The sequence below is a fragment of the Pelmatolapia mariae genome, linkage group LG16_19 (assembly GCF_036321145.2).
Source record: "Pelmatolapia mariae isolate MD_Pm_ZW linkage group LG16_19, Pm_UMD_F_2, whole genome shotgun sequence".
NCBI classification, from domain to species: Eukaryota; Metazoa; Chordata; class Actinopteri; order Cichliformes; family Cichlidae; genus Pelmatolapia; species Pelmatolapia mariae.
Window position 1 is genome coordinate 4,994,848 of NC_086241.1, and position 288,358 is coordinate 5,283,205.

General features: G+C 39.4%; 4 protein-coding genes across 15 annotated transcripts; 3 read left to right on the plus strand and 1 right to left on the minus strand.

Moving 5' to 3' along the window:
- Window positions 1–2,511: 2,511 nt before the first annotated feature.
- LOC134646417 (obscurin-like protein 1) lies at window positions 2,512–33,916 on the minus strand. Its single transcript, XM_063500307.1, has 21 exons — window positions 32,902–33,916; window positions 29,923–30,192; window positions 28,726–28,986; window positions 28,309–28,620; window positions 27,931–28,197; window positions 27,335–27,610; window positions 14,115–14,390; window positions 13,736–14,008; window positions 13,147–13,422; window positions 12,792–13,067; window positions 11,906–12,181; window positions 11,549–11,824; window positions 10,440–10,709; window positions 9,673–9,939; window positions 8,428–8,694; window positions 7,745–7,857; window positions 7,395–7,548; window positions 5,356–5,517; window positions 5,130–5,234; window positions 4,531–4,797; window positions 2,512–2,789 (listed from the first exon to the last, which is right to left on the minus strand). Exons 1-21 carry the CDS (start codon window positions 33,914–33,916, stop codon window positions 2,512–2,514), a joined length of 5,937 nt encoding a protein of 1,978 aa, XP_063356377.1.
- Window positions 33,917–44,925: 11,009 nt separating this feature from the next.
- Window positions 44,926–122,416, plus strand: col18a1a (collagen type XVIII alpha 1 chain a). Of its 2 annotated transcripts, XM_063498739.1 has the most exons (43): window positions 44,926–45,062; window positions 45,147–45,220; window positions 87,251–87,792; window positions 90,840–90,923; window positions 93,261–93,332; window positions 98,213–98,273; window positions 99,936–99,998; window positions 100,829–100,953; window positions 102,259–102,285; window positions 102,657–102,854; window positions 103,226–103,252; window positions 103,345–103,407; window positions 103,532–103,609; window positions 103,681–103,731; window positions 103,844–103,975; window positions 104,111–104,173; window positions 104,954–104,998; window positions 105,807–105,938; window positions 106,521–106,589; window positions 108,173–108,199; window positions 108,561–108,659; window positions 108,932–108,967; window positions 109,151–109,240; window positions 109,326–109,358; window positions 110,392–110,427; window positions 110,744–110,803; window positions 110,895–110,972; window positions 111,098–111,133; window positions 111,250–111,303; window positions 111,464–111,535; window positions 112,211–112,285; window positions 112,392–112,416; window positions 112,791–112,844; window positions 113,330–113,364; window positions 113,449–113,571; window positions 113,669–113,822; window positions 114,026–114,078; window positions 119,419–119,547; window positions 119,698–119,730; window positions 119,818–120,138; window positions 120,538–120,735; window positions 120,841–120,956; window positions 121,068–122,416. In XM_063498739.1, the coding sequence occupies exons 1-43, from the start codon at window positions 45,058–45,060 to the stop codon at window positions 121,279–121,281; spliced, it is 4,062 nt and encodes a 1,353-aa protein (XP_063354809.1). In that variant the 5' UTR covers window positions 44,926–45,057; the 3' UTR covers window positions 121,282–122,416. The 2 variants fall into 2 exon arrangements, with proteins under 2 accessions (XP_063354809.1, XP_063354810.1); XM_063498740.1 differs by lacking the exon at window positions 99,936–99,998.
- An 11,557-nt stretch (window positions 122,417–133,973) lies between these two features.
- Window positions 133,974–214,169, plus strand: pcbp3 (poly(rC) binding protein 3). Of its 11 annotated transcripts, none has more exons than XM_063497054.1 (17): window positions 133,974–134,270; window positions 163,417–163,478; window positions 163,635–163,701; window positions 165,037–165,142; window positions 165,512–165,633; window positions 188,964–189,117; window positions 192,886–192,909; window positions 192,994–193,026; window positions 193,252–193,383; window positions 194,031–194,162; window positions 196,342–196,470; window positions 197,870–197,944; window positions 201,733–201,774; window positions 202,749–202,827; window positions 204,805–204,857; window positions 206,082–206,251; window positions 210,418–214,169. In XM_063497054.1, the coding sequence occupies exons 6-17, from the start codon at window positions 189,043–189,045 to the stop codon at window positions 210,452–210,454; spliced, it is 981 nt and encodes a 326-aa protein (XP_063353124.1). In that variant the 5' UTR covers window positions 133,974–134,270; window positions 163,417–163,478; window positions 163,635–163,701; window positions 165,037–165,142; window positions 165,512–165,633; window positions 188,964–189,042; the 3' UTR covers window positions 210,455–214,169. The 11 variants fall into 11 exon arrangements, with proteins under 11 accessions (XP_063353124.1, XP_063353125.1, XP_063353126.1 ...); XM_063497055.1 differs by having other exon boundaries at window positions 202,752–202,827; XM_063497056.1 differs by having other exon boundaries at window positions 193,267–193,383.
- Window positions 214,170–239,926: 25,757 nt separating this feature from the next.
- Window positions 239,927–241,589, plus strand: lrrc3 (leucine rich repeat containing 3). The gene has a single exon (XM_063499320.1). It carries the CDS (start codon window positions 240,027–240,029, stop codon window positions 240,825–240,827), a length of 801 nt encoding a protein of 266 aa, XP_063355390.1. The 5' UTR covers window positions 239,927–240,026; the 3' UTR covers window positions 240,828–241,589.
- The last annotated feature ends 46,769 nt before the right edge of the window (window positions 241,590–288,358 follow it).

Consider the following 288,358-nt stretch of genomic DNA (forward strand, 5'->3'; position numbering starts at 1 on the left):
AAAATTACTTTGAAGTCCAGAGAAACAAAGTCTTACAGTTGGCTCAGCGAGGCTCGCCATATTTTATTTTTTAATTTAATTAAACATAACTCTGACCGTTCTAGACAAGCGCCTGTTTCAAAGAAGTGGTCCCTTTCAGTAAGTGGTTTTATCTGATACTCCAAAAGTACTGTCATGACAGATGAACTCGAGAACCCCCCTCTCATGTTTAAATGAGTTCCCATGAAGTCATTTTATACTGGAACTGGACTATTTTCAGCTTTCCACTCTTACTCTTACCATTGAGATTCGGATTACCATTTACGAGCTATGACTCGCAAACTGTCTCCACTGTTTATTGCTAACTATTAGCTTACCATCTCAACCATGTGTGCACTACTTAGCTACCACCCCAAAAATGCTGTTCATCACGTTTATTGGCCAGTTTTTAAGTAGTAATGTTTAGCTAACACATTTGTTGACTGTTAGATAAAACTAAGGATAATCTGGAGTTAAATGATACTGTTAGCTATTCTTAACATAGCTTCTCCACATACCAAGCAGTCTGGTGTACCATTAGCCAATAGTTTGAATTGTTAATCTGAGATTTAGCCAATAATTTCCAGCTGTTTAGTGACAAATCTGTTTCAGTTTTATTTATCTATACTGTTGGATGATAATTTCATGTTAGCATATTTTTAATTAATAAACCTTTTTATTCACAATTGATGCTAACTATATCAACCATCCTTTTATTTTCCGCTTTATTTTGCTATTGCATAACCATTACATAGAACAGTAATTCTAAACCAAGGATAAAAGTAACCCCTAACACAGTGTGAGCAGAAAACTGTGGATCATAGATTGCATATAAAAGAAAGATGCAGTTTTAGGATTGAAACGTGAAGCTAATGCGTGTGGGAAAAAATGTCCTTGGTTCCCTTGATCTTGTTCTGTGACCTCAATAAATGCTTTGATAAGATAAAGAGCTTAAGAGCTAGTTGCAAATCTTATTTAATACAAAATGATCTGCATTTTAAAAAATTATAATACTCATTCTAGTCAAACAGGAGGATAAACAGAGCATGCAAGCCTACTTACTGTATGACCTGCTAGCCTACTTCCCTTGGTTTCTGACTCCTCACTCTTCACGAATCTTCTTTGATTAGATTAGATTAAACTAGACTACATTAGGCTTTATTTCACCCTTGGCAGAATGTTATCTTGGATAAACAAGGAAACACATTATGTAAGATAATACATAGATAGATAAAACACTCATTTACAATTTCACCTATTTCAATTTATTACTTTATGCAATAATTCATACCTATTTATCTTAAAGTTGGAAACTCTGTGCCTTTTTCCTGAAGGCATAAACTTATAATTAAACCCCAAAGGGGATACTTTTACCCCTGGGTAAAAATTACTTTTCTAAAGACTGATTCTTCTTTTATACATTTTATCTAAGATTTTAAGAGACACGAGATCTGAAATTATGCTGTGTTTGCAAAATAAAGAACCCCAAAACTACCTACATGTCATGTGAAAGGGTAATAATTTTTTGCCTTGCATAATAGCAACAATTTAAGCTTTCATTTTACAAAAGTAATCCACACATTTCTTATGATTTCTGAAGTCTGAGACCTGAAGGCAATCACATATATTATAAGATCCAAATGTAGATGCAGCTATCATGTGAGCAAAATTAAATTTATTATAATACAATCAGAGCAAATCCATCTACCTCACCAGTGTTTTAATTGCTTTGACTTTTCCTACTCATGCATGGGTTCTGCTCATGTTGCAATCTGTCCTCTTTTTAAAGCTGAGGGAATTTCTGACAGTTTTACTGCCTGAACATAGCACACATTCATTTAAAAGGCGACATAATAAAACTAAAAATAGTTTAACCTACTCCTGCTTCGGCGGGTGCGTGCTCCATTTTGCTTGACCTACATGCCTGTTGATGGACTGCCACCATAAACACCCTATATTGATAATAGAACGCAGCACTCTGGGAGCCAAACATTTACTGTTTTTATTGCTTTGTGCTGTATATACCACGCCAAGTCATGCAACACACTTTAAATACGCCACATGGGCAGTTTGTTTTGTTCACCTGCAAATCTGCATTTTCAGTTCATGGCAAAGAAAACATAATGTTACTATTACACTCAAACATCATTTTCTCCTCCAACTGTGCATCATTACACTTTCTATATTTTGTTTCTTTGTTTCTTTCGAATGGAGCAAATTTGAGACTTTGTTATTACCTCCATCTAGTGGTTCAGGTGTCAATTACACCACCAGGTTTTAAATTGCATGTTTAACCGGCTAGAGCATGACTTTTACAACACACACACACACACACACACACACACCGAAAAGTTAACAATAATCTATAATATTAAAGGATGTCTGTAGCCATATTTTGAGGATGACCCTGCGGACCTCTATGAATCATGTAAAGTCACATCAAATATGCAAATAAAGCTACTAAAATACTGCCTCTTAAAAATTGCCATTATTCTACTTACTCACTATCCGTAGCTGGGCTTTGCTCTTTGTTTTCCCAGCTGTGAACTCTACCACGCCATTCATTTCTGGAGAGGTCTGCCTGAGGGTCAGCCTGTGCACTGTGCCCATCTTCTCCAGGCGTACCCGAGAGCTCGGCTGCAAAGGCTCCCCATTCAGAGTCCACACTGGGGATTTGAAGACAGGAGCTGAAACTTCACATTCGAAGCAGGCCTCATCAGGAGCCATGACTTCCACATCTTTAAGCTCTCGGACCATCAATAAAGACTGGGCTGGGTAAGGGCACGAGAAAAAAAGCGGTTAACTGTTTTAACCTACGAATACACATTTTTAAGAAGATGTCTCTGTCTGAACAGAAAAGTTAAAACAAAGGAGGCAAAACATCCATCACTCCAATTTTTCCCCAATTCATCCAATTCAGTGTCACAGAGAGGCTGGAGATCATCCCAGCTGTCATAGGCCAAGGCCTATCTTACTTCACAAGGTAAGAAGTAGACAGTTAACTCTTTGAGGAGGCTGACACCTACTGGTTAAAAACAAAACAATGGAGGGTCTCTCTCTCTCTCTCTCTCTCTCTCTCTCTCTCTCTCTCCATGCTATGGTAATTAAGCCTCAATTAAGAAAACTGTTTTAAAAAATTATTTAATTACAGGATTACAGGGAAGTACACCAAAATAAACTGTGAAGGAAAAACCGAAGAAAAATCAACCAAATATGAACAAGGGCCCACCCGATCCCCTCAGAATCAGCTCATTTATATCCAATAATTTTCACAGGCCCTGAAACTACAGTGAGGAGGTTGGAAAAAAAAATGATTTTTTGACAGTTTTTTTTTTTACAGCGTTTGAGTGCTCTCATAAATTCATAAGTACAGAATACAGCCACACAAAATTTTCAAGACTGAAAAACTGTGATCAGATTTTACAGCCACACAGTCAAAATCGAAAGCTATAATCTTAATTGTTCAAGATTTTATTCTATAACCAACTCTGAACATCAGTATCCAAGGAGATATTATAGGTTCACTACCAAAATCGAGGATAACACAAACATTCAAGAGCACTGAACGTCAGACTACAATATATTCAACAATCTTTTTAACAGTGTTGCTCCTGCATACTAATTAGCAGTTAAGAGGCTGGATGGATGATTTTTTTAAAATTACAAAGTCAATGTCTTACATTAAAGAGCCCGGCTGATATTTTTAACGTCAGATTATGTTGCCAAGAAACGTCCCATGTTTTTGCCTCTTGGATCATCATCATTATTATTACATTGCTTACCTGAAAGTTAAACAAAGCCTACTTTTGAAAAATCTTTCTTTAACTGTTCCCATATTTACAAAGCAGCGCCACAGTAGATTTGCCCTCCCAGGAATAACCTAGGAGGGGTTCTTCTGCTGGCCATGCTCTCATTCTGTTCTCAAACAGGACTCTTTCATGATTTAGGCAAATTTGTAAACCACTACACTATGAAATCAGTGTAGAATCAAATCAGTGTAGATGATTTTAATTTGCCCGTTTGGGGACTTATCTATGAACATTACTTTATATCACCCATGATCAAGTTAAATGAGGTAATTGTGAAATTAAAACAGACTGACTCCTATATAAAAATGTGCCCCGATGTTACACCCCGATGTCACGAAATAAGAAATTACATGTGGTAACTCTGCTTTTCCAGTAGGTGGCACTATCTGGTTATATATGCACACACAGTATTTGCTGTTGCTACTATAAGAGAGGGATTTCATCCTGTTACAGCTCTAATAACAGACTCTGGGTATTTTAATAACAGACTCTGGGGGGAAGGGGTGACAAAAATGTAAGTCCTGACATTTGTCTCTACAACCTATTTTATGGGATAATCAATGGCACAGGAATAAAAACAGACCTAGTAAAGGTGGTACATGCCTATATAACAATATCCTGCTAAAAGAACTAGACCTAACTTTTAGTCAGATGTCATTTTTGTGCACTGATGACGTTAAGCTTCAATGAAAAAGCCTCTTACCCTCCACGGTCAGTTTTGCAGAGCAAGTATAATCTCCAACCTGCACACTGTATGTGCCCTCATCATCTAGCGCCACCTGCTGGATGATCAGCTTGCGATAACATCCTTCGCTGCAGATCTCGAAGCGTTCAGAGGGCAGGATGACATTGCTGCCTTTGTACCAGCGGATGCTACATCTGGGGTTGGACACTGTGCAGTCCAAGATCACACGGCTCTTCTCAAGGGCCGTCTTGTCTTGCAGAGGTTTTACAATACTAACTGGAAGCTCTGAAAGGGAAGGAATGTAGTTTAAATATGGGTCTTATTGAAATCACAACACACTGAGGTAGACATCGTAACCTTACCTCACCTTCCTTTAATGATTAGAAAATACATATTTTATTTATTAAATATATGCACTAGAGACAGGAAATGTGAACCTAAATATTGATTGCATTGAAAAAAATGAAATTTTTGCTCAGTTAATCCAACTAAACAGGATTCTTGAAAACCAACAACAATAAAACCATTAAATAACCCCCCCAAAACTTAAGGATCATCAGGTTGCCCCAGTATGGTTTATCCATTCTAATTAGTTAGTAGGTGCATTATTTGAATACCTTCCACCTCCAAGTAAGCAACAGATTCAATGTGCCTCGCCACAAACTTAATCTCTCCAGAGTCCTCTGCTCGCACGTTGCACATGAGAAGAAAATGTTTTGTCCCTGAAATGAGAAAAATTCTGAAACGTTTATTATAAAAAATTTTTTCAAATTCTCAGGTTTTCTTTCTGGTTAAAGCCTAAAATGTATTTTTGTTTGTTTATTTGTTTTGGTTTTTGCGAACCTTCCTGGCGGATCTTAATGGTGCTGGTGGGCTGTATCCGCTCCCCATTTTTGTACCATTCCCCCGGCACATCCTCCACTGAGATCTCACAAACAAACACGGCGTTTTCATCCTCTTGGATGTCCAGGTCCTCAAGACCCTGGAGAATCACCAGCTCACGCGCTGTAGAATTCAAATTTAAAAAAATGTATATATAAATACATATGTATACATATGTATATATATATATACATATTTAAGATCACAAAAGAGTCCTCATTCACACATCCAGCAGACATAGAACATGTTGCAGGCAGATGGCAGCATTGTGCTGTATTTGTAAAGCTGAAAGCCACGTATAGAATGCAGTTTCAACTCCTTACAAAAACAACATGGCCATAAATACCAGCCACAGCCAGCAGTACTAATAATTTATTATTAATCATTAATTACTTATTAACTTCCCAATCTAATTAGTAATAATAGCCTAATAGCACTATTGGGGCTACAATTATGAACATTTTATTAGAACAATATATTTGTATAGCTAAGTTTCTAATTTTTACTCAGACACAGAAACTTGTAACTAATGTATTTTTTATATGTAACCCTAACCTACAAAGCTGTTTTCTATTTCCTTCATTAAACAAGCTAGCAATAAGCAGGTGCAAAAAAGCTAACAGAACTCTGAACAGAACTCCAACTCTGAAACTAGCAAACTTTTTTGATGACATGTTTTAGCTGTAAGCAGACATTAGAGAACATAAGCTAAAAGCATCAATGAGATTGTGAAGAATCAGAAAGAAACATGGAAGCAGGAGCGCTAACTATAGCCGTTTTGTGGTAAGTACTGCATAAAAAGCACATGCCTATGTCTTCAAGGCTCTAAGCGGTTGTGTCAAGCAAAAAGCTAATTTAACTGTGAAGGGAGAACTGACATTTGATAAAAAATATCTCACTGCTTTTTAAACTACTGTCAAATAGATTGAACAAAGTTACTAATCTTGCTAGTACTGTTAGCCAAAAAGCAACAATATCTCCAAAACTAGACTACTTTATTCCTTGATATAATGGAGCCTTAACCACAACCTGAAACAGCTGGCAGGCAATACAAAATTATATTTAGTAACTTATTAAGTTACTTATTTGTTGTAAGTAACTTATATTGGACCAAACCACATTTGCACATAATGTATCTTATGGTGTTTTCATGACACCATTTCCAATCTCTGACTCTTTGAGTAAGTAATTCATGGCACTTAAATTTTTAGCTTGCTGATATGAAATATGCTCCAGTATGAGGTTGCGCCACTTTTAGTTGTAGTTACAACTTGATCAGAGAAAACTTGAAAGGGTACTCGGGTCTACAGAATCCACATGTAGACATTTTAAGCATTCACTTTGAGGCAATATACTGCTGATGAATTTAATTTTGAATCTGTTGTTTCATTTTGCACTTGCTAGTAAGCTAAGAAAAGTAAATTTCTCAAGGAACGGTGCAAAACATATTTATTCTAATGCTTCAGCGTGGCCTTTAGCCAATAAAATCACCTAAAGAAAATATCCTGAGACTGAGGGAGCTAGTGAGGTTATTGCTAACTGCTAACTAAAGCTTGGCTTGTTTGCCTTGCGAATACTTGGCAATTGATGCTATAATGTCCAGCTATACCAGCATAGATACCAATAATCAGGCACGTGGGCTTTATAAGTGTTGAAGCAACAGGTGATTCTTGTTGAATACACTGGCTACAGCTGTGTAGCATTCAGGTTCCAAGCCATCTAACAGTGTCTGATCATAGTTCAGAAGATGACCTTGGTAGTAATTGTGTAATTTTGAATAAAAATGCCCAACCATTTGATGTGGCACTGTAGTGAGTATATATAAGTCATCATTCTAGTTTTTGTAAGGTCCTTAATGCAAAAAAACACCCCATCTCATAATATCGCTTATTATCCAAACTATATAAATTTAGGACCAGTAACAATTTTTTTTTAAACCTACAACTGCTTTAATACTTGGTTGCCATCAAGTTGGTATCATTTTACATAGTAAACTGTACCGTAGACTTCCACAGTGCAGGATGTAGCTGCATCTCCTGCATCGCAGGTGTACATGCCAGAATCACTGACTTGGCATTTCATGATCTGGAGAAACCGTTTCCTTCCCATGGCATAAATGCGCAAGTCTTTGCTGGTCTTCACCTCAGCCCCATCCTGAAAATGATAAGAAAACAAATGCAGTAAAATTTTACTTTGAACATTCTGCAGAGATCAAGAGTTGGTTTTGGGAAATTACTCATTACTCACAACATTTTAATATCAGTGTTTTCAGGGTGTTTTTTTTCTGTGGTCTTTTGTCAGTATCACAAATGTTGCCAGTAAAGAATAAATAGAAAAACCAAACACTGACCTTCATCCATTTCACATCCACGTTGTGTCTTGACAGCTCACACTCGATGGAGATTACTGCCCCTTCAGGGAACCTCTGGTTCACCAGTTTTCTGAAAATGGTCACTGGGGGCTCTGGTGCAGAAAGAGATTACTTAACAACCAAAATCCTGCTTAAATTTCTTCAAACGCATTGCTGCTCAAAATTAAATTAACCTTTAGGAGTAACTTATATGGACTCGTTGCGATGACATTTTTATCCAATTGTCATCGACAGCATTTCATACCGAGCTCAAAGGGATGATGCATACTGAGTGACTGGTTATGGAGTGGATTATTTTACAGCATGAGGTTAAAATGACACCTGACAGAAAAGACTCAACCGAGCTACTGCTTTTCACTTGGTTGGGCTAGGCCAATTTGTGTTTGTAACACGAGCCCGGATAAAGGCAGTGGTAGCAGTGCAGTCAATCCATTCTGTTACATGCCTCCACTTGTTGGCACATGGCCAGCGTTGAGTGGGCCACTTTAGCTACCAGTTTAAGGTCACAACAAAATGAGTAAAGTTGCAGTTTGCCTGCTGTGGACAGAAGTGCATAATAAGTTGGCCTGGATTACTTACATAATTATTGAGCTTAACAGTTGAGCAATTTGCACTCATTATCGCAAAGCTGCTTCTCTTTGCAATTTCTCAAAAGTACCTACCCTTTACAACAAGCCTTGCAGAGGTCTTCAGATTCTCTATGCAGAACACAAAAGTGCCAGTGTCTTCTACTGAGAGGTTAGAGATAGTAAGGCTGTGGACTTGTCCTTTTGCGCTCATACGGAAGTGATTAGTTGGCTTAAGCTTGAGTCCATTTCTCATCCATGTGCCCGGGACATTGGGATGGGACACCTCTACCTCGAAAGAAGCTGTTTCCCTCTCTGTGGTTTTAATGTCAGTCAGTCCCCTCTTGATTGTGATTTTTCGAGCTACAGAGGCATCAAAGTGGGAAAAGTCATGTTTGAGAGACTGGGAACCTAACACAGGCATTTTCATTTCAGGCATTTAGCGCTGAGCAGACATGGCGTCCTTTTATAGTCGGAGAACAGGCGTGGAGTCTTTTTGGTGCACAGTGGTTAAACAATACAAGCTGGCACGTACACAAGCCATTTGAGCACTGGGCTTTACGCAAAAGCCCAGTGCACTTTGGAAGGGCCAACATTTTTCACTTATTCTAACACAGACACACATTCCCTGTGGAAAAAAAGGAGTGTTTATTTTGGAGACCTGATGACAACAACCTCAATTTTGAAGGCCAGGGTGTAAATTTAGATGCAATAGGAGGAGATCCAAATTCATAGGAGGTGCCAACAGCAGCCTGAAGTACTGACTTTCCCCTTCCCACCCACACTAGTGTTGAAAGAACAGCCTTTAATTCACCCACTGGCCTGTGGCTCATAGGACTACGAAACACAAGAAGCATCTGCAAAGAAAAACAAGCATAAGTACATCTTAATCACCACAACATACCCGTTTTACAGTGTGCCAGGCCATGCTCTCGAGAAAGTTAAATGACGCTTATTCATAGGAATTTTCTATTTTGTTTACAAAATCAAATTATGGGCTGTGAACAGAGGCATCTTTTAATTATCAACCATTTAACCCTTAGAATAGAATTTAGTGTGTCCCGCCCATGTGTAATTATCAGGGCTTTGTTGATCCTGCGTCACAACAGAAAACCCTGGTCCGAAAGTCAGCTTGGGCTGTAAGGATATCACCTGTTGGATTCCATCATATTTCAGTACAAGTGCCAACCTGGTCCCCAGGTCACTCAAATTACTCTTACTCAGTTAATTGAAATTTGCCTTCATATGAAGCAGTGATGGAGGCTGCGCGTGAGATGGGGTTGTCGGCAACAGCGGTAAACAAACAACAACAGGGCATAGTGAGAACACGTGGGCACTTACGTTCCACTGTGAGCTGGGCTTGTGTGCGGTCATGAAGGGTTTCACAGCTGTAGGTGCCCCGGTCAGACATTGACACTTTGTGGAGGGTGAGACTGTGTTTGCGGCCCTTGTGCTTCAGGGTATACTTGGCCCCAGGGTGGATTAGCACCCCTTGCCTCATCCACCGCACCTCTCCCGAATCCACACTCACCTCCACTTCTAGAGTTGCTTCACTGTATTCTTCAGCTACAACTGGTGTCATTTTCTTACTGAACAGCACCTGTTGCTCTTGAAGTGAATGTTAGGAATTAGTATATAACAGCGTGTCAACAGTTTTACTGCATCACTTTTATTCAATTACAGTATGTTTAAGTTATGTATATGGTTTTTGTTAAGTCTACTGTGAGGCCACACCCAAACCAACGGGAATATGTAAACCAGCAAAGGTGCATGGCAAGTTTAAGCACAGAGAATGAGTAAAAAGCTCTGTGGGGCCTTACCCCCTGCAGTACAATACACGCCAAAACCACTGAGCCACTTGTCTCTGTCAGTAACCAGAGGAATTCTGATATGAGAACCTGTGAGGTGCAAGCTGTCAAAGTCACCTTTTCAATAGTTTAAAGTTGTTTGCATGGAATATGTGTCATATATGCTGTTAAAGGTAAACTACTCCACTGAAGCTTGATAGTCACCAAAGAAAAATAAGGAAACCTAATGTTGAATATTCTAACCTCTATGGATCATTCAGACAAATTTGTGAAGTGTCAATCGCAGGGGCCGCAACTCACCTTGAACCTGTAGTTCTGCCTCTGAAATCAACCCCTCTGCATCAGCTGTCACTCTGCCGCTATCTGAAACCATGCAGTTGTTGATGCAGAGCATGTGGCATAGCCCATTGCTGGAAACCACGGTGCGCTCGTTCAGGGCTACTTGCTTGCTGTTTAAGCGCCACGCCAACTTGGTGTCCTCCGGTGAAACCACACACTTAAAAACGGCATCTTCTCCTTCACAGATGATGACATTACGAAGCTCTGCTATGAACTCAATAATACGGGGGGCTGAAAAACATTCATATGAATTGTGAGCTCAAACTTTGCTCACATGTTACAATTGCACATTGGCCAGCATATTGTCTCTCTTAAAGATTTATACGGACTTACTTTCTACAGTAACAGTGGCTGAGGTCCTGTCATCTGTGGATTCACAGACATATTCTCCACTGTCTTCCTCCATTAGTTGGTGGATGGTAAAGCTCCGCTCTCTACCTTGAGCCCTGATTGTGTGCCGACGGCTAGGAGAGATCTCGTTGCCATTTTTTAGCCACTGAACATCTCCTTTTGGCTTGTTGATCTCACATTGTAACGTAAGGCGGGTTCCCTTTAGAGCCTTGATATTCTCCAACTGTCTGATAAATTTAACCTTCATTTCTGTTGGGCAAAGAAATACAGTTTTAGATCATGGCATCTTGTAATCAAATACTTAGAAAGAGAGGTCACATTTTGTTAAGTGACAAATTCCTACCTTTGACTAAAAGACTGAAATACATCTCATCTGTCTTCACGTCACAGACATATTCTCCAGAATCAGACAGCTGCAGAGGATTAATGGTGAGCTTGTGGGTATTACCCACACTGGAGATGTGAATGTTCTCCTCGTTCAATAGTTGGCCATCTTTCAGCCACCGAACATTTGCTCTTTCATGGCTCACAATGGCACACAGTGTGACGCTCTCGTTTTCATAGGCTGTGATGTTGTTTGCTTTTTTATTCAGAAACTTGGCTGGCGGCTCTGAGCAAAAATACATTTACAAAGAAGTTGCTTGAAATTCCAAGTGCAAGCATCATTAAACCTAGTCATATGAAATTCTGACACATCTTTGAACATCATCTTAACTTACCTTGGACCTCTACAATTGTTATCAATTTGTCATCGAGGGCATCGCAAATGTATTCTCCAGAGTCCGAGGGCTGAAGTCCAGAGAGAACAAGCTTCCTCACAACGTCATAGCTGTCAATTTTTACACGAGTATCTGGTTTCAATATCTTGCCGTTCCATAACCACTCAACTGTGGCGTTTGGCCGAGACACTTCACACTCCAAAATAAGATCATCTCCTGCTACTAGTATATGATGCTCTGGGTGGCCTGCATTTCCAATGATCTGCACAGGAGGCTCTGAACAAAAACAAGCACATTATCATTTTGTGTTCAACATAAAGGAAAGACAAGTTGTTAATTATTTATTATCAATATTACCTTTGACAGTGATATAGAAGACCAATTTATCATCCACTGCATCACAGGTATATTCCCCTGAATCTTCAAATGCCGCATTTAGGACCACCAGAGATCGGAAAACACCTTGCTCTTCGATGCAGTATCGCTCATTGTCATCAATAAGCTTGTCATCTTTATACCAGCTGACTGAGGCATTGGCTCTTGAGAGTTCACATACAAGAATAATGTCATCTGATACTAAGAACTGTTTTTCTATTTTTGCATCTGTTTTTCCAAGAATTTTTACAGGTAATTCTGAAAATGAAGAAAACAGAACATTCCATTTATTGGAACAGAATAATTGCCAGACCATCTGCAAAGGAAAAATGTATTCCTTCACTGCTAGCCAATGGACAGTCAAGCTATATACGCTGCACTCGCAAACTATTGGAACAGCCTGGAAACCATTTGCCTTCAAAGTAAAAGTTGTGCCTTCTAAAATGTGTTTGTTAAAGCAATAATGTCCTACTTTTGTCAATGTTTTCCAAGTTTTACTGCTGCTTGGAGTGTAAATGTAAAGTGTTTGCAGACAAATCTCTATCTTTCATGCACACTACAGGCAACTGCAGCAATCTGATAGAAACCAAAACAATCACAAGGTTTTTGGTACTGGGACACACATTTTTCCCTAGCAACTGGAGATCAGCAACTAGTCTCTAGGCCTGTTTACAGACAGTACGTCTGTGTTAAATCTACATCATAGATATGTTGTAAGCACAAACCCTTCTGAAACCTTAGACTATAGCCTTCCTAGAAATATAACCACACATCACCATCAATGCAGCCTGCCACTTCCATGGGCAACATCAGTGGCTCTACATAGATTCACCCCAGAAGCATAATTCAGGCATGAGGCTTAACCTACCTTGCACTATCACACTGAAATCCATTACATCGTCTTTTGCGTCACAGACATATTGCCCAGCATCTTCCACTGTCAGAGAGTGAATGGTCAACTGACGGATGACGCCATCTTCAAGGATTGTGATGTTTCTAGAGTCTTCGACTTCTTCCCCATTCTTCTTCCAAGTGACTTCAGCATTTGATCTTGAAACCTCGCAGTCTAGAACTAGAGTCTCCCCAGCCATTTTCTCTACTCTACTTGCCATCTTCCGAGGACGAATGAAGCGAACAGGAGGCTCTGTGTGTTAAGTGAATCTTAGGTTAGAGTGGATATATGCTGACATAGCAAGAGCCTTCTAATTATTAAGTTTAATTACCTGCTATGTTTACAAAGAACGTCTTGGAGTCATCCGCTGTGTCGCATACATATTCTGCTGAATCTTTGACAGTGGTTTCAGGTATAATAAGTCTTCTGTAGACACCATCCACCTCCAGAATGAGATTGTCGTTCTCCTCCACCTCGAGTCCATCACGATACCAGCGTACCATTGCATTGGGCCGTGAGATCTCACAGCTTAGTACCATCCTCTCAGAGGTCTGCTGACACAGTTCCATTTCTGACTGACTTGGGGATACAATCTTCACTGGAGGTTCTGAAAGTGAACGGTATTACCCAGCTTTTCAATTAAAACAATACTGCATAATATTGTAAAGGCTTCTGTGCAGCAGTTAAAATATTTCTCAGCTCTTTGTAGAGCAACAGACCAGAGATAATTTTACCTTACCTTGGTGGGAGGCCATTTAGATAACAATATTTTAGCCTTAAAAATGTTCTGATGATGCGTGACATTGACTTGTTTGATTTAAATATACCAACCCCCTAATAGGACATTGTGCTCCTTTCTCTTAGAATAGTGACATATCCCCACATGCACAGACAGTATCTATACTGTCAGGTGTTTGTACCTGTGATATTTAGGTGAAAGAATATTGAATCGTCAGCTGTATCACAGACGTATTCTCCAGAATCCTCTACTCCACTAGACAGTATCTTAAGTCGTCGATAAGGCCCTTCTACCTTGAGCTTGATGTTCTCACTCTCTTGAAGCTTTTGACCGTCTTTATACCAGCTGACCACACCACTGGCACGAGACAGTTCACAGCTCAGAATAATTTCGTCGGGGACATGACGGTCAAGGTGGACATCCTCCTTGGGATAGATTATCGTCACAGGAGGTTCTTTGGAGAAAGAGTACAAGTAATTGAAGCCACATCTGTACACGTAGATACAATCAGCAGATGTAGTTTTTGAATTCTGGACTGTTGTATTTGAGTATTTTATTACCTCGTATGTTAACTTTGAAGACTAAAACGTTGTCTCCTACACGGGATGTGTACGTAGCTGTATCGGACAGTTGGGCTGAATGTATAATCAGCTTTCTTTTGGTGCCCTCTGCTTGGATTGTAACATTATTGGTTGGTTGCATTTCAGTTCCATCTTTGTACCATTTGACAACACCATCAGACCTTGATACTTCACATGACAGAACAAGCTGTTCATGTTCCACAACACTCTGGAAAAGGTCCCTCTCTGGGATATCAGCAAACGTTACCGGTGGTGCTGCAGAAAAAACAAAAACAAAAAAAATACTAAAATAAGTTTTTGCATGAATCTAGATCTCATTATTTATGCTCATGCACAACTTTTCACAGCCTAGTCATGCTGATTTTAAGCTTTGCTGTCAAGATAATAACTCCTCACAGACATCAGAAGCATTGGTGGGTGTTAAGCCACATTTGAAGTGATGTAAAAACATATGTGCGGCATTGCACTCATGAAATACTATTTACACAGGTTTGCGGGAAAAAAAGTTCATCAAAATACATGCTGGACACTGAAGACGCTGTCCTAAAATGTAAAGCATGTATACAGAAAGCAGCTAAACGTTTAGACATATAAGAAAATCAGCTATGATGGATACGGTGATGATCAGGTTTTGCTTTGTTAAGTATTAGAGGTCATGAAGGTGTACAAAACAGAACAGTTAAAACATTTGCCAAGAAAACATGGCCAAAAGAGATCATATCACCTTTCACCTCCACACAGAAATCGTTGAACTCTGAATCATCATCAGTTTTACAATTGTACACGCCAGAGCATGAAGATGTGGCCGGTTTCATAACCAGTGTCCTCTTTTTGCTCTTTGAATCAACGTTTAGTTCCGATTCTGGGAAGAGTTTTATTCCATCCTCATTCAAGCAGGTCTGGATTGCAGAATGTGAGATCTCGCACTTTGGTTTTATCAGTCCGCCTGCTTCAAGAGGATCGTTCCTCTCAGCCTCTGGAACAGCTGAGAATCAAACCCATGCTATAGGATCTTCAATTCATTAACAGTAACCAGATAGCAATGGTAAACAGATTTGCGTTTGTTATCCTACACTGTACAACATACTTCAGTTTTTATAGTCAAGGGTGAGGTATGCCAACAGTGATTTTAATTAATTGATATTTGGCTCCAGAATGGTGCAAATGTTGTTTGGCAGACAGTGAAATCACACCATTATTTTAACATATAGCACTACAATGTAGTATGTAATAATAGTGTAGCATGCCTGGTCTCATTCCTAGGGAGTCAGATACTGTTGTTGTGTCAAGACGGGCATCTATCAGGTACCAACAAGTTGTCCTTTGGTGTTGGTGCAGTGACACACTGGGTTTATGGTTCCACCCATAAACAGGTCTTACTTCAAAGTCATAGCATATGGACACTCATAAAGTATGAATTGGCACCATATTTAAACTCACTGGGAAGCATAATTTCTCAGTGGGCATGGCCACTTTTTGAGAAGGGGTTTTATTCCAAACCAAGATCTTTTCCTGAACCTAACCATTAATGTTCAGTGCCTAAACATACAGTCCCAAACAAAAGTTTAAGACCACTTGAAAAATGGCAAAACATTATATTTTGCATGGTTGGATCATAACAAGGTTCCAAGAAATGGGAGTGAGACAAAACATATTTTTGAGCATGCAATTTATTGAAAACAATACTTAAACTGAAACAGGCTGTTTTACAGCTGATCAAAAGTTTAGGACCACAAGCCTTTAAAAGGCCAAATCTGTGCAAAAATGTGGCTTCATTGTCATTTTCTATCAGGTAGTCACACTGTCATGACGTTCTGATGGCAAAGGCAAAAAAATGTTCCCCTTTTGAACGTGGCCGGCTTGTTGAACTGCATATGCAGGGTCTCTCGCAGCACACAATTGCAGCTTAAATGATCTTGAGGGTTATGGAACCAAAATGTCAAGTGGAAAACCCCCAAAATTTCACCAGCACTGAGCCGGAGGATCCAGTTGGCTGTCCATCAAGAAACTGGACAATCCTCGACCCAAATTAAGGCCATTGCTGGTGCCGACTGCAGCCCCATAACCATCAGACACCGAAGGGCTTCAAAAATAAAAAAAAAACGTCTCCTTGACATCATTTTCATTTTCTGGTCAACCTCAGACAAGGCTGAAAATGTCAGAGATGGCCTCGTGTCCGTGAACGCCACAGAACTGACCGTTTGGACTTTGCAAGAGCGCACCAAACATTGGACATTGAAAGGTGGACGAAAGTTTTATTCTTTTTATTCTTTTACTGGGTTTTTTGGAGGTGTGGTCCTAAATTTCTGATCAGCTTTAAAACAGGCTGTTTAGTTTAAGCGTTGTTTTCAATAAATTGCATGCTCCAAAAAATGTTTTGTCTCACTCTCATTTCCTCTTGTTGGTTGATCCAACCATGTAAAACATGATTTTTCTTGCCATTTTTAAGTGATCTTAAACTTTTGATTGAGGCTGTAGTAAAAAGCAATTTAAAATGAAACTAATCAGTAGATCAAAACAACGTAAAACGCAGTCAAAAGACAAACAAGGCATCTGTTTTTTCAAAATTGTATTATATACTGTATTATAATTGATCAAATTGTGTTTTTGGAAACATTAGAGGTGAGGATTATATTATTTTATATTAGTTGCTGAATCTGGCTTCATTTCTGATCAACCTATGTTTCTCAACATTTTCAGCAGTTTCCTGAGCCCTTAGTCTGTGCTGATTTACAAAGACAAAGACATTTATGTCTTGAAAAAGCCTAAATCTAAATTTCTTTTCTTTTTTATATCTCAGTTTTGGTCTCCACCAGCTAAAGAGCCAATCAATTTAGCTCTTTAGCTGTTTTTTCTTTTTCTGCGAAAAGCTGCAAGTGTTGTTTCTGTTACCTGGTTCTGGAAGCAGGGTTGATGAAATTTTAAAAGTGAGTAATTACCTATCTGTGATCAAAATCATAGCAAAAACTCCAAATTTTACATTTTTAATTTGGATAAATATGTTCACCAACATTATAAACAAGACGAAGCACATAATCAAGCATTAACACATCTAACTTATACATTCAAATATTGTTCCCTAAGCTAGTCTATTAGCCAAGTATTAATAGATGGTTAGTAATTCTGACGAAGCTCAAAATACTTAGATCACCTGCAACATCCACCTTGAATTCTATATGGTCATCTGCGGCCTCACAGCTGTACATCCCAGAGTGTCTGACTTCTGCTGACTGAATGACCAGTGCTCTCAGTTTTTCTTTAGCTTGGATTTCATATTCACTCTCTGGAAGTAGCTGTTCTCCATCTTTGTTCCAATAGACTTGGGCAGTTGGCTCTGACACTTCACACTGCAGCTTAATTGGGCAGCCTGCTTCAACAAATTTGTTTCTCACAACCTCTGGAATCGCTGAAAACCTCACAGGAGTAGCTGGGGGGGTATTAAAAGATTTGCAGAGGACTGCTGTTAAGCTGACAGAGCATCATTTAACAAGCAGTGTGAAAATAAGACTTTTTGAGTTTGGTTAATTTAGCACAGCTAGGATTAGACTTGGTTTTTCACAAGGTGTTTTCAACTGCATGAATAAAAAGAAGTGCCTAGTTTAAGGGTAACTATGGTAACTATGGCCATGCTAAAATGCCCCAAACTCACACTTGTAAGCTCTTTAACTGAAAGGGAATGTAAGAAAATCACCTTCGACGTCCACATGGAATGTCACAATGTCATCTGCAAGTTTACAGCTGTAGAGACCAGAGTCAGAGACTTTAGCAGAATGAATCATCAATTTTCTGAAGTTGCCATCTCTTTTCATATCAAGCCCAGTTTTGCAGAATAGTTCCAAATCATCTTTAAACCAGGAAACCTGGGCAACAGGGTCTGAGACCTCACACTGGAGGATAATCGGACAACCAGCTGCAATCAGCTTGTATTTTTCTGACAGTGGGAGTGGCATGATCTGTGACGATCGGCCTAAAAGAGGAGAATAACAAGGGTACTGGGTAAGATGCTTGTGGTAGGCAAAACACAGTCCAGCCAGTCATACCATTTTCCCATGATCATTCAAATCAAAGTATGTTTCAGCTACTCACAACAGAATAAGAACCATAAGACGATAACGAGGATGGAAATAAATCACCTTTTACATCCACTTTAAAAGTCACAGTGTCATCTTTTGTTGAACATTCATAGGTACCAGCATGTGCGCTTCCAGCTGAAGGGATGAGCAGTGTCCTTGTCAGTCCATCTGACTGTACATCCACATTGTTTTGTGGCAGAACTTTTACCCCGTCTTTATACCAGTTGACATGAGCAGAGGGATCATGAGAGAGTTCGCATCTCAGGACAATGGGAGCGCCTTCTTCGACGGACTTGTTCCGGTCATTCTCTTGGAGCTCTGAGAACTTCACAGGTAGGGCTGTAGGTTTTTAAAATTGCAAAAGATTGTCTTAATAAAGTGTCTTTAAATATCAAAACTACACTTTATTCAGTTAGAAATGAGTAGGAACTTAAATTCAACCAAAGCAGCAGACAGCTGACACAGGTCTTTAAGAACAAGGTGCTTTTGACAAAACAACATAAACAAGAACTCAAAGACATCTAGAACGTCTAGAAGAGCAACGATCAATATGAAACCAACAAAAAGTACAGGTTAGACATAAGAGTGTTTATGGCACAAGAAGTGCATATAATTAGTGACATTAAAAAGAATAAAGTAGACTCACAGCTTTCTTTATATATCGGATATGCTTAACCAGAAGCTGCATTATGACGCCACATTTTTAATGAGATGTTTAGTGTGACGATGTCCTATATTCTTTCATTCTACTCTTATTAAAGTGTTAAAAAAGGGGTCATCATGAATAGGTGTGATGGGGAGTAGTTTTTCTTTAAAGTCACATAAAAAATTACTTACATTTGGCCTCTGCTTTTTAACGTGGCATGAGTAGTGTATTAGGAAGGCCGGAAAATGAACAATTTTCTGTTAGGTCACTACAAAAACGTGACTAAATCACCTGCTGTTAACCTGTTAGTGGCAATGCAAGACAATGAAAGCGCTGCAGAGTTTTTTGAGCATCACCTTTTACATCCACAGTGAACTGGATGTCATCATCCTTTGATTCGCAACGGTATACACCCGTGTGAGCCCGCTCGGCTGATGAGACAACTAGACTCCTCAAATTTCCCTCTGACTGGATGTCTACTCCACTCTGAGGTAGGAGCTTTGTTCCATCCTTGTACCAACTGACTTGTCCAGTGGGGTCTGACAGTTCACATTGTAGAGCAATGGGATAGCCTGCTATGACCGTCATTTTCTGGTCAACCTCAGACATTGCTGAAAATGTCAGAGGTGGAGCTACAGGATTGAATGTAAGATAGAACTGGTCAATAAAACATGTACTGTAATGGACCAAAAGAAGCAAAGCAAAGCCCTAAAACTGAAGCTTTCCAATAAAATCAATAAACTACATTAGAAATTTTCAAATTAGTATTTGTAAGGAAAGATTCAGCTAGATACATTTAGTAAACCTGTCTACCAAAAGTTTTATTAATATTAACAGAGTCGGTCTTGTAAGAAAGTTATTGCATTAATTTTTAAAAAACCCAACTGAGGTGGTTCTGCAGTGACAGCAAATGTATGATAAAGTATACTTAATTAGCAAAGGTTTATGCTTACAAATGGTTGAAAGTCATTTTTTGTTTTACACATTCGGTCAGTGCCTACAGTATGAGTATAGAAGATAATTTAGCCTTAAGAAAATTCCTGCCTTTACAGTAGGAAGCTGGAAAGTTGGAATTCTTCCAATGTTCAGTCACCTTACTTAGTCAAGCAAAGAGTGAGTGTACTAATGAAACCCTGGGTCCCTGACAAAGCAATTCAGATTTATTTTGACACAACTGTGAAGACATCTAAGACATTTGGGTCAAAATACCTTTGCCTGCGTCAAGGCTGTGTGCTTCTGTATACTGTCTTGGCAGGGACAAGGATTTCATTAATTGGATATTATGACTTAATGATAGGGTTAATATACTGAATCTTTGGGCATGTTTGGTCAGTTCACATGTCAGTGATGTCCCACAGAGAGCCGCAATGCACCCCTATTAAAACTACAGTTGTTTCCATTAGCCCCAATCAAGAATATATATTTTTCCCAAAGACCTTTTTTAAACTTGCTCTTCTTGAACACTAAAGTACTCTCAAAGAACTTTTTTGTCCATGTTCTCACCTAAGTTGTAATAATACTGTTCTAGTAAGTTAAATTTAAGAACCTCAACAATTAAATCCCTAACAACCCACCATCCTTCTCACATTATACAATGTATTATACAGTGTATTTACTGCATGTCAGAAGCTTGGTAAACATGTAGACATCATTTGTAACACTGTAAGAGAATGCTCTCAACCTTCAAGACTGCTTGGTATTAGAAGTGGACTTGCAAGTTAGCCAGGCTCATTGCTGCAGTCTTTGCTATGTTACTTGTGTCATTCTACTGAATTGTTTTAGTTCGGCCAAGCAAGGGTATTTTCTCTACAAAAGAATGCAGACTGTGTGCTAATGAGTGCTTGGCAAATTAAAGACTTTGCAAAACACTTAACTTCCTCTTGGATAATAAGTCAAAAATCAGATTAAGCCGCACTGTCTTTCTAGGGCAACTTTAGCTAATTGTAGACAGTGTCTAGTTCTTTAATTTTGATTTAAAGATAAAATAGAGCATGGCACAGTGTTGGAAAACTCTCATTCGTTAACTTCAATGGAGTATGCTATAAACTAAGTACTAACTTGGACAGAGCCTTAATGTCCCCTGAGCAGTGTTGTCAAAAATAAGTCTAGGATTAGCATGATTAACGCAACCTGCAGACATGTTAATGTTTTGTTGTGCAACATAGAATATGCAAGAAATTACCCCACTTGTCAATTTTGAGGAAACCATTTGCGAACAAGTGGCTAAATGTGACTGTAGAAGTTGTCACAGCATATTCAAAATAAAAACATCAGACACAGTAGCTTACTGGTGTTAAGACGTCATGTGACCATGGTGTAGTTCTTTGAGATTGTACTTACACTTCAGAAATCATACAGTTGGAATTCATTTGCAGAGATTATCCTGCTGAACAAATGTGTCATGAATTTTTATTTTACTCAGAGCTTATTTTCTGTGACAATCCAAAAGCATTTGGAGAAATCCAATTGACTTTTTAATTAAGGGATCCAGGGCCGTACTTCAAGGCTGGCCTACAAAATCATCCCAGCAGAACTCCCAGAGTGCACCACACAGGTAGCTGTAGTTTCAGTCTCTGTGATTCATGGACTCAGACATCATAGAGTGAAGTCATGAAAGCACATGACAGTGGTTACTAGTTAAATGTAATTTAAATATTTGTATTGTACTTATTGTACTTATACTTATTTTTCTTTTAAATTAACTTAATCCAAGAACTAATTTTGTGCAGATTGCAAATGATTACAGTAAAGTTTTTCAATCAGTTGAGGTTTTGTATTTAACTATATTAAAGTGTCTTGATTTTTTTTTCTATCACAGAAACTGTTAAATCTGTCTACCTTATGGTAATTATATTTTTCCAGAAAACTAAAAAGAAAGCTTGCGTTTTGTGAGTAAATCAAACTTTTTTGTATGCAAATAACCTCCACTAAAATCTAATTGCATAACAGGTGAAAGCATCTTTTGTCACCTTTAACATCCACATGAAACTGCACTGCATCATCTGTTGTCTTGCAGCTGTAAATCCCTGCATGAGACAGTGTCGCAGATCGGAAAGTCAGTGTTCTTATAGAACCATCTGCCAGCATGTCCTGCCCAGCTGCTTCAAGAAGTTTTATTCCGTCCTTGTACCAAGTAACTTCACCATTAGGATCTGATATCTCACACTGCAGCGTTAGGGGTTCACCACCTTCAACAGACTTGTTCCTTTCAGCCTCACAAAGTCTTGTAATTCTCACAGGCGGAGCTGGGGATGTTTGAGGTAACATCAAGAGAAAATTGCATCACTATTACTGACTACAACAGAAATGAAGCTTTAAAAACAAAAGGAAAGAGCAAATCAAATTCTAACATCAAGATTAGTCATGCCAATAAACCTTGAGAGTTAAAATAAGTCATAATAAAAATATGTCCTCATTTATTAGTAATATAACAAGATGTGTCTTTGGTTAGACTTGAGATACCTGGGCATTCAAGTTAGGATTTGAAGCTAATGTATTTACTCTTTGCTCTATTTTGAATGTTCCTCCCAGACCACCAAAGCTCAAATTCAACTACTGAAGTACTTTTAGTGTAAATAAAGTCAAGTGAGTAGTTATAGAGATTGCCAAAATGTAAATGATTGCAAAAAAAAAAGGCAATCTCAATCATTTTTCACAATGTCAACATTGTGCCCGTTCATTTTTTGCTTGGTAATGCTAACCATTTAAATCACCTTCAACAGCCACCTTATTTGCAGTGACACTGTCACTCCAGTAACCATCATGTGTCCCTGAGAGGTAGAGCTCTTCTGATTCTACAGTTGCTCTCTGCTTGATATTGCAAGGATCTGCATAATTGGTCAAATGTCTTTTCCCAGAGTTAAATGTGATGTCTACTTGTTCTTCCGTGGTCTCCAGGGTGCGATAAAACTCTGCGGGGACTGTTGCTTCCTGACTTGGCAGGGACAGCACTTCCGAATCGTTAGAAACTGCTTGTCCTGTATTATCGGGATGATCCAATCTGACATATGCAGACTGCTGCAAGTCGTATGGCTCTTGTTGGAAAGTTTTTACCTCTTTAAGGTTAGAAAAATCCAATGATTGAAGGGATGCTGTTTTAGGGAAGTCACTGAGCCCCTCTGAAAGATCAGCAGATTTCTGTAGGAGTCTGTTGAACTCCTCTGATTGGTCAGTTGCAGTCCATAAAGAGTTATAGGGCCCCTCTGAATAGACAGTTTCGGTTTGTAAACGGTCACAAGGCTTCTCTGAAAGGACAGGTGGGATCTGCATGGAATTAAAGGCCCCCTCTGATTGGACATCTGCAGTCTGCAATGACTTAAATGGTTCCTCTGATTTGACAGCTACAGTTTGTAAGGATTTAAAGGGCTCTTCTGATTTGTAACTTTCAGAGATTATGGATTCAATCAGATCCTCTGACTGTGGAGTTGCAGTTTTGAAAGACTCAGAGATCCTGTCTGATTTGATTGAAATCTGTAAGGTGTCAGTATTGTGCTCTGATGTTGTAGCTGAATTCTGTAGAAGGCTGCCTAGCTCTGACTGGACAGATGGTATCTGTCCTAAACTATGTAGCTCCTCTGATTGGAAAGTTAGATTCTTGGAAGTGGATTCCTCTGACTGAACAGTTGCAATTTGCAAAAACTTGCAAAACTCATCTGTCAGAACAGCTGTCTGCAAAGAATTGTCAGGTTCTTCAGATGGGGCTTCCGTATGCTGTACATAGTAAATGAATTCCTCACCTTGTGTATCTTTGAGCTGTGTAGTGTGATGGTGTGTGTCAGACTGAGTTGTTATTGGGTTTACAGAGTCATGGTACAGTGGACATTCGGCTTTTTCCATTTGTTGACCATCATAGAGTTCGTTCAGCTGTTTAGATGCAGTGCAGTCAAACATATATTCATATGCTGACTGAGAAGTTGGTGTATGACTGGAATGGTCTTCACATGTCTCAGTATCTCCACCCTTGCCACCGGAGATCCCAGAATTGTATTTTGAGGACACCCGGATAACTTCAACAGGATAAGCCTCCTCTGTGGACTTGCTCTTCTCTTGATCAGAAGAGAGCCTTGGCGATGTAGCTATAAGCATTGTGATGTACACAGAGAAAGGTTTTCAGTGGTTGATGGTCTCAATACTTCTTCTTATAACAGAATTTTACATCAGTGTGGGTTAGCATGGAGTTATGGGATTATCCATTGCAAAGACAAACAAGAAGATCGACCAGGTTTGGTCTGAAAGTGAGCTCCAATATGTCTTCCTTCAACTGACTCCTAATATTCTCATACCAAAAATCTGTACATTAGCACCATAAAAACCTATGGTACATTAATTTTGTTGTCTTTGACAAGAGTTCGTTGTCATTGCAACGGGGAGACGTTCAGGGCAGCAATGTGAATGAGAGGATCTGGTGATGAATAAGACATAAGATGGACTTTAAGAGTGGTAAGTTGCTTGTTACAAGCAAAGATGACTGTTAAAATGAAGAATGAAGTGACAAACACAACGTATATGTTAGTATGAGAAGCAGCTACACAGCTACTAATCAACCATTTAAGAGGCAAAAACAGCAGGAAATGACCTGAAACCAGTGATGACAATGTGACACAGAGCAATTTTCTAAAGGAAAAAAGATTTACAGATGCCTCAGATGATTGGGCTAACAATAAAATACACCACTATTGTTAGTGGCATTTATGTGCTTGGTTAAAATGGATGATTGATGTTGAAATATCAAATCACCTTTGCCATCCACTGTGTATTGGGTAGATGCATCAGCTATCTCACCAATCTCATCACGATAGTGACACTGCTCTGCTGTTTGGACAAAGCCAAAGAGAAAACAATGAGCTGGGTGATAGCGTTACATATGTAACTTATTTCTTGAGTCTTAATTGTGCAGGTACAATGAGGGGAACCACCTTTTATGTCCTCATTTAACTGTACATCATGAGCTGTTTCACAGCCAAACTTCACATCACCAGAGGCATATTGTAACTGGAGGGGAAAGATTTGGCTACTTCTCTGGGATTCACTGTCAGTTTCCCTTTTGGGGTAGATCTGGGTTCCATCTTTGTACCAACAGGCTTTGGCAACGGGATCTGAAATCTCAAATTGCTGAACAATTGAGCAGTGTGGTTCAGCAGAGTTGGCCTTCTCGTCATCAGGGTCAAGCAGATATGTTGGAGGTGGCACTACAAACAATCATTGGGGGGGAAACTGACTTTAAAGAGAAACTGATACATTATATATTTATATAGAAATGTTACTAGAAGCTGCACAAAGAGTTAGTACAGCTGAAGCAGAAACCACATTTGCAGAAAAGGTATAATCACCTTGATTTTTTACTATTAATTTGGCAACATCATCTGCTGTTGCACAATAGTATGCTCCAGAGTTTGCAGGATGAGTTGGTTCAATAACAAGGGTGTTCTTGATGCCTCCATTTTCAAACTCAGGCTCTCTGTCAGGCTCTCTATCAGGTTCTGTATCCCTCTGCTTTGACACTTGGAAAGCAGGGTCTGAGGATTCACAGGGTGGTTCAGCAGGGGGGTACGTTGCTTCAAGTAACTGTGTCTCCACAACCTCCAGCGAAGGCGACAATGGCAACGTTGGAGCTAAAGATTAATGATTAATATTATGACTATGGACTTAATGGAACATATTCATACTATGAAGAAAAGGGCGTTAAGTTTAACTTCCCCAAAACTGGGAAGTAATCTGCCATCTCAAATTCAGCAAGAAATGCATTTTAAAGGGTTATGCTTTTTTCATTTAGTCAGTACACATTGATTTTACCATGGACAGTTACAACTTCACACAAAGCACCACTTTAACACAGACACACAGAAACACATATCATAATGTTAGTCATATCTAGTCTCCAGAAAGCTTTAGAATTAGATCCAAATGTAAAACAATTTAATTGTAAAAACAAATCACCTTTAGCATCCACAGTGAAGTGGATAGTGTCATCGGACGTTTCACAGCTGTATAGCCCTGAGTGCAAGAGCTCAGCAGATGGGATAATGAGTTTCCTTGATGTGCCATTACTCTGTATATCCCAACCATTCTGTGGGATGAGCTTTTTACCATCTTTATACCAGCAGACGGGCACAGTAGAGTCTGCAACCTCACATTCCAGCTCCAAAGGTTTGCCCACTTCGAGTGACTTGGTTCTCTCAACGTCAAAGATAGTAGAGTACGTCACTGGTATAGCTAGCATTGGGAATGCAGGACAGCTAAATAAAATCAAGGCCGTGGAAATGGATACCTTACAAAAATTTAACTGCTGAGCAGAAGATGAAAAGGGCTTTGGAGACTTTTAATTCACAGAGAGCCGCAGGAGTCACAAAACCAATGTATATAAATAGTAATCACCTAGTAGGTTAACTGCTCTTTAAAGTTATGTGCAGGAAACACTCCTTCAAACCACATAGTAGAAGCAGGGATTATTAGTGGCATCTATGAAGAGGGGGGTGAGGTTACAAAATGAACGGAAAGATAAGAAGCGTAAAGTCACCTTTGATCTCCACTTGAAACTCCACGGTATCATCCTGTGTGGTGCATCTGTACACACCAGAATGGCTCAGCTCTGCAGACTGAATAACTAATGTCCTTGTGTTGCCCACTGAGTGGATTTCTAATCCAGAGCTTGAAATGAGCTGTATTTCGTCCTTGTACCACAGCACATGGGCCTCAGGATCCGACACCACACACTGTAGCACAACGGGGCAGCCTGCTTCAATCGACTTGATCCTCATATCTTCAGGAATAGCTGAGAACTTCATAGGTGGAGCTATAGATATGTTTAGATTTGATGTCAACCACTTAAATTATTTATCATAATCTATCTACTGACAACTTCTAACATGCTGTAATACACTGAAAAAAGGTAGCGCACACTTAAGCACTTCTAAGATGAAAGGCAACAGACAACATACAAGAATGTCATTAGAGTTAGTTGCTTTGCTGAGTAGGAGCTTGTTAATGTTTCACATCACTTGAGGTAAAACAAATCACCTTTGATGTCCACATTGAAAGTGATGGTGTCACCCTTTGTCTTGCAGCAGTACAAGCCAGAGTGTGAAACTTCTGCTGAATGGATAATCAGATTCCTCATCAAGCCATCGGATATGATATCTACCCCACTTTGAGAATGGAGTTTTGACCCATCTTTGTACCAGTGCACCTGGGCAGATGGATCTGAGAGCTCACATTGTAAAACAATTGGGCAGCCTGTTTGGATGGTTTTGTTCCTCTCAGCATCTGGGAGTGCTGAAAACCTCACAGGTGGGGCTATGGATATTTAGATATTTTAATGGGTTGGTAAGTGGCAAAAAAATAAATCAGATAATTCAAAGGAAGACAGCATGCATTTTTTACATAAAAAAGATGTTTGGTACAAGTCACAATGAAGAGGGTTAGTCTCTGTAAAACAAAAAACAAAACAAAAAAACGCAATGTAAGAAACTTGTTCTACTCACCCTCTACTTCCACATTGAACCTGATGACATCATCAATGGCATCACAGCAGTAGACTCCTGAATGAGATAACTCTGCTGACTGGATGACAATTCGTCTCATGGTGCCCTCTGATTGGATATGAAGACCTTCCACAGATCTTAATTCCACCCCGTTCTTGTACCAGTGCACCAGAGCTGCAGGGTCTGATACCTCACAGTAGAGCACAATGGGATTCCCAATTTCTACAAATTTATTTCGATCCATCTCTGACAATGGGAAAAACTTGACAAGAGGAGCTGCAAATTTTAGAAAACACAAGGAAAACACTGAGTTTAATAAAAGGTACGTGTCCACAGGGATGAGTTTTTTTGGGGTGAGACACTGACAGGTGTGCTTGCTCACATACAGCCCTCTACAATTGCAATTGGATGACTGCCCCTGGCAGGTGGGCTGTCCAAGTTCAGATTTTAAGCAGAAGACTACATGGTGGCTCATTGGTAATTGTTTTCTTGTAATACAAAATTCATCAGAATGCATTTCTGCAGACATTTGAGGAAAGTAATAAGCCACTCAGCCTACAAATTCATCTTCATTTTTCTAAATGTTCCAGACATACCTTGAATGTAAAGTGCTGCAGAGTCACGGATGCCATAGGCAATGAATGTAATCTCAGCTCCATTATCTGTATCACGTACTCCTCGAATGCGGAGAGACTGGTGTGCTCGTGACCGACGCATGGAATACCGCTCATCTTCCTGAAGCTGAGTCCCATTTAAGAACCATGTACCAATAACTGAAGCAGAAAGCTCAATAGAGAAGAGGGCGTCTTGCCCCTCTGGCACCAAGGCATCCTGTAAGGGAGCTTGTATTCTGGCCACAGGAACTGGAAAATAAAATTGTTTTTAATCATATAGCAAAAGTATCCTGTTGTGATTAATCAAGAAATACAGCAAGTGGTATTGATTTAGTGCAGTTGTAGTAAAATAAACGTTACCTAAGTGAACAGTTTTAGGGAATTCAACATTATTGCTTTTCCCATATTTGTTGACGCTGCAAATACGAAAGCGGTAATCCGCCTCACATGGAACACTGTCACCAAGGATCTCCACAGAGGTTGCAGAATCGGTGGTCAGACACTGAAGCCATTCTTGCGAACCAGTGCCCACCTCTTGCCGTTCAAGCACATATCCAGAGGGAGGATTCTTTCGTGAGTCCTGAGCAGGAACCCATGAGAGAAGAGCTGCATTAGCACGCTCTGTGTTGATCTGCACAGCCACTGGACAACTAGGTGGACAATGTCTGGCCGCTGAAACCAGAAAAAAGTCATCATGCACCAATGTTGCTTTGAAAATTGATCAAGTTTTGTGACAAATATTGTATCTAAGGCACTGTAATTTTCAGAGGGCCCTACATTTCACTCTTAGCTGAGAGGAAGTCTTGGATCTGCCGACAAGGAAAGTCACGAGGCCAGAGTCTTGGGGCATTGTGTTGACGAAAACCAGGATGTGAGTTCGACCAAAGGATTTAATAATGGTCTGATGGGTTTCACGCAGCTCTAAGCCATCTTTGTACCAATGTATATCCATCTCTTCTTTTTCTACTTCAACACAAAAGGCAGCATTTTCACCTTCCAAGACATCCACTTTTCTTGGAAGCTTCCGCAAAATTGTGCCTGCAAAGAAACACCCAAGAGAGTTAATACGACACTCACAGTGAAAGAATTCTTAATAGTTAGTAGCAAACACCCATCCGTTTTCATAACTACTTATCCAATTTAGGGTTGTTCACAGCTGTCACAGGTTTGTAATTCAGAACAGTTTGTCACTGTATATGTTAAACATGCAAATTGCAGCTGATCTCCTCAAGAGGACAAAATCGTTTCTCAGTGTCTTCTTTGCAGGTCACAGTTTTTGATCTGGCACCAATAATGTTTGCTGTGTGCCTCAAATTCGACCTCAAAAAATGTTAGTTACTAAAGACCTGTGTCTGCAGGCATCTGTTTTTGTATTGGACTGTTTTTGTAAAGCACTTATTTTAACTTGTTTACAAAACTAATGTTTAACCCCTATGCATTCATTTTTGTGAAGATCTGTCCTTTGTAGTTTATTGTAGAAAAGCAATGTTGGATCAATGAGACAAGTGACAGCCAGGACAGATTTTTACTTTTTTACATGCTAAAGAGTCTTGACATTTCAAGTCACATAGATGGTTTTTTGATTTTGAGATCTCCTTTAGAGACTCTGACAAACTAGTCTGTGTTTCAACTGGAGGTGTCATGTGCACAGCCGAGGAAAAACAATGTTCTCTGAGGGCTTTTCTTTCTTCTTGCTGAGAATATTGAGCACCTTCCTTTTGAATTTCACAGGATTTGTACTGAAAGTCAATGTTTTCACTGCATAAACAACAAACCCTAAGGCAGTCCTACAAACAAATCTGAGATAATGTGTTTTCAGCAAATACTTTAAACCAGGGAAAACTGACAAACTCACCACCTTCACCACCTAAAGAAATAGTAATTATATTGCTTAGTCTGCATATGAAATCGTTGCACATTTTTGCATTGTGTTATTTTTGAAATAGAGCTACTTTATATTGGATTCTAATTTACCTTTTACAGCTACCTCTGCAATGCTTCTGCCCCCATCAGGCATCTCGCAGAGGTAAATCCCATCATCATCAACTCCGATGTCGCGAATTGTCAGTCGTCGTTTCGTTCCCCACTCCTCCATTCCATATTTGGCCCCTGGTTGCAGTCGTCTATCCTCCAGATACCATGTGATGGGAACTGAGTCCTCTGGAACTTCACACTCGAGAACAGCCAAATCCCGCTCCCACACTTCAAGATCAATGAGAGGCTGCTTGAACCGCACAGGCGGCTCTGGGACCAAAGAAGTAGAAGAGCAACAATTTGAGCCAATATGATATGTCTCATAGTGCTAAATGTAAAATATTCAAATTTTATTTGATCTATCCAGTGAATTTAGTAATTCAATATAAATTCTTAAAGCAAGGTAATCTAGCAAAAGCTCAGACTACATGTGCCCTTGTAGTAAACACTGTAAATTGGAATATATTTGGCAGTAAATTCCAGATAAGCAAACAAGATGAGCAAAATCATGAGACAAGTGGCTTATTTAGCTGAGGAATGGGAAGGTCATTAACACACTGGGGTGTTAGATAGGGAATAAAGTGTTTGTAACTGACACCATCAGACAGTACCAGACAGTTGTAAACAAAAGAATGTGGACTGTATTTAGTGGCGTGTGTGTGCAAAGCTCATCATTACCTTATCTTACTAATGTTTTAACAAGGCCAGTTACACACACAGCTATACAAACCATCTTCCATTTAAAATTTCTTCTTAGCTATCACTAACCATTAACTCTATCTCAGTTCTATTTTCTCTCTCCAGCTGATACAGTACAATACTTGAGGTTGGACTTCTTTGGGCCATGTGAGAAATAGGATCCTGTTCCCGAAGATTTCAATCACATGGACACTGAGTCCTGGACCTTTCACAGGCTAAGTAACTTTGCAGACATCCTACCGCTGCCGAACTCTTCCTCAAGCTAATGAACATTGCCTGTTTAGGTATCACTTGGGTCCAGTTTCAGATCATTAATACATTTCCTTCGACTGCCAGGGATGATCTGATTGCTGATTATTTGCAGCGGCAATATATATATATATATATATATATATATATATATATATATATATATATATATATATATATATATATATATATATATATATGCTTTTGCCATGCCTTTTTGGCCCTACCTCAGTATATGGTCTCAAAGTACCTCTTCATCTCACTGACATCATCCTAGCATCAAATGGATAGAAATTTGATCCAAGAACACCCCACTCTCTACTCCCTCCATTACTCAGTAAAAAAGGCACCACAGCCTGTGGCTGTATCTGCATTTGCAGTCTGAGATGCACAATATTGTCTCAAGCCACCCCTCAATTCTTTATATTTTGTTACAAAAATAGGTTTACTGATTTATTGACACATGTGCAAACATACATGGAAATACAGTATACAAGACAACAGAACAGTGTGAAAAGCTTGAAAGTCAGTATTTGATATGATCACCTATATTCTTCAAGAAAGTCCAACCTTCAAGATTGCATGAACTCTTGCACAGCTCTCTTGTAATTTCTTTACCTAGTTTTTAGGAATAGTTCTCCAGGGATTTTGAAGAACATTCAAAACTCATCTTGTTACAAAGGAGTATTAGGGACATGTTAAGAAAAAAAACCCTTTATAGAGCATTTTGAGACTAAAGTTGAAATTTTGAGATTAACATCATAATTCTATTTCATGAAAAAAGTGTAGAGATTACCATTGTTGTTTCAAGAAAAACTGCCATGGTTACTATACCCTTAGTATACCCACTAACCCTTAAGGTTTGTGAAACTGTACTTCAGAATATGTTTTAGTAAAAAGCCAGGATATGATTTCTCTTTCAGCACATAAACACAGTGTGGTGATAAGTATAAGGAAGATGTTGCAGAAAGTTGCACCTTGACTGACAGAAAAACACTCCAACTTGAAAGAGTGGATTTGCACAAAATGAAATGGCTGGCAGTGGACAGATGCAAGGTTATCAATGGTTACACCCTTGTGCAATAAAGAGTCTGTGTCAGTGTATGTTAAAGGTGTATGTTGTATCACAAGACAGCTGATTAGTTTGTTTCACTAACTCATCTAAACAAGGCTTTTTGTAGAGGGTATAGCAAACGTGGCAGACTTTTTTCTCAAAGTTGCATATTGAGAAAAAAGTCAAAATACTACGGTAGTTTGAGAAAACAGTTAATCTTGAAATTTAGACTTTATTATTGTTCCCTTCACTATGAAAGACTTATTGAGATCAACTGAAGGGCCAGATTTGTCTGTTAGATCCTGAGTCAGGCTTTTGCTGGATTTTGTCTTGTTTTTAAGGACATGACTTTCAGTTTCAGTTTTTAGACCTGCTATTTATTCTTTTGTCCTCCACTTGTCCAGTTTCCTAATTTTTTTCAGGACACACTGCACACGATGTCAAGATATGACAGGTTTTCAGCTAATAACTCTTTGGAAATCACCTTATTGGTACAAAAATACTGTTTCATCACATTGTTAAACTGTGATGTTTTTCACTTTTATAAAAATTTATAATAGATTCAATTAAAGAAATTAGAGCAAAATATGTAAATTTTTGTGACATGTTGCTAGTACTGTAACAGTGCCTAATGGTTCATCCCTTGAGTTAGCTGACTTTTTTTTTTTTTGCTTGAATGAGACATAGGTCAGTGTTAAGTGGCTTAACAATCAAACACACAAAAAAACGTGTTGTAAAAATGGCCAGGTACAAGGGGACTGGTCTTAAAATGAGGGAAAGAAGAGAAAAGCTTTGAATAACCTTCAGAAATCCTGGAAAACTATTGCTCGAGGTCACTTTAAAAATTACAACAACTTCTGGCTCCTTGTAAGCAAAATATAAATAAATGAAGGGTGGCTCAAGACTGACACAGTACTGTACTTTTACATACTTTTTTACATAAATAAAAGTTGGCACTGAAAGTGATCTTGACTTACCCTTGACAGAGAGGTGTACAGCACTGAGGGTTTGCCCAGCAGTATTTGATGCAGCGCAAACATAAACTCCGTTATCCTTTTGCTTACAATAAAGAACTTTAAGTGTGAAGTAGCCTTCTCTGTCCTCATATAACAAATAACGCCTTCCAGACAGTATGAGTCTACCATCTTTCCTCCAAATTATTTCTGGTTTGGGTTTACCAGTCACAAAGCAACGGAATTTGGCATGTTTGCCCTCTGTCACAGCAAACATTTTTACTTTTGTTGACTTGGTCATGCTGTCGTCTTTTAGGCGGTTTGGCAGTTGCCTGCCACTCCTTTGTTTTCCCTGATGGACTTTCCAGTGGCCATTTATGTAGCCGTTGCGATTTCCTTCTTCTTCATGTCCTGGACCTGCATCAACAAGCAACACAGCTCCTGCTAGCGCTTCCCCAAATTCATTTCTTGCCTTGCATGTGTATACACCACCATCAGGAGCACGGGTCTTAAAGATCTTGAGCTGGAACCATCCACCATCCTGGTAGCCTACACTGAAATGTGTGCTTTCAAATATTTCATTGAGTCTTCTACCGTCTTTTTCCCAGATAACATCTGGCTTTGGGTTTCCCCAAAGCTTACAAGAGAAGACAGCATCTTCCCCACGACCGACACGAGTGGAGAGGGGCTTGATGAGGAATCGTGGCTTATTTTCCTCCCGCAGCTCCATCTCTTGCGCTTCACCTTCCACCTTCAGTGTGGCAGCTGCATAGGTTTCCCCAATGCTATTTTTTGCTTTGCATATGTACTGTCCACTATCCTCAGTTGTGACAGCTGAGATGATGAGATTGTAAACATTGCCATCCTCAAAGACCCTATATCGTCCTTGTGGGTCAATCTTTTCATTGCTTCGCTCCCAGATAACGGCAGGCCTTGGATCACCACCAATCTGACACTTAAGCACTGCATCAGTGCCGCTTTGTACCACTACAGGTCTTGGGTAGGCTAAGAAACGTGGCGCACCACCAAAGACATCCATTGCTGCTTCTTACTTAAGCAGTTTAGGAGAGCAGTAAGTGGCTATTCACTGGTGCAAGACCAACCTACTTCCACACTGCAGGTTTCTACAAGAAGAAACAAAAAAGTATTTACTTTCAAAACAATCAGCTTAGGCATGCTGTATAACATTGAAAAATGAAAAGACTAGAGATTAAATTTGTTTTTCTAAATTATAAAGGTGACTCAGCCTTAAATACCTGTCTGTGGTATGTAATTATTCTTCCATTTTCCCATAGGAAATGAACCCTTTGGAATAGATTCAAACACACATTAAAGCACTCAGCCGCCTCCCACTTTAAGTGCATGCATTTCAGCACAAACTCATGGTATGATTATTAGGGATAATTTAATTAGGGCTGTCTGCATGAGAGAAAATTACATGCTAGCAGTGAGAGGGGGACCAGCCTAGTTCGACTGCAATTGCAGCCACAACACATAGCCAGTACAGCTGGTGCTGTATTTCAATGGGAAAGTGCTTAATATAGTACAGCCTAAATAAAGACCTGTGAGGGAGTGTGTGTCAGGTATCACAAAGACAGCTCAGAAACCCGCGTGCTCACACAAACACCAGCCGAAATCACAGTCTCCCCACCTAAGAGGCCTTGCTGTCAAAATATGGTGAGCCTCCTTCACACCTTTTGTTGGCAGCGCTGTTGGACAATACTTTCTTTAAATGATTGAATCAAAACAGATTTTTTTTCTTTTTTTTTTATCGTAATCCTGAATCAATATCACTTAGCCAATCCTAGGAATCAGTTTTTCTATAAAAGTTATAAAAAAGCTATAAAAATTTTGTTCACGACAGCTTCAATTTTTAAATTGTATTTAATTTTATTGCTATAAAAATGTATTTAGTACTAAATACTAATATATTTATCGGAATATAAAATCTATAGAATATATTTATCTTTAAATATATTCTTGTCTGTGTGTGCTTTAGGACACGTCCTAAAGTGTTGGAACTAGAGATAGGAATGGAGAACATGTTTCAGTTGAGAACTGGTTGCAGTTTGTCAAATTGTTCAGGAATATTTTCCCTCGGGTTTATCAGTTTCTTTAATCACTGCTGACATGCTTTCCTGACAGTTCCACATTGCAAAACCATGAAGTCATGCTCATTGGACAGGAGTTTTTGCACACTTGAGTGACTTTCAACCTTCTCTGTACTCAAAAAAGGAAGAAAAGAATCAAAGATAATTAAAAAGTTAAGGTGACACTGATAATCTGTGTAGGCCTGCTCTTTTTTTCTCATATTCTACTTGTTTCCACAAATCAATGAAAATTTTGATCTTAAAGGAGAATTGATCATGGCATTGTCATGGCTAAAATGTTATCACTATCCACCCGTAATTGCAACTTTGTGCCTATGGATCCATTTTTCAGTGTTAAGAAATCAAATCAAATCAAATTTTTTAAAAAAGGTTTTTAATGATAGATTTTACATAATTTTTATCATAATTGCCATAAAATATTGTTGTTACTGATTTTGTAAACTTAGCCCACAGTTAACTGCTGCAAAACTGAATAATACTGTTTTATACTCTTTACCATTTTCCAAAAATGAAAAACTACAATAAAAATAAATAATTTTAAACCCTTGAATAACTGAAAACTGATGAAAAAGTTGCACGTGTTTTCTTGGAACGGCTGAATAATTTCAGATGTTTACATTTCATACATTGCATAAAATTTCACACAGACAGTTTAGAGATTGCATTATTAGTTAAATATTCCCTGTGGAGGTTTAAAGAGGAGATTAACCCCTGTGTTTACTTGTCTGATTTAATTGGAATGACCTCTGCCCCTTGTGAAGCTGTGCGGTGTACCCCTCACATGACCTACCTCGCTTCAGTCGCCAGGAACGACCGTCAACATACATTCCGCATTTGCAATCTCCGTCCGAGTTAAGAGGCAATGCCGCCCGTCTCCTGAAGGCTGAGTAATGTCCCAAGTTGACTTCAGATTCAGAAACATGCTACCACATGCTGTCCTCAAAGGTCCCAAGTTTTACGGCAGTACATTTTTTTGACTTTTGTCCAGTAGAACAGGCAGAAAACGAAACATAAGCATCCACAGCAGCTTCCTGTTTAACTACAACAGAGCGGTCCCCCAATCTCTGTGTTGTTCAGGCCCTCGACACCCCAAGTGTCATTGTTCATGGAATACTGTTAAATGCTTTTGCAGCTGCTGCTGTCCCCTAAAAATACTGGCTGCCTCGATGACAGCAGTGAAGATAAGTCAGGCACTTCCACTCACTTGCCAGCAGGGGCTAAAGATAGTAAGGTGGCCAATGCAGGGCAAACTGCTTAGCTTATTTGAGGTTTTGCAATGTAAAGTCATTAAGAGAACAGCAAGCTTTATAAGTTTGAATGTTTATCATCATTAAACTCCTCATTAACCTTTTTTCTTTCAGATTACACTTTGTAAGGCATGAATTATTTGTTAATACGATTAAGTTGGTCTCATAAAGTTTCAGCTTTTAGTCTGTTGTTATTGTGCAATATGCAAACGACTCAAGGCAACAACCAGCTAGTAGATAATAAAACCACCCATGTAATGTTGCTTAGGTCCGCCTCCTGCTACTAAGATAGTGGAGATTAACTGAGCCATAGACACAAGACCTCTGGGGGTGTCCTGTAATGTCTGGCACCTACATTGGTTGTAGGGTGGGGCCTTCCTCGATCTGGCTTCTCCTGGCACATCTCACAAATGCTTGCTCAGACTGGAGCTAACCTGGTCAAAGCCTTGGGCTCTTTGTTTTCTTCTTTGAGCTGTTCCTGAGAAGTTTTTGTGTTATATGGATAATCAACTGTTACTGCAATTTAACCTGTCTGTTCTTCCATAGTAGCCAATAGCCTGTATTTGATCCTATACCTTGTGGTAAAGTAGGGATTGTATGACATGCGTGCTGGAGTTTTTCAGCGTGTAAGGCTGTTCTGTGATTATGAGATCTTTCCTTAATGTGGGCTACAGTGTCCCTTCAGCTGTTTAGCTGCTCCACTGCTCACACTCCCTCCTTCCCAGATTTCAGCTGTTGGGAGTAATGTGATATAACTCAGACCTCTGAAGCTAGTTATGAAACAATTTGCGCCCAAGATTGAGTAACAGTTCAAACAATTAATACATTGTAAAATGTAAAGGATATTTTCAATATCATGATTTAATTTAACATAAAAATAGTCAAATGTCCAATATCAATAAAACTGTGAAGTAATGTTTTCTTACATACATAGCTCTAATGTTTGTTGTGTTTTAGCTTAAATTCTTTAAAGGTTGTGCATGGTGAGGACAGTTCCTGTATTGCAGAAAATATACTAAATTGTTACTGGAATGGTAATGACAGATTACCTCTAAGTAATGTGGTTTTACTTTTGACAGTGGGTACTCCTTTGTACCTTACAGAGACCAGTCTTCAGCTTGTGATGACTTTTTTGTGCCTTAATGTAATGTTAAAAATATGTAATTTTAAAAAGGTGCAAAACTGGCTACCCATTATTTAAAATATAATGACAGGTAGATGGGCTCACAGTTGTGTAGCATTTTTTGGTCTTTTACTTCTTACTGTGGAGTCATAGTGTGAACCTTGGCACCACCAAACTACCAGTATGCAAATGAATACAGAAGAAAACTGACTTTTTACCCAGTTTCTTGTTGGATGTGGCCTAAAACAGACAGTCTCCTGCTCATTAAAATTTAGATTTAAAATATAGAATCTTTTTAGCTGTCAAAAGATACCTATGCTTACCTTTAGGTCTAATAATTACCTTTGGGGGTGCCCAGAATGCCCCCTAGGAGGTGCCCAGAACAGATGATCCACCTCACATTCCTTCTGATGTGGAGGAGCAGCAGCTTTACTCCAAGGCTGTCCTGAACTGATGAGCTTCTCACTCTTTCTCTTAGCCTGAGGTAGCAACTCTGGATTGAGTGGGCACTTCACCATTTTCTGACTGAGGACCATGGCCTCAGACATTGTGGTGCTAATTATCGTCCCATCCTCTTCATATTTGGCCAAAAACCAACAAAACCACGTCATCCACAAAAAGCAGAAACGAGATCTTGAGGTCACTGAACCAGTCACCCTCTGCCTGCTTGGCTGCATCTAGAAAATCTGTTCATAAAAATTGTGAACAAAATTCTTGACAAATAACAGCGTGGCAAAGTCCATCACCACAGAAAATGAGTCTGATTTAGTCCCGGCAATGTGGCCCAAACTTTGGCAAGTGTTGTACAGAGACAGATAGAGCATAACAATGGGCCCAAAAAACCTAACTCCTAAAGTTCCCTACAGGTTACCCCAAGGGATGTGAATAATCTCAAAAGGATAAAGAGACAGTTCAGTGTTCCACAACTAGGATGAAAACTGCATTGTTCTGTTCTGTTGAGTCAGTCCGTTGTTTGACTAATGAACAGACTCTCCTCTCCAGTACCCTTCCATAGATCTTCCCAGGGAGGGTGAGGAGTACGAGAACACAGTTACCAGACCCCTAGTTGATATGGGGAATCACCATCCAAGTCTGCCAATCCAAAGGCTAGGTCCCCAACTTCCATGCAATGTTGCAGAGGTGAGTTAGCCACAACAACCTGATCGATGGGCAATTCATCCCCACAGTCTGCTGGCACTACAGGAATCATATCTGTGGTATAATCAGTGTTGGGGAGTAAAGGAATACATGTACCCGCGTTACGTATTTAAAATACAAAATTTGAGTAACTGTATTCAGTTACAGTTACCGTTTAAAAAGGTGGTCTTCAGAATACAGTTACTTTGTTGAAATAAATGGATTACATGGCGGTCTTTTCCTGTTTCATATGTTAGGCTATGCCCTCTCTATTTTTGGTAATGTCACGCTGGTGGAAACCCAAACAAAACACGCATTAAGGGGCTTAAATGTCTGTGTTTCGATCGCGGTGCCTATGTCACCTCTACTTGCGACACGCATAATGACGTGACACCTCTCTCTGTCTCTCGCTAGCAAAGTTGACCCAGACAACAAAGTAAAGCTAGTTTTCGGCTACAAACCCGACGCGGAACCCGACGTATTAGCCAGAGGCCCCTTTACTACGGTTCGGAGCCGCGGACCTGTTTTATATACGCGCAGAATAGTTTTCTACGAGATCTCTGCTAAAATTAGGTAAGGCTGCAAAAAGTGCAGCCTTACATAATGTCCATCCTACTGTTACTCATTTTATATTAAGATTTAAAAATCTAGTTGGTATTGGTATGGCAAGTAACCTTCAGTAATAGTAATAAATCACACAGCAATAGTACATTCATGTAGTTGTAAAAAGCATGATATTAAGTAATCCAAAGTATTCAGAATACATTACTCTCATTGAGTAACCAGTGTTGGGAAGGTTACTTTTAAAATGTAATCCACTACAGATTACAGATTACATGTCCCAAAATGTATTTTGTAACGTATTCCGTTATGAACCTCTGGCTAATACGGTGGGTTCCGTGTCGGGCTCCTAGCTGAAAAATAGCTTTACTTTGTTGTCTGGGTCAACTTTGCTTGCGAGAGATGCGAGAGACAGAGGGAGGCGTTGAAAGGCTGCTCCAACGGAACTTATTATTTTCGGAGGAAAACACGAACACAGTGTACAGTCGAGTCTTAATAGCTTACTTACAACTGGGCTCATCAGGCACTCTTTTTGGCTGCAGTGGTTATTATTATATTTACATGCTTCCAGCTCCCGTTTCTGCTCGGTGACAGCTCGTAGTTTTCTCCTTTTTCTCCCTCCGTCGCTCACAGACACATAACGGGTATGGCAGTCCATTCTCCCTGCAGCACGGACTACACTGCCCATGAGGCTACATTCTTTAGGGCTATGCCTGTAGCATTCTGCCTATTAGCTTAGCACAACAACAAAAAGGCGCTCTCTCACCCAGGAAACACACAGTCGCAGAGAGAGCGTCGCCCTGTAACCATGGCAACCGTAACGCTGCCACCTGGAACAACAGAACGTAGCTGTCAAACAAAACCCAAACAGTCCTGACCCGCCGCAATATGAAACAGGAAAATACCGCCATGTAATCCATTTATTTCAACAAAGTAACTGTATTCTAAATACCACCTTTTTAAACGGTAACTGTAAATACAGTTACTCATATTTTGTATTTTAAATACGTAACGGCGGTACATGTATTCCTTTACTCCCCAACACTGTGAGTAACGTAACGGAATATGTTACAAAATACATTTTGGGGCATGTATTGTGTAATCTGTAGTGGAATACATTTTAAAAGTAACCTTCCCAACACTGGGTATAACAAGATCCTCGAAGTATTCCTTCCATTGTCTGACTATATCCTCAGTTGAGGACAGTAAAAACAGTGTGGAAAGGAAGCTGCGTCCCCCTTCTGAGTTACCTGAATGTTTCCCAGAATCACTTTGAGGTCTAGTCAAACACACCATGGCTTCACCAGCCTCAACCTACACCTGTTTTTTAGCTTGGTTAGCAGTGTTGGGAAGGTTACTTTTTTAACATGCCTAAAAATGTTTTTTTTAAAATACGTTTTTGAAGAATTAACCATACATTTACATGGTAATGGGTCTTTTCTGCCATGGAGCGCTTAATTGGCCTCTGGCCCTTTAAACTCTGAGGGGCTGTAACTTTGGTTTCTTTTGGTCAATTTGCATGATTGACACCTCTTTTTAATTGTTTGAGCCAATAGAGTCACAGTAATGATGCCATTTTCACTTACTTCAACCAATCAGACGTTCCAAGGCCACAACCCACGTGGGCCCAAATTTACTGCATGTGACGTCTGTCCAGTCACGTGTCTATAGGTGGGTCTAAAATGGAGGTTGTTGACGGAAAACGACTCTGATGCGGCTAGGTAGGCGTGGTAACTGCTGATAATCACATGGCTACCGGAGGAAATCTGGAGGGTAAGCCAATTTCTGTCTTAGCGCATTTGCGCCGCTGTGTGTTTTTGTGGTCTTCTTTTGCGGCTCATTCAGTGAATTTTGGTCAGAGTATGGTGAAACTTGGTGTTTGGAATTGGTGATAGCTCTGGAAGATAACCAGCTTTTCTTTCGCGGGTTACATGATGTCTGGAGAATTTCTGGTTCGCCTTGTTTGTTTAGCGGACTTGTGCGCATTTACATAACTGCTCGTTTAATCATGGCTTGTTTTCGTTGAGTTTGGTGGTTCTAGAAATGGTTTATATGACATTTTAGCTGAGATTCAGAGGTTTCTGTGGATACCTCACATGTCTGGACTTATATTTCTCACCCCGTGTTATAACCGATTAAACGTGATCTCCTCCTTTTTGCTCGCGGTACCGGGGGCGTGGGGCTTAAAGCACTTGTTGCAGGCTGCTGAGTTTGCATCTTTTGCTGTGAAGTACAGCCAGACTTTTGACCGCTTCGCCTTGGGAATTTTTAATCTGTAGCTCTGCTCTAAAAGAACGTACGTACCTGGGCCCGCCTACTATCCTTGTAAAGGTAAAATGATTGGCTAGAATCCAAAGTGTATGACATCTCAAGAAAAAAAAAAAAGCACCAAAATAAAGCACCGAAATGTGCGCTGCTTTTCGGTCTGGTTACTACCGTTTATGTCAGAACCGGTACCGGTACCCATCCCTACTCAGTAACAAGCCCTTCTCCCCAGGACTGGCTTCAGTTTGGGATCCCAGTAATTCTAATCTGGGTGAAGTATCATGGTCCGTTGTTTTCTTTACCATAAGGGTCTTGGAGAATTGGACATTTCTGGTTTTTTGCTTAGAGCCAATTTGCTTTGGTAGACACTATCAGAGCCAAATTATGCTTGCCAACATACGTCTTAGGATCACTAAAGCACACAAGCCCCTCCCAAACAATAAGGTGGCAAATCACTGAGAGGGATGCTGAACGTGTAAGTAGCATAGAGACCGCTCAGGATGCGCTGGAATGCAAAACTGAGTTCAGACTGCTTGATCATTTTATTATTTTATTTATAAGGCTTAATAAAACAAAACAACACAAAAAAAGCAAGGATTGTTTTTTTTTTACTTTCCATAAAGTGTTTCTAAAAGACAGCATTTAACAGATCATCTTGTGTTATTTCCCTTAACAGGAATTTGAGGAGACACCTACAGAGCTGTGGACATGTTCAGACAGCAGCCTGAAGGTCTGCAGATTAATGCAGCAGATTTTCATAGTTGGTCTTACAGGGCTGAATCCAGTGCCTTTTCCTGTGATTTCACATTCACTCAATAACAAAACAATAAACAAAATCAAACATTAAATGAATGATTTAGTAAAAAAAAAGAGAAAAAAAAGACATGTATTTGTGCATCTTGCTACCTCTGCATAAATTGGCAGCATTAATATGCATCAATCAACAGCTTTGGATCTTAAGCCTCATAAAATCTATGGGGATTTTTCAGATTGCAACAAAATATTTAATGATGCTATTATTGCTCCTTCAGACCAAATAACCTAGCAGAGATACAGACAGTGCAGTGTTGTGTTATATCACATTTGAATAATAGGCACAACACACCCAGCAGTGCACAATAAAATGATAATGGACAACGTTCAAATGTTGCATTTGCAGGTTTTCAAAAGAAAACCAATTTCATCCTCTGCTGGTCATTTTGTGTAAGTGCAACATGACTCAACACAGCTCACAACACACAAGCCTTTCAAGGTAAAACCTGAGACATGTTAAGGCTAGGTCCCCAACTATCATGATTTTTAAGATAACTCCGTTACGATTATTTTTTAATTGTTAGAAGACTTACATAGCTATTTTTCAATCTATTGTTGGCTACAGTAAGGCCTGCAGTGTTTGTGAATGTATGTGTGTGTGCTTGTATCATTATTTACTGCACAGTTGTTCACAGCTGAAGAACAATGATTGCACAGGGTGGATATTGCACAATCAAAGGAGGCATACCCTTCAGTGTTCATTTTGTTTCCATACATACGTTTATTGTTTGTTATTTAATATTTTACCTACCCTGGGATATGTGCTGTTTTCAGTCTGTGTGCTTTGGCTTCCATTGCCCTGTGCTGCCTCCTTTTTACATGTATGTCCTAATCAGTGCTGAATGTTTGATGTCCACGTTGCTTAATTAATGACAAACTTAAAAATAAAAAGGAAGAGAAGGTATAAAAGTTCTCTCTTAAAAATACCAGTGTGTCACATGATGAGTATGATGTTCTTCTTTTGTAAGCCATTTAAGCCAATCAATGAGCAACACTTCCACTTGTAATCCATCAATCTATACACCACTGCATATGAAGGCGAGATCATGTGTGTGCAGTAAGAGCAGTAACTTTATGTGTATATTTGCACATAATCGTCTCACTTGTCCTGCAGTTTTGTTTTGCTCACATGGTACTGTTGATGTCTGACGCTTTCATATTTAGCCTCTCAATAATACAATAACAGATATGGGACCAACTCAGATAATGTAGATGTACTGCTGATGCAATGTTTGAAGCCAAGGGGAGCCAGTATGAAGCAGGAATTATTATTTCTAAGTCTTAAATTCAGTGAAATTACATTTCTTCTTATTTTTCCTCCCAAAACCTCCATCTTCATCAGGTAGGTCTCACCTTTGTATTATGTCTGTGTAAGATAAATTACGGTAAGCCCTCTGAAGCTACAAATGGTCATTATGTTGTCAGGTTTGTGCTTGTGAACCCACCACATCTCGAGAATATAGTGACAGTGAAAACTTGTATGAATGACTGAAGGTTTTCCTGTGGAAATCAGAGGTTTACTCAGGTCATGCTGTAGTTCTTCACCCATTCACAGTCAGCTAATACCAACAGGCGGAGGACAAACAACAGCAACTTGGATTTGACTGGTGTGAGACACAAGCTTTACTCAATAAATGAATGTAGAGCACATCTTATCTTTGTTTGGGATAATGTGGGGTGCTTTACTAATGCTGGAAAGGGGTCTGATATTAAATAAACAGACACAAGTTATGCAGGTTAAAATGTAAGCGTCGGTGGAAGCTAAGGTTTACTTTTGTAGTCTTGCAGTACCATCATAGCTGTTCTGTCTGGCAGTCATTACCAGGCTTTAATATGAATGCATCCACTGATCGGCACATATCTTTGGGGGTGCACGCTTCATGTGAGACTCGTGGTGGCTTCTGTAAACAAGAACAGTGTTTGTGCTCAGAAACATCCGGTCTCAGGGTGAAAAAGTAATCCATTCGTTGGTTGTTTGACTATAAAATTCCCCATTGTCAGGCTTTTTAAAGCTCCTTCTATTCATATCATAAGCCACAGTGAGAGCACTTACAGGGACTAGAAAGAGAGATCATATTTCTGCCATATTAACTTCTCTTTGTTGGCTCCTTTTTAAATCCGGGATTTGATTTAAATCTGTTTTGTCCCACTCATCTGTTTTCACTCCCTTTGTGTTTATATGCTGCTAATTCATGTCATTAACTTTGATCTGATCTCATCTGTAGTTTATTCTTTGTCCTGTTTATTGTTTGTGGCGTTTCTGAAGCTCCTCTGGTGTCTCTCTTCCTTCAAGCCCCAAGCAGCTGCAGTACATGGCTGATCCTCCCTGAGCCTGGATCTTCCTGAAGTCTTTTCCTGTTAAAAAGGAGTTCTTCCTCCCTTCTGATGCCAGTGCAAGGGGCATCTTGTGATTGTTGGGATGGTGTCTCTTATATTGAAGGGTGCTGACTTTACTGTACAAAGCACTTTGTTTCAGAAAACTCTGTAGGGTCACATAAAGTGGGATAGCTGCTCACCTCAGCTGTGCTGTGCTGTCTGCTCTCTTTTTAGTATCAAATGTGAGGAATATTATAAATATGCGTTTCAGTTTTACTGCGAAATGAGAATTAAAGTAATAAAAAAATAATGGTGACAATCCCCTCCAAACACTTTTATTGTTATTTAATATTTCCATAAGCATACAGTCGTCGAAGTGTGCGATAGTTCCCTTTTAGGACCTGGCGGAAGTCCCTGATGTGGAGTCCTGCAGGTTTCTCCCTCCTCCTGTTTCCAGCAGAAGCGCTGCGTCCTCATCAGCTGTTCGGGCAGCGCGCAGCAGCGGTGTTCTGGACCGGGAAAGCTGAGCTCACTTTTTGCACCTTTCACCCCCCAAAAAACAGTCCATGTAGCTTCCCCATCAAGCCTGGTGAACGAAGAGCTGAAGATGAGGTACCGCTTTACGTTTTGATTGAAACTTTTTGTAAAGCTTTGGGCGAAGCGCTGAAGTTACAGTGAGTGTTGCTGCCTCCGCAGGTGTTCTTCGTGGCTGGAGCGCCTGGTCTGCTGCGCGCTTATTCTCGCCGGTCCGATGGCATCGCAGTGGTCAGGTAAGAAATTATGCTGGAGATGAGAGTATCTCTGCTTTGGTGGCACGTACACAGCAGAAATCATTAGTTCAGAGATTTTTGAGACAATCAGTGATTCACGTGAACTCCGCGCTTAATTAACATTTACTCACTGGGACGTAAATCCTTTTATCCACAATAAATGATCTTTTTTTTAATGCGTGCCTTACAGAAACTTCAGGGACTCTCCTGCATGGTACCTGCTGCTGTATGCTGAGAGTGATGTTAGCTCACTGTTTGGCTTGGGTGGCATTGTCTGATCTACAGAAAGCTTTTATGTGCCACTAACTGGTCCATTAGCGTTTCTGTGTGATAACACATTGCTGTGATTCCAAGATTAAACACAGAACATGAAGTGGCTCTGGGCCAATTATATTTTTTCCAAGGCCAAAGTGTGTAGTGTTTCCTCAACACAGTTTCATTGTCTCTTTGTCCCTCTTGTGTCTTGCTCTGTGTCTGGTCCTTGTAGTGTTTTCATGTCAGTTGAAAAGAGGCTCTTTTTTTGTCTTTCACTCCTGTGTGTCCGCCTCAGCAGAACTTGTATCCTTGTAGTCGTTACAGTGCCAAAGCAGCTGAACAGCATGAAAAGACAGTGGAGCATTTCTTCCTCTACGATGGTGCTAAAGGGCTGTAAGAGCCACACAATGAAAAAACTCACATCTGTTCTTGAATTATTTATCTTTGAGCCCCATGAATGTCCTACATTTAATTTGGTAAACGTTAAGTTGGAGAACTGTGTGGCTGTCAGATGATAGGGAGAGGAAACTGAGAGGCTGACAATTAATATTTGATCAGCACTGTAGGATCTTTGAGGAACTATATGATGCCAAGATGACTGTAACTCTACATGTACCACCTCACCTCTTAAAAGTAATGCAGCCCATTTAATAAAGGAGTTGGTTCTTTATGTCATTCACCTCCTTTTATTTCTCAATTATTTTGCCATTCCTTAAATACTAATATGTAAAAATGTTCAAATAGTTAGTTGTGAGCAATGTGACATTTTCACATGAATGCTGTTCACCGGTCCACCACTCTGTCTCAAGAGCAATGCTGCAGCAGCTTGCGACATGGTTGAATTAGGTTCATTCCCATTCCCCTGGCTGGGTCAGGAATCTCTATTGTCATGTGATCTTTGACATGCACCCAGCATGGTCTTGCCTAAGGGGAACGGGACAAGGTGGGGGGGAGGGGAACGGCTGCAAGGGAACACCCCACTGAGCCATTTAATGGCTGAATTAGATGCCACATTGAAAATCACAGCTGGCTTGGGGTTTTCTCCATTTTTGTGCACAAGCCTGATGGTCATGGGGACAGGACAGCCATGTGAAACAAAAAGTAATACATTCAAAATACAATACAATACAAAATACAGAACAGACATATTTGATGAATATGAATTGTAATTTACAAGCTTTTTGATCAAAATTGCTCATGTTTAAAGTTTTTCTGGAGACTCCAACTGACGGTCATAATCTTACTCCCTACACGTTGATGCTCTTGTTGTAGGCGTATATACGGTGGAAAAGTATAGCTTATGCAGAGCACCCAAATATCTGTTGATGTGTCAAGTAATGTACAGCTGCAGTATTTGAAGGGAAACATCTGCTTTGAGACTCAGAGATTCAGAATCAGAATTCTTCCTTTTTGTTGCTTTGGAAAAAAATTGAGTTTGGTTTATTTTAAAAATACAAAATGTGTTTCTTTTGGTTTAAATACTTATTTTAGGCATTGGCATTGCATTACAGGTGAACCTGTAACAAAGTTTAGGGGAAATGTGCAAAAACTTGAAGAAAAAGAACAAATGTAGATGGCACCGATTCAGATATATGCACGGGGAAACCATAAGAAGGTAAATTTGCTGTAAGCAGCAGACACAACATATTCTAAATGGAAAGCAACAAACCCTTCAAGAATAAAAGTTAGGTTGTCTTACGTGGGTGGCTGTTGGATTGGTGCCTCTGTTAGGATCAGTGTAACTCTTAAATGAAATAAATGGGGCGACTGTGCACAGATTCAGTTGACTCAGTGAACCTTGTGATGTCTAATCCCTGGATTTTCTAGTCAGTAAACCTGCTTATGCACAATCAACATCTCTGGAAGTGTCTCATAAGCACGAGGTTCGGAGGTTTCTTCTAGCATTTGTTTTGCTACAATGTGTTAGCCGCCAGCGTTTAGAAAGTTAATTAAACCTCTGCTAAGTAGGTTTATGTCTGTGGAGAGTGTGTGTGGGTTGGACTCTGTGTAAGCACACATTTGTGTGTGACGTTGTCGGTGGGAATCATTCAGGAGGTAGAGAGGATATCTGGATTTCTGCCTTGGTCTACTCTTTCTCCGGCAGTTTCAAAAGAGACACAGGTGATTGACACCTGCATTTTAGCATGTATTCACTGCCCTTGCATATACCAGTATGTCTTTTAGTCATGTTTGCCAGCCATTCTAATTCAAGTTGGGTCTAAGTTTGCTACTGGTAATGGGTTCGAAAATTTGCATACTCCAGTAATAAGCCAAATCCCAACACCCCCCGCCCCCATGAAACTTTCTAAAGGCAGTTATTTCAACGAGAACTGTGTGCCTCTTACGACTCATGTTAACACTGCACATTTGTCAGAGACCTGCATATAAAAAAGAAAAGCCTGTCTACATTAGAAACACATTTCCCAAGTAGACTGAAGAGGAAATTTACATTCAGTGTCGTTTACTTTAAAGTCGGCATGTTTTTGTAAGAAAACCACGGTGGTCACATCCTGCTTTGAAAGCTTAATCTAACCCATCTGGATCATGCAGTGAATCTGAAAGAGTTGTATATCTACATCTACCCTAGACACCCGAAAGCACAGCAAAGTTTAAGAATCACTCCTGCATGACAAAGAACACTGTTTGAATTAGGTGTGTGTACACACAAGAAAGGAAGAATGACTGCCCTTCCTTTGTTTTTCATGTAGTTTGGGATCTACTGTGTAGATCATCTTTTTGGATGCACGTAGACCATTTCACCTCACCCTTATATTCTCCTTTAGCCACATTTTCTTCTATTTTGATTATAGTTTCAACACAAAGAAAAAGCTATAGACTTTGGTTGCATGCAGGTTAACCCGGCTTATGCATGCATAAAATGGATTTATGAATCAATTCTGACTATACCAGAAGCAGCACCGAAACTGGAGTCTAAGCTTAAACCAGATGTTGCATTTGAATGACAAAAAGAAAGGGAGCAAATTCATTAAATGCTCACCTTTTATGTCTTTTAGTCCTCTTTGTGACCTTGAAAGCATTGCATTAAAAACTTACATTTTAGCAAACAGCTTATGGATCAAACTTTATATTAGCAGCAGTTTAATGGTTTTAGGTCAAATTTCAAATAACTGAAAAAAAAATAAAATCTGTTTTAATTGTGTTAACAAACATTTAAAGGCCTTTGGTCAGTGTTGCCTTACTATTTGCAGCGTTCCCCTGTTATCTTGCTTTTGAGGACAGGGCATCCTTTTGAATGTTGCTCACAGCTGTTATTTGTTATTTTATGTTCTCCTACCTCTTGGTGTTTCAGGTGCACTCAGCTGTTGTCTCATGCTGTTCTTGATGTCAAAATGCGGGGTTGACTGTGGCAAAATACAGAGGAACACCATAATTACTACTTATGTTGCAACAGAAGAGGATTTGTCGAGCCACTTGCTCTGTACGCCCAACTATCTCCCGCAATAATGGCACACTGAGTGCCCTCTTACCACTTAGCATCTCTTTCCTGTTTGTGGTGAAAACCCTCACGTCATTGCTGGTCTGCCCGAGCTGTAATCCACGTAAAATCTAAAGTGTGAAGGTGCACAAATTACAGGAGACTACAGCATATGCATGTGTTTTGTTTTTTTTTTTTAATTAAAGGTGTGAGCATAGTTAAGTTGCTGGTTGATGCAGAAGAAGAAGACACAAGTGTAGCTCAGTTCTTGAGAGTTCTTGAAGAATTCATCCAAGAATTCATCCAGCAGTCAAAGCAAAATAACCCAGTACCTTTTTTGTTATTATACATGGAAGAATTGGCAGAATAATCTGAATTTAAGCCATTTTTACACGTGCACTGCAGTCCTCAACCTCTCCAGGACTTGCTTGACAGAGGAGTATGCGAGAAAGCAAAAGTCCAATGCCGCTGGATCACACATTAGCCAGTTTTTCAGTCTTTGTCATGTTGGATTGCTCCAGTGTGCGATTTACACAGCCAATAATCCACTTCATTAACTGTGAGTGGGCATCATGTGTGCCGCTTCTTTCATGTTCCTTCCAGACAGATTTTCTGCCTAAACCTAGGATTGTATTTCCAGTAGTGCAAACTCATTTGAAGTGGACTATTTACTGATGTGTCTTATGTTTGAAAAAGCACAACTTTGCAAATCTTTTGACCACACGGATTTCAAATTGTTCAAAGTTTGCTTTAGACACGCATGTATTCACGAATCGAAGCGCTTCATACGAAAAGTGAAAGTGTTCTTTAAAGGCAGACGTGTCCCTTGTTGCAGATTTTGATGTTTTTTGTGTGTATGGCAATAATGACTTTGTAATATCAGTTTTTGTATACTTTTGTTTGCTCAGTGAAATAAACACTGTTGAATAGGCTGCTTCCTGAGTGTTCAGGACACTCCTGCAAAAGAGATTTCTGAAGATTCACAATTTCTTGGTTAAAAGTTTCAGTCAATAAAAAAAACCTAAGTGACAAATATCTAAATTGTGGAGTATTCAGCTCTAGAAGACATTAACTTTGTAACAGTGTATAGACTGGTGCATGTTGCCAAGCCTCTTAAAGAAGGGTGAACACAGCTCATAGTGGCAGTGTTGTAGTTTTAGACACCCAAACGAAACTTGCAAAAGCCGCTGAGCTCCTTTAGAAAGCATTACATTTTCATCAGGGCTCACTTTTACCCCGTGCGGTCATTTTATCAGCACTGCTTGCTCTCGTCTGGATGAAAACTGGTTTCCATGGCCACCAGGTGCAGATTTTTCCACCACAAAGCCGTATTTGGCTGTAGCAGGGGAAACTGGATCTATCTACTGGCACTTTGTCCCAGTCTCCAGCTTTAGGTAGTGTTCACTTGTCCTCACTGACAGCCTGCTGAACACAGAGGCATGAAACTAGAGACCCCCACTCCACCCATTTACATTCTCTTGTCCTAAGAAATCGAAGCCGTGGGCTTTTCACTCTCCATAATCTATGACTGGTTCAGAGGGACCATATAGACTGCTTTATGTCTTTAGTTATGATGTGATCTTCTTACACTATTTAGAAGGTACTTTGGAGATTTCAATCTGAAATTAGCTTATTTTAACTGTCAGATGTGAGCACTGTTAACACAGGCACCAGCTACCACCCAATGTGGTTTTTTTTAAAAAAAAATGAATGAATAGACCATTCAGCATTTCACGAGGCCCCTCTCAGGAATGCCATTGTGCGTTTTGAACCTCACGTTGCCGTTATATCCCTCTTTTTGCGCTCTCCATGTCGTCTTATCTTCTGATTGACTCTCATGATGTAGAGACTGCTTTTCAAGGCATCCTTGAATTCCACTCATTCACCCGTCCCTCAAGATCTGCTGTGTCTGTAGGCACTTCTCTTTTTACCCTGTCACAAATCTCACGTGGGGGTGTGGACTGAGGAGAATCCCTTGGGACAGGGAGATTACCATCAAACCGAGAGATCTTCTCACAAAAGAGGGATTTGCCGAGTCCTATAGCTCGATCCTTTACTTTCCTATGTGTTTGCCGGAAGTAGGACTTTGAGCAAGGTATGAGATTTGATGACCTATCCTTACTGTACCTGCCAGAAACCAAGAGGTGAGGTTTCCAGGTGCACTTGGTTTGAATTAATAAGATAGAAAGAATTACAGGAACAAATTAACTGACAACTGAAATCAGCCATTGACTCTACTGCTGTTTTGTGGACAGCCCGACCTTAAAAACGCATCAGTTTGCTCTGAAGGTGACTTCCTTTCATCATCAACTTTGGAAAGCATCCAGTATCCAATCCTTTTCCATTCATGTCATTGCTTATCACTACAGTGAGATGGAGGACTTACGGTCTTGTTTGATGATGTGCTAAGCCTAGATTTTTACAAAGTCAATGCCTCAGCTGCTCATAACTTGGAAGCTGCTAATTGTTGTGTGAATCATAAGCTCGCGGACAATAAAGGATGCCCTCCATTCACTCTGTGGTTGTTACGGACCAGGTGGCACAGCGCCATCCATTAAGAGGCTTAGAGAGGAGGAACATAGGCCAACCATGGGGATGTTAAATATTTAGAGGTCCAGTGAAAGATTTGCAGGGTTATTTGTTTGCTGAGACAGCCTGGAAGGCCTGCAGTCAAATTCTCTTCCACACTGACCAGCTCACTGGCTGAAACATCCATGGAGACTCTGCACTGTATTCAAATGAGCCCTTTTGTTTCACAGCTCATGTTTATAGCCTTGTTATTTAGGCTTGCTAAATAGTTGTGGTCATGTAAAGTCCTTGTAACCTTAAGTTTCCTTTTGCATCCTGTCTTACCAAGACAAGAACAAGGTAAGAATGCAATGGTGGACTAAATTTACCTCCCTTTGGAACATCTTGCTATCTTGTTTTAAACTCTAAATTAATGAATGATTTGCGCTGCAACTGTTTCAGTCGTTCATTTCATATGAATGTCTGTTTTAATCTCCTCAAAGACCCTGTAATTTCATACAGATCTGACTCTCACAGTTCAAGTATATTCAATATATTCAACCCAACCTAAAACTGACCCACTCTCAGATGTACATCTTGGATAGAACTGCTAATGCACTACAGTGTTTACAAAGGGGTAAATCTTCTAAATCCAGTGTGTAGTTTACCTTGTGTTTTTATTAAAATACATGCATTTTCTAATGATTGGTCTTATATTTCCAAGCAGACTAAAAATATTTTTTGGTTTCATGTGAAGTGACCAAACCAATTCTTTTCACAGCCTGTTTGGGTCACTTCATAGCACAGGAATGAGATCAGCTTTCAAATATCTAGTCCCTCATGTCACCTTCAGGTCACCCCTATCACATCATTTCTACTCCAGTTGAGTGTGCTGTAGAAATGCATACTCTCTGCACCTGTGTGAGAGGAAGTAATCAAGTCTGTATTTGGCAGTTAAACGTGACCTGACTGTATCCGCATGATACGGTCCAGGCCCTTGAACAGGCCTGTGTTCGCCTTAGGCTTTGGCTAGTTTTGTGCTGGTTTTCAACCAGTCTCTTATTGCCTTCCTTCTTTTCTTTCCCTGTGTGAAAGTCGGACAGCATGTTAAGGTCACTGCTCTATGAATGCCCTCAGGTAAGAGTAACTGTGTTGTTGTTGTTTTTTTGGGTTTGGCATACCGTACATAGATGTGACCTGTGGAAGTGGCTGTATTAAATTCTGCGGTCTCTGTTTATTTTTGATGTTTATCTGGTCATTTGTTGGTCTGTGTTCAGCCCTGAAAATAAATGTTTCCTGTTACTCCTCTGAAAAGCTTGCGGAGCAGAGTCCAAGTTTACTTTGGAATACCAGTAATGTCTACTATCATTTTTCAAGTCCTCTTTGGGGGGATATTTCTTCCTACCTTGTTGGTTCACAAAGTTCACTTGTTTTAAACCAGGTTGGTGCACCAGCTCAAACAAAGTAAAATCCCAGTCATGTGTATTTTAACATGCCTTTGCTTATCTTAAGCTGTAATACAGGAAAACCTGTGGACTTTTTGTGCTAAGTGGCTGGTGGGGGGAACAATCAATGTTGGCACCCTAGTCTCCAGTCTGGCTTGCACTAATTGAGAGCTCTGATATTGTCTTGTGGATGAAAGGCCTCTTTGTACCACTTATTTCTCTTCATCTACTGTATCCCCAGGCCTCTGATATAGCTATAGGCATAAAGTCCAGCCACTGTCTCTGTTCATTACAGGGGATTAAAGTGTCAGTTGAAGGTGGAGTATAAGCTGGCCAACATAATTCACTGACAGACATTTGAAGGTGTTGTCTGGTAAGCTAAATGTTTATGCCCTTCCAAGAGGGTTTAATAATATATCTGATTCTCATCTGGGGCTGTTGTCTTGGTCAATATTTTGATATCAAAAATTGTTGTTTATTGTTTAAAGCATTATGCATTTACTGAACTAAAAAAAATTCTTTAGCTTTAAATATATTTTAAATTAAAAATAAATAAACTGGAAAAAGGAGGCTGAGGTGCTGGGAAATGGGCATTCGGTGGGTTGGACCCAACGTCGCAGGTGTTTTTGACCATGAAGTTTGGCCTGCAGTGCCTGCTGTGGGAGATCTGTGGGGACGGAATCGGCCGGAGAGAGGCCGTAGTGGCAGCAGACTTGTACACCTTGAGTGACCTGAGCCAGAGAGCCAGAGGGAGATTGATGGAAAGCCACAGCTGACAGCAAACCACCATTTTGGTTGTACTCTACTGAAACAAACTGCAAGACAGGCAGCTGCCTTCGCCTCAAGATCGCGCTAACTGCTAATGATCCTTCTACATGTTCGGCTGCAGAACTTTTATTTCCTAAATAAGTGCCGCACTGACCAAAAGGTCTCTTGGCATCATCTCAGTTTAAGCTGAACTCAGTATTGAGTAAGTTCTGAGTTTTATGGAAGAATCAAAGTGCACTGCTATAAAGGAAAAGGTTTCCTTGTTTTCATGACAATTAAGGAAAATTAAGGATTAAAATCAATCTTTGGGCTCCAGTTAAAGTGGGTGTTTTATTTACTTACTTACTGTATGTCTGTATTAGCCAGTGAAGGGCAAATATGAAGGGAATGATATCAATTTCTTCTCTTTGTGACAAAAATCGAGCGTTTTAGCCTCCTTGGATTTACTCTCAAAGCGTTGATCTGCATTGACATGTTCTTGAAAAGCTGTACAAAGCTGAAACTCAACACTTGAGTTAGGCCTAGCAGGCTCAAAGAACCAGAAAAGAACAAAGAGACGGCACCGGCCAACAGAATGAGCTAACAGTCCATTCCTTACACGACTGAGCTAGTGCAGAAACAAGAACTGTGTGTGCATTCTTTCCACTTGAAGCCCACGACTTCTGCAGAGGATGCTATTTACTCTTGCATTCAGAAAGAACAACAGGAATGGAAAGAGATTCATCTTTGGCGCATGCTGAACGCTGAAAGGTTGTGCACATGCATCTGCACCTTTGCCAGCATTTTTAGCTGCTTAGTAAATCACAGACCTGTGTAGGCAGGTAGAAATTTTGCATTCATGGTGAATGTGAGGATATAGTTTGAAGGGCCATGAAAAATACCATTTGTGTGAGGGAGTATTTGAAATGGCACGATGCGATTAAAGCCTTCAAATGGGGGGAAAAAAACGTACTGAAGCTGAAAGAAAAACTTTTCTTTATAATTCAGAGTTTTAAAGGTCAAATCTGAACCACATAGATTTTTAAGCTTGTTGCACTGAATAGACTCTAATCTGGGAATACTCAAAATGACGAAAAGGGGTGAAAACTTGAGGTTTTAATTAAAAATGGTCTCAAAATGACAATTTATAATCTTGGTTACATGTAAGACATCATACAAGTTCCCTGACATACTGTGATCTAAAGTTTTGCTAGGTAATACTGTACAAATGACTGAAAATCTGAGAGCCTCAAACACTGAAGAACTCCTAGCTATGGATGATTTCTGATCTCTCTGGCCAAACCTTTTCATGTCTTAAATAATCACAATGCAAGATTAAAATCAAGCAGGCAAACACTGTCTGCTGTTCTCTTATTTAAGAGTACAACATTTGGATATTGTTTGAACAATCATTTCCTAGACACATGCCTGGACATATTCCTTTCAGTTCATAGCCACTGATCCAGACTTCTCTGTTGGGTGTTTGATCTTTCGGAGTCTTAAGTGTGTCAGGCTGATGAAAACGAACCCGCTCCTGCCAAAACCTTGACGTGTCAGTGTTTGTTGAGCAGATGTTAGGGTTTTAAAACACTGTTGTTGTGCAGCTTACAGTATTGTTTTGGTTTAATTGTGTAATGAAGGAAGTGAAAAAACTTGAATTTTGTGTTTGGGAGCAGTTGCTAGATGGTCGGTCAATAAGTTGCCCTTTGTGACTGACAGGAGAATCTTAAGAATGTCGATAGCCTGGGAAATTTGTCAGTGGACAGTCTGAACCCTAAAGAGGTGGGCCTCTATTTTATTAGATATGAACATGTCTCGGAATGTGACCATAATGCAGCTTTTGACTCACAGAGCCTCAAGACCTTTGAATGTCTCACTGTTTGATCAATTTTGTTAAAAGTACTGACTTAAGGAGGATTTTTTTTAAATTTATTTTTTCTACTTTTGTCACATTTTAAGCTCTTGAACTGAAAGGACTGATTGATATAGTCAGATGAGCATTTTTAACCAGTGTTTGGTACCCTCGCCTGTTAGCAGAAAAAGCAGACGGAGTGACTCGTCAGTCAGTGCTTTCTATAGCTTAAAGCAGTCGGGCAAATTAAACTCAGTCGTGTGCTACAACACAGTAACATATTGTTAAAGTGAACTGCACTGTGCTCACTGTTAAATTACACTCAAGGGCATGTATTCTGACATCACATCAATGAGTCAGTGGTTGCGGCTTCAGTTTAATTTGATCTGATTAACATCTGCAGACACTTATCATCATCATCATTAACACAATTGTCTGGGTGAAAATAGCTCAATCAGCCAATTTTACAAACTTCTAATCAGTCAGACATTGGGTGCTCCCAAATACTTGTAGAATATTAAATCTTCCACTTTTTTTAAAGCTTTATGAATGTGTTAATTTATAGTAATTAGAATAAAAATGATTTTTTAACATTTCTTCAACAGCTGTTTTATTGCTTTTTTAAAAACCCAATGCGTTCTGAACAGAATCAAACTTCCTGGTGGTTTTTCTGTTTGAGCAATGAAGCTGCTATGAAAATGGGTCAAGAGGGGAGATTAGAGTGTTAAGCACACAGCGTGTGAACCCTGTGGTCTGCGGTTTAGACCCATGATGTTTAGGGATTTGTCTTATAGCAGCAGTCTCTGGTTACACTGTGTGCAGATTCTTTTCTTTCCGCAATTCACGTTGTCGTTCTTGGTTTCAGCTCCAAAGAGAGTTGTTTTAGTCGATGAAATCTAGCATGCCCTTACGAGTTCGCTGTCCGGTACATCATATATGAAGTCAGAGAGAATCTGCCTCTGAAAGGAGTCTGACAGTAACAGCTGCATAATGGAGGCAGGGTATTGATTTAGCTCATGTTGTTTGTCCAAGTTTGGAAAAGATGTTTCAGGCATGTTGGAAAAACCTCACTGTTTGAGGTTTAGTTTGGTTTTTTTTTTATTTAAAAAGGTGTGATTTATGAAAAGGTTGGCAAGAGCTTTGTAAATATTACATTTTACCACACTCGACTGAGAGTAGATGTCAGAATTAAAGTCAAGCAAGAAGATTGTTGGTTGCTTATTACATTTCTTATCACCATTACTCAAGGTGCATCATGGAAGAAACTAAGCCTCATGCCTCTTGTAATCTCTTGTAAGTACTGGTTGTTAAACCTCACAATGGTTGTTGGCCTGATTTATTTCTAACACTTGATCTCGGGTTGATCTAGATCCCCATGTTTCAAACCTTGCACAAGAAAAATAACAACACAGCCAATTCCTGTTGCAGTGTCAGATCAGAGAGGCACATCCCAGCTCAGTGTACAGGCTTCAACTCGTTCACAGAGCCACCAAAAGTCTTCCACGCTGAAGTAACTTATAGGTTTGAAATGTCTCCCTCCAGCAACAAGATAATTTAACATTATAGTTATTGTAATGATGATGGTTTTTATTGTGTGTAAATGCTGTTTTACTGATATGGATCAAAGAGATCATTTACCTTATCTATGACAGTAAAGATCAGTTGGAGTTTATGTTTGGATGTGACATGGGAATATTCAGGCATGGGTTTTCTTTACCCACCCAAATCCCCCCACCCCCAATACCACCAAACTTGCCTTGAGGGCAACTCAAACCTCCCACGTCTCCACCCCTCTAAAGATCTTGCCTCAGGCCTGTAACTGTGTCTCAGGCCAGGACAAAAAAAACATTGGGTTGACGAGGTTTGTCTGTGCATGGGTCGGGGGCAGGGGGGTTCCTCTAAGAGGCTGGCTGTTTTCCAAAAGTTCAGTACATCACTGAAAATTCACAATAGGGTGAAAAGTACATGGGTGACAAATAACTCCTTGATAAACTCAGTGCGAGGCTGAGCTAATGGCAGCCTATTTTTCAAAGGATTGTAAAGGTGTACTCAGGGTACTGAACAGAATCAGTGTATTGTGCTTTGTGTTTGAATAGTGTCAGGATGAAAACAGCTCTAAGGATGTGTTGGCTCACATGCGGTGTGCATTTCCCTCCACTGCCTACTCTTTACCTTCCATATGTCTTATTCATCCCGCCATGCCACACATACCACCACTCAGCCCATACAGCTGAACAATACTATTGAGTTACTGCAGAGCTACCTAATAGGTCTAAGCTAAAGAGTGCCGTAGTTGCAAGACTGTCTTCCTTTTATTAAGCTAAGGAAGCAGAGGAAGTTATGATATAAGAGCTGAAGCTTTCTACCTACTGCAATACTTAAAGACCCTACAGCTGCATGATTTCCTTCCCAAAAAAACCTTTAAAAGATGAAAGTTGACCCACTGGTGGCGGATCAGCAACTCTCCCAGGGGTTGTTAAAGGCTTTTTCGATGTTAATCGACTTCTAACAAACCATGACTGATAGTTTCCTGGATTTTTATAATGAAAGTGGATTTTTTTTTTCCTGTTTTTCTTGGAGCAAGAGAAGGTAGAATAAATCTAAATCTACTGAAAGACTTAATTCTGGCAAAAAATTCTTACTTAGCACTTGGTAATGGGACAGAATTATAACTTGGTAGGCTGCTTCAAAAAGAATTCGAGAGCTATTAAGGCACTCACGTAATTGCTTTATCTCTTGTGGGTGGCTTCATGAAATTCAACCTCTGAATGTCCTTCCTGTAACAATTTGTAGCTGCAGCGGCATATTTTTGTAGTTTTTGTTGTATTTATTCTCCAGTTGAATGGTGCATTGTTTGTCAGAAAGAGGAAAACCAGGCCACACACACACACACACACACACACACTGGAGTTCACCTTCCTCCACTGCCAGAAATACCATGCCGCTCAGCTGTGAGTGTGTGTACTTTCAGATTATGGTGCATGTTGAATCAGCTAAAGATTTTTCTGTCACTTACAATTAAATGGTCCCTTACTACTCTCCTTCACCCCATCTTTATTTCCAGACTTCATTTTGTGTCTGCTCCCCCTCAGTGAGTCCAAATAGCCATAAGCTCAGTGGCTGAAGTCGGGTCAGCATGCCCTCTCTGACTGACAGACACACACACACGCACACACGCACACAGAAATCTCCCTGGTGAATAGTCACAACTTGTGGGGAATGCCTCAGTGCAGACAATAGCAAGTATCCTTGCTTAACTTCTCCCACCATCCAACTGAAACGCTGAGGACTCTGAGCTCTTTTGTGTGTTTCCCCCTCAGCTCAAAGTGCCCCAGTCTGACACACATAACTGAGTGTGTAAGTAGCCTGACATTGCAGATTTTTAATCTGTGAGAACAGCTAAATGCTTGTGACAATGATCCAGACAAAAATGTTGCGAAGCTTAAAACGATCTTAAATCTCTTACGTCCCAGGTTTGGGCTCATTTTTCTGGAGCAGAAATGATGGAAATTTGACTAGAAAATTCACTTTTGCAAGAAAGTCTGTAAATTTAGTAAAGTGAATATTCTGTCAATAAAACTGAATGCAGTACAAAGCAGTGCAGATGAAAGAGACAGATTAGCTTTGCATGGGCAGATGAGTGTTAATGTTTCTTACATGAACACATGAAACAACCTTGACTGTGTTTGTTGTGCTGGGAGGGTAACTTTGTAAATGTATTTCACTGCAGATTACAGAACACGTGTTTGAAAGTAGATATTAACGTATTCTGTTTGCTCAGCGTGAGAAGCACAAATACTTTAGGATTACTGCACAACTGTCTTACATTTTATTGCATGTGGCAGTGTGACTGTATGTGACATTTACACAGTACTGCTGCCTAAAGTCTGATGATGAAGTCACTTTTAGTTCTATGTCAAACGTATCGAAGACCCAGTTTTCTAAAGCATGAAGTTAAAATGGTAAACAAGATGAAAATAAAACGGTTCTCTGAACATCTTTTCATTTTTTTCCCCTGAATGATACAGTTTGGGCAGGAAGATTAATCCAGAAAAGAGAGATTTGTGGGTAAACTAAGATACATAGAAAAATATTGTAGCTCTCAATTGGTTATTCCAAATTAAAAAGCATGCAATCTGTTGATTTTAAGCAGTGTGAATATATTCGTTCATATGTGAATGATTATCTTATTTATATTATACCTGTAACTAAAAACTTTGGCAGAAACAGATCCGACCTTGTCCTGTGTGCATTGGTGGGAGTGATGTCGAAATAGTCACATCCTACAAGTATCTGGGAGTTCAACTGGATCACCAACACGGACGCTGTCTACAAAAAGGGTCTGAGCCCACTTTACTTTCTGTGAAGGCTCAGATCCTTCAATGTATGCAGCAGGCTGCTCTATACGTTTTATCAGTCTGTTGTTGCAAGCCCCATCTTCTTTGCTGTGGCGTGCTGGGGTGCAAGCATCAAAGCTAAAGATGCAAACAGACTGAACAAACTCCTCAGGAGGCCCGAGTCTGTCTTCCCACTGCTATCGGACGCTTTAATTCATGCACTTAGGTCAGGTCCACACATGTGGAACAGAACTACTCACACCTCAATGCACCCTGATTCTGAAAAACACCTACATTTTGCATTCTTGAAGTATAACTTTGTTATGGATGCAGTGCCCAACACGTGTTTGCACCACTGTTTTCCAGTGTTTGATGGTTAACTCTTTCACTGAATGACATCCTGACACCAGCATGTGCAAAACTCTTCATATTTGAGAACCTTTTTTATTGTATCACTTTAGGATTCATTACATGGGTGTCAACTTTTATTTTTCTGGACGTTTACTTTCAGTACACTACATTTAGATTCAAGTCGTTATCTGTCTGTGTCTTTGTTCAGCACTAACTTTGGTACTCAGTGGGAATGATGTTTGTTTAAAATATTTATTTGATCTTTTGCTCTTGTGATCACTGACCCATTATTGTAAACACTGGTGACCATATTTGTATGAGATGTTGGAAAACAAGACTAAAGAAATTCAAAAATAAGAGCTGTGTGTGACTACACTTGGACATAATGATGCTTTTTGCTTTTAACTGCAGAAATGTTCACAAGTAAATGTCAGCACAGGCTGCAGATGTTTTACAGGTTGCGTTTACCTGTTTGAATAACTGCCCTGAGCTGATTTTCAGTTTGTACAGCTGAAACTCGGTTATTATTTTTACAGGTGTTTCACCGTTAATGTACTTTTCCTCTGTCGTGCCAACATTTCACAAATGCAGCAAGAAAAAAAGAAAGTTGAAAATATTCCAAGAAGGAGATGGCAATATTGACAGTCACTTTGTAAAGATAACAGGTGTAGAGAAGAGAAATACCGTAAGAACATGACTTGTTTAATAAAAATACACTTTTATTTTCTTGTAGCAGCTGAAAGGCTTTACTGTTGAGCCCGGGTTCACTGCATCCTGTCGGATTGTTTGGTCTTGGATTGAAAGCGTGTAGCCTTCAAGGCTGTATCAGTGTCCCTCACACCCATCATGTTTTCCACCTGGACAAGGTAATAAAAGTTACCGTGGAGGAGACAGAAAGAGGGACAAGCAAAGAGAGCTTGTAGTCAGATGGTGGAACTTGTGTACCCCACCCAGACTTTAAAAGGTAGTGTTGTGTGGAGGTGACACAAACCTACAGACCTCTCTTACTTTGTGTTTTATTGATCTCAGACCCTGCCTTGTAACTTTTTGTTGACGTTTGTTTGGTTTGGTTTTCCTGCTTTCCTTGAAGCATGTCATTAAAGATTTAAACTAAAATCAATAGTAAAAGCATGACTGGATGTAAAACTTGTTCTTTTCACTTTTATTTTATTTTATTTTTCAATTTTTGAACTCTTACAAAGACTGTAAAACAGAGAGAGCTGTGTTTCACAGGCCTTGTTTGTATGCACTTTTTCTATTAAAAATTCCATTGAATCTATTTGGTGCACCAGCATAGTAACACCTGTACAGGTTTCCTGACAGATAAGATGTTGGAAGCAGCTTCTGTGACTGGTTTAAGTGGTAGGAGGATATTTGATCTTTACCTTGCTTGCTGGCAATGTGACACCATCTACACATTATAACATAAACTGTGGAGGAAGGTAGAAAATGTGTTAGGTGTGAATGAGAAGGCATCTTGATGCATGCTCAGTCATCAAGGTAAGTAAGATTCTGTTGATCTGGACGTAGCATTTTCAGCGGGAGAAGGTGCTATTTTTTTTTTTTTCTAATTTCAGGCATGAAGAATAATTAACACACAGTTATGTGAAAAACTAAGTACACCCAGTGATACAAGAGCTTATAGAACCACCTTTTACTGCAATAACTAGAAGCTGTTTTCTGCACGACTTTATCAGTTCCTCACACCACCGTGGAGGAATTTGGTTTAACTTAAACCAAGCTTAAAGTCTCAGCTTTTCAGTCAGGTTGAAGTCTAGACTGTGACTCGGCCATCGCAGCACATTGATTTTTATTTATTCTTTTGGTAGATTTGGAGATGAGCTTGGCATCATTGTCAGGGAGAATGGCCTCCGATTTTACTCTTATAGTTCGTGGTCGTCTAAATGACATGTAAGGTTCCCAAGACCTGTGGCTGCAAACTGAGCCGAAATCATCACCCCTCCACCACCGTGCTTTACAGTTGGCAGAGGTGTTTGTGCTGATACAGTGTTTGGTTTTCACTATGACCAGACATCTGCACTTTGGTCTCATATGTCTAAAGGACATTGTTCCAGAAGTCTTGATGTTTGTTCAAATGGCTCTGTAGTGTAGTGGTTTACAGATAATGCGCAACCAGGAAACATGCCTGATTAGATCCCAGGAGGAGGCACAGATACTCTGGGGTTTGTTTTAGGAAGGGCATCTGAGGTAAATATGTATGTAATGTAATATCCTTGTGAGAAGGAGAAGAGCTGAAAGTAGCTTTTCCATGTGGTTTGTTCAGATGCAAGTTTGCAAACCTAAGCTGTGCTGCTATGCTCTTTTTTTTTTTTTTTTTAGGGAGAAGGGGATTTCTCCTGGCAAGCCTTTCAAATAAGCAATGGTTCAGTTTTTTTTCTAATTGTACTGTAATGACCTTTACCATTTAACATGCTGAGTGAAGCCCGTAGAGTTTGAGATGTTGCTCTTGGGTTTTTTTGCAGTTTCTTTGAGCATTGCATCGTCTGACCCTGGGGGTGAATTTGCTGGGAAAGTTGTGGCATTGTATTAAGGCACAGCTGAATGCTACAGACCAGCAAATGAGTTGATGGACATCAGATATCACATCATAATTTTAAGTTTATCATATTTTTAAGTTCAGCTAATGAGTTTGACATATTTGTACTTGGAGAATTGAAATGAAATGGTGAGAAAGCTCTTAAACTGCTGACGGTGTAGAAGAATTTCCACGTTCATCAGTTTGGAGATGCATATGATCACTTCAGGTAGGATTTAGTGATATTATGAATCACCTATAACTGAGACCACAGCAATTTCCCCTTCTTCAAGTCATCGCATTGAAGAAAATGATTATGCAGCCATCTGTAGCCATTCAGTGACATGACTAATGCAAAGCAACACCGGAGGAAATCCCTGTACGTCTGTTTAAAAGATTGAGGGTGATTGTAATACAAATTCAGCCATAACCTTTCCCTTTCTTTCTCTGTCCTCCTACACCCTCAGCTATACTTTTTTTTCCCCTAATGCGTCACAAAAGTGTTACGGATATACAGTAAATCACATGTGGACTGAAAAACCTCTCCATCTTTTCCCCACGCCACATCCCTTTAGAAATCATTTAGACATGCATAACCAGAAACGCTGGATTTTTTGTGTGACTCCCCCGCTTGCAAATGTGGACCGTAGACAGAAGATTCATTATTTACAGCTATGTTGCTTTCTTAAAGGAAAAGGGAGGAATTCACAAAGAGTAATACTGCTTTCTTATAAGCTCATCTTATGCCTCGGGGAGGTAGTTTTTCACATTTGTGGGATGGGATGTTGTAAGATGTACCACTGTTTTTTAGACTGAAAGAAATAAAGTTATTGTAGGGACAAATCTCAGACAGCCGGACTGAGTCACACTGTCTTCATTCCAGGCAGCTGTAGGTGGTGGGGAGCTCCACCCTCTATTAACTGACCACAAAAAAACCTCAGCCCCCAGGGCGACACTTTTGGTGCCTGCCGTTCCTCTTTCAGCTTTTTGGTATTGCAAAGCCTGAAGCAACATGAGTGGAATGCCTTTTTATCCGTCTTTTGTCCCATTTTCTTGAACAGACACTCTTTTTGTTTTAATTGGTTAATTTAACTAGGATTGTTTTCACTTGAGGCTCTGGGGATGGGAGGATGTTTTGGGTTGTTAGTAAAGAATGAAAAGATGGACATTAATAAAACAGTTTTGTTGGTAAGACGCAGCCTCCCCTTGTTTCAGCGCAGTCTGCGATTCTTTATTTCTTTGATTAAAGTCAGAGTTGGACCATTTTTCATCCTGGAATATTTATGCAATGCTGACACAGCATCTAAACAGCTCTCTGCTCTCTTCGTATCAGATCTTTCAAGTATGCGCTGCCTGCCCTGATTGCAGTTAAAGGATAACTCCAATTTTACAGGCTATTAGTCGTGGTTAGTTTACATCAGTCTGTAAAAACATCATTAAATTTGAAAAAATAATCTCAATCATGTGAAATTTATAACGGAAAGCCTTCGTTCCGACAGTCTGAGAAATGCAGGGTTTATTTATTGAGACAAGCAGCTAAAAATGTTTAAGTATGTTGTCGTTGTCAAATGAGAAGATCGCCCCCATCTATTACTGGTTTCTGTGGTCTAAGATATGATGCCGTATTCTGATGATGACTCAGCAGCGTTTTCAAGTTTGATAGCACAGCCTTTACATGCCTGTGTCGTCTTGTCTTGCATGAAGGCTTTTCTTTGCTTACGGCAGATTATGTAGATGAAGTTCCAATGAGAACTCCAGCCCTGAGAATTTCCTCCTTTTTATCCCAGATTTCCCAACACAACATCGTCTTATGCACAGATCTGCTGAGCTAAGAGAGCAGTTCCCTGTGGATGGGCTGCTTTTTTATTTATTTATTTTATATCTAAAATGCTATTGAATATATATGGTGAAATAACAAGTTCACTGGAAGAAACTTTGGAAACTCTGACTCTAAACTCTGACATTCATTAAAAAAGGGGTTAATTTATCAATTTTTAGGTTTTCAACAAACCATTTGAAGGGACTTCATGCTTGGTTGGCTGAGTAAAGCTTCTGGAAATGACTCCCTTTCACTGGGAAAGTCACAGAAGAGTGCCCCTGTAACGGCCACCATCTCAGGACCTTTTGATGTTCAGACACATGCTTCACTCATTATGGGATTAAGAGGCTGAGGAAATTGTGCAGTTGGCATTGTTGAAATCACCTAATGACTTGCAAAACTTTACCATCAGCTTAATTTTCTGGGTTATATAGTTTCAAAAGTGAGCACACTTTTTGGTGGCATTGTTCTTGGAGTTATGTATGCACTGTCTCCAGTGAAAATGCAAGAAGGTGTAAGGATAAAGTCTGACCTCAGACCTGAAAAGATTGTGGCAAAAAAAAAGCTTTGTCTAGCAGAGGCACAAATGTTTGTGAAGTATAAACGTTTGCAAATCCTTCTTGCACGACAGTCGCCGGTGTATTGGCCGTGTGGTCACAGAGACGTCTGGATTTCCCCTCCATCTGTTAGCAAGTTGGAGAAATTTCCGATTTACATCCGCTCACCCTGACTCATGCTCTTTCACGGCACACCAAAGTTTTTGTTTTTTTTAACTCAGTTTGGAATGAGTCAGTGAGTGGAAATAAACACTGTGTGAGGCTCTTTGAGAATTAGATAACATCTTTAATGAATCCAGAGTGCTCTGTTTTAGCTGTTCTGTAGGATCTGTGACACACGAATGGACTTTTAATTTAAACCTGTTCCAGCGGAGGAGAATTCAGTAAGGGTCTACATTAGGTAGCTTTGTGAATTACACAAAAGAGCTTTGCCTCCTGTGAGGTGAATATAACTAGCCACAAAAGACGCTTCAGATCTTCTGTGAATTCATGTCTCGGCATATCACCGTCTCAATCCGTTCCTGGCAAAATGACGACAGTTGGTTTGTGCTGAAGCCAAGTCTGCCAGCCTGTCTGCCGTGCCTGTTTGATTAGATGGGTGAGAAACTTTAAAGAATTCACTGTTAAACAGCCAAAGACTTCCATTGTGTAGATAGACGGCTAATTACCCGTATCTAAAATCATCACAGAAGTTCAACGTGATGTGAAATCCCAGCTAAAAGAACAATAGCCACAATATTTCTGTGCAGTTTTTGTGTAAATTGCTCTTTTTAATGCTACATTGGACAAAGCGAGGCCAAATAAACACCAAAGTTCTTTTTTCTTCTCAAATCTATGGTTTGATCTTTCACCACGGCGCCGTTTTCAATCACGGGCGATAATTTACCTTTAAACAATCCGGCACTTCCAAAAAACCTGTTTTTACTTTAAAAGCAACAACTTTGGCAAAACGTTTTTTTTCCCCTTCACTACGTCCGACATAAACTGAAGGTTTTTCAAGATTTTATTTTCTTGTTTTTATGCGGTTCTCACTTCAAAGATCAAAGTTTGCTTCTGCACACCACTTCCCTGAGACGACACACAAACTGACAGGGTTTCTCATAGCTCACTGTCTTTGTGTGTGTTCTCATGTGGGGAATAATAATAGTAAAGGCAACAATCACCCACGCACAAATAAATATGTACCAGGGCAAATCTCCAGAGGACAGTCACTGTGTATATGTTAGCACGGACATTTCACAAACGCAGCCTCTTTAAGAGAAGATGGAGAGGTCAGGGATTATTTAAAAGACGTCAGATCTGTTTTCCATTTCCCTGCAGTCACTTCAGATGCCTCTCAGAAGTATCAGGATAATTTGTTCTCTTCTGCCCATCCGGTTATGGATCCTAATCCCCAGAGTCAACACGGCCAATTCCAGACTTCCGATCTCCACGCTGTTTCATCTTTGTGGGAAGCAAGAATGACAGCGTTGTCATCACCAGCTGGTCAAACCTCCCTCACATGCAGCTGATCAGGTAGCAAGCATTGGGGTCCCCTCCTCTCCCCTCTCTGATTGGTGATGGGTTGGAATTCTTTTTCCGAGCTGTGGTCGAGACCAGTTCGCTGCTTGTTGTTGATGCATTTTTGTTTGGGAGGTTTTCATCAACCCGTCTGTAGCTGAATTTTGACTTTTTTTTATGAGATGATAAAATTTTGCCCAAAATTGGCCTCTTTCATGGCAGTCATATGCATGGAAAAGGAAATGTTCAGACTCGCTGTGGCCAGAGTTGTTTGTTAGACAGCCACAAAAGGGAAGCAGCTGGTATGTGCAATCCATCTGCTCATCTCTCCACCTCCAGAGACACCAGGACTGGTGTTTAGCAGTGGACTGTCTCTGGGGCGGGAATTAAAAATTTAAAGAAGAGACACTTAATCAGACTTCACACAGGTTGTATTTACAGCGTGTAGCTTCTGGCAGTGTGTGTGTGTGTGTGTGTGTGTAGACAGGAAGGATTTCAGGGACAGGTATTTAATACATAAATGGAATTTAAAGTAAAAAAAAAAAAGCCACAGCTATAGTTGAAGTGCATAGTCACAGTGTTTAGCTGGTGAGTAGCTCTAGTCAGAAGTCTAAGGACTGTTTTGTTCCAGTTCATCAGAGGAGAATGCAACTTCCCTTTTTTTAAAAATTCCTCTGAGTCCTGATTTCCTTTTGACTCCCTGGAGATCTTTTTCCATCCATCAAAGAGGTTTTTGATTTCTGTTAGCGGGATTAGTCGCAAGGTTCTGAATGGATTGCCATTAAAGTTTTACCTGAGGCGGATCTTGGGCCAGACTTGCTAATCATTAACTTTATGAAGTCATCCTATAAGACTTCTTTACCATCATGAGGGCAAACATGGAAACTGCATGCTTTGTCAAATGCATATCCTATAGAAATAAGAAAACTGGGAGGAGACGTTGTCTTTATGAAGTCATGACAATCTCCCAGAATATTCCAGTTTGGTTCATGTGTAATGTAGAGGGAATTTTCAGCTTTGCTGAGGGTATGCATTCATGAAATGCTCTCGTTTTAACCTGTGGTGATGCCTGCTGCTGACCCATTAAGTACTGCTCAGATAGCTTCTTCTTCTTTTTTCTTTTTTTTTGCATAGTCTACAGATATCAAACTTCCCCTCCCCCACCAAAAATGCTATTGGGTAAAAGCCCAGTCATTCGTAAATATTTTTCTCATTTCCGCGCTCAAATATTTTTTAGTAAATATGTAGCTTTACACAGAGAGACATTTTAAACCTGGTGACCCTCAAACCCTGCCCATGCAAGACAAGAAGTGTCTGGATTCCAGGTGTGGGAGAGTCCCTCTCCATTCTTTTCATGCCCACAAACCAGGTAAATGATTTGTCAGAGCAAGATGACCCTTCACTTCAAGTTCATGCAATGACTTGCTCTGCTGTAGATTTGAGGGAAAAAAAAGTGGGTGGGTGGGAGTGGGGAATTCATTTTAGGATATACAGTGGATTTATGATTTAGAGAAAATAAAGTTTTTAACTTTGTAGTTTTTTGCTTATAAAATGTAAATAAATAGATTTATTTAATAAATACATAAATAAATATAAGTAAATTATTAACTTGACTTCAAGTAGATCTTTTTTTTAATAGACCAAAGTAAAATATGTGAGTTAAAATGTGCACTATTAAATAAAAGGTAAAATTTTCTGTCATATAATTTCAGTCTCATTTACAGCCCAAAGCCTCAGACTGTTTTTTTTTATACTCTCGGCTCTGTGATGTCATAGATGAGGGGATATCCCTGATATGGTTATCTCAGGCCCATACAGCAAAGAAAGCCTGCCCACCCACTGTTTGTGAGGGGCAGCCAATCAGAAGAAGACTTGGTTAATGTGAGGATGGCCTTAAAGGGAGAGGAGCTAAAAATAGATAAAGAATATTTTAACCTGTAGGTTATCCAGAGTTCCTCTGCTACAGTCGGGGAAGAAAATATGGTGTTGAAAACGAAATCATAGGTTTCCTGAAGTGAGAATTATAGCAACTATGAAGGAATGTGATGTTGAATAATGGTTAGAGGAAGCTATTCATCTAAAACTCCCTTGTGCAGGGTGGCTCTTTCCTGAGGGTTACCGAAACTAAATATTTAGGGTCTGTTTCCCATGACGACCTGGATGGACTGTGTCATCCTGCTTGCCTTCAGCACCGGCCTCCTGTTTCATATGCGTGTGCCGTGCGTGCATGTGCAGACTAATGACAGTCCTGTGACCTAAGTGCTTTTGACTGTAATGAGGTCGGTGTCCTGTTAGGCCCCATAATTGACCCCTCACTGATTTGGTCTCCCTCTACTGGAGGAAACGGCAGATGGCAGATGAAACTCTTCCCGGTGTATCTGAATTTTTCACACTGTGTAAAACGGGCTTTCTTTTTGGCAGGGGTTCTGATTTACTTATCTCTCCATGCACCTCTTCAAAAGTAATCGTATGAGCTTCAGTCGACACATTAAACTCGTCAATTCCCATCATCTAGGAAACAAAACAACTAAACACATGTTTGTGGGGGTTTTCTGGGCTGTCCCATCAACAGCCAAGGTGTGTTTGAGTGTTGTGCTGAAGGCTTGGCTGACGCAAGATTGTAACAGAAGGAAATAAAAACCTTGTAATTACTCTAGTAGCTCTTTGAGCATCGATTGAAATGTGGACTGTGGGAGAGATAATCGTTCCCCTTCTTTTCTGCTACACAGATACACTTTTAGTAGCAGTTTTTTTTTTTTCAAACATGCATATTTTGACTTGAGTGGCTGCTGGCACTTGACAGGCCCCGTGTATGCTGTGTTTGGTTTTCCACAGGTGTGTTTTTGTTAGGCGAGCAGTAAAGTTTGCTTTTGGTCATTTGGTGAGGCCTGCAGCGGTAAGCATGCCGGGAACTAAATTTTACACGTCATTGTAAACATGTAGCGTATGTTAGCACTCATTCATTTACACCTGTAGTTGTCAGCAGGAGAGCTGCATGACCGAGACGCATGTTGATCTCCTTATGAAAGACATTAAGTACAGAGTTGGCTGATGCTGTCTTGCTCGTGTTCATTAAAATTGCACTTGGATTCCTTTTATTCCTTATGGATTTATAAAAAATTGAAGTGTGGGGGAGTGGAGGAGTTTTTTAGCTTCTTAAGGGAAATTTGCCAGAAATGGTTTGAGAACCACTAAAGAAAAAAAAAAACGTGTTTTCATCTTTGAGGCATTAAAGAAAGTTTAGTTTTAAATACACCTCAGTATTAACCAGTTTATAATATAAACCTTAAGAAAGGATTGGTTTGAGGCAGAATCTCAGGCTTCTGTATTCCTCTCCAGAAAGTTGTGGCCCACTTTGTGGACAGTAGAGGGAGCTATTTCCCCATAGCTATACATCACCGCTGGGGGTGTGAGCTCACACCAACAATCAGATTTTCATTTGTAGCCAGCTGGTTCAAATTAGTAGGTCAGGAAAATAGCAGACATGCACATCCTAGCACCTTATAAACGCTGTGCTGACGTTCTGGTTATCCCCTGCAAACATTCACAAACTGGCCACACAACTTGTAAATGCCAAACTCAGCCGAGCACACATTTAAATGAAGAAACCTTTCAGCTTGTCTCCCCTCCACGTACTTCAGTCAGTTCAGTTTTCGTTTCAGGCAGAATATTCAATTCTCTGTCTGTCATTAGTTGCGATAACAGCTGGCAGGCATGGTGTTGAAGGCCAATTACAGTTTAGACATTTCCGGATGCTCTGACTTGACAGTGCGCTAATTAGTGGAGTCATTGCAATTACAAGAAGCCTCGAAGTAGTCCCTTTGGAGCTGGAATTTTTTAAAGATCACCAGCAGGCAGCAGGCTCTGAGCTCTTTGGTAATTTCCTGCATTGCACCTCCTTTTAATTACTCTTATCAGTTGCCTGAGCGATGATTGAGCCGAGTGGAACTTAGAGTGGTGCTTGTTGGTCTTAGATCTTAGTGGTTTAGTAGACTTGGGTTACAGAAACACTGTTTGTAGTTAACTCTCACAGTCACTGTAAAGAATTCGACTTGCTGGTGCATGAGTAGAGGTTCCCAAAACATACATGTGTCGTGGGGTTTGATTAAATCTCAAGAATAAACACAGGAACCAAACTCTTAGTAGCCAACAGGGAATTTTATGGTACGTATACTTGACATGTTCTCAGGGTTAAACCCATGTATGGAACAGTTATCCATCTTTGATCTGCCCTGGATTAATGCTAGTGTTTACTGAGAAAATTACATTTCTCTAATGCACTAAGTATGGTAAAGCATGGGTATCTGTCTTCTATCCTATATACGGTGCACGCCTTTACCTCCTTCCTATACTGTAACAGTTGTTTAGGCACCACAGGCTACATATTCCTCTGTGTTTGTGGAATGTGTCTCTTTCAGAGTGACAGCCAAGCTGTTTCTGCTTGCCTGAGCAGGACTGTGTGGATCCCTGCAGGGCTCCGTCTGCCTGTCTGTCTCTTTCTGCAGGATACTGGGTCGCTCGGTGCAAAGATGCACCCTTTAAAAAAAAGAAAGAAAGAAAGAAAAAAGCAGTAGGTCTTTTCTGCTGCTTTTCAGCACATAGATTACGCACAGCATCTGTAGGGATTTCATGGGGTTGTACCTCGCCATGTGATGAGCTCTTAAGTCTTCTTCCTCTCTTTGAAGATGGAATAAGTGACGAGTTAACGAAAACAATGTTGGAGCAACTAGTCAGTGATTTAAAAAAGAAAAGAAGCTTAAGATTAGATTAATAGAAACGGTAAACACCCCTGATTAGTCTTGGGTTTGGGCCTGCATACAGTTAACCTGCATGTCTTGAAGGAGTAAATCTTTTGAAGGACAGGAACAAACTGATGGTTGGGGAAGCTGACTCTCATAATGCTGCGGTCTCTTTATATCGGACAGTGGCAGAGGATGACCAGGTCCATTTTAAACGATGACTCCGCCCCTTATATGGGGAATTTTAGCCTCTTCTCTCTGGACGAAGATTTGCAGTGAAACAAAGCATCACAGAAGTAGCTTCATCTGAATTGTCCATCTGACTAAATTATGGGAAACTATGCACATATCTTTTCCATTTATTCCGTTTTTAATGGGAAGCTATTTATTTATTGTAGTATTTTTAGCATTTGGGGCTTTTTTGTAGTATTTTAGCCTGAGGGTTATGAAGTTGTGGTTTTAGTGAAGCCAGGAGCAATGTATATTTTCTGCGTCTGGTAGAATAGTTGCCCGCTCTATTAACTGCAACACAAATCTACCTAAATGCATCGGCAAAGGAACCTGAATCTAAACGTAGAAACGGGTGTGGGTTAACGTATGCTTTAGCTATCAGACATCACAGCTTACAGTTTGTGGCAGTGTCAGTGAAGAGCTAACAACACATTGTTAGCTTACATAATTATGGCTCCAGAAAATGTATTAGCTCAGAAAAATGCCTGGTTTCACAACAATACATGTGTTACTCATACTTGAACACCAAAACATGAGCAGCACAGCCAACACCAGCTCATAAGTGAGGAGAATCTCTGACAGAGCAATCCATCAGTGTCTGGGCATGAGTCTCAACTCAGTGTCTTTTTTTGGTATTTGTATTACATCTATTTGTTGTATTATATTACAATATTACTGGAATAACCGTTAATGTGAGCTACTCCTACTTATGGCTAATTCACGTGCATGGAGAAGATGTAAGTCTTAAGAAACCTTCATATTGAAATGAAACCCAATGTTATGTTTGCTTTTCATCAAGAGATTTTTGATACTTGACTTTTTTGTTTCTTCCTCTTCATGTTGAACTTCACTGGTTATCTTTTCTGTTAATGGCCAACTTTTTAACTAATCAGCAATCAACCTAAGGATTACCACAGTGTCTGCATTGCTTCACGTGTCGGCTGTATTTCCATAATCCCTCTCTTATTGTGCAACCACACGTGCAGCAGTGAATTTGCCCCAATCCAGAAACACATCCATGAAGAGCGTGCATTACACGGACAAGATCCACCTGTACGTTTCTATTAACGGGTACTTTAGGTATGAATTTGAATGAAAAACCAACTACGAAATCAACCAGTCACATGTAGTAGAGCCATTGAGCCAATTGCCAACTTTAAATACTACCTCCATATTCCACTTCCTGATTCAAGTTCACTGGAGTGGAAATGTCTATGTATTCTGTATGTTTAATCATTAATTTAAGACATTTTAACAGTTTCCAGTTTACAATAGTTCAAATGTTGCTACAGGAAGCATTTAACATGGTACCCTGCTCCTACAGGTCACTCCTGGACTGTGATAAGTGTCTGTGGGAAACGGGACTCTCTTCCCTCCTAATGTGATAGCTGTGACCTTCTGACCTCCATTCTTATTAGCCAACCCCCACCTCTCATTCCCTGGCTGTCACTCTCACACACACACTGACACACATTCAGCGGCTGGAGATCCTGGGGATGTAAGAGGATGTGATTTGAATTAGGTTCTTTCATTCTGACTGAAGACCAGAGCATAGTGGCAGTATAGGAACACTATCTACTATCTGTCCATCTACAGCTGATAACTTGAATTACAAGCCTATAGCACGCATGTCCTGAAACAAGTGCTTCCCAGGCCTAACCTTAGGCAGTGGATTACTCCACTTCACTGACAACTGATTATGCTTTGAAACTGGGTAAAAATAGATTCTGCTTGCAGTTTTTTTGTGTTTTGGACTCAGCTGTTTACCACTGTGTTGAAACCTGTTGCTCGGGGTTACATGAGAGAGCTTTTCTGTTTGCAAACAGGGACTTGCAGCCTGCAGAGAGAGAGTGGAGGCATGGTGCTGAAGATTATCAGATGATAGTATAACAGGCGCTCCCTCGTGCTTTTAATTTCTCCAGTTGATTCATTTTGAGATGTACTGCTGCTCGACTGTGACATGCTGGATTGATGCCCTCGCAGCTGCAGCTCAGACAAGGGTGTGGTGTGTGTTTCAGCCATATGTTCACTATAGTTTGTATATGTTTTTGTGTTTTTGTCCAACGGATGTATTTCCACCATATGTGGCTTCGTACCGGGGATGTTAGGATGTCCTAATTAGCGTGTGTCATTTAAAACTCCCAGCTCTCCCATTGCTGTGGAACGTAATGCTTGTATAACCACTAACACTGTGACTATGCCGTGACTCATAGCGAGAGGTTAACAACTCTCACATGCTGAAATAACATAGGTGCATATGGAGACAAGGATGTGTAAACGTGTGTGTGTGGTTGTTGCCAAAAGGCCCTTTAGCTGGACTGCCCACATGGTCTTGTGTTGTCACCCTGGATTGTGCCTGGTTGGGGGTTATTTTTACCTTTAGGGTAATAGAGACTGCATAGAAAGTCGATGGTGGAACGCATGCTTTTCTTCTCTGTCAATAGTCTAGGCTATTGTGTTTCTAACTGTTATTAAATGATTCATAAATGCTATATTTAGCACATCATACAAACTGTGAGTCTGCACATGAAATGCAATATCTGAATGACAGTCAGAGTGGCGTAAAATAACGATGCGAAGTGACGGATAATTGGCTGCCTTCGGCCCCTTCTGGATTATGTTCAGAAGCTTTTTGTTGGTGTTGTAATTAGTCGATCATTCACTTCCCATTGATGGTCTCAGTCTTCAGACGCGGTCCTGGTTTTAGGTTTCATGCTTTTGTCTGTGCATTGTGAGGACAGACACAGGGGAGGCCTGGAATTTCTCCTCCTTGAACATCTGAGGATTTTACAGATCAGGCATCACAGAAATGCAAAAGAAAAAGGCCTACCACCGTGCAGGATCTTCATAATCCTATAATGCATAGCCGATGTACCTTCATTACCTGTGGAGGACCCGAGACTTCTGCCTCATGGTCTTCCTAAGCACCACCTTTTGTTTCACATTCTTCATTCATAATTTCCCCTAGAAAGTGTAGTTCAGATTTTTAGCCATCATTTTAGGTAATAATTTCAGCTAACAGTTAAATTGTTTTTGATGCTTTTTTTTTTATTAAAAAAAATAACATTTAGCTATAAAAATCAATTGCTATCTGAACAATAAGCTAATCAACTGTTTCTTTATTTTTTATTTAAACCTTTTTTTAACATTATTTGGACATTTTATTCCTTCATGCATTCATACCAGCTGCTATTTTGTAATCCATATGCATTAGTTTTAGTTAACTAGTAACTGCTCAGCTCAGACTGGTTTAAGTCCCTTCAGTTTGTTCATTAATGAATAATTAGCTAATATTTCCATTGCATGCATGGGTAGTGCAGAAGTGCTCCCCTGGGTACCTCTGTTTAGATTCTTTTCTGGATGGATCCAGATACAGCATTTAGGGCCAAACCATAAAAGTAAAAACTGATAGACTTATAGTTTGAGTCCACATAACTGTTAATTAAAAACAAAAACATATTTTAGTATTGAGAAATGTGCATAGTTTTAATTTCTTGTCTTGCTAGGATGTCCACTGTTCTGTTAATGTGTTTTTGTTAATGGGTGAACTGGTCCTTTGAACAAGTAGGAATCCCTGCTGAGATTATAACCCTCTGTTAGTGTGCAGGCGACCAGCACCTGACCTTAGTTAAAGGGCGGCTCTTATAGAAGACGTGGTTCAACTACACATAAGCAATTTTGTCAAAAGCACCTGTTCCTTTTAAATGAATAAAAACAGGTTGTTTAACATGCACACCTATTCTTGGCACATTCTAGTGCACCTTAAAGGCTTTGCTGTTTAAATGTAGGGCTGATGCATTCAGCAATGCAAAGACTTTAACTAGTCTTGCAGTAATTTTCCAGCTTCCAGCTGTGTTGTCTTCTTCTTTTATGGTTTGTACACATATTAAGGACACGTATTACTTTTCACATTTTCACATGTTCATGATATGGAGATTACCTTAGTCTAAAAGACTGATGAATGTCCTGCATTCGTTAACTTTTTTTTAAAATAAATAAACTAATCATTTTCTAATTGTAGTGGCAATCTTGACATGGGGGGATGCATTACACGTTGGACATGCTTCACTGTCTGGCAAGTTCTTATGAAAATTTTAAATTGCGTGTCTTTGACTCACACGTGAACACACCCCCAGGGTAATTCATTGTCATCTTTAGAAAAATAACACTCCTGGTGATTCATTTTCTTTCACGCAGTTTCTTCTTTTTGTCTGGATTTAGAACGTCACGGAGGTTTGCTATCTGATTTAGTAAAGGAAACATGAAGGGCTTAGTTAAACGAGCAAATCTTGCTGATGGGACTCCCCACAGTCTGTGGAACGTGCAGAACAGCTAAGTTTTTGTTCATGTAAAGGATGGATGGATTAGGCAGGGAATGTACCACATGATGTTTCTATTCTGCTGAGATCAGGTGAAGTTTAACTTGAAGTTCTTTGGGGAAAAACAGCAAAACCTCTGCAAAATCTAAGCTACACCATAATGAAATGCACAACCAAATGCCTGACAGGGGATTTCACAAGCTTTAGGCTAATCATTATCCATCACAAGACTCGAGTCTGTTATCCTAAAGTTTATTACCCAAGTCACTACCATAAACTTTGGGTTTGTTTTGGTCTGCAAGACAACTTCTCAGCCCTTCTGGAACTCTCTCACTGAGCCTGGGATCTCAGAACTCAGTTATCTTTTTATAAAGTAGATAAAATCTCATTTTTTTAAACTTGCTTTAGAGTATTTTTTGTCTTTCTGTCTTGTTGTGTGCTTTATTACTTACTCTTGGGAGTTATTTCCCCCAAGAGATATTATTACAATGACTTATTAGGTCATGTTCGCCCAGAAGCAAACTTCTTATCATATGATTAAAGATAACATTTTCCTTTCATCAGGATGGAGAGCGTGAAAAAGCTTGGCCTTGTGTGAAATGAGCCATACTTTCCTTCATAGGGTAACCAGTTAACAGAGCTAACCATCTTCTGCAGTTTTTATGAACTCTTTTGCATTAAACGTGTGTTGTTGAAGACTGCATTGCTCTCCTGGCGACACCCTACCAGGGCTCCAGGCTGTGGCGGTGTGAGTGTCATCATTTCACATGGTTGCATTTGCGCAAGTGCATGATGATCATTAGTCTGTTTCGGTGCGCTGCTGGCACAGCCAGCTACCGTCACTGTGGTTGAAAGTAGTACTTTATCTCTTTTTCATGTGCTTAGCAGGTGATGATGAAAGAGTGAAACACTCCATTTAAGCTGTTGTAGTGTTTTAAAGATGAAGCAGTCTGGAGCTGATTACTGTTTGCCAATGAAAGGTCCCGGCTCAGACACTTATGATGAAAGGAAGTGCAGGTGAAGGGAGGAAGAAATGGAAATGTGAGAAAGTGCAGAACAGAAAATGTATATCAAATTCTATTAACCATATTCATGAATGATACCCATTAATAAACTTTTGGGACAGGAAATTTTACTGGTTCCCAGAAAAGTGGGTTCCAGCCTGAGCGCCAGCTCTAATGAAAGATCGGTGCTGAAATGGATAAATGTTCTTCTTCAGTGGCGTAAGTCAAGTAATCAGTTCTGAGAAATAAATCCCTGTTGACGTTTGTGTAACCTTTTGCTTTTGATTTTGTCTTTAGCACTCCCTTAAAGTTTTAATTTTAAAGTGCAGCCACCTTTATTTTCCCCACCAAAGGTTAGGGTTGTGTAATGTTTACACTTGATCTACACATTGTCATTTAGTACTGCACCACACCAGCTACACATAAGTAGAGCAAAAATTGAGTTTTATAGTTATAGTTGAAATTGCTAAATGATAAAATCAGATAATGATAGAAATGTTTGATTTGAGTTTTGCTGCCTCATGTATCAGCCACATTGATAACGAGGCGGATTTTGTTCTTTTGTAGCACCAGTGTTACCAGTGAAAAAGTTAGTGTAGGCCCCAGTTTTTATAGTCCAGACACACATAATCCTGCAGGCAGTGGTCAGTTGCATCGTTAGTGACCCCAGGCCGAGAGAGAGTGTTAAAGGGTAAAGTTGTCAAGCTTGTGTCAAGACATTTCCCTATATTCATGTGGGAGCTTTATGGAGATGACCTTCTGAGTTCCCTTCTATCAACAACTGAAGCTGCAAGCAAATGCCAACGTATAAGAAAGACACTTATGCGAACCTCCTGTTCCTTTTATCGCTAAGCTCCCATTAGCAGTCGTCGAGGGTCTCTGTCAGCCAGCCCCACAGGCGATATGAGAAACCAGTCTGGACAAGAAAGCGAGGCTTGGATTACTGTGTACCCACAGAGCACTGAAAACAGGCGTGTAAACTAGACTGAACAATAAACGGCACCCTGTAGACAAGGGACAACTAATGCACGGACAATGGGTTATGTTGGTGCGCTTAAGCTTGTGAAGGAAAATGGGACCAAGAATTTGCATTAAGAGATGATATTGATGATCAAAAAATGGACATTTCTCTTTCTTTACATGAGTGTTGACTGTCATTTGCCGATATTCCATACAACAATACAATTACGCCAATAAATGACTGTTGTTAGATTATATTTAAATATAACCACACCACAATGGCAACTTCTTTTCAGTAATTGGTTGCAATGGACCAAGACTAATTCAATCTTTGAGGGATCTCAGCACCGCTCCTTATGCTTCAAGCTTGTAACAGTATATAATTTAATCTTTTTGTTGGAATGTGACCACAGTTTACATCTTTTTTTAAGTCTGTGGTTTTCATATTATCGTAGATTAACAAAGCAAACAAATCAAGGGCAAATTGCTCCTGTCTGTAAAACACTGGAAAGCATCAGTATTGTGCTGTGAAAAGGAAGGCTGCTGTAATTTCAAGGTATCAGTCAGCGGGAGAGCTCGCTTTTCATTGCTGTGACAAAGGGGGAAGGAGGAGTTAGGGGAATAAATATTGCCAGGGCAGCCAATACGGAGACCACCTCCTCCTCCTGCTTTCCCTCTCTGCGCTCTTTTGAATGGGGCACTCCTCTTCAGTTCTCCTCTCTGTTTAGTGAAGTGTGTGTGGAGACAGAGCTGAAGGAAAAGTGTGTGTGGAGTGACTGTGTGGACATGTCATAGTTCACTCTGTGAGTCTAATCGAGCCGGTGGATGTGGTTAAGACTTGACATTATGGTTATGATGAGGATCCAGTTTGGACTTGTGATTTTGTTGGCTCAGTGGGTGGTCCACTCTGATGCCTGGCTGTGGTCCTGGACTGATACAGCGACCTCAGCCCCAGCGGTAGACCCCGAGGGATCTGGCAGTCCAGCAGGTAGTGGAGAACCCCCGTCAGAAACTATTGCGAAAATTGGAGAAGAGATCATTGATGAAGGACATCAGATGGAAAAAGCTGTGCAGACTTTGGATAAGACTCCTGAGGCTCTTAAACTGAACACTGTAGTGTCAACAACAGAACCAGAGAATGAACATGAGTCAGAAAACTTCTCTACAGGGATGTCATCACACACAAGTAAACCTGGTAATGGCACATCTTCACCAATAAGTTCTGAAGGATCTGATAACTCAACCTTTACAGGAAATGTAACAAGACTCAGATCTGACTTTGGATCTGAATCTGCATCAGACAATGGGTCTGCAACAGGAACTGAAACTAGCTGGCGATCAAGATTTGGAACCCACAAGGCTCAAAAAGGTGCAGTAACAACCACCACTCGTAGTGAGTTTGATGGTAGAGTTAGTGGAGATGAGGACCACAGTCTTGGCAGCACAAAATCAGGGCAAAGTCTCGAGTTCCCCAACAACACGAGAGGAAATGGAAACAGTAGTTCTAGTTCGAGTGCTATTGACTTCAAATTAACAATATATTCACATGAAAGCCAAGAAGATTTATTAACCCCAACTGTAAGTAACAACTCCCTAAAGACTATTGAGGTATCTAAGGATCATCAACAAGTGAAAGTTACTCATTTACTAAGTGGTAAATTTATGGCTAACCAGGAACTTGTATCTAACCAAGCATTACAGAGTAGCAAAGCTCCACTTGCCAGCCAGGTGCTTTCTACAACTAAATCCCCCCAAATCTTTAAAAGACAACCACAAATAGATAGCAAGAGCCCAGACACGACCTTAAAATCTATAGATTTCCAACCCAATAAATCACTGATAATAAGCCAGAAAACTGGTCACATCCCAGATGCTACTCAGTCAACAATAAGTGAGAAAAAACTGAACCAAGCAATCTTGTTCAGCCAGACAGTTGCAGTTAGTGAGCCAACAACTATAAAACAGCCAGAAGTAGGTAGGCCAGCACTGGATGCTGAATCCCCACAATGCTTGTTGCTAGACACCGCTCTTCCCTTCTGCTCCTCCATGGCTGGGCAACGGTTTGTCGTGCCCAATTACTTCAACCAGAGCAGTGTGGAGGAAATCCAAGCACTCCTCAATGAGTGGGCTTGGCTGTTGAATTCTCAATGCCATCATAGCATGGAGTGGTTTTTCTGCCTCCTTTTGGTACCAAAGTGTGGCTCTCTGGCCCCGCTGCCTGTGTTACCTTGCCAGAGTTTCTGCGAAGTCTTGCGGGACAGTTGCTGGACGCTCCTGGATGAGGGACGCCTCCCTGTGGAGTGCCACACTCTACCTGATGAGGAGGAGGATGGGTATCAGTGCTTGTCAGTTAGTAACCAGAAAGGTAATTACTGGCTCAAATGAATCTTGTTTTGGGATTCATTTTGAACCAGTTTTGAAAATCCCACCCCCCCGAGTCCGTCTGGTATTTTTCACACTATGAAATACCCTCTCAATTAATCAAAATTTGTCCCTGTCAGCACCGAATGAGATGTATTAATTAATTATTTCCCATCCCAAAAAAGCATGCATGCTTATTTTTAACTTGAAGTCTAACAAGCATGATGCCAGTACTTTGTTTAACCTGCTGCATGTATATGTGTGCTGTGTACTGCATGTGACTTACCTTGTGAAGGTCATAGTATACCAGCACCCCCCTACACACACACACACACACACACACACACACACACACACACACACACACACACACACACACACACACACACACACACACTCAGATGCATGTATTTCCTTTTTGAGTAATTATATTCAAAGGGTAATACTTTGCTCAGATGATAATTACTTGGTTTATTACAGTAATGTTATATGTAATTATATACTCAGTCTTGCCAGATGAAATAATTTCAATTCAAACAACCTTTCCAGTTTAACTACAAAGCTCTTAAAGTCAGACTGTAACACAAGAAAACACAAGTTTGCAAAAAGATTATTTTGGCTTTGCAATCATCTGGAATAAAATACAAATGTAATTATAATTATTTAACCATATTTATATAATTTTCTTGTTTGTTTTTTGTTTTGTTTTTGGTTTGCATTGCAGGACTAATTGTAGATGCCTCTAATGAGTGCATCTGAAACTGCAGAAGGCAATGTGATATGCGCATGAAATGTATAACTTCAGCATATCTCTTTTGACAGTGAGTGGTTTGCAGGCTTGATGTGCGTTTGTCTGTTTAGGAATGGACACAGTGGCTTGGCATGCATGGGAAGCACTCATATTTGCATCAGTGCTTTTTAGATATGTGTTAATTTTTAGAACAAAATATTTCTCACAGCTGGACTAGGATGACATATTTCAACAGGTAAAAAATTTAAAGGTGGAAATAAAAAGAAATTAAAAGCAGCTGTTTATCTCCTGCTGCTCTTTAATTCGGTAAAGTGATTGCACAGTTTAAAAAGGTGCTTTATAATCAATATTTTATAGCAAATGATAGGATGGTTCTGTCACTCAGAAGTATAGGTGTAAATTTCCAAAATAAACCAGTAGTTACAAATTGCTGATAAATATTTAAAGATTAAAAGGACCAGTGTGCACTCAGCTGTCCTCTCAAAGACTGATATGTGCAGTACATGCCCCTAGTGACCAAGAAATGCTGGAAAAAATGACTCATCTGTTTATTGCTACCAGTAGGCACCGATTCATGAGAGAAGTCTAACTCTGTTTTAGATGATCTTTTTCTAGAAAATCTTTTTTTAAGCCTGTTCCCTGATGCTGGACTTCTGCCCTGTCTCCCACCACTCTCCGTTTGTATCTCTGGGAGTTCAAGATTATGTCTTTTTACAGCTTCGGTATCTCTTTGGCAGCTTGTTCCACTGACAGACATGAGTGAACAAGATGTTTCTGGTTCCTGGACTAAGTGACACACGTGAGCCTAAATAAATTTGAACTGTTTTACTTTTGGTTTATTGGCAAATGAAGTCATGGAGGATTAGGGTCCCTTTACTGGTCGTCAAACTTAAAACATTATTCTGCCACAACCGCACGGTTTTTTTTTTTTTTTTAATGTTGTAGACACAGTAATGCGGAAAATGCAGACAGGCCTGCAGCACACTGGAAGGAACAATCGTGTTGCCTTCTTTATATCCTGAGGGCAGGTTTTGTTGCAACTCTAGAAGCTATCACCCAAGCATGCACGTTGCTTGTGGAAGTTGCCTCAAGGTATAACCGGAGTGCTCTCAGTTACTCTAAATCATTCTGGGATAGATTGAAATCCACTGCAGTCAACACCATCTGGTATGACTCAAACAACAATCCACTGAAGCACATGGCTTGGTTAGAGTGATGGCTGAATAGATGTGATGAAAAGCATTGCTCTGCTATAGAGTTACTACTGCACCTATAAGGTCTCCTCAGCCCTAAGTCCTAAGGATATCTAATAAACTTTAAATTCTACTATACGCTGCCTGTAAACAACTGCCTACTGATTTTATATTCTTCCTAATAATTAAATATGTCTCTTCCTTTTTCTCACTGCAGCAACCTCTGCTCACGCTTAAGGTTACACATACTGTAATTGGCCAAGAAAATATTTTAAAGCCAAAAGTGCTTTATTTCTCAGTTTATTTGCCCAGTATCTTTCTCTCAGACTGTGCCCACCCGCTTACAAGCCTTTCAACTTCTGATCAGAACCCTTACATGTAGTATATGAGAAGCCTCAGGCACTTTCCACTATTTCAAGTTTGGGAGGAGGGCAGTCGTACTCTCTATTTTGTCTTTGGCCTTAAACCAGCACACTCCTACGTCATGCAAATATAACTTGTAATGCAAATGTTTCATGACATACTGCCATCTTTGTGAGTTGATATTTTGGGTGAATTGAAGACAGACCCACTGGCATGGGTTGAAAAACACAAAGGAACAGTTTATACACTAAAATTACTGACTGCAGTCTTGATGCATCCAAGTGGGAGATTCATGTGGGTTCTGTCGGATGTGATCCTTCTACCTTTGAGAGTGGTGGGAAGGGAGATTGTTTTGCTTTTTGGCCTTTTTAGTGATGATTTGCATGGTTGTCTCTTCCCAGTTTGAAAGATGAGCAGTCAACCATGAAAGGCTCTGGAGGTCAAGCTTAGTTAATATTTAATATTAAACCGCATTAATTTCTAGCAGATTGGAGTTTTAATTGGAAATTCCAAGCTATCTGGGCTGTGCTGACAGACCTACATGTTACGTTTTTTTTAATGCTACTTAAATGTCTGTGAACATTTTAGCTTATGTTTTTTAGCTAGTGTACCTTCTTTGGTGTTCTGTATGTTTTGTAACACCATGGTTCTACTGAGCTGAGACTGATGTTTTATCTTATGACAAGAGGAAGGTCCAAAGCTGGCTGCAGTCCTTCACTACACTGCCTGCCAGGGAATCCTTTTGACTTGGCTCTCAGGAGGGTGCCAATTATGGGCACAGTGTGGTCTGACTTCTTTGCTGGCAGAAACCCGTTGCCCCCTCTGGTTTGTGTTGCAGTAGTACAAAATGAAAATGAGGCTGTGTTGCAAAAACAGAAAAGAACAAAAGCACCGGGATGTTTTAAGTTGGTTAAGTTCTTAAAGTTTTTAATGCTTTACCAGAGTGATGTAATTGTGAAATTCTGTACTGGTAACCATTTAGATCCTAATCACGCCATATTTGAACATTTAGCTAATTCAATATTATATCCATAAATGCCTTTTCTTCTGATGGGCTCATATGTCATAGTCAAGAAGGCCAATACGTTGGCTTAAACTGTCCCATCAACATCAAGCTGAAACGGACATCGATACAGATGTTCAGCTGTTATATCCTGTGTATGTTTGAGGTGCTGTCTCTGCCATTTGTATAGACGCATTTGCATTTTTTCTTTCTGTAGTTAAAAACACATCTGTGAACACAGCAGCATGGGCCAAGGGGGTGTATTGCCTAAAAAAATGTTACTTCACAGGTAGAGAACTCAGCTCTTCTCCAAAGAGTGAATTTCACAGCTGGCGGTAGACTCGTGCTCCTTTTTGTGGTTTAAGAATTACAGTTTAGTCTTCAGGTTGAGCCAGGATGAAATCTCCTTCCTGGACTGTGATGTGGGTTTGCTCTGAGCATTCGATTTAAAAAAAAAAAAGTGGACTGCAGCACGGAAGGGACTTTATTATTTATTTCTTTAAAAAAAATCAGTGTTTAGTTTTTATTTCTTAAAACTACATTTTTTCTATATTCATGTAACTTTAGACTTTTTTCAAAGTTCTCAGAGTATCACACATCCTTGACAAGAAGAAGATTAAAACAAATATTATACTGTTTTAAGCAACAGTGTAGCTTATTTTAAACTTGGTTCCACTAATCATGTGATCATGTGAGCAAAATGAATTTGCTTTACTTTAAATTGGCTGAGAATTGCTTCACATATATGATTCATGCTGCAGATGCACAAGGATTATGGTGAAAAAAATCATGGGACTGTAATTTCAGCTTTCAGAGATGAACTCTGACACTCCAAACACAGGGTCAGACCGCTGCCCCGCCTTCTGTAGACTGAGGGGAGAGATCGTTGCCCTCGTCTCAGCAGGCCTCAAGGGATGTTTTAAATGGTGATGGAGTTTAGTTGGGAAAAGCCGCACAGTTTCTCACTGTCCAGATGTTTGAATGTTTTCCCATGGTTTATACAGGATCTTGTGCTCTCCAAAGCTGTGCATACAGCTGACAGTGTATATACAGCTTTATCAACAGGGTACCACAAAGTCTGCTACACCGTCTTGAAATGTGAGGAAATGAAAAGGAGTCAGTAAGCGGTCTTCCTGACAAGACAAACTAGCACCGTAAACCCTGCAGTGCTCCATTCATCACAGATCTTTTCTATTCCCAACTGACCTTGAAGCTGTCAGCGTTTAACAAAAGCTGTTTAAGAAAACCTGAATTGAGATTGCACTTAAAATGCTAATGGTGACCTCTCTGAGGCCCCCTACAACTTTTGATGTCCGAGATGGAATGGCTGGTTGGCTCTTTGCTGACAATGCAGACACACTAAACCCGATTCAGTAAAAGCATTCCTCCGAAATCCTAAAGCAGGTCAAACCTTTCAATCAGCTTTAGATCTGAAGATGACATTTTAAGTCTCGAAATGGCATTAAGCACAGTTGCATCACAGTTGCATCAGGCTGTAAATGGAGATACCTTCTTTGGTCAGTTCTAAGCATGGCTAAAAACAGTGCACATCTGGTCGGTGTAGCTGATGGCTAATAGGTGAGATGTTTTGCTAATTAGGGGTTTGGAAAGCTCGAGTCCGTGCACGTTCCAACAGCATGTCGGCTTTTTATTTGTTGAAGGAATCAAAATCAGATGCTTGAAATCCAGGTGAAAGAGAAATTGTGAGGAGTAGACGGTGAGGTCATATCCTCAGTTTGCACTGCAGAGGAATGCTACATGCTGAAGGACAACCAGGATCTGTGTACGCAATCCGCCTAGCATTCCACCTTATTACAGACCTTTCATTTTAATTTGCACACAAATCAAATCATTCTCTCCACTTTGCTTGCAGAAAAAATACATTGCATGTTCAGTTATGCACTGTGGCTGCATTAAAACTTCAACTTCCAACTGCTTCAGCCCCCAAAGCAGAAGGATTTACAATTCCCCAAATGATGAATTTCCCCTTTGAATTATTACAAGGTTTTTACCTTTTTTAAAACCTCCTTTGGCAGATTATGCACAAGACAGCGAGCCAAGATCAGACATGTCAGCACATGCCCACTGAAGGGACCCTCAAGGTGCCTCATTCTGATTTTATCAGAGTAAATATCTGGTCAGCCGGGTGCAAACGACAGTCAGTGACCTATGTCTGAGTTATTCTGAACCCGGAGGTCGTTGTGTCATCCTGTGGTAATTTGTTTCCCTTTCTTTTTTAATTTAGATAGGTTATACTGAAGTTTTGATTGTTTTGGGACCGTAAATTTAATTATTAGTTTTGATGTGTTGGCTTGTAATATGGCCTCTAACCTTCTAAATATAGCAACTTTGGATATGACTAAAAGTGTTTCCCAAGCTCGAGTAAAATATTTATCAGTCTTTGGACTTTACTTATATGTCTGTTGACATGCATATATGTATGTGAGTGTACATCTATTAATGGTCTCATCCGCTTACTGATAAATCTGCTTTAGAAGTCTGATTGGTGCAGAGAGGAACGGCACAATGGAAGGTATTTTTTTGCCGCCCTGTTGCAGCTTGACTGGGTTCTCTGTTAGCGCAGATTCAAATAAATGCATCTGCAGTCCTCCGATAGCGAGCAGAATATTCAGACTGGTGTTTATGATGGTACTGAAGAGAGCGGGATCTTTGGCTCAGATAAAATATCTCGTGTGTTTAGGCTCTCGACGCAGCCAACTGCTGATCCAATTGATCTCCAGCACTCAGGGCAGTGGAGAGGCTTTGAACTGAGCGATAGAGCTCGCTCGTTAGTCACCAGGTGGTAAACCAAAGCATTTCTTCAAAGAATCAGAAATGCATCACATGTTGTCCAAAAACAGTCATTTTGGTCATTCTGTTTTTAACACATGGAAACATTTTTTTCTTTTTTGAGGGGGGGGATCAAAGAGCAGAGGTTTGGTTTGATGTCAGTACATCACAATCTGTGTCCACAGTGCATGTGCATGAATACACATTGCTCTTTGTGTTTTTTTGCCTTTCTTAAACACTTTAAATTATGCACCGACTTTGCCAGTGTCGCCCAGGGTGATGGAATTGTCAGCACAGACATGCCGGAGGCCCAGCTGTTGGTCCCTGCAGTGCCCCAAGTCATGACATCTAGCAGATGTCATGCAAGTTTGAAAAGTTTTGCGTGGTTTTTTTTTTTTTTTTGTCAGTGTCTTCAGGAATGATGCATAAATATCCATCTGTTCCATAGTCTGCAGCAGGCTTTTCATCTACTTACACTGTGCACGAGTAGAGGATAAACCTTGACGAGGTTTCTTTCTTTCTTACTTTAGGAAGTTCTTGCTTTTGGTGTGCAGGACTTACAACGTCTGAGAAAGTGTTTCTTTTCTTACTCTTTTTTGCCTCGTGTTTTCCCTTTTTTGCAGATGTTTTGGATTTAACACACTTTCCATATTTTCAAGTAATAAAATCACTTGTTTGTTTGTGGTCCCTTGAGAGTAGCTGCTTTCCCCGGGTTTCTAGGAAAAAAACACGGTTCGCTAAAAGCAGATGTGGTACCATTTACATTCTCACATACATTTCTTTACAAAGGGCATTGTGACTGATTCAGCTGCAGTTAGTGCAAGTACCCGTCCTGCCTCCATCACAAACATCCACATTTTGTCACCTACCAACAGCCTCCTGGTCTAACCCCTACTCTGCCATGCTGCCCTCCCTTTAAACCTCTGCTGTTTTATGCTCACTGTGGCCTGACATCTTGTTTCTCTCCCTTTAGAAGACAGTGGAGTCTCCCTGCTACAACTGATTGGAGATCCTCCTCCAAGTGAGATCACACAAATCTACGGACCAGACAACACCCCTAGTTTTGTCTTTGGACCAGATGCCAATACGGGCCAGCTGGCACGCGCCCACCTCCCGAACCCATTTTTCCGAGAGTTTTCCCTCATGTTCAACCTGAAACCCACCACTAACCAGGGCGGGGTCATCTTCTCCATCACGGATGCTCGGCAGAGTATCATGCATGTGGGAGTTAAACTGTCAGCCGTGCAGGACAACAACCAAAATGTCATTCTGTACTACACCAAGCCCAAGTCAGCTCGGTCCTTTGAGGCAGCCAGGTTCCTCGTGCCCTCTATGACGGACACCTGGACCCGTTTTTCTCTCGCAGTGATGGACGACAAGGTGCTATTCTACTTCAACTGTGACACAGACCCTCAGGTGGTGCACATCGAGAGGTCAGCGGAGAACATGGAGCTGGAGAGTGGTGCTGGCGTCTTTGTTGGGCAGGCTGGAGGAGCTGATCCTGATAAGTTCCTGGTGTGTAAACAGGCTTTTACCTTTTTAACCAACACATTTATTTTATATCCTTTCATGACAGGTAAAGAACTATCTGTCGATTGTGCATCGAGTAAATCAGACTGTTGCATTCCTAAACTAAAGCTTCATACAACCAACATTAACTTAGAGACCGGATTCCTGCTGCGTGAAGTCTTGGAAAGGTGCAGATCAGTGTTTTGATTTTTCACGGTTGTTATTATCCTGTGAAACATTTTGGCTGAATAACTCTCATGTGATCCAATTGCTCAAATTGCCTACTCCAAACCAAAACATTAATGTCTGTATCGCGTCACCATCATCTGTAGATTCTACAAATAATTGGAAGACCTCACAGTAGTGATGTAATTAGTGCCAGTCGTTTGACTGGTGTACATCTCAGCGGTTGGCCACCACAACTGGCGGCCTTAGCTGCAGGGGTTGCAGTAGTTCAACCATGGCTAATTACACGGAGAAAACAGCCAGTGATCATTTTTCATTCTGCCTCTGAGCATGCAATTATTTTAAGTTTATCAACACAAAAAGCAAAAGAAGAACTCCATATAAGAACTGAGTAATTTGTCAGGGACAAACCTTTTAGGCAAAAACTGAGTTGCTTAAGTTATTTTTCATACTTGAGACCTCAATCAATCATTGCAGAGTGATTGTTTTATATCCATGTAATGCACTTATGCACTCTTTAGTAACAGTTGTGATTAAAATCGCTGAAAAGATTTATATCTTTGAGCCTTGAAAATTCAACCAAACCCTTTTGGGTGTGGAACAATCTTTAATTTGTGCAATTTTGTTTTTGGAAAATAAAAAATGGAAGCTTTTTAGATTTGAATTTCAACACTTAATAGACAACACTCATGAAAGTCATGCATGGCCTTATATTAATAGACAAATATAAGTATAAGCGAATCATTTTCTTCCCAGTTTCCACTTTTTTTAAGGTTACATCCATCAAGACTGACAGAATCTCCTACGTTCCCCTGGAAACTGATAGAAAATAAAATGAAATGGAAAAGAAATGTAGAAAAAGGGAAAAATGATTTGCCTAATATGGGCACTGTTTTCAGCTTCATCCCAGACTGCTCTCAGACTTGTATATTGGAAGCTTTCTGGTTTCGCTCTGTTGTGGTATTGACCAATCATGTTTGAACAGTGCTTTGGGCACGGACATCAAAGTACCAGAAATGTAATAGTCCGTACCAACATCAGCAGATTTACATGATTCTTGATACCCAATCTGTGCCATGGTTGTTTTTGGTAGATGCTGCACCACTTCTTTCTTTAAAAGTTCAAGGTATTTGAAATGAACACCAACATGAATGTTTTATTTATTTCAAATTTTATTTGTCACATACATAGTACAACTTGTAATGAAATGCTTGTGTCTGAGCTGCAGACGTAGCTGCGCCATTCTAGGGCTTGATTTTAGCATGGGGGATCTAGCCAGGACCCTTACTGGATACTAGAAGTCTACTAGTAGAACATTTGAACTTACAACTCCCGCTCCAAAGGTGTGTAGTCTTACCACTACACTATCCAGCAGCTATTTATTTAAAATTTTTGCGTTATTTCTTGTCAGAACAGACTGAAATGTTAGCATGGTTGCCAAGGAGCTAAGTTAGCTTAGGTATTTATACAATGCTCTCATCCGTTTGTCTTCTCAAAGAAAATGGTGACATGCATTTCAGGACCTTATTAAAAAGGATCACACTTTCAGTGTTGTTAATGTGAAATAAAACTCTTCCACCTTAAGTACTTTGAACTGACTTTGAAATATATCTGAAAAGCATGACAGCATTGTGCATACATATACCATCTACGATAACTACTGCTCCATATTCAACATAATTTGTCTAACACATCCATTTGCTAAAAGCATCTATTTAATAAAATTGTTACATAAATGATGACACAAGATAGAATTTTATTTAAATATGTATTTTTTTTTTTTCAAACGACTACGTCCCATCTGGTTAAAACCCCTAAAATCTCTAGCCACCTCCCAGTTGGAAAATCACACTAGTTTCAGTCTTTTTTTGATGACTGACGATAGCTGCATATGTTACTGAAAACCACTTTTTAACGCTGCTATACTCTGCTTCAGGTTTTTGGCACAAATCCCCTTTAAAATATTTTCTGATGGTTGGATGTTTAAGCAGGAGGACGTTTTCTCAACTGCTTATTATTAAAAGTTATCCTAAAGCAATTTTTTTTTAATAATCTGAGGACTTTTTTCCCCCCATGTGTTATGTGTTGACCTGAGCATGGCCCTAGGGCTCCAGAGGTCTTGTGAATTTAATTTCCTTAATCAAATCAAGACTTGGCAAGCTCTTGCAAACATCTAAATATTTATATTTTGCATTTCGAAAATGGACATTCCATTCTAAAGGAGGATTTAGAAGTATTTTAAGTTATCCTTTTCTTATTATTCTTCATCAGAAAACACATGCTGTAGTAACAAGTTTTGACCTTCATGTGAACAAAATCTAAGATTTATTGTGAAGATCTGAAGCAGTAAAGATTAAAAGGGACATCTACTGTATGGAAATGTTACTGAATAGGCCTTAAAGGTCTGTGGAAAGACTGGGTTAAAATGTCAAAGAGCTCTTTATCTTCAAAGTTCTCTTAAAAAATCCATTTGACTCTTTTTCTTGGGACATAAATGTGTCCTGAAGAAGGGTCGACTTCAAATAATGCCACAGCAGAGAGACCACCTCGACATGCACAGCTAATGGGCCTTTCATAGGCAGGAAGACGGTAAAAATGCTATCTGCGTGAGTGTCCTGTGTGGGAACATGTATCAGATGGTGTGTTTGAGGCACAGATAGTGGTACTTCACAGACAGAGACATCAATAGCCCCTCTGATTTTGTGGAAGGGGGAATTCCCTGAGAAATATAATTAAATCAAAGCACTGCTGAAAAAGAAAAAGCATACATGTTCTGGCAGCAGTACATGTTGTATATGTGAGAAGAAGAGCTGTACTGTTCTTAATATCATCAAACATTTAAATATCATGTTCATGTTTTGCAACAGGGTGAGATCGGTGAGCTGAGGGTGGTGGGAGATCCCTTTGCTGCCAACAGGCACTGTGAGGAGGATGAAGATGACTCAGACATGGTGAGTAACAACTTATCACATACATAATGGATAAGACTTACTACATGTGACTGAACTCACTGGACATATGGCATAAACTCGTCAGGAAAATGTTTACAGAGGTAAAGCTTCAGTTTTCACATAGACTTCTATATTTCCAGGTTGGTGACTAGTCAAAAGAATGCCAGTTTAAACATTGTGTATGATGTGGATGTTAAACTCCAAGGAAAGGTGACTCTGGGTGACAACGTTAATATTGGCCTGCAAACTAACCTGGCATCATGCACTCAAAGTTATGCATGGTGCAAAGTGCCACAAATATCAGTATAATATTATTTGATCGTAAGTTTTCCTCTAAAACTGTATGAGTAGTTTGATTTTTTTACAAAAAGGGTGCTGTGCTCAAACCAGATTCAACTTATATTAGATAAATGCAATGCTACCAGCATTAGCTATGTGTGCACAATAGTGGCTACATACTGCAGTGGTCTACACATTTACTTAGTACACCCAAGTATTTTTGGTGTTCGATCACTAAGTCCACCTTGTGTAGAAATCTGCCAAATCAAATATACGTTGCTACCTGTTGTGACGACTCTTGAATAAGGAGGAAGCCAAAAGTATGCTATGTGTATGTGATAAAATTTAAACAGGCTGCACAGTTTGCATTTGCGCTTTTTGTCATTTTGCAGCTACCTTTATAGTTTGGACAGTATGGCTTAAAAAAAAAATTAAGCTGACGATAATTCCACTTTGTAAAAGTAATCCAATCCGATCCATGTTTAAGATCTGTAATAAAAAGTTTTAAGTAATTTTCAAGGCTTCAAATTCAGATAATTGCACATTAGAATTTTTTAAAGGACGTGCTGAATCCCAGTTAAAAAATGAAACGTCCCAGCTTTTAACCACTTATATCTTTTAACCACTAATATCAGGGATAATTAGCTAGCTAACTAGATAAAACTGTCTCTGGAGTAATTTTTGTAACTGGCAAACTGGCCTAAATTAAGTTGCTACATTATGTTTACCACAGTCTGAAATCAGGGATTTTGTTCCATGATATCTTTTTTTTAGTTATAGCCAGCAGCATGTGTGTGCAGAAGAATGGACAGCTAATCATCGACATAGCCAATGCTAATGATTTATTTTGAATCAGTTAATCGTGACTTTAAAGGAAATAACAACAGCCAAATCGTGGAAGAGATATCCTAAAGTAACACAAGTGATGCCATTTTACTTAAAACTGATGCTTTAGTTCAGTATGCAACTTCACTTAAACCAGTAAGACCCTACCCATCAAAAAATAGCCAGAAAATTCTGATTTTTTTGGAACTGAGATGTTTATTAACCTTATAACAAAATCCACATTTTTTTTTTGCTATATCATGTTGTGTGTTATATATTTTTATTATATGTTTTTTGTGTCGTATTTGATACATCGGGTGTTTTTGTTAACAACAATGTTAATTTTATTAGTCCATAGTTTTGTCCATAACATTTTGAAATTATGGCAAGTATTAATCATGTTGATGAGATAGAGGTCTCAGAAACTCATGTATCAAATATGATACAAAGGGCATCATAGGGTTAAAACCACCAGTAAATCTGTAAGAGCTGTAAGTCTGAGAGCAGCCTTTGCACCGCTGACCCTGACCACCCAGACGCAAACACAGGTGCCTCGCCGCAGCCCACCAGCAGCCTTAACTGTTATTTAGTAAAACATTCACAGCTGTTCTGCTCACCCAGACCACCAAAACCATGTCCTTACTGACAGAATAAAGTTTGTGACTTTACTGCTTGTTGTCATCAAATCTTTTAGATGTTGTTTGAATTAGATGGGGGAAATCACAGGTTTCCCATTTCAGGATGTGCCTTTTATCTCCAATGGCAACCTAACAGCTGTTTCTATGTTTTGTCAACACATCAAATACACTGATATATCAAGAAAGGTTGAACGTAATGGGAGTTTACTGTATGAAAGCTTCTTTCTCTAAATTAGTATAGCAAATATGTATGCCTTTGACTTACTGGTGTTAATGCAGACATAAATTCTGTGTAACATGGAACCTAGCCAAGAAGGTAACACAAATACTAGATTTACGACAATAAACACAACACGGTCGAGCAAAAGAGGCCACATACGCTGTGACTGAGAGCGCAGGAAGGAAAGAGCTTCTGGTCTTAAAATATATATGCACACATATTTTATTAAAACTCTCCCACAGATCAGAACATTTCTTTGCACACAGTTAAAAGGACATTTTCAGGTTTATAATGGTCAGAGCACTGAATAAAACCAAGAGCGTGGTCTTGTTAACAATAAAATGAAGTGTAAAAATGTATGATCGGTCTCCTCAGGCTTCAGGGGAAGGAAGTGGTTATGTGGAAACCAGACCCCCAAGACCAGGCACGGAAAAACACACATGGACGGTATGCAACATCTTTTGTGTATTCTCGAGTTTCTTTATTTCCTATGAAGGTTTATCTTTGTCACTTTGCATTCTGCTTGATTGACTGCACTGCTATTTTGCTTGTTCCTCTCAATACACTGTTGTAAACATGCTAATGAGTTTGCTTTAAAGTTGTGGATCAAACATGCACAAGAATGCATTAATACATCATGAGGATTCAAGCCGGTGATCAAGTAAGACACGGACACGGAGTGTGTGCAGCAGACTGTGCTTCTGTAAACTCAGTGTTGAATATACCACTGATGTCTCAGATTACTCGATATAAGTGAGTGACCACTCATCCCCCTGTGGGAGATTAAAAACTGCTGAGTTGATGTCTGGAACACGAGCTGCTTCTGTCCTATACATTTAGGGACAAAGAGCTTTTACAAAGCAAATTTTAGGAGAGCATCATTTTAAGGCATGGCTACATGGTGATTGACAATGACAAGGTATGCTCTCTTCTGCTGTTGTTTTCCACATATAAACTTTAACTTGCGATGCAGGTAAGTCAGCTGTTAGCAAACTAGATTTGGAAATCATCTCTTTATCACTGACGCTTTACTGATTTACTAGTGGACAGTTGTCTTGACCTTTTTTTTTTTTTTTCAAACATTCACTCACAGCTAACTGGGTAGCTCGGCTCTTCCTGTCATGTCAGGCCGGCTAGCTTGCTGAGCCACTGTTCCTTTGGTGCTCATTCATTCTGGTCTTGTGGTCAGATGAACTCCAACTCTAGTGTTTTAGATGACAGCTGGCCAAGACACAAGAATCCCTGTTGTCCTCTTGAGATCTGCTGCAACACAGCAGAGCAGAACAAGGGCTACAAACTGCAATCCAAGACCATGCAGCTGGGTCCATCCATGTCATGAGAGTCCCTGTTAAGGCAGCTCTTTCTATGAATCCATCATCTGATGTTTTTGGACTGGAGTGTCTTATAAATGTATTATTTAAAACTTTATTTGAGAAAGCATGCATGTGCAACCACAAAGATCAACACACAGATCAAAGCAGCACGCCTCTTCTGGTCTGTCCAATTTAGCATGAACCGAGCTGAGGCTTCAGAACCATTAGTCTGGGTTTAGAGACACAATCTACTCTAAATGATCTTGTTTTTGTTTATTGGTGTCCTAATAAAAAGCAATAGTTGCAACACAAGTTCTGAGCTGTTACGCTCTGTGTATGTGGAGCTATCGCTGGTTCAACTTGTAACATGGATCAAACATGGCCCACAAACTAGCACACATTTCCTCACTTTTACATTGCTGGGTTCACTCACACGCTCATGTTCTTCTGCGCATGCATCATCTACGACTATCTTTTAGTGACTTCCATCATCTCCCTTTTTGTCACTCTCTCTATCTGTAACCTCTTTGTCTTTCTGTCTTCCTCACTCTGGTTTCTGTCTCTCTCACTCTCAAAGATTCCACAGTCACCCACTCACATCTTCCCACCCTCACAGATAGCCACGCAGGCTGAGAAGCTAGCACAGTCCTCCACCCTGCACTGCCATGCGCTGTGCTTGCACGCATGCACTCCCACTCGCAATTATAGTGAAGAGTTAGAAAAACCAGATGTCAATTTGGACTCAATCTGATCCAAGTTAGAGGCCCCCGGCCTCAAGGCTTTGTTATTCTGACTGGTTTCTCAATCAAACGTGTGTACAGGAACTGACAGGGGTGGAAAGAAAGTTGGAGAGGGCAGGCACCTCCAGTCGGAAGTATCTCCATCATTACAGGCCTACATTCACTGCCTCAGTGCCTCGCAGCATTCACAAAGGGGTTTTTTTTCCACCTTCACTGACTTTTACTAGCATCATATAATATACAACGCAATTTAAAAGACAACAGCTGGCATTTAATGCCCACATGCTAGTGTTTTCCATCTGATGATGATGATCTGTTCACACAAAGTATAACTTACACTCTGCACAATTGTCCAACTGGTGCAATTTAGGCAAGTCTGGGCAAGGACAAGTTAGACAGGGAGAGTTGTAGAAGTGAGACTTTCCATTTTGTCATCCTGGAATTCACGGTGATAGATGGGAGAGTGAGTCAGTCATCCTTAACGGTGTCACAGCTGGGAGTGAAGTGTCCCCTTCAGCATGAAACCCAAAGAGTATAATACTTGAAACAGTTCTTCGTTAGCCAAGAGTTCAGTGGATTTTATCAATTCTAAATGTGAACAAGTGCACACTTCTCTCTAAAGTTCACGGGAGGACTTGATTCCTGGGTTTATCTCTACATGTTTCTCCCATTTCAACTATCTTAGATATGCAAGCATGCAAATAACGGTTCAACTGTTCAGCAATGAAACCTTGAACCTGTGAAAACACAATTTTATATTTAGAAGGGAGAAAACGGTGAACATTCAGACTGATACACTGAATGAACCCAAATCATGTAATTAGATTAAATGGCGAAGATAAAAATCTGCAGAGATCGCTGTTGTGAAATGACCTGTTACTCCAATGTGTTGCCTTCTAGATAACTGCTGAAGAAATCTCCTTTTTCATCGTACCTGTAACCGTGTCTCACATTTTGTTTGCAGTTGGGTTTTTAATGAGACGTAGCACTGTTTTGGTGAATTGTTTCTATTTAGATCATTTCTTCTTCTTTTTCTTTCTAATTCTAATTCTTCTGTTACCCAACACCCTGTTTGTTGCATTTTCTAAACACTCGGGCTGTTTTCCCTTCGTCCTCAGGCCAACCACAAATATGTGCAGATTTTAAGAAGTTTCTCTGTGATTCTTTAGAGCGCAGAAAAGAAAGAGGGGAGAAAAAAAAAAGAGGCTGAACTGCTGTGGAGGTGGGATATGCTCGTTGCTGAGGGAGCTGCATACCTGCTCTTAGATTCAGGGGGTTGTGTGGTTCAAATCCATCAACACTATGTTCTAAATGAGCCTCCCACCCGACATCCCCCGCTATGATGGATCGGTGAAGAAGTGAACAAGTACGGTATTCTCCATCACTTTGATGCAATTTAGAGGAGTCAATAATGCTCCAGCCAGATTCTTGGCATAGTCAGTGCTGTGAAACGCAGTGGGAAGGAGTTTGTCCCACAGAGGAAACTGGTTAATTATCAACAGTGGCATCACTCTGGCCCTTTAGCTCCCCCCTCTTACATTCTTCAGCCCACTCCCTGCTCAAATTCCTCAGGTGACCATCAGAGGTGTGTCACCGGTGAAGAATGAGCCAAAGAGAGGGAGTATTTGCATTATTTCCTGTTGCTTTGGGAACATTACTGACCTCGCCTCACCTGACCTTTAATTGTTCCTGTTGTGTCTCTAAGGCCCGCTGATTTTAGTAACACAGGGTTGTTAGCAGACTGCATGCTGTCTCTTCTTGGTCCAAAAAAACCTGCTCGTAACTTTTCTATTGAAGGGACAAAAACAAAGACACAATGAGTCTAATTACGCTTGTATGCGAGCACTTTGCCCTTGTCAATCCTTTGAATTTAGTGACTGCCTGAAGTGTAGAATTCATGGACAACACCAAATTCTAAGCCTTTATTGCTCGCGTAGCTTAATTGTGGGGTCTCTCTGCCTTCAGGTTGCTCTTTATTAACTGAAAAGTCTGCTCTTTCTGGGGTTGAGATCGGGTGACTGACTTGGCCATCCAAAATATCAGATTTCTTTGTCTTGAGAAACTCTTGGGTTGCTTTTGCAGTAAGCTTTAGATTGTTATCTGTTTGCAGTGTGAAGCTCTGTCTCAGCTAAGCAGAGAGTATAGCTCTGTACACTTCACAATTTATCCTTCATAGACATATAGACCCATGCCATAACACTACCTCCAGCCTTTCTGACAGAAAATCATGGATCACAAGCTCTTTCTCTTGTTCTTCATGCTTTTCTCTTCTTATCATTATGGTAAGAGATTGTTTTCAAAGTCTAATCACTGATAACCACTGGTTTGTCCCTAGTTGTACATTCTCTGTATTTCTATTTCTATTAGAGATGTGTATTTTAGTTGGAGTTGTTTTTCTTAATTATGGAAATAATTCTGCGATCATTCACTTTAGTTGTGTTCGGTGGTCTTTCAGTCCTTTTGGTGTTACTGAACTGAAGTACCAGATTGTTGATTTGGCCACTGCCTCCGTCTGTCTGCAATATCTCAACATATCAAACAACACCTTTAACTGCCTTGAATTAAAGCTGAACATCTGCACTTTAACTGACTTAAAATCCACTGTGGTGGTGTACAGAAGCAAAACTTCACAAGTTGTGTTTTTGTCTGTCAAGTTATGGACCTAACTGTGTAATTCGCTTCCTAATCAAACAGTGTTCGCAAAGCATTTTTCTATTAATACCAAACCGATAAGGCAGCAGCAACAGCATGACTGAACACACTGTGGATTGTGTTCCTTGTCAGCAGAGGAGGTCTGCTACGGAACCCAGGCATGAGACGTCTGACAGCGATTAACACAAAAACGGCAATTACAGTTGACTTGACAACAAAAGCAGTTTGCCAGTAAATGAAGGAAAATCTGGTACTGGTTCTCTAACTTGGAAAGCACATGTTGACTCAATCATGTTTTTCAAAAGGGTTGGTGTAGAGCTGGGAAACAGTTTTGTTAGTTATTAAGAGAGCTTTGGCTGCACAGTCTGTAAACATTAATGCAGATGAATGGCACAGCAGTACCGAAACATGACTCATTTTGGTTGGGGTTGTTTGGCGTCAATGTTAACAAGGATAACTTTTTCCCAGGCTGCAGGATTATTTCCAGGGCTCTTCTGCGGAGTGGATGGAGGGGAACTGAGCCATAAAATCTAGAGCAAGATCAGTGCAGCTTCCAGCAAATGTCACCTCCTGCCCTTTTTAAATATGCATCTCTGTCTGTCATGTTGTTATTTTTCTGCAGACGGCTCGTCCAACTTTGAGGCCCATTCCGCACCCACCGATGACCAGGAATGATGAGACTGGTGAGTTTATGTGACACCAGACTTGGATTTATTCATTTTCAGTTCATCATTTCATGCAACCCCCGTGTTTTTACAGGTTCTTTTGAATCAGCCCCTAGCGAATGTCAGTGTCTTTAATAAATTTATTTTACTTTCAAAGATGGAAAATAAGCTCTACACTTCCACATGCTGACACAGGCTCACCTGCCGGGTGTAACTAGAGGAGTTTAATGGCGCCACATGTTGCCACTGAGGTCATATTCGTTTAACGTGCATAGCTGAACCAGTCCAGGCTAGTTAGGAACAGATTTGCTGACAAATGTCTCCATCTAGTGGTCAACATAAGTAATGCACTATGGAGGCTGAATTATTTCTCATTTGAACAACAAAAATGTCATTTCGCGTTTTTTGTTTGTTTGTTTGTTTTTTAATGCTTTCATAATGAATTTATATAAGAATGTATTCAGAACAATGTATCCTCATATACTAGTAGTATCTCACATACTGCTAGTATAAATAATAATTTGACTTCTGTATTTTAAAGACTTAACCTACACCATTAGTGGTATGTGTACTAATTAATAAAGGGGAAAGTGGAAATCATCAAAAGTCACAGTATTGATAATTTTGTGTGTAAAAGATGGAAAAAGCCAACCTCATGATGATTTTTTTTCTCTCTTAAGAGTCAGGAGTAATGTTATTTGAGAGAGAAACAAGTGCTAATCTGTTAGCTAAACTTTGATTATACACTGTTAAGGATACAGTCTCAGTTGATGGACCCACGTGCTCACCATCTCATGACAGAATTGACGTCACTCTGGCCCCTGTTGATCCGACTCTGAGCTGTAGAAAGTATAATCAAGGGCTTAGACTGTATGTGCACAGTCCAAAAACACGCTTACATACTCAAAGTAGTGCAGAGTAAGAGACTAATAAAATACGACATGTTCAGTCATCAAGCCTGAAGCACAAACTGCTTGAAAGGTCTATATCTCACAGCAAACTATATCATTTTCAAACTGCTCTAAAAGGCACAAATGGCATAAACAAAGTCTCAAGATCCACTTTGTGACTTGAATTAACAGATATGAAACCTAGTAGACTACGAGTTGTTACAGCTGCCTGCATCTGGACACCTGCCTAGGAGTTAGTGATGTTGGCCACTTCGTCATTTTAAAGTGCTGCCCTCTTAAGCTACAGGCTTTCTGTATTGTCTGGCTTACCTTAATCACCAGTTTATCAACACTTTCCTAGTTATGCTTCATCTAATCTTAAAGTCGTTCACAGTTTACTTAGCTCAGCTGACTGTTTACTAGTACATACTGCCCTCTGATGGTGTTTTTATGTAGTGTGCTATAATACATTACTTCAATTCAGCCAAAAGATGTTGGCATTACTAAACACTCTGTGTACTCTCACTGTAGTACTGCCCAAGCCTAACTATCGTTGCATTTTCAGGTAGGCTGCACATCATGTCCAAGCATTACGTTGCTAATGGCTCTGGTTTGCACCCACGCTTGATGATGACAAAACAGTAACAAAACTTTTCACACAGGACAAAAAAACTGTTTACTATCAGAGCTTAATGAACAAAATGTTTGGCTTGTGTCCCAAAACTACTTTGTAGCTGACTCGAGGAATTCTGGAAACTTCATTTACACTGTCTTTTTATATTGTGTTCAGCAAGGGACTCCCAGTACGTTTCACTTTCTGTGGAGTCCAGCCCTGCCCTTCGCGGGCCACAAGGTGGGTTGAGGGGATTTTAAAACACAGACAAAGCATCCAAATCCTGCATCTCTTCTGCTGTCTGTCAAGATGCTCTGCTTATGGCATGTGTAGCTATCAAGCACGACTTCACATGGATTAAACATGCAAACAGCTACAGGTACAGGAGTGCATGCATATATGTAAATGCTTTTGAATTCATTAACGGTGGTGAAATGTTAAAGTTTGGGCATTGATGGCTGTAATGCCCTGAAAAACTACATTCACAGAGAAATTTAGAAGAACTAAGAGTGAATGAGCAAGGAAGTGGAAAAAAGTAAATATTTAAGAAATATTTAATTTCTTAAACAAATTAGAGAACTGAAGAAGTGTGCAGGAATAGTTTCCTGTTGGCTCGGGCTGCTGATGCAGTTTCTTGTGGCATTATTTTATTCCAGCTATTTTTTTTTTCTTAAACCTGGAATATTAAAGATGTTCTTGCAGTGGGCATCATTTTGCTGTGCATGTGAGCACTGTTAAAAGTGACCAGCTTCACATTCAAACTGAGAACAGTTGGAGGTCAAACCTGGTCACATGTGAATATTATCATGGTATCTGTGCATGTGGGTGTGGGCAGGTATTCAGTGACCACCGTTAAACCTTTACATGGCTGAAAATTATGGCTGTGCACACACACAGATTCATGCGCCATCAGGCAAAAAGTCATTTTCTTTTACCCCTTCCTCTTCTTTTGGGAGCAGGAAATATCCTGTTTATTGTTTGGGATGTGGGATACAGTCGTTACTCATTTTTGAGAGGTTTTCATGAGGATATTAATGACTCTCCCCTCTGCTGTTGTTTTCTCGGGCCAGTCGAGGCTAAAGGACAAAAGGGCGACAAAGGGGACAGAGGAGAGAAGGGAGAGAGGGGTCCAGCTGGGCCGAAGGGAGAAGCAGGCTCTGGCTCCAGCTCAAGGAGTGGATCCCGTGGAGAAAAGGTTTGGACTCAAAGACACGTTTCAGCCTTTATGGTGGATAAAATAAATGTAGTTACCTGGTGATGCTTGAAACAGTTTCTTATTTAAGGCTTCCTGAAGGATGCATGTTTGGACAGCACAACCGTTTGTCTGTAGAATAGTGAGTTTTGGCTTAAAATTGTTATTTTTATATTGGGTTATGAAGTTGTTTTACATTTCTTGATGTCAGCTTTGTTAGTTGTAATGTTTGTCCACGTTTTAAGCGCTCAAATTAAATGAAAACGCTCTCACGGCCTCCCTCTATGTGCTATATCATTAAACGATCATTGATGAATGAAGCATACATTAGTGTATCCTTTCCTTATCTTAACATAAACTGTTACTGAGAGCCACACTTCAAGAACCTTACCGTTGGTTGGAAAAGATAAGAGTAGCAGTGAAGAAGATGTGGTAAAAATACCGTGAAGGAACACTAGAGGGAGCAGCAAATTTCTAATGGAATATCAACACATTACTGACAGTCTTCTATTTTGTTGATTGGCCTATTTGTGCTACTGGCAAACTAATGTACTTTATCACATTGGGAGGTGCTAGATGTTGTTGATATGCTGAAAATAATTCATTTAGCACATTGCTCTGTGTTTGCAAGGCAACATAATATATAATTAAACATTTGTGGATATAAATAAAATGTTAAGATGTTGGTAAAAATAAAATGACAGGATGCTTTTATAAGGTGCTGTTGGATAAAATGGGCTGTTTTTAGCATCTAAGTGGTTGCCAGGCATCATGGTGATAGAATAATGTCCAACATAGACGAGAACCTTCAGGGGCTTCAGAGATGGACGTGTGTCCCAAGTTTGGTGCTTAACTTCTGATAGTCTAGAAAATTTTTTAGGCAAAGAAACAAACACTCTGACAGACAGCTTCATGCGTCATAGTTTTTATTTTATTCTGAAAGAAAACTACATTTGTGTTCTTATTTCGTAATTGTGAAAGTCAAACTGCACAATGATCACGGAAAACGAGAAAATCAAAATGAATCTATACTGACCCCATTATCTTCTGCCACGAGACACATGCACAAAGTGAGGTGATCTAAATTTATGCACAGGTAAAATTGTGAAACTGACACACAACAAGTGAAATATGATCATGTGTAGCATTTTTTTAAGTGAATGTAGTTTTGATTCTGGATTTGATTTCTATTGATGCCACCTCAGCCACAGTATGAGACACTGGGGATGTGCTTCATGCCTGCTATTTTTTCAGGTCTAAATAGAGAAATTGTTTCATCATTGGCTTTACTGTCTCTTCTATTTTCAGGGAGAATCTGGGACAAAGGGAGAAAAGGTAAGTAAGAGATTTCCCTCTGGCTCACTTGTAGCTCTATGATTTTGGTCGCTGAAGAATACAAATGTAATAAACTACTAAAATTAAATGGGTGTGACTGCTCTTCATGGTTCCTTGGGTGAACAACTCGGCTTCAAACCTCTTAACATGCATCAGATTTCCAGTGATGCATTTGGGCTCTTAAGTAGTGTTTTAGCTGTTAAATGTTAGGCACACTCCAAAAATAGTGCCTTACAAATCCAGTTTAACTGTTTGTATCGTTTCTCTAGTTGTTATCACTGAGAAGAATGTTACAGATGCACTTTAGAAAGACAAACAGTGAGAATATTACATTTCAAAGTTTTTCCTGCAATGATGCTTTCCATTTCTAGGGCAGCGCAGGCTTTGGATATAAAGGTGTAAAGGGCGAGCCAGGCCCACCTGGACCCCCGGGGCCCCCTGGTTCTCCAGGACCTGCACCCGAGTATACAGTCGGCAGTGACGGCTCAGTTGCTTCAAGAGTTCCCGGACCCAGAGGACCACCTGGAGCACCAGGCCCCCAGGGGCCTGCAGGAGCTGATGGAGAGCCAGTTAGTGGACTGAAAATTATTTGCTTACTAGAAAACACCAAACACAACAAATGTGCTGTTATTGTTGAACCAACGTTACTGTATCTGTCACGGTTTGCATGTTTACATATATTATTCTGATTGTTTTCACATAGTGCTGAGAGAGCGCAAAGCACCGAAACTTGAGAAAACACAAACTGATAAAATACAAGAAAACTAAGGAAGCTAATTAATCTGACAACACATCAGTTTGCTTGAATGTCAGTAGTTCCTGTTGTGAGATACTTCTACGTCCTACTCACAGGGCCCTGAATTTAAAATCTGTGGCCAAGCTGATTTATTTACATACTAGTCTGACTTTTAACTCATGTCATTCTTTATTCATCTTGCAGGGTGATCCTGGTGAGGATGGAAAAACTGTAAGTTGTTTTTAATAATGTATGACTTTAAATACAGAATAGGCATCTCACGACATCTCAAGTACCCTAACATGATGATTTTCTCAATACAGGGTGCTCAAGGACCTCCAGGCTTCCCTGGAACCCCAGGAGACCCTGGAGCCAAAGGAGAGAAGGTAAGATACACTGACAGAGTAACAGGAAAGGAAAAAAAAAAAAACAGAAGCTGTAAAAAGAATCATTTAAAGTGCACATGTGCTGAGCAGACCTACCTTGTCTTAACAAATGTTGTACCTACAGGGAGACCGTGGAGAAGGTCATGCAGGCCCGAGGGGGCCTCCAGGTCCTCCAGGACCCCCAGGACCAGGATTCAGATCTGTGAGTTTCAGCTGATTTTAGTGCTTAATGTTTGTTTTTAAAAGAGTATCCTAATTTCAAATGTATTTCAGACCTTTGAGGATATGGAGGCCTCAGGATTCCCTGATCTGGAATCTATTCGGGTGAGAAAAAAAACATTACTTCTTTAGTTATCCAGGGTTTTGTTTATATATGTTTATATTGAGGTGAAAGTCTAAATGTAATGAATGTTTTTGTTTTGTTTTTTAAATGCAGGGTCTACCTGGGCGACCAGGTCCCCCAGGCCCCCCCGGACCACCTGGTCTTCCCGGCGCCTCTACAGCTGAAACGGCATCGAGTTCTGCAGCATTCGGACCACCAGGAAAAGATGGGGCACCTGGTAAACCTGTAAGTGTCAGGCTCACAGCATGACTAACTAATACATATATCAACACTCAAACTCTCTGAAGTAACTTCTCAGTCTAACCAAATATCAATAATCAGCTAAGAATGTCTATCTGATCCTAATCTTTTGGCCTCTAGGGCTTGCCTGGCATAACGGGTACTGATGGCAAACCAGGAGCTCCTGGTCCCAAGGGGGAGAAGGTAAAGACTATGAAGATAACAGTTTCTTCTCTAAGAACTAAATAAATCTGATATTTAATAATCTGAAATAAAATGACATTTCGTATAATGTGTAATAAACGCTAGAAGTGTGCAGTAGCTGCTGGGGTTCAGATATCAAGAGCAAAAATTAAAATCCAGAGAGAACTGCAATAAAAAAAAGCTTTCAAGCTATGCTAACTAGCTTTGACCTTCCAAGTGTTGGATGGAAAGGAATGTGTGGATCTCCGGGCTTTCTAGTTTCCCCTCCGGACTGGATAACTGGTAGTCCTAAATTTGCCATAGATGTAAATGCGAGTGTGAATCCTGAAAGACACTGGAAGCCTCTACAGGAAGTCTCCATGAAATTTCAGTGATTTGGTGGTGTGACAGGTAAGCTAAGTGTTGGCGATCCAAAGTACTTGGTACTGGATTAAACAAATCTAAATTCTAAAAAAGATTCATCTGAGCTGAGTACCACTGGGAGCAAAGGATACTGTGACACATGACACAAACGCTACTCATTTCAACCAGAAATATTAGGGGTGGGAAATACAGTAGGAAGAGTTTTCTATGCAACTATATCCTTAAATGTCTACTGGCTACCAACTATAAGCTACTAAGCGAATGCTGATGAGTAAATTGCTCAGTCTTTGGACAGGCATTAGACACAACATGTCCACAGCCGCTTTTAGATTTTTTGAAAGTAAGAAAATTGTTCATAGTTCTTATTTCAACTTTAAATGGTGTTGATAAGTGTTGTCACTGTGTTTCCTAAAATAGGGTGATGCTGGCGAGCTGGGTCTTCCAGGAGCAATTGGAGAAAAGGTGTGAATTGATGACCTATTTTTTCTCTCTCTCCTTCTTTCCTTTTTAAAGATTTTTTCTCAAAGTTAGTGTCATTTTTTTCTACTATGGCCAAATGTAAAGTGCTCTTGATGTAACTTGTTTTAGTAGTTAAGAATTGTTTAGACAATCCTGAGAAGAAGGTAAATAAATTTCAAAGTTTATGGCACGCTTTTGGGATACTCCAACTATGTGGAGGCACCCACAGGATAACCAGTATGTCATGTAATACTTGTAAAACTTTTCCTATCCCTTTCTCTTCCTCAGCCAAGTTCCTACTTTTCTTTTCTCACCAATCTGCTGCCTCACTATTTATCCTCCTCCTCCTCTCCTAAGCCTTCCCATCTGCAGGTAACTGGGCTCAAGCGTGTCAGTCATCAAAGGGGATTTGTGTCTTCTAACAATATGCAAATGTCTGTCAAATACTGTCAGTTGCAGACTTGACTTTAAGTCTAATCTGAGAATTGGATGCGTTTTATTTCACATATTCTGACGTCTAAATTTAGTCCCAGGACAGTGAGCATGGGTTTTGTGCAAAACAGTGTGTGCTTTGAAAACTCCTTCCAAGTACTCTGATGGCTGCATGTTTAGTATTGGATGATACATGATGCCAATTAATTAAAAACACATTGTAGCTTTATTTATTCAATTCAGTTTTATTTATACAGTGCCAAATCACAAAAACAGTCACCTCAAGGCACTTGTGAGGCGACTGTTGTTTATTATGCACTTTACGAAGTATTAAATCTCTTATTTGCTTTGATTAATCTATTTAATTTTTGCCCTACAGGGTGCTCAAGGAGAACGTGGTTTACCAGGAACTCAAGGAGAGCCAGGATTAGCTGGTCTGCCTGGACCCAGGGGACCAGTTGGACCTCCTGGACCTCCCGGGCCTCCTGGACCAAGTTATCGAGTTGGATTTGTAAGTTATCATGATAAGGTACATTTTACTTGTATAGGACTAAATCCTAACAACCGTTACCTGAAGGTGCTTTACATTCTAAGATAAAGACAATAATACAGAGGAAACCCCAGCAATCAGACAACCCGCTATGACAGACAACCTGCTATGAGCAAGCAGACAAAACTCCCTTTTAATGGGAAGAAACCTTGGGCAGATACGGGTTCAGGGACGGGCAACCTCCACACTGAGGCATGACCTGATCTTTGAAGAGGTAGAGGAGGTGGGCAAGCAGAGGGAGGTCTGGTTTCTCTGCTTAGACTGCTGCGCCCATCATTCCAACCGGGATAAGCTGCAGAAAATGGATGAATGGTTGGGTGAAAGTAGACATATTTAGCTATGTACATATAGTGACTGGCTTATAAGGTAAAATATTTACCGGAAATGTTTCGATCAGTCTCCAGAGTGTTCCCCTCCCCCGATCCAAAATGTTGTCAGATGACTGCAAAATATGACAGACTAGTGACATGCTAGCTTTACTATGTTTCTTTTGCAAAAAACATTTAATCTCCAAAAATGCAATTTAAAACATTTTATTTGAAGGATGACATGGAGGGCTCTGCTGGTGGTTTCAATGGACGTCCTGGCATCGGAGGACCAGATGGAATACAGGTACACGTGTTTTTACCGACTTCGGAAGATAATTTTATATAAGGCTTAAATTCAGAGTAAAAATTTGAATAAGCAATAGTACTTGCTTAACCCTTTATAATACATGGGAATGTTCATTCACTGAACTGAGCACATGTATACACCCTTATATAGGTTGTGCTGTTCTACAGCATGGTACTCGATGGGCTGGCTTACATAAAAGAGACAAGCAGGAAGCATTTTAAAGCAAAATCCAGGCAACTTTGATGGAACAATAACAGGGAAGTTTAGAATTAGTGAAAACAAAATATATTACCATAGAAACTGTAAATATATCAAAGTAAGTTAAAATAACATTATGTTGCAGCCCTTTTTTCATTCATAAATCAAAACAAATTACAAATATTGACTGACTAAATCATTTTAACGGTAATAAGACTTAGATTAAAAACAAACACAAATATATGCAATGTAATTATATATATGTAAAAAACTGCTATAAGGCTATTAAACGAGGCGATCGTGGCTCAAGAGTTGGCAGTTCGTCTTGTAATCGAAAGGTTGCCGGTTCGAGCCCCGGCTCTCACAGTCTCGGTCGTTGTGTCCTTGGGCAAGACACTTCACCCTACTGGTGGTGGTGAGAGGGCCCGGTGGCGCCAGTGTCCGGCAGCCTCGCCCCTGTCAGTGCGCCCCAGGGCAGCTGTGGCTACAATGTAGCTTGCCATCACCTGTGTGTGTGAATGGGTGGATGACTGAATGTAGTGTAAAGCGCTTTGGGGTCCATAGGGACTAGTAAAGCACTATACAAATACAGGCCATTTACCATTTACCAAACAAACAGATTTATATATTCGTGTATATGGAGCCTAAAAAGCCCTTAAAATGGGGTAAACCTTGTATTGGATCACTGTGTAGTCATGGCAACATCCAATATACTGTTGACCACTACTGTCCTACAGTGAGTTTATGATAAGGTACTTTAATTTATTTATTTATTTTTTTTAGAAATAACAAGTATGGCTTGGTAAATGCTTTTGGTGCATTCGTGAATAACTGACCTACCACCACTTGTGCTAGTTTTAAGTGACCAAGTCATATGATCCAATATGGTATCACCAAATTTCTAGAAATCCAACACTAACAATACCTATTGAACTATATATAATGCAAGGGTTTCATCAACTTACCACAGTTAGTTCAGATATTATAACCATAAATCTTGGCGTAGGTTAAGGGTGAAAAACTCAATTTTCCGAATTCTGACATGGTTCTGGGCCATTGCTGATAGGTCAGATACACTAATGTCACTAACCTGATCTTTCCTGATTGGCTAGAAGAAACCCAACCTTACAGTGAATTATGAGATGGCCAGTTTTGATGTCCATTTAAATGATCAAATACGGTTCCATCAAGGGTTCATCAACAGTCTATAAGCCATCTGATTAAAAGGTTTCTGACCAACATGATCTGTAGCTTGCAGATTTCTGTAAGAATGTTTTTAGAACTGTTCAAACAATTTTTACGAGGAAACTGCAAATACATGATGAAGGATGAAGAAGCTATACATGAACTACCAAATAACCCAAACAAATATGTGCTTTCAGGGTCCTCCTGGATTACCTGGACTTCCAGTAAGTAAATTATAATTTATGTTGAGGTGGAAAGCTTGGAGTATGATCACAAAAAACAACAACATGTGCTTTAAGTCCAAATAAAGTTTACTCTTGTAATTAGTTGTTAGAAACCAAAATCCATCCAACCAACAGTCGACACTGATGATCATTGCCCTTTGCATTAAGTTTTGCCCTCCTGCTTGCAAAACATAGTCCTACACTGAGTTTGAAACATCAAATCTAGCTTAATGTGTTCCACCTGAAGTCAAGGAAGCAAGAGAAGTTCAAGTTCCTGCTCTGTTTCCTGTTTGCTGCCATTTTCTTCTTCTTCTTTTATAATTTTATTTGCCACCAACTCAGATTGAGTGTTCTTCTGCAGGGTAACCCCGGCTTGCCCGGCAGACCAGGTGAGAAGGGTGATGGAGGTCCTGCTGGAAGAGATGGGCAACCAGGCCTGGATGGCTTCCCTGGACCTCCGGTAAAAAAGATTAAATTAAATCTCTGAATTAGACAGATTAGTTGAAGAATATTTACATATGATATAATTTCTCCAAGTTTTTATCTTCTTTATCTTTGGCACAGAATTTTTCATGTTGGCATTCATGGACAACTTGTATATTAAAACTGATATATGAAAAAAAACAACGTTTATCTTTTGAAAGTTTCATGTAATTAGGTTAGTCTGCAGACCGGTCATTTAACATACAGGTTTCTCTGTTGCTAATGTATCTCACTCTTTGAATTTTACAGGGGTCAAAGGGTGACAGAGGAGACAAAGGAGAGAGGGTGAATATCATTCGTAATTATGATTGCACTTGTTTTACTACAAAGCACTCATTACTAAGAGATAACACAAATGATATCTCCTACCACAGTAGCCTTCCTTAATCTTCTGTCATGTTGATTATGTGATAAGCTTTCACTACTGGATGCTAATAAAAATTTTTTCCTCTTTCTTTCTGGTTTTAGGGTGAAGCAGGTCGAGATGGAACTGGACTACCCGGTCCACCAGGTCCACCTGGACCACCAGGACAAATCGTCTACCAGACATCAGGCAATGTCAGTAACAAGAGATGAGCACTGCTGTTTGAGTCTGTATGAAGCTAAAAACCAAACCTGATGGTAATGTCTGTCTTTTCCACAGTTTGATGAAGTCGTTGGCAGAGCTGGCCCTCAGGTATGTTTGAACTGTGTTGTTGGACTAAAGACAAAGAGGAGTTTCACTTCATGTTACTTGCACAGATTCAAGCATGCTTGTGGTCCATGTCACAACCCAGAAATGTTACAACTGGTATCACTAACATTTTTTTTTACAATTTACCAGGACGTCCTACAATTTTGCTTCCTAATGTTGAATCATGCAGCTTTGGTTACCCTCAAAGGGTACCAGTAAGTGATTCCTTCATTTCTAATCATCAGGCGAATCCACAGTCTGTGGGAGAATCTCAGCCGATGGCCTTTGAAAAGAAAAAACAAAACAATTTCAACCAACTAATGCTTATTCGCCTTTATCCATACTGCAGAGCATGAAATATGCATAGGCTCTGTAATCACAGAGTGGAAAAACCTGGACTAACACAATATTGCACAATAATACCAATATCAACATGTTACAAAATAGCTCTAACACTGGTATCACGGTGAGCATGGACCTGTAGATCCATACCAGCCTCGATATTTGCTGATACTGGCAAATAAGGGCCAAAGCCCATTTTGAAGTTGATGTTGGCAACAGGTCCCACTGGAAAACTAAGTCGTACTCAAAAGAAACATCCAGGGGAATATTTTACAACTTCTTCTGCCTTTTTAAATATCTGCATTTCTGATTATAAGGAATAGTTCCCTTATAAAATGGGGTGTCAACTGAAACATGACAAACAGCTTCTACCAAGATTTATACCACACAGCAGAGCATACAATTATGGTGTTCAAAAGAAACCTCACTGCTCATTACAAATTTACAGTGTTGTAACAACTGTGGAAAAGTGACAGCCAAGAAACAAACACTGGTTTTCATTCACCTACACCAAGCAAAAGCAGCACTTAACTTCACAACCTGCATTTTTAGCCTTAATTCGTGTTAGCCATAAACTGTGTGTGGATTTGCTCATAGTTACTGATAAACAAATGTTTGGCTGGTATTAAGGAAAATGAATAAAACTGATCTAATCAAGTTAAACAGAGGTGTGTGGTTTTGTTTTCCTCTACAGGGTGGGCCTGGTTTACCTGGTCGAGCTGGATTTCCTGTGAGTTTGCCTCTGTTACATAATTGTGTTTTCTTGTATAACCATATGCACAATATTAAAAATTTAATATGTAATTACATGAATGTGAGACATCAGATGATATCATTTTATGGAATTCTTTTGAAACAATACTGTAATGCTGTATTAGTCAGGGACTACTTTGAGATAACGAATGTCATAGTTATTAATTATCAATGAGAAGGCCCATTATATTGGCTTATTTGCTTCATGGCAACAAAACGTTGGGTGCTGTCAAATCTAACTGGTCTAATGGGATGTTTTCATGTATTTTATTGTATTTTTTAATATATTGCAGGGTCCCATGGGGCCAAAAGGTGACCGAGGAGATCCTGGTCCTCCAGGCTATGGTGAGAAGGTAAAGTCTACATTATATGTTAGACTTTTAATTTGGCTACTCTGATCATTTCTGTTATTGAGTATTTGTTATCTTGGTGATCCATGTTCAGGGTGAAAAAGGGGCGCCAGGCTTGGTTATTGGCCCTGATGGAAATTTTCTGAATTTGGCACAGCTAGCTGGTTCAAAGGTGAGTCTCAGTGAATTTGACTATCTGCATTTCTATCTATTATGCGTTGATGTACTCATGGTCTTTGGTGTATTTTGTGATGATCATTTTGTTCTTGAAACTAATCATGCAAACCATGCATGCAGGGAGACAGAGGACTTCCAGGACCTGTTGGGCCCCCTGTAAGGTTTTTCATTTCTAAGACTGTTTTTGGTTAATGTACTGAAACTGTTTAAATTACCTTATTCAATCACCAGTCAATTCACAGCGTGTTTAATTATATAATTTATATGTGCAGGGACCATATGGGCCCCCTGGACTGAAAGGTGAAATTGGAATGCCTGGAAGACCTGTAAGTGCTTCTTTCTTATTGTTTTACTAAATACTGACCATAGTGAAGTGTATTCTATACCATTTTTTTCTTTTTACCTTAGTATGGTTTTTATCTTTTTGTTTTATCTATTTTCCAAGTTCAACAAAAGACAAATAAATCAATAATTTTCTCCCTTCAGGGTCGTCCTGGGATAAATGGATATAAGGGTGAGAAAGGAGAGCCAGGGGTTGGATCTGGCTTTGGCTACCCTGTAAGTATTAATACTATTATTAATACCTTAGCTTGGGAGGCTTAGCAGCAAAGATGGTTTGATGACATTAGCTTACTTTACATCCCTCAAGCCTGTATTTTACAGGCATTGTGTGACTTCCCTGCTCCCATGTTAAAGGTCACTTTAAACACAACTGGCAATCACACAGAACTCTTCACACTGAGTGTAAATACAGAGTCACTTTCAACTTAAAAGGTTAATTTTAGCACATTATAAATGTTTTTTTTAACCCCAACAAATATGTAAGTCTTTTTCCCCCTTTTCTATTTTTTTTTTTTTTTGGTTTTAGCTTTCATAACTAAACATATACTGAGCGTCATTAATTTGTTAGCTCTGTTTTTTAATCTTTTAATGAAACTAAATTCAACAATGACACCTTTGCTTAGGTTCTAAATACTGCATTCAAGTGAACTTTCATTTAGCTAAGCATTACTAAAGCAACTTGTGCTTCATTAAACAAGAGCTGCACTTGTTTCCTCACACAAAACAACCCACTCTGCTCTTCTTTTGTTTTTAAATGCCAAATATTATGTTGCCAAACACATTTCTCCAAGAGTGGCCACACTTAATCCCAGCAAAAGCTTTACAGCCTTATGTTAAACTCACAAAATTATTGAGTCCTCCAAAAATATTGAATATCTTTGTTTTCATTAGGGAGTGCCTGGCCCTCCAGGACCACCTGGGCCACCAGGACCCCCTGGCTCAGCCAGTCCTTTAGACCGTTTCAATGTGAGTACACAGCTTCCCAAAAATCTGGTTTTAAATTGACATTTATATGTGCTAGTTAAAGTTCATGTCTCATCTTCCCTACCGATTATTTCCCTTCTGTTAACAGCGCTATGATGAAAGGAATTATCCAGGTATGTCATCTTCACTTGTTTTATTGTTTTAGTGTGTAAAAATAAATACATTACAAAAATATATGGTCAGATTAAATTCATTAAAAAGAAGGATCACAGTAGAGAGGTTCAGTAAATATGAGAGGGGAAAGGAGGAAGGATTTTTAAAGGGTTCAAAGTGTCTGCAGCGATAAACAGTGCAATCTATGAATTTAATTTCAGTTCTGCTCCTTCAGCCTGCAAAGGATATACACTCCACTGTCAGGAGATTAAGCTTTCAAGTCTAGATTTGAAAAAAAAATGAATGAAGAAGTCACTGGCAGTAGAGCACATGGCTTTCAAGGGTTCAATGATATTTAAACCTGCAGAGAGTTATGAGTAATTTTGTGTTGTAGCAATTAAAGGAGAAAAAGGAGAGCGTGGTGAGCCTGGACTTCCAGGGATCGCAGGTAAATCCTAATTTTTGGATTAAGAATAAATGAAATTTCATTCCTTTATGATTGTACTGGGTTGTGCAATCTTTTCTGTTGATGTTTCTCACGTAAAGTCGTGCATATACTGCTTAAAGAGTTATGTGCTATACTGCAAGGGAAGTGTGTAATCTGCGATTGGTTGGGAATAGTTCCCGGAAGTTTCTGGCTCTCAATGAGTGAAATCACATACAAAGAAGGCGCTACACCAAAAACCTCCTAGTGATTGCTTTGGTTGCTAGCATATTACAGCTGTTATCTGTAGTTTCTCATGTTTGTCTGTAAATACTTGTTTACTACTAACCCAAAAGCCTGAAATTCAGACATGTGAATTACATGTCTTTGTGATCACACTGACCATTGTTGATCCCTGAGATCATGAACTGTCAGCACAACTATAATGCTGCATAACCAGCACGCTACACAACTGTTTCACTAAAGCATCTTTTTTTTTTTCTTCCCAGGAGCATCCCCTAATGTTGATATCTACACATTCAGGGTAAGCTAGCTCATTGTTACTCCAGTCATTTTTTTTAGTTTATTTCCTCTTCATCAACAAACAAAGTTGAACTTCTTCTGACAGAATGAACTGAAGGGAGACCGTGGAGACCCAGGTGTCAAGGGAGAAAAAGGAGAGCCCGGTGGTGGATATTATGACCCACGATTTGGAGGAGTACAAGGACCTCCAGGACCACCTGGCCTCCCAGTGAGTTCTGACCTTATTTGTTAATACAACCAAAAAACATTTGGCCCTGATCTAAATGTGATATTCCAGAAATTTCTGATTTTCTTTTCCACATTAGGGTCCAAAGGGAGATTCTATAATTGGGCCACCTGGACCATCTGGACCAACAGGGCCACCAGGAATTGGTTATGATGGTCGTCCAGGTCCTCCAGGACCACCTGGACCTCCTGGACCCTCGGGGTCCCTTTCAGGATCATATCAGCCCAATTATCGTAAGTGTATTTTTCCACAAAAAAAAAAAAAGAAAAAAAAAGACACTTCTTTATTGGAAAAAAAAACAGTACAGGTTTACAGGTTTTAACCTGTAAATCTGAATTGTTTACAGGTAGCCACATCTTAATCTTACTGAATGCACTTTACTGGTTGAATACTGGAGATAAATTGCACTTCTGTTTCTATTTTTTTTATATTTAAGCTGGTCCTCCTGGCCCACCTGGCCCACCTGGAGCTCCTGGACTATCCTCTGGAGTGAGTACTATCACTGAATTGTAATCATGGCTCCATCACAAGACTCTGAATTCACAAAATTCATTTATCTGTAGAATGGCAGTTTTTGATTTATTGTTTGTACCCACCCATCCATTCATACAGTCAGGTCCATAAATATTGGGACATCGACACAATTCTAACATTTTTGGCTCTATACACAACCACAATGGATTCCAAATGAAACGAACAAGATGTGCTTTAACTGCAGACTGCCAGCTTTTATTTGAGGGTTTTTACATCCAAATCAGGTGACCAGTATAGGAATTATGACAGTTTGTATATGTGCCTTCCACTTCTTAAGGGACCAAAAGTAATGGGACAATTGGCTTCTCAGCTGTTCCATGGCCAGGTGTGTGTTATTCCCTCATTACCCCAATTACAATGAACAAATAAAAGGTCCAGAGTTCATTTCAAGTGTGCTGTTTGCTTTTTGAACCTGTTGCTGTCAACTGCCAGGATGAGATCCAAAGAGCTGTCTCTACCAGTGAAGCAAGCCATCATTAGGCTGAAAAAAACAAAACAAACCCATCAGAGAGATTGCAAAAACATCAGGCGTGGCCAAAACAACTGTTTAGAACATTCCCAAAAAGAAGGAACGCACTGGTGAGCTCAGCAACACCAAAAGACTAGGAAGACCACGGAACACAACTGTGGTGGATGACCAAAGAATCCTTTCCCTGGTGAAGAAAACACCCTTCACAACAGTTGGCCAGATCAAGAACACTCTCTAGGAGGCAGGTGTATGTGCGTCAGAGTCAACAATCAAGAGAAGACTCCACCAGTGTGAATACAGAGGGTTCACCACAAGATGTAAACCTTTGGTGAGCCCCAAAAACAGGCAGGCCAGATTAGAGTTTGCCAAACGACATCTGAAAAAGCCGTCGCAGTTCTGGAACAACATCCTATGGACAGATGAGACCAACATCAACTTGTACCAGAGTGATGGGAAGAGAAGAGTATGGAGAAGGAAAGGAACTGCTCATGATCCTAAGCATACCACCTCATCAGTGAAGCATTGGGGTGGAAGTGTCATGGCGTGGGCATGTATGGCTGGCAGTGGAACTGGTTCTCTTGTATTTATTGATGATGTGACTGCTGACAAAAGCAGCACAATGAATTCTGAAGTGTTTCGGGCAATATTATCTGCTCATATTCAGACAAATGCTTCAAAACTCATTGGACGGCGCTTCACAGTGCAGGTGGACAACAACCCCAAGCATACTGCAAAAGCAACCAAAGAGTTTTTGAAGGGAAAGAAGTGGACTGTTTTGCAATGGCCAAGTCAATCACCTGACCTGAATCCGATTGAGCATGTATTTCACTTGCTGAAGACAAAACTGAAGGGAAAATGCCCCAAGAACAAGCAGGAACTGAAGACTGTTGCAGTAGAGGCCTGGCAGAGCATCACCAGGGATGAAACCCGGCGTCTGGTGATGTCAATGTGTTCCAGACTTCAGGCTGTGATTGACTGTAAAGGATTTGCAACCAAGTATTAAAAAATGAATGTTTGATTTATGGTTCTTATTCTGTCCCATTACTTTTGGTCCCTCAAGAAGTGGGAGGCACATTTGCAAACTGTTGTAATTCCTACACCGTTCACCTGATTTGGATGTAAATACCCTCAAATAAAAGCTGACACTCTGCAGTTAAAGCATGTCTTGTTCGTTTCATTTGGAATCCATTGTGGTGGTGTATGGAGCCATAAATGTTTTATGGACCTGACTGTATATCCATCCATCGTCTTCCGCTTATCCAAGGGTTGGGTTGCGGGGGCAGCAACCTAAGCAGAGAAGCCCAGACCTCCCTCTCCCTAGCCACCTCCTCCAGCTTGTCTGGGGGAAAACCAAGGCCAGGCCAACCAAGAGATATAATCTCTCCAGTATGTCCTGGGTCTGCCTACCTCCTGGTGGGATATACCCGGAACACCTCACTCTGGAGGTGTTTAGGAGACATCCATCCTAGTTAGATAAACCAGCTCGACTGGCTACTTTAGATGTGGACGAGTAGTGGCTCTACTCTGAGCCCCCTCCCACATCCTCCACTTCAGCCGCAGCACCAATCCATCTTACACCCCTCTTCATTCGTGAAAAAGAAAAGGATCCCGAGATACTTAAACTCGGGGGCGGGGGGTAATTCATCCCTGAGCAGGAGTGGGTGCTCAACCCTCTTCCAGCTGAGGACCATGGTATCGGTGTTCTGATTCTCATTCTTCCCCCTCACACTCAGCTGGGAACCGCTTCAGTGTGAGCTGGAGGCTTCCACCTGATGAAGCCAACAGAACCACATCATCTGCAAAAAATAGAGAAGAGATTCTGAGATGGCCCAGGTGAAAGCCTTCCGCCACTTTGGTAGGCATAGAAATTCTGCTCATAAAAATCATGAACAGAATCAGTGACAAAGGGCAACCCTGGCAGAGTCCATTACCCACTGGAAGGAGTCCGACTTATTGCCGGAACGAAAACCCTATTGTTTCTCCTGTATCTGAGGTTCACTAATGGACAGACTCTCCTTTTCAGCACCCTGGCATAGACTTTCCCAGGTAGGCTGAGGAGTGTGATCCCCCCATAGCTGGAGAACAACCTCCGGTCCCCTTTCTTAAAGATGGGAAACACCACCCCAGTCTGCCAATCCAAAGGTACCACCCCTGATCTCCACACAACATTGTAGAGGCGTGTCAACCAAGACAGCCCTGCAACATCTAGAACCTTCAGGAACTCAGTGCGAAGCTCATCCACCTCCAGGACCCTGCCACTAAGGAGTTGTTTAACTGCCCCAGTGACTTCACCCCCAGTGATGGGCGAGTCGTCCCCCTCATCCCGGGACTCTGCTCCTCTACCGAAGACGTGTCAGTGGGATTAAGGAGATCTTCGTACAATTCCTTCCACCACGCAGGAATATCTTCAGTTGAAGTCAGCACTACTCCACCTGCACTACATACAGTGCAGGTAGAGCACTGCTTTCCCCTTCTGAGTCACCTGATGGTTTAGCAGAATCTCTGAGGCAGTCCAAAAGCCTTTTTCCATGGCCTCCCACAGGCTAACTAAACCAGATAGGCTTAGTCAGGCCTTCAGCCTGATGGTTAACTTGACTTCTGGTTACCACCAACACAACAGGCACCAACCACTTTGGCCACAGCTCAGTGCACCAGCTTCAGCAATGGAGGTGCTGAACATGGTCCATTCGGACTCAATGTCCCGAGTAGGGCTGGGTATCGTCACTGATTTCTAGAATCGATTCGATTCCGATTCGATTGGAATCTGGGAAATTTTGCCTCAGACAGTCAGAAATATTATAATTCAGATCATGCATCAGTACATTTCCATATTTTTATATCTATAAAAAGAAAGCTGACACTTGCGAGACTTTATCAAAGGTGTAAGCATCACAGCAGATGCCTTTGTGTCAAAGTAGCTAAGGATAAAACACAGAAAAACATGAAGGTGATTTTCCTGGCCTGGGATTTTATAAAAATATTCTGCAGTAGATCAAAAACGAAAGAAAACCATTAATCAACATATGAACAGTACCTGATGCTGCTGAAGTGAAGCAGAGCAAAGTTACAGAGGTTTTATTAGAGACACAGCTAAGCGTTTTGCAATTTGCATAATTTTAAAATGTTGAAATTTGTTCAGTAGCCTATTGAACGGCAGAAATGAGGCTTTCTTGTCGGAAGTAAGTAAAAGGAAGAAAACAGCGTCCAACAGCGCTGTAAACAACGGTAGACTTGTGTGTTATAAGCAAGCGAATAATGCAGAAAACAGAGATTTTAGATGGGAAACTATTCTTGAAGTACACTGAGAGCGAGAGACAGCGAGCTGTGCATGAAGTGCGATTTTATCATGGTGGAAGCAAAACAGCAAAACTAAGAGGGAATTCATGACGATGTTTATCAAATGTGAAACATGGTTTGCTGCTTCTTTTGCTGCTGGTTCAGTGAATTTTGGTTGGAGAGAGATAAAACCTGCAGCTCAGAATCTAGCGCAAAAAATACGTAAACGCAAAGCGTGGACCCGCCGAAACATCAGAATCAGTGAGCTGTCGGCTTTCAGCCCCGACCGTGTCCGTGCCGTCGGGTGAGAAAGGCGACATCTCACTGATTCTGATGCATCAGGTCCGCGCTTTGTGTTTACGTCTTTGTGCAGAATCCGTGTACCTGCTCTCATTTACTGTTTTAGCTGTTTGGTGGTTGTTGAAATTTTTTGAGCTTTAACCTGAGATTCTGGCTTTTCGGGCAAAATAAATTTATATTAAAAAATCGATTCAGGATTTTAATGAATCGATATCACATTATCCAAGCTAGAATCGATTTTAATCGATAAATCGATAATCAAAACCAACCCCTAGTCCCGAGTGTCCCTCGGAATGCTGTCAAAGCTCTGCCTAAGGCTACATTCACACTGCAGGCAATAGCGCATCAAATCCGACTTTTTTGACCCTATGCGACCCATATCTGATCATGGTATGACGGTGTGAACAGCACAAATCCGATATTTTCAAATCCGATCTGGGTCGCTTTCGTATGTGGTACTGAATCTGATACATATCTGATGTTTTAGAAAGCGACTGCTGTTTGAATGGTCAGGTCACATTAAATCCATCTTTTACGTCACTGACACAAGACAGACGCCAATTATCAGCGCCGGAGAAGCGCCCGATAAGACATCACAAACGCTTCTAGTGTAGATGTTAGTGAAACTGATGGGAAGACAACGCTGGAGAAACGTGAACATTTTCTTTGTACTGTATAATCTGCAGATTCTGACAGAAATCTGCAACTATCCTTTGAAGCACCGCTCCTCTCTAAAACAGCAATAATGATAATTATTAGGCCATATGTAAATAACAAAATAACTTTATAACTTAAAGCAAAATTGGGAAACGTAGAGTATGAAACAAGTCTTTATATTAAGGGCCATCAGTCAAACAATGCTGTTTGGTCTGGGTCTAAACAGAGCTTGTTGTGTGTGACGTCTTCTTTTGCGCATGCGGGCCGCTTTGAGGGTTCACACTAGAGCGCGTTTGCTGTCACATTTTATTTGTAGTGTGAACAAGCAGACAAAAAAAATCGGATTTGATCAAAAAATCGGAATTGAGCATTAAGACCTGCAGTGTGAACGTAGCCTTAGTCGTGTGTTGACGTGAGCCCAACTATATCTAGCCAGTACCTCTCAACCTCAAGCACTAGCACTTGCTAGTTTTAGTAGAGATCAGTCCGCCACGGTGTCTGCCCCTGCCCGCCAGCACGCACTGTACGGTTTGTAATTTTTCTTAAATATATCTGTCTGATGTGTGGTGGTCTTTTTTTGTGTGTGTGTGCAGGTCATGGTTTTGAGATCATATGACACAATGATTGCTACGGCCAGGCGTCAGGAAGAGGGCAGCCTCATCTACATCATAGACAGAGCAGACCTTTATTTGAGAGTACGCGATGGAGTGCGGCAAGTCATGGTACAGTTTTGTACTTTTCAGTGCAGTGCTTTGAATTTGATAAAATCAACTTTAAAACCAGTTTACACCATTAATAATATATCACTAGTTTATAACATATGAAAAAGTTAATGTAAAGCGACACTAAATAGTTGATTCCTCTCCCCTCAGCTTGGAGAGTACAATCCTTTCTTCAGAGATCTGGTAAGTTTCACAGAACCATAAAATAACATAAAATAAAATATTGTAACGTTCATATGACTTAATTATTTCTTCCATTTTCACACAAAGGAGAATGAGGTGGCAGAAGTCCAACCTCCACCTGTGATTCTGTACCCACAGTCCCAGGACCAGTCCCAAAACAACGGAGCAGGCCATTACTCTGAGGGTTTCACTTTGATAAAACCCATTGAACCTCCAGCACCCACACCCGCAGACCCCCGATACTTTCCAAAGTATGAGCCCAGATTCCCAGACCAGACACACACAGGTCATACCGATGGAAGATTTGCCACCCAGCAGACAGAAAGCAGATTCCCTGTCACTCCTCAAAGACAACCCGTCCCTCCTGTGCTGGAGCCTGCTGGCCGTTTCGACATACATGGATCAGGAGTGAGTAAAGTGGATACTTAAAAGCTCAAAAATATAATAAATATTAATTTACCTTATATAGGGATGAAAACTAGCTAGCTTGCCTAAAATGAAAATCAGAAAAACAAAACAATATTATGTTTGAATCCCTTCTTCTTTTAACAACAGTCGGTAGACATTTGGGAACTGAGGAGCTTGATTGCTTGACTTTTGGGAGAGGAATGTTGTCCCATTATTATCTGATAGAGGATTCTAGCTGCCACTTCCATAGGCTGTGGAACCCAGCCCAGGAGACGTTAGTGATATAAACCATTAATCATGTAAAGCCCTGACCTTTGTAAAACATCTTAAGTTGTTCCACAGTTGAAGTAAAATGAAAATTTGTGTGATTTTCTTCTTGTGAATCTGTGTCTTTATCAGCTGCACCTCATCGCCTTGAACAGCCCTCACACCGGTAACATGCGAGGGATTCGTGGGGCAGACTTCCTGTGCTTCCAGCAGGCTCGTGCTATCGGCCTGAAGGGAACATTTAGAGCCTTCCTGTCCTCTAAGCTTCAAGACCTCTACACCATCGTCCGCAGGTCGGACAGGGACAGCATCCCCATAGTAAACCTCAAGGTAAGACCCAATATTACAACAAGGACAGCTGCATGACTGACACCATCTTTCTGAAAACCTGAATAAAGTCACTGTGTTAAATGTTAATTTTCTTTTTCCTTGCAGAACCAAGTGTTGTTTAGCAGTTGGGACTCTCTCTTTGGTGACAATGCCAGCACAATGAGGGAAAACGTACCAATCTACTCCTTTGATGGTAGAGACATCCTCAGGGATAGCGCTTGGTGAGTCTTTGTACCTAAAAAACAAAAATATATTTAACACCAGCATGCGGTTGTTAAGCAGCCTTCGTTTCTTTTGCTAATTTGCTATCTTTTGTTCTTAATCACCTCCAGGCCTGAAAAAATGGTCTGGCACGGATCAAGCAAGAAAGGCCACCGGCAAACAGACCAGTACTGCGAAACGTGGCGGACTGGCGACCACGCTGTGACTGGTCTGGCATCATCACTACATAGCGGCCACCTCTTGCAGCAAAGCCCTAGCAGCTGCTCCGGCTCCTACATCGTCCTTTGCATTGAGAACGCCTTCACATCACCCTCCAAAAAATAAATGTCCATTCTCCTGCTTTTTTTATTTTTTTGTCATAATTCTGGGCCCTAGCTAAACATCCATTTTACATCCAAACAGACATGTTTGGTTCTTAATTCCCTGATAACACAGCTTGTGAACATGTGGCGTCCAATGAACTGGCCCAGCGGCACTTCGCCCGGCAGGGAGACTTTGCATTGTCTGCTCCTCCCCTCCATACACGCCAAAGAGATGGGTCAAACCGAGGGGTGTTGGTCCCTTTTCTCGAGGGCATTGGCACATATTTTCTTCAAGGGGCAGAACAACAGCAGAGAAGCTAAAAGCCTTCTCAAATTTTAGCCCTTTTTAAAAATTCTGTATATTACATGTTTTTAATTTGTGCTTTTTTTTTTATGTCATCAGTGTTTTACCTTTTGTTAAAAAATGCTATATCCATTTTTTTCCTCCATATCATAGGTATTGATGATTTCAACATTTTTTTTTCCTCTGAATTCTTGTTTGGAATTGTAGGTTGTGATGGGGTACAGCAAACTTTTAAGGACTATTTTAAATTGAAATAAGATAGTAGATATTTATTTTTAAATGAAGTTATGTAAGTATAAAAAATAAAAAAAAAATGCTAAATACCCTCATTTATAATCAACAAAATATGGAACATTTAAAAAAAAATCTTCTGTAAAGAGCCTGTGCCTTATCACACACATGGAAAAGCTTTACACAATAAGCTCATATACTTCTTTTGTACTCGTTCTGCTGATAGCCGAGCATTAGAACAGTTTTTGCCCAGGTGCAGTCAGATGCAGGTTTTTCACACTAAAGTTTAAACCGTCACGACACTCCTGTTATGAATAATCATGTACCCAGAGGGCAAGATTCCTTCTCATAGAAATTGAGCCTGATGATTCTAAAGTGATTATTTCCCCCTTTTCGTCTTTCCACCTTATAAATCCTATCAGCGATTAAGCTGGAAATGATTAGCTTGCTGCTAATCTTTGTTGGAGTGATTGCTGTCTCAGGAAGCGGAAAACCAGAATAATGAAAACTTTTTTTTTTTGGCCTTGTCTTAAATTGCAGAGAGTAACGGCATTAATGCTACCGCTGTCTGCAACAAACCTGTGGATATCAGTGTTTTGGGTTGTTTGGTTTTTTTTTTTTGGGGGGGGGGGGGGGGGGGTTATTATTATAACTGTGCTGTACTGTTTCTCCCAGGCACTGAATTAAAGTCCTTTTTTCAACCAGTAATGTGATGTATTGTACACAAATCTGTACACCATGTTGGATTCTTCTCTGGAAGTTAGAGCCATGACCTTGAGCCCTCAACATTAGTTTGTCCTACTCAAAGGGATGCTTTGACATTACTACAAATCAGATTATCCAGCAACAATTAGATGCCCTTCTAACACTTTGATCATACGCCATCTATTAAAAATTTGAAAATTTATAGAGAAATATTTTACTTAACTAAAAAATGACTCCAGAATTGGTAATTTTGTATTCCTGTATCATAATTAGAAAACATCCCTTTTCCCTGACCAGAAGTTAGGACACAAGGGGGCTTGAGCCTATCCCAGCTGTCATAGGGTAAGAGGCATGCTACACTCTGGACTGGTCCATAACAGGGAAACACAAAATGTCCAGTGAGCAGCAGTTCTTCAGATAAGAAAATGCATTGTTGGTGTGTAGACTGTCAGTAACTTAAATAACCAACATATGCAGAAGAGCATCTCTGGACACACAACAGGTTAAACCTTGAAGCAGATGGGCTACATCAGTAGAAGACCACACAAGGTACCATTCCCATCAGTTAAAAATAGGAAACTGAGGTATCAGCTTGCACACACTCACCCAGTGGAACAACAGACGACTGGAAAAATGTTGCCTGGCCTGATGACTCTTAATTTCTGCTTCGACATTTGGATGGTAGGGTCAGAATTTGGAGTAACCATCACTGAAGGAAAAACTAAATAAATTCTTCCTTAGTTGAACTGTTCAGGGTGCTGCTGGTGGTGTGATAGTATGGATGCTACTTTCGCTGCACATTTTGGGCCCTTAGTACCCTAATTGAGTATTATACCACAGCATACTTTAGTATTGTTGCTGATTATTTCCATCCTTTTATGGCTAGAGTGTCCCTAACTTCTGATGTCATGTCCCAAAACTCCAATCATCTCAATCTGGTTTCTTGAACAGCTTCTTCTTTGTACTCAAATGTCCTCCATAGTCACTAGATCTCAATATAATAGAGTACCTTTGGGATGTGATGAAAAGGAAGATTCACATCAAGGATGTATAGCTGACAAATCTGCTGGAACTGTGTGATGTTGTCATGCCAGTATGGACTAAAGTCTGTGCCTTGAAAAATTAAGGCAGTGAAGGTAGGTAACAAGCTATACTTAACAAAGTGGCTAGTGTGGGTGTACTGCAATACTAAGACTAATACTAATACCACAGACTGCTCTTAACCAGCTCGAGCACTCGTACAAACTTGCTTCAGCATGACAAGCCTGACTTGTTTCCAAATGAAACTGCCAGTCAATCATGGAGACATTGGCTGTAGTTTTAGGAGAAAGGGAGATTTTAAAGGACTAAAGTAGGTCACCAGTCATTTGTGATGGCTTATGGAATTTTCTTAAAGCTCTTCCTCAAAGTTAGGAGGTGTTAAAGATAATATTTGATTAAGAAGATTATTCAAATTACTCAGAGTTGACCTAAATTGGTAGTTATTTTAAAATGAGAAGCTAAAGGTAAAACACCTACAAACCTAGATCACGTGGCATGGCAAAAGTAAAAGATTCGGCTAAAACATATGGGCAGCATGTCTTCTCACTGGTGTGTACAGGCCATCTCTAGGACCGATAGGTTAGGGATTAATTCTCCTTCAAAGTGCCCTTGACAAAAGCACTGGCTTAGAACTAGAGCTCTCCTGCCTAGGACCACAAAGATTTCCAAAAGTAAGCTACTACATTTGATGCTGTCAAAGTCACGCACCAAATTTCAAGAAATAGTTATTTGTCAAAATCTTTCCTTACATGTCATGATAAAAACCTGCAGTGAAGATGGTGGGTTTGCCTCAAACATATTTAATGTGGTGTGCATATTTATGCACGAGATCCTGGAAACCCTACAACAACTTGTTTAATGAGCTTAACAGACTCAGATAACACCTCCGAACTCTTTAAAGCTCTATACCCAGGGCTGGACTGGTATTGGGCCGACGCACTTTTGAGCCGATGGGTCGATTGAATGGCCACCACGCACTAGCCGTGCAAGTGATGGCAACAGGCCATTTGCTCATTTTCATTATTGACACTGTGTTGCCCAATCAAATCTCCTAATGCAACCAATACACACACACACACACACACAGCTTGATAAGGATAATCAGAAGCTACCTGGCCTTTCTCGGAAGTTACGTTCCATGTAACTATTGTAAAAGTTACATGGAATCCATCCATCTAACCACAATAGTTAGATGGATGGATTACTTTTACGCACTCCTCTATCATGACATCGCCCTACTCTTCCAAGTATAAAACAGTAACATTTGCCTAACATAAAGATGGTGCTAGATCAAAGTCAGAATAACTCTGATATATGGTTGGTAATGTATGAAACAAATGTAATAATGAAATAAAATACCATCCTACAAAGGTTTTTTTTAAGATAACAGGAAAACACAGGGGAATGTGTGTGTTAAGTAAAAGGCAATTTTCCAAATCACTGTCTGAAAGCATGTTTTAATACTCTCGACGACCAACCTGAAACAGAACATAACCAGCACATACAAACCACTGATTCAAGAAAGAAAAGCTCACGCAAAGGTGTTTGATGGTCAGAACCCAATTTGAGATTTTTAAATTACAAAAATTTATGTAGCAATCATACATGAAATGTGCCCTGAATATATAATAAACCAAGAGGATGCTGTAAAAGAAAAATCACAAAACCTCATAACTTTATAGCCCTTAAAGAAGGGGTGGGGGGACTCCAGGCCTCAAGGGCCAATGTCCTGCAAGTTTTAGATCTCACCCTGGGTCAACACACCTGAATCAAATGATTAGTTCATTACCAGGTCTCTGGAGAACTTCAAGACATGTTAATTTAGTCTTTTAAATCAGCTGTGTTGGATCAAGGACACATCTAAAACCTGCAGGACATCGACCCTTGAGGCCTGGCATTCCCCCACCCCTGCCTTAAACCAACTACCGACAACTAAACTGACAGTTAACTCAAAGACCTCCACTTAATTAAAGAAAGAAGCTATGCATCATTTATTGAACTACTGCAGGCGTTGGGCTCAGTTCTCTGAGCTCATCACTATGTACTTTAGCAACACTTTGGTATCAGCTCGTTTTCAGACTGATAAATGCGTAATAGTGAATCACTTCCTGTGGTGATTCACACTAAACAAGACAGTTTTTTGGACAGACAGGCCAGTGTGCATTGCACAAACTTTGGGGTCAGTTTCTGTCAAGTTTAATATTTTTATAAACTCTCACAGAAGTCAGGATTAAATAGTAGGAGCTGGAAGGCATCATCTGTCACAGCGTGTCATTGAAGAATCAAGGCCCAAACTTATCCATTCGCCCACCCCATAATAAGATGTTAGGGATATCCTAAAAATAATCAGTAAATGCAGCAACTTCCCACTCAATTCCATCAAATCTTAAGCATTGAAGCTTTAAGAGTGCTATAAGGCTTATATTAATTGACTGGGGGGGCTCAGTGTCACAGCAGTGTCCCCAGATGAAAGAAAAATAAACTAGCATCATAACTCCTGTCCACAATGTCCTTGACAGAGTAAATCTTGAGGAAAAAAACCCCCCAACATAACTCACAGAGTGGCGTATTATTGAAGTCTAAGTAAGGTTAGAGTGGGAGGGGGTGGTTAGGATGTAATAACCCACAGCTGCAATGTGCTATCGCACTAGCTGCCTGAGGACAGCTATATTTAGTGGGCACTAAGTAATAAGTAAGTACAGTGAAATGATCCAGCAACGGTAATGATACAACGAGGTGACAACCAGATATTGGGGGACTTAATTACATCGGCGGAGGAAGCGAAAAGCCACAGTTGTCAGATCTCTGGGTGGTGTTTATCCATTGGCGGTGACTCACTGTCACTTTAACCCAAATCTAACAATATCTAAACAGCGCGGTGCCATAGCCACTTAGTTTCTTCCAGTGTGTTCTCAGAGAAGAGATGCCTTTGTTTGGTGTGGTAACAACCTCAGCAGCACACAGGAAATAAATATGTATAAAAAGACTATTGTACTTATACACTATCAGTAAATGTGTGACTTTACTTTTATTAGTTTTAATGCATTCTAGATCAACATATTTAAAGGGTAATAAGGAGATGTGACGTTACATTTGTGTTGCATCTCAGTACTTAAAGCGTTCTATGAGGCTTTCACATCTCACTGACATTTAGATAGATAATGAGTAACACTCTTCCTGTCTTTAAATCCCCTTGTGAATCTTCTGGCATTTAAGTCTATTTTTTTTTTACATCCCGTCTTTAAATATTTGATGAGGATGATGTTATCTCCAGTGGATATTCCTGGCATTGTGGAGATGAAGGCTTTGACCACATCATCATACCTTTGCTGTCTTTTACACTGATCCAGGTATGTTGCTCTGATGACTTTTGTCACTAGGAAGTATAGTTCAGCATCAAAGTAGGGCCCATCAATCAATCAGTCTCAACAGCCTGGATGCTTTTTAAGCAAAGCGGATTGATATGTCACACGGCCTTATACTGACTTTCTATTAGTGATTGCCTATATTGAGTTGATGCATTTTAATTAATGCAATCTGTGCCCGTGCTCTTGCTTTAATGCATTTTTTATGTTTTCCTTTTTCTTTCCTCTAAATGAAAATGTCGCTTGGCAGCAGCGAGGGAAGAGAAGACTTCAGCTCATGCCAAAACTCTCAGCCAAACTGTAGCAGCTCACGGATAATATAATTACTCTTTGTTAATGTCCGAAGAACCGTAACGCTTTTCAGACTTCACCTTTAAATAAACGATGGTGTAGCTACTATAGATAAAAATAAAAATTTTGCTCGGTTTATCAAGCTTCCAATTTTGTACTTCCATGATGGCATAATTTAGAATTCACTCAGGTCAGGTCTGCGGCGCCGTGTTCGCTGCTACCACGCCAACCTTACACAGCTCACTGCCCGTGGTCGTCAGTGCAGCTGGGTACATATTCGATGTGACATCTCTTTCCATCTTCTAATGAATTTTTTATGTCTCTTCCTCTCACGCTCTCTCTCTCACACACACACACACACACACACACACACACACACACACACACACACACACACACACACACACACACACACAGACACACACACACACTCAGAGACAGACGGGCTTCGTTTCAGGCCTATTCTGAAGAACTATGCCACTGTAAATGACAATGTTGCCTTTGTCCATAACCCTTCTGCTCTGTCACCGCTATAGATTTCAGTATGGTTCCACACTGATTGTATTTGTTCAGAGACATTCATGCATACATAAGATCCTTTACAGGGTGTGCTGTTAACAGGCATAGTCGTGGTCATGAAAGGAGTGGAAAAAAACCCAGTCGATGGGATAAATAACCATGAAGTTATTTTTTCAGATACGCACTTATGCATTTATATCCAAGCCTAAAGGCCATTTCACAAGCAAAAGGCCAACACAGATGATGATTATTATTATTATTACTATTTTAAGAAAGTCTATCCCTGTTTGAATTCATTTCAGAGAAAGTTAAACTCTGGGGTTTCATTCACCACTAAACTGAGAGTTTGATGTCATGTTTTTGCTGTGCAAATATAAACAAACTATAACGCACTTGTGAGTGCAATGACAGCCCCCACTGATTTTCAGTGCTCCTGGAAATCTGCAGCCCCTAGACATGCATAGAGTCTGACCCTAGTGATGCCCTTATCTAGCATTTTCTCTAATTCTCCAAAGAGCTGTGGATCATTTTTTATAAAGTAAGTCACTGACTCGTGTCATCCAAATATGGTTCCATTAATCTTACAAAACAGTAATCGTACCAGGTTGACCCCAATGACAGCTCGGTGACCTCTCCGAGTCTAATTAAATGCTTTGCAGAAACACTATTAAAGGTGTAGTGATAAATTTGTCAACTAATTACAGTTGAAAGGGTTATTCAGGTGTCTGAGTCATTCAGATTTGATGCTCTTCTTTACATGTCCTACAAAACCCTATGAAGGATATACATAATCTAAAACCAAGTGAAAAGCTAACAACATAACCACTGGGAAACTGTCTGTCCAAATCCCCGTTTCCCATAAACAGAGTTTATTTATTTATTTTTTTAAATAAATGAAAGAATGACACAGTCTCCAGTCAATCAATTAACTAGTGGCATCTCCATCCATCTTCTCCTGCTTATCCAATTCAGGGTCGCCAGTCTATTCCAAGGATACCAGAGAGAGACATACAACAATTCACACTCATATTATCACCTATGGGAAATTTAATCAGCTGCAAACCTAACCCCACAGAAATGGTGTGGAGTCATGCTCTTATTTTTGAAAGTTCAGTCACTGCTGACCACCAGCTTCAACCCTTACCTCCTCAGGTTTCTCTACCATCTGACTAGATTAATTCTGTGGAGATCCTCCACACCATTCAGCTGTCTCTCCAGTGTGCTTCACGTCCTGTGGACATAATCCAACTCCAGTGTCTCACTGAGACTGCAGAGCTGAACAAGGACCAGGTAACTAGTACCTAAGATGTTCAGCCTGCCTGCAAAAATAAGAAGCAGCTAGTTCTACCCTAACCATATGTGGCTCTCTGGCTAGGTTAGTAATGCAGTGATCCAAAATATCATGCAGCAGTCTCACCAGTCACTCACACCACAGTCAGACAGACTCTAAATCCACTGAGTTGGACTGAAGTTGGTAATAGTAGTACTTCTCCTTCTCTGGAGATGCACTGCATAGGCAAGTGTAACCAGAACCTGCAGCAACTGGAGAACTGGTTTGTGTAACCAAAGATTGATCCTACAAAGCAAAGAAAGAACCTATAACCTGCAGTCTAAGACCATCGAATTCTAGTTTACCCAATAGGGACTCAATGGACAAGCAGCTGATTATATTGCTCAATAGGTTATCTGTCACAAAGTACTTGGCAAATAAAATATTTACTCAGGAAAAGCAGTATTATTTTATAATTTATTTAAGAAAGTGTGCATACCTTCTGTTTGCCTGTATACTATGTGTACACCATGCCACTACAAGTAGAACATAAAGCACTGGGGAATACTGAATGTGTGGAAAAGGTCAACAAACATATACAATAAACATATTTTTAAGACCATAAAATAGAATCAACGGTTCCAGGTCACGTTCTAAATCAATGAGAACTTCTTAAAGTGATGCAAGTGTATTCCTCTAAGATCAGGAGCAATATGTTTTCATACCTTTTCTTGCAGAGCTGGATAGGATGCAAACACATTTTCCAGGATGTCACGTTACGGCCAAAGATCAGTGATTGAGAGCCATTTGAATAATGCTTCTTTATAGAGGTATTAATGAGTTAAAAATCTGACATTTAGCGTCTGCTCTTCTCTTTCCTTTAGTGTGTGGTATCATCATGCTAAGAGCTAAAGAGCTCTGTAAGGCCTTCAGAAAAAAAGGTTGAGTGTATCCAAGAGCTTGCCAAGGGATTTAAATAGATTCCAAGTTTATCTACAAGTGGTGTAAAACTCAGATTGGTCCATGATGACCCCCTTCCTCAGGAGAAAAAAGACAAAATCAGCCTTGGAGCACGCAATTTGCTACAAATGCAAAAGTGTTGATCTCAAAATTCTAAAAAAGAAAAATACTTGATTTATCAAATCATGTGTTGAAAAAAATAAATGAAAGAACAGTCAGGTGAAGTTCATGATTAACCAAATAACACTTTTTTTTTACATGACGCATTTTAACATTTGGAAAAACTACAAAGACAAAGCCCAGGCATATAAGTGAGTTACATTTCAGACATTAAAAAAAAGGATCAAAACATATAACTTTTATATAAGAAATGCAACACAAAAAGGAACGACTAAAACAGAGGAGGAAAAGAAAATTCAGCCACGTAAGAATCAATTAAAAACAATGCTTCAGTAATTATTGAGCTATTCCTCACAGGAACCATCCCTGAAGGTGAAACTGAGCACCATGGTGGTTCTCCACAGGGGTGGATCGTTGCACAGGAAGCAGATTGGCGTCTGGTGATTGGTGAACAGCTTCAGTCATGCTCACAGAGCTGAAGAAAATTAAATAAAGGTACCAAAAACCCAGAGCATGAAAAGACTTGTGTGCACTAAGATGGCTTGTCTGAATCTTATTGGCCTTTTCCAAACATGAACAAGTTGCTGGCACTTTCGTGAAAGATCAGTGCACTCACTGCGCTCACCAGCTGCTTAATCCTGGAGTAAGGCAAACTGAGGTGGTATTATTTCTAACAATCAGTGTGCCTTTAATAATCATGCTTTGTTCATTGTTCTTTCAGTGAGCTTCCATCTTCCAAGCACGACAGCTTACAGGATGAAATTTTCCAATGGAAAAAAGGTGCAACTTTTCTTGACTTTTCTTCTCATAAGGAATTATTATCTTTTTGTAAAATTGCAAAAAGCACAAAACACATTGCAAACATCGGTATTAACACCACTAAGTCCCCATTTCCCGCGGTTAGAAAGAAGAAAATGCAAAACTCACTTCACACCTGACAAAATATCAGCTTGAACTGAATTTGATCAAAATGTCATGTGTGTTTAAATTACAATTATTTAAAATAGTAGCAATAATGTAAAAGAATACTACATAATAGAAAAATGCAACTTGTTCTTTGCCATATCTGACTGCACTTTCTTTCATGGCACTTTGATCACAGAACCCGTCAAACACTTAACCGCTCTAATACTGAGAACATGGTGGGTAAACTGGCCCGAAGCACGTCTAATTTATCAACTTTATCTGGTCGCCACTGTTTTTGAACAATTATGCTAATTGGACTGAGAGTGTGTTTTGTAAATGTATTCGTAATTTACCTTCTACCGGAGGGGAATATGCATGCACAAGGTCGGGGTACCATCTAAAAATACATACACATTGCAACATATAAGATCACTGATTAATTCTACGCATGGAAACCTAGGGTAAACCGTGCCCCAGGCATTAATGTGCTTTGGAAAGGAGATATAAAGACAGCAACGGTTGGTAACTGTAAATAAGGCGTGAACCAAAGCCAGCTTTTCAGGAGAACAAACGGAAATCAACTTCTGGTTTGCGGCTGCTTCACTGCCTCGGGGACTGGGCAGCTTTGACCTATAAATAACAAAAATATGAAGATGATTTTTTTCTACTAAAGGCGACTCTGATGTGGATCTTTAAACAGTATGCAAATAATTTCCACCAGGAACAACACCAAAAGAAGAAAAGAGTGTTTATGAGATAGACTGGAATCTTACTTAAAATGTGGCTGAAGGAATTTTACAGGACGAGCAGTCAAATCTTCAGCAGTTTCACCAAATTTCTCCATATTAAAGGAAAGTTGAATCATAGAGCTCCAGCACAACTTTCTTCCAGAAGGATTTTGCCTGAGATCTTGTGATATGACCTAAAAAGAACCAGTGAATCAAGACATCCCAAAAATACTGATGAAGAGAAACCTTTTTTTCTTTTCTTGAGGAATGGTCCAAATTACCATCTCATTGTTGTGCAAGTCTCATAAAGAGGATCTCTGAGTTGAGTTCTGCAATTTCAGTTCAGTGTGATGGAAATAATCAGTAATTCCATATATATGTATGAAAACTGGTTTATCCACCATGTTCTCAGCCACTGGTTTGTGAGGACACTTTATAAACCTAAAGCGTTTGTGCTCATCGTGTTGTTTTGGAATCAAATATGATGAAAGACAAGACAGCCAATGAGAATATCATAGATTCTCTTATTTTCTGACTAATTATCAGCAGAAATTACTCGAGCCCAACCAATATAGGACTTTTAGACCTATAACGATATTTGGTGATTTAAAAATCTAATTTTCCGATATTTCAGCATTTTTCCTAACATTTTTTATGTGCAGCTAATTATTTATGTGCTTACGCTCCACCTGACTCCACTCTGACCAACTAGTTGTTGCGTTTGTGGCTACTAAACAATGTCAACACTTCATGGCTGAAGGGTGTTTCTTCCATCTCTTCTTTACATTTACATTTTTCATTTACCAACTCTTCTAAAAGCTGATACAGATAAATATTCAAACATCTAATATCATAATATAAGCCTGTGGATCTAAAATTTACTAAAGGAACTTATTCAAAACGGGAGATTGTGATTGAGGCCAGTGTAAGTATTTTGGCAACCAAAGAATTTGCCTCCTGCTGGCCAGGAGAAAGAATGCAGGTTCACTTTTCAGACCCAGTAGCTATGCAGATCTTTTATGGTATTTATGGGTTTATTTATCACTATTCATGTTTCTATTTCACGTATCATCCCTATGTTCTTTTCCTTTGTGCTAGAAAGTTGTGGGCTGTTCGTCATGACTGGCATGCACACGTTTGGTAACTGGAAACGTTTACATGGTGCGAGTGTGATTTAAGGCGTCTGTCTGATCAACTGCCAGTCTCTCCACTCTATACTCACTTCTTATCCAATGAATGCTGGGATAGACTGTAGCAGAACTCAGAACAGCAGTTAAGAAAATGGGAGTATCATTTTCCTTGAGGAATGTTCTTTTTTCAAAAGGATATCAGAGTATTGTTAATTGTGAACCAAGTGAGGAAAGTGCTGGGTTTCATAGCGCCGTTTCAAACCCTGCATCCTCCACAGCTGGCGGCCCTTGAGAATTCTTTAAAAAAAAAATAAAAAAATCTACTTTTCAGCAAGTCATCAAAATGTGCTGACTAAAAGAACAACCACTTTTCTGGTTTTTTGATGTAATAGTATAACTGGTGTTTCCTTTGTTTCTGGAATTGGTGATGTGCCTCTCATTCCTCAACCTGACCGCTCACCATTGATCATTTATTATGCTCGGTGCCTGCCGGAGCCATCGATTGAGAGGGAGGAAATAAAATAAGACTTGTGGAAGTGAGGTATGGTCCTCAGTGAGCGTGAGAGCAAAGGTGCCTGATGAAATTTCACACTCTGTTCTTATTCTCCGCTCATAGTTGACGAACCTGTAGATGTTCAGCGTCAAAGGTACAGAGCGTGACACATGACAATTCATAAGGTTTGCATGTGACAGCCTGTGAATATAAACACACAAGTGTTTATGCTTTTTTTTTTTAGTGTGAATGACTAATTCTCAAACTCCAGTGAACTAGAACCTCTTTATTTTTTACTGTCAAGCAGCAGTGGTATGGTGCTGGGATGATTGGCCCAGAATCTAATCACTCTAATGTCTGTGGCAGCCCTAAATCACACTCTGTGGCAGGAGTGTGACGCCTGTTCTGTCCTTCAGAAGGGAAGCCTTTCATGACTCCTTCCATATTGTAATTATTCCAACTGGATATGAGCTATTGCACTTATTGGCTGGGGTAAGGCACCGGCTGCCTCTGCTTCCATTGGCTGGCTGGACACCTCTCTGCCACCTCCCATTGGCTGCCTGGAGGAGAGTGGGAGGGGAGCTCACCCCATCCTCCCCCTGTGGCAGAGCTTGTAAATGTAAAGACTCTTTCTCTGTCTATTATCTGAGTGACTCGGGCTTTTGGAGTCTGCCTCCGAGCGCGTGTGTGTTTGTGTGTGTGTGTATGTTGGAAGGAGAAAAGAGATAAAGAGAGAGAGAGAAAGGGAGGGAGAGGCAAGCGGCGTTTATTCTCCCCCCTTTAGCCTCCCCGTCTCCCTGCTCCCTGTCACTCCATCCTTCCTCCCCTCTCCTGGACCACCCTCCAGCCCCGATTCGAGCCGGACCGAGACCCCCTACCACCCAGACCACCCCGGGACCCTTTGACTCTCCTCACTTCTCCGTCCCACCAGCCACAACCTCTGAGCAGGTAAGAGTCTGCTTTTCTCAGTCTGCACTGAGCTGGAAAAAGTACTTGCTGCTCTCTCCTCTTCTTCTTTTTCTTCTTCACTCACTTAAAGCACCTCTAAAACTGCCGCTCTTTTCTGTTCTCTTCTCACCTGTTTCTGTCTTCTTTGCCTTATCTATACGCATATTACAAGTTTTCCCTGCAGCACTTCTTTCCCCTTAGAAAAGTGACACGGAGATGCTATCAGTGAGGTCACCATATTTTTGTTCTTGCACTGATATTCTGCTTTGATATCAACTTCCTCCTCCTTCTCTACCCTGCAATCGCTGCATCTCCTCCCCTTTTGTCTTTTGCAATCTCATACCCTCCAGCTTTAACCACGTGCAAATTCACTGAGAAGTCTTTTCTTTTTTTCTTTTATTTTGATGTCTGCCCCGGAGCACAAATTGACAAGGGCAGCATGCTGTATTTTGGTAGCGGAAAAGGCATCTCTAATTGATTTCTGAAAAGTGTTTATGTTAGTTGGTGATGGCTATTTATAGCTGCTGACGTGCAAGGCAGACATGCTTTCGCTAGGCCACTTCCTAGCAGAACACGGGTCCGTCCGCTGGCTCCAGAACACATGACATTGCACAAAGTGTAATGACTTTACAAGGCAGCGACTTGCTTGATTGAATCAAGCAATCTTTCCACCCAGAGAAGTCCAATATTAACATGGCCCATAAAGCATTCCTGGCAACAGCAGAGGAGGAGAAAAAAAACTGCTTAGTTCTTTAGCCGCACATCCTGTACTTCACCAGGAAGGGGAAGTGGAGTGTGTATATGTCTGTGTGTGTGTGTATTTGTGACTGAGACAGAGATACAGCTAAAGTGCTTTAGACATCAATACTGCCAGCCAAGAGATTTTAAAGCCACTCAATCATTTCTGAAAATTGGACCTTACGACAATATCAGCTGCTGCTTCCCATGTGGGGTTTTGAGGGTGGTTTTTGAGGCGCAGGTAGAATGCTTAATACTAATTTAACTTGTGTTTTCACTCCACCGAAAAACCTCCTCTTATATGCAGAGTTACAGGTGTGAAGAGCTGAAGCGATTTTTATTATCAATCTCTCTGCTAAATGCAACACGGCAATTAAAAATGCCCGTTTCTTACACACCACTTTCACCTTTGCTTAGTTTATTTAGATGTTCAGTTTAGTCTCCTGATAAGCTTCACATTTTCCTATGTGAGAAGTTAAAAACACCATCATTTGCATGCATATTCACATTATATTTCCATAATGCAATCATACTAAGCTTGCCTGTGACTTTTCACTTAAAAAGAACTCGTTGTGTCTTGCAGACGGTTTGACCTTTCTTTCTGTGATAATCATTTTCTAATTTAGACAAAAAGAGCATCTGTGACAAAGCCTTCTGGGAGCGTCAGTTGTCCCAATAGGGCCGCCTCAGGGGAGAGCAGCATCGTTAGTGACAAACAAGAACAGAAAGAAAACACAGAAATCTGTAACTGTGAGCAGTACTTTGATTTGGCATCTTTACGGTGTTTTTGACTACAAATATGTCAGTGTAGAGAGGATTTATGATGCTGCCGACTGCATTCTCATACTCATTTCTTGAAGTGTCAGGCTGTTAGTTTATTAGGAAGTGTAAATTAAGAATGAAGGAACGTGCTGGTGTTTGTTTGCACCGGTGCACAGCAGAAGCTCAGCTGGCTGTGGCCAAGATGCTGACTCTCTTCTGTCTTTCATTAATCCAAACAATTAATTTTTATTCAGTAATGAACTCTTAGGCTTAATAATGTTGTAGAGCTACTATGGTGAAAGTTCTAATCAATAAGTGTGATCTTGATTAACTCAATTAGTCCTTAACTTGATAAACATCTATTTATTAAACTTAAAATGTGTCTTTTATATGGGGACATTCCTAAAGACATTATGGGGGCAAAAAAATGCTATGGTGGGGGTGGGGACATGGTCATCCGGTACCGAGTTGGGACCAGGCTAGCAGGTGCTTTTGACCTCGCAAGAGCAAACTGCTGCCCCACATCCTCTACTGTGGGACATCTCCAGGTGGCAATGACAGAGGCAATTATGGGCTCAGGTAGCAGCAGATTCATGCGCCTGAGGATACCTGCACCATACCAAAAGGCCACGCTGACAATCAACCAATACCTCAGTTGAGCACCATAAAGTGGAGTTGATGGCAGACCCTTCCAGGTGCAGACGTTAATGCTTCCATGGGGTCACCTACAGACGCTACCTGACGTCTGTTAGATGAATCTCATTGACGAAAGGTTCTCTTTTATATCAAGATAAAGACAATTCTAAGTGAGTTTGGGGATTTAGAGAAGCTTAAAAAAAACAGACCTCTGTAAAGGAAAGGGGTGCAAAACCAGCAAAAGAGTATAGCAGCAAAAAAAAGTGATTTATTGTTTTCCAAATCATTGACAGACAATTAAATGAAAGACATAAGAGGATGCAAGGGACAGGGTGACAAGGAGGCTGTGGTGACTGCTCAAGGGAGCATCTGAAAAAAAGACGATGGCCTAAACGGAAATTAAACAAAATGGCAAAAGTTGGAATAAAAGATGTAGGTCTGACCAGTAAACGCCATCATTGTGAATGCACCGTTTTCATCAAATACTCAGCTGCATTTAGTGAATCACAACTTATGGTCATGAATTCAGAGAGTAATTCTACTGTAAGTAAAAAACATACACCTCAAAGCAAACCTAAAAAGACTATAGGTACATGAAATAAAAGTGGCCTTGTTTTCCTTCTTATGGACGCAGCTCTCTCATGAGCCCAGGAGCTCCCGTGCAGCTATATTTAATGCACTTACTGCGCTCTTGCACCGTAAGCTCTCATAAGAATGCATATGCAACATCCCTTGAAGAATGAGATATTTATGAGCCCCTGTGATGTGTTTGCACACGCCTGCTCGCGCACTTGCGTGGCTTTATAAGCCACCACTTTATGCTTAAGCTGAGCTGCGTGTATTTAATGCAGACAACGAGTGTTGCTCACAGTGTCACGGCAGTTTTACACCTTCACTTCACAGAATGCCACAGCTGTCAGTTTAGGGCACTAGGTGTTTGTGGAGGTTTGATTTGAGCAAAACACACAAATGAAGTGCTGACAGAGCAGCAAATGAAATGTGAACAGGCAGGAATTGTTTTTACAAAATAAAGACTGATTAAAGCTGAGCAGAGATCTATTAAAGGGGTGCAAAATGTGTTTATAGAGCTTGTTCATTTCCCCTAATTTTCCAATTCTAATAACTGCACTGGAAAAAGATGCATCACATGTATCCAGTACTTCCTCCTATGTAAAGCCAATGCAATGCAAGCAGCTGGCCCTTTGTGGCTTGGCCCTTTTGAGCCATTCCGGATCTCCCACTGGCCTGGCCCAGTGCACAGTGTGGTGGGAGCTGCCTGTGTGGGGACTGGCTCAGTGTGAAAAAGACCTGTGACACTCACTGGATGCTGTCATGCAGTAAAGGAGAGCAAACGGACACGAACAAAAGGCCTGACAAAGAATTCCTGTCTTTACACTGTGAAGTTCTTCCCTTTGAGCTAATAAATGATAAACTAACTGAGGACTAGTGTATATATTTCCATAATAAAGATTGATTACAGCATATGAATAACATGGAAAGTCATTTTTACTTCATCTTTGCTTTTCAAGTGGCATTTCGTCCCCACCTCTCAAACCCCGAACCCTCCCTTTTTGTGGATGTGATTTAACACCATAAAATGACAGCCTTAAGGATTCAAATGTGTACACATGTGGCATGCTGTTTACATTCAATCACCTAATAGCATAAGATTAAGTTCTTGTTCTGTAAACTACACTTTCAGGATAAATCCACACTATAAAAAAAACTAAACAAAAACAGAAAAATCATCAGGGTTCTTGTTTGTTCGTTTGGTTTTTTAATGAAGCGTTCCGCAAATAATAAATTCAATGTGTAGGTAAATTCAAAAAACTGGGAAAAAATCCTTTAAAAAACAAATAACACAGAAAATTCCTAGAAAATCGTAGAATTTCTTCTAGCAGTGGAGGGAACCTAGGTGTTTGTGGAGTGATGACACAGAAAAATAAAATAAAATAAAATAAAAATATAAAATAGCTGCAGGTATAATGCCATGTCCATACTCTGCAAATGATATTTGGCATACATATAAATACAAGTGTGTCTTTAAATTTTTCTCTTGCCAACACAAACCTGGTGTGTACGTTTGGACTGAAGCCAAAGTGGTTTAGTTCTCCTAAATCAACTGTCAAACTGGTACATATACCCAATCAGATGACCTACAATAAAGAAAAGCCTAAAGCTGCTCATCTATGGCAAAAATGATCATGATATTTAACAGGAGTGCTCATTAACTTTAAGAACACGCTGCATTTACTGTATATATTCTTTTAACAATGGATTTCCTGGAACCATGATTTCCTGCAACTGTGACTCAACAGTCAATCAATCAATCAGTGCAGACTGAACTAAGCCTGACACAGGCTGGTGGGAGTGATTTTGGACTTTTAGGAAGGGGTACTGTTGTAAAAGGAATGGGGGTGTCGGTTTTATAGAACACACAAGGAAATTATCATGAAACAATTTGTGGCAGTTATTTCAATTATCTTGTTTTCATAATTGGAGGAACCCAAAATTTCATTTGAAAAAAGGTTAATTTTCCATGTATTATACAAACCAACTGACTCCAAGTACAGCAGACGAGGTTCATTTGGTTTGAGCAACAGTAATGAAAATGAAATTAAAATGTGCTTCACTACTACAGTCACACTATTAGACAAACCAAACCAATCATCTAGTCACCTGTGTTGCATGCTTACAGGAAAAAAACGACATTTTGTAATGAACAACTAATGGTCTTGGTGTCACAAACATTTAAAGCCACTGTGCATCAATGCCACTCACATGAGCAGGACAGAAAATTTTAAAACCATTTTCCATACTGTATTATTAACCAACACACCTTTAATTTGGGGTGTACACGCCATAATTATAGGGTGTTGCACAAACTCTGTGATACTTAGTGAAGCTGCTAGATGGCTAACCTTAGCTAGCTTGCTTCCTTGCCAACGTTACCGTTAGCAAAATACTGAAATCAGTTCTTTGTTGATATCAGTGATTAGTGGAATACATTTCTAAGCTACCATTCATCACTGTTGATGATGTTGGGAGCAAAAAACAGCGACTGAGGCAGTCAGGATTGACAATAAATGTCATATTATTTGGACTTCACATGGAACTGAACAGGCTCTTTGAGGCAGCTGTGCTTAGGCATGCCACATTTTTTAAGATACATTACAGTGCTTTCAGACATCAGCACTAAAAATTAGTAAAACACCTTCAAAAACATTAAAAAGACCCTTGCAGTTAATTCAAATTAGCAGTTGGTCAGATGCTATTAAGTATAGCCATACCAAAACATGAAAGCATATATATTTTTTCATTCTACCTCAAGTCAGTGGTTGAGAGCATCGAGTGGTACAGCAACCAGTGGGCATTTACAGAAATTATACCCTGGGTAGTTGATAAAACACTTGCATAGGAAACTGTGCAAACAAACCAGTGGGCACTCCTGAGGCCACCGTCTGTTTTTTTACATTTCACTCCTGCCTTTAGACCAGTTGATTTGCAAGCATTTCTCTGTCACTGAGCTGGGCCATAAACTTAAACAATCTATCAGGTGTCATAATTCAAAGCAATGGATGGGTGTGAGGCACTGCTGAAATTGAACATGGCATCTCTTAAAAGTTGAAGCTATTGGAGAGAATTATGATCTGTGAAACCCGAGGGCCGTTCTGTCTCTGCGCAAAAGCCACTGGCTGATGTAATTTAAGCTAGTGAAGGTTTTTGAGATCAATCAGGGAGGATGGAGAGTAGGGAGGGGGCGAAATGGAAGAGGCTGCTGAGGGTTAAGAAGCAAAAGGTGAGGCAGGAACAGAGCTTTAGCCTTCCCCGCTGCTTTCCTTGCATCGCTATGGGTGGTGGAGTATGGTCATAAATAGGCAGCCCCTCTGCCCCGTGTACTATTTTTATACTCGCTAATACGGGCAGTGGTGAAGTGACAAGAAAATATTATTGTTGGCTTGGAGTAAAGCGAACTGTAGTGATTAAAGAGCTATGCACAAACCCAGGGTGGAGGGTTGTGCCAGAATTAGCCTTGTGCTCCTCTGTTTTTAGGGTTTTATTTAATTAGATTAGAGCTCCACTGTGTTCATTTATTACTGTGTCTGACATGTGTTGAAAGGTCCATTTTATGCTTTGAATACGAGTGCAGTTACTCATTACTTTTCTATTTAAAAGAGCATGCACTTCTATGCAGATTTATTGTTGTCTCAGTTAAAACAACAACAAAGCTGTGACAGCTTCAAATGAATTAAATATTCCAATTGCTCATGGGAACACTGATATTAAGATTTCTCACAGAAAATTTAAAAAAGTGACCTGGAAGAAACAAGCACAATGGAATATAAGATTGATAGAGTTTGAGTAGTGCTAAAGAAGAAATTGAGTGTCCACCAATTTTCCTGTAATTCCATCCATGTCACACCAACATCAGCTGCTTTCACCATTTCAACATCGACAGTTTACACCTGCTGATGCAGTCACATACTGTGACCCAGATTGTGACAGAGGAACACTGTGCATACCTTATTGGTGTCTCTCACATGTAACAATCAATTATTCAGAGGACTTTTTTAAATCCACACACCCACCCACTGACTCAGAATTTCCAACCACTCCTGCCCCACCCTCCAGAGAATCATCCGCCTCATGACAACAGCCCAAAACTGGTGCTATTAATTTTACTTTTGGCGTTTGACCTCAAAATTCAACTCACTGCTATATGGTATGCACCTAGGTCATTGTATGTGAATTTAATTAAGCTACTATTTATTCATTTACTAGTATTATTATTATTATTATCATAATTGTTCTTCTAATGACTAGATAGACTAAATGATGAATTGCAGTCTTTTGACCCAACTCTATAATTAATTAGTGTGCAGACTCTAAGATCCTAAATTTTTCAAAACCCCTCTACAATTAACAGTCTTACAGCTTTTCAAATCAGGCAGATTTTATCCACTTTTGACAAAGAAAATAGTCAAAACTCTTCCTAAGAGTCGCACTATGCCAGCTGGAATAGAATCCAGCCCTTCAGGCACCAATAAGTAAGATAGGCAGTTAAGAATATGGATGGATGGAAATAAATAATCAATGGTTGGTTAAAAAGTTTGCGTAACCCCAACCCCTCACTGTTCTTCTGAATGAGCAGCTGGCTTGCAGTCTGCCATTTCTTGCTTCATCCAAGTCTGAAATGTGTCAGAAGCAAGCAAGAGACTAAACATTCTGTTGTTTGCTATAAGAAACAACATAATCAGTATTATGCACACACACATTATATACATTTTTTTTATCCCTGCAACATAAAAATATGTTGTATATAATTTAGCGTTTTTAAAGATACTTCTCCAAAAGGCAAGAAACTGATCATGAAACAGTGACCAACATAGTTGTATGTTAAAAGCCATTTCCTTAGTCACTGCTCTGCACAGCTAAAGTCTTGATCTTATAAATGGTCTTTCATATGGGTTGCAACAACAGCACCGCTGCACTCAGAAATCTATTATTCTTCATGGTTTGTGCTATGCAATAACAGTTTGTCACACAGCTCAAGAGCTCTTATACAGCGTTCAGGTCTAAATTAGTTGCTGCGCACTGGACTGTCAGTGAGCCGCAGAAACAATGCATTCAGACATCGAAGCTAACATCAACTAAAAGCTGAAATTATGTGTCTGAACTTCCTGAATTACACCACACAAGTCTGTGTTTGTATTGGCCCTTTGGGAGGAAAGGTGGTTTCCAATCCAAGTAGACATGTTAGGAATTTTCTTTAATGCTTAGGTAGCATGTTGTGGGCAGAAAACGTATATCAAGAATATGTTCTTGATGGGTCTGTGAGCTGAAATGCTATGTTTGGCTTTCTCCAAATGTACCTCTGTGCATTATGGCCAAACATTTCTACTGTTCTTGTCTGTCCAAAGGATACTGATCCAAAAGTCCTGTGATCGTTTAGATGCAGCTGCTAAAACCTAAGCAGTGCTGCTATATTCTTTTGTAGAGACGAGAGGCTTTCTTCCAAACAAGGCATACTTGTTCAGTCTGTTTCTAATTATACAGTCATTAAGTTTAACATTTAACATGCTAGCTGAGGCCCATAGAGTCGGAGATGTAGCCTTCAGCCTTTTTTTAAATTTCCCTGAGCATTTCACATCTTGGGGTGAAATTGCCATCTTGAATGTTTTCAACTTGTGAATAACCTTTCTCGCTGTAGAATGACGACCTCAAATTGTTTGGAAATGGCTTTACAACTGTTCTGGAAGCAACAATGGCTTCTTTAAGACCGTTGCCTTTAAGACCTTGCCATTGTGTTAACACACAATTGCCAAAACTTGAGCTTTTATGAAGGTGCTCACACGTGTTGATGATCAATTAATCAAGCCCAAGCAGCACCTAGCTTCTACCTACCCCCTTATTTCCTGTGGCAGTAAGGGTGTATTTTAGTTTTTCCACAGTTGCCCTTTGATTTTGTCCAAGCCAAGGCAGTAGATAACGTCTGGATTCATAATCTAAATTAGACTGTCACAGTTCAGCAATGCTGTAACTGCGCTCTGCACCAGGGTCTCCTGTAGTGCAGTAGGTCATGAAAAACCTGAGAACAATAGACTGGAAACTACACAGATTGCCTTCATTCACAGTAAATGTGAAAGCCATTTGTAGAACGCACACATGAATGGCGCTATAAGGCAGCTACACTGAATATGATGACTCACATGGAGTAAAGGACTGGAGAAAATGACTGTGTCCTCTTTAAAGAAAAAAGGAAAGAGAAAAACAGACGTGTCTGCAGCTTACAGTGAAAATGCACGTCTGGTAATGTCAGGAGAAAGTGTAACAGATATTCTAAAGCTCATCTCTTAGCCTGGGCTCCTGGCACTCGCCACTGCCTCTCAGCGTTTTTGCTTGATTAAAAAGCACCCAGGAGTTAGTAAGCGCGTGGTAGGTGCGAGCGCACACCCTGACAGCTTAACATACTGATTATTCAAGCCTCTTAGGCTAAGCCACGGCACTCGAGTGATGAACGTCAACTCCCCTCTCTCCCTCACACAGTCTCGGTTTCTCCTCTCTTTTATTCTTCAGTTGAAAGAGTGGAAAGCCAGTGACAGCTTGCAGAAGGCAAACCTGTTGTCTGGGAAGCAGAGGGGATCAGTGACACAGTGATTCATACAGTGCAAGGCTTTATTTAGACATAATCCAGCCAATGTTGGGTCCGCTCACTACTTTTTATGTGGAACTGGCTAACAGAAGCCAGGCTCGAGTGTTTCTCCTGTGGGGTTTAACACATTATCAGAGCTTGTCTATGGCAACCTTGTGAGGTTAAGACATCAATTAAACACAAAAAAGATCAGTCGTCTAATGTACGTCTTTGATCATTTCTGTTTTGTTTTTGTAGATGAATTGTACTTTTCACATCACTGCCCCAGTTCAGCTACAGTGATGGAAAACACTCTGATTTCTGTCAACTCAGAGAATAATGTTCCTGTTTCTATTTAAATGCCCTTCAAGATTAAAAAGAAACATTTGAAGAACAATGAATTGCCACCAGAATACAGTGTGGATTTTATCCTGTGTGTTGCACTGCAGTGTAAGCAGTGTTCCTTTCTGTATTTGTGCTGTGTGCACTCTCAGCTTGCTGGCAAGGCCATGGCTGCTACCGCCGAGCCACACCTGACCAACAGATTGGCCCCAGCTGGAGGCCGAGGCCTGAACAGACACTGTGATTCAGCCGATGCCGTGGACATGTACAGGTGTAAAAAAACAACTTCAAGAGCTGTGCATAAATCCTGGGTAGCAGAGCTGCTCATTAATAATCTTTGATTTTTTTTTTTTTTTGTATTTGTAATCTTGATTATTATTAAACAAATTTCATTGTGTTGTTGTTTCTCAACTTATAGGATATTTACCTGAATATATGAGAAAAAAGGGATGGCCTTTATTATGGAGTATTTTTGACACCTTTCCCACCTCAGGATGGCAGATGGGGGGTGGGGGTGAAAGAGAAACCCAGGTGGTAGAGGACAATGATGGGAAATAGAAATCAACTTCTAACTGCTCAGTCTCCACCACCCAGGAATAATGGGGGTCTGACACATCCTCTCAAGCTGATCAAAATAGTTTGGGGTGTTTTGGGGGTTTTTTGGGTTTTTTTTTTACAGAAGCTGCCCAGAGCAGATGAAGAGGCAGGAAGTCAGACACGAGAACAGCACAGAGAATCAAGACCAATTTCAAAATAAAAGACCAAGTGGAGAATTAACGCTCAACTTCTAACACACTCTTGGTGTGACTTGAAAGATGGAACTAAATTGTAACGCAAAGGCAACGTCAAAGGCATATGCTGGGTATATTCCTAGCGTGACCCTCTGCAATCCAGAGACAAAAGTAGTAGCAGGCAACCATAAATGATTCTTCCACACACTCCCCTAAAGATACAGTCTTTCAGTCATCTTAGCTCCAGCTGGCCTAGGTGCTGGGTGACTCTGGGTTTTATGCAAGGGGCAAAGGCACATCACTGTATAAGAATGGGATGCATTTGTTTTATAGCACAAGACAAGACATGAAATCTTTGCATATCTTGTTTTCATAATTGTTGGAAGCTAAAACCAAAACTAGGATGGAGTACAAAATACACTACAGCATGATTTGTTCAGTGGTTACACTAGATTTTCTCACCGTGCGAGTTTGAAGGACAAAAATAAGAGAGACATTGACTGAGGGCTATTTTCATTTCAAGCCCCTCTCACAGCAAATAAGCAATTCATATTTTCCACCATAGTGACAGTGGCGGGCATTAAAGATGTTTTTGCCTGTTTCTAAAGAGGCAAATATGAACTAAATGGGCTCAACTGGGTACTTGTTTGAGCATAACACTTTAAGGGAGACTGCCGCAGAGGAGACTGTCATTCAGATTGGCGTCCTTGGCTCAGACAGACAACTTTTCCCGTCTTATTTATTTGTTGTGAAGGCTGAGAATGCACTTGACTGCTACACTGTAGACTGGAATTACCAGAGATGCTTCATCTAAAGCTTTTTAAAGCAAGGAAGCATTTCTCCAAGCAAACTTGTTGGAAGTTGGTAAGACTGTCTAAATATTGGACTCCCTGATTCTGCAAATTCTCGCTTCAGTGGACGGAAATCTTGCAGCATGCACTTTGTCTGCACCCAGCTGAAGCTCCACCCCTCAGCGTAAATGCTGAAGGGGGGATTCGTCAGTGTTATGTTCGACATACTGTTAACATTGAATCATTAACCTGAGGTGGTACAGCATTGAAAAAAAAATATTAATACCTTATTAATACCTTATTTTACCTCACCACTGAATCCCTGGATGCACCAATAAAGGGACAGGCATCGTCAGCAACAAACTCAGGTAGTCTATGGTGCTTAAATAATTCTTAAACTCAGTTGGTTGTAAGGGGTTCAAAAGGGTGCCAAGAAAATATCCCACACACCATTACACCACCACCACCACCAGCAGCCTGAACTGTTAATACAAGGCAGTATAAATCAATGCTTTTTGTCAAAGAGTCGCTCTCATGACTCATTGAGTGACGACACTGACTGGCCAATCAGCGGCATGTAGTCTGTTGACATCATATATTCAGACTGAGTCAGATTGCTTGGAGCTCCAGCAGAGTAGGTACTAAAATATATATATATCTGGTGCCAGGTACCACCACCTAAACACTTAGTCGAATCGAGACGAGTAGGTACTAGTGGAAAAGGGCTAAAGGTTTGACCTGTTGTGGATTCAGAGATGCACTTCTGCATACCTTGGTTGTAACAACAGTTATTTCACTTACTGTTAGAATACTGTCAGATGAAAGCAGTGTGGCCATTCTCTGGAGATTATGTGGGGATATCTCATTAGATCAGCAGTGTTAGAAATATTCAGACCAGCCTGCCTGGTACCAACAACCAGTGTCACACAAATCACCTCTCTTCCCCATTCTGATGTTCAGTTTGAACCTTCAGCAGGTCACCCTCAACATGTATGCATGCCTAATGCACTGAGTTGCTGCCATGTGGTTGGCTATTTAGATATTTGCATCAACAAGCATTTCAATAGAACTAATAGTTAATAAAATGGTGTGTGAGTGTGTGTGGCATCCTATTTGCATACTACTTTTAACAGCCATTACAAAGTGTATTGTAGGTGTGCTATCAACAACATTTAAAATTAGATTAAAAATAGGACAACTGTCAAAATCTAGTAAAATCAACTAGAGTAAGAGTATTACTGATAAAATTAAAACCACATAGAAAAGTAATACAAGTATCATTCAGAGACCTAGGACTCAGAAACAACACTAACATAAAGATGATTGAGCATGGTGTTTCATGTTTGTCTCTTATCCTTGACCTGCAAGGGGAAAATAATGGTATAGCAGTGTTTTCCGTTTCCCAGACACACTTTTTCCCCAATGCTGTCTTTATTTATTCTTTTTTAATACATATATATATATATATATATATATATATATATATATATATATATATATATATATATATATATATATATATATATATATATATATATATATATATATATATATATATATTTATAGAAATATACACACATACACACTTTTGTGTGCAGCTCCAGAAGCATCCGCAGAAGAGGCTGCTAAGTCAGCGAGAACTCAGCCAAGTGAGCTTAAGCAGAGGGGGGAAAAAGAAAGAAAGGAAAAAAAGGAGGCAAGACCGCTTCAGGAGCTTGAAAAACTGTTCTCCGGGTTGCTGCCGCTGGCGTATACTCAGCATCTTAGCTAGTGGGTTTGATGGGAAGGAGGAATGATGAAATAGGGGTAGGTCTGAAAGAGGAAAGCTTCAAATCTTATTAGCCAAGGCCGCAATTTTCCACCTCTCTATGTGTACAACCTAAATCATTAATTAGTAAAAATTCCAGACATCCCCCAGAAGACACATTTAAGAATTCGATCATGTACGATCAGGATTGACATTTGAATGCTTTGTTGCTCTGAAATAATGCTTTAAGTGTGCAGTAACTCCTGCAAAACCTAACAAACATGCATGCCTTACTGTAGATGCTTTCCCTTCTTTCCACATTAAGAGGAAATGCTCTTAACCCTCCCTTCTTCCTCTATTATTCATTCAATGGAATACTGAAACTGCAACTACTCATACACTGAACCAGCGCTCCCTCTCTCCTGCCTTGTTCTCTTTGCTTTCTTCTATGCTCACTAACTCATCCTCTAATCTCCCGTTTGCTATGTCACCTCATGACAGAAGAGACATGACATTTCACAATGCTCTTTGAGACACACGGCATATGTTTCAGCACGGCACATAATAACAGCAGCAATAAGGGAGACTTGTCGTTCATTGTCTTAACGCTTCAATCAGCTTCTTTTTAACTAACAGACACAGCTCTTCTACTACATTTACCTCTCTGTTGGTTGACATTGTGACGCCAAATCTGGCACAAAAACTATAAGAACATCCTCTTGATGTTCTTTTTAAATTTTGCACAGCTTGATATGAGTGGAGCTACAGTCTTCTTCCCTGCAGGGAAATCCAAAGCGGAAGCAGATTATTTAAACAGCAGGGTGTGATCTCCGTGCGCCCAGATTTAACAAAACTTGATCCACTGGCTAATTTGCTTTTGTCGTCCTGTAAAACGGAGCTGTGTGACGTCATTGATACCCCATGCAATGACAAACACACGCTCTGTAATTGCTCTGTAAACTTTTTTAAATTATCAGTGTGAAATCCCAAGCTACCACTATAAAACTACTTGTTTTTGTGTGTACAAGTTCAGAAACATAAATTTCCTCCCTCCCTCTTTGGGATTAAGTGGTTATATACTGGAACATCAAAGAGCTTTGGTGCCATCACGATATTAAGGGAAGGCTCTGTGGTGAAGGTGTGAGGATGTCAAATGCTGCTTAACAACACAGGATATTCCCCTGACACACAAACGGAAAGACAAGCACAGTCAGTGCCTGTTTAACACACCAATGAGCCAAACACACCATTTCATGATTTTGTGCTGCTTGTCTTTTTTGTGCAGTCTCCTGCATCTTGCACCTTTCTATACTCCTTCGTGCTGTCATTCATGACCCAAATTTTCTCTCTCTTTCTGAAGGCTTTTCACAGGTTTAATCATGTTGCACAGCTAAAAAAAATTGCTTGTGAGTGGGAGGGTGGGACACAGGAGGGGCCATGTACATGAAAATTGCATCAATTATAGATTCAGCGACTGGTGCTCAACCTTCTAGGATCAATAGCCAAATGCAGTCACATGTCACTAATTTACAAGATTGATGCAAACAAACAATATGAGTTCCTTTAATGGAGGTACCATCATTTGGAAATACAAGGAGAGAGATTGATTTGCGTTTGATATGTTTGGATTGATGTGTATGTTTAGACTTTACTGGGCAAGCAGCGCCTGCCTTGCTTGCACAGATAGCACACCCATAATATAAAGAGGACATATACACAACCCTAAAGGCTTTACTGCTTGTCTTAATGATGCTGACAGTTGGATATAACAAAATTTTCTTTAACCTAATACTTGAAATTAGAAATTGTCTTGTTTTATTCATACACACCAACAGAATTAGATCTAGCACTAAACGTTGAACTTGACCTTAGAAAAAGTTGTCCAGTCCTTCGTTTTAATAAGATTAATGACCAGAATTGAACTGATGTGCTATTTCTAACTTTCTGGAATAAATGAAACGCTAGTTCAAAATGCAGCATCGTGGTGTGTTATTGGTTTTACTGATCAGTTTAAAGCTCTTCTGACGCTTGTCCTAAATGACATGGTAGAAATGTGGACCCTATGTGAAACATTTGAAGCTTTAAATCCTCCAAGGCACTCCTGTCTGTTTCAAAGTGTGGGCTTAAATCTAAGGTAGCTATGGTTTGACATCAGGATCCCTCGGTTTTCAAATTACCTGTCTGGCTCATTTGTTTTTTAAACTGTAATTTTAAGACAATTTTATATCCCTGTGCAACATTTTCTCAAATTATTGCAATTATGTATGTGTGTTTGTTGTTTTAAAAAAAATTGCTTGTCATTTATTAAGTTGACAGTATTGTTGCTTCTTTGTATTAGGTTTTGTAACACGTATGGCCTTACACAACTTTAGATTTGTCCCGTTTTGTTTTTTATCCCTAATATGCATTTGATTGAACTTAGCATTTAGCATTTGCACCGGTATCAAAGGATTCTAAAACTTAGTTCTCAGTGGTACAATATAAATAGAATTGTTTTTATTCCAGATATAAACACACATTATTAGCACACACATGACTTCTCTTTCAGCAGTACAGAATTGGTCTACACTAGGCTGCAAAGGATATTGAGATGTGTATAAGTACAGGGGCAGTCACATATTGAAATCTCCCTAGACCACAAATAGGACGACTACAGTATTTTAATCACTGCAAATCTGCACATCCAAACTTTTAACATCAGCTCACTGGTACAACAAACAGAAATAAGACTGGATGATTTTTACATTTGATGTCTGGCTCCATTAATTTGTGTTTTCCTCAGAGTTCCAAGTGCCATCAAAAGGTCTTGTTAGCCAGTGACCTCATTAATGTGGTTGGATCAAACAGACTTTTATCTGATTCTAGCGACCATTTAGCAACAGGGTTCTCACCTGCAGGGTCAGAACACCACAGGGGGTCAAAAGTCAATTTTACTTCATTGAGTCTTTATTTATGGGTCACCAGGAGTACTTTCATCCCCTGTAATAATTGCTAAATATACAGGGGCACCTCAAATAAGGTAGTGCAGTTTATTAAGACATTTTTTGATATACTTTGGATAAAATATGTAAACACATTTTTATCTGCCTATATGATTTATATACGGTTTTACCTTTTAACTATGGAATCTTTTTTTATATGGATTGTTGGAATGTACGATGATGACTTATGATGCTAACCTTTTGAGTCAGGGCAATGGTTGGTCACAACAATCCTGCACACCTTGTGCAATTTGATATGCAATTAGTAAAATATGTGATCAATACTGTTATGAATTTTTTACATTTTCAAAAATCGAAGGTCTGATATGGGTTAGAAACTGAATGACCTTGTGGCTTTGAGCCTACATGGACTACCAGGCCTTGTAGAAATTAAAAAAAAAAGTAAAATAAGGCCAAAAATAACATGTTAGAGATTTTTTTTCAATGCTAGGATGATACTGTATGCATCTCATGAAGAGGGATCATAATAGGGCATTCCTTTGATCATTACCCATAGGGGTAAACATCATACTGTATTCAGCACAACAACATGTCAGTCAGGCTCTATTTATTATTCAAGGAAGCAATTATAGTAATGATAGTAATTTTATTCCAAAAATAATAGCTCCTTTGTGTACATCTGCTTATATCTTTGCTTGTGTTTGAGCAAAGGAGAAACTGAACAGCTGAGAAACTGAGTAACTAACTGACTAACTGAGAAAATTCACTTGAGAGTGCTCAGTTAGTTCAGCATTATTAAATCTGTAATTTACCACCGTAGGGAGCAATCAAGCACCATATGCAATCCATCTTTATGGAAAGGAGAAACTCAGATAATACACCCTGTCAGAGAAAGTGACTGGTCAACAGTTTGCAACTGGTAATTTATCAGATTTATTAAAGCCGGCAGTTTTCATCTGCTCAAAAAAATTGTACTAGTAAGGGAAAAAACAGCTGCACAATTTCCACGCACAAAAGGGGGTCTGTCTCATGATGCATGAAACATATTTGGCTGACTATGTCTTTGTGTACAAACAGGTGACAAATTAAAGGAAAATCTGTATAACACATCTTAGTAAGGTGTTGTGACACCAAGTGCCACCACACCAGCTTCAAAAAGCCTCATCTTTGGAACTATGCTGAAGGGATGGACACAGTTCTTCCAAAAGTTATTCCCGCAGGAGTCCAAAATCTCTCACAGGTGTTCGGTTGAGTTGAGTTCTGGATACATTTTCAGTGCCCTAAGGATGGTGGCTCATGCTGGAAGAGACCATTTTATCAAAGGATAAAGGTCACTCTGAAAAACTACAGACTCTCCATGACTAATGTGAGACGTGGCCCCTCATTTGTATTTGTTTCTGTAGGTCTTTGACTATGCAGAGGTACTGTGAGACTTTAGGGAGTCTAAAGGCTATGGAGATGGACTTGTGGGCAGTGCTCCAAAAAGGCAACAGCTTTTTGTCCAGGGGAGACTGCACAATCTAGGGGAAAGCTCACTGGTTATAAAGTTGGCATGAACAGGAAGAGAGGAGACAACAGTTCTTTCTGTGAACTATAATTGATGGCATGTAAAAACTAAATTCTAATTTTTATATCCATAATAAAACTACTATTAAACATTACAAATCCCCCAAACTACACTAAGTTGCAACAGCTTCTCTCACTTAAACAACTCAAAATAATGTGCATATAATTTTTTAAAGATAACTGGATGTCAACTCTTTTCTCTTTTTTAATCAATTCCATAATTTTCCTTGAAACTGCTTTGAACCCATGTTCATACCAACGCTCATGCTGGGGCTAACAAAGCTTAGCCTTTGTTATTTTCTTTAAAATATCCATGTTCAGCTGGATGGAGGTATTTTAAATGTCTCATTTTTTCTGGTGTCTCTGTGGTTTGTTTTGACAAAATCTCTGTCTACACTCATGGTGAAGAGCTACCATGTCAATCAGTCTTAACTGTAGTAAAGGTGAAGAAATAAATAAGAAATAAGTTGCCTTTTGTATTTTCCATGGCAGGGGGTAAATTAAAGGAGAAACAGAGAAAAATTGGTGTGTTTCAAGATAGTTACAGAGTGGAGAGACTTGCTTTTAGAAGCAAAGAAGAACAGTGCATATTTTCATTTATTCAATTTTATTCTGATACTGCCCCCAACATGAAGACATCGGTCTACAAATCTTCATGTACTACACGACTATGCTGGACCTAAAGGGGAACAACTGGACCAAACCATGTTCAGAAACCCCCCAACATAATAGAGCCATAAGACCTAACTTTTTTTCTTTGATATGTCAAACGGCAGGATGAGTGGAATACATTGTACAGCTTAAAAGGGCTAATTATAGACTTTAATTTCTCTTTCATCCAAAATATTTGAAAGAAAGATATGAATACTTGAGCTGGACATAAGTGGAGCAAAGAGGAGGTTAGCTTCTTTCCTCCTGAAGATGTGTGCAGGATTAATAAGGCTCATATCCTCTACTCAGGGAAATACATTACTCATAAAGCACGGAGGAATAAGCTAAACTATAATTAGAGTGATAAAAAGGAAGAAAAATATTGATAATGTCTTTAAAAGATTTACATTAAATTGGGTTTAAGTCTTCAGTGGAAATGAGTAAAGCTATCTTGCTTGAGCCATATACTTTCAAATGAAAGTTTCTTGGATGGATGAGCAACAATTATCTGTTCTAATATCAGCATTCAGAAACAGATGGCAAGAGATTAATAAACACCAGTGGCAGAATCTGATCAAGGGTACTTGATCTGATGCTTGCAGGGTACCTATCCTGTCAGGCAGAAAACAGACGTGGCTGTAAATCAAAGGAATACTCATAAAACTGACCTAGCAGGTCCTGACTCACTGCTGATCAAGGAACTAATTGATGGCAAGACTTATTTATTGAACAAGTTGCGTGTCGCAGCAGATAAGACCAAATTCCTCTATGCAGCTTGCAAAAAAAGAAACAATCTGTGGGTGACCACCAACTGCTGGCTGGAGGCACTACACTCACTTTTAAAACAGGACTTAAGGTTTAAAAAACACTAACTTTTCAATTTCTGCATATTGTCAGATTAAAACATGGCTGTTCAGAACATAGACTGTAACTTGCTTTGACACAAAAATGGCAGCATTTTTCACATGGGCAGTTATATCCACACGTATATAACTGTCTGCCAAAGTTATCTGGAAACTCATTTTATTTTTTCATCCACTTGAAAGCCTAAATCCCATTTGCCATGATTTGATTAACTAGTAGACAAACCCCTTAGTTCACTACCTTGGATTGTAGCCAGTGACAACAGTCGCTGTTCCTCTCTATAACTAGATGGCCACTCTAACGAAAACCTGTAGAAGGAGAAGAACTTCTTCAAGTTCACCAAAGCAGAGTTCATTAGGACTGCAGAGCAGAACAAGGACCTCACAGTCTTGCAGTCCAAGCCCTTGGGGCAGTTTGGACTGGAGTTTGTGCATTTGGAGTTTATGCACAGGACGACGAGGGTCTCTATTTGACTCCTTCTGGTCACATGAACATATGCCACCTCTCAACTTTCACCACACCATCATAAATCTCTAGGATTCAGCAAAATGTCAGGCATACACCATTCGGTTGTTACATTTCCAAACGATCCATATTGAGAGCCATTCACTCACACAGGTTGTGAATTTACCTGTAGAGGTGGGTGGAGCTGTGTATAACTAATCTGCATGCAGACAATAAAGCAGCTTATGGCAGACATTGTACACCAAATGCGTTGCGGATAAGAGACCCCTTCATTTTGTAGGGAGATACTTCCATCACATCAGTCCTAAGCTTAAATCTGAAATGAAACAATCACACTGCACAAATATGTGGGTAAATGCCTTTTAACTTAGTCTACAAAAGTGACCAGGGAAGTGTCAGAAGAAAACAAACAAAAACATTTTTAGAAATGTGCCATTAGTATTCCCAGCTCCATGTCTCAGTGCTCATTCATGCAGATGTCACACAGGATGAACTGATTTTAATAACCGCTGTGAAACGTAATTCATCAGACAGTAACGTAACAGCCCATAAAATTATCCTGACAGGCCTCAGTTTGCTCTCTGCATTTGTCCTTTATGCAGTTTGACTTCATTAAGTGGACGCTCAAGTCACATTTTCACATCTCAGGGTCAGGCATCCCCTTTTATATATATCAAGATTCTGTTTTGCTGCACACACACAGTAATCAGCAAGAACTGCAGCAAATTTATGGAATAAAACAAATTTGGTGAAAATATAATATATAATAGGACAGGATGTGAGACAGATATTAAAAAGTGAGGCTTATAAAATTATAAACAGTATAGAAGATTACTTTATTAATATAGTGGAAAAACACCCAATTAAAAAAATATTTATCATATATATAAAAGGCTTACAAATGAAAACATGCAGAACATTGAAAATATTAAGGAAAAAAATAGGAATTTAAAGTAAATATTATAACTGCTGATAAAGTACGGGAGGAGTCGTGTACAGTTTGCCATAAAGGAATTGAAAGCTAACTATGGAAAGAATTTGACTGGAAACTAAAAATATCTCATAATCTCTTCACATGTAAAAGAACCCAACAGGGATCTATGTTGGAGAAAATATGGAAAAACAGGACCACTCACATATCTTTGGGACTGCCCAGTAATCCAAGGATTTTGGATACGGGTCAAAGAAGAAACTGATCAAATCTTACCAGTGAATTCTCCATTAGAGCCACTGATCTTTTTTTGGGAGCTACACCAACAGAGACATACAGCTCAGACCAAAGGCACATTCTACTGATACTTTTACTGACTGCTAAGAAAATGATAACTGTAAACTAGAAAAAAACAGAACCACCATCCATAACTCAGTGGGTACAGAGACTGAAAAAGGTCTAACACAATGGAGCGAATGACGACAAGTCTGCAACTGAAACTGGCCATTTTTCAGCAGAGGTGGAACTGCTGGGTTACACCGTACCTGGGTGACTGAGGGATTTGGGTTATTGTAGCAAAGCCACTATTGTGATAGAATAGTTAGAAGGAGCTGTGCTTTTCTAGGACCAATATGGTATTGTCACAAACTTCCCTTTTTGTATCCTTTTTTTAAAATGTGATTTTAATTCAAGTCGTATGTCAGTGAATACTGTCGTTTTGTGGAAAGATGAAAAGAAGTTAATAAAGATGGGTTTTTTTAAAGTGAGGTGCAGTTTCATGTGTTGCCCTCACGGTCTGATACGCTCTCACACAATTAAATCTTTTTTCAACTACTTTAGAACAAAAAAAAACATCCTTACTGAAATTTTCATACGCATGATGCAACTGTATTAACATGTAAAAATGCTAATTCTGAAAATTGTGTAGCAAGTTTTCATGTGTTTTATCTCTTCAAAGACAGAATTTATCATGTTTGCTCTTTCTCCGGGTTAATATTTTTGCCTCATATTGATAATAGCCTGTTTCGACTAAGTGCACTATTCTTTATTTTGTTTGTCTTTCTTAGATTGCTTCCAATTCTTGTTGTCCAGCGGTTGTTGTTTTCCTAATTTGCACTTATTTTAGACTGATTAGCGGGATTTCAGTGGGACCATTCTCCATTTAACTGAATAACCATTTGAGATAGCAAGTAGAATGTTTATACTGGTTTTGTGCACCGTTTTCTCTCTAACCTAAAAATGGAATTGGCCTAAATGAGCTCAGTAACCATTGTTCAATGTGTTTGTTAGAGTCACAGACAGTACAAAAGATGGAAATAGCTTCTAAAGTTGGAAAAGTAAAGCAAATGCTTTAGGGTTTAAACCTTTATTACTTATTATTTTTAATAGCCACCAGGGGGCAATGCCTGTGGTTGCTAAAAGACTTCCAGTCCTGTTGAAGTTTAATGGAACACAGTCCTCTGTCCTGGCTTCAGTGATCACATTCCTGATGATTTTATAGCCACACTCTCATTTTACATCACAATGAATAAAACATAATTTTGTAAACTTTAAGTGTCAGTAAGGAGGATTAATCAGAGAATGCTCCTTTGCTAATCACTTCTAACAGTTTGACTCTCAGACATGAGTCTTGCTGAGTCTTGTCACATCTAATTTAAAACACCAAGAAATCATCAAACTTCTCACCTCAAGGTCTCAAAACAGGAGTTCACAGTGGCTACTTCCATCTTTTACTCCATCTATAGTTAGATTGTATAAACTATGCACCTATTTTTAAAATCACAAAATAAAGGTTATAGTTCATGTTCACCAATTCTGGTAATACTTCTATCATCACAGTAAAACACATGTAAACTTAATATTTAGTAAATAAATGATGGGAAATAACTTCTCCCACCTTACATTAGAATTTAGGGGATTTGTAATTTATTTACATCAAACACAAACATTATGCAAATGGAAATAAATGTGTAATCGCATACAGTAAACAGTATGCGCATGCAGTGGGTCTCGTCTTAACACTGCACATGAAACCAGCAGAAACCCCACACACCTTACGGTTGACTACCAGACAGTTTGTGTGATGAGCAGGCAGAAAGGCGAGCCTCTCCGGACATAAATATGTCCAGCCTTAAGATATACAACTGGCAATTCCATCTCCAGTCGAAGTCTCACCAATTGCTTTTTGCCCCTTCCCTACAACTCATGCAGGCGTATAATCCACAAGACAAAAACACGGCCTTGCCCACGTGCAGGTGCAGCACAGGCACATAATCACACCGTGGCAGTGTGAGAGAATGGATATTTATAACAAAATGAAAACGATGTCTCCGTTTAAATGGAGGTCACAATAACAAATCCATCAATGGGATGTGGAAGCTCTGCGCAGTCAAGTAGAAATCCAAAAACCAATAGAGTCTTATTCATGATAACTAGCAATATTCGAGGATCGATACTCTCGGACTGAGGACTTTAAAAAGTGCTTTGCTTAAATGTTACTTTTGGACAAAAATTGAAATTTATAAATTGTCCCAATAAATAAAATGTTTTAGTCCAATGTCTCCAGTGCTTCCCATTTACAGGCCTTATTTTGATTGGGCATCTAGGTATGCTAACGGCAAACCCCTATTAGCATTATTTATTCATATTTTCCATCCATTTGTGATTACGAAGCCATTAGTGGTCAATTAACTGGCCATCTAGCCTCGGCTCCTTCACTGTACCCATTTATTTTGCTAGCTCAAGTCAGGTCTACTTACATTGATATATGTTCTCTGGTATTTCACTTTATGTCCACATTTGAAACTGAAGTTAAGACCATAACCTCTAACATCTGAGTGCTCATTTTACATAGAAATAATGTTAGAGCCATATATCTTATGTCATTAGTGGCAGCTGGGCTTGCCTTTGCATCATCCTAATCTACAGCTTCTCAAACCTCAGGAGAAACTAAAGTATTCCTCCTGCTTGGGCACATAAGCCGATTTCTTACCAAGAAAGCTTTCCCTCTCTTTCACAAAGGCCCCAAACTGGCTGTCATTTGTATCAGTTGGATATTGTTGCAGTTTTGCGCTGGCAGCTATTTGGCTTATAGTTCTTTTTATTATTATTATTATTATTATTATTATTATTATTATTATTATTATTATAATAATTATTATTATTAATACCTTTTCTTAGTAGCTGCTGTGTGAATCTCCTTTCTTTGTTGTGTCCTGAATGAGCCGGGCTTAACAAAAATCATAGCAAAGCCACTGTCATAAGTTAAATTATGACATCAAAATTTAAGCAGTGGAAAAACAGCAGCTTGAAAGTGATTGCGAGTTAACATGTAGAGTTTCTAACCTGCTTTTCAGTCTTCATGTCATCTCTGACTTCCTAACATGCCCACTTGGTGTGGGTCAGTCAGCTGGCAATGATGTGAAGCACCAGATCACTGTTGTCTATAATAGCAATGAACTCAGTGTTGAGAGAGAGAGAGAGAGAGAGAGAGAGAGAGAGAGAGAGAGAGAGAGAGAGAGAGAGAGAGAGAGAGAGAGAGAGAGAGAGAGAGAGAGAGAGAGCGCATTTCTGGGTGCAATTCTATAGATGACACTGCACAGCTGGCTTAATCTGTAAATTGACTGGTTCCCTTCTATTCTACTTCAGCAAGTCTAAGTGTTCAAGTAAAAGAAAACAGTATATGAATGTGTCTGAATGTTTAGAGCATAGCACCTCTATGCTCTAAAATCCTGCTAAATACTATAAGGTATATATAGCTTATATAGTTCATAATTTATAGCTTCTAGTTTATAAAGAACTTTAGACTTGGCAATGTGAACAAAGCTATTTTTATAAGTCAGCTATATCAGAATTTAGTGCAGCTGCAAAGTGACAGATTTCATCCACAGCATATCATTGGCTTTAATAAATAATATACAACATGTGAGGTATGGATAATATCACTTTTATAATTAAAGATTTAGTTATAAAAGTGATATTATGTAGGCCAGTGACGCAGCAAGTGCACATCAAAGTTCAGCAAACTTTAATTCTCTGTGAAGTCATAATGGAAATTCACGACAATGTAAAAATGTTTTCGTGTGTGTTGCTCACAGAGTGTCAGTGACGGGCGAAAACACCTCAGAAGCAAAAATCCTTAAAACGCAGCACTCAAGAAAGCTGATGCACACTCTCCAATAAAAATAGCATGACTAATCCCTCCTCACAAATGACAAGGCCTAGTCATCTCACACACAATGACTTCAAAGCTAGGCATTTGCCACGATTCAGACCGGAGTGATGGAGCTTCATTTCTCTCCGTAGCATATAGGGTTAACTAAACAAGCAATTTCAGTGCGGCAGCATTTACTAAAAAGCTTGATGGGGCCAGCTAAGCTCCTGTGATTGGCCTTTGTGTGTAAAAGTGACCACTTAAGTGCTGTGCAGCCTCTCCTGAGTGTGTTTGTAGGCATAAGCATTTCCTCTGACTTTTTGCCTGCTTGCACTGTGCATTTGTGTGTGTCCTTGGGAACGTATTGGTGTGAGTTCCTGCTCGCTGGTGCATTTGGGGTTGATCTGCTGTGTGCGCATGTGTGCAAGAGAGCCATCTGTGTTTTTAAATGCCTTGATTTGTTGTGGTGCCGTAACAATTTAAACAAGCTTATGGTAATATGCTCATTTTTCAGCATTCACAGAGTCACATGGAATTTTCCTCAGTTAAAATATTATTTGTTATCATTGAAATTTATATTGTTTTCTTTAGCATAATTTTTATGCCCCCAAACATTACTTAAAAGGCGATATAATCATTACAACGCTGATGTAATTTGAAATGTTTTCATTTCATTTGTTGACATTCAGCTGGATGATATATGTTTAAAGCATCTATCCACTTGTTAAGTGTGACAACATGTCCAAGTGCAAGTGCTAACTCAGCTCCCTGAAAGAAAGTACCTAACCAGGGCATCTTTCAGGGCTAAAAATGGTCTTTTAACTACAATCAAGTGATCAGTGTGGCTGTTCTTCAAAGTGTTACAATCAAGCAAAGAGAGAATCATAAGGCTGAACGAAATCAGACATAGCTGTACTCTAGCTAGCTCAAAATTGACATCTGAAAATTACAGATGTCAGTTTTGGAGGGTTAAGCTATTTGGCATAGCTTAAAATTCTCATTAAAATTGTGGGGCTCAACACCAGTGGTCTGGATCAAGGCCATTTAATGTACCCTGGCAGGGCTAATGTTTGGCCAATGTGGGCTTTGCTTTGGTTTGACATGCTGGTGCTTTAATGTGAACTTTAGTTTTTTTAAGTTTACTTACTGCACACTGTTCACATTCATACTGTACAGCACATGACTTTTGAAGAACGTTTTATACCTGTGGTCCATTTAAAAAAGAAAATGCAGCAGACAAGGCAACTAGCCAAGTGAGGAATTGTTTAAGGCCAAGTACTGGCAAGGTTTTCAAAAGCCACCACAACCCTTTTAATCTCAATGCAGCTTTTGAGCATCACTTACTGACAACTGGACTGACTGCCGTAGTGCCTGACAGATTATCAGAAGTGTAAACAGCTGTATGATAGGCCTGGCACAGCATTATCAGGTAATATGTGATTGTCAGAATTTAAGTAATTGTTTAGTTATTGATTACAAAGGATAATGCTGCTAAAATATAATGTTATGGCATTAGAAATACTTACTGGTTTATTATACAAGTAATAAGTATTATTATTATTATTACTACTACACACTACTACACACTGGTTCAGTAGCTATCCGTCACAATCCAATAGCTCCCCTTACCTTACCCTATATATGTATTAGCTGAGAAAAGTTTAAAGTAAAACCAGCTGGCTCCAGCAGTGTTTTGATCTAGGAAATGAAAATCAGCATTCAGGCTGTGTCCGAATGAACTGACATATAAGCATTCAACAAGACCATTCACTACAAACACATTCACTATAGCTAAGTGGCTGTTAACCTACAAACATAGACAGATGCTGATGCCTCAGTGTGAACAGTAGCCATGCTCTGAGTGACCTTACTTTTAAACTAAACGATTAGTCTAAAAGTAAATTAGCTTTTAATTGAATCACAAAATTATTAAGTACTTTCTTTCTTCTTTCATTTATTCCTAGAAGACCAGATGAAACATCAGGGGACTGAACAGCGATCCACTGTTAATTTTACACTCTTTATTCACAACTTTCTTGTTACAAATACTTCATATAACCTGGCCTAATCTCAAAGTTGTAACCCAAAAATAGTCTGAAATAATTCACTCGTTTGCTGACTACGTTGGGTCACCTTGTTTAACAGCTCTCTGAGCTCAGCTATTCAAGTGAGCTCAGTATTTAGTAATAGTATTTATACACATGTACCACAGGAACAACAACTTTGCTTTAAGACACAGCTAATGGGGATTTTATTAAACAAACAATTAACAAATTATGCAAAAAGCCTGTCTAAGTTTGATGGTTTTACATAACACACGTCACAGATAGCGCTGAGACACAAGATGTAGTTTCCTTCCTACTCTTTTGATTTAAACACTCACTGCTTTTCCTGCATATGAGTCACTTTTTTAACACCTCCATATTTCAATCTATGGTCTCCCCTTAAACACATCTTAAACGGCACATTAATTTCATTCATGTCATGTGTGTGTATGAGAGAAGGATGCATTTACCATCAGTGAAGGGTGAGTCCTTCAGTAGACAGGGTCAGTGCTCTAATCTGAGGAGGTGATGATATTGTGAGGATATTTAATGAGAGGATAAGAGCAGAAGCGAGAGGTGGGGGAATTAGCCTTTTTAGATATCATTAAACATTAATATTCTCGGGGGACTGGAGCACACTGGGGTCCTTTTCATTGACTTTCATGCTGCGTGCTAATAGAGTTTCACCTCTGGGGACCTCAGCACCCCTCACCCACCCCTAAGTGCAGAGCTAAAGCTAATGGAAGATCAGATCGCCATCCCGCTTCTGAGGATGAGATTAGTGGGTGTGTGTATGTGAGTGTGTATTCGCTGTATATTGTAAGATTTTGTACTCTCTTTTGCACCCTTTCTATCTTTTGCTCACATATACATGCAAGCGTAGCATACATTAAATATAGCTATTAAAAACTATTAAAATTCTAATGGACTTGCATATGTTACCATAATACTTAATCTGGGTACCTAACATTGTCTCCTATGGCATGTTATTCTTACAGTATTAAACAAATTGACGTTACCTGCTCTGTTGTTCAGGGGTTCAATCTGAAAGACTGTTTAAGATATTTGCATTTTCACCTGCACCTCTGTGGGATAATCTATAATACAGTTCAGGTTCTTCTGTGGTTTATATCAGAGACTGCTATAAACGCTCCATTTCAAACAGCTTCTTTCCAGCCTTGGATCTGTGTGATGTCATGTTGAGGCGATATCCCTAATATAGCCATGTCAGCCATACGGCTATGGGTGTCAGCACTGACATTTAACCCACTTGCATTTACAATCTTTCATTTTTCTTTTTCTTTTTTTTTAATGAGAGACAACCAACAAGAGGAACATCGACTTAAAGCTTAGGGTGGGCTTATAGGGGGACAGTCGATAAAATGAGGGGCTGCATCAAGTAGAAATGTGCCAGTCCAATATTTGGATCAGATTTCTGTCAGATCCTGATTCAAAAAACTGGATGTGATATTATATGCGAGTCTCGTCCTCGCAGTGTACATTACAGCTTATTAATTTAGCACTGGTACAGGATCAGTACTCTGCGTCGGCAGATCCCTTAACCCATGTGTCTGTATCAGCTCAGAAATGGTAATGGCTGGATTGGTGGATCTCTAGCATCATTATAAGGCAAATGAAGATCGCAAATCACCAGATACTACAGTAGCTTTGCATGAGTCACAGACCAAAGTCTAAGAATATAAATATTCAAATGGAAATGTGCATGAGTCACATTTAAAACTGACCAAATTACTTTGAAATACGTTTTTTAACTTAAACAAACATAGTCTGGACGTTTGGAATTTCATGTGAATCAAATCATGTAAAAGCTTAGCAAATGGGTGCTGGTGATGTATTGGATGGTTTTAACCACCTGACGCAAAGCCTTCCCATACTGGGCGGCGCATATTCCCATACCAATTTGTGATTTTTCCAGTTAGCACGCTTTCTATAGCTCCCTGACACAGGATTAGTCGTCTTAACATTCCTCAAGAAGATTTCTGAGTTTTCTTAACCAGTGTGGAAATGTGTGTCGAGCATGGCAGGTGTTCTGTGCATTCACCTTGTCCACCTCAGTGCGTGCCCTTGCCTTCTTTTTAGCTAGAGCCTTTTAGATTAATAAAACTTAATTAATTATCAAATTTAATTAATTTAACTTTTAACTAATTTTTTAATCTAAGCACAGGTTACAAATGTATTTTGGACTGTACAATATGTGTGTGTGTGTGTGTGTGTGTGTATAATATGCATTATATAACAATCAATTATGGAAACAATTATCGAATGTCCTCTTTATGGCTCCTTTTCTATTGTTCTAAATATCTTTAAAATGGGTGGTGTATGGCACATGGAGCACCAGCAGAGGGCGGTGATTCCCTTCTAAAGAGAAGAGGCTTGGCCAGCAATGCAGGAGCTCCTTTGCTCTCTGTGTGTGTGTGTGTGTGTGTGTGTGTGTGTGTGTGTGTGTGTGTGTGTGTGTGTGTGTGTGTGTGTGTCATTCAGCTGGGTGTGGCTGCGCCTGAATGAGCCCATGTGCCCACTCTGGTAAGTGGGATGTGGGCAGATGGCGACACAGGGAGCTGTTATCGTACAAAACCCAAGACACACTGATACTGCAATTAATAAATGAATCCTTTTTCCCCCCCCCCAGGGATTCCACTCAGGTCCTCTCCTCTCTTGGAGTGCTGTCTGTGAACATCTCAACCGCACAATGTAAGAAACATTAAGCACATTTTCATTTTTAAAGTTGAAACCCTTTAAAGCTTGCAGTTCATGCAGTTTGATAACATAGAAATCATCATGGAGTGAACGATGTGCTTTTAGATATTACACATCACCCTTACAGCAGTATTTTTCTTTCTTCCACAGATCCACTTAACCCAGCTGCCACGCTTAATTTGATCTAAATAAGATTCTGCTGACCAGGCGCAGCAAAGTAAGTGCTTGTACCAAATTTGATTTATCTAAACACACAGAGCAAATTCACATCCTTTCCACGGCCTCAATCACAATCCACTCCTAATGAATCACTTTTCTCCTCTTTGCACCTGACTTGCATTTTTGGAAAACCAAAGGAGTAACCTTTGCTTTGGGAAAAAAAAAAAAGTCCACAAAGAGTTTTCGGCCTTCCTCCACAAGCTCAATTTTGAAACTTAATTTACTCGAGCATAAAATAAATGTTTGCTTATTGAACTAACTGTAAAGTAACACATACTAATTTCTTTAATTATGTGGGCACCAATCATGCTTACATGGCTGAAAGGACCTTCCTGAGCAAGGACCCTGGTTATGGAGGTCACATTAGCCTTAGCCACAGATTTACAGAGGCCATGGGAAGCAGTGCAAACTTCAGTCATTTTAATTTAAAGGTTTTTCAGTTCAAATGGTTACTATGAGAACTCAAACGTGTGTTTCACACATCCAGCCATGCAGCCATAAGCAATACATTGTCAAAGATGATTACGCCTCAGTACGAGAAAAGTGTAGGTATGCATTTGAAAGTGTCTGACAACTTTTATTTCCAGGCTGGAGAGCTTCTGTTCTCTCTAAGATGTGTTGACTGGTGTTAGAAAGAGGATCGATCTCACAGAGTTAGCAGAAGTTATATTTGTGACAGTGACAGCACAATAAAAAATATGATAGTAGCACAGCTGGGCAAATATACATTTTCAAATGAAAATCCCCACTGCTGATGACAAATTGATAGGCACTGACATGAAATCATCAGTTGTTAATACAACTAATAACTTTTAAAAAGCAGGAAGAAGGGGAAACTTATCCCGTTTGATTATTGTAGACCTAATAAACAATATCTTTTTTGCAGATTACAGATGATAAACGTAGCAAGTCTATTTAATCAAATTAGTTAATGCTACAGTTGTGTACAGAGTGTAAGCCACCATAAGACCATCAGGCAACCATTGATTGTTGATATTTGCAGATGGGTGAGTGTGCAGCAGAGGAACAAGGCACCACCTTGTGGCTATATTCATTAATTGCCCCTTACAGGCTGATTATTAGCAGACTTCTATTCTTAAAGGAAGAGACTACTAACAACTATATGATCAAAATTAAGCACCACAAAAATTACCCTACAAAACCAGTGTGAACAGTAGCTGCAGGAAAACTGTTAAATTAAGGATCTATATTTATGTGTCTATATCTAATTTGCATGTTCCGACACGTTTATAAAATTTTAAACTAGTAAAAGCCTCATGATTCAGCCAACACTCAATTTAAACATGGCCACGCTCTCATATGATCTGTTTAGGTCCATCAGCCAGACGTCCAGTCACCTCATTCTGCTGAACGGCTGATAGCCACAGGTCACATGACCTGGAAGAAAAAGCCTTGGAGACTTTTGGGATCCCTCTTTGGTCAGACACACCTTCTCATTGTTATTTCTTGCACACACTGTGAGTAACTTGACTGATGGGCTTGTCTATTCTGATTGAAAGTCTGTGTTGGGAGAGGCTTGGTTTGCTTCAAAAAGGAATTGATCCAGTGCAGAAGCACAGGTTTTATCAAGAAAATCAGCTCATTTATTGATAATCTATACTGCAATGCAATAACAAACGCGATTTGAAGTGAGCTACCAATTTAAAGTACGTAATTATAAAAATATGTGAAAAGAGCAGATTAGTGCTGCTATGTCTTGTGCATTAAAATGAATGCAAACTGTTTAAAGCACAGCTACAAAGAAAAGCTGATAATGCTTTTTTTTAATTAATTTTATTGTGTTTTAGCATGGACTGGTTATCAACCTGAAGGGAAATCCAAAGGCTGATGAACTGATCCATGTCTGTGTGAGACCACATTGCTCTGGTGTCCTATATGCACTGCGAACACACCACGCAGCGCAACTCTGGTGAGTAACACCACTCATTTGATCATTCAAGGTTAAACTGATGGGATTTACTCCATTCCATTACTGAAACATTTTAGTAAGCAGGTGTCCTTGCTTTGAAGTTTTGGAAAGGACAACAGTTGATGAAGGAAGGCTGATGATGAAGAGGACGCCGATGGTGTCAATGATTTTTAAATAGTCTCATCTTCCAATGACATGATTTTGTTTATTAGAAATCAAGAGCAATAAGCAAAAGCACTGGTCGACTAAACAATTAAAACATAACCCTAACTAACTAGAACCAGACATACTCTCCAGTTTAACTAATAATTCATAATATACACATTTTAATTGCCAGTTCACTGTTGGTTTCCTCTCTCTCTACATAATGGGAAGAGAAGAAAAAAAGCTGTGTGGCGCAGGGCAGCTCTGCAGTACTTCAATCTGTTTGTGTATAGACCGTATAAACGTAAATTGGCTCTCAACCAGAACAATGCACAAATGTGTAGATCCTAACCTGCTAGGAAGGAAGGGTGTTGTTGTGCCACTGCTATCCACAGACAGAATAAAAGATGGACACCGTTTGAGAAGTGAAGCCAACATCAAACTGCCTTAAACCTGCATTCTTTTCACTGGCCACGAGGGGCGATACCTGTGGATGCAAAAAAGATTCCTACTTCTATCAAAGTCTACTGCAAACGGGACCTCAGTCATAACCTCATCAGACACTTTCCTGATGAGTTTATAGGTTCACTCAGTCATTTCATGCCACACTGAATAAAACATGAAGCCTATTTTTGTGATATTTGGTCATTCTAACAGGAAGGACGATCATCAGGGGTATGCTTACTGGCTAACGACTTGAGCCTGCAGCTGCACTGGGAGTTACACCCCTTGCTCATCACATTCAGTTTAAAACAGTCATATCAAGGCTTCAAAGACAAAACTTCATAAACCAGTGGGTGAAGCCAAGGTGACTTTGTGCATCTTTTGTACTGTCTCTGCTGCTAACATTAGCCTAAACTGACCTTGTTTTTGCGTAACCTTCTGCACAGTGCAATTCAGCAACATGTTACTTGATTATTGAAGAATGTGATTAGTGCAGGCAGGGTTGCGAAGTAGCAGATTTGTAAATCTGAATATATTATGAGCGCATATTGAAAACTTTTAGTCAAAACTTCATATCAAGCTCATATTTCCATGTTAAATAATGAGCAACAGTCTGATGAATTATGACAATGGTAAACCGTTTTACACTACTGAACCCTCATATCTGGGTGACCCACTCAGACACATTTGCTCTGATCTCAACTGTCTGGAATAACTTATGAAAAGCAAACAAGACACCACAGAAGTACCGGGATTGTGTCCTGAGGAAGAAATTATCAGAACAGAATATAGCTCCAATCTTGTAGTAGCAAACCACACCTATTGCCTCTTTTAAGCTTTATGTACAGCCTTGTACAGGCTGCTTGACTGAAACCAATCCAACAGTCTCTACAATGACAGCATGTGAAAAAAAAGACCTTTTTCCAAATCATTCTCCTCAACCAAGGACTCAGTTCCCAGCTGCAAGAGTTTCTGTAATTCACCAGAGACGTAATTATTTCCTCTTGGGAGGGCATTCTTTTATTTTGCAAAGAAGAAAAAAGATGGCTAAAAAATTAAGTGACTAGCTCATGTGTGGCAAGCAGTCCATGTAACATCTATTTACTTATGTCTACTATAAGTAAACGTTCTCTGTCTAGATTTTATTTAGTGTTTAGTGTGAGGTAGAATTCCTGAAGGTGAAATTTAGCCTCTAATGCTTTAACACTTTCTGCCAACATAGAAGGGGTCAGTGGCTGCCAAAGAAAGGCATGACCGACATTTTTGAAAACGGCACAACAACAACAAGTCGACACTAATACAAAGCCACAAGAACAGCCATAAGGAAAAACATAGTGCTTAAAGTTTACAGGGAAAGTTCAGAGTTTAGATGTTTTTATCTAACTGATTTAATTAAGATTTGTAGTTAATGGCCTAAAGGCAGATTATCTCAGCTTTCACATTTTACCTAAATGAGATGGTCTACACTCACAGAAAGCAAAATTAGAAGTACATTTGTTTTATTTTGGCCAACTTGTGAAACTGAAACTTGCTAACAGGGTTTTTTTTCCCACTTAAACAGCTTCCCTTATTCCAACGACCTAACATTAAGACAAAATACACTCCAGCAGCATCAATATGTTAATCCATTTGGAATTTGCAATATTAGCTATAATGTCATAATGGACAAACTGTGTAGAAATGGTTAAATTACAGAAACCATTAGCCCTAAATCAAACTCTAAAGTAGATTCTTGATTGTCTAGTTTATGAGGTGAATTTGCTGCTAACTGGTGACAAAAATGTAGTTGTAGTAGAGTGGCAACAATTTATTGGTCAACAATGGATTATCACACATAGAAGAATTATAGAAGTGCTTGTGTGAATGGGTGAATGTGACATGTTGTCTTAAGCGCTTTGAGTACTCCGGGAGAGTAGAAAAGCGCTATATAAGAATCAGTCCATTTACATGTAGCTGAGTATGCATCACAACTGTGTAGACTGTAGTATAGAGTCATGCAGTCTTCATGGTTCAGTGAATCCATGAACTGTCAAGGATACACCTGCTGGGTCTTGGCTTAAGGCACCGGAGTATTTCAGCAGTATTTGGTGAAGTCAGTAACCAAACAGCCTAATTAGTTTTGAGACATTCAGTCTTGAAATGTGGACTTTCAAAGAGGCGGCCACATAACAGCCACTTATCCACGTGACTCCAATGTAGAGTTAATTAAATCTGCAGGGATCAAAGCCCCATCAACAATAACTACAAATTCATTTACTTTGATGGTACAGATGCAGAATACCTCTCATTCCCAATTAGCTGATATTGGTCTTCCTGCATTTGACTTCCTCTTACAAACTACCCTGATGTGCTTCCGGCGATTGTTTATTTCCTAAAGCTATTCAATGCATTTCTACACGTAATCCTATATAAATGAAGTAAATTTACAGTTCAAACACCCATGTGGTAGAGTTATTGAATGTTATGTTATTGAAACATTTCCCTCATTGTTCCTTCTCAGCTGCTTTTCCAATACATACAGTCAATATAAAAATAGAAAGATATTGTGTGGCAAATGTAAACAATACTGAGGCACCAACTAAATGCGGCAGACCGTAATGGCCACATATTATAGTTGCTGTGACTGATAATGGCCACCTTCAGCTGTTTTGAAAGCAACAAGGAGGAAAAGGAATAAATGTGTGCAATTCCTTTCAGGTTTTTCCTTCACGGATATATTTTATATTTGTCTGACCGTCTTCCTGTCTGCATTCAAGTCCTTTGAGCTTTTTGTACATGTCACTGCATACACATGTATGTGTGTTTTGACACTTTAATACTGGCAGCAAAGCTTCAAGAAAAAAATATCTAAGCTGGCTCCCACTACAGAGAACTGCTCTGTACTGATAGGACTAAGTCAGGAGATACCGGCATTCTTTTCATAACTCTGTAGGGGAAGAAAACTGCTATTTCTAACCATAGCATAATTCATAAATACACAAAGATACATTAGGGTATTAATACACATACATATAGTTCAGACAATTTCTCTTTCACAAACTAAAGTGAACAGGCTAAACTATTCATACAGTAATCAATGTAAAAATCATAACTAAAAAAATCCTGTGTGGGAAAATTGAAAAACATAAAGTACATTAGATGCTGTTTAGCTTTTGTGAATGCAACTACTTTGCCTAATGCAGACAGTACCGTATGTTATTTTGTGGTATGCTATTTAGCTTTGTACTTAATGACCTCTTCTGTGTTACTTAATCTGACTTAATTTTTTGTATTCCAAAACAATTCTCATTTTTAAACTGCTTGTGGAGAAGAGGAAGCCTCTTCCTGCTAAAAAGAACATGGCACCATCGCTGCATGGTTGCATCTGAACAAACTGCAAGATGTCTGGAACAATGTCCTTTGGACAAACGAGACCAAGGTGGAGTTGTCTGGTGCACCACAGAATGGCTAAAACAAAAATGGCCCAGTCAGTCCTCAGCCTGATAAAGATGCTGTAGCTGGACCTTAACTGAGCCGTGCATTAACGAACAAATAAGCAAAGCAAGAGCAGGTCAAAGTTGGTTCTACAAACTACTAAATGATGGGGTTTTCATAGCTGTCTTTAGTCTATTTAAATTAAACTCTGGTTTCTTTTCTCCCCTCGGTGCAGCCAAAACACTTTGTTTATGGTGTGAGCGTGATTCGAACCAACTACCAGGTGTATGTTATCAGTTTGAGCTAAAAAAAACCCAAAACATTATGTAGCCACGTATGCTTTATATTCTCAATACAGGAACGTACTATAGATCTGCACAAGTGAGTACAGGCCAGCAACTAGCTGTGAAATGAATGTAAATTCTCTGTGTTCACAAATAATCCAGAACGCAGCACCTTCTTCTGTACTTACTTTTGTTGCTCCCGCCCCACACACATCTGCCCAATGAGCAGACTGAACATTCTCACACAGTTTGTAAGGATGCATTCTGGTTTTCTTGGAGTTCACTTGGATTTTTTTTTCCTAAGTGAAGGCAAACCTACAAGTTTGTAAACTCATCAACTGATTTTGACCAGAGTAAAGGAACTATAGGTGTGAAAACATTTTTTCACAGGACTACTAAGGTTTTGCGTGTCTTCAGTTCAAAAGAGGAGAAACGTGCTGATAAACCGTACCCACTCTGAGGCTTTTAATTCAGTCAAATTCCTACTGAAGAGATCAACACAGGGCGATAGTTTCAGTCAGAAATAAGCCTAGTTCACAGATTAAAAGGGTATTTATTTAAATTTTGAAAAAGTAGTTCTCTAGGGATCTGTTAACAGAACAAACATTACTGATGTGGTTGCGATACTTTATAATTTCGCATCCTTTTTAATGAATATCTCTTCCATTTTAAATTTAATATGTTCATAAACTGATTTGTTTACTTGTGCTTACAGACTGCTTTTGACTCCAATTAGACTAAAGTTCAGCCCACATCATAAGCTTGTGCGTCAGTAAATGACGCACACAGCTCAGACTGGGTGTGTCAAACACAAAAGTATTTAAAGGTGCAAGATATGACAATTTGGGAGCAGGAAAAAAATGCTGCTTTTTCATGACAGCTGACGTGCATCAAAACGCTGCCAGTGTGGGCCTATGTGGAAAACAATGGATATGGGTGTTGTGATGAACATCAGTCATACTGTGTATTTGTGTGCTGCTCTTAATTCTTTGCCAATTTAAATAACAAGCAGAAGCATCGGGACAGGGGCTGAGATTTTAGAGTGTTGTCTGACCAGCATAGCTATTTCTTATCAAGCATTTATAATCACTCGTGTCTCTAAAGCCAGAAACATCTCATTTGGACTTCATATCAGAGAGTATATCTGCAGACTCTACGTCATGGCCTGTTTTAATTAAACAAAAAGCTCACGTGCAGGCGGTTTCCATTCACCTTTTTCCTGACTATTTACAGCTGCATGCGATGGCCACATCTGAGTGAACATCAAAATGTGTTTTAATGAAAGGATGCCATCCTCTTGATGACCACCCATTATCACGCAGTTCCCCAGATCAAATTCTGATGCCAGGGTACATATGCCTGAGCAACGTAATGAAATAAAAATGAATATTTAAATATGCATCAATCACTGCCACCCTGTACTGCATCCAGAGAAAACTATATTTCTCCTTTTCTTCGTCATTGTGGTCAGTTCCTTTGATATAAGGCAGCAGAGAGTAGTCAGACTGGGAAACCAAATGTGACGTGTTTCTCAAAGTTAGTCATTTTCAAACATTTACTCACTGCCTGCAAGCAGCAGCTGCCAACATATCTTTAAAATGCATATTGAAAAGCGGCAGGGGAAGCTGTGTACACACACCAAAAGCAACATTTTTTTGTATCACAAGAAGGCCTCTGCTTCTGATGGCCTGACAGTATAAAAGTGAAAGCTATTTAGACAGCAGCTTTTAGTCATGCAGTGCTGATTAAAAAACACTGCATGACTTTTAATAAGTGCAACAGCAAAAATGTAAACCCACTAAAAAACTAAACATGTGCCGTTATGAACCAGTGAAAGTGATCAATACCACTCCTGAGAGAAGCAATAAATGCTAGTTAAAGCTCATTAGTGTATTCCCATGAGCAGTAATCAAACATGCCATCAGTGAAGGAATGTGTCATTAGTACACTGAAGAAAATAACAAACACACACACACACAAAAAAGCAGATGCCATCTGTAACCTTTGAATTGCTGAAGGATGAAGGACACAGAATTTCTTTCTGAATGGAGAGCTTAGGAAGTTCAGCCATAGCTTTAGGGAACTTGTCATTTGTTGTCATTGATTGATTTGAGCGGAAGTGAAGCCGAACGAATCGAGTCACCGCTTGTTTATTTCATACTAAAGTAACCCAAGCTGCAAAGCTCACACTGCAGCTTGCAGTATGAGATTTGAGGGATAAATATTATTTAAGTCATATATCCGAGAACGCCGTGGCACAAGAACGTCTATGTTAGCTTACTTCCACTGATCATAGCAACAAACTTAGACATATTACATTAAGATCTGTGGATCAAACCATGTGACTATTGAAAGAGCTGCTGAATGTGCTGCTGCACATTAGATCTTTTGAGTTTTCACATTAAAAAACTTAAAGAGTCTAGAAATGGAGCACTGAGGCCAGGCAAGGTGACTCCAGTGCCGAATAGAAATCCACCCATACCCAAGAAACATCAGGAGACATGATTATGGTTATATGCTAAACTGGCCAGACAGTTGCAGAACACCACAAAGGAAGCCACTCCTCTCCCAAAATAAAATTATAACACTAATAATAATTACGTAAAACAATTTTTAATCACTGCTTTTGAGGTTTGGCTTTTTTGGCTGATCAAACTTTTTTGTTTTGGAGAAACACTAATGTATGTAAAAAGGCAAGACAGATGGGACGAGACCAGCACTGATGTGGTGACCACAGACAGTGGGATTTGCCAGTTTGTAGCAATGACAGGCTAAATTATTATTAGCAACGAGACTCTGAGATAAGAGGTTGAAACAGCTACGAGTGGGAGAAAAGGATTACGCTCAATGATGGAGCCTGGAATCTCCACTAGCAATAAACTGTTAGCTAGAAAGTGAGGGGTGATGAGTGACCTGAACTTAAGAATATAAATCTGATGAAGCTGTTCTGGGAGAAAGAACAGTCAGTTCCAAATGTATCCTGGATGTTGTTTAGGTCTGATCTGCAGCTACTGAAATAGTCAAAGTCGCTGCTGTTAATAAATCCAAGAGGTTCCCTCCCACCAGCAACATGTGCTTGCTCGCTTATGTCTTGATAAATTTAGATTATGCTGATTTGTGCTTGTGATTTAGATTAAGATAAGATCAGACTGTGGTACTTTAATGAACAAAAAATAAATAAAAATCAGCAAAAAAAACAAGGTAATTACGAAAAGTTTCATCTTATTCTTGTTTATTCTTGTGCCACCAAGCAGGTTTTCATGCCCAACTGTTATACAGTATTCGATATATCCTGATGTAATATTTAATGGATATCTGGTTTGTGTAGGCAGAGTGTTCAAACAATGCTGTGGGCATTTTTACTGAAAAACTCTGTGGGAAGTCATTTTAGTTTGAACTCGGGAACTGGTGTTATCCATCATCGTGTTTTCATTTGTAAACTAAACCGCTTGATTTCTGCAATTCATCTCATGGTCATGAAGAAAAATGTTTTACTGGAAATGAAATTACAGACCATGCCAAGTCATTTGTTATCTACTGAAAATATACCCCACCTGTTGAGTAAATTGCCTTACTTAATTGTAAACCCATTTTACATTTAATAAACGAAATTGTTAAATTTTTAATAGAGTTTAATTATTTTTTCTCTGGTAATGAATACTGTGGTGGATAAACATTTGGAGAAAGTGTTTTTTGCTTGGACTTGTTCTTTGCTTAACCTGCAGTTAAGCAAGAATAATCTAATGTGCAAGAGAAAATGATATACTCAAGATTAAGATGACCTCACTGTGGCTTCTCTTCTGTTACTCTACCTTTCTGACAGGCTTTCACAAGAGTTCCTAGTGAAGATGGATGTTTTGTGTGAGCATGTGAAAAACAATATATATCTCACAGTGACTATTACCTCATTTGACCTTTTCATTCTCTTCAGAAAAGGTCAAGGTTCAGTTTGATACTGTCACCATATTAGGAAAGATAATAGCTTGAACCTGGGAGGTCCTTGGGGTGGGGACCATGCAACTTACAACACGTTAGAAGCAGGTTGCTATGAGGGATGGTGTATTGGTTCAAAATATGTTAATATAACCTTTTTTTTTTTTTATTACCTAAAGCATCATTAGGGGAAAAAAATGGTTTAAGACTGACAAAAGTGTCCTATAGACCCTCCCCCAGAGCAAAACTGCAAAATAATGACTTACACCCTCACCCTGCTTTAGACACACTGAATGCTGCAGGTATCAGGTCTTGAAAGCAGTTACAGTAACAATCACGGGTTTTGTCAACTCTAAAAAAAAAAAAAAAAATACTGGCACCCACCAGTGCTACAGGTACCTCCTCAGACTCCTAGCAGATTAATTTGGAAGTACCCGGTTAAGTCCTTCTAGAGTTACCACGTTCACAAGATTTTCAGAAAACGTGACCACTGACCTTCTGGTCACTGGGATTCAAACTAAAGATATTTTAGTAGATGCAGTAATGATACGACTTTTGTAAATCCTATGTTGCCTCATTCTCGAGTTACAAACTTTGGTGTCTATGCCGCCCACCTTTCAGGGTGATAACAATACCCCATCTGCCTTTTATGGCTGAGGGTTAAAAACATTTCCTTTCTCTCCACATGGGATCACTGTCTTTGCTGTGTTGCCGACTCTTTACAGTCTGTTCTGTGTGTGTGCAGAGCTGCAAGCTTCACCATAAACTACCCATAATGCCATTTTCATTCCTGCTGTGCTAACTTTTTTGATGAGCAATATACAGACTACCTAATACAAGATGTGAATCTACTGCCCCCAGCGGTAACATTATAGTGGAATAGTAGTGACACAGTGATATAACAAATATTCAATAGTCAAATGTAAGCACAAAAGTAGCCTAGGGTAGAAAAGTGGGTTTGTAAAATAAGGCTACGTCTACACTAATCCGGATAAATTTAAAGATGGCATTTTCTTCTAAAAACACTCCGCGTCCACACTATCGTTTTCATCCACGAAAACGCCACGTTCCTGTACTACGAATGCGTGAAACGTAAGACGATTCGACCTGTGTCATTTCCGTCTGCCGTTTATTTACTTTCCGGCTCTTGAAACGTTGCGGCAAAATGTTGAGGAAAAGTGCCGAGTTTTATCTGGAGCATGTACAAACTGATATTAATCTTTAATAAGGCTGTCAAAATTGAGAGCAAACAAAATAACTGCTGTACAATTCTGTCCGCCATCTTAGTTGAATTGGTCACATGACTGCATCACATGACTAAAATGCGTCATAGTTTTTGAAAGCCTCCATTTTTGCAGTCCACACTGCGACGCGAAAACGGCATTTTCAAATTTATCCACTTTGGAGAGCGTTTTCAAAAAACTCAGTTTTCCTTGACCAAAAACACCGTCTCAGTGTGGACGAAGGCCAAAACGGAGAGAAAAAGATGCGTTTTCAAACAAAAACGCATTTACTCTAGCAGTAACTAAAGTAACATCACTTTGTAACTCCTCAGGAGTCTGCACAACATAATACAATTGAAACTGAAAAATATTTTCTACCAGAAATGTTGTATTTTGGGTTTGGCCTGTTAACCAGATGCTCAAGGCTTTCTTTTAATACTGCTTATTATAAAACTGCTCTTCCTGTCATATGAAGTGCAACTAACAAGTGTTCCAGTGAGGTCATTTGTTTAGACTGAAGTCATATATCGCCAGCTGCGAGTGTCTCCTTCCATGTAGCCTTGCTGTACTTGACTTGAAAGACTTTTCTGACATTTCTTTTAACAAAGTTTTTAAAATAAGAGAAAGAAAAAAAATGTATAAAACTCTATCAAACAAGGTCAGGAGAGCTTCATTGTCTTGACTGTATTCAATTGCTTTGGGGTGCCTCTGCATACAAGTGTCAAGGCCCATTTAGAGGCAGTAAAAAAAAAAAACCCAAAAGGCAAAATGTGGACGTGGAGGATGCTGGTTAATGAACAAGATAGTAGAAAGACTAAATGTACTTTTTTGTTCATGGTTCTACCATAGTGGATAAATTACACAGAACACTGTCTATTTTGCATGCAGGGTCCCCCTCGGGATGCTTACAGCACCAGACGTATCTTTGATTTACAGACAACGACAGCAGCAGCAAGCGTTATCAGAATGGGGAGAAATTAATAAAAAACAAACATGGGAAAACAATAAGATAAGAGGAAAGTTTGCAAGTGTCATTGTTGTCCCGAATAGTAATTGGCAAATGCTCGGTCAATCAAAACATATTCTATGAGTTCAACAGAGTCCTACTAAAGTGGGTAGTGAACTGGAACCATTCAATTTCAGACTCTCTTAATGCTCCTTCTTTTGCTTGTAGCAATACAGTGACAGTGTGTGCAGCAAGGAATTACTTTATCAAACAGCAAATGCAGCTTTAGTGTGTGGTTTAACAATATGTGCAAGTCAACCCACAATGCAGGCAAACCAAATACTTGGTTAAATGCAAATTAAAGGTCAATCGCAATGTTTTTGTTTGGGTTTTTTTTCCCCAATTATGTCATTATTAAAAGTTAAATTCACAAAATCCGAGATGTGGTACAGTAGTTGATTTTAGCAATAGGCTGACAGAAAGATTTAGCATCCATGTTCGATGGATTTACCAACATGTCACTGAGAATATCCTGGCGCCCACTGCAATTGTTTGCCACCTCCAACCTCCCCCCAGACCCTGAGGGGGACCCTAATCTGGGGCACTCGTGTCTTCTGCCCATATAAAAGAGGACGCTTGTCCATGACGAAATGGACAGGTCTGCTGTGAAACTCATCTGAATCGGGGAGTATTTTCGGGTTACACTACAAATGTGACCTCACCATTTTTGATTCGCCCACATGACCCAACGTCTTGGCCAATGGCTTGGCAGCTTTTTGTCTCGTCTTGGTGGTAGGAAGATATATTATTTCGATTTCGATTGATTCATCTTTTGTTAACAGCTGAGGCAGGGGTCATCTCTTTGGAACTGCGATCAGGTAAATTTATTATTCTATTTAAAGATGATGTCCCATGTGTTTTGATTAAATTTTTGTGGCCAAAGGTTAAGATTTTTTAAGTAAACGTCTTATTTAGGATGGCTTTTCTGGAGAAACACAATAAGATCAGACTCTGAATTGCTTTAAATTGATGAGTTGAGATGTTTTATCATGTTAATTTATCCTATACTTAGTAGAGATTTGGGGTCATGATTAAGGCTAAACTCAACTCTTAGATGGCAGCTTTTCATGTTGAATGCTTAAATGTGACTTCTTGGTGCAGAATGTCTTTCAAGGTGACTGTGCCAATCTTGCACTGTTGGTTACAAATATAATTTCAGTTCATGGTGAACCGGAAAACCTGAATACTACAATTTTTACATAAGCAGGGGAGACATGGTTTTATTGGTAGCAGTGTCTACTTAATCAACCAACGATCCTGTGAGAGAGGCATGCTCTCCATTAACGATTACTGACACCGTGTACAAAATAAATAATTTCTTTATATATTCTTGGGAAAACTGACAGCTAATCACAACGACAACACATGTTAGCCAGCCAAGCTAATCGCAAGAGGCAGAGGAACAATGCAAGCGGCCGCCGGCCTGTGAGTCTAATTTAGGCTGAGATCTTAACCAGGCCGAGTGATTGGAGATGACAGGCTACAGCCAGCTTCTGGGGGCAAATGGAGGGGACTGGCTGGATGGTTGCTTACAGACAGAGGTGCAGCAACAAAATGCTCCTCGGCATATGTAAATGCAAATATATTATTCTCTTTCTGCTCTAATATAACTCAATACCCTAAATGCATCAAGGCTGTTGTTGTCTGAGAGACCATTTTGATTTTTTAGAAAGGGCTCTGCTGTGGAGCGAAGGTGCTAATATGCCACAGAAGCTAGCAGATGATAATTAATCCAAACAAAATGATGACAATTGTTCTTTGAGGTTATTCTCGCAAAAGATGTTCTCCGGTAAGCAAAATGCACAAAATTGTTCCACTGGTGTGTGTGTGTGTATATATATATATATATTATTTCATTTTTATTTTTTTAAACACATCACACTCTGTATGTTTGAACTACAGGAGGCAAAAACACCAAGTGATTTCTAAAATACTAAGGGTCGCTTTTCAAAGAGCATTTTAGTACAGTTACTGACAAAACTGCTTGGGTGAATATGATTATAAGATTACTGCATGTGATTTATAGAGAGTATTTTTATGAAACTGGATAGTCAGAAACTTCTGCTTTCATTTTAGTAAATACTTATAAAACAGGCATCACATTTATTTTAATACAAAAAAGTGTATCTCACCAATTTGGTTAAACATTTTACTGTAACTTTTCCTTTTATAGTCCTGAGTTATTTTTATTCCCAATTCTGTCTGTCCTTGCAGACACAATAAACAGACATCAACAAAGATCAGATGGCATTCAACACACACTCGTTTATCACCAAAGACAACTATCATTTAGAAATCAAAAATGATTTGTGTTGGATATTCGACACTGGAAAATAAAGATACAAATTTAATTTAAAGTAACTGCAAATATCAAGGAACTGAGCAGCATATTTATTTATAGGACTATTTATGGTTATATAATGCCATCAATAGCCTTTACCAAAATAGTTTAACCTTTTTATATAGCTTACAGTTCAGTCTCTGTTTTTGGTTGAACATGCTCCATGACTGTTAAAACAGGACAGAAATGATCAGGGCTTTATTATAAATATACACTGAATACAAAACCAATTTGCTATCCAGATTTAGTCAAGCTTATAGAGAGCAAATTCTAAGAAACACCACAAAAAGTTATATTATGACTAATCTAACTTTAAAGTATCTGAGATTACGAAACATTTTAATTAGTACAATTCTACAGTATCATATATATTTCTGCATGCGCGTGTCTGTGCGCACATGTAAATAAATAAATTAGGCCTATAGAGTTTTTCTGTCAAGCTCTATCATTTTTCCATCCGTCATGTAGTTCTTGAAAATCTTGAATAATTTCTTTTTTCCCCCCCATGGCGTCCTCTACGCATTCCTTCATTTACTTTCAAAAAGCTTCCGCTTTAAAAATCTGCAGCATTCAAGCTTGTATTTTGTTAATTACAGTACTTGTGGATTAATAACTCAGTGTCATCTGAAAAGAGGCTTTTAGCTGTGCAGTTACTTTGAAGTTAAACTATAAAAAGAGCAATAAACTGAACAAAACACAAAAACAAAACAATATGTTAAGAGTTTATGCCCATTTAAGATCTCACAACTCATGATTTACTTTGTGGTTTTTCATTTGACAGGTTATCATTTTTGATTTGGACGTCATTTGTCTTTCCACTGAACTATGATTCATATTATGAAAGCAGCTCCAAAAGCCTGCCTGTTAGCGTCATTGAAAATGGTGCGCTTGCTTTAACTGGATGATGGGTTGATTGTTGCTTTGTGTTAAATCTAATCTAATTTTATTTGTAAAGCATCATTTCATAAAGAGGCAGTTCAAGGTGTGTTCTTGTCGTCCTTAAAAATTAACACAAGGTCTTTACTTTGCTTTTTAAAAAGACTGTGATTGGTGCACTGATGATAAATGCTATCTCACCTCACTTTGAAAAACCCTAGAACATGTAGAACTACCAGGTGACCCAAGCGGGCTAATAGGTGTGTGTACTGAAAGCATGTTTGGTACGTATTAAAAAAAAAAAAAAAAAAGCACTTGTTATGTTTGAGATGTTTGTTGGTCGGCAGGTGACAGCCTTTTGATAATTTTCTATACAGTGGAGGAAATAATTATTTAATCCCCTGATGAATTTCTAAGTTTGCTCGCTCGTGCCTTAGTTATGCTTCAGCGGGAAATCTACAACTAACCTGACGTGCAACTCCCCAGAAATGAACGCAGCCCGCAGCTATTGTGGTTGTCCTGTTTCACCTGATTCCTAATGTGCATTTTTTACTACTTTTTCACCTGAGTTTTTGAATTTATGAGCGAGACAGTTACAATCGTTGCCTTAATATAATGAATAATAATCATAACATCAATTCAAAGATTCATAAATGTCGGCAAGCTCTTGGAGAGAGATTGGTGAAACTGTCAGAGAGGATGTGAGGGACTGTATAAAAAAGTGGAAAAACTAGAGAGAAAAATATGTTTTCACCCAAAGAAAATTGACCACAACAAAGAAACCGCATATAAACCAGAGACATGAACGCACAGTAATTAACATGTAATGCACCACCACCAGCATAAAGGCCACTTGTGTAAGTTACTCTACAAATATTGTACTAAAATCAGGCCCTAGAAGAAAAAACAAAACAAAGAGTCTCTAATTTTTATGGTTGTTAGACCAAAAATATTCACCAAAAATTCAGCAAACACACATTTAAAAAAAAAAAAAAATTATAAATTGATTTACATGTTACTAAGTGAAATAAGTATTTGATCCCAACCAGAATTTTGGCTCTCACAGACTACAATTAAATCAATCAGTAAATTACAGAAACTGCGATCTCATCTCATTATATATATATGAAGCACAGCTGTCTACACAATCAGTTTCTTCCACTCCACTCTCTCCTCCGCCATGGGCAATACCAAAGAGCTGTCAAAGGATGTCAAGGACAAGATTGGAAAGGGCAACAAAACCATCACCAAGAAGCTTGGTGAGAAGGTGAAACTATTGGCACGATTATTCAAAAACTGCAGAAATATAAAACGATCATCATCTTGGTGAGAATGAGAAATCACAAGGAAGTTGATGGCACTAAACCACACTTGAAGCGACTGTTAATGATCTGAATGCACTTGGAACACAGTCACCATGGATTATGGATCATGGATTAAAATCCTTCAATGCCTGTGAGGTCTCCCTGCACATGTACAGGGTCATCTTAAGTTTGCCAGTGAATATCTTAATGACTCAGAGAAGGCATGCGACAAAGTGCTGTAGTCAGTCACCAAAATCAAGCTGATTGTATTTCTTTTCCTCCAAACATGGCAGGTCGAGTTGATGCCAGAGTATCATCCAAAAAACACCATCCACACAGTCAGGCAGGGAGATGGAACCATTAAGCTTTTTAGCTGTTTTTCTGATAAGGGTACAGGACAACTTTAGTGCATTGAGGGGTCAATAGATGGAACCATGTATCTTGGATAAAAATTAAAGAATGTGCATTTCTTTGTAAGTGAGCAAAGTTACAAACTGTGGGCACTGTGGAGCAAAATAAACAAAAAACGCTATAAAACGTATACCCTTCTTACTTCTAGTTCTAAATATATTATGCAAAAGCAGAGATGGACCAGAATAAGCTAAATAAAGTGACCAAGTGAGAGCTGTGTAGAGGGATTTTACATGCATGAAAGTATGAAAGAAAATGAAAGACCTAGGCCATAAACTCATGGGGAAACCATTTACTGAGCTAGGGCAAAGGTCTGTTTTCCCAGAGGCCTCTATAGGAGCACGGACGTTTCCCCATCATAGCCAATCCAATAAATGTTGGCTTAAGGCACTTCCATACTGGCTTCACTTTTCAGACCCGAAAGCTAAAACTAGCTGTCAAACTGTAAGTGTTTTTGCAGCTCTGTGCAGGCCAGTCTTAATGGTGACTAATCAAATGAGTCATAGGTTGATTTTGTTTGAAAATAATGTCAACGTCTAAATAAAAAGCATAATAAGCACACTGTTAAACACTGTTCCAAAGGCCCATGGTAAATATTAAGAGTACACAATTTGCCGTTTTGGGTGTGTGGTCTATTTTATTTTTTTCCAATGACAGCACATTTATTTGTATCATATATACTCCTGACAGAAGAATGAGGTATTATAAACTCATTCTAAGAGCCCACTTATCCAAAAACAATATTAATACTATGATAACACGAAACATCAGAATGCAATGACAAAAATCTATTAGAACCTACACATCACTTTGGTTTTCTCTCAGATATCTTGATTACAGCTGTTCCTACACTAGCTGCCTCTGAGCTGTAAGGACAAGAGCAGGATTTCACCTTCCCCCCAACTGAAAAGTGAAACATGTGCCATCATAGCTCAGGGAGAAGTGATATTGTTTTAAAATAAAAATGCACATATTTGCAGACGTTCTGCAGAAACATATTGCAGAGTGTATATCGCTTGCTTACAGAAGAGTTCAAGCTGTCTCTTCTGTACACTTAGGGAGTCATGACTTGAATTCAGTAATGCCAATGTCATAGTTTCAGGAAGTCAAGGAAATTGTCAGGAACCCTTTCCTTCCTGACATCTGAGCAGTGTTTGGGAGGGAGGAGTTATTACACCAAACAAAAGTAGAATGGTCCCTTAATGCTCAAAAGCATTACACTGGATTAAGTTGAATAATGTATACAAAAACATTCAAGGTGTTAACAGTGGATTTTTGTGACTATTTTATGAAGGAAGTCTACTGGCCTTATAAAATTATTAACTCTTTTTTAATGCTAGCTAAGATACAGTAAGATACAGCAGTTACACTTACTCCCTGAACATTAGTCTTCATCCGTCCTATGTACTGATTCTTGAATCAGAGTCTCGCACTACAGACCCCAGTCACATATTTTTACACTTCAAATTTGTTTAGTAATTTACAAAATTTGGTCTCGTCACTCTCTAGTTTCTGTTCTGTCATTGTCTCTCTTTGCCCTCTTCCACTGGAACCTACTCGGGTTTGGCCCTGCTCAATTTTTAGGGTTTTCTATTAGGTAGCAGTACATGGTGCCAGATACTTTTTTAGTACCTACTTGGCTGGGATTGCAAGTGAATCTGAGGCAATCTGAAAATGTGGCATCAACAGATTGCATGCTACCAATTGGCTAGTCAGTGGGTCACTCAATGAGCCATGAGGGCGTCTTCTTCATGAAAATCCAAACCGCTAGTTTTTAAACTCGGCAATAAGGGAAATGGCTACACAAAAAACAGTCTGTCAAAAAGCCATACACAGAGCAGCAGGTAAACTACTGGCTTAAGTTTGGGAAAAGTTCATGGTTTAGGTTCAAACTAGAATTAACCTTATAATAAACCGTAAAAAGGAGTCTTTAGGTTTGACAGAAATAAATACAGAAAATTGGCATGGTAAGATCTTTCCCCTCATTTTCACCCATCCTAAGTTTACATTCTGCTTGATACTGTTTAGATCACCTGTTTTTTGTTTATACTGTTCCTAACATGTGTGCAGCCTCCTAGTGGACAAACTACGCAATGTCAAAAACCCAACATGACTGTATGGTGTTTCTCTCATCTCTGCTTTTCTTTCCTTCATTTTCATTAATCATTATCGTTTATAAATGCTGATACTGATAGATTGTCAAATAGTTAATAGCAGCCAATAACACTGACCTGCCAGTAAATCAGTCAGTCTGTACATTACTTCATTCTTTGTTATGAGACTGCGCTAAATGAACAGTTTCCCATAGCTGCCAAATACTGTGTTTGTTTTGATAATGCAGTGCTTCCCCTACAGCTTACCGCTTTGGGGGAAGGATGTTACTGCGTTATTATTTTGTGGAGTTTCATTTCAATAGCAGCTAGTGTTTTTCCTCAAGTGTTATTCCATCTCTGCAGCAGAAATGCCACAAGGGTTAAAGCCTGTTTTCATCTGTGTTTGCTGCGTGGCTGTGCTGTAAATGAGCAGCAGAGCCGTTTTTGCTCTAGCCAGGACTAGCATCCCTGTCATCGGATGTACAGATGTTTGAGGTTGTTCAGCACCAGTCCATCTTTTTTTAGACTAATTAACCCTTGCTGGAAAACTTGAAACTGGGGGGTTATTAACTCAATTAATAATGCCTTCCCTTCTGCATCTGCGCCACATGCTCTGTTCCACCACTTTCCCCTTCACACATATGCACACAGTAACAGCCATGAATAGAAGTCAGGTCACAGAATGAAATTACATTTAGCAGAGATGCCCAAAGAAGTTAAGAGTTAAAAAGTTAAAAAGTTTCTTTAGTGCTTACTGAGAGGCTGGTTTAGTCAAAATTTAAACTGACAGGTAAGCCAATCACCAAGAACATCCGTTGAACAAACTGTGCTATAGCAGTTTAGAAAGAAGAAGACAACAGGCGCTGACGATACAGAGGATGCAGGAGAAACTGACGCACAATGTTTTAAAAACAGCAACACTGATATGTAAACAGTTTACTATGGGGTCCGATTCACATGTGGACAATTATGTGACACCTGATGCTTGTTAACACCTTTGCTGCCACACGCTGTCTGACACCTCTTGAAGGCACCGTGATCATTAGACCCGGAGCAAGATGAACACATTTGCGAGCATTTTTCTTTTTTGTACCTTTATTTACACGTCAACACGGTATGTTTTTTTGTTCACAGCTCTCTAGGTGTTGCCAACTGGTTAGGAAAAAAAACAAAACAGCATCACTACGAGGTGCAAAAAGCACAAAGCCCAACGCACCATGTTGGCAGTTTTGTCTGACTCATTTGTTCTAACACCACAAAATATCACTCTGCAGTTGACCCCGTATCTCATAGCAACATGTGAAACAGTCATAATAAAGTCGTCTAAAGTCGTTTGTGCTCATGGATATGAATCCTCTCAGTAGTCAGCACACCTGTTAAGCAAATTTATTTTCATTGCTACATTTTATTATCATCAGCAGGGACACGTCACTCTGGCAAACAGCAAAACAGAGCTTTAAAAGAGTTTGCAACTTCTGTTTTTAAAAAGAAAATCTAAAAACATTACGTGGTTTTTAATGATAAATACCACATTTCAAATTACTGTACAAGCCACATGCATATAGAGGCACATGCTACTAGCAGGTAGCTCCTTGGGTAGCTCTCTGGCTGTGAAACCCCAGGCAAGACCCACTTAGTAGTTACTTGAGTCAGGCAAGGGCAAAGCAAAACAAATTCTAGTTTCAAACTACTGTAAGATTATGAACTTAGAACATTTTAACTGAAACATCTGTTACCCGTCCTGTACAAGAAGAAGTGATCTCATCTACTTTGATTTTTATTTCAAGATGTGTGACTGGAGGTTTTAAAGAACGTAAAGCAAATCACAACATCACCCATGCAAGGGGAGGAAGGGAACTACAAACACCATGAATGTAATAAAAAATATCTGATAAATTCAGAATAAAAATTTAACACACAACTCAAACTAAAACTAGTGAAAGGAAGTGCCAACAAACGGACTTACATTTGTCAACAAAAAAAACCCCGAAAACGCTATATGTCTACTACACATTATATAACATCTCAAAACCAAACCATATTTGCAAATATATAAAGTCCTTTCTACCTATGCAAGAAAGACATTTACAACGTTAAAATCAAAGAAATAACCCGCACAAAGACAAGAAATGTACAATGTATACATAAAGGCAGGTAGGGGGTTTTACTTTTATAGAGGAATGAATGTAAACTATAAGAGAAAACACATTTTAAAAAGTGCTTTACTGTGTTTACAAGTAAAACTTTAGCGGCCAACAGTCAGTCAACACACACATGGTTGTATATAACACGGGGAATGTAATTATCAAACTGAAAACAGCAGAGGTGGGTTGTTTTACTCACGGCATTCAGATGAAGGTCATTCTCTTTGTGCGGGAGAATTACTCGAAGTCCATATTGGTTCATTTCCCTCTTGGATCTGTCTGGGCTCGTCTCGGCCTTCACTCTGTGCCGTTAGCGTGGTTAGCTAGCTGACAGCATTAGCAGCACACTTGATAGTGTGAGTCAGTGTGATGTTGAAGTTGTTGTCTTTAGTTCACTTTGTCGGGGTTTCCTACAGCTTCACAATGGCTTCACGTACATTTAGACGTTTATTATTAAAGGACTGAATCTTACAACCTGGCTGTCTCCATGCAAACCTTTTTGAACACCTTCCTTGGTCTTGCAAAGCTGCTACGGCTCCAGCACAACCTCAGCAAACCTGTGGGCAACTCTTCCCCGAGGGCCATGCTGGCTAATAAACATTAAGAGAAAGACCCCATTATTTCAACTTTTTTCTTATGAATCTGATATATAATCTCTAGATCTGGTGAAGTTATCCTTTCCCTTTCTAAAAGTGCAAATTATTACTTGTTAATTGGTGCTCAGAGGTTCCCAAGGTGCTTGGCAGGTAGTTTCTTCCACCTATCTTGCAGAACCTGCCACCTTTTTCCCCTCAGGTTCTTGTGCCTCCACTTCTATTACATCTCATTAATCTTGTGCTGTGCTGAACTCCTGTTTTTTTCTGAATATATATTAATCTAAAATTAGACCACTTTTAGCCACAGCAGTTTAATTCATTACATACCACAGGAGAATCTGTAGATGTGCCACACTTACACCTGCATTCCATAGTTATGCAAAAATTAATGATAAATCCCACTTTTCTGTAGCACAAGTAGGCACAAATATTCGTAGGCTACAACAAAGCAATCTTTATTTCCAAAGATGTATAACAAAAAACAAAAATAACTGACTGGTGTAAGTGTGTTGCATCAAAACACATTTTGCATTAAAATAATATTTTAATTTATTAACCATAAAGAGTATTTTTATTTATTAAAATATGAACTTTGTTTTCAGTGTACCAGATGGTCATCAGTGCTATTTTTTGGATATAATGAAATATCCATTCTTAACAGATGATCTGACTTGGGGTGGCCTGAAGCTTATCCCAGCTGCCACTGTGCAAGGAAAGGCAGGGTGCACCCACATCACCAGTCAGTCATCGGGCTAACACACTCTCATGAGCATGTTTTTGGACTGTTAGGGACTTATCTTTATTGGATCCCTGTTAAATAACTAAATTCCATTTAAAATGTTTTTGCTTACATATGAGGTCTAAAATGAATGGGTAACTCTGGATCATGTTTATATCAATCTAATCAATCAAATTATATTCCTGTCTCATGTCTGTGCCTACCAATCATCCCTCAGCCCTTTGTTTAAAAGCAGTAAAGTTTAGGGATGAGTGTTTCTCATGGGAAACACAACACATCTGATTGTTTCAGTAGGTTCTAAGCTAGAAATATTTTTGGTTCGTGGATGTGATCACTTCAAGGTCCACAGTCTTACTGCTTCTTCTTGTAATCAACTAAACTTTTACCTTTGAACCAAATAAAGCTCAATTTAAGCCTAGGTGGCTAGTCTGACCCGCAGATGCGGGCCTGTTCATTGCACTGACATCAGGGCTTCCTGGTGACCATACAAACCGCTCTTTGTGGCTGACTGTATGTGTGGGGTTACTTTCATGCTGCAGAATGAATTTGGAACCAATCTTATGCCTCCCTGGTGATGCAGAGTGATAGACAGAAATCTGCATTTATTGTCCATGGCAGATATATTTAAGTTGACCTCTAAAATGTAACTTACATATATCCAGTGTGGATATCAGTATCTGTGGGTTTTGCCCTCGCTTCAGTGCAGTTAGCATGATTTATATTCCTTTTCTCACAGTACTCAAACCAACCTCATTAACCAAAATGGGTGGGGAGGGCTGCTGTGCTAATTTTTATATATCTCCTCTTCATCTTTGTTTTCATAGGATAATATTGTTCCATTTTATTATATGAGCACAAAAAGTAAACAGTAGCCTAAGGTTGTGTCTGGCTGGAAATTAGAACCTGTAGCCAAATGAGTCTCCACAAGCAGCAGAAAATAGAGATTGGGGAAGAATCCCCTGGGGCTGCTTGATAAAAATTTAAACCTCAAACTTGCAGGTAATGATAACAGCAGTAACTCAACAGGGTGGGTGATTACATCAGATTGCAAACTGTATCTGCAGAAGACTTAATATTAACATTTGGATGGTATTGTCTGAGTGAAATGACAATAGCCAAAGGGTTACAGAGCACCACACTAACCACGGGACAGTAGGAAATGTGAAACAGATTGGATTCAGGCTCTGCATCACATGACACATGATATATTGACATTTGTGTAAATAAAGGTCATTCTAAACTTGGCAACAGTACAGAAACTTTTCCTTTATTCATTAAAGATTTCTTTGTTATAGGCTTTACATAGACTTAACCAGAACACCAAGTCATTTCTTATAACTTTTTTTTTTAAACACAAAAAGCAGCTATGACTTTTTGGCACAGCCATCCAAGCATACAGACTGGTCTGTTTGCCTTTGCCTTAACAGCAAAGGCAGAGGAGAGCAAAGTAATTTGACTAACTGTAATGAGGGCACAGGAGGAAGACTTTAATGTCTGACTCAGAGGAAAAAGCTTTTTAGCAGTGAAGACTTGGAGGATTCTGCAAGTCATCGTGCTGCACCTTCAAGGGAACATTACATATGTACAGATAAGACATTCCTGTAGTCCATGTATTCATTTATTCAGTTAGTTTCATCTCAATGGCACGGTCCTCCGTCACAAATGTTGCAAATTATTTTATTCCTGTATTGGTCAGTCCGGTGTTTCCAGTATATTCCTAAATAGTTTGTGAATAAGAGCTCAGAAGAATTTTCTCTCTCTCTTCTGATCTGGCCTGCAATTAAAAACAAAACAAGTGATTGCTTTGTTTTCGCGTTTGAATTTTTAACAGAGCAAATAGACGAAATTAAAAAAAAAAGAAGAAATACCCAGGGGGAGCTGAATGTGATTACATTCGGTTATCTCTCGATCTTCTCAACACAATTACGTGTCATTCATGAAACAAATATTGAGCAGGGCGCTCATAAATGTGTTGCTTAGCCACGCTGTAGTCGAATGGGCTCTGCACTTTGGATTTTTAGCCTAAAGTCATCACTTATTTTTAATTTAGGCATTTGTGGTTAATACACTCCAGAAAACAAGCGTGTTATTTGGTGCTGTAGATATGAGGAGTGTGCAGTGTCACAAACTAATGAACCACTGAACATTAGTTAAAATCACTGAAAGCTTTATGTGGTGTCAAAGCAGTCTGTAGATTAATGGCTTTAGAAACTATTTTATGTGTCATACAGCAGAAATATGATTCAGTTACCACATCTGCAGAAGCACCAAACTGCCTTCTTAAAATAATTTAATGCAACTGGAGCTGACGTTGATATCATCTGCTGGTTGTGAACACACCGACTGTGTTCGCTTATGTGTGATGTTGTGTTTTGCAGGTGACTGGCTGGCTGGAATACCACCGCACTCCTTCTGAGGACATCCTACTGCTGGACCACCAGTTTTTCCTCCCCCAGCATGGAGCCCACAAAAGTCCAGTCAGAGGGTGGCCTCAATGTCACCCTGACCATCCGCCTCCTCATGCATGGAAAAGTAAGTGAGCACAGTGGTTGAGTGAGTCCTATATTGACTGTTAGGAAGGCTGAAAAGTGAGAGACATGCAGAGGGATTTATTTCTTCATTTCAAGATCCTTTCAGTGATGAATCAGGTGCCAGTTTTTAGATGGCCTCTCTTCCTAAACCTTTTATCTGATTTTAATGAAGCTGTATTCAGATAAATTGGAATTGTACAAATTGTGCAATGAAATTGTTAACTTTCAAATCGTTTCTCTATCTGTCCTTTTAACTTCAACTCCGACCTTAGATTTGACCGTCCTAGTAGCAGGACATCTGTAAATTAAAAAATTTAATTATGTCACAACCTGCTGTTGAAAGTACTGTAATTCATAGGACTTGCATCATAGTGGTGCCTTATATTTTACTTAATTAAATTAAGTAAGTTGGTTTGTGGAGACACCTGTAGACGTATACCAAAACATCTATATGTCACAATATTCAGGATAGTTGATGAGAAAGAGAGAAATTACAAAATATTTTTAATTGTTTACCACACTTAGTTCCACTTTACTGTCAAGGTGTGTGCTGCGGCAGGCAGGATGTAGGACCCAAACACAGGACTCATACATGGAATGGGAAAACTTTCCATAAAAATAAATTTCACAACAAACAAACCAAATCCTCAAACAAGAAAACTAAACTGGACACTAGAAAATAAGAAACAAACCATCGACTGAGAACTAAAGTTTCTTCAGGAACACAAAGGCAGAAACACAGCACTGTGAGGGTACAACACAACAAAGCGCAAATGGAACACAGGGCTTAAATGCAGTCAAGACAACGAGAGAACAGGGAACAGGTGGGAACACATCTGGGACAAATGAGACATAACGAGATGAATGAAGCAAAACAGAGTACATTGGCAAAGGACACAGACTGTCAAAGTAAAACAGGAAGCATGACACAGAGATACAGACTTGACACTGAGACATAGAAACATGACAGACTCTGGAACAGTGGGAACATGAAGCACAGAGACAAAAGTAACAAGACGTGGGACACAGGGAAGACATAAAGACAGAAAACTAAGACTAAGCATATAACACACAGAGAACAGAAACAGAACAGAAACCTAGAAACCAGGAACTGTAAATATAATACAAAACAGAAAATCATCATTCAAAGAGTATAACTTAACCCAAAAAACACAAACACTGGGTCACCAGACCCAGTGCCTTGACATTTACTATCAGTTCTTCATGACTAATATTCTCCATAAAGTACCAACAACAGCACAAAAATAAACAATTGTAGCCCACAGACCAGCGGTTCCATATACTGTTGATACTGCTAACAAGTAGACGTGGGATTAAAAAACTCTGCCTACTAACCAACAGGGGCTAAAAAAAATCCTGCTAACGTGAACTACCGAAAGCCACTAAATGGTAAACAAAAAAAGTACTTTAAATGTTAAAAAGTAGAGAACTATTGTATATTAGCATCCTGAAGGCCTAGGGGTTGAGGTATTGAGTAGCATCAACATTCAAGTCCAGATAGCCATCTTTGTTGTTCGTAATTACCAGTCTCCTTCCTCTCTCAGTTCCGTCCATCCATCTACTTGTCTAATAAAGGCCCAAAGTGCTTGAAAAATGACTGGTGGGCATTGAGTTTGAAAGATGCTTAGGAAGTGCCAATAAAATCTGCAATTTGTCCCATTATGGAAACCGTTAGATCCAACAATAGCTTTGCTTTGACAACAGTCTAGATCAGCTTGACTGAAAGTACAACAGCAGGATGTGCTGTGTCCACTTACTGTACACAGCATCTACTTATATTCTGTAACAAAATAAGCTAATGGCAGTAGATGTATTTTGTCTTCCCACACCAAAGTCCAGCTTTGCTCTACTTTTACCTTTCTTTACTGTGGGGTTATGTAAGCAAGCTTCACTGAGGTTCAAAGGCCTTTGGAGACTTCAGGCCTTTAAGACTGAAAATCTCCTGCTCTGTGTTTCTCTGCTGCTGACTCAGCTCAGCGTGTTCTTGTTCGCCCTTAGTATTTTCAGATTTCCCAGGGCATGGTGTATAATGTATTAATGGGTACCAACTTTTTATCAGTTCTTATTTTTTTAGACACATGTGTGTACCATCCTCACTCCTTTCTACTCTTTAAGTGGCCATCAGAATTAGTTTGTGTTCACCTGGTTTTATAAAGAATGCTGTATTATCACGGCTCTTGCTTTCCATTCCCCACCTCTTGTGCTTTACTTTGTAAATAATATCTGTATGCAATGACCATTACTTTCTTGTCAGTGTAGAGTTTGTAAAAAAGCAGATTTCTACTTGTCTAGAACTGTATGAACGTTACATAACAGCAGCTCAGTTACAAGTTTTCTTCAAGTTAGGCAGCTAGAAAACCCGCAGCACACATGTGTAGCTGATAATGCTGGTAGATTCTGCAGGACAAAGAATGATGCTCACATCTTCTCCTTGCCTGGTGTGCCAAGCAGCCTGTGAATGGCCGTGCAGGTCAGCCACTGCATGACTGCTCATGTAATCGCTTTGAAAGCCAGTGACCCTGTGACTGTTTGAATAACCCCACATCCTGGCAGGAACATTACCACAGCGGCCACAAGGGAGGATTTTGGCAGGATTACCCACGTCCTTTCTCCACAGCAGTGAAGCCCTCAAATTGAGAAACCATTGGGTTACATTGGGTATTGGAGCATTTTCATCATTATCTATTGAGGGCAGGCAACCCTCCAGCATCCTGTTACACTTTCAAATGACTTTTTTCCCCTTTTGTGATGCCCAGAAAATAGTTTGGTAGGCTCATCTCAGTGTCCCTGAAGCTGGAGTGGAGTGGCACAGGTGCCATTCTCTTTTCTCCCTCTGAGAAGAAGTTTATATGATTATAACCAAAGTCATTCAAGAAGCTTGCAATTCCAGGCAGTTATTAGGAGATAACATGACCAAACACACATCTAAAAGAATTGGAAGAGACATAAAATGTATTTCAGTTGTTAATGGGACAATACGGGAAGAAAGATAAAGAATCACCACTCAAATATGATTAAAAAAAGGCTTTGATGATGAGCAGGTGACTTAGCCTGAAGATATGGGCTAAACCTTTTTTTTCCCTGCAGGTTATACTTGTAGTACATGTAGGAAAAGTTCCACTTCATTACAATCACATGAATAAATGCAATTGTAATTTGATTTACTTTAAGCTAAGAACAACAATATAGTTAATGAAACAGGGCTGGACTGGTAATCTAATGCACGTCTGGGACGATGAGTCAATGCAACGGCCCTACAAGCACAGACAGCAGCTCATTGGTTCATTTGGTTTAGAGCTGGCACTGACCATTACAACTGAAACTTGTTATGTTTATGAGTATATTGTCAGAAAGTTAGTTTTGGAGTTAAGGAGTGTAATTTAATGTAGCACTTGATAAATATAAATGATGATTATAGGGTAGAACCTGGCGCTGTGAACTGCAAATGCCTGCAGCTTTAACGTCACAGTAGACGTAACCCTCACACTTTCTGAGGAGAGGTCGGGGAGTGTTGACGCTTGCAGCCAGCGCTGCCTCTGTGCCCTTTACCAGCTGTGCCACACCAAACCCATAAAGAGTGATTCAACAAGCATGGAAAGTGTGACCCTGAACATGCCTGTCTTCATGTCTTGGCACAGTTTTTACACCCTGTTCAGCAAAAACAGAAGCAAACAATTGAAAAGTACACATTTAACAAATAATTATGTTTATGTTCTTCACTTTTTCTTGTTGTGTTTTCATGTTACAGGAGGTTGGAAGTATAATTGGAAAGGTATGTATTTTCATCAGATCACTCATTTTCATGATTATGGAAAGATTTTGATTTACTTTGATGTAAAAATGTACTTTTCTTCAGAAAGGAGAAACAGTAAAAAAGATGCGAGAAGAGGTGAGTTTGAATATAGAAAAAATTAACAAAAATATTTATTACCCTCCCGCCCATCGCGCCCCCCCACCCCCTCCCCCACCCCCACCCCCACCCCCCACCAGCAAGTCACTAAAGATCTCAATGAATACCAGGCGAAGTTAACTTTGTAATGCATGATTTAAATTTGTTCAGGATCTGTTTGAATAATTAAGGTTTCCTATCACCGCCACTGAAAATGAAAAGTAGTTGCTGGTCTTCCAGAGTGGAGCACGAATCAATATTTCTGAGGGCAACTGTCCAGAGAGGATTGTTACCATCACCGGACCAACGGACACCATCTTCAAGGCTTTTGCTATGATTGCCTACAAATTTGAGGAGGTATGATCAGTCTGCACAATCAAAACGTACTCATTTGGTATTTAAATTCACCTTTTGCTCCTGTGGTAGTTCCAGACATTCAGGTTTCTTTATGTACACACAGTTTTCCTGCAAGCATGGATTTCTCGCTTTGAGATAAAGATCTGTCTGCAAACAGAATCTCAGTGCTTGTATTTAGATAAAACCAAGCCAGACTTTTCTCATAGAGCTCATATACATGCATATATACAGTACACCTGCAAAGGGAATCTGTATCACTGAACAGTATGAGGTGAATTCTCAGCTATCTTTATGCTGATGTTGTCTTTGATGTGTCTCCTCTTGCTGGTGCTGTGTAAGTACCGTGACTGGAACTTGTAAGAGGAGACTGACTGCTGAGTTCTCGGTGATCTGTGTAAAATGTGCCGTGCCAATAGGCTGGGTGTTTACAGGAGGGCGCATTCAGCCAGCGGAGGAGATGACAATACTCGAGGAAGGCTTAAAACAAGTGTGTTTTTGCAGGTCATTTTGCACCACCTTTGAAGTCTGGAAATTTACGTGGACAATCATTACCAAGACAGTTAACATCACAAATGTCTCGGTGTCACATCAAGAAAATATTACCCTTACAAGATAAAATACTTGCTACTTTTGTTGTTGTTTTCCAGGACATAATCAATTCCATGAGCAACAGTCCAGCAACCAGCAAGCCTCCTGTCACCTTAAGGCTTGTTGTGCCAGCCAGCCAGTGTGGCTCCCTCATAGGAAAAGGAGGCTCCAAAATCAAAGAAATGAGAGAGGTGTGTGAAACGACCTATTAACTATGTTAATTATGTTTATCCTGTTTTTTTAAATGAAAAACAGAACATTTAGCTGTACAGCACTTTGTTTGAAAGCGCTTTATAAATAAAGTTATTATTATTATTATTATTATTTATTATTTACATTATTATATTTTTATTATTTACAGAAAATAGTTTTATTTTATGAGCTTACATTCTTCATGATAATTAAATATTAGATATTTGAAAATTAATTAATAGTTTAACTAAACTGTTATTTTTCATAATTAATTAACTACTGGATTGTTTTAATTTGATTATGCATCACTTAATAAATTATTAATGAAATATCTGGAACGTTCAGCAGCAGTTATGACCCTGCAGCTACAGGACATTTAGCGAGTTCAGCTGTTTTTTTAAAAAACAGGACAACATTTCAGGCCTTAATGCTAGAAAGCCTCAGAAGAGGAGATATAGTATGACAGGCAGCTGAACAGGACTCAAAGTTTGGATGATGCCATCTTGAGGTATATACCTTCACAAGGCCATCATAGCACCATCTGCACAGTACCGCTATAAAAATTTGTTAAGACATGTCACTAAACCAGAAAATTGCCCACCCCCTGTTGCTGGTGCTTGAGGCAAAGTCAGTGCATTTTATATTCTAGGTGGCAAGAATATTTATTTCAAAATTTGATGCGAAGCAGTCTGATAATTGTTGAGCTACTTCGGTCTGGATCAAAGTGTTGGACCGACCAAATACCACTGCTATCACTAGAGCCACACTGCTAGTGTGTCTAAAAAATAAGTAAATAATAAATAAAATATCAACAAACCTTTAAAAATGCCAGGTGACAGTACAGGGAAGCAAATGACATTTGCTGTTAACTCATTTGAATTGTCCGTGTGCTATACGGTGCCCTATGTACAAGCCAGACGTTTTGTGAAGGTCTAACTCTTAACTGTGTGTTTAATGGATTCTCTATTGCATTACAAAAACTGTCACGAGTCTTTAGATACAAAACTAATGTGATTTTAAACTCAGACGTCTTAATTGTGCTGTGGCTCGTCTGCTCTGTCTGAGCAGCAGGATTTTAATTACAGTCAACAGCCGTAGTGCCACTCCTCAGTTTATCCACTGTCTGAAAAAGCACTGTTTTAGCTCCTCTCCCTTTAAGCCACCTCTGCTTTTAAGCAAACTTTCTTCTGATTGGCTTCCCCTCACAAACAGAATGCTTAAACGTCAGGTGGGCGGGGCTTCTGTGCTCACAGCCGGGCTATTTTAGGGACTTCTGCTCGCTGAGACATCTTACATAGCAAAGACTGGAAAACACTGAAAAACTGTGAAGCCTGAGCTTTTGACCCACAGGAAACTTTGATCCAGTGATGGATACTCAGATTAGTTTATATATGACAAAAAAGCTATTACAAAAGTTTGAACCATTCTATGCATTTTACAGTTTTGCACAAGTGTCATTAATTCACAGTCAGTATCATGAACACTAGCATTCAATAGCATATCAGAGCTACATTGCCTGTCATGATTTTATAGGTGGGTAGACTTCAGCTGTTGTACATAAAGTTATCTCTGTACAGATTTGTGTTAGAAATAATTTGTGGAGAGAAATGTAAATTTTTAACATCCAATTATCCAAAAATAGCAACTTTTTTGGCAGTGGTTTTAAAAGTGGTGCAATTAGAGATAATTATGAATAGCTGGTGGACACTAATGGTGGAGCAGTACATCCAAAAAGTCTCCGAAATGCGTCAGCTGTAGTCTATGCTTGTTCCCCAGTGATGTAGCAGACACTACACAGTGGCTGAACGAGTGAGTGGGTGAAGAGTGGGAGGATGCTTCATTAGTGCCTTCTTGATGGAAGCTGAAAAAAAGAAGACGTGGAGACAAAATACAGCCATGAAGGCAACATGTTTTGACCCCAGGTGGATATGTGGCAATTGAAGGCAATAGTAAAGGACAAGCTAAACATCCAAATTGCCATGGTGCTCTTATAGAGGCTTAAACGGAGTCTATCATACAGCCTGCACCTTGAGTACTTGAAGTACTTTTCAATTTTAATTTCCCTGCCAAAGTAAGTGCCTGTACTCTTGAGAGAAATGCAAAGCACAGCCTGAATGTGTTACAAATGAATTTCTGTCCACATCATCAAGCCCCTCAGAGTCCTTTCCTCTGCTCCAGTCCACAGGGGCCCAGGTCCAGGTAGCAGGCGACATGCTGCCCAACTCCACAGAACGTGCAGTGACAATCTCTGGGACCCCAGAAGCCATCATCCAGTGTGTCCGACAGATCTGTGTGGTTATGCTGGAGGTAAAGTATGTACAGATTTAGCAAAATGACTCTAGTTTAAGTGCCAATATGACTTACTATACAGTCTCAGAGAAATGTATTGAACAGACAGAGTGTGCGTCGCATTGCACTTCTGGCTAGACCTATAGCATGCCTCTTTAAAAATTTATATTTAGTGCTTGTGCTCCTAAAGCACATTTTCTAAGAAATTGATTTTTGAATGGTCAGAACCACCTGGCAATTGTTGTCCATAAATGTCAACTTGACAGGCAACCGGCTCGTGCTATTAAGGTGCCGAGAAGGGTCTACATGCATGCATTTTCTATTATGCTGGAAAGTGAGAAATTGTTTGCAGCATTACAAAACAGACTGCAATTTAAATAATTCTGATGCAATTTAGAGGGAGAAATCTGTAATTATCGATCATTTTTGTGCATTAGTATCCAACTGAACTGTCAGGGTAACACCATTACTTTGTCTGGATATTGTATCTGAAGTGGATACTCCTGCTGCTGCAGCACAGCAGCTACAGTGGAAATTTGATTAAGCCCTTTCCCCCGTCTTGAATAGTCTTGTTGCTGCTGCACGGCATGAATCAATAACTTGGTGTCATTATAGTAAGTTCGCAAACTGGAAATCCCCTTCCTTCTCATTGCTGGCTCACAAAAAATAAGGTGATGCATTTACACAGCAGTGCTTGAAGACTAAAGACTATTTTTTGTGAAAACGATAACGTTTCTCTCAGCAAGACACTTTATTGCCTCAGAATAATTCCTCTGCTTTTCTGCAGAAAAGCACTTTGGAAAATATGATTATATATGTGAATTGATAAGTGGGTGGATGCTATCCCGCTTCATATGCATTACACTGCACACAGTGATACACCAAGTCAAAAAATATTACAGTATTTTACAGAACTGTTCACTCTCTGTTTTTTTCTTTTCTAGGTTTTATTAACAAAAAAAAAGAGCACATCAGTACCACTAAATATATGCATTAAATAAGAAGCTACAACCACCATTTAGCTAGTGTAGCTTAGCATAACAGCTCTAAAGACGGGGAACAAAAGCTAACAAGAGGTAACAAAACAGAAACTAGCATCACCTTGTAGCCACTTTTGCCAAAACAATGGAGTTTACTTGCTATATGTGGGACTAGGTTTTGGGAAAATTTCCTTGGTACAATAATGAACTGATTTTAATCTTTTCACTTAGCATGCTCTGTTACCTTCAGACAAATTGTGGCAAGCATCCTGCTCAGCTAATTGGCTACTTTAGCTTTATAATTTGCTCATCTTTAAACACATTTCCGTTCGTCTTGTTGAGCTAAAGTAAAGCAATTCTTGTGCAGATGTGAGTTTGACGCACTTACATTTGCAATTATCCTGCTTTAGACTGACTCTGACTTTCCTTTCTCCTAGTCCCCACCAAAAGGTGCCACTATCCCTTACCGCCCAAAGCCCACCTCCACCCCTGTCATTTTTTCTGGTGGCCAGGTAAGTGCTGAACTAGCTTTAGCTTGTTAGTTTGTGCCTACAGCCAACTTGAGGCTTTTGCTGCAGCATCAGAATCACTGCCTCTTTAGTGCAAGCTTCTGTTAACTTTTATTCGCACACTTGCAATTTCTGCAACTCTGTCTCCTAAAAATAAATTTTATATAAGACTAAACTATATTATTTAGCAGATTTAGGTGCAGCATATTAGCTGGTTGTATCGTATTTTTTAAATGACATTTAGAAACTTCTAAGGATGTGGTTGGGGTGAATGACTGATGTACAAATCATTCAATTTTCATGTTTTAGGCTGGAATAAATGGAAAGCCGTAGATGAGAGAGCACTTCTTAAATGTAATTAAACCTACTGTGTCATAAGACACAATGGGTACTTTTATATTGATCAACTACTACTGTGTTAAACTACCTAATAGTTGTTGCTTTTGCATAGAAAAGAGAGAAATTGGTTCTGACAAGGATGATTGTCACAAAAATTCCAGCATTAGTTGTTTTATATTGGGGGAGCGGCTTCAGTAAAAATAGGAGTTTTATTCCTGTAGTAATTTATATCTGGTTGCTTGGCTTTTGTAGCAGTAGGAACCTCTCAGTCAGAACTAGCATTGTCACCATGAAATGAAGGTGGCTTATATTTGACTGACTTATATTTAAATGATCTTGCATTTGTGGAAATGACAAATGCTCAATTTTATTAGTTTGATTAGGTGCACCTAGTTGGTACCCAGTTGGACCACTTGTTGGTGTCAGAACTGCCTTATTTAATGTCTTGGATTCAACAAGGTTACTGGAGACATTCCTCAGAGATTTTGGTCCACATTGACACGATAGCATCAGTTACTGCAGATTCTTCTCCAACACATCCATGATGTGAACCTCCTGTTCCATCACACCCCACATGTGCTCAATTGGATCGGGACTGTGGATGTCAATTGCGTAGCCAATTCATTGACATATTCAAAAAACATTTTGAGTTGGCTTGAGTTTTATCACATGGTGTGGTATCCTGCTGAAAGCAGGCTGGGGTGTTTAAACAAGCCTTACTGGCTACTAAGGGAACTAAAGTGTGCCAGAAATGTCCTCCACACCATTATACCATGAACAGCAAAAGAAGTGTTGATACAGTGCAGGATGGAACCATGTTTCAATTTTGCTAATCTCAAATTCTGACCCTACCAACTGAAAGTCAAAGCAGAAATCTGGACTCATTGAGCCCAGCAATGTTTTTCCAATCTTATGTTGTTCAGTTTTGATAAATCTATGTGAATTGTAGCCTCGGCTTCCTGTTTTTTAGTTGACAGGAATGGCACGCTGTCTGCTGCTGTAACCCATCTGCTTTAAGGTTCAAGCTATGTATTCAGAGATGATCCTCTCCTTACCTTGGTTGTTACAAGTAGTTATTTAAGCTACTCTGACTTTACTGTTAACTTTAAAGTAATCTGGCCAGTCTTTTCTCCTCCATTTTCACTCAGAGAACTGCTGCTCTCTGGATACTTTCTCTTTTTTGGACTCCAGAAACCCTTAGAGATAGTTCTGTGGGAAAGTCCTAGCCAATCAGCAGTTTCTGAAATACTCAGACCAGCCTGCCTGGCACCAACAACCATTCCACATTCCAATTCTCTGGTCTTGACCATGTCTATATGCCTAAGTGCATTGAGTTGTTGCCATGTGAATTTTCCGATTTAATATATGTATTAACAAGCAGCTGGTGTACCTAACAGGTGTACCTAAAAAAAGTGGCTGGTGAGTGCATTTTGTCTAGACAGTCATTGTTGTTTGAGTGCACCGGATAGAGAAAGAGAGAAGCAGGGACGGTAGCGGCACCATAATGTGTGAATCAGTAACAATGGCATTAATGTCAACAAGAATGCTGGGTGCATACTAATGTCTGTCCAGCCATATCTATAAGTTAATTGCAGATTTGGACTAAAAGCTGTTGAATGGATTTGAAAACTTAGCAAACAAGAGATACGCTGGAGGAACAGAGCACATAAGAACTTGTAATGACTCCAATTTTCCTTTTGTCTGGGAATAATCATCATCACTGGGTGTTAAATGGAAAAAACCCCACATCTGAAGCCTTTAGAAAACGACTTACACGAGTCTGATTTAGAAAAACAAAAACAAAAAAACATGCACAGACAGAAATGCAAAAACATCTGTCCAAAATAAGGTAATTCAGTTGACCAATATGCTTTAACATTAGTATATACATACACAGTCTAGACTGGGATTTGAACAATTACTCACCTGAGACTGAGGCAGCTATTTTGTTTATACAGTTGAATCCATGAATTAAAGATGAAACAGGAGAACCAAAAATAAGGAGTCATAAAGCAGCACTAAGTTGCATTGGCAGCCATCAGCAAATGCGCTTTATGGACATTATGAAACATTTTCTGCCAGTCATCGGATATATTTTACTGTATTTTTGGACTTCCAAGACTTGGATGTCATTGCACTTCATCTACATATAATAAGCTTTTTCTGATACTGCTTTGAATATGCTAACACTTAAGTGGATCATCAATTAATTTTAGTTAATGTCATTGCTAATGACGCATAAAATTAAGTGAATCATCACTTTAATGTCATTACTACCAGAAACACATACCAAAATTTATAATCGGTATTATATGTAATATATACATTATATATAGTACATAGACAGATAATAAGGAAAAGCAATATTCAGTTGTGGTTAGAAGTTTACATATATTCATCCTGGTCATGAAGGTCAAGGTTATTTTGTGTTTTTATCGATTTTTTTTTATTTTTACTGTTTTTCATCCAGTGTGGAATGATTGTACATTATACATCTTTAATGACGTTTTAATTGAATGTAAGTTTGAAACAGGGTCAAAAATATTTACACTGGGTCACATATATAACTACACCACTAACTAATATTTGGTTAAATATTAGTGGAAGTTGCACATCAGCTAGACACTTTTGGAAGCCATGAGCAAGTTTCTGACATAATGTTAAACTGAGGTAACGTTTAAGGTGAAGGTAGTCCTCCTTTATTGTTTCATCCACTTTGTGGAATGCACCACTACCAAAAGTAGAAAAACTGTTCCAGAGCATGATCCCACCACCACCATGCTTGACAGTTGGTGCAGTGTTCATAGGTTTGAAAGCCTCACCTTTACTCCTCCAAACATAAAACTTTTCTCCAGATGGTATTTGACTTGCCCATATGGGTTCAATTGAGCTTAAAGGTGTTGATTTTTGAGCAGGGGATTGTTGCTTGGTCAGCTTGGAACATCCTTGATCTTGGAATCTGTAGGTCTTTAAGGAATGGCTTTAAAAGACCTTCACCTGTCAATCAAATCATTTTTATTCTGGCAAAAAGAAACTATGAGTTGTAGGCAGCAACTCATTAACAACTTAAAAGGCATTGTAGAACCTTTAGCACCACTTATTAAAAGATTTAAGTGAGTGTAGGTATAAATTAAAGCGTGTACGTAAACGTTTGACCCTGTGTGATTGAGGGAAAATCGACAATAAATTCAAGCTTGTGCACGCAATTCTTGTATGTTTAAAGTAATTAAAGATGTATGCGGTACAATCATTCCACTCCAGAAAAAAGAACACTTCAAAGAATTGATTGAAGCCCAAAATGATGATAACGTTCATGCCCAAGATGAGTGTTTGTAAGTGACTGAAAGGCTTTTTGAAAGTGTTTGAAAGTGTAAAAGCTGATTTGTTCTTTATTTGATTTTTTTTCCCTCTGATACTGAAGTCTGATTTTTCTTCTATGTTTTACCTTTCAGGCCTACACAATTCAGGGACAGTACGCCATACCACACCCAGATGTGAGTTCTTAGTCTCTTTTTAAAAATTTAATTATGAAACAAACCTGCGTTGTTTCGTATCTAAAGAGCAGACATTTGATTAGATGCAGATTAGATCAGCTCTTATGAGAAAAGCTATAAAGCCCTTCCACTTTCAGAACCACTGGCTGTCTATAGTTTAAGGTTTTATTGTGGCTGAACTACCAGAAAGATCTGGTCGATAACAAGCCAGTGGCTCCTGGTGTTAACGATCAAGGCAAAGACAGTAATGTCAGTTTTGATGTAGACAGCTCTTTAATTCCAGTGGACCATATAGTCTCCATTAATAATCTGCCTTCATCTGTCCTTGTCGTAAGAGCATCTCAAGAGCTACCTTGTGTCAGATCCACTAATTCAAAGTTGGGCAATGATTGATGCCAGTGGAGGTGGTGGTTGACGGTACAATCACTCAAGTACGGGCCTGACACCCTCTTCCTCCCTCATTAAAACTCCTCTTAAAAGGAGAGGAAGCCTTTAAAGTATCGGCCTTCCCTTATTCCTGATGGAAATGATATACAGCAGCGGATGGACATCCTGTGACCATACTGGCTGGGAGAGCAGGTGCTCTTGCAGTCATATGAGTTCTCCGAGTGTGAGTCAAACCCGCCATTTAGAAAGACATGTGGTAATTAAGAGGGCAATAAAAATTATTTCCTGCAGTTAATGTTAATGTGCTCACCAGTGGGTCCACATTTTCAAAATCACTATGTTAAAATGATAAGGAAACAGGTAGAACAGAAAGGAAAATATCAAATTATCTAATAGATTCCATCTCCACGACAGACAATCATCCTCTCTCTGTATCTCTTTTTCTCTTACTTTTTATCCTCCACCACCCCGTGCCATGGCCTCCTTTTCCTCACCGTTTCTTCACTCTAGTTTTGGTTGGCTTCATTTCTTGGTGTGACCTGTGTAACAGTAACCTCTTAGTTCTACTTTCCCTCCTAACCCTTCAGCAGTTGACCAAGCTCCACCAGTTGGCTATGCAGCAAACCCCCTTTACCCCTCTCGGACAGACCACCCCTGCTTTCCCTGGTACGTACCCACGAGGCCCGATAGATACTTCCTTCTCTTTGCATCCAGAGAAACATTTTTCTCTTTCCCTACCTTGCACCTTATCTCTATTTTGGCACAGCATGTCTTGGCCCCTGTAGTTTCTATCTTTCTTTGATTTGTCCATGTATGTTTTTTTTCTTGGATATGTCTGATATTTTGCCACTGAGAGGAAAAAAATGCCTTCGGGCTTCACTTTAAAATGATGTATTCCAAACTGCATTATCTCTTGGAAACAGGGCAAATTGTTTATGCTGTTGACTTTCCATTAAGGAGGGAAACTCTAATGCGACAGGCCCGATTCTACAATAATAATTGTACCTCTAGCTCTTTTATAGCTCTTGGTGTTTATATTAGCCTATGTGCATCGCAACCTCTGCATCTGTGCAGTTGATCAAATGAAGGTCTCACGAGTACGTTTTTATCCAAAAGCCTTAGCTATTATGAATGCAGAAATGCAAACTTAGCATTTTGAGATCAAAAAAAGGTCACCTATGAGATTTATGCGGATTCAAGGATTTCGGGAGTAGTCCGGGTGGATAAGAAACATCTGTAGTTCACCTCTGTGGAATGCATATTTCAGTCTAGCAAGGTTGTAGGTTATTGGTTTGGCTTTTCTTTTCTTCCATGTTTTATTTTATTTTTTCAAATTCTAACTTGTTGGGAAAATAAATAAACAGGACGGCAAAACTCTTGAAATTGAGTGTAACTTTTGAGACAAGTATGCTGGGCTGAGATAAAACAGAATATAAGGATATTTTATGAGGCCTGGTGACCCAATGCACAGGGAGAACATGCAGACGCCACACAAAAAGGCCATGTGCTGGTTTGTTGATCTGCAGTTTCAACACCAAAACACTAGTTGGTGATGGAGTTTCTCTCTTTGACCTAGCGGCGAAAGAAGAAGTGGACAGTACCGTGAAACAACAGTACTGAATGGGCTAATCACAATCATTGTGTTGAGTCAACGTTGCATTTCTTGTGAGATGCATGTCAAGTTACGGTGAAGGGTTTCACAAAGGTTTGGAGTTATGATTAATCACACTTAAGCCACCATGGTACTTTTATTCCATTTATATCCACATATCAAGTTCTGGATTTTTTGACAACTCAAATAACGTCGTCTCCCCTCATCGGTCGCTCCTCTGATCTCAAAAAGTGAAATAAACCTAATGGGTGAAACAGAGAGCAAAGGAGACAAGCTACTCAGACTGTAAATAACAAAACAATGACTCTTACATGGCGCTGAGATAAGGCAGGGGGAAGTCACGCTGAGGGTATAGATGTAAGAAACCAATTACACGGCTGATATACCGGAACAGCATTAGTAAATAAGCGGCTTTAACCTGATTTCCATTATATGCTGTTGATGTTTTCTGGAGTTTGACTTGTAGGTGCATTCAATTCACACTTCTATTGATTCCTCGTGTGTTTTACGTAGGGTCATCTATCCCATGGTGGTTGTTAGATTTTATTTCATGGCAGCTGTATATCTTTTAATTTTGTTACCTGAGCAGTCACACAGCGTTCTCTCTTCTTTTTTTAACCCTTACTGTGCCTGTCTGCATAGCTGTACATGGAATGAGTAACTGATTAAACAAAGTTCATGATCCCCCTTCTGAATGTGTTTCCTTTTCTCTCCAAGCAGGAAATTTAATTTAATTTTGCTGTGTAATTTGGGAAATATGTTTTTCATTTCTTTCACTTAATAAATATAAATTAAATAATCAACAGCAGCTAAAAAAAATTCTAGTGGCTGCACTTTACTAGGCATTACTCGTACTGCCTTGATTAATATGAAGCCAGAAAAAACAGGGTAGTTTATTTTAACACAGCTGACCTGCTGCTAGGTGGATGTGCTACCTTTGATAAAAAAAAGAAAACAAACCTCCTTTTAGAGATGAACTCTGCTAAAGTAATGAAATTGCAATGTCTTTTCTTATAATGTCCGTGGTGCAGGTTTGGATGCCAGTCCACCAGCCAGCACCCATGAACTCACCATTCCTAATGATGTAAGTAATGCTGGAAAGGTTTCACGAGACATCAATTTCAAGAATACAGTCATGTGGAAAACTAAGCAAACTCCACGATTTTGTAGCTTGTTGAACCAACTTAAAGTAATCATTTTCTTAATGACGTAAGGCTTTTTACAACATTTGTAAAAGCCATTGACGTGTGCAGGCATTTGTTTATGCACAGCTCTCTTAAGGTCCCACAGCATTTCACTCAGGTCTGCACTTTTGACTGGGTCATTTAAACACCTTGAATTCTTTATTTTTCAGCCATTCTCTCATAGATGTGCTAATGTGTTTGGGATCATTGTCCTACTGAAAGAGTCAGTTTTGGCCAAATTAACGGTCGAATTACTGACTTGAAGTTGCACAGGTCCTGTGGCTGCAAAATAAGCCCAAATCATTACTGCTCTACTACCGTGGAACTCATCCAGGTTATGGTAGTCTTAGGAGCTTGACAAGGAGACAACTGCATTTCTTTAAGGTTGTTGTAAAGTTTGAAAGTTTAACAAACTTAAAAAGGTCCTTTTGCCTTCTTTCCAAGCTCCTGAGATCACTTGGTATGAGGCGTTTGTGCTGGTATGCTGTTTTCGCCAGATGAAATTGCAAAAATCTCCAATTTGGTCTCATCTGTCCTAATGACACTGTTCCAGAAGTCTTGTGGTTTGTTCAGATGTAACTTTTCACACCTAAGCCGTACTATCCTATGCAGTCCTATGGAAACTTTTTTTTAATAAATGGTAAAATGGTAAATGGCCTGCATTTGTATAGCACTTTACTTAGTCCCTAAGGACCCCAAAGCGCTTCACACTACATTCAGTCATTCACACACACATTCACACACTGGTGATGGCAAGCTACATTGTAGCCACAGCTGCCCTGGGGTGCACTGACAGAGGCGAATATAATATAAATATATAGAAATAATGATTGCAGTGAGATGCCATCTTTTTAAAACTGTAAGTGTTATAAAGAAGAAATGATTGCCATTACCAGCAGTGATCCTGCAAACCTTACTTCTTACCGTTGGCCCAACAGAATGACCCCACATGCTACTGACCATGCCATCATTAATCAGCCTTTCTGAAATTAAACTCAGTCCATTTCATAAGCCATTACACTTCCATTTTGAATTAAATCTAGTTGGCATTTTGTATAAATATTGTAAGACAGCACAGTGATTGCCTTGCTTCAGATTCAAAGACTTTTGCTTTTTCCCCACAGTTAATAGGGTGCATTATTGGACGCCAGGGCACCAAAATAAATGAGATTCGACAGATGTCTGGGGCGCAGATCAAAATTGCAAATGCCATGGAGGGCTCATCAGAGCGTCAGATTACCATCACAGGGACCCCCGCTAACATCAGCCTGGCCCAGTATCTCATCAATGCCAGGTAACCTTTCAACTCTGCTGGGCTCAAGCACAACATTAAAGATAAAAGTAACATCTGAATGAGCATGCTCATAGTGAAGATCCAAGAAAGCTTCTCTCTCTGATTGGGCTATTTGGAATAAAAGGAGATTGCTGACAAGTTTACTTTTGACACTGAGACTTTGATGAGTCTCCAGAAAATGCAAAGAAAAAAAAAAAATCTGTCAGATTTACACAAGCAACAGATAAGCCCATGAATAATGTGAGCCATGCTGGGTTTCCCCCCCTATTTCCCTTTGGTTGTTCCTTTTGACTTTTGTTCTTTACATCCAACCAAGTGTAGACATTAAAATGCAGTAAGTTTCTGGGAGAACACTCTTTGCAAGTAAGTGGCTCATGGGAGCAAGGCCAACTACTGGAACGAGTAAGCTGTGCCTTTGAACAGAACCTGCAGATTAGTAAATTGGATGATCAATAAATGAATCATCAAATGTTCAATGCTTACTTCAGTTCACAAAGTTGGCTGACACAAGAAGGTATACAATCTCTGCGAGCTTAATTTAGAGATATAACTGCTGTAAGACTGTGTTTTTGCACATAAGCTATCAGTGTAATTAAATAAAAAGAAAATGACTCCAAGACGGCTACATCTAAATCCCATGCAGGACTAAAGAGCGGGGGCTGTGTAGTAAGATAGTATTCATACCAGTAGATAGTGTGAAACAGTTTTTAAGTTTTCTTGGCATGCTCCACTACCTCTGTTTCCCCTCTATCCAGCGAAACCTCTAATTCATTATCACCAGTGAAAATAAATGTAAAATCCACAGCTCTGAGAAAACAGAACGGCACTGATGTCCACAGGCTACCTGCACCTCAAAGTCATATGTTATCAGCATTAGTGCAGGGGAACCCACATGCACAAAGATATTTTTGTTTTTAACTTCTAAAGGCGATTTTAGAGAACAGCCCACAAAGAAACTAATGGCTACTGCTTTCCCGCAATTCCAATGGCAGGTTCAGGGACGTGGCCGCCATGTGGAATGACCCTTCATCCATGACAACATCCTGAAGTCGCCACAAATCTGGTTCTGTTTTCAGAAGCTAACATCAAAACCACAACTTTACGATAAACCTCTATGTGTTATCCTGTGGGACTTTTGCTTTGCTAGTTGTGCATATAACTTCAGCTCTAGCCTGTAAGAGGCCTGTATTGACACCGGGGTCTGTTTAACAATCGATGTAGCCAGTGTATAGATTAAAAAAAATAGTTTTCACTTTGGAAAATATGCTTATTCACTGTTTTTTGCAGAAATGTTGACAAGAAAATCAATAACAATTTCTGTGTCTTAAATGGGAAGCAGCTGTTACTTAAAGGAAACAGATCCACCCAGAAACACATCTAAAAGCCTTTTGTTCAGACCTGTTGAGTCCACATGATTTATCTGGTAATGTGACATGAAACAGCTATTTGTAGAATATATAGCAGGTGATCCAGTGACTCATTAGCTAATCAAGGCTATTAATGGCAAGCTGTTGTCATGGATTTCTCCCTAGACTTTACAGGTACAACCCAGAAACACAGATACTAGTGCTAATTAATGCTATAAAGATTTCTTTTGTTGAATTTCACAAACTAATATTTGGAGTCAGCTTTTTTCGATGGTCTGTTAGTACAATCAAACATGTCTAAACACACGTGAGGTATCTGCATTAAAAATCCTTCAAAAGGAACCAAAAACCAACATGGATGAGAGGTCCATTTCAGCGACTTGAACCACCACTTGTACCACCTCCATCCATCTTATCAGATCAGTCAGTTCCATCGGCATTTGGACCTCGCATGGCTTATATATTGTCACAGTTTTTTATCCTAAATTACACCGACAATGTTGTGAAATAAATATATATTAATGAGAGAATACTTTTACTTTCTCTCTCTTCTTTCTCTTCTCTTTTTTAATTTCTTTAACCTTTTCACGCATGAATTATGACAACCTTAATCAGGATTTGTTTTCTTAAGTATTTTTATTCATCCTTAGGCATGAAAAAAGATTTTTAAATTTCTTTTTTTTTTTAGATGAGATGAGATGAGATGAAACTTTATTAATCCCTCGGGTGGGTTCTTCTGGGAAATTCAGGTTCCAGTAGCACAGCACCGACAGAAGTTGCATGTTACAGATACAATAAAGAGGAATGAGAGTAAGGATATAAGCATAAATATACCATATATACACATATATAAATACAGAATATATAATATGGAATACCAATCAATCAATCAAGGCTTTATTCGTCACATGCAGGGGGGTCCTGCAGTGAAATGGGACCCCCCCCCGACCTTACATAGACACACAAACATCACATGGGGATACAGTCGGAGATTGGTAGCATTGGAGAGAAAAACATTGAAATGTACATTACAATGGGAAAGTACAAGAGGAAAAAAAGAGACCCCTTCTCATGCTATGCTTCCATGGTAGGACAGCACGAGAACAGGAAACAAAAAAACTCCTCTGCACAAAAAAGCACATGAATGTGACACAACATTGGGAAGACATAACAAGCCACACGGTAGGGTGATGGGTAAGGAGCAATGTGAAGCAAACCCAGCAGCCGCCTCGCACAGCGCTATCTTATCCAGCGCGGCACGTAGACCCGCCGTGTTCCCCCACAGGAAACAAGCATCGAAGGCGTTTGGAAAGGAGGTGGTACCAATAACATGTACTTTTCAAAGATTTTTTTTACATGTCCGCTTAGGTGGATAACATCACCTTTGGAGTGGGTGGCAGGGTATGGAGTCACACATCAGTGTCCAATGTAGTGGTTTATGTGGAAGTATACCATCAACACTGACACGAATACAAGAAAACAACTCTTTCACGCATAGTGGTCACTACAGTGGACAGTTATTCAAAGGCTGAGACTGGATACTTTATATGTCTTCAAAAATTTGGAGTTGAGCACTGTTACTTTGTACTTTGGTCAGAACAGTCGTGCCACTACACTGCATGAATTATGGCCAAATGCAGTTTAAATTGAGTATATACCCCTCCTATACAGGGGTTCAGGAGGAAGAAAATTATTTTGTGCCAAGCTGTAAACATGTTTACATGCTCTAGATTTGAGCATTTCAACATCTGAGTCTATGGAAACTGAGTTTTGGAGTAAGAAATCCAGCTTTTAGAGCGAGCCTGAGGTTGTTTTTTTCATCAGTTTTTGTCACTTCAAAGTTGACTTCATATTGAAACTCTGGAGGTCGAAGCTTGGTATCGAGCTTAAAGCAACATTTGATTCAGATGGATACTTTGGTCTCTGGTGATTGGTTACAGGGAAATCAAATCCCCTCTTCTCTTCAGACCAAAGATGAAAAAAAGAGTAATGCACAGTTTGATAATTACAAAGAAGCTTTATTTTACATTAAGTAGTGAGTTTCAGATGTCTAAATAGGTAGATTATGTTAGCTTCCAGCAGAGCCAGGTAACTTGTGTTCACCTGTCCTCCCTTCCTCCAGCTTTACACTTAAAGAACCCACATCAGAATACCATTGATCTTCTAATTTTACTTCCTGCAATGCAGCGAATAAGCATATTTTCCCCAAAAAACAAGCAAACAGCTTCTTCAACTATTTATTTAGCATGCCTCATTTCAAGAATATCGTGTTTCTTTTTGGTATCGTTATATAAATTTGCCTATAAAGTCCTCTTGTGCCATTGTCTACAAGGAGTAAAAATAATATTTAAAAAAAAAAGGGAAAATAAAAAAATAAAGAAAAAAAGGCAGGAAACATGATTGCTACTGAGCAATGCTGTTAGTAAGAAGAGTGATGTGATGCCTCTGTAATGCAACTCACTATTTCATAACACCGTTTTTGTTTTGTTTTGTTTTTATGTTTTTTTGTGTGTTTTTGGTTTTTTTTAGTCCACTGCATGGCTTCATGAGAGGGTTTAGTACTGCATGGTTATGTATCCACATCTGTTTTATGTGAATGGGTGCAATGAGAATACGGTGTCAAGTCTCTGTGAAGAAAATGCACCAAGCAAGAAAATTCAAGCACAAAGGCAACCATTGCAGCATAACTTTCACTGCCAAGCGAAAGTTCTTCTTTCACAGTTGTTTTATTTTCTGTCTACCCCCGCCCCCCTCCCCCTTCCTCCCCCTTCCTCCCCCTTCTTCCCTGTACTGTTTTAGGCTGACGTCTGAAGTCACTGGAATGGGCACACTCTAGTTTCAACCCATCTTTCCTCAGTGCATCACATGACCCTTGAGCGAATGAATGGCATTGTACCTAATTTATTGGTTTCTCTGTGTTTGGTATTTTTTAAGTGACTTTAACTTTGATTATTTATAGTATATAGTGTAAACATGTGTATCTGCACTGTTGCTAGGACTCCTCACACCTCGTTTTACATTTTTGAAAGGTTTTACTCCACTCTAGCATCTTCCATGCCATCTCATGCACTACATCACGCTGTCGTACCTCGCGTTTTATAAGATATCACCATACTTGTTCTTTTGTAATGCAGGCACTTGAAAGTAAACACAAAGTAAACCTAAGTATTGGTTTAACAATTTACACTGAGGTTGTCCCTCCTCCAGCCCCACATCCTTTTACATTGACCCATTTTTTAGACTGCTAGCTGGGACAATACATTAATCAACACAAAAGTTCAGCAGCTATATCATTTACTTTATTCCAGTTCATTTCACACTGATTTCATGATTGATGAAATTAGTACTTTACTTTGTGCCCGTAGACATTTGCCTGTTCGTCCTAGCATTGTATGTACACTATAGAATGATCTGCATGACGCACAAACCAGACTACATTTCACATTCATTTTAAAATCAAACAGGTGGAACCAAACGGAAATGGAAGAGTGAAAGGGATGGGTGTATCACTCTGACTCCAGTCTGAAATGACCGAGGGTGTGAGCCTGAACAAAAAAAAAAAAGGAAACCGTGCTAATGCATAAATATTAGCCTTTCTGAGTTTCTCGTGAGACCTGACAGAAAGCTGGGATAGAAAAATGAAAATATATCAAGGAAATGACTGGAGCAAAGAGTGAAATTCAAATGCATGCGATGAATAAAGCCCTTTTATTCACCTATACTCCACCACCATATAAACATTATTCATGTCGTCATGTCATAGCAACTGTGTATAAGCAGCATGGGCCATATGGAGCGATTTCAGAATCGTCTAGTGTATATTTGCACTCACATGTAGCTCATGTAAAGATTTCATTGTAAATCACAAGAGCTGAAAAGCTCATGGGTAGTGTCCTTGAAGACACTTGTTACAAAGTGGTAGGAAGCAAGCCATTTTAGAAACAGAAAGTGTAGAGTATTACTGGTAAGCATGCATGAAACGTTGGGATATCTAAAACACTGAAAGCATATTTTTCAATTTAAGTATTTACACATGATTCAGTTGATAGCCGTGCTTACATACACGTATGTATAACTCTCTGCAGCTGCCATCTATTACAGAGAGTACTGTGGGTGACTGTACTGATTTTATGGTATGTGTTCACAGGGGCGTTTCTGGAAGTAAGCAGCTGCACTCAGAACTTGCCACTAGGTAGTGTCAGTGTCCATATGAACATCTGACAATCTCCTACTGGATTTTAATTATGACCCATATGCCAGCTTGCTTAATTTGGCCAACATTATAGAAACAGGGTTAGGGTTAGGGGTTAATATTAAGCCAAGTAATATTATAATATATTTAGTTTCGCACCAGTTCTTTCTGTTGAAAGGTAAACACAGGATAGGAGAAAATAGCCACAACAATCTGAAAAATTGCTATAAGCAAGCACTTAGCGCTGGTGGGGAGGAAAAACTCCCTTTTTAAAAGGAGGAAACCTCAGATCCAAACTTATGGAGGGGCAGTCATCAGCAATCATTATTTGACAATGATTATGAATTCTGGCACGAGTTTCCAGGGCTGATGAGTCATGCCACTGTGCCATTATATGTATAAGTGCATCCCTACACATTGGGTCCAATTACTCCAACAAAATGTCTACAGTGTTTCCATTACTCCCACCCACAATATCTTTTGACTGGTATGACACATCACAGCACATCAGGCTAAAATATTTTTCAGAATAGAAATACTTTCAGCTGCATACATGATCACTGGTGGTAATAAAGATATGCTTAATTGTTGTTAGGATGATGAAGAGGTCCTGGCCCCAAAAGGTTTGAGAATCCAAGGTCTGGTAGCATCAACGGGAATATTGATGCTACCAGAAATGAAAGATCCTGTGAACATGTACCATTATCTCTAAATGGACACATAATGTTTGGCCCTGTTGCTCAATCTGAAGCTGAATGTACTTCAAATATGTGTTTTTAACTAATATTTACATGTCACACTGGGCTATAGTAATTACACGGGTATATTTTCAATCAGGTGCATCAAAGCTAAATGATGTAAACAATTATTTAGCAAACGTTTTCGAACGTTACCAGGTTAAGAAGGTCACCCTCAAATGAAGTCGGTTTCAGATGATGTATTAAATAATTACCATATTATTACACCAGATACATACAATATTACATGCTGAAATTATTTTTCATTATGGTAAATAAAAAATGTAAGCCTAAATGTTCCTGTATTTTCTGCAAGAAAAATTTATTTAGCAAGTGCAGCGCTTGTTTCAGCTTGTGTAGGCTATAAGATCAAAACTAGGGGATATCTTCATGTGTCATGTGACTGAAGATTGTTTTTGGGGGATATTTTTACCTTTTTGATAGCTGAGGTAGATATAGGCAAGAAATGCTGAAAAAGATAGCAGGACGTGCAACTATTACATTTTTTTCTCAATCCCACTGTTTCAAAAATTCTGACTCTATTACAATAATTACACAATTTACTTACAAAGTGTTTATACATGTATGCATAAATCTTATATGAACTATTGGTCGGGCCATTACAAATTTGGCCCAGGTCCTGAGTATTTGGATAGAATGGATTATATATGGGTTATTACTTTTGAGTATAGAGTCAGTGATATTGTTTTGTTACATTTCACATCTTTTCACACTTACATTGTGAATGTATCTCTCCACATTGTACATTATCACTCATCTGGCTGCATTCAGATGAACAAATGGAGCACTCACTGATTGAGGGCTGATGCGTTTTAAACATTGTGTTAATGTAAAACTGTTCTAACTGTAATTACTTGAGCAGAGTGGGTAAAAATGGTTCACATTACTATGAGATTTTGATATCAGGTATATAGCTGCCTGTTGTCAAAAAAGACTTGCAGAAATATTTTGCACTAGCACTAAAAAGACCAATCCAGCAGATGTTACAGACCACACAATGTCTAAAATATTACATGGCAACCATCTGCCTCAAATGTTCAACAAAACAAAAGAAGCTAATGTGAACAGTTTATGTGGCACACGGAGGCTAACCACCTATTCCATTTCTCTATAATCTAGCCATTAATGTGTTTATTTTTTCATGTTAATTGCACAATAATGGTTGTGCTTGTAGGTTCAGGGTATCTGCTGGTTGTGTGCACAGAGGTCAACCAAGATGCAGCCCCTTACAGCGAGACCAACTTTGCAAACAACTCAGTTGCCTTTTTGATTGCCATACTTTTCTCATTTATGCTCATGGCATCATTCATGTTCTCTTCACCCTAAAATGCTCTGTAAGTCGTCAACCTATTGTTTTGTTGCTTTTGTTGATGAACCGAGTCAACACTTTTTTTTCTGTGCTAGAGCAACAAAAAGTTAAAGGTTAGCAATGAGGTAATATGATGTACGTTGTTTGGTGCTGTTTGAGGAAATGTGTCAGATCATGTTTAAAGTTGATCGTTTGCACCATGAAGGTCAGTATTGGATCTATTATTTGTTGAGGTTGATTCTGAAATGTTTTGTAAAAAGATGATAATAAAGTTTGTGTTTTTTTCCCTTGACGTCCGTCTAATTTGTATTTCAGAAAGTGCATTTCAGTTTGTATGTAGTCAAACATCCATCACTCACACAGATATGGATACACACAGGCAGAACTCCATTGCAGTTAAATGTTTTCACACACCAGTAATAACATGAGTGATCATTAACCCGGCCAGTAAAATTAGTCAGAGAAAAAAACATAGACTGATCTCATACAGTTCAAAAGTTGGCGCTCTGAACTCAAAGCTCTTAAAATAAATGGAGCGATTTCAAAACGATTAAATAAGCAGCCTCTAGAGACTGAGGTGAAGGTTGTGAAATGAAGTCATGTGTATGGAGGCAAAGCATCTAAGACAGGAAGATGACTGCTGTTGCTGTGTATGGGAAGCTAATGCAAAAGCATCAGTGCAAGTAAAATATGACGCAACTTTTTTCCTGCCCTGAAAAAAAAATATTGGCATCTGTAGTAAGTATAATACCACAGGGCATGGATATCTAACATACCCAGCAAACTAAGCCCACTGGGTGGTTTTGCAAAATGCAAATCTGCATACAAGGAGGGCATAGATTTTGCACTGGAAAATGAAAGAATGGATCACATCCCAACTGTTAATTATACCTGAGCCAAAGGTCGAGATAAATGTCAGTTTGACAGCTTTTTCACTGACAAACACTTTAGCTATGGACCTTCATACTACACCAAAGAAACCATTAAGTAATGTAAGAGCTACTTGTTTTCAATACAGAAACCAATAACAGAAACTTTCTGTTTTTTGATAATGGAACAAATTGGGCAAAAGGTGCCTTGAGCTGATTATAGTTGTAAATTGGCACTACATGAATAGAACTGAAATAAACAGGAGATAAACAGGGGCGCGAATGAAAAGGGCATTTTGGTTATCATTTGACTCTCCACCATTTGACCCTAGAACTGAAGAAGCTTCTCGGATGAGAGGTGAAACGTCTTCAAGCAACTTAAAGAAGTCCAGACGCTTTTCTTTCCAAGCTCCTTAGACTACGATGACCTGGATGACTGAGAACCTTCACAGACGGTTATCATTAAAGTTTTTCCATTCAAGCTACACTTATATAATACAGTGATTTGAGATCCATTCAGAATTCAGCCTCCTTTCTTTTTAGGACATAACATGGGCAGTATACCTGTAATTATCCCAAATTGAGTAGATTTGAATACTCTGTACAGCTATTTCCCAATAAAGCAGAGATAACCCTGCATGAGGTCAGTTAGTTAATACTAATGTACAATTTAATGACCTTAAAGTGGAGCCAGTCACAACAGGAAATCTGCAAACTGCAGCCAAACTGTTTGATGATTAAGACGGTTCCAGACATCCGTGTGACTGACTCGTGTACCTAAGGGCAGCGGTCTCCCACTGTGTCAAAAATTTCCATCCATTCTCACAATGAATCCTGGTTTCAAACTAACTGGAGAAGTAGTTTTCTTGTTATCACATAAGGCACTGTACTGTCAGGCCTTTCGAGACTTTTGTTGTGTGCAAAGTAAATCGGCCACTGTGTTCTGGCTAACAGCATATATAGATCTGTTGTTTTTATAATGTCTGAATGTATAACAACAGATAGGGATGTACAGAGGGTGGACAAAATACCAGGAACGCCTTGCAATGTGATGCAATCATCAGAAATATCCAAGAAAAAAAAAACTGTGCAGTTAATGATGTTCTCTTCAGGCTGTCAGCGAAGTGCTGCTTCAACTCTGTGCATTAATAAAATAAATAAAAACATGTTCTTTTTATATGCAGACCTTTTCAGACCGTAACAGGTAGCAGTATTAATTATTTTCCCATCCTAAAACACCATCAACGAAAGAATTATTAATAGTTCTAGACTGCACCCATAAGAAAATATGTTGTGATGGGACCAGTCTCAGTGCCAGTTCTATGTTCACATCCATGGTCAAGGCTTAAAAAAATCATGATAAAAAAATAGGTCACCTATTGTATTCGTTTCCAGCGCCATATTTTTGATCTTGAACTCTTTTTAAGTAGGTTAATATTACGCTGGGGCTGGTGCAGCCCCTCAGTTCAATCTGTCTGAAACAAACCGTTTTAGCTCTTTCCAACCTTCCTTTAAGCCAACATCTTTCTTTGCCCATCAGAAACAGAAGGTTTGAACAGCAGGTGGGAGGGGCTTCAATTTTCCCAGCCAGATCTGTGTGCCTGTGATGACCATATTAGGGATATCCACTCTCATAGACATTACACAGATGGGAGAAAACGGAGCTATTGGTTCACAGTCATTAATTGCATGCTGAGGGTAAATTGAGAAGCTTTAATTGTGTTTAATATCAGCATCCAACATTTGAAAAGTACACGAGTTCACATCGTGGAGGAATATCAAACTGCTAAAACTTCTACCTTGCATGTAGTTGGTCTCACTTGCTGATGACAAATTAATAAAGTGCATCTAATTAGCAGCACCTAGTTTCTATTGGAAGCAGTGTTTACTTAGAAGGGATTATATTCAGTTTTCCACATTTCCACGTGCAACTAGCCATGGGGCCGCTGCCCCCCCCATCTGTGAACATGACCTCCATAATAATCTCATCTACACACATATACATTTTCCCGACTGTAATTTAGCGACTACAGCATTGACAATCTGTGTCCACAGGCAGGTGTATGAACATGCGCCAAACTACTTCAAACTCCCTTTTTGGCGTGGCCCATTTTGCCTTGTTGACACAGACATACAGATTCATAAGGTGACAAGACCAGCCGGGCTATCATAGATGGTAAGAATTTAGCCCGAGAGCAAAATGTGAGCAAGAAAAAAGCCCTCTTATTGTCTCTCACTGTGTTAGCTCCTTCTAAAAGAGTCACTGCTGTTAATTGGATGTAGTGATGTTGTGGTCTGACATTCAGCTGGAGTGTGAGTGCAAGACACTGAGCCACAGGGGACGCCTTTGTCCACAGGCATGTTGCAAATTAACAGTGTCCCTCTTCTGGGGCAACAAGAGGTCACCTTGTATACAGCTCCACCATCAGTCCTCACCAATCTTTCATGGGTGTTAAATATGCCCGGTTTCAAGCAGCTCTTGATTGTGCTCCCAAAGTCCCTTATTGCATTTAGTAGCACATTCACTAAGTCTAAATAAGGAGAGATAATCCCCACACTAAACAATTGACAACCTTGCCAAGGAAAGAGCAAGCTACAAATTAAATGTAGGAAGCTCATTGTGATTTTCCCTGGTTCAATAGCTTCATCATGACACCATTGTCATTTCCACTCAAAGAACCAAGACACAAACTTCTGTGCAAACGTCTCTCAAGACAGGTAAGATATGACATGCCAAGTCTATAATACACAAAGTCATGCATGGTCTTTCCACGCAGTTGGCAAGTAGATGAATGGAGAATTTTTATTTTGTTCCTAAAGTAATATTATTGATAAAATAATCAAATTTGAAGTTTGGTTTTCAAAAGTTGTATGTAAAACTGTTAAATTCCAGATTGACATCATAAACACAAAACACTTCTTTTACTTAAAAAACCCCATAAAATTCTCAATGTACTCAAATACTGTGTTTGATGATGAATAAATGATGAATTTTCATTATGGTTAGTTTTATCAAGATAATCATTTTACATTAAGGCGTAATATGAAACATCTTAATTCCTCTCCTAAGTTTGCAGAGCAGTGACGCTCAGGTCATATTTAAAAAAAAAATAGATTAAGTCCATTTTTTATAAATTTGGGTTATTCTAAGTTTCAGAAAGGCCTGGTCAGCTTTTATGAACATGTAGTTTCAGAGGTACCCAAAACACCAAGATGGCAATATTGAAAAACACTCGTTTCTGGTAGCATCATCCATCATTTTTACTGTCTACATGCTCAGCCAGTAGAGATCAGGTTCCATGAGAAACATCACATCTATTTAATTTTACAAATTTGCAAAAAAAAAAATCATTTGTTACTACTTTACCTGTGATTTTATATAGCTTAAAAGTAATGCAGTCCTGTAATGCAGAGTATTTTCCTGAAAGTTTGACTGAGGCAATATTCTTATTTTTCACCCATTGTTTTCCAAACTACTGATGCCTGGGATAGAAAAAAACATTTCTGATGCCTTCTGGAACCACAGATATCACCATCTGGTGGTCTTAAACTAGAACACAGGTTTAACACCCTACTGCATTGGCATCATATTTCCTCCCCTGAATCTACGTCCATGTTTTATACCATCTATGGATAGTTAATCCCCTGAGCAGTGGCACCATGAAGGAGGGGCTGGGGGGGGGTTGCCTGGGAGATCACCCCCTCTTTCCTATGTTGGTAATAATGTTGGTAATAATTTTAATGAACGTGAGCACAAGGGAGAGGAAGACACCCTCGAATAAGACGAAACTTACTTATCCACTTATTGTGGATTTCAAAATGCTATTTGGTTTTTATATGTACCTATTATCGGTTTTCGAAATTTAATAGCATGACAGGCATAAACTTCTTTTATTTCTCTCTTTTTTGCCAGATTTTTCAAATAATCTATCTTTGACCACGGCATAATAAAACTGGAAATTCTGTTTTTGGTGTGTCAACAGAATATTTTTAGTGGCCCCCATATGGCCACCCCTATGAAAAAATTCTGGAGGCACCCCTGCTTCTCAGACTCCTATATTAAAATGCTCAGAAGAACTAAACATGTTTGCAATCTGGTTCAGATAGAGCTAATTACCCCTTCCATGACAGCTACATGGGTGGTAATTTTTTAATAACTTGATGATTCAGGACACTGTTGCTTTGACTGACAGGTGGATTCTGGCACAAGTGGCTGTAGTGATTGTACAATCATACATATACAAATATGACTGTATCAGATCATAGTTTGGGTTTAACTGTGCTCTTTTAACAATGTCAGCCACGTCTTATAAAGCCTGCCTGGCAGAAAATCCTGGAGGCAAACTTCTCCCATGTGCTAACAGGTCTCTCGCCTAGTTACGGTTGCTAATGTCTGACTGGACATTGGCCTGTTATGGGCTTAGGGAACTGTCAGATGCTTCATTGACGTTAAAGAGACACGCACCAGACTCATTTCCCAGCTCTATTCAGCATTTCATTCCCATACAGAAATCAGAAAACTGGAAAATATGTCTAAAGGAACTAAAAATAAATAAGGCTGGCTGTTTCAATTTTAGATTTTCTTCTTTTGGCACTGTGATGGTAAAAGAAGTGTGCTGCAGTAAAACCCCAAATTTATTGGACACTTCTAAAAATGCAAATAAAGGACAACATGGCGGGTATTAGAAAGTATTTAGGGAAAATTACTTGAAACTTTAATGTATTCTATAATTAACAGCTTGCGCCAAAACCTTCCTTGCTTTGGTCAGTCCCATCCATCTGGCACTCGATGTGTGATAAAACAGTCTCTGGTTGAAGTTTTGCAGCTTAGTAAAATCAGATGGTGCAGTGTTTAGTTGGAATGGAAACCACCATACCCTTGGCTCTGTGCCGCATATTGTTTAAGGCCAACTCATTTAATCACTGATGAGTGGCTACAGATAAACACTTCTAACTTCATTTTTTTAATATTCTTTTTTATGTTGCTTTGATAGAGAATGCTTTATATGCCAGTCATCCAAAAACTCTTTAGTGCCAGCAACGCATTTCTAAAAAGTTTTGATTCCTAAAATTTGAAATGAGCTCATATTTCAGAAAAAAAAATTTTTAGACGCAACATTTCACAAGTGCTGTTTGCAATATTTTCAAAGAAAACACAAGGTTTAGATACTTCAATGTTTCCTGTTTTATAATGAATGCAGACTATTAGTGTTACAGCAGTAACCATAGACAAGACTAACTCATTCCCTCATTATTCTTACCCCTATTATGTGTCCGTGTGACAGCTCAGCACTGAAATAACAGGAAACTATGTTCAGCTCATCAGTGCTCAGGATGGACAAAGAACATGCTGGGCAAAAGTTCACCACCACCAGGACTCACAATCCATAACTCAACAGCCATACACTGAACAACTGAACCAAAGAACGCCACATGTAGTGCAAAAAGTATGTTCAAGTTTGGTGGACGAGACTGTAATACAAAAAGCCTGGACCCTTGATTTAAAAACAAAAACAAAAACACAATAACTCTTAGTTGGACTTTCTTGGGTCATTCTGGTGTATTCTGACATAAAACACGTCTGCAGTGAATGCAGGAAATATTCACATTCACAGATGATTCCAATTATGAACAGATACATACTTGACTGCTGTAAAGACCTGATTCACTGACAGGATATTAGGTTAATACATACTATTTTTAAGCAAACACGTTTTTCCATTTAACTTGTTGGGGGCTCGGTCGTATACCAGCTGAGATGAAGGACACCCTGGACAAGTGGCCAGATGACTAAAACTAGCTTATGAGAATGAACTATAACTGTGAGATCCTTTAATGACATGTCGTGAAATGGTGTGTCATTTAGCCTAATGGGAACATTAGAGACGGTCACCTCTCTTTGCAAGACGATCAAAGTCTGGCGTCATGTCTGTCTCAGCCGTGAGCAGTAAGGAGTCCATCAAGTAAAAGGTTTGTTTGGAATTGAGTTAAATCGCAGTGCAGACTTATTGCAGTTATGTTAATGAATCTCAAGGTGAATAACATTTCAGATTCATTAACATTTCAGTCCAGGGTCTGCATTTAAAGGTTTGTAATTTCCCCAAATGTGGCCCATTTTGTGACTGACTTTTTAAAAAAAGATGTTGATATTGATGGTTCATCCTGTGGACTAACAACTTTACATGTGATGACACAGCACTGGAAAATTAGTCTGAAGCCAAAATGTTCACTTTACTTTTTATGTCTCTTAAAATAAAAAAAAATAAAAAAAATGATAGATTAACATGTGAACACAGATTTGAAATATTTTTCTTGGCTTGCTTTATATGGATTTTTAACATCGATCGATTTTCTTCTGCTAATTCAATTCAGAGTCGCGGGGGTGGCTACCACAGGGTGAGAGGATGGTACTCCCTGTCAGTCTGTCACAGGGTTAACACAGAGATACAGACAATTCATACTCACGTTCGCACATACGGCCAATTTAGAATCCAACTGTGGGGTTAAAAAACCCAATCCCACTAACTGCATGTCTTTGGCCTGTGTGGGGAAGTCGAAGCACCCGGAGAGAACCCACACATACATGAGAAGAAAATGCAAACTCCACACAGGAAGGCCCTGCCAGATGGAGGATCTGAACACGGTGATCCCGGTGGCGCCAGTGTCCGGCAGCCTCGCCTCTGTCAGTGCGCCCCAGGGTGGCTGTGGCTACAATGTAGCTTGCCATCACCAGTGTGTGAATGTGTGTGTGAATGGGTGGATGACTGGATGTGTAAAGCGCTTTGGGGTCCTTAGGGACTAGTAAAGCGCTATACAAATACAGGCCATTTACCATTTTACACAAGAGCTTCTTGCCGTGAGGCAACAGTACTAACCACAAGGTCACTGTTGAATTTTTAAGTTGAAGATGTCAGAATGAGTCTATTCTTTAAATTATTGTAGCTTACTATTGATGCAAATTAATAAAATACTCACTTCTAGCATTGTAAGTGATTAAATTTCACTAGATCTACACAGGAAAAAGAAAAGCTTAAGAAGTACCGAGGACTGAGCAAAGAGCTTGAGAAGATGTGGAGGGTGAAGGAAGCAGTGGTCCCAGTGCACTGGCCAGGTTGCTAAATGGCTTCCACTTGTTGCTGACATGTTTGCATGATAAGGATTTGGGCAAACAGTGCACCATTTATTTGCATTTTTTGCATCAGAATGTGTAGACTGCATTTCCAGACAGACTTTTGAGAGATATTTCTAGACAGTTATAAATAACCACTGTAAATATCAGAAAGTCTGGTTGTTAATGGTTGCATCATTGCTCGGCTTTTTTTGTGTGCACTCAGGAATTTTAGTTCGTGTGTAGTTTGGGCCATAAAACCAGAACAAGAGAATTTTAAGATTTTTTTTTCCATCTCATTCAATGTTTCTTAAAGCAAGAAACACCGTCTGCACTCGTCATATGACTTCCCTGTGATTATTTGAACATGGCGTTGATTTTCATTCAAGTGTGGGCTTCTTTTTTATCTGTTTAGAATTAAAAACCACGCTAGAATCAATGTCCCTCCCTGCTATATTTAAGGGTCTTAAACTGGCAACTCTACTGGCACAGTTATTAGTGCCAGGTGCCAATGCAGCAACAGGCCAGAGATAAGAAGAGATTAGCTCATCTTCTGATAGAGGATGCTGAGCGTGTGAGTTATTATTATATTTTTTGCAATGCAAACTACAAAGAAGGGAAGCTCTGGTGCCGTAAATCTATCATGGTTCATTAAGAGAGTGAAAGCAGTTAGCAGCTGATATTAAGAAAATATCAGGGTCAAACTGTGCCATGACTCTACAGAGAATTTCTTTTATCATGTTTTTTTTTCCTCTGGCATTTTCCTTCTGTCTCTTAAAAGACACTCAGCTCTCCCAGTCTCAGAACAAATTGCAAGGCATGCTGGGAAGGAAATGAATCCACCCTTGGGTTTAGATTAGTTCTTTGCAGAAGTTTTGGGATTTGTGTTTCATAAAACTGTGAGAATGGAAACCAATTAGATAATTTACCTCATGAATCATTCATGGTAGTAAAATTAGCTGTAGGGTCACAAACATCTGTTTAAAGAGATTTTCTGCAGTGCAAAGGTGACGACACTGAGCCCTCAAACTAATTATCTTTATTTTAACCACAACGACCATATTCTCACAGCAGTGTTAAAATCCTGTGAAGTAATTAGTAAAAATGTCAAATATTTATTAGATATAGGATTCTGAACAAATTCAAATAATGGCTTGTAAAGTAAAAGGTTAAATGAGGCCAGACTTTCATGTCATATCTGTGTGGCAGAAAGGTAACAAGTGACGCTCACCCACGGTGTTCAGTCTCAGTGAGGTAGTTTATTTGGCACAAGTGATTTGCAGTCATGAAGCTGCTATTCTATGTTCAAAGACACTGAAATAACCTTGACACCCATGTGGGAGCCACTTTGAATGGCGACACTGTCATCCCACACAAGTGGTGCGACTGACAGACCGGGCATCTTGGTGCCTGCTTCAGTCCGAGCGTCTGTTACTCAGTTATTATTTATTATATATGTATTTTTTTTATATATTTTTTTAGCGAGACTGCTATCTGACGACATCATTTCATCTCTGTATGCAACTGTAACTTTCCTAAGAAATAAACAGAAATGTCTATAATCACAAGCAGTCTTTGTACCTTCAAAAGCAAAAGATTTGACTCTGATGGTTATTTTTTTTAAAGGCTTTAAAAGAAAACTCTTTCACTGGCACAAAAAAAGTTATTTGCGGATTTTTTAAAATTTGCTTGGATCCCTGCAGCTTCTGCCACAGTAGTTTGTAGTCTTTCTGCACAGTTTTGAAACACATTGGAATTGGAGCATGGACAGATACATAAATTTTTTTTTTTTGAAACAAAACAAAACAAAAAAAAACAACCCCAAGGTAACTAGAGGTTTTTGTCACTTGCAACAAAGTAACAGGAGATGCTTAAAAATGTACTTACATTCCCGTGTTTAAAAAGTTGTTTAAATTCCTCTGAACAGAATTTGAAAACACACCTGTTACGACTTCATGTCCAAAACAGTGCAAAGTAGGGCAAGAAAGAAACATCAGAAGTTAAAAGAACTGCTGCAAAGATGTGAAAATACTCAGCGACACACAGGAAGACCGTGGCAATTAAATGATGCTTGGTTGTATGCAAAAACTCAAAATCTTACCAAGTATATTTGTCTTATTTCTAGTCAAAATGATCTCGTTACACTTAAAATAAGACAAAATCAGCTACAAAGCAACATTCCAGTAAGATATAGGAACTTGTTTCAAGACAGTGAATCTTGAAACTAGAGAAAAACTAGAGAATTTTCACTTGTTTCATTGGCAGATTTTTTCACTTATTTGAAAAAAATCTGCCAGTGAAACAAGTGAAAATTCTCTAGTGAACTGCAGCTTCAGTTTCCTGTTCTTGCACAAGTGACAGCCAGTGTGGTGTTCTGCGGCTGTAGACAGTCTGTGTCAAGGCTCAGTGTGTTGTGCATTAAGAGATGCTCTTCTGGATGCCTTGGTTGTTATGAATTGTTACTGAGTTACTGTTGTCTTCCTATCTGATTGGAGTACCCTGACCATTCTCCTCTGACATCAAAGCATTTTAACGCAGAGAACTGCTGCTCACTCTGTAAACTGTGGAGATGGCTTCAGCAGGTCATAGCTTGCTTTCAGAGTAAAAGTTGTAAAGAGCACAGCTCTTACATTGGAGGCAATGCTTCTCCATTTCTGGTTTGTGTCGCACTTTCAGTTTGTGCTACTGGCTCAGCTATTAGATAGCAAGACAAAAAAACTACAGGCAACTGTGGCAGTGTGTGGATAGGCTCAGCTGCAGGGGGAGGGATGGAGCAGTGGGTTCAGGGTGTGGTGTTGGGGGGGTTAGTTGGCACTGCTGGTAGTCATACTTCTCCTATTTCAGTAGGACGCCGGGACTGGGAGAGGACGGACAGAGACTGGAGCTGCACTACGCTGTACTGGATGTATGTGGAAGTGTGACAAGGACTGGTCAAGACTGACTCGAAAGCTGCACTGTAAATAAAAGCGCACAAAGCAAAATCTGAAATGCGTGTCTGTTGTACCGGCTCTGTAGACTCTGTGAGCGTTGCACAAACAAAACAATTACTTTTGTACAGCCTCTTCTTTACAACAGATTTCACCAGTAAGAGCCAGCAACCAGTCTGGAAATATACTTTTCCCTAGTAACCAGCGGCTATGTTACAGGTGTATAACAGGCTGAGTCCTTGTAAGGAAGTGATTCATGCAGAGTTTGCACCAATATGCTATTTGCTCTCATGTAAGCATCTGCCGTTTATATAACATGTGAGTTGTTTCCAGTTTGTTTTCTAAGTTTTGCAAAGCTAAATAATCCTGGTGCTTCTTTAGAAAATACACTCAAGTTACAATCTGCTGTAACACCAGTGAAGGACAAACCCAGAGAACTACAAAAATTTAATTTGAAAGGTACAGTAAAGAGTCTGGACATGGAGTTTTGAGATACTTTGTGATACAGAAGCAAGCTATTAGCCTCACGGCAATGCAAACAGTTCATAGGATAGTTGTTTTGTTTTTTTTAAATTCCCTTAAGGGCAATGGTTAAATATTGCGAATTTTGGCAGCAGAGTTTATAAGGATGCATTCACTTGTAACAAACCCAAAAGTATCAATTTCAGAAGGAGCATTTTTTGCCACTTTGTCCCTTTTTCCAACGCTACTTGAATAAGACACATCACTGGAAAATTTTTATGTATGCAAAGAAATTCACACAACCAATACAAACATATCAATAGTATCACAGATAGTCCTGGCAATGATGCCAATTTGATGGTGTGTTACATTTGATTTTTCTCTTTTATGCTGAATAAACACTGTTTTTCTTTTACATATATGTGTTTTGAAGCTCTGGACATTTCTCCCTCATCATACTAAGGATACAGTGCAATTACAATAGTTTCTTTACAGCAGTGGTGAATACGCAAGCCTACACATTTAGTTCATATGAAACATTTTTTTAGAAATTCATTTTTATTAACTAGGCTGAGTGACAATTGATCAAATCTGAACATAGCCAAGGCAAAATCTTGTTACCTGACTCTGTACTTACCCACTGCCCTCTGCTGTGGGGAACATCCTTCCTTCAGTGCTGCTGCCATTACTGCAATCAAATTACACACTCTTCAGTGATTTTCTCGTACTCTCCATTTTGCAAATTACATCATATTCCTTCATATAATAATGATGATAAACACGCACAGGTAAAGGGAATCAGTGCTTTTAATTACTTAAACACCAGTTCCAGTTGCTGCCAACCAACTGGTGCCTGGTACAGATCACATCCCAACCCCTTCTCTTAGTTCAATTCTGCGTCACACTGAAGCTAAAGTGCTGCATTAAAGCAGCAAATTAGTAATTCAGCATACTGGCATTCTAAGAAGACTATGCCACTTTCTTATTTTTTTTATTTTAATGACGTCACAAATGCTCACCCTCTCCTTAAATTGTAGACAGCTGTAAACAGTTTGTCCTTCATTATACCCTCTGCTTATTTTCAACAGCATTCATCTCCACTTGAGCTGAAAACTGCTGAAAAATAAGAGTTGAAACTGAGGTCATTTTCTCTGGTCAAAATGGTTTGGTTAAAATTGCAGAAACATTTAGTGAAAAAACAAACCAAACCCCCCCCAAAACAAAAGAAATTCACCATCATTAAAACTGCCCATCATCTCTAAAAGCACCTTACTTACGTGGGTTTGCTTCAATGAAAAGCTGTATAAATTTCATAATTACCACATGAATATACTCAAAGAGCTGGAGCCAGAGACTTGCAGCAGTTTTAAGAGATTATAATACAGCAACTGGGAATTTAACAACACAAGGAGTGAAAACAAGAAGCAAAGCTGATAATATGGCGGTTTTTATTCCAAAGTTGACTGTATTTTTTTAAGGAAATGGTATTAATTGCTTTCTAAGTTAGGATATTGAGAGATTTGGGAATAACTTCAGCCATCCTTTCACTGGAGACAGATAAGAGAGCAAGGTTACACGGGACATGAAACAAGAACTAGTACTCAGCATGGAGTCAATTACAACCACAGCAGCAACAACAATCTGTTAGAGGCTGGAGGCACAAGCTGGTCTTTAAATACTACTTCACAGATGAGGAGATGAGAGACAGGTGTGGCTGCTGAAGCCTGGGAAAACAGAGGATCCACCAGCAGGTGGGCTGGGAAGGAACGACCAGCCATCAACTCTACTTGAGCGAAAGAGAGCAAAGGGGGGAAAACAGACTGCCTGGCTCATGACAATGTTTCACAATAGTCTACGCAAGAAAAAAAAGAAAACATAGCAAGGCTAAATGGGATCCATTCTAACATTTCTGATGTGTGAAAACTAGCAGGTTCATTGGATTGGATCCATTGGATCACCTCTAAAGTTTGGCAGACTATACATAATCCCGTAAATGGAAAAGGATGAATTGCTGGCTAAACTTTATTAAATATAAATTTATTTAGCCCATCTGAATTTAGGAAAGAGGTGAAAAATATATCCTACAGATGTATGGAAACACATCATTACCTATGTTTCCTAGGTTCAGTGGAATCAGTGGGATCTTACACCTTTGCCTAGGCAACCTAGCGAGGGTTGATCAAGTCTCAACCTGCGTCCCAACAGCTTTTAGCGATAGATCATCTCTCTTGATCCAAAGCAGCACTGGGAAGCTCTCTGCTGCTGCTTTTGTTGCAGTCTTGATGGCTATACTTCTGAGCAGCCCCTCATGCCCAGCAGGATAGGGACTCTGTAGTATCCAGCAGAGCTTCTGCAGTCTACCTCAACAGGATTGGATTCTGCTCACCAACCCTGCTAAGCTCATAGTTAGGGCTGGATCAGGTGACCCTGAACCCTCTCTTGCCTCAATAGGCTGCTGGGGGCAACTCAACTACGCATTGAGCATTTCTTCTTATCTCTTTCCACTCTTTGTGTGTACACCACTCTGCATTCAATCATTAGTTATTATCAAACTCCACGGCATGCCTTTTGTCCTGTCTTTGTCCCAACACCTCATGTCAGATGGCTCTCCCTCCCTGAGCCTTGTTCTCTTGGAGGTTTCTTCCTGTTAAAAGGGAGTTTTTCCTTCCCACCATCACCAAGTGCTTGCTCACAGGGGGTCGTCTGATTGTTGGGATTTTCTTTGCATTATTGCAGGGGGCTTACCTTACAATATAAAGCACCTTGAGGTGACTGTTGTTGTGATTTGGCTTTATATAAATAAAACTGAATTGAATTGAATTGAATGTTTTCTGGCAATCCTCCAGGCGTCCCTGGTACTTGGCCACCTTCCGTTTAAAGGTCTCCTCCTCCTGCCAGGGTACAGTCAATTCAGGGCAAATTGTTTTAAGGCCTCTGACAGAATGACAATATCTGATTGATGAGTTGCTTGGTGAGATCGACCATTAGCTGCCAGTCATGTGAGCTGAAGAGCAGGCCTCTATTCTGCTCTATTCTGTTATTTCAGCTGCTCTCCTGCCTCAGTGAACAAAAGATGCTTTGTGGTAGGGCTGATGTCTGCTTGTTATTAATGAGGTGCTCTCAGCCACCGCCTTCAGCACCTGGCCATGGCACTACACCGATAGTGACTATCCCCTTGGGCCTTCGGGCAACTTGTTGACCATGCCCCTCCCAGGACAGAGAGGGCAGGAAGGCTCAACCAGATTTGCTTTTTTATTTTCTCCGATGGGTTGGATCTCTACGCCTGAATGTTTAAGGCATCCTGGTGTCCCTGGAGTCCCACCACTTTACAATGCCATTCTACTTGTACTTGAGCAAGAAGTCTGTCACTTGACAAGACAGTAAAAAAAAATCTTGCCTTTGACATTGAGCAGTGATATAGTGCTAAACTATTAACTGCTTGTTGAAATTTCCTCCACTGATTGGTAACAATCCCCCAGATTGTATGTAATTACTTCAGGAGGAGCTGGCGTTATGAGCACCGTTTGTACACACTGTAAGGTACTCCAGTTAGTTAAGCCTGAGCTGGCTCTGGCTGCTTTTACCACCTCTTGCACTCTTTTTGAGTTTGGCACTCTCATGTCAAAGTTGACCTGGCTGGGAAGCTTGAGAAACTAACACATCGATGACACAGGGAGAAAGACAAGAAAAGACAAAGACTAGAAAAACACAAACCAAAATAATAGATAGGAAATCCAAGGATATGATACTAAGAAAAGATGGGACCTATACAATATACAGTACTGTACATAAAAGGGGAGAAGTACAACAACAAGAGACTATGGCCATCTGTAAAACATGTTGGAGGCTCTGTCATGGTTTTGGGCTACATTTCAGCCAGTGGTGTTGGAGGCCTTGTCAGAATTGATGGAAATATGAGATCAGAAAAGTAGGTTCAGGATGTGATCCACTTTACAAAACCATCTGGGAAGCATCTGATTGGTCGTGGCTTCATTTTACAGCAAATTATGAAAAAGACACTGCCACTGCTGTAAAAGCACAGCTGCTTATGGATTCAGTTATAGGTTGACCTGTCCATAACTGGGTCTCAATAGCATTGAGGCAGTGTGGGATCACCTTGACAGAGAAAGGAAGGGGAAAAATAGCCATCTTACAAGGAAGAGCTTTGAATGTCCTTCAAGAAGCCTGGAGAAATATTCCTGAACTATTCCTGGAGAACTATTACTTAAAGAAATTACAAGAAAAACTTCAGGGAAAGAGTTTACTTTGTTGAAGAATAAAGGTGGTTATGCCAAATATTGACCTTTAAGTCCATTAGAATTGCACAAACCTTGCTTTTGCACCTATTTTCTTAGAATATGCAAAAATGAGGGGTAGCTGAAGACATTTGTGTAGACTGGAGATGTTGGGGAATTTGAAACGGATGATGTGAGAGTGGGAGTCAGCTGTCTCTAAACAGAAGGCGAGTGTCATCGAAGGAAGTGCTGCTGATATGACAGGCGCCGTTAGCATTGTAAATATACACACACAGTGTCCTCTGGCCAAACAATCACCTTTTAAATAGTAATAAAAAACCAAACTAACAGGGACAGAGGCTTTTTTTTCAGTGCCACCGAGGCTTTGGAATAATCTAGCACTCATGCTATGTTTAGGTGACTCTGTGGACGCCGTTCAAAAGCAGGTGAAAACCTTTCTGTTTAAAAAGGCTTTCTATTGAGATTATATTATAAATTTTATAAGATAACCCAAGGATCTTAACTAGACCTTTCATTGTCAAAAACCCTCCATTGTGGCTGAATTAAAACAATTCTTCAAAGAATGCACCAAAATACCTCCACAGCAATGTGAAAAACGCAGTTATCACAAATGCTTGATTGCAATTCTTGCTGCCAACAGTGGCACAACCGGTTATTAGGTTTAGGGGCAATTGCTTTTTCACACAGGGCCAGGTAAATTTGGATGCTTTTTGCCCACTTAATGGATATTTAGAATATTAAATTTTGTTTTTCCTTTTTTTTTTTTAATCTAAAATATTTAAGTGACAGATATGCAAAAAATCTGGCAAATTCCTTTTTTTTCAAAGCACTGTACTAGTTGGAGGCTAGTGAGTGGATTAAATGCCAGATTGCTCATTTTCTCAGTAAGGACATCACAGTCAATGTCTTACTGTTAAAGTTCAGAAACCAAAAACTATGCAAGAATTCAGTTTTGGTTAAAATACAGGCTGTCACAGGGAGAGAGTCAGATATATCCTGGACAGGTCTCTAATTCACTGCAGGCCTAGACTTGTATCTCTATAGTGAAATCCGGACACTTTGTACATACTTGTGCCCTGGGAATGTAAATGGGCTGGACAGTGACCAGGAGTGAAACGGTTATACATACACAGCCACTGTGACAGCTCCTGCTCATGCTGGAGGTCAGTATGACTATTAAGAAAAATCATTTTTAAATGTAACTTCAGTGAAATCTTCGTAGGACAGAATCCATAGTCCTTAATCTGTGAAAGAAAATCTATTTTGGTGTTCTCCTGAAGTCAATATATGACTGCAACTGAGTACGAGGGTATCATTCAAAATGAGCCTTTTTAATTAAATTATTATTTATTGGCTGCATTTTCAAAGGGAACCACTGCAGAAATAGAGCAGTGAATTTTCTAGTGAAAAGATTTTACTTTTGACTCAGACTATTAAAACTTAGGTGTGTAAAGGAAGAAATTTTTAATAGAATGATTATAAAGAGATCAAAATCAGTAAGGTTGGTCTTTATGACAGACTTATGTGAACACGTCTTTGATCTGTTGAATCAAATGTTATTTTAATCTGAGCAAATTGTGATTTCATATTCAGAGAGAGTCAGTTTAAACCCATTCCACGTTTGAGCCTTTCCTCCTTGAGATGTGTAAACTGAACCAAATAGCTTGTTTAAATAAAAGAAACACAGTTAAGTAATGAAAGTGAGCGTGAGCCTATTATACTTAAAAGCCTAGCTCTCACACAGAGAGCGCTTTCTCCATACTCTCTATGAGATCTATGAGAGTGAACGAAGACACACAACTTTTACCATGAGCACAGATTCCCCCCCCCCGCTGTTCTGTCTACGAGGGGCACCCAATCAGAAGAAAGACAAGTCTCACACTCATGTTATCATTGAGAGTCTGCCACACCTCTAAACCTCAATTGTTCACTTTTGTTGCTCTTTTAACTTGAAGACTGTCTGTTCAGCAGGTTGGATGACTTCCATTGAAAGAGGTGATGACAACTTCCCAGTATGTGGGGGAGGACACGTTATAGGCATATACATGGTAGCAATAACATCTGAGAACAGCCCTTCATTGGACTTGAAAAAAGTTGCACCACGAACAAAACTATGAAAATAAATCAACGAAAGTCAATAAAATGCCATCTGATTTATTGAAGTGAGGTTGCACAGGGTAGCATGCATGCTATGATCACATGTGGTTATGTAATCCTATATGCTATATATCTATTAAAAATGAGGTGGTAAAATGGGTGTTGATAAATCATCCCGGTCATTTACTTCTTCCCTTCCATCTGTGCTATTACAAGTCATCATGTCACACACAAACAGCTGTAAATGTATTACAGCAGCTAATCAGACAGTCACACCCCACCTCTTCCTCTGTGGATGCTATTAGCTGCTAATGCTCTGCTCCCTTGGACACTTCAACGGCAAATAAATGTAATTGTGATGAATTGCTTCAAACTAAAGGTTTCACTCATCAGTATCTCGACCCTCCTCAAAAGAGATGAATTTACTTTGTCAAAAGAAATCCAGGGTGACACACTTGGATAGGCAAGTAGGTGGCAGGAGGCTGAATTGACTGGAAGAAGGTGACGTGAGTAATTTGTTCATCCTGAAGGGCTGGAGCATTCATTAAGGGAAAGCTGAACAGGAAGATGAGGGGAAAGGCCCGCTGGTGACAACTGAACCCATGGTTTACACCTGCAAGGTAAATGCTGCCGTACTAACACACACAGATACCAAAACAGACCTCAGTCCTTTATCTTTAGTGTCACAACCAACTGGTCATAGATCAGCAGGCCATCGCTCCTGGCAGAGTTGGATAAATGTGTTTTGTGTTTGGACCTGTTATTGGTTGTTCCAGGGGCAATTACAGGCAAGGACTAGTCAAATTTGTTCTAAGCTGGGTATAATGTAAATGAATGATGATCATTAGCAACACCAGGTTGGCAATCATAGGGTAAATATGGATTTATCTCATCTTATTTACAGCATTCCTACCAACGAGCTTCACACACTTGAGCATTTAGGACAAAACATGTTTTGGCAGGAAAACAATCCTGACGTTAGGGGGATTTCTTCTGTTGCTTTAATAATGATGATATATCTATGCAGAGTGGGTGGTGGGGATGGTGGGGGTGTTCATCAAAATGAATAGCTGCCTCCTTGCATCCCCTCCAAACCCTCAGTTTCTCCATCCAAACCTCTTAAATTGAATAAGGAAGGTTAGCACAAGTCGCTGACGTTGAAACCCCGCTCCTCTCTGCCAGCAAATGTGTGGTGTTTCTCCTGCTCCAGCTGTGCTCCGAATTCCTGACCTTGGCTTCTTTTTAATCTGCCTGCCACAGTCCCTCTATTTTCTGACTCAGTCAGTGTGTGTTTTAGCAGAATGAAACTACCGGTGATCCCTGTTATGACCTTTTATATACTCAGACAAAGCATAAAATCTGTGTGTGAAAGTGTCTGTGTGAGAACTGTCAAGCTCAGCAGATCTGCAGAGATAAAATCCCCCCTCCAGCTGCTTGTGTTGTCTCCGAGCCATGTTTTTCTATTCACGTTAAGTATTGTTCTGCCATTTTTCTTCTAATTTAGCATATTTAAAGCTGCTGGAGTGTTCCTTTGTTGGGACTAAATCAGTGATGATCGTTAGCGGTTGCGTGTGGTGCATAAAGTAGGGGGCAGGTAACGATGATGCTCCGTGACAGTCAGTGGAAGTAAACTTTGAATGTAAGTGGAGCCACCATGCCTCCTAGCATGAGGACTCCAAATTTAGCTCTCCACCAGTGTGTGGGTGTTAAAGCAGTGCCTAGTTTTTAAGGGTTTTTAATGGGTCTTAGCCCCTTTAACCTCATGAACTTTTGGTTGTGATGCATCACTTGTTAAAATATAACGTGTGCTCAAAGTCCTGCTCTGCTGCCAGAGAGCCTATGTATTTTCTGTTTGTAAGGGAGCCAATTTAACATAGCTTGAACATCACATGAATCTGGAGAAACTTCATTATACAAGCAGGGAAATTCATTTTGCTCACTGCATGACAATCAGGACTTACCTCGGCTGTGTAGAGCAGATAGGTAAATTTAAAAAATGCACACCTCCTTATCTAAACGCTTGCATTCTCATTCTAACAACATGAGCACCACTACAAAATACAAAGAATGAGAAGAAGGAGATAGCATCTTCTATTAACTATCACCAGCTCAGTCAGCTGATACAGCCATAGCCTCAATCTGCGTGATCACTCGCTGGTTCATTTACATGATCCGTGTCTGATAATTGGGGAAAAGACAGAAGTCTCAAATCTGGCTACAAGAGGAGATTTTTTATTAGATCTTGTATCTTTACAGGGATCCATGAACCAAACATGCTTAGAAAAAAATATATGCTCATGTATGTATATTCAGTATTTGCATGTACCAGGTTGGTATAGATTTAGGGAGTATTTGCACATAACTATTCTTTGTCCTGTGTGTATCTGATTAATGATGCCTGATTTTTTTTTGTGGTTCTGTTTTTCTGTTACTTGCTCAGAGGTCAAGGATATTAATCAAATTGGTTATTAAAAGTTTAATTTTTCTAATTAAGAGATTTCTCACAAATGAATGAATTTACAGTGATTGCTAGGAACATTTGAAGGCCAGTACAAATGAACTATTGTAAAGGCAGGCAGATCCTTGTGATGATAAGCCCACAACTTTCAATCTATTATTATTATTTGATATACCTTTATACCTTTATTAGTCCCACAAGGGGAAATTTCATGTTATTATCATTTATTTATTTGCTTTTCTTACCTCGTGGGGGCAATGCAACAATTTGAAATAGAGACATTGAATACTGGCCTACCTTACAGAATTGGCCTCATAAAATGTTAGCAATGAGTTGGAAAGCATCTGTTAAGAGGGGCTTTTTCTTTTGTGTTGCTCGTGCAATCGAAAGTTTGGCTACTTGGGGAGAGCTTCTGGAGGTTTCAAGAAAAAAGTGTTCAGGAGTCTTCTTTTACTTAAGTATATACAAAAGTTAAAGGAAAGCTTTCTAAATTCTAAATTGGTTGTGTTGGCTGTGGAGCAGTTTATTTTATTTTTCTTCTTTCTGTAGCCAACACATCAACATTTGCATCATCAAAAAAAAAAAAACCCCAAACCTTCCAACTGGCAAGACAAATACTGAAGTCAAAGTCTGGAGTTCCATAAAGGAGTCTTGTGGATTGATTCCTGTGTGGGACCGTTATTTTGAGACCTGAATTTTCTTTCATTTTAGACCCTTTGTTTTCAGTCATCATTCGGTGATGTTGAGACACTAAAACTATTTTTGATTTTTTTTTTAAAATAAGATTTAGCAAAGGATCATATTTTGCGTAAAATAAACCATTGCATGTAATATCAATGTGCTTAAAGCATGTCCTGCTTTTTCGCGGTTACTTGAGCAAAGATTTAGTGATTAGGAATATATTTCACAGAAAAAAATAACCCTGCGAGAGGCAGGGTACACCCTGGACAGGTCGTCTGTCGCTCTAACACATAGACACAGGCAACCATTCACACTCACACCTATGGGCAGTTAACCTGTCCCCACTAACTGCACGTCTTTGGACTGTGGGAGGAAACCGGAGTACCTGGAGAGAACCCACACAAACACGGGTCAACATGCAAACTCCACCACAGAATGACCCCGGCCTGATGGTGGAATTGAACTCTGAACCTTCTTTCTGTGCAACAGAGCTAACCGCACACAAGAAAATACATTTTTCCCCCCAAGACACTGCAAATAAAGTTTAGGTGTAGAGGAATGCCATTTCGGGGGACAGGGCTGGATCTGCATGGACACTTGCTAGCTGTGAATTCTGTGGTAGATTATGTACTGTATTCAGAGGCAGTGCTTTCCACTAGGCAAGCTGGGCAACTGCTTGGGACGTCCGGCCAGTGGGGGTTCCCCAAGGTATCAAAATCAGCAGTGACACTAGAAGAAACCAAAACCCCACTAAAAGGCCACCGCCTGACGCCACTGTATGAATCTGTTTAAACAAACCGATGACACCAATGAAAAGCACTTGGTGAAAATGAAGAAGAGTTATCCTTATGGGAATGAAAAAAGAGGAAAGGAAGGGAAAAAAGCAAAGCATCATTAAGTGGAGCAGATAATAATGCTAAATAACCAAATGATAGTCTAATTTTAAATATGGTGATGAATACTTTTTGGAGAAGCCCCCTGTGAAATTTTGCTTAGGACACCAGCACACTCTAGAACCGATACTACCTGTACTCACATCCAGGCTCAATTACACTGATTCTATGTTAACACTGATTTTATACCCAATGTCTGACTAATTCAGGGATTTTCCTTCTAACATGCAACTTTTCCAGTTAATTTCTCCAAAATCTCAGTACATATGCATAATGTCGTAATGATATCACTGTTTATCATCCATCCACTTATCAACTTATCCAGTTTAGGGTTTGTTGGGCCTGGAGCAAATTCACATTCACACATAGGGCCAATTTAGAACCACCAAGTAACCTAACAAGCTTGTTTTTGGACTGTGAGAGAAAGTTGGAGTACCCGGAGACAACCCGCTGTCACTGCTGTCAAAGACACAATAAAAAAAGATAATTTTCTAGCAAAAATAATCCACTAAAGCTTCACAATAGAAAGACTGAAAGCTCTCTACACATGCTGAGAGGAACTTCAGAAACTGTTGATAATTCTCTTTGAGCTTCTTACTGAGTTGACCGTTTTCACATTGCACATAATAACCTATTGCTAATACAGAAGTATGGATTAGTGCAGCTTCTACATGTTACTATTTAGTGTTGTTAATTGGCATGAATCTCTTGTAACTCACTGTGAGGTCTTAATGAGACAACCACAGAGGCAATTATCTTGTAAACTGAAAACTTAGAAATTCTCCAAGGAAATCCTGGACTTCTCCGTAACATCCATATGGTCCCACGTGAGATTGGATTAGTTCAGTACATAAGCGCCACATATAGCACAGTTCATTATACCAGCTGCCACAGCATGAGGTCTGAGACTGTGACGGGACTGGGCTCCATGAAAAACTTGCACTTCTTCGTAGCTCAAATGACACCTGGAACATTGGGACAGGCTGACCTACATTTGAATTACACGATGGGGAGTACAATTGGAATTGAAGCGCTTCGTTTGGCTCCCTCTCTGCACATATTTGCAGATTCTTCTCCTTCTTGCCAAGGTTATCTGGAAGATTTACATGGCACTTTGTTTTTTTTATAACCTGCACTAAATTGTAACATTCGCACATTTCACGAGCAGCTGTCAAAGACAATTTAAAACTGCTGTGCTATGGAGAAAACACACACACACACACACACACACACACACACACACACACACACACACACACACACACACGCATAATGCTCAAGCCTTCATTTTATGTCTGCACGTGTGTTCATTGATCTGTTATGGTCACATGAGAGCTGACCTTATGACTGATATTGATGCTTGTTAGTTATACACATAAAATTATTAACAAATGCTGAATGTCACACATATGGAAAACAGCCATGATAAAACCGATAGCAAATGTTTAAATGTCTTGTATAAATTATGCTTTAATATAGTTAGGGAAGTAGCCCCTCTATGCATTTTTCTCATGCAACATAACTGTATGAAACAAATGTGAACCATAAGAAAAAAGAGAAACACATTCCACATACTGTAAAAGAGATGCACTGGTGGAAAATTCTTATTTCATTATTTATTTTCCATCTTTGTGTGGTCATAGAAACACTACTAAACGCATAGCTATGAGCTAATATGAGGCAAGTGTTCATATTTACTGAGTGCTGATGCAGAGATGCATGGTGCATGAGTGAAACATAGAAAGTGGGGTTGCATTAAATGCATGAAAAAAAGACAAAACCTGCACACTGTACTTTCTATGCAGTTTGAGAATGAGGAATAAGCCTCCGCCGCTTGAATAAAGCACTTACCAGCGGAGTGTGCAGACCTCAAAGCTGACATCTTGATCCACTGCTGTGCAGCCTAAAATCCCTTGGGGTGTTTGAAATAATCAATACAGCACCTCTCAGTCAGACATGAGCAATCGGCCTCGAGGTGGTGGCGGGGCGGGGGGTTACGGGATCAATTTTATGTCTTTGTCTAATTATTACTTTAAGAAAAAAAAATCACGGACTTCAACAAGACAAGCATGATTAAAGTGATTGTGATGGCTTAAGTTACCGCGGATAGTACATCGCCAAAGAACGGTTACTATTGGTGCCATTTTCAGACGGACTGGTTCCTGTTTGTTTGGCTAATTTGCTAAAAGGGGAGACGGGGGAGGCAGAGCTGAGGGGAGGTGCAGGCAGGCAGGGAGGCAAGGAGGAGGTGGGGGGAGCTGGGGAGCGAGCGAGGAGAGCTGCCAACAGAACAGCAGTCCAATCCACGCGCAGCCGGGACTCCTTCTGGCGCCAGGCGCGCGCGGATCACTGAGATTCAGAGCGAGAGAGGGAGAGGCGCGTGACGAGTCGGAGCGGTGTGGCTCCTCCAGACCCTCGCTGGGACACCGCCTCCTCCTTCTTCGCAGTGATAGTCAACAAGTGCGGCCGTCGCGTTGCGTTTAATTAGAAGAACCAACATCAGCCGCATCTGGATTTCTCCTCGAGATTTGGGAAGTTCCACGCGCACCGCTGAGGAACTTTCTCGCGTTTCCAGCCCCTTCATATACGGACACACTGAAGAAGTACTTTTTAAAAATAATGTGCTTTTTCTGTTTGTTTTAAAGACCTTTTTTCTTTCTAAAGACCCGCACGCGAGTGTTTTGTTAGGTTGCCTTTCTGCCGAGGCTGGGTGGAAAAAAGTGGGTAAAAACCTTCCAGAATCCAATTTCCAGGTAAGTACCTTTATAAGTAGTACACCTACTATAAAAAAAATAATTTATTAGCCTGTATGCCTTTGCATTTCTGCTGCCCACAGAACCACATCATGATTAAAATCCGCAATATTACCAAACGCTCTCGTGCTGCCTTCCCATAAGCCTCATTAAATTTAAATCTTTCTTCTGTGTTTTCTTGCCGCTGTAGGCACCTAATAATATCCTCAGCTATTAAAGATACATAAATGTTAAATTCCTTTATTCTTGTGCCAGGCTGAAACGCTTTGTAATAAGCCTAAATACTTTTACATAATTTTATTACATTCCTGCAAAAATACATTGAAAACCACAGCACAGTGTGTAAATCCTATGGTGTACTATTTTACTTACAAATGCAGGGGTGTCATAACACAGCTGCAGAATGCTTTAGGTGGACAAGACGCCTCATCTTGTCCACACCTCCTGCTGAGCGCAGGCTGATGAGGATATGAGGGGCCCTTTTTTTGTCTTTTTAAGAAATGGTGTGTGTGGCCTTAAGCTATGAGGCGCCTGCCAAAGTGATGGGTGCACAAAAAATGACAAATGAGAAGAAGACACCGCAGCTCCATGGGGCGGATGACCTCGAACACAGCGAGGGGGGCTCATTGTGTGCTCAGTTCAGCCCACCAGAGGGTGCGCAGTCCTAAAGTGATGATCCTCCTGCAGGACAGATGGGAGCAATTTTAGAGCGCACAGCTATTCCTGCCATGAGGCTGTGAATGAGTGGCAGCAGTCCTTGAGATGCGAGAGTTCTGCAGAAAAAATGCTTTTCCTGTTTTTTTTTGGTAATATTGTTTGCTTTTCTTTGCTTAGATATTAAATGTAATGTAATTAAGATCGATCTGCACACGGCCTGCACGGTGCTCTCAGAGCAGCGAGTGATTTCATGTAAGGAGATAATATAAGTGATAATGCCAGAGAAAGAAAAAATTGCACTTTTATAAATTGAATGAGAAAATACAGGCGATGACCCACGAGTGTACCTGCTGTTTTATGAGATTTGCTGAAGTGAAATGGATTTTTTTTTCTGCTAATAATTGCATTACACCTTTAGCAAACATTGTGGGCATATCATTTTCTCCGCTCATTTTGGCAAGACAAAGGCAGCTGGCTGTGCACTCAGAAAAGAACTTATTTAGCAGGAATTACTGGCTCTGTTAGTTCTTTGTGTATAAACTCTATGCACACGTAACTGCTCCTTTTACATAGTAGTAATTCTTTTTTTATTATTATGAAGAATAACTTGGTATTTCTTTGCTTTTTTCAGTGCACAACATGGTGAGAGGATTCCAGCGTTGCTTGGTTGGCTCCTAGCTCTCTGAAGCTTTTAACATCCTCACAATAAAACCTGAAAATATAGGTCTCTGCTGGAATATGTTCAGAAAACAGCTCAATTTTTGGATGAGCGCCTTCGAAATATATTTCAAAAGGTTATATAAAACTCTTTCAAATCAATTTTAAAGGATTATCTGGAGATAAGCCCAGATGCTTCTGTGAATAAACTGATCATTTTGGTATTTTTTAAGCGCTAATGAAGCTGTGATTATCCTCATTAAATGCTGAGAAACAGGTGACACTATGTTTGCTTTTGCCTGACAGAACTTGCAGGAGGTCACTGCTGAATATGCAGGACTTAGCAGGGCCTGATATGCACAGGAAATCCCTGATCTTCAGCGGCTTTGCCCTCTTATGGGGCTTGCTATTTGGAATATTTTTCACAAGTGTACCAGTGGTAGCTTGTCCCACAAGCTGTCATTGCGTGGAGAAGAATGGCTTAACCGTGGTCCAGTGTATGTCTCGTAACCTGGAGAAGATCCCTGCGGATCTTCCAAGAGATACTGTTATCCTGCTTTTGGCGTCCAACCACATCACCCACATCCCCCATCATGCCTTCAAGGAACTACACTACCTTCAGGAGCTGGATCTGTCTAACAATGACATAAAGACCGTGGACGCTGGAGCATTTCAGGGTGTTTTTGACAGCCTCCTTGTACTGGATTTATCAAACAATCACATCAAAAGTGTCCCCAAAGAGGCATTTGCCCGCCTACGAGCAAAAATCAGCCTCTCGAACAACCCGTGGCACTGTGAGTGCACGCTGCAGGAGGTGCTGAGGGAGCTGCAGCTGGACCCGGAGACGGTGAACGAGGTGATGTGCCACACGGCCGTGAAGGAGGAATATGCCGGCAAACCACTAATCCAGGTGCTGGACTCAGGGATCAACTTCTGCAACTTTCACCACAAGACAACTGATGTAGCCATGTTTGTGACCATGTTCGGGTGGTTCACGATGGTGATCGCGTACGTCATCTATTACGTGAGGCACAATCAGGAGGATGCCAGGAGGCACCTGGAGTACCTCAAGTCACTGCCAAGCAGCTCACAGATCAGCAAGGACTTTGACACCATCAGCACGGTTCTCTAACAGGCCTGGTGACTCAGGAGGTGTAGTGTGTGTGTGTGTGTGTGTGAGTAAATGTTTGGTTATGTTTAGAATGACTAAAAAGCTGTTGCAACACATCATCGCTTATGTTTTCAAGCACATCATAATCATTGGGTGTCTATAATAGAAAATACTGAGCTGCCCATAAATGATGTATTTTACATTATGCCCAAACATTTGCTTTGGTTTTTATGTAATATACGTGAATTGTTAAAGCCCCCAACCAAACAAGGCAGCAATAAGAGCACAAAGTGAGCAAAATGCTGCTGAAAGTCACAAATACACAAGGAGTAATAGATCCAGAGTGGAGAGATGAATGATCCTTCCCTGGTGTCGATCCGCCATGTGATTGAATTTGGACTGAGACGAATGAGGAGGACTACAGTGTCTCCCAGTTACTTTGTATCGACTGATGTATGTTCTTTGTGTCATTCTGTCAAGGTGAAGGCTATTTTTTGAGACTCCTGCTAATATATGAACACGATCAAGATGTTAAAATTGAGTATGCATTGCACATGCATAACGGTGTTCTGACAAAACATGCTACTTTGGCAAAATGTCCTACTGTAAGTAGTTTATGCACATTTCTACTCTCACAGAGTAATTCCAGCACAAATTTAAGTAGGTATGACACTTTGCCACTTAACTTTGCCCATCAGAGTATGCTTGTAGCTCATATTCATAAAGCCAGGACGGTTTGCCACTTCATTTTACCTGTTAAAGTATGCTTGTAGGTCACATTCACAAAGGTAGCATGGTTTGGAACTTAATTTTACCCGTCAGAGTTTGTTTCTAGTTCATATTAACAAAGGTAGGATGGTTCACCACTTAATTTTAGCTGTTAAAGTATGCTTCTAGCTCATATTAACAAAGGTAGGATGGTTCACCACTTAATTTTAGCTGTTAAAGTATGCTTCTAGCTCATATTAACAAAGGTAGGATGGTTCACCACTTAATTTTAGCTGTTAAAGTATGCTTCTAGCTCATATTAACAAAGGTAGGACGATTTGGCACGTAATTTTAGCTGTTAAGGTATGCTTGTAGGTCACATTCACAAAGGTAGGACGATTTGGCACGTAATTTTAGCTGTTAAGGTATGCTTGTAGGTCACATTCACAAAGGTAGGACGATTTGGCACTTAATTTCGTGTTGTGCGCATGCGCAGAAACAACAGGTAGGATGGTTTGTCAGGTAGGATGGATTCCCAGAACACCGGCCCTGCCTTCAAAAAACCTTTACACATCAAACTGTTGGCCCAGGAAATAATATTTTTTACTTCATGAAGCATCATGTCATGTTAAAGAGTATTTAAACTAGGAAAGCCTGCCATCCACTTACAGCTCTGATATGTTTTTTTTGTAGAAGACGTAATCCTTTCTGGTCTAGGTTTAATGTCAAAGAAGGTGAAAGGCTCTGATCCAACTTCTTTATTATGTAAGGAAGTGAAATAAAAACAAAATTAGCACACTACGGCGCATCATATATCTCAAAATATGAACTCAGTTTCTCCAATCCCAATGACTTTTGGATTTTCACAGGTTGATAGCAAACACTTACCTTTTTATATAATAGGCAACATACAGAAAATGCAAAAATATCTTTACGCACACTCCATGTTGCATCTGTTTGTATTTTAGCTGCCTGGTCTCAGCAGTCCATGATATGACATAATGCGAATTATTTTGCAGTGTACATGGATACAAATTTTCAGTGGATCTTAATTGGAAGTATGTTTCATTTGTGCACCTCTTAAATTTCCCAGACTATGCTGTAATCAGACTGATCACTAAAGTAATAGAAAATTTCTTATTTATCAGCTAATCTCTATTGTATGACTCTCAGTCAGTTATACTTATTTCTATAACACCCCAGATGTCAAACCCATGGTTTCAAAATTGTAGTCCACCGACGATCAGATGATGTCACAGCGGCCACGTCCATCTTCTATATACGACCCATGATTTTATCCCAAACGTTGATTTTTTTCAGCCAGTGAATTAAATTCTGAAGTGCAAAAATAATAACAAATATACCCAGAACTCTAGTTCTTCACCCATTCAAAATGGACATAATTCAGTTCCTGTTCATTTACATAGTCTTCATAATTTACCTGCGGATTCATTTTACAAACTGCTGCCAGGCTTTGTTGCACATTTACACACAAAATAATTAAAGATTTGTGTACATTAATGTGAATTAATAAATTCAGTTCTTTCATTAACTGACATGAACTGCAATGCTGATGCAAAATGACCTTTCCTAACTTAGTTTTTTGCTCCAAAGGGTTTCATAAGAACAGTAAAGTGGAACTGAATACTTAATCTGGAATTATTCTCATCTGAAAATACTATGTCATTGTCTTCAGGAAACTATGCAGATAAAAGTGTAACTTACAGAGACCCATTTAATATCTTCAGTTTGTGATTCTTCACAAGAATGTGTCCTTTTGTGCAATCAAGATCAGTGATGGATCATGGGGCAGATATTTGGTCAAATATTCTGATAGCAATGCTTTGCTGCCTTGTCCCTTAAGAATCACGCCATGGGAACTTCTGTCACTTAAATGCATCTAAAACCAAATAACTGATGATTAGGTTTAGACACAGCGGCTACAGCTAATGAGTACAACATGCCCAGTTGTGTGAATGATAAGGTGATGTCTTATTTCCATTATTAAGTCTGAAGGATAAGTTTATCATGAATCGGGGACATCACAGAATTCACTGAAAACTAAATTCCTTTTCTGTCAGTTTGTCATCCTCTTGTGTTGCTTTTATCAATGTTTTCTTGAGAGTCTCATGAGTTTTGCTTTTATCTGCTGCCTTCACAGCCTCATGGTAAAGAGGCAGAAACAGCCTGAACAGCATCACCAGAGTATATTCTGTCTGCAGCCAGTAAATCCCCCAAACTGCAAAACATTAGGCATGTTCTGAACACGCGATTAGAGTCGTTTTACCTGTTTGTAAAAAGACTTACTGTTTATTCGTACTTTGCAACTCAGAAATTAAATGGTCTGTAGATTATTATTTTTATTTCTTTAGTCCTTACTGGTGATTTAAAAATACTGTCTTCATTCATTTATTTTGCCTAATCATGGTGTTTATTTTGGTTTTTGCAGAGTTTATTCCACATTTGACTTAATCTGTTTATTACTGTACCAGAAACGTCTCCAAACAAATTGCTTCTATTGGGATTAATAAAACTGTTTATACTATATTGTGTTGTACAGTACTGGTGGCCCAATGTGCGCAAATCTCAACAATGTGTCTGCTGGATCTGTGTCAGGCAGGTTGATTTGGTCCTGTCAGGTTTGAAATGGAGAACAATGCAAGTAGCGTTACCCTGCAGCCATATGTCCAAACTCTCTGTCCAGATTATAAAAACCCAGTTACTGAGCTAAAACACCCATAGTCTAGTCAGAAGTCTCCAGATGTTTGTCACTGTGAGGGAGTCCTTCTGCATTTCTGCATTACACAACCTTCCGATTCAAGGTTACACTATTTTGTAATAACCTGACACAGTAGCAGTGGCCTGTATAGAAGGCAGGAATTCACAGCTACAAAGTGTTAAGAATATTTCATGGGGGTCTGACAAACACACTTTGACACAAATGTGGTAATGATGCTGAAAATGGCTTTTGCTTGCTAAAAAATATGCATCACTTCCAGTTCAGTATTCAAATGTTACACAGCCGTGCTATAATATATGTGCGCAACATACAGAAACTAAGTTGAGCTAAGTACTTCATTACGTCTTAGGTCAGGCAGTTAATCAGTGCAGGTAAAAGAAAAAAGCCATCACAAAGTAACTTTAATATACAAATAAATGAATACAGCTTTGAATCGCAATTTTACAGTCTAACTTCAAGGTTTGTATGAATATGTGTGCTGGGTGTTGCTGTTTGTTACTGTCAAGCATCACATATTATCAGTTACCTTACGCCTCAGTCATACAGGCCTTGAAACTGGGTGGTGACCCCCTGGCAACCACTGGCCACTAGGAAAAAATCGATCTGGTGAGAGGTTGCTGACAGTTGCTAGGTTAAAATGATCGTAAAGAGGAATGCAGTGCTGCATCAAAAACCTGTAATCGCAGCAGATGGCCATCATCACACACAGTTGCCATGGAAGACGTTGACATGCCTCCAAACACTTGCCAACTACTCGCTGAGCGTTAGTGAAAATGTGAAAAGTCTGTTGCAACCCAGTGATGGAGACTGTCCTCGAAGTAAATCATGCACCCAGGAGACATGCTGACAAAAAGTACTTCACACAAAGCAACGTAGCGATTAGAGATCATAGAAAGTCTTTTCAAAATGCTATGTCTGAAAAAAAGTGCTGGAAATGTGAAGTCGGTGGTACCAAGATTAAGGATGCTGCTGTTCGAGATATGATTTGAGAGTAAATACAGTATAGTATTACCTAGGTAACCGGTGCCTCCAATTCTTCCAGTGTGGATGCAGCTTAAAACAACACTTTCAGGCTGAAGGCAAACGTTTTCTGTTTTGTGTTAGACTTCTTCGAGTTTAACTCTAGCTTGGTGAGTAGTTGGAGAGTGTTTGCAGACAAGTTGGTCCCTTTCACGCAAACTACAGACAACTTCTGCAATCTGAGTGGCCAAAGCAATCACAAGGAGGTGATTGGAGGAAGTTTTTGGTGCAGCACCCTCTTAGCAAACTGTTTCACCTAGTGAAAGCCAGCGACCTCCAGCATCTACTTGCCAACCAGTTGGGGAACACTTTACCACTAGTTGCCAGAGGATTGGTAACCAGTCTTGAAGCCAGTGTGACTAAAGGTTTAATAAGCATGCCTTAGGCTCATTACCTTTTTTTGATTGTAGCATACCTGTGTTTGGACACAAACTCAACAGAGTTTTTTTTCTGGCGGTTTACTTTGTTGGTCAGGAGTTGATTGTGTCCAAGTACCTACTCTCTGGGATTTCTACACCATAGCACTGTGCACTGTGCGTTAAGCCCTCTCTCTGTCCATCCTCACCACTGCAGAAACAAAAACATCTTCTGTACTTTCCTCATGTAGTGACTCCCCACTCATGTAGTAGTTCAAACAGGTAAAAATAAACACAAAAACACAAGTACTCGACCTACTCCAGGTGAAGATTTGTGTTTAATTTTGCATATTGTCATTCAGTTTTTAAACTACTGTAAGTATCTTTGTTACAAACGTGTCTGTCTGTGTAGTTTTGACCAGTCATATAACAATGTTTGTGCTGGCCAATGTGTATAAAACTTTTCTGAACAATTTTCTGAAGGAATGCACATGCCATCTGTGTTGTTATTTTGTAAAATACGTCTCTAGTTAAATCAAAGTGTTGAGGTGTCTTTAGGAAATTGTACCTGTCAGTTTTCTTTTCTTTGTCAGTAGAAGAATAAGTCTATGAGCTGTGTATTTCTGTGATGGAAATGAAAGGGCTCTCATAATCATAGAGATTTTCTATCTGCTTCAGTAATTACTGTGTGTTTGTTTTGTTTCTCTAAATTAATGGACACCTTACCAGCATTTCAAAAATAAACATTTCTTTCCAAACACGCTTCAGTGGCCGATTTTTGCTGCTCCTCATGCTGCTCCCCCAGCAGTGGTGTTTTATAAGCTCCTTGGGTAGTTTGTCCCTACGCCCTCAGCCTCTTGGCTAGTTCAGGAAGCTTGCAGCCAATCAGTGCTGAGCTGGTATTGTAACTATAAGGAATGAAAGTTTTGTCTCATTCAGGTGCTGGCACCAGAGGTAAGTGCAGAAGTTGTTTGCTGACCTCTGGTGCTGACGTCACCCCATGGTTTGTGATGTTGTACTCTTCTTTCAGCTGCTTCCTTTAGGAGTAACATGTCCTCCTTCACTACATCTATCAATCATCTCTGTGGTTTTCTTCTTGCTTCAGTAACCAGCATCCTGGATATCCAGTATCCCGGATACTGAAAGGATATTCAGTATCTACTGCCCCTCCTCTGCACCAAACCATTTCAGCCTTGCAACTCTAACTTTGGAAGCAAACTGCTTCTAATCCTGCCCATCCTGGCCACTCCCAGTTCAGCCCCCCCCCCCCCCCCCCCCGTTTTTTTTGTCAGTGCCACCGTCTCCAAATCATACATCACAGCAGGTCTCGCTACCATCTTGTAAACCTTTGCTGCTATCCTTCTGTCACAAATCCTCATCAGTGTGCTCCTAGTGCCGATCCCAAACCTGGATAAATGGGGAAGGTTGCTTCAGGAAGGGCATAATCCGTAAGTGTCATATTAGAACACGCAAGTTTAATTGAGTATTTTAATTTAAGATATAGTCTTTTCCTAAACATAATCTGTTTGGCTTTATTTATATATTAACATATAAATTAAATAAATGTTTATTTATATAGAGCCAGTTCACAGCATAACTTACCTCAAGGTGAAAACTCTACAGTATTATTGGAAAAAAACTCAACAACCCAATGAGGATTTGGAAATGGTGGAAGGATTTTAACAGGAAGCCTCATCCAGCAGAATAAACTTCAGGAGGTGCAGCCACCTGCCTTGACCAGCTTGGGGGTGAAGGGAAAGAAAAGAAAATGAAAGGGAGAGAATTTATTGACATGCAGTAGTGTTAGATAAATATGTTCAGTGAATTGAAGGGAGTGGAGAAGACAATAGCAGCAAAACTAAGGAATGGTCACTTGGTGCAGCCCTGACTGTAAGCTTCACAAAAAGGAAAGCTTTAAAACTAATCCTAAAAGTAGAGAGGTTGTCTGTCTCTGAAATCAACACTGGGAGCTGCTTCCTCAGGAGAGGAGTCTGATCACTGAAGCCTCAGCCTCAGCCTCCCATTCTACTTTTAGATTATAGATTTGGGAGCCTCTCCTAAATCCTATATGGACTCTTTCACTTCTTAAAAACAGACTATTCTTGACAGTTTCACGTCAGGACCCAGGATTGCACTTGCTGATGTGTGGAGGCATCAGTGCCAAAGGAAATCTTGTGTGCAACACCGGTTGTTTTGGAAAAATTAGTGGTATTTGATTTCATGGACTCAATGTGACTGCACCTGTCAACCTATCAATACCCACAGTAGTGTTTCATAAGCTTTTTGTTTTGGGTATTGTGCATGGTTGTCGTGCCAAGGTGGGTTATTAAAAGTTTGCTCTTGATGTTCTGGCAGCTTTCTCTGTAGTTTATAGACAGCTTTGCCATCACCACATTAAATAGTTGTACCCTTTTTCCTCAATGAGTTCCGTATATAAATGAGCTGTATAAAAAACATATGACATTTTTGTCAAGTATCTTTAATTTTAGTCCTTGCTTTTGTAAGGACTCACAAGAATTATTCTTGTTTGGACAAAGAGAAGAACACAAATGGAACAGAAAACAGAAAAATATGGAATTTAATTTGCTTTAGTGAGTCATCAGCTGTCAAGGATTTTGACTTACAAGTTTGTTTTGCAAGGATTTTGGTTTAGAGCACAGTGTAGTGATTGTTCAATGCAAAACGAAAAAAGAAAAACAACTGATTGTTAATCTTCTCCACAGCTGCTTCTCATGGAGTGGCCCTCTTGTGCTGTGAGTAGGGCAAGCTTTTGACTTGTTTGAGAGTGGAGATCGATAAAAGACGCATTACAGAGAGAAACACGTGCCTGCAGGACCACTGTTAAAGGCCAGTCTCTAAAGCTCTGCGACATACTTTACTGTAGCATTTATTTTAATTAGTGCTTCCTGAACCTTCAGCGAGTGACTTTTTTTTAAACTGTTGTGCTTTCTTTGAATTTTTTTTGAATTTTTTTAATTAGATGTCCATGCGGAAGTTACGGAGCCAAAAGTGACCAATGCAATCTTCCAGTGTTATTTAAACTAACCACAAGACTCCTAGGCCAATGTGCTTTGGACAGACGAGACCATGTTTGGCCATAATGCAGAGCACGGTATTTGGTGAAAACCCAGTGCAACATATGAGTCTTCTCTCCCCACTGTATATTAGTATTTTAGAGCCAAATGCAGAGGTAGGAATTAACAAAGTACAAATACTTTGTTACTATACTTAGATACAATTTTCAAGTATCAGTACTTGATATCGCTACTGTTTCATGACAGACTTGTTACTTTAGGTTTAATGCATATGAGGCGCATATTTAGTTACTCTGCCTTTGAAGAGGCAAAAAAATTAATGTATTATATGCTGCATTGTATAAACCATGGACGTAGCTTCTTGGTCGGAAAAATTAAGCCAGCGCATAAGTGTCTAAAAACCTGCATTTTATCTGAAGGCCACTAGATGGCGATAGGTGTTGTTGCAAAAAGATATCTTGTCCTACAGAAATCTATGGAAACCTAGCTTTCTTTGACGACCTTTGTCAACATTTCCTTGCTGAATTCATACTGGGTCACATTGAACAAAAAATAAGGGTATTTTGTATACTATCTTTCAAACAGAGAATTATCTGTGTGATGAAGCGTTATGTTTGCTGACCAACAAGCTAACAATCATCAGTTGTTAGCCAGTGACTGTGCGGTTTCACAGACAGATCTTAACTTTCTTACGTTTTTTTGCGACTAAGGTGGCAAAGCGGAAAAGCTAATCGCAAGGCTTGAGAACAGGACTTTAGAAACCAAAGTGTGATGTCATGGTATAAGGTTGGGCGATATGTAAAATTTTTCCAACCGACATTCGTCAGTCCAATAACGATAGGTGATATATTTGTGCAGGTGACTTTTTGATGGGCAGAACAATGTAGTCATGCACGGAGTGATTTGCGCGTTTAGAATTTATATGTTTTGTGTGGAGGGAATATTTTACTGTCTTTACTTGTTTGTTTCAGTATTAATATACCTACCTTTTGGATTATTCATTTATTTATTCATTTGAGATGGGCCAAATTGCACAAAAAACTTAACTTTACGTCAGAGATTTTTTTTTTATGTTCGCTGGAAGAGACATTTTGTTTTTAACTTACTTTTCGAGTGTGTAAATAAACACTGGAACGGCCTGTAATCATGGTTATAGTGGAAAAAGAAGCCAGTTTCTCCTTGTTTCCCTCCCCACCCTTGCGGGTTTTTTATTTAAATAAAATGTTTTTGTTTATTCTGAACATAGCCTACTGCCTTTCTTTCTGTTATGAGTTTGAGTAAATGAATCGCTACATTTGGGCGCACTCTAAGGAGGGCGCATTTGTTCGCAGCTGGAAGAGGGTGCTGCAAAACAGCCCTATTATTTTTTCCATTGACTGCTTCTCTTAGTTTCAACCAACATTATTAGCAAACTTACTCATCGGCAAATAAATAAATCGCTCTTGTAAAAACTCAGCCTATTGTCGATAGTCGATATATTCATCCAGCTGCCCAACCTTATCATGGTACCTATGTCCATCTTTTATACTGTCTGGGGTTAAAGTGGACCAGAATGGTTTGGAACTGACTTAACGGTGCAGATGTCCATCAACTGGAGTTTCAGTACTTCAGAATGTAGCTAGAGCTACTGAAGAGGAGTGAGGGCAAACAAAGTCTTTTAGCAGGTAATTTTAAATGCAATATCTCAAATACCAAACAAACATCAAACACACAAACTATTCCAGTGCAGTGTATCTGACACTGTGTCTGCTAAGTGAAGGTACAGTCACTTAGCAGTACAGTAGGGAGAGAAAATAAAGGTTAATGTGCGATTTCACTCTCAGAGATGGACGAAGGTGCAAAAAAATAAATAAATAAATAAATGCGGTGGGAATGGCGGAGTGGCTAATAATATTATTTTTGCCATTATATTAATACAACATGAGGTCAGTTAGCTTTGAACAAAAACAGCTGGCAGAAAACATCCTTCATCCACAAATGTTAGAATAGAATACAAAAGAATAGAATAGAATAGCCTGCTATTGTCATTGTACATATAATTTGTATAATTGGTATTCAATACCTACTGCACAATAACTTAACCCTGGTATTCAGTACCTACTGCTCAATCCACTTCGTATTGTCTCTGTCCTGTCTTTGTTTATTGTACATAGATATAGTTAGTAATAGTACCTTTTATCTCTTAAGTTTACCCAAATTTAGCTAGTTATTATTTATTTGTAATTTCTAGTTTTATATCTCTTGGGGATATATTTTTTATGTTCTTTAAATGCACCATGGGGGGCTTGGGGTGAAACGGCATCTTGGTATGCTGAATACTGTGTATACTGTTGTATTGACAATAAAGACCTTGAATCTTGAATCTAATGAAATTGAATACATTATAAAACCTGTACTTCAGGTTTTAGCATGTATTTTTTTAAGACAAGTAACTGTAGTTCTGCTTTAGTGACAAATACTTTTGTCACCTCTTGTCCAATGCAAGGCCGTCTGTAAGTCTAGAAATAATAATGTCTAGAAAAGAAAAAAATCAAGGCATTGCAATGGCCCAGTCAAAGTCCAGACCTCAATCTGACCGAAATGATGTGGTGGGACTTCTACAGTAGTGCAAATTCCCACAAACCTTAATAAAATTAGGCAATGTTGTAAAGAAGCATGGGCCAAAATTCCTTCATATTGATGTGAGAGACTGAAATAGTCACATAGAAAATAAATGGTTGATTCAAGTCATTGCTGCTGAAGCAATGACTTGAATCATTGCTTCAGCAGTAGCTTGTAGAAACCTACAAGCTACTGAAACATAAGCTGTACTTAGTTTTTCACACACTGCTTCTGTGTTTTGGCTTAGCTTGTGTTAAATGATTACGTGGTGTAATATGTCAAATATTGTTCTTAGCCTAATGTTGTGTTTAAATATTTTTCGACTATGCCTTGCTATGTAAAACTTCAGAATTGAAAGACGTAAACTTTCTTTTTAGCATGACTGCACGTCTACCACTGTTCAATTAATATATTACCTGAAACTTAGCATTCATTTTAATTCTGAGGTGGTGAGAATTCACAGCAGTCAATGTAAGCATGCAAGCGATTGTAAGGCCACCTTGTTGTCAGTATAATAGCCTCAAAGTTTACTTTTTGTTCTGTGTGAAAGCTATAATAAGTCACCGCTGATTCACATTATAATTCAATTCAGTTTCAGTTCAGTTTTATTTATGTACCTGCAACAGCTCTCGGGGCGCATTGTCCTTTTGACAAAGCACTTAGCAACAGTGGGACAAAAAAAAAAGTCCCCCTAACAGGAAAAAACCTCTAGCAGAACGATGCTCAGAGAGGATGACCAGTGGCCTTGAAGGAGGAGAGAGGGGAAAACAAAGAGAAACATTCAAAGTGGTGAGAAACAGCAAACAATAACCCAGCGAATATACCACACCTGCCTGTGATGTTGCACCTCCAACATGGTATTGTTTAACCTTTAAAGCCATTTAAAATCACGTGAAAGCTTTTAACAAGTAGGGCAATTAATCCACATAGGGCCTTTTAATTTGAAAACTGTGTCTTTCCTGTGTGGCCATCTCATATGCTATATGCAGTTTCATACAGTTTCAGTTCAATTCAGTTTTATTTATATAGCACCAAATCACAACAACAGTTTCCTATAAAGGTAAAGTCCCTATAATATTACAGATAGTACCCTACAATAATACTGGAGTCTTTTAATTTTAAATTTGTCAAAAATATCAATGGCACATATTTTAGCAACACAGACAGCTGCTTGAGGGACATTTGTGAAACATGCTGTGTTGCATCTGTTGGAATTACAAGCATTAACTTGGGTTGGCGTGATAAATTTCGGAGGCCACATCACAGCCAGAACATTACACAGCTATCCTCGGTGGGAATGAGGTATCAGTGTTCGAGTGGAGAACTGTGAAGCAGCCAGGGCATTTCTCAGTGTGGTTATTTATTCATCATTCGTCGAAAAGGTGAAGAAAATGGTCGCTGTCACTTCTGACAACAGATCAAGATTTAATATTATTTATTGTTTATATTTAATATTGAGTAATGAAAAAAGACGTTACAGGGAGCGAGTAAATAATGAGATCAAGACAACAGCTTGCATGCCTGGGATGCTCTGCTGATATGTACAGAACCACCTGCATCATGTTCATTAGCTCATGAAAAAAAAAATAACAGTGTGAACATAATGATTGATATCTTCATGAAAACAATACAAGTTGTTTAGGTGCCTGGAAACTGAAACACACTAGGGGCTCATTGGCTGTTTCTAAAAAACAAAGCTGCTCACTGTCTCAGTGTCTGCCAACAAAGTTCCAGTATTGCAGTCTTACAACTTTAAAGTTAAGGAACTCAAACATGTTTAGTCTGAGTTAAGCAAAAGCTCCTGTTTTTGTGGATTAGTTGTTTTGGACGCAGTGCATCCACCTACCGATCCCAAACTCCATTACCTGAATTAGCACATTGGCCTCAGATTTGGAAGTTTTGATCCTCATCCCAAACCACTCAATTCCTGGGACAAAAATATCAAGTCCTTGGCAGCATTTTATTACCGACATTCAGCTTTTCCCATGCAGTCTGGGTCTTAAATCCTCTCACTGACAGTTTTCCTGGCTTCTAAATCATTTTTTGTTTCCTCCATGAACAGCATAATGATTTGTAATCTTCTGATGATTAACATGTAGAACAACACACTTGGCTGGAATGTGACCCAATCGTTTGCCTCCTTGTGTTTGTTCACTCTGGCTGTTTGCCCTTTGCGCCATCTGTTCATTGAAATATCATTAACATTTTAATTAAAGACCCCGACTCTTCTTATGAGCAATACTACTGTTAACGGATGTCAGTCCTCCTTGTTCGGAAGCCCTTGGGTTTAGCTGTCATCTTTACCCAATCCAGGTCTTAAGGCAGCGAAAAGAACTAATTTCCAATTTATAGTTCATTTAAAAACATTTACTGCTCCTGTGCAAGCATATAACAGGTCTTGTTTGGTGTCAAATACTGAGTTAATAAAAACTGGTATAATGTTTTTTTTTCTGGAGATCAAATTCAGCATTAATGTTATACTATAACCCATAAGAAAACAGTTGAAAATAAGAAAAAAACCTGACCCATTCAAGTTGATCGGCTGACATTGCTAATTGCGCTTTATCATTTTATCTCAATGCACAAAAGTGGTGTGAGTGGTGATGTGGCTTGTTGTCGAAGCATCAAGACTGTTTTCACTAGTGTGACTGTAGTAATTGATGTGTTTGTCCATCCTACCTAAGCAGCTGGCGTTCTTACCAACGATCTTGCATTTTGGGTTAAATGTAAATCAGTTCAGGACGAACATGATATTTTGATTGGAACGAAAACTTCTTGCTAATGTTAAGGAGCTCATATCCAATATCGATGATATGGACAATCAGTGAGCAATAGTACAACTTTTCTTATTTTGGAGTTACTTAAGCAGACACTACATGTTCAGGGGTTAAAAATTACAGATTATATGCATAACACTGAACTACAAGTTAACTAAAAAAAAAAACCCATGATAATAATGAAGACTCGAAATATGCGCAGCGGTATATACCACCAGAAAAAACTGTGACTGTGCAAAGCGGGCGAGAGAATGGCTATAGTTCCAACAGAACATATCAGTGTCAATAGTAATGAATTGCTGACTACTTGTGGTTTATTTTATAATGCGCTTTGATGGCGCATGTGGTCCAGCCATACCGCTTCTACTAGCACAATCCTGACACTGCAGAAGTGGTGCAACAAGAAATTGCTGAATGCCTTAAGATGACGGTGAGTCAAGAAAAATAAAATCTTAACAATTTCTGACAAAGCTATATATTTATATACACCATGCTCTAACTTCTGTTTTGATTAAAAAGGTAACTAGGCAGCTGTAGCTGGTAGTTATCTGCTGGGCCTCGCGTGAGCTAATTCCAGTCACTAGACGTTTCTATCATGTTCATGCTGTTAATACCTGTTGCAACATTATTAATGGAATTGTCTGACAAATATGATGGCCAGCCCCTCCAAAAACAGCCCATGCTCCAGTTTTAATGAGTGAAGTTCTCCAATTTTATTAGTGCATTACTATAATAATCAGTTATCTCTTTTATAAGTACATACCATTACAGTTTTGGATGCAGCTTGCTGACAAACCTTGTTAGCATTAGCGGCTAACTTAGCAGATTGTGTTCGGCTCCAAAAACTAAACGTGGCGTTCACCAGAATGTTAATATTCAGAAATCACACTCTGCTAACTGCTAGGCAAAGGATATGTTGGTCTATATGGACACATAAAGTCTATATGTTGTATATAGACTAAATGTACATTAATATTAGTCTTCTGTGCAAAATAGCAATAGAACTTCTAAACTAAAAAGTGTAGCTCATAGTTTAAATGGCAAGTTCTTCTAATAAAAAGAAAAAAAAAAAAAAAAGAAACACATCGCAATAGCAGACCACCTTCTCTTTATTTCTGGCTCCTCCATGGTTATTATCGCCTCAGTTAGCAGCAGCTAAGTGTCTCCATCTCTTCAATGTGAGTGTATGAGAGAGAGAGTGCAATTATTGTAATTAACCTTGTAAAGCCTGCACCATGAAATAACTGCCAGGAAATTCAAATTTTTGAAATTCACGTGTAGATTGAACCTTCTGACAAATATAAACCAATCAAATTATTTATAAATGTGTATATATGAGTTTTAATTTGTATCATTTTAGTGTTTCAGGGTTAAGTTGACCATTTAGAGGCAGTGTGAGCTCATTATTCATATTCAGATTGAAAGAGCCTCACCACTATCTTTGACAGGTTGTAGTGATTTTTTTCAAATGAGTCCCACAAACGAGAATACATCGATGTGACTGATGCTCAGAGCAGTGAAAGGGTTCAAATGTCTCAATAACTCAGTTTAAGAAGGATAATTTAAAAGTAAGGACTACAAAGAAGTGCACATTTGGGACAGCCAATCTAAGCCATGACATGTAGTACAAGAAAACATTAAAAGAAATCATCTACAGGGGATAAATTAGGCCTTCAAAACTGTCTACATGTGTTTAGAAAATCTCAGTGGACTTTAAATTATATCTCAGATGTTACTATCAAGGCAGGGGTTACTGCCGTATGTCATTTATGTAAGCACAGCATTCTAAATGTTCAGCAGCAGTGCTATTACAAGCAATTTGATTTATTTGAAAACTTCTTTTGAACCAGTAGGGTAAAATAATTCACTGGTCTTGCAAAAACAGAGGACTGGAAGGAGGAGACAGTCACAGGTTGCAGCACAGCATGTGGCAATATATTTAATTCAGCACTCACCCAAACTAAACAATCACACCTAAAAACAAATCTACAAAGTCAGGTGCTGACGCACACCACACGGTGCCCACCGGCTGCTGACAGGAAGCCCTGGAGGAATACATAAGGACCAATGGCTAAAATTTCAGCTGCAAATGAAAGCATCCAGATTATCACCAACTTTTTCAACCACTGACAGATTTGTTTCACAGCACACGTATGCGGTATCTAGGGGGCTATTTTAAGCCAGCCTCTGTAGTTCAACAAAGGGTACTTTTCATTAGGTTAACAAACGCTTCGTGACCTCCTCTCTTTTCCTATGACTCAGAAATCATTCGTTCTCATTATAGAGGATTTTCTGGGTCCTCAGGGGATAGAATGATGTATTTTACTGTCAACATACACACATTCTTTTGCAGCTGTGTGATTTTTTTTTATATTGTGTAAATAAAACATATAAAATACAAGATATGCAAAATCCTAATCAAGGTTTAAAAAGGTTTAAAAAATATTATATGACAACTATATCAGTAACACTACAACTATTAATTGGCTATGTTAATCAATTTATTGAGCTAAATATGCTCATGTTACATATTACTAAATATGCCTTATGCCCCTTACCTTCAGAACTGCCACACCATTCTCAGACCACTGCCTTATGGCCACATTCAAAATTACATAAATTATAGTTGATTTGCAGTGATTAATTAGACATTTGTGGTAATGAGCAGGTAAACAGGCATATTTGATAAAGTGGCCAATGAATATATAAAGGCCCCTTGTATCATATAGGCCTAAAAGAGAAGTTCACAGAGGGTTATGGAAGAAAAGATTTTACTATTTGCAGGTTTCAACTTCTGAATTTCTAAGTATCAGATCTCTCTCTCTCTCTCACATCCTCGCTGATAGGAGTTGGGACCAGAGGAAGAGATGCAAGCAAATGAAGAGAGTATGCCTTTTTTTCCTAAGCACCTCTTGCTAATACACTATTTGCATCTTCTTCTTTGGCCCCTGCAGGGATTTTATCAGTAGCATTTTAACCATTCTTGTTCAGTTCAGTTCAGTTCAGTTCATTTTTATTTCAAACATTTCAAACATGTGTCTTTATAAAATATCATTTCATTATTTGTTTGAAAAGGAGTAGGCAGAAGTATTTACTTATTTGTCCCTACCCCCTCAAGTTTTACCTCTCATTCATTTAATTTTCTTTTAGTCTTAAATTAAACAATCAACATATGAAACAAAAGTAAAAAAAAAGCAAAACAAAATAAAACGTAAATAAATCAAAAACAAGAAATAAGCAAGCCCCACCACAGTATAGTTTCTTTCATATGAAAAATACAGAATGAGTATATTTGCAGATACACAAGTTATGGAAAAACAAACAAACCAAAAAACAAACAAACAAAAAACCAAAAAGAACCACAACACCATTACCAGCAACATTACCGTCCTGGGTTAACCCCGTTTTCTTCATTCTTATAGTTATTTAAAATTAGGTTTTTATATTTTATTTTAAACTGATTTATGTTTTTACTTTCCTTTATTTCTTCTGTTAGACTGTTCCATAATTTAACTCCTGCAATTGAGATAGACATAGTTCTTAAAGTTGTTCTAGCACTTTGTATTTTTAAATTCCATTTCCCTCTTAAGTTATACCCACCTTCTCTTTCTATGAACAATTTACAGATTTCTTTTGGAAGCAATTTATTTCTTACTTTATACATTATTTGCGCTGTTTTAAGCTTCACCAAGTCTTGGAATTTAATAGCTTTCATTTTGACAAAGAGTGCATTTGTATGGTCCCTGTACCCCACATTATTTATTAATCTAATGGCCCTTTTCTGTATTATAGTTATTGTTTGTGTGTTACTTTTGTATGTGTTTCCCCAGACCTCTACACAGTAGCTCATATACGGCAGTAGTAAAGCACAGTATAAAATGTGCAGTGCTTTCTGATCCAACATATGCTTTGCTTTCCCCAGGATGGCAATGCCCCGTGCCAATTTCCCCCGAACATAAGTAATGTGTGGCTTCCAACACAGCTTGTGGTCAATGATCACACCAAGAAATTTTATTTCATTTACCCTTTCTAAATATACATTGTCAACACATATTTCTATTTTGATGTTTTTCTTTTGGTTTCCAAAAAACATAAATTTGGTTTTATCTAGATTCAATGATAATTTATATCAAACCACTTCTTTAATATTGTTAATTCCTGTGTGATCATCTCCAAAACCTGTGGCAATTCCACACCTGAACACATTATATTTGTGTCATCTGCAAATATTACAAACTTTAAAATCTGCGATACTCTGCAGATATCATTTAAGTACATAATAAACATTTGTGGACCCAGTACTGAACCTTGGGGTACTCCACAAGCTATATCCATCAAATTAGATTTATATTCATTTATTTGTACATATTGTTGCCTATTCCCTACATAGCTTTTTAACCATTCCAAAACCACTCCCCTAAACCCGTACCTTTCCAGTTTTTTTAACAGAATTTCATGATTAACAGTATCAAACGCCTTCTTTAGATCTAAGAAAACACTGAGCGCAAACCTCTTATTATCCATACATTCCGTTATCTTTTCCATTAAATCTATCAATGCCAAAGCTGTTGATCTGTTGCTTCTGAACCCATACTGACTATCTGTCAGTAATTCATATTTTTCCACAAAACTGTCAAATCTTTTTATGAAAAGTTTTTCCAGTATCTTAGAGAACTGGGAGAGTATTGACACTGGTCTATAGTTTGTAAAATGATGCCTTTCACCGGTTTTGTAAATGGGAATAACTTTAGCAACTTTCATTTTTTGTGGAAAAACCCCTTTTTGAAATGACAAGTTGAATATATATTTTAATGGTTTTACAATACCATCAATAACTGTCTTTACTGTTACCATATCAATATGATTCCAATCTGTACTGGTTTTGTTCTTAAGTCCTCTAACTATGTCATAAATTTCTTTCTCTTCCACTGCTCTTAAAAACATTGAGCTTCTATTCCTTTCAATATTTTCACCAGTGTCCCTTTCTATTCCATCAACCTTTATTTCTTCTGCCAGTTTTGGCCCTATGTTTACGAAGAATTTATTAAAGCCATTTACTATCTCTTCCATGTTATTAATACTTCTTGTCCCTTCTATAAAGTACCCAGGGTAATCATTATTCCTTGATTCATTCTTGATTATACTGTTTAATACATTCCATATATCTCTTGTGTTATCTTTATTGTGTTCTAACCATTTAATGTAATACTCTCTTTTACAGGATCTCATTATATTAGTTAATTTATTTTTGTAAGTTTTATACTTCCTTTCAGTTTCTATTGTTCTCTTTTTTATGAATTCTCGATACAGGGTATTCTTTTTTTTGCTGGCATTTTGTAGTCCTTTAGTCATCCATGGTCTTCCTGCATAGTTGTGTTTCCTGTTGATTTCAATTACTGGGCAGTTTTTATCAAGTAATGTGTTAAATGTTCTTAAAAATCCTTCATAAGCTTTATTAACTTCTGTTTGTTCATATACAATATTCCAATCTTGCTTTAAAAGTTCATTTCTAAGACAGTTTAATGTCTTCTCTGTTCTTATTCTTTTGTAAATAATTTTATGTCCATCGTTGTTCACTTTATATTGGCAATTATAAGATGCAAAGACTGGTAAATGGTCACTTATATCATTGATTAACAGCCCACTTTTTATATTTCCTTCTATTATATTTGTAAATATATTATCTAATAGAGTTGCACAATGAGATGTTATTCTGGTCGGTCTTGTTATCAGTGGAAATAAACCCATGCTGTACATGGAATCAATAAATTCTTCTGTACTCTTATTATGATTTGGATTCAATAAGTCAATATTAAAGTCCCCACAAATAAAAATTCTTTTCTGATTTATATTTGTAAATAAGTCCTCCATATTATCCTTAAATATCTCAGTCTTAGATCCTGGTGTTCTATATATACAACTGACAATTAGGTTTTTCCTTTTTTCGATACTTATTTCCACTGTTAAACATTCCATCACTCCATCAATAACAGTCGTCATTCTTCCCATTCTTTCGTACTTTAGGTTTTTATCAATGTAAAGTGCAACCCCACCTCCTTTCTTGTTGATCCTGTCTACATGAAGGAATTCATATCCGTTTATTTTAAAGTCTTCTTCTTTCCCAGGAGTTATCCAGGTCTCTGATATGGCTATCACCTTGAATGGCTGTTCAAACTGTGTTATGTAGTCTTTGATGGCTTGAAAGTTTGCATATAAGCTTCGACTATTAAAGTGAACCATTGTTATACCCTGTTCTACCTTGATTTCCTTTTTAAGTTGCTCATTTGTAAAATAATTGCATTCCTTTGTCTTATTATTAAAGAAATTACAATCAGGATCTATGTTGCTGTCATACACCAATGTCTTATTTTCAATATCTATATGAGTTGTTAGTTGAAAATTGTCAGACATCTGCGTTGGTTGTGCACTTGGACGGTCCCATTGTATTTAGCACTGCTTTGCATTCTGATTTATCAGTTATATTTTTCTAGTTCCGTCATCTCTTTGATGACTAGAACCTTAGCCTGCTCTGGTGTTCCATTTAACTTAATGAATATTTTACAATCTGACGTCCAAGTTGACTGTATTTTCTTCTGTTTTCTTAATATTCTTGCTTGTCTTGCAATGTCTGCATTTTTCTTGATTAGGTGTTCATTTAAATAAACATTTGTACCTTTTAGCTTTCTTCCTTGCTTGAGCAGTTCTTTTTTCTGTTTTCTATTAACAAAACGAATGATAATGGCAGGTATTTGATTTTTGTTTTTCCTCGGAAGAGGATGGCATCCCTCAATATTTTTACTGTCCATTTCGATACCTTTGCTTTTGAAGAAGGCCATTACCTGCTCTTCCAAAGAGCGTAGCTCTTGCTCAGGTGGCTCCCCTCTCTCTGATGCTGCTACCCGTGCATATGTCTGATGCTTGGTTTCCAGTCCTGTCACTATCACATCATTTACTCTTGAATATTGTTCCAGATCTGACACCCGTCCTTCCAGCATGGCAATCTTCTTGTCCTTTTCCTCGCTCTGCCTTCTTAGTTCTTTAATATCATCCATTAAATTAAGTATCAGTTTTTGTTGTTTTGAAATTGTTGTTATTTCTTCTGACATAAAGTTTAGGGATTTCTTTATGTCCTCCAGTTCCTCCTCATTAACGTTGCTCCTCTTAAACGGCATCTTATCGGCGTTAAGGCCCGCTGGTTGCGAAGCACCCTTGGGGGTTGCCGAAGCCCGGCCTGTCCTGGCAATTAACCTCGCTGGCTGTTGGTGGAGCGAGGCTCGGCCTTCCAGCTAGCCTTGCTGGTTAGTGTTGGTACCCGGCGTGGCCTGGCAGCTAGCCTCGTTAGCTGTTGGTGGAGCCTGGCGTGGTCTGGCAGCTAGCCTCGTTAGCTGGTGGTGGAGCCTGGCGTGGCCTGGCAGCTAGCCTCGTTAGCTGTTGGTGGAGCCTGGCGTGGTCTGGCAGCTAGCCTCGTTAGCTGGTGGTGGAGCCTGGCGTGGCCTGGCAGCTAGCCTCGTTAGCTGGTGGTGGAGCCTGGCGTGGCCTGGCAGCTAGCCTCGTTAGCTGTTGGTGGAGCCTGGCGTGGTCTGGCAGCTAGCCTCGTTAGCTGTTGGTGGAGCCTGGCGTGGCCTGGCAGCTAGCCTCGTTAGCTGGTGGTGGAGCCTGGCGTGGTCTGGCAGCTAGCCTCGTTAGCTGGTGGTGGAGCCTGGCGTGGCCTGGCAGCTAGCCTCGTTAGCTGTTGGTGAAGCGTGGCGTGGTCTGGCAGCTAGCCTCGTTAGCTGGTGGTGGAGCCCTGTGTGGCCTCTTCAGCTGGATGTTCAGACTTGAGACGATCAGATCAGCAGTCAGACTTGAGACGATCAGATCAGCAGTCAGCAAAGGCAAAACCAAAGATCTCTTAAATGTTCAAATAATTATAAAAAGTTTATGGTGAACTGGACTTTACGCAGAAGCAGAGCATAAAGTGTTTTACGAGCCAGCTGTTCCATGCAGGTGATATGGCCAATGATCAGACTTGTATTTCAATGTCCAGTGAGCTTTTCCATAAATTTTATTTTTCAAGTTCAAGTTTTATTGTCATGTACAGATAAACAGTGTAGCCACATGTATCCATAATGAAATTCTTTGGCTCGTGCTCCTCAGCTTTACATGAGCATATAGAGAGTGTGCAGTTATATTCAGAAGAAAATAACAGAAAATAACAGAAATTAGCAGTCGTAGTAATAATAATAATAATAATAATTATAATAACAATAAAAAGGAGAGGAAAAAAGTATTAAATATTAGAGAATTTAGTTGTTATTTACATTTAAGACATATATGTACATTTCATGTGCATATATGTTTGTTGGGCGGTGTGGACAATAATATGTCCTTAATTGAGAGTCAGATTGTTCACCATACAACCTCTCTTGGTTGAGTTAATCTACAAGTTGTGCCTGAATTTAAATCAAATTAACCTGACGCCATTGTGGCTTTTCAGTTTTCTATCCAGCTAAGAAAGTCTGTCCAACCAAGTTTATTTTTAATTTATTTTTAATGCAATGCAAATAGGAACATTGATGATAATAAAATAAAAAAAAGTATGCCATCAACAATTTCATTATAAAATGATTAGTTTTAATATGTCACAATTCAAAAAGCATTTTTATCTTCTGACAGTATCCACTTTGTTTTCACTTAACCTAAATTGGCCTAATTGTGTTTTGTAAGAGCTCATTTTTTAGCATATATTGTTTTGAGAATTGAAATGGCGCTTTCAGCCATAGTACAAGTCACGTTCACTAGATGAATGAAAACCTTAATTGGATGTGCACTTTAAATTTGGAGATGATGACACAATGGAGTCAAGGCTGATAAACCCACATTCCAACAATTACGAGAAAGAAAGGCTCCAAATACAAGACCTATACACAGGTTGCTGATGCTGAAAAATCTTTAGGCATGAATTTATAGCACATCTGTTTTTGTATTTGTTTCAAAGCTAAAAAACACTCCAATGCTCCTCTGTGAGTTCCCCTATTACCAAAAAAAATACTGACTGACTGCAGGTTTAATGAAATGGTTTTAAACTTGGGGTGAGTCCCTTTTTTCCTTTTCCAATGTCTCTTTTGTTTTACCTTTGAGAAACTTCTGTCTTTGCTCTGTGTAGGACGCAACTTTACACTGGCCTTAAATGACAACACCATTTATGGTGCATGACAGTTGGGGTTGTTCCCGGATCGTTATGTTCTCTAACCCCATGTACAGTTCAGTAACCCAAAAGTCTCAAGTCTCATAGATTTGGACAGTTTGGACCATTTGGAAAGCGTGGAGAGCAGGTGGCAGAGGGACTCCCAAGGAAGGTCACAGTTTGATTCACTGAAACTGTGAATGTGCTTAGCTGCATCAAAGTGTCCTTGAACGAGACGATAACCAGCCTCATGTCACAATCTGTATAACTTCATGGATATTGATATGCTCAGACTTTCCAGACATTTCTGCTGCTGCCCTTTTAGTCATCTGTGCTCAAACAATGAATTATTCCAGCTAGTAAAATGGGAAAAAAGAGACCTAGTCCAGGTTGAAAAACCAAGTGAAATGTAGCATTTTAAATTAATTTTTATAGCCCACGTGTGAACAGTGCATTTCTAGGCATTTTTGCCAATAGTGGCTCTCACTTCTTAACACATAACACCAATATGCTCTGTGGAAATATTGGCAACAACAGGTTTAGCCTTGTGAAGAAAAAAATTTTCCCTCCTATGTCTTGTTTTTTTTCAACAAGGGGTCAGATTGTTCAAGGCCTCTAAAAAGGCAGACTAGATTAGGCAAATCAGGCCTTCCAGCTCCAAAAATGCCAACATCTGGGTCTGAAAAATGAAATATGCATAGAAGTGCTGGAAACTGTAAACCCTCCAGTCGTAGAGGTAGCTGCTAGTTGTCTGCTAGGCTTGATCTCCATTTATTTCAAGTCAATGAACTCAACCTCTCTCTGTATTTGTGAAGTTGGTGACTTTTTTGGCATTTTTATTAGAGTTATCTAACAGATGCAAATCTGAAGGGAAAAAAAAAGTTCAGTATGGCCACACATGTGTGGTACAGTCTAATTATCTTTGCTCCAGTTTTGGTGATTTTTTTTGACTTTGGATACAGTTTTTAATTTTTTTTAAACTATTATATAAGGCAGTGTTTCCCAACCTTTTGGAGTCACGGCACATATTTCAGATTAGAAAAATCACACGTCACAGCACTGATCAAAAATGTCAAAAAAAGCATATTGATTATTTTTCCCCATGCACCCGGTATAGCGGAATTGTCTCGAATGTCCCCAGTATACCTTTTTTGCTTTCTTCTGACTCATGCAAGGGCCTTCATCTGGGTTGGAATTTTCTCTAGGACTATTATGTAATTTCTTCTTCATCTTGTTCTGTTTTACTGCCAGTTGGCAACCCATTTAATTAGAGCAGGTAGTTGTACTGCCCTCTAGTGGAAGAGAATGTAATTGTTCTGCCCGTTACTCACGCCTATCGCTTAGAGTACTAATCAGGTGGAACCAGATAATCTTCGCACAGTGGTTGGGAAACACTGATATAAGGGCCACTCTGGCATGCCAGAATGAACAGCTGGCTGGGCATAGTGAAAATATGCACTGTATGTTCATATTCTTAATCATAAAAATGCAGTAAAATGTTAGTATTCAGATTATTAAATGTCTCATCAAAAACAATAAAGAAAAAAACAGTAAATAATAACAGAAATCACATTGGTATTTCCTTTAGGAAAATAAGCAAAAAAGAAAAAACTGTTCAAATAAAATACTGTAAACAGGGCCTTCAATTTCCCAGTTTATTATGCTATGCAGACCTTATTTTTTTATTCACGCATTACTTCTCACATCTGGCGTAGGTCACAGGACGTCACTGACGTCTGTGACTGGACAGCAGCACTCATCTGATGCAATTGTGGTCAAATCAGATTCGGTATCCCATCTGTTGGTCAGAAGGTGGCATCGCAGGTAACGGTGACTATACGGGACATTTATGGTACAATAAGGGACGAACCAATTTTGCTTATTATACGGGATTTCTCAGCTAAAACGGGACAGTCGGCAACCATTTTGGTAAGGTCTATCTACTACAGTCTCTCTGTTTGATGTTTTCCAGTCTTCCAGGAATAGTAAGAGCTTACCAAATAGGTGTTTCAATGCCAAATGTATCCACTATAATGACAATAAGTGGGTGTAGTATGTAGTTTATTAAAAATATTAGTGCAGGACACTGAATTTTGTTGAATAAAGAACTGGTTAGTTCTGAAAGACTAGTTATCTCCTCTTTCAGTCAGCTTTCTGAGCCACGCCTCTCAGCAGGTGTTTTGTAAGTAAGCCGTGAACTATGGGTTTCTGCATTGTTCTCATTAATCTCACTGAGACGTGAAGGCACTTTGCTTTCCCACAGGATGAGGAGCAGTTCATCATTACGCCCTCTCCGAAAACTATAATCACCATCTCAGCTCCACAGGTACAGCAAGGAGAAAGGGTTCTATTAACCTCCTGCTGTATTTCTCCAGCAACTGCTGGCTCATTAGCTACTGCTTCATTGGTTTAAACTCAGACTGTCACCCTCACTCACCATCATTTCATTCTGTGGCTGGATATTTAAGAGTAAGAGGTGTACCTCTGAGAATTCATATTTGTAAATTGTGATGAGTTTTGAGTGGTCTGTTTGTACTTCGACTTGCATGGAATACTGAATAGGCTCAGAGTGGCGTGTATTTTGGACATGCCCAGCAATCAAAGAAATGAAAATTGCAGTTTCAACAAAGTATTTTGTATCGTGCAGTTTCTCACCGCACCGCCCACCCCTCCCAACTTCAAGCAGGAACTCTCCCTACAGAGATTAATAGGAGCCTGTTAAGTGCAAGTGTAAATGTTATCTATACATGAGTCTAGATTTTGGAGGGCAATGGACTTAAATCAATACCCGAGATTCAATAACACAATGCCAGAAAGTGACATGCAGCGGTGTAGTAAATCACATTTTCAGATGTACTACGCTTCAGATAGCCAGTAAACGAGGTGACCTGCTTTAGCTCGGTGTTTAGCTAATAGCTTTCTAAAACAGGGACATACATATCTGTGTCACAGGCCAGGCCAGTAGATGCGTGAGTGGTGTAATCAAAGTACAGGGTGTAGTGACTAATAAGGCATCAATCACTGCACCACAGAAACCCTATGTGAGTTAAATTTACTTTCAGATGTTTTCCAGTGCTGCAAGTGTGACAGTCCTCCTTATTCCTCCTCTGAGATTGCACAGAAGAGGCTGAACTCAAAACTCGGGCATGTTCTTTGGTATTTATCCTGATTGTTCTGGTATGTCCGGTTTTGAAGACATCAGTTGTGGTAATGTCTGTCTACTCCTGATTATAATAGAACAAAATGGTAGTACTTTTGTGGTTCTCATACTGACAAAAAAATCAGCAGAAATCTTCAGCAGGTTACTTTAAAAACAGTTTGGGAACTTTTATGGGAACCGTACTTACTTTCTTCTGAGTTATAAACCTTTCCAAGGTAAGACTTTACAAAAGTGTCCCACTACCTGTGCGAAGAGACATGTGACAGCATAATGTGTGTGAGCACTCTGAGCATTGCAACCTTGACTATTAAAAGAGTGATTTAAAGGAATTCTAGAACCCACAAATCTGCATTTAAGCTGTTTATTGTCTGCTTGTTTGTTTTCATTAACTTGTATTTTTTATCGGCTGTAAGAAAAAAAAAGTCTTTTCTGGGATACAAAAAACACACTTTCTCTTATCTCATTATCCTATATAAATATATATCTATAATATATAAACCTGTACAAATGTTTCTGTAAATAGATACAGAAAATCCCCTCATTTTAAAACAATACATTGTGTCTTGTTTTTATGGATGTTTTCTTAACTTTTTTTGCACTTTGTACTATGTAACTAATCTACAGTGTGCCATTTATGACTTCATATGTCAGCCCTGCATTTAAATTTCCAGTAATATCATGTTTGTTCTGAATTCATGACATTGTAGAACTATAACTAAAACTGTTCATTACATTTTTGTTACCAGGAAAATGAAACCACATTGAAGCTGAATGATGAAAACATCTGTCAGCACCAGCAGGTCGGCTTTGAAACAGAGAAGCTTTAAAGTTCCAAAGAGCACTTTGAGTCATACCTGTGCACATTTACAGGAGTGAAAATACATGCAACATAATCAGTCTAATAGCTTTTAAAATGGGAATGTTTCAAGTCCACTAGAACATCAACCATACCCAAATCTTTCTGTGATTTATTTATTTATTTTTTATTGGTTTTGTAATCCTTGGAACTCAGAAATATCTGCTGGCCACAATTTTGTTATAAATGTTTTTTGTCAAAGCCACAGGGAGACACTGGAGGTGGGTAAAGACAGGTAATAAAAACCACTTGCCTAAGGTTTAGGACAGATGGTTGTTTTTGTTAAAACAGAGACCTTAACAATACAAAATCTGCTTGGTAAATGACACATGCAGCTTACAAATTAAGTAAGAAAATTAGGACAAAATGTTCTTTAATCACGTGTAAGAAATATTTTCTTTCTCCCAACTGCATCATTGTACAGAATTCAAATGAAGTTTTTGTGCTTGCAAAAATTACAAGTCAGCTTCCATCCAATTTATTTATATTTAAGAGAAGGTAAAACTGAGAATCACATAATAGTCAAGATGGTTAAACAGTACATTTGATTAAGTATGAACTCTCTTCAGTTGTGATTAATCTGTAAAACAAAATTAAACAAAATAAATACTCAACACTTCGCTCTCTCCAAAGTCTAAATGTGCTATTTCTAAGGAGAAAACCTTCTTTTTCTATAGAGTGAAGAGGATAAAAATATTTTCTTTCATTGCCAAATTCATTTATTTGCAGCTGCATGTTTGTAGTTCAGTAAATGATTTCAGTGATTTTAGTTCATAGTTTGATTACATGGCATTCAATATGTTAGCTTAAAATGTTTGTAAAAAATAGTTCAGAGCTTCACAGATGAGATTTAGGCTGACGGATAACATTGCACCTCACCCAGATTCAGGGTTGCTCAAGGCACGCTGTTATTATTCTTGGGATGACATTGCACTATCTCATCCACGACACAGGAATGTGCCACATCTTTCTCCTCAATTATGTATTTGTGTCCATGCACCCGAGGGCCATTTGAAGCTAGCATTAGCTTCCAGTCCCCGTGTGTCTCTGACATACGTCTCTATCTCAAAAATGCAGGATATTAACTTTATTGCCCTAGTCCTTTCAGTAGAAGAGCACCTTTACTGTAGCAATAAACATGCACTGCAATAAGGCGAATTCACAGAGGATCAATTTAGGATTTCTAGTAGTGCCGCATTTTCACCTTAGTCTGGATGATACCTCCTTTAAGGAGAGATAAAGTTTATAATGTTCTCTTCATATCTTTGCCTTTATTTTTGTTGTTATAATCGGGATACAGCAACAATTCTAAGTGTCTGTCTAAGTGTTCTTAGAAAACTTTTACAAGCTCTTGTCTTTCCATGACCTTTTTGTGTCGTGTTATTGTCACCTTTTGTTGACTTGTCTATTGTTAGTCCACTGTGCTGGACTAACTTTTAATATCTTACTTGCACAGGCTCTGTGAGTGCCCTTCAATTTTTATAGAGCTGCACAGTGAACACTTTGAAGTCGGTAAAATCCCCTGTTTTTTGTCTTCTTCCGAGATTGTAATGAAAAACAATAAATTGTATTGTCACGTTAAAATTGCTCAGAGTTGTCTTCTGCCTATAAATGAGCTGAATGTAATAGAGAAGCCATGCATCTCAAAGCTTGTGTAATTGACGATAGTCTGTTTAGCACCGCGTCAGCCACTGGCTTGTGAACTCCAGCCTCTCTACAAAAAAATACTGAATTAAAAACTGAATTACAGTTTCAGCACAATTTGTTTCATGGCAACCTATGATGTTTGTCAGAAAACTGAATCTGATAAGGTGGTCGTCTCTGTCAGCCTGCACCTGTCAAATAATGCATAGAGTAGTTTTAAGTGTTCATACAATTTGAATGAGTGAAATTTATTTATAAAAAAAGGATAAATAAAACACAGAAAATCCTCATCCTCAAAAGGTAGTTCTGTGCGATACTGCAAATTTTGGTTTCATTCCGATACTGAATAAATTAAGGGCAGTATTGCAGATACTGATACTTTTAACCTATAAAGGGAACTTATGTAGGGGAGAGCAGTGTGTTATGATTTATGAGCTGAATCATTGTACATTTAACAAATTCTGTACCCATTTTAATGAACACCAAACGACAGTGAGGTGATTTTTACCCTTCACAATAATTAGTTAACACATTTAAAAAAAACCTGTCATCTTTTCTTATATATTGTTATTGTGTTATTTTTAGGACTTTGGGTCAGCTTCTGTTGTTTAAGTGTGCTATAGGCTATAAAGAATTGATGTGACAGTCAACAGAAAAAGGTTCAGACACTTTTCATAGTGCATGTTTGAGGTAGAATTAGAATTCAACTTTATTGTTATTGCACATGTCACAAGTACAAGGCAATGAAATGCAGTTTACATCCATCCAGAAGTGCTTCAGCAATAATATAGATATATTACAGAATATTGATCTATTATAGATGTGTTACAGTGTACACGGTATAAAGGTATGTTATGAATATACTATAACTATAAGTATGTACAGACTATAACTGTAGTGAGCGTATAAGCTATGTACAGGCTAGAAACAAGTATACGTATGGTTATAAATATGAAAAGCTATAGTAGATTATAGATATACAATTGTGAGTATTAATAAACACTTGTAGAACTATAATTATTGTCTTGTACAGTATGATTGTCTATACAGCATTTACAGTAGTGCAGTTGAGATCAGTGAGATATGTGGATAAATTATACAGTAGTTATATAAGTGCCAGTAGTTGTAAGTGGTGGTTCAGTCCATGTTATTATTGTGTGTATGAGGGTACAGTCGGCCATTTGTTTTGTTTTGTCCATTGTGCGCATGTTCAGTTATGGGTGGTTGTGAGTGTGTGTATGTACAGTCCATGAGTTTTAATGTGGGTGAGATGTCAGGAGGCAGAGTTCAGGAGTCTGACAGCTGCAGGAAAGGAGCTGTTCCGGTACCTGGTGGTCTTAGTCCGGAAGCTCCTGTAATGCCTCCCAGAGGGCAGGAGGGTGAAGAGTCTGTGTGCTGGGTGACTGGGTGAGGTATGTTTTTTTCATTAAAAAAAATGATAATACTAATGTATTTAACACAGTTCAGTGGGATTCATACTGAAGATTTAGGATGGAAAAAAGTATCGATGCGATACTGATACCAGCGTTGGTATCGATATCAATATTTGGATCAATTTCCTTGGGAAATGATTTATAGAGACCAAAATAATTTTTACTCCCACGCCATTAGACATTTTATACTGGGAGTCTTTGTGAACTGGAACCAGCCTCAAATGGCCATTTGAGGCAGTTCCATGTGACTACTGAGCAATGGGATACCAGAAAAATGAAACATGAAGCTACCTAGTGTTCATTTTTCTTCTTCCGCCAGATTCTAGAACTGCAACTATTTCAAGTATAATGTGTTTGGAGACACGTCCAGGGTTAAGATGACTGACCACTATGGTTAACACATAATGCTGAAGACATTTCTGTCTCTCTCTCTTCTTTAAGGTGTAATGATTGAGAGCATTGTCTGTGCTCAACAGTAAAGGTAAAACTTTTTTCTTCCAACTGTACACGCTATGTCATTCTCCCCATCTTTGCTATGCAGGACAAAAAATGCGGTCACTAATAACCAAGCAAATCAGCATACATCATAATGTCCTCCTCTGTTATTGCAAATTAGGATGCAGTTGATTTGATTGGGTAAGGCAAGGTCACAAGATCAATCTTCAGTGTCCATCTCTGCAGAAGTCTCCTTCCACGCAGAGCTCCAGCGTGACCTTCCTGTGCTGGGAAAGAGTAAATCACAGTGGAGCCAAGATTTCATAGACAGGCTCTGAGATAAAAACCACTTCGAGCTTTGCTTTTTTTCACCCTCATACTTCACCTGCTACAGTCACTCTGAATGCGTCAGCATGTTTAATCCAAAGTTCTTGCTAGATTGCCCAGCAGCACCTGAAACATATATCCATACATCTTCAAGATTTGAACTACTTGTGATTCACTGAACCTTCTTTTAAGTGCTCCTGTCACGACCGTTTAAACAAATTAAAAGTGCCACATTACTGGTGCGTGCTTCAGTGGATCTCCTATGTGTCCACGATGACAAAGCTCCATTTATTAAGCAATGATTCACTTGCCGATCTAAATAAAGAGGCACAATATAAATTGCAAGTACAACGCAACAAAGTGAAGCATTGCACAGCAACTTGCGCATCCCATGGCCAAAAAACCGCCTCACCTGTGGGTGCTCAATTCAAAGCACTTAATTGGAAAAACATAACGACCAGAAATATCTTCACAGAACAGGTGCGTCTCAGGCTGGAAACAAGAGTTACTACCGAGTCATTCATTTGATCATCTTTAATTATATTTGTTGCACCTGCCTTTTATCAGTGCGCAAGTAAAAACTTCATGAGTCCCATCCAAAACAACACTTTCTGCGTAACTGGGAAATATAATTTTCCTCTGGCTTAATTTGAGCGACCTGACCCTTTGGAAGCACCCGTTTTATCAATGTGTTGCCAGCGCATCATAGGTAATTTGAACACGTGTTTTCACACTCACACTGGTTACGTGTCTAAGCTTGGCCAAAAAAATATTCTGTTGTATAATCAAGTTACCATCAGACCGCAATATATCCAAACAGCTGGTGGCCTGTTTCAGGTGGTGCTGGGGCTTCAAAGGCACTCATCTGTTTTGGATCACGCCAGTGTTCATCAAATTAGGTGAGCTCACATCCCGCTCTCGACTCACTCTGTCCGTGGTAGATCGCACTCAGGGCTATGCCTGGAAATTTCATTTCAAGGGAAGGCGAGGTCAGCTGCTATCTGTGAGGTCCATTTTCTGTCAAGCAAATTTTATTACCACGGCCAAACAAAGACACTCTCTCTGAGCAAGAATTGATTAAAGGTTTTGCTTCAGTGCACTTTGATACATTTTATGACTTTAAAGATGCCATTTCAGCATTAGGTTGTGTTTATGTATGCAAATTGGTAACTGGAAGTGTTGAAAGGAAAAGCATTAAATACGTTGAGGTTGGAAGTGGGATGATGGTTATTAAAGCTCTAAGGATGATGATGTCCTTTAAGAGAAAAAGCAGCTGGACTTTAATTACTTCATGTTGTAAGGATACATTTTTATAAAGCTGTCTTTTTATTTTCACCACATTCACAGTGTGGTTGGTAAGTTCATTTGTAAAAATTACCTGACTGAAACATCCTAAAATTTTGGATAGACTGTAAAACTGTGAACAAGTGGGAACCTCGAATGTGAAGTGAAGCTAACGTGGAAGTGCCTACTGAGGCTGACTCCAAAAAAAGTTCCCATGAAAAAGCATAAAAATGGTTCTGCTATCTCTGCATAGACCCCATCTTTTAAGGTGGGGGCCTTCCATTTTCTTACTGTTCTCTCAAAGCAGACAGATTAACATTTTATTTAAACATAAAGTTTGACTTAAAGGGATGTGTCTGTTGTGATTAAAACACAGACAGGCAAAAAAATTTATTTATGTGAACATATACATTTATGGAGTTTATCCATGAAGAAAAGCAAATGTGGCACCACGGACTTATCCTTATAAGTTTGGCCTTTTTTTTTCTTAGAAAAATCTTTTAGGTTTTGTAGTTGAAGGGTGGTGGACCAAAATACAGACACGAGGCACTAAAGCAGAAGTAAAATGTGAGGCTGTAGCGAAGGTAGAACTGCTGGACCCAGCGCAGATAGAAAGGTGTGATTGGTCATATCAGTCAGGCAGATGTGTTTTGGTGCTACACGACAAGAGGAGAGTTAAATTCTAGATCCTAAGATGTGACTGAACTGTGCAGCGAGGAGTGAGCAAAAGGGCAGGGGTTTATATACTGCAGCTTGATCAACTGTTCATTAAGATCGCGTGTGCTGGTCTATTAAGGTGCTGAAACTAGAGGAGTGTACTCTAAAGCAAGTTCAACATAGGCAGGCTTTATTTGGAATAACTGGCTTAACAAAACCTGTCCCAACCCCGGACTTTCTCCAACAGGCTCTGTGAACACTTGCATAAGAGGGGATGTCTGATGTGTCATTTGACTGTTCTTCTCCACAAAATCCATCAGCTAAGTGCTGAGCACTCTAGTCAGATGAGCAGGTGATAAATATGTACGAGGAACATGACAAATATAACAGTAAAATATAACATGGTTGTCACAAATAAGGCATCAGAGTAATGCTGCAGAAAATTGGTAATACTGTGAATTCATGATCATTACGACCTCACCAAGCAAAAAATATCTATTTTCCCGCACTCAGTGCTGTGCATATTAAATATGACAGCTGCACTAATATTAGATACTTTAAACTGATTCAGGTGTTTCACTCTCCCATAGCCTTAAAAAGTAGACACAGAAATCACTTGCTGCTGTAACATTACAGCAGGGCTTTGTTCAGTTCGATTACAGCTCAACGGGTTGCATTTTGAAAAGACAAATCCATATAACACTCAAAACTTGCTGCTATTAAAACAATCAGTGATTCAAACTCTAAATATATCTGAATATCTGAATATAACCTGCTGTGGATCAGGTTAAGTGTTCAGCATCAACTACTCCCTGGGTAAAGAGACAGCCTTCTCTGTGACATGCAAACTCTGACTTTATCCTCAACATAGCTCCCTTACACCTTAATCTCACTTCCTGGTGTGTCCTACATCAGGGGGCACAGCCAAGTCAATGCAAACATGATACATAACAAGAGAGTGCAAACTCTGGAGGCATGACAGTCGCAATCTTTAGCAGACATTACCAGGCTTATTGGTTTCATTTCTCACATAACTGCACATGAATCCATCTGTAAATATGGTTTCTTCTCAAAATTGCTATAATTGGTTTTGTGGATGATTGTAAGAAGCCACAGTGACAAGAACCCCCACTAACACACAAAACCAATTGTTGTCATCACAGAGAAGAATGCTCCGACACACCACAGACTAACCGTCTTCCTTTTCTCTTTCTGTCTAGACAAAAGTCTCCACTGCGATGCCTTTTCGTTTGTTTCCCATTATCTGCTAAATAAATCAAAACTATGGGAGTGCCACACATGCCCGCTTCTATTCTTCACGTTATTGAACTAGCAGGTTGGAGAAGAGGATGACAATCCCCAGCGAAAAATGATAATGATTTACTCTTCCTGCTGCTCGGTGACTGCGGTGATTATTCCTAAGTGTTTCTGTGACAGTGGTATTGATTCACCCTGATATTCACAATCCAATCACCTTTGTACTCTATGTGAGCTGGACCAGCATATTTTTCTTTAAAAATCACTATAGAGCCTCCTGTCATGAAATGTGCTCATATAAATCTGCTCATAACAAATTGCATGATTTTTTTTTAAGAAAAAGGAAATCAGGAACAGCAGAAACTACAGGCAAACATACAGTGCTACAAATGAATGCAGTTTTAGTAAATACAAGCATGGATATGAACTCTTCTTTTTCCTGTTTTCCCTTTTTTTATTCCCAAAGAATACCTTCAGAGCAGCCACAGGCAATAGAAAATAAAATACTGTGGCGAACAGTTCAAGGTAAATTATATATAATGTTGGTCATATAACGTCCTGCGATTGCGTCTCATACATCCAAACAGCTGCCACTGAGACAGAAAGCCACAGTGTGACTGGGAATCTTCAAAACTTCAAAACTGTGTGCTTCAGATGGACTCATCCCTGTCCTGATTCTCAGCTCTGGAGTCGATGACGCTCACCAAATGCTTGAAACCCCATTACCTGGAATAGGTGCTCTTGAAGTACGATTCAATTTGAAAGGCTTCTTTCCTGCAATGTCTGTTTTGATATCTTGCCTTCTGGGAGTTCTTTGGTGTGTTCAGAAGGGGGAAAAAGATATTAGAATGGTGCCGTTTCCCAAGACTGTTACAACGAAAAGTATATATCTGCTGTTAGGAGAACATAACGACTGCAGTGCAGACTATGTTTCATGCAAAAATTACAAGTTAAGTAGGTAGGGTTTTTCTGTACTAGTTGTTGAACTCATAGTAATGTTAATAATAACACTGGTGAAGAGGAAAAATAGCATGGCAGAGTTATCAGCTGTTAACTCTCACCTGCCAGTTGATGTTGTCATCTTTTGAAACAATGCTGATATTCACCAATATCAGTATCAATTACAACCGTGCCTACAATGGTGTAGTGGTTAGCCGATTGCAAAAAGTCACTGGTTCAGTTCCAGCTGGAGACTCATATCCTGCTGAGAACCAGCCTATTCATTATGTCCTCTGTAATGGACATTATTGAACTATATGCTTTGACTTGTTTGAGCTGCCCTGATGTACTAAATACAGGACATCCTGAGGTGTCCATTGATATCGCATGTGTTTGGGTGGCTCTTTTAGCTCCAAAGAGGAAGGAAATCACAAGTTAAATGGGAAGATTCTTTTTTTTTCGATTATCAGGAGGATGGGCCAGCATGGTTGCATAGTGGTTAGCACTGTTGCCTCACAACAAAAAGCTCCTGAGTTCAATTCCACCATCAGGCCTTTCTGTGTGGAGTTTGCATGTTCTCCCTGTGTTTGTGTGGGTTCTCTTCGGGTACTCTGGCTTCCCCCCACAGTCCAAAGACATGCAGTTAGTGGGGATAGGTTAACTGGAAACTCTAAATTGCCCATCGGTGTGAATGTGAGATCTGTGTCTATGACTGGCCGCCTGTCCAGGGTGTACCCTGCCTCTCGCCCCAAGACAGCTGGGATATGTTCCAGAGACCCTGAAAAGGATAAGTGGCAGAGAATGAATGGATGTCAGGAGGATATCCCTGTGAAAGGATAGTGAAAACATGCAGACCTGCCTGCTGCGGTGGCCCCTTCTGGCAGATTAGTAGTTTTCTGATGACCGTACTAATAAATAAGATTATTTAATCATTTATTTATTTATTTAATGATTACTAAGCTCACTTTTCACTGGGCGGCTCTTCTTTCTCGTTTAATAATAACAACTTTTAGTAAAGGACTAACTCCCTTTCCTGTTGCTGCTTCTTTCACAAACCAGTGCCCTGTACTATGAAGCAAAGTCAGCATACCTGGGATATCTTGCCGCTGGCAGCATCTGACCAATCACAATAATGGATAAGTGTGCTGGCAGCAGAGCCTCTGATTTTATAAACAAAGTAGAAATGATTCCATTAAAAATACAAGGAGATTAAACACGTGATACAGTGTGAAACAACACAGCTGCTCCAGATGTGAGACGAAAAAGCAGTTTAGTATTAAAACCACTGTATGAATGTGTGTGTGCTTTAAAACATTGTGATTAGTAAGACTGAGACTGAGAGCTGATTTTTTAATGAAGTTTAGTCTATTTGAAGTCTGGAAAGAGAGCTGGCAAAAAATGGTGATCATTTCAGTGAACAGATTTATCAACACTCCAACTGTGTCCCTAAGACCTGGGAGAATCTGATGGATTATAATTAAATGAATGTTTAAAAGACCGTTTTAGTTTTTATTCTTTCAGCTTTTCTGGAGAAATGACAGGTAATTATTCCCTAATTTCATACCCCTAACTCTAATCTGGAGCATAACCTGTTGCTAGTAGTGTGCGAAACAGAGCTGATAGTAAGTTAATATGGGCTAGTAATTCTAATACCATTACGACACTTATTTAGAAAGCTTATGCACGGGAGAGTGGTGTGTCATGATTTGTGAGATGAATCCCCATTAAATCTGAACACAGTTTAATTACAGAGTGAGTTTTACTTTCCAGAATAATTAGTTAGCGCAATAAAACACCTTTTTTTTTTGGAGACCTGGAATCTATACGTGTCTGTCTTTAAATTACTTTTGTTACTTAAGAGCTGCTGAGTCACATGACTGCAGGACAATTAAACACAACAGAGAATGGAGGAGGGGGCGGAGCAAAGTTTGCAGTGTTGGCACAGTCATGTCTACTTTCTGATGAACCAGAGCAAAGTAGTGAAGTTAGAAGAGAAAAGCACTGATTCGATATCTATACCAGCATTGGTCTCTATGCTATCAAGATTTGAAATAATTCACCCACCCCTAACTGCTACGGTGCAGGCTAGGATTGTAGCATAAGTCTATCTCAGTAACAAGTTGAAATTACCTGAATAATAAAGACAGAAGAAAAGATTCCTGTCCCACAACAAACCTGCTAAGCCACTCATGCGAGTGCAGTTAGCCTGCTCTTATGTTGTTGAATGAAGCACTAAAAGGTGAACTGCTGCGGACTTAATGACCAATCTGCTCTAGCTGTTTTCTCACTCTTGTCTTTACCTTCTGAGAGTTTGGGCCAAGCGGCAATCTCAGGTCTCTAAAAAGCAGTCAGCGCAGCTCCAAAAGCTGTAGTTCGTCCAGTGGCCACTTGTAGCTGACTCCATTTTTAAAACGTCCAACTTTACGGCATTAAAAAGCAGGTTTACAGCCTGCTATGAAGTGCAAAATCAATCCGGATACTGGAGTTATAGATGTAGTCACTTTGAATGACACTGTGCTTGTGATGTAGATGGCTTTGTATCATCTTTTATGCATCTGTCTGACAAATAAGACTACTTGCTGTAGGGCGCAGCTGATCGAAGAAGTGCATGCTCCAGTCTGGTGTGTGAAGTTTTACAAGCTGCTGGGATATCCGAGTGAACCAGGCAGGATAAGTGCTTATGAAAATGAACGGAAGGGAGTTTCTTTAACTTGACAGCCACATTTAAAGGAAAGTCTTTCTCTCAGCGTATTTTCAATGACCTGAAAAATGGTTTTTCAATTTTCACTTTACAGCCAAAAGCAAACCTTGTTTGGATGTCTGACAGAGCCGTCTTTTTTAACATCCTTTCAATGCGTTTTTGCTGCTTTTATTGACAAACCAATCTGTAAATATAAAATGACTGCAATTCTCCTGAGGCCTAGAATGCTGCTGTTTTATGTCACTGTTTTCTGGCCAGTAAGTTTAATGTTTTGATTTTGTTTTGCTGCTCTGAGCCACTCATCCATATTCAGGAACATCTTCAAATCAGATGTTGGGAGCCTGCAGTGTGTAAACCGTCTGTGTCGGAAAACTGGAACAAAAGGACCATTTGATGCTCTGCTTGAATTAATATGCCCCAATGTTACCTGCATGAAAACACATATTTCACCGACAGCATGTTCACTCAATTTGCAGTCTAATTATAGCGCATGATCCACAGTGAAGGACTCGCCAGTTTGGAACAGTTCCATCTTGAGCAGCACCTGCAGCTGACCTGTTTCTCTGCCCCATTTGGCTTATCGCCTATCCTTTTCAAAGACCGAAACCAAGATATTTGTGTCAGAGCAAAACTGCTGCGGTGTTTCCTGATATAAAGGAAGATCACTTTTACAATACACCTGGGTGGAATTTATTGTGCCGGCACCTCAGCCTTGAAGAGATAAACAGAGGGACCAGCACTTACCCTGTGCCAAGTTCTAACCAATAAAGAAACGAGACAAGAAAAAGAAGATATGTTTGCAATGCCCTGTTTTCCCCATGGAGAGATGAGCAGCCTGTGATACCTGCAAGTGTCCCCGCTGGCCCTGTTGTGTCTGAGGTGATCGGCAGCATTTGGCTTTCCCTATGTTAAGTGGCAGAAGAAAAGAACGTTTGTTGCTTTCACTTATTCACTGAACAGTATCAAAACCGTACAGGATATTTCACCTTATTAAGTTTACGCTGTTGCCATGAGAGTATGTCTTTACATTATTCAGTTATAAAGTAAAATAAAAGAAGTACAAAACAAGAAAACTGTGCTTTGGGATTACTCAACATTGTGCAATGCACTGTCTCATAAATCATAAACTCAGAGAACTCACAAATCTATTTCTAAATTAGGTGAACATATTACAGCAAATACTCTGCAATTTTATGCTTTTTTCATGAGGCACATTGCTTCACAATTCAATTTAAGAAGAAAAGCTGGGAAGCTTATTGTCCCTTTTCTATCTGCCCTGGAAAAATACACTCAGACGCTTGTCCTGGTTACTGAATTGTGGAGCTGATGCTATAAACAGTCCAGTCTCCAAGTGGAATTATTTATAGTGGTGGTGCTGCCTTCATGGCTTCCAGCCTCTCTCTGTTATCTGGTGGGACTGATCAAAGCAGGGACATGACGAAGAGCAATGGGCCTCATTTACTAACAGTGCGTACACGCTTGTAAGGTAAGAATGTTTCCATTCACATGTTAGTAAAGGAGGGTGCATTGTCTTCACTTCATTGAAATCCACTAGGCCACTTTATCTAACCCTAAACCCTTACAACAAAAGAAAGGAAAACGCATTTAAACGCACACCCTGATGGAGAGATCCAGTTCAGTTTTGCAGAATTTTAGTGTATCACTGCTGGAATGACAAAGGTGGGAAGTCACCAAAAAGGACCAAAAGATGGAATAGTTTAAATAACTAAGTTTAACTTTCTACACTGTGCTCATTAAAATGATGATTTCCTGTTTGATTACAACATTTGAATCTGAAATTTAAATTTGAGGCTAAAAAATCACATTATGAAGACTTTCTTCTGTCTCTCTTATTACAGGAACAACAAAAATGTTTCTTTTGCACAATTATTTACAAACCAGAGTGTGGACTAAAACTCTTCTAAATCTAACTTTATGAATATTCATACTTCAGCATGAGAATATTACAGGAACATGCCCCAGTGATGCCACCCACGTCCCACTTTTAAAGTCTCTAGCTGACCATTTTGGTTTTTGCAATCTTGTGGATCTGATTGTGCAATGATGGGACAAAGTAAATTCATGTTAACTACTTCATTGACATTTTTGGCTACCATGTGGAGTACTGAACACTTTGATCCGACAAGATGAGTTGTTTTCCCTTAGACGCCTGTACAGTCTGACCTCTTTTTCAGACCAGGAGTTGCCTGTTGGTACTTAACAAAACTTAAGGTACTTGCTTCACTTTTCAGTGCAGGACACTACGGCCTCAGTCACACATGTCTAGAACCCAGTTAGCAACATTCTGTCAACCAGTGGTTGCTCTGAAAAAATGTGTAGTTGCTGGAGTTGATTGCTGATAGTTGCTGTGAAATCAGTTTGTGGGGATAGGTTAATTGGATATCCCAAATTGCCACTAGGTGTAAATGTGCGAGTGAATGTGAGTGCGAATGGTTGTCTGTCCCTGTGTGTTAGCCCTGCGACAGACTGGCGACCTGTCCAGGGCGTACCCCGCCTCTCGCCCTATGACAGCTGGGATAGGCTCCAGCGCCCCCCGCGACCCTGAAAAGGATAAGCGGAAGTGAATGGATGGATGGATGGATGGATGTCCCAGTAGCACAGACCAAGAGATCAGTCAGTGACCCCCTCGCAACTGCCAGTTGCTGCAGAAAAGTGTATATTCTGTAGGGTGCTAGCATTACCTTAATTAAAAAGAGGTGCTGCACTGAAAAAGGGCCTTCTTTGAATGTTTGCATGACAACCCTGCAAATTACAGGTGAATTAGTGACCAAAGTACTCTCAGAGTGGTAGTGAAACTGTGCAAAACAGGTCCCGTTTCCAGTTTACGTCACACTTTTTCAACTTTCACTATCTTGCCAAGAATGAAAGTTCATTCTGCCAAGTCTTCGTCCTTCATGCAAACTATGGACCACCATGGCTATCAATTTAGCCACGGTGACTAAATTCATAGCTAAATCAATAAAAGGAGGTTTTTGGTGTGACACGCTGTTTGTGAGCAATTTCATCTCGTTTTTTCCTTTTTATAGACTTTTTTAGACTTTTTATACTGGGAGTCCTACAACAAAATAATAATGCCAAGATCTGTACATTACATAGTTTGCACAATCAGTGTCCATCGTGTCAAACTCGTGGCCACTGATTGATCGTGGCCACAATATTAACAACAGGAAGACCAGGTGGTCCTCCTGTTGTTAATATTGTGTCAAACAGATTTCTACTTAAGGCCACAGTTGTGGCTCTAATACCCATCAGTCCATGTGTGTTCCGTCGCTGACTAATTCACTTTTTAAATCTCGTTTGACCTTTTTGTTCAGTAAGGACAAACGGCGGCAGTTCAAAGTAATTTCCAATTTTTTTTATATTCCATAATTAGATTTTTGAATAATTTAACAAATAAGCCAGTCACAGCTAATTTTTAAAATTCCAAATTGACTTTGCCCGAGCCCTTTCCCTGCAGGAGCCCTGTTAAACAAAGCTTTTATTGTGAACGCGCATACACCTGTGTTATCAAGTTTACAGAATTATCAATTTGTGACAATTAAGGAAATTGCTGAAATTTGACTTCCCTGTAGTTTGGATAGAACTTCATCTGTTATGCAGCTCAGCTTAGACGTGGAGTGGAATTGAAAAGCAGAACACACATTATCAGTGATGTCGGCACAACCCACTGAGTAAGAGAATGTCAATTTTAGAGCAATTATTGTAATACCACAGCAAAATCAATACTTGAAAAATTCCCTTTAGACAACATTAGTTTCATAACAATCATCTGTAAGGCCTCCTTCAAAGTTTATATCAAATTATTATTTTAAAAATGTACTGTTTCCGTACTTTTATTTTAATAAAACATCATCAAATTATCTCTGGTCTTCAGCTTTCATCCCCCATTGACTCACGAGAAGCAAATATTGTTCCCGCAGATGAAATCACACAAATAAATCGATGGATTTTTGCCTTAGATCTTCAACAGGCACGTCTGCTAGTGTATGCCTTTATCTGCACTCTCAGAATCCACATGCTGACCTATCTGTGTGCACAGGACGAAGGATCATCAGCTCGTTTTTATATACAGTACCTCTAAGTGCCTGGGAATGCAGAGCGGGGTACTATTTTGGAGGAGAGGCTAAGAAAAGATAGACTTTAAAAGAAATGCCAAATACTGCATCCATCCATTCTCTGAACCACTTATCCAGCTCAGGGTCACAAGGGCCTGGAGCCTACCAATCATCTTATAGTTAGGGCTAACACACATAGTCGGACAAAGGTGTTCACACTCACACCAAAAAGGAAATTAGAGGTGCTAATTTTCCCAAAGTTTAAATGTTTGGACTAAAGGTTTTAGAGGGTCTAATCTGTTCTCTAATAACAAAGACCTGACCTGTGACCGCAGCTGGTTTGGGTCAGGCAGCTGTTTACTAATGCATAAGCATTTGCAGCAGTAGTGTGCACAGATCTTAGGCACTAAAAGAACAGTGAGAGGATGCTTTTATGTATCAGTGAAGTTGCTGTTAACAACAATTTCACAAACTATACTTCTGTGAGCACCTTTTGCTCTTTCTCACTTTTCTTGGGTACAAGTGAACTTTTTCAAGGTACCTTGACAGGAAGTTTTCCCACGTGTCTTGAAGGACTTGCTTCAATTCTTGTGTGGATTCAGAGTGTGGTACTTGCTCCCATCTTTTCATATAATATCATCTGGACTATCAAGGCTCTGTGGAAGCTATACCATCTGTTGCATGAATCATTATGTTTGTTATTGTTGAATACAGCTTTCTTTATAAGTCCTATATGTTATATGTTTGATGTTGGAATCAAGGGCCTGTCTGACAAGTACCTACATGAACTGTACTTCAGTGACTTATTAGAATTCATAGATCCTTAAGATGAATGTCTTTTAGAAACTACAGCCCATCCTGTAATTGGATCACAGCAGTCGTGATGCCATTGCATGCCTCCAACCACACTTTACCTTCTACCCCACCCAGAAGGGTGTTTTCATTTAACATAAAACCAGATCTAAAGTACTCCAAACTACAGCAGGTGTCTCCAGGACCACACTTTGAAGTACTCACACATTTACTCACAGGGTGAAAACATTAAAAGGCTGGTGATTAACCCTGGAATTGGAATGCTCAGCTTAGGGTGCAGAAAGAGGAAGTAGGCTTGTTGTTACACTGTCAGTGTGAATAACACTAATATAATGTGCATTGTGGTGGCTCAGTATTAATTAAACACGGGAGCGCCTACGAAAACAAAAACATGTCTCTTTGAGATATTTTAAATAATTATTCTTCAAAACTCTTCAGCAGGTAACAGCAAACGGGTGGAGGTACAAGAAGTCGCACAGATGTTGAGGAAATGAATCAAACTAGGAAAGCCTGGAAACACACTTTTTATCACAAACATGATCCTATTTTTAGGATTCTTGATGATGCTTTGGATTGGCCTTTCTTATACCTTTTGAATCCATGAGTCCACTAGGGTCTCCTTGGATCCGAGTGACTTGACATTCCAGCTGGACATCTGTATCCCTGCCTGCTTTTTGTGACCGCGTGAATTTCTCTCATGAGAATTTACATTTTAATCTACCAGCTATACATATAGCCCAGGCCCCTGTTATCAAGAGGGATAACAGGAATGACTACTCTGCCTCGTGTCTCCAGCTGTCCGTGTCCATGCCACAACAGAGTATCATCAAGGATTTAATCTTTGGATTCAGGTGGTTTCAGTCCTATTGCCACAGGTGAGTAAAACCAAGACCCTGACAATGCAGTCTACCTTTACAAACTTTGAGTGTGGTGGGAATATTTGAGAATTTGATGTGGATCTGTGAGAGGATGAAACTTTTGCAGTCAGTGTTTTAATTTTTGTCCTCCCTCCTGGATATTTTGCGATCAGCTGTAAAGCCTTGATATGTTCTGGATGAAGTTACACGTGTAATTGGTGCATTGTAATGTAAACTTTCTGAGGATGAGTCTGCACGATCACATAAAACAGGCAGGCACACAGACCTCTGCACTGACCCTTTGTGCTCACCTTCTGATGATGAATTTAAGCTCTGTTAGAAATACGTCTCTTCACTGTGCTGAGTGGAGTGAGATCTACCGATTTACTGTGATACTCCTTGGTAATGCTAAAAAATATTGCCTTAGCCTTGAACTTTGCAAGTAAGCTAAGCCTGCTTGCTAGAGATGTCAGATCCCCATGTGTCTTGACGATGTTAGGGTAGAGTTAAGCCCAGCCTGATAAGAAAACAGTATTATGGATTTGCTGAACTTGTTTCATAGACCAGTCAAGTTCAATTAGTTTTACCTGTGGAGATCCAACAGTGTTTTGTACACGGCTGTAAACATGTAGCCAGGCTCTAGTGGCCAATACAGGAACTGCAATGTTTGGCAAACTTGCTGTTGTCATCAAGTGAATATTCAACACCTGCTTTTTATTACTGTGATTTAAAGCAGCTACTGGAATTTGTAAAAAGAGACCTTGACTTGTGTCGCTTCTCATCCAACATTCCTGACCAGAAATACAAACATGCAAAAAAAAGCACAAAAAAAGACGGATGTGAAGATAAACCTTGGCAGAGGTAAGACATATTTGAACACCCAGGTCTTGGTTGGTTAAAGATTAAATCCAGCATGCTGGAAAACAGACCTTGAATTCTTCTTGAAGGCTTTATGGAAATGAGGCAGCTGTCCTTGACAATGCAATTGGATGGGAGTCTACAAACTCCTCTCAGGAAGTCAGCTGCAGCGTCACACCAGTCTGAAGCATCGCAGCTGATGCTCAACACGCCAGCTCTATAAATCATTCAGGACACATATCTACTCTAAACCCTGTTATTTCTGTTTTATATATGTCAGTATTCAGCGCTGATGTAAATGAGCTTTTTGTGCAAAAACATCAATTAATGTTCTGTTCTTGTCCTCATCTTTTCTCCTAATCTCCAAATCCACTTCATTTCAGAGACCAAACAATGAAAGGCTCAGCACCCACCCCTGCTGAGAAAAAAGTTGTTTAACAAGCAATCAACAAACATTTTAATCAACAAAAGCCTTAGGGGATGAGTTTCATGTCTCACGATGGATAAATCATAACACTTTAGGGTGCACTGAAAGCCGATGTAAATTTGCTCATGTTTTAGAGGCTGCAGTGAAAGTATAAGCTAATATAAGAAGGGATGTTCGCACAGAGAATACCCAACGATCTGCAGGGTCGATGTGTCCAGCTTGTGCTATGCTCCTTAAATGAGACTCATTCAATATACATTAACTCAGTTAACCTGGCATTTCTTGCAAAAAACATAGCATGCACAGTGTAACTTCATTTACCCAAAATGCTTCAGTCAATCCTGCACTAGGCCCATAAATTATAAATCTACCCACAGATTAAGTAAGTGAAGAGACAGGCCTCCCTCCTCATCTCACCTTTCCGCCCTGAAGCAGACGTACCTTTCCTAAATCTGCTGTGGGGGGGTTAAAAAGTCTTGTCACGTTCTCGTGTTGCAGAGCAGGAGTTGCTGATGGTTACTGCTAAAGGAGTTCACTCTTCCACGTTCAGTAACACCACTTCCTTGGTGGTTTAATTGCAGTTTGAGGAAAACTTTCCTTTATGCATGTCCACAGTGTGAAGTGGAGTTCAGGATGTCAAGTCAGAGACAGCTAACAAACACTTCTGTCGGCCATCACCACAGGGCAAAATTTCACCACTGGCACGGTGAAATATTGCCTTGTGGGCAAGACTGAACTCTGATATAGTGCTTATGTAATACAGAAGTGCATTGTAATGGCTTTATTAGTTCCAGAGAGATATCCGGAAATGAGGGTGAAAGACATTGATCAGACGTATCCCGGGCATGTTGGAGGTCATAGTTAGTCGTAAGCCACAGCAATGCCATTTCCCAGAAATGGGAGGAAAATGGCTTTAAATAATAAAAAAAAAAAGGTACTTGATTATTTTCTCAGGCCAGTGCTAAGGCAATCTTTTCATAGTTGTACTGAAGTGTGACAATGCCAGATGTGGTTTGTCACTATCAGCTGGTTTTTCACCGCAAGATCACAAAATTGTTTTAGTGATATTTAAGTAACCTAAGAAATATGCTTACTAGGACGAGCTCATATATGAGGGTAGCCATGCTGTGTCAGCCACAGGTTTGTGAAATCCCATTTTGAAGCCTCGACTTTAGCTTTGTGCTCATCACCATCGTGATTTTTGAGTCTAGCAATCGTCATATTTGACTGGGAGGATGGAGTGCTATTCCGCAAATGCCAACAAGGATGGGACAATAAAATACTTGAGTTTCATTCCTCAAAACGGGACCAAAATCTAGGACTGGCTGTGCCACAGAGAGTATAAAACTACAAGTTTTCACAGGAATCTATATAGTCCTGTTAAAGCTTTATATAACTCCTATTTTTCTTTATATAGTAAAACGGGGTCGTGGCAGCATAAAAATGATATGTAGATTGTATGTATACTGAAAAAGCCCTGTGGTTCAGAATCTGATTTACTAATATATGCATGGTGGTAAGAACTAAAAAACAGGGAAAAAAAACACTCCATCGCATCATCTTTGGGATAGTGCCGAGAAATTAGTCTACTTCATTATTACTGCTGAAGGTTTGTCATGGGGTGTACTTCATTTTCCACATGACTGCATAGAGTCCTGTCAAAACTTTTTTCATAAGGCTGTATTTGTCAGAAAAAAATGTATTAAAATGCATTTTAAAAATGTGTCAAAAGATACCAGCATCATAAGCATGGATTAATGGAAACGCTGCAAGCCACAGCTGCCTGTGTTAGCATCACCAGCCAAACACTGCAGGACTTGATTCAGATGAAAGACAATATTAAGAGATATACAAAGGATACAGAGAAACAATGACCATTACCCGTAGGCTAGAACGGATTAGCCTACAGGTATCTGGGCATTGGTTCTCCAGGTCCAACTCTGTTGTCAGAAGGAAACACTCTTTACGGACCAATGGTATTACTTCAATATGTGTTTTAATGTTGGTGGTAAAAAGCCCCTTCTACACTAACTAAAGTTAGAAAGACTAACTTTAGTTATCAAACCATTCAGTGGCCCCATGTGCTTGTATCGGCATCATCACCCTGGCAGTTGGCAGTGTTGATGAAACGCTTCATCAGTTGTCTCTGTATGACAGTTTTTAACATCGAGCCCACACTCATTAATATTCACATGTCAACATGTATTTCTTTTTGGCACGCAAGTAAAGATTAGAAATCAGAGAAACTTCTAATGTTCTCAAAATGTGTTCCTGTAATTGACACGAAATTGTCCAAACTCAACTCTTACTTTTTGACTTAAATTAAATAAAAATCCAGTTAGTTTTCCAAAAGCAGATGTGGAGTTTGGAAAGCTCTGAAAACTCCCGTGAAGACCTGGAAAGTCTGTTTCAACAGAGCCCTGATGTAACGTCCTGCAATGTCTCCTCTGGAGTAGCACGATCAGCGTTCTTCTTTGCCATTGTTTTAAAACTTCCTTTTAAGTCTTTATTATCTTGCAATAATATTCCACGGCATGTCAGCAGACCCCAAAAGCCATGCTGATGTTGTCAGTATTAATGGCAAGTCATGCACCTGTCTCTCCGGGCAAGGGCTTATTCACTGCGTGACACGCTGTCTATCACTTTGTCATTTTTCCCGTCTTACACACTCACGTCAGTGTGTTGCCTCTGGTCCAGCTTTGGTATTTTGAAAGAGAGCACAGCTGCAAAGCCCTACATTTAATCCGCTCCACCCGCTGGTGTCGCCACCTGGCACGCTTTTGTTTTTTCCAAAATGACAGCGAACAATTAACGGGAAATTAGTCACCAAAGCTCAAAGTACTTAAAGATCCACCACTTGTGATATTGGTAAAACTATATATAACTATATATATATACTATACTGTTCAGCCCACCAGACCTGTTAATTGTTACTGGCAAGAAATTGAAATTGTAGCTTCACATCAGTGTAAGAAGATACATATATCATTTTTGCGAAGTATTGCAAATACACTTGAATACAGATAAATCTCAGGTGAAAATACTGACCGCAAGCCATCAAAAACAAAAGAATAATTACACATCCTTTTGATTTATGCCAGAATTGTTTCATAATTTAACCCTATAAATCCAAAGGGACCTTAATTAAATCCCCTTTTTTCAGTTTTTCTTTGACAGTAAAAGCTTGTTGTATAAAGTAAAGTTTTTATTTAAGCTAGAGTCCGAGTCTGTTCCCCGAGTGCTACAACACCTCATACAGAACACAATGTCAAATGTTGCTGCAGCTCGAGGAGGTGGTGGTGGTGTGGATAATGCCTGCTTTTGTGCTGATGCGTTTAAAGACCACAGGAGTTTAAACTCGAGTGTTTTTAAAGTATTGTAATGGTTCTTTTATTTATTTAGATTCTTCTTTTTTTGGATATATG

What these genes read in the sequence shown, in the direction of transcription:
- LOC134646417 (XM_063500307.1), bottom strand. Translation starts at nt 33,916, where the DNA reads ATGGATGTCTTTGGTGGTGCGCCACGTTTCTTAGCCTACCCAAGACCT. An exon ending in CTCTCAGCTAAGAGTGAAAT is followed by an intron (nt 28,621 to 28,725) that starts GTAGGGCCCTCT and finishes TTCTGGTTTCAG; the next exon opens with CGGCCAGACATTGTCCACCT. An exon ending in TGCAGCACTTTACATTCAAG is followed by an intron (nt 27,611 to 27,930) that starts GTATGTCTGGAA and finishes TAAAATTTGCAG; the next exon opens with CTCCTCTTGTCAAGTTTTTC.
- col18a1a (XM_063498739.1), top strand. An exon ending in CTGGTCCCAAGGGGGAGAAG is followed by an intron (nt 104,174 to 104,953) that starts GTAAAGACTATG and finishes TTCCTAAAATAG; the next exon opens with GGTGATGCTGGCGAGCTGGG. An exon ending in TCCCCATAGTAAACCTCAAG is followed by an intron (nt 120,736 to 120,840) that starts GTAAGACCCAAT and finishes TTTTCCTTGCAG; the next exon opens with AACCAAGTGTTGTTTAGCAG.
- pcbp3 (XM_063497047.1), top strand. Translation starts at nt 189,043, where the DNA reads ATGGAGCCCACAAAAGTCCAGTCAGAGGGTGGCCTCAATGTCACCCTG. An exon ending in TTGCCTACAAATTTGAGGAG is followed by an intron (nt 193,384 to 194,030) that starts GTATGATCAGTC and finishes GTTGTTTTCCAG; the next exon opens with GACATAATCAATTCCATGAG. An exon ending in AAATCAAAGAAATGAGAGAG is followed by an intron (nt 194,163 to 196,341) that starts GTGTGTGAAACG and finishes CCTCTGCTCCAG; the next exon opens with TCCACAGGGGCCCAGGTCCA.
- lrrc3 (XM_063499320.1), top strand. Translation starts at nt 240,027, where the DNA reads ATGCAGGACTTAGCAGGGCCTGATATGCACAGGAAATCCCTGATCTTC.